At 43.1% G+C, this 225239-nt stretch overlaps 3 protein-coding genes across 10 annotated transcripts; 2 read left to right on the top strand and 1 right to left on the bottom strand.

Moving 5' to 3' along the window:
• Nucleotides 1-2229: 2229 nt before the first annotated feature.
• Nucleotides 2230-54746, top strand: STK17A (serine/threonine kinase 17a). Of its 3 annotated transcripts, none has more exons than XM_053260333.1 (7): nt 2230-2755; nt 31387-31599; nt 46621-46765; nt 48110-48236; nt 48583-48631; nt 48725-48901; nt 50932-54746. In XM_053260333.1, the coding sequence occupies exons 1-7, from the start codon at nt 2592-2594 to the stop codon at nt 51260-51262; spliced, it is 1206 nt and encodes a 401-aa protein (XP_053116308.1). In that variant the 5' UTR covers nt 2230-2591; the 3' UTR covers nt 51263-54746. The 3 variants fall into 3 exon arrangements, with proteins under 3 accessions (XP_053116308.1, XP_053116310.1, XP_053116309.1); XM_053260335.1 differs by lacking the exon at nt 2230-2755 and adding an exon at nt 2816-2899; XM_053260334.1 differs by lacking the exon at nt 2230-2755 and adding an exon at nt 20944-21038.
• On the bottom strand, nt 54546-170170 carry LOC128329334 (cytochrome c oxidase assembly factor 1 homolog). 3 transcript variants are annotated; one of them, XM_053260342.1, is made up of 7 exons: nt 169884-170170; nt 66711-66761; nt 66155-66221; nt 63216-63319; nt 59924-60075; nt 58003-58079; nt 54546-55792 (listed from the first exon to the last, which is right to left on the bottom strand). In XM_053260342.1, the coding sequence occupies exons 4-7, from the start codon at nt 63307-63309 to the stop codon at nt 55696-55698; spliced, it is 420 nt and encodes a 139-aa protein (XP_053116317.1). In that variant the 5' UTR covers nt 63310-63319; nt 66155-66221; nt 66711-66761; nt 169884-170170; the 3' UTR covers nt 54546-55695. The 3 variants fall into 3 exon arrangements, with proteins under 3 accessions (XP_053116317.1, XP_053116316.1, XP_053116318.1); XM_053260341.1 differs by lacking the exon at nt 66155-66221 and having other exon boundaries at nt 169884-170163; XM_053260343.1 differs by lacking the exons at nt 66155-66221; nt 66711-66761.
• A 3038-nt stretch (nt 170171-173208) lies between these two features.
• BLVRA (biliverdin reductase A) lies at nt 173209-215382 on the top strand. 4 transcript variants are annotated; one of them, XM_053260336.1, is made up of 8 exons: nt 174050-174068; nt 175025-175090; nt 195570-195696; nt 198312-198431; nt 199083-199180; nt 204031-204138; nt 205383-205554; nt 212546-215382. In XM_053260336.1, the coding sequence occupies exons 1-8, from the start codon at nt 174065-174067 to the stop codon at nt 212817-212819; spliced, it is 969 nt and encodes a 322-aa protein (XP_053116311.1). In that variant the 5' UTR covers nt 174050-174064; the 3' UTR covers nt 212820-215382. The 4 variants fall into 4 exon arrangements, with proteins under 4 accessions (XP_053116313.1, XP_053116311.1, XP_053116315.1 ...); XM_053260338.1 differs by lacking the exons at nt 174050-174068; nt 175025-175090 and adding an exon at nt 173209-173696; XM_053260340.1 differs by lacking the exons at nt 174050-174068; nt 175025-175090 and adding an exon at nt 194063-194145.
• The last annotated feature ends 9857 nt before the right edge of the window (nt 215383-225239 follow it).

Genomic DNA, 225239 nt, shown 5'->3' with positions numbered 1-225239 from the left:
CCAGTGCATCGACCTTTTGCACCAACTGTCCTAATGACCACTAGGGGCATTGGGAGTAGAGACAGTGAGTAAAGGTCTCCCTTTACTCTGTGACCCCTGAACTGACTCTGCAGCACTTCCTGTGCTGAGTCACAATCCTTCCTTTCCTCCTAGAGAGCAGATGGAAACATCTCTCTCTCTCCTTACCTATCCACTATGTAGTCCTTTAGATTAGAGATAGGTCTTTCCTATCTAAGTGTATTTAACCAATAAATATTTAGTGTTTAGTCATACAAGGATCTCCATGTGTTTTCTTTAAATAGCTGCAATATCCAAACCATCCTCTGCTACCTACTCTGTAACTGGAGTGTGTGCTCATTCCTTAGTGCTCTGCTGTTTTACCTATTGTGGGTAAAAATCAACAACCTCTAACAGAATCACCTTGATCCACACACTTGTTGACACTCTCAAAGAACTCCAAAAGGTTTGTGAGGCAAGATTTACCTTTGCAGAAGCCATGCTGGTTCACCCCAAACAGGGCCTGTTCTTCTATGTGCTTTATAATTTTATCCTTGAGGATGCTTTCCATCAATTTTCCTGGAACGGACGTTAAGCTAACCGGCCTGTAATTTCCAAAATCACCCTTGGATCTCCTTTTGAAAATCGGTGTTACATTTGCTACTTTCCAGTCCTCTGCAACAGAGCCTGATTGCAGGGATAAGTTTAATATTTTGGCAAGGAGGTTGGAAATTTTCATATTTGAGTTCTTTGAGGACTCTTGGATAGTGGTGTGCCTGGAACCACGTAGGCGTGGTCCGGCACTGGGGAGTCTAGCCGCTCTTCCCCCTCCGGCGCTGCAGGTAAAAGTGAAGTTTTGGGGGTGGCAGCGTTCCTCCCTGCTGCCCCTGCCCCTGTCGTTGCCTGGAAGTTGCCGCACATGTCACACAGCAGCGATGGGCGCGTGTGTGCCGCAACGGGTGCATGCGTGCTGGTATTTTAAACAACTTCCAGGCAACAACAGGGGCAGGGGCGGCAGGGAGGAACGCTGCCACCCCCAAAACTTCACTTTTACCTGCAGCGCCGGAGGGGGAAGAGCGGCGGGAGGGGTAAGCACTACCCCCCCACCCTTAAAGCTGGACCCCCCCCAGTGCTGGACCTCCGGACCGGCCAGGTTCCAAACCGGTTTGGAGGCCTCTAACATGGCCTCCGGACCGGTTCGTGCACAGCACTAATCTTGGATGGATGCCATCTGGCCCTGGCGATTTGTTAGTTTTCAGTTTTTCCAGACAGTTTAGAACATCATCTCTTGTCACTTCTATCTGCCTCAGTTCTTTAGCCTCCTTCCCTAAAAAGTCTGGTTCAGGAACAGCTATATGCTCTGTATCCTCTGCCGTGAAGATGGACACAAAGAACTCATTGAGCGTCTCTGCAACCTCCATATCCTCCTTAATAATCCCTTTCACTCCCTCCCTGTCTAATGGTCCAACAGCCTCTTCGGCAGGTTTCTTGCTTCTGATGTATTTAAAGAAGTTTTTATTATCCCTCTTGATACTTTTAGCTAAATGTTCCTCAAACTCTCTTTTCGCCTCCCTTATTGTCACCTTGCATTTCACTGCCACACTCAACTTTAGTCGATTTTTGGTAATTGTTTGTATCTGCCATGTTCGACTTTACTCTGCATTGTTAAAAAAATCGTTTTCCTTGGCTCGGCGAGCAACTAAAATTTTGAGAAACTACTAAACAATGTATCTAAAGTAAAAAGTCATTGATTTGCGAAAGATTGCTGTAAAGAGCAATACAAAATATTGATAAAACTTCACGGAAAAGATGGTCGTATGATATGATGTCTGACCTTGAAGATGAAATATTTTTCTCAATCATTCCTTCTATTGCGGCTATTTATAAGAAATTATAGGCAGTGGAACTGTTTTGTTTTACCTTAAAAAATCTCGAAGAAAACTTTTAAAAATTTAAATAAATATTAAGGTATAAGTAAACAATTTGCTTGAGTCTTAATGTCTTGTCAGTTAAGCAATGGAGGGGGCCTAGGGGGGCACCATTGTTGGGCTGTGCTTAAGGCAACAGTTGCCCTTAATCCGGCCCTGGCGTAGCCTGTGAGGTGAGCCGAGCCTCGATGGTGCCAGTGCCTGCCCGCGCTCACATAACTCGGCCGGCAGGTGGCGCTGCCCAACCGCGAAGCCAACGCCTCTCCCCACGCCCCGAGAGGCCTCGCGCTGCGTGCGTGTTTTGCGCAGCCTTTCCCTCCCCGCAGGTGAAGCGGTGGGGTTGGGATTGCACGGGACGGAGCGGGGCGGGATCGAGACAGGGAGGCGTGGCTCCTGCTCCGTCTCCAACTGCCCGTCCGCAGAGCGCGTGCGGCCGCTCCCGCTTGCACAGCGCCGCCGCCTGCCCGCCGCTCTCCCTTGCTGGCTCGAATTCCCCCCAGTCAAGCGAAGCGGGAGGCAGACTGACGCCGCCGCCGCCAGGAGCCCTGGCGAGCTCCTCTACCTTCGTCCCTCGTTTCCTTTTCCTGCGGCATCGGTAACGCGCGAAAGCAAGGCGAGGACTTGAGGGCGCTCGCCGCCTGCGCCCCTCCACGGCTCTCCCTCGCCATGAGTCCCGAGGAGAAGCCGCCGCGGCCCCCGACCCGCTCCCGGGGTAGCCGGGCGCCCCACCAGCAGCGGCGCGGGGGGCTCTTGACGGAAATTCGGACTCCTATCTTGGTGGAGCCTTTCCAGGAGCGCTACAGCCTCAGCCCCGGCCGGGAGCTCGGCAGGTGAGTGAGACTCTCCCGCGCGGGGACTGGTGGTCTTGCGGTGGGGTTGTTCGTTGCTTCATGGTTAACGCTCTGCCAAAAAGGTCTCCTGCGGCGCTGATGGCGCCCCATAAATAAGGATCTGCACCTGATGTGTGATGCGAGGTAAAAGGCCCCCGGCTTCTTGGTGGGCAAGGATCTACCCCAAGGTCGTGTAGTCGGACTCGGAAAGGGGGAGAGGGAGGGGGGCGGTTGCTGGGCTGGACCGTTTGAAGTAGGGCTGCGTAACTTGGGTCCGCCGCCAGCTGTTGCTGGCCTGTCGGTCCCATCATTCCTAGCCAGAGTGGCTAGTAAACGGGAGTGATGGGAGTTGTCCAACCAACAACAGCTGGAAGGTCGAAGTTGTGCCGCTGAGCTCTGGTGTCAAAGGAAAGGGGATCTCGGTGGAGCTTCCTCCTTTCTGGGCTGGGGGAGGAGGAGGAAAACCTGAATGACCCGGCGCTACTGGGCAGCCTAACACAGCGCCAGGGGGAATCCTCGCTGTCAGCCAGGCTGGCCAGCCCGGTCTGCAGCAGCTGCCATTCGCAGCCCCTCCCCTCCCGCCATTCTTTCAAAGTGTGCGAGAACTTCGACGACAGCTTAATTCGAGTGTTTTTTCAGGAAGGCGAGGAGGGGCGGGGTGCGGTTGTTTATCCATCTTTTCCCTCTTAACTTGCTTTGCCATGTTATAGAGAATAACAAGTACAGTGTTTCTGATAAAGATGAGGGTGTCTCTGTCCGTGATGTAGTTGCAAATTCAGAATTGCAGGCGCTCTCCATGACCGCCCCCATGGCCATGCCGACCCCAGCAGCCAGAGAAGCGAAGTACCGGCGCTCCGTCCCTGTGTGTCTCCCTTCCATTACACCCCTGGTCTCTGTATATATACATAGACATGCCCTGGGCAACAGCACTTGCTGTAAATGGGCTCAACGTTGTTCCCATATTGCAATATTATTTCCAGGCATGGTGTGCTGCTTTTCCCCCCATAGGAAAGAATCTAAAAGAGTGCTCTTAACAACCCACTTAAGGGGAACTGGAAATCATGCATTATTGGAGTGTGGGGCTAAACTTGCTTCCAGCCCCTGGTGACCACAGTGACAATTGAAAATCGGGCCTGTCTTTATTAGCCCCCATGCTAAGTCCTATTTACTTGATCATGTGTGGAAGAATGTTGGGGTCTGTTTATGTGGATTCCATCACAAGAAGAGTGTTGGGTTAGCCACATGAACCGTCAACTGAAATATGGCACAGGTACTTGAGGTTCTGCCAAAAATTGTATAAGTGCTATGAAAACATAAAGATTTCTCTTTATGTGTGTGCTGTGTCTCTCAAACATATATTACTGCTTGTACATGTTTTATTTTGAACCAGAAGTAACTTGTGTGAGCAGATATAAAATAAGATTATTGCTTTTGAGAACTCATATAACACCTGAGTGATGATGACTGTGCCTGAACTTGGAATTCACCAAGTATTTTGTTGTCCTGAAAAAACTATACATCTGAATGTCGCCTGTTTGGAACAGATGTAGTGTTTGAGTCTTAAATACTGCTCTTTTTTCCTGTGACTACACAAGGGAGTAAGAAAGTGTTTATGCCTCAGACTGATCTATGCGTAAAAAGGACTGTATGTTAAGTTTATCTGCGTGTGGTGGTGGGTATAATTTTTTAATATACATTTCTCTGTGTAATATATACCTCATATGCCTTTTTTTTCAGTTTGATTCTTAAATTTGAGATGAATTTCTAAAAGTGTGATATCTCAGAATATGGCAAGCGGCTGAGGAACTTATCCCCTCACTAAGGCTGGCTTTACTAAATCAGATCTTGACTTGGTTGAGGTCTTAACTGACTATCGTTAGGTTTATGGACCTTGGCCAAGGATAGACAAGTTGGAGGCATTCAGTCAGTCAAACACAAATAAGCCCATTATGGTATTTTTTAAAAAATGTATTTGTAGGGATCAGTTCTGTGACTTTGGACTCTTTAAGGATAGCTCATTGTGACTGATGCATGCTCAGTCATGAAGCAACTTCTGTTTGTTGGTAACTGGTAGATGAAGCTTTGACTTTTCATGTTCATTTAGCATATGTGGCCTATAAACATCATTCCAGTATGAAAACTTACTTTCATAATAACCAGCTATTCATAGAATAGGCTTTGCTCTCTGTTGCAGTCTCTGAGGTCATTCACACAATGAAAAACTGATCTACTGGGTTTTTGGAGCTATGTGTATCCCTAATTTTCAATTGTGTGGAAGCAAGGTAAGAGGAAAACCTGAGTAGAAGTGATGGTGTGGAAGCAAGGTAGGAGGGAAACCTTGGTAATTTTTCTTGCGACTTTGCTTCCACACAATCACTTCTACCCAGGTTTGCATTTTGCTTCCACACGACCAAAAATAGGGAGCACACAGCTACCAAACCTGGGTAATACAGTTTTTGATTGTGTGAATGACCTCTTTATCTTTTTTAAAAAAATGTTTGGTACTTGATGTTCAGTATATTATTATTGTAAACAGTTATTTTTGAGAGCAGACTTCTTCAAAAAATTGGAATAGGGCCCTTTTTGAGAAATTGAAGGAGATGTAAGAACTTGCAATGTAATAAGATACCACTGGTCATTGGAAGGAATGGTAATCCTTCATATGTTTCTGTCAAAATCACAGAATCAAAATAATCTTTTTTAAAAAAAACATTGTGCCATTCACTTGCATTTCCACCGATTAGTTGGCTAACTCATGCTGATCAATTTTAATCCAGCCAAAGCTAATTTTTTTGTTTTCAGTGGGAAAGCTAAACATGTTCTTAACCTTTTTCTCATTTAACTGAGTTAAGTACTTTACTTTGGCTGAATCATGCTCATTGTCTGCTGATTAAAGTTTTCAGTCCTAGTATACACCACACAAGCCAGCATGGTGTAGTGGCTAGAGTGCTGGACTAGGACCGGGGAGACCCGAGTTCAAATCCCCATTCAGCCATGAAACTAGCTGGGTAACTCTGGGCCAGTCACTCTCTCTCAGCCTAACCTACTTCACAGGGTGGTTGTTGTGAGGAGAAACCTAAGTATGTAGTACACTGCTCTGGGCTCCTTGGAGGAAGAACAGGATATAAAATGTAAAAATAAATAAATAAATAAATATTTCGCCACCCTGATAGCTGCCAGAAAGCTAATTTTGCCATCCATGTACTTCTTGACATATTAACCAAAAACAAAAAAACACTTCAGTCCCAAACTTTCTCAGTTTGCTTTATGACTCAGAACTGCATTTGATCATAGTTACAGGTGACACTCTGATGTCATTTTCCCCCATGAAAAAATACCAAGTGAGTTCCAACTTCAGATACAATTGCTGTAATTGAGGTTCTGGGGTTCCCTGAATCTTTATTGGGTGTGTGTTGAATTTGTTGACACACAATCCTTTACAGGTGAGCACTATGGTGGCCCAATTTGCAGATAATACCAAAATTACTGGTATGGTGCAAACACAGATGGGCTGAAAAAAGCTTCAGAGGGCAAAAAAGGCAATTGAGGTTCAGTATAAATTAGTGTAAGATGGTGCAAATGCTAACTTCATGTATACATGGATGGATTCTGAGCTGGCAGTGACAAAAAAGGAAAGAGATATTGAGGTTGAGGCTGTGGCAGCTAATTCACTAAAAATACTTGGTTTGTAGCAGCGGTGGGGTGTGGGGCAAATCGTGCTAGGAAAGGGGCTCAAAAATGAAACTGATAGTACTGTAATGACCTTATTCAAATCTATATGTCGTTACACTTGGAGTAGTATAGCTTTGGGCACCTCATAACACAAAGCTGGTAAACCAGTAGAAAAAACATGTTGGGCAACCAATATGATTAGGTGATTGGAACATCTTTCCAATAATGGAAATTAAAATATTTAGGGCCATTTTAGAAAAATGTTAAGTGGGGATGTGATAGAGATTTATAAAACAATACATGTTGTGGATAGATAAGTCTTTGTCCCTCTCTCATAATACTAGAACTTGATTACCCAGTGAAATTGATAGACAGAAGAATCGGAACAGACTTCTTCAATATATATTTAAGTTATGCAGTTCATTGTAACAAGGTATAGTGATGGCCACTAGCTTTAAAAAGGGATTAGACTTTCATAGTGGATAAGTCTATCAATGGCTGTTAATCTTGATGGCTGTATATTATCTTGAGGTTCGTAGATAGTATGCCATTGAATACTGGTTGCTGGGGAGTAACACTCAAGAGTGGGTTAGCCTTCATGTTCTACTTGCGGACAGAGACAGAGGCTGGACTTCACTTGGTCTGACTCAGCAAGGCTCCTCATGTGTTGATGTAAAGTGCACATGTTTATACGTAAGTGTAGGTCTGCTTGTCTGAAAGTAGTAAGTAACATGAGAATTGACCTTGAGACACAAATTGGGTCATGTATATTATTGGAGCAAGTTATGATGATCAAGAATACAGACTTCAGACTTTGTCCTCACAAAGATCTTCAGGGTGCCATAGAAAACAAAATGAAAAGCTTCATTCAATTAAGGTAGTCAAGTCTGAGCGCACAGATGAACCAAATAATACTGTAAATGTTTCCAGCACCTGCAGTTAGATGGGAAGTCTTGTAACTGCCAAATATATGCAATGATATAAGCAGGAGAATCATACAATGATGGAGGTTCAAGGGATCTGTTCAGTCTGTATAAGCCAGCATTATAGGTTTGTTCTTCTTAAGATGCTGTTTAATTTCTCTTGAAGGTCTGCAAAACTCTAAAAGAAGGTTTTCTTGGGTTTTAAGCCAGAATGGGCAACAGGTTGTGTGGATTGTTCTCCATTGTATTTCTTTATGGCTGAGCCAAACACTATATCCTGTATAGAACCCATCTTTTCTTGTCTGAATGTCTGCTTGTAGGCTGAGTAATACAGAGATTGCTATGGGCTCTGCACCAAGTAAGCTAGATGCTGCCTAAGACCACAGGGCATGTTTGGCATGCAGCCTAGGCTGTCACTAGGTTGTTTTTAATAGTTCTGTGCTTCTGAAAAGTTGAGAAAGACTTGTTCTGCTGCTGAAAAATATGGGCTAGGGTTACTCAAGGTGAATCAGAAAAGACAATAGACATATTCACACTTGAGGCTTAAACTGAGATTGTTTTAAAATTTACTAATGCAGATTTGAAGCCTGTATTGGCTGGAAATGTATACATGTTTATCTGAATTCTGTCCCACATTAACATTATATATTACACAAAGCATGTGAAAGGCTCAGGTGAGCTTCTTGGAATCAAGTGCTTGCAGCAAAAAAACAATTGTGGTCTGCACACATTGCTTCTGCAGGTTTGTGTTCAGCAGACTTGACCCGGGTTGTAAGGAGTTTGATTCAGGATCCTACCAGTTGGAGCCAGTCCCTGGAGACTGTGTTCTGCTGTGACGCCTAAAGGCGTTGTGAAGTTGATGGGACACACACACAAACAAATGCTGGGTGATCTCATAAGCCTACTGGATAGTAGGCTTAAAAAGCCCAGGAAGTTCAAATCAAAGGGACCAATCCAGAGGACTGGGTGGGGATTTCTGTCTAGGCCACCAGCAGAAGCTTTGGTTAGTCTGTCCCAGGAGGCCTCTGAGGAAGCAGAAGGCTGAGAGCTCCTGGGGATATGGGAATGCCACAGCCTGTAAGTAAGAAGTTAGGACCAAGTCAAACATATTGGGGAAGTTATTTTTCTTTACCGATTGCTTGGAATCTGCATTGCCAGGTTAATGAAAACTCTCTCTTACATTCTGTTTTATGAAAAGACAGTTGTTCTTATTGCATACCTTGTTGCTGAAGTGCACTTCTCTTCATTTTGGGTCTGCCTTAGTCACACGCCTCTGGGGTCCTAGGACTGCTCAGCCCCTTTTGGGTGGGTTTTGACACTCTCCTCCCCCTCCCCCGGAACCTTACATGGAGAATAGGTTTTCCCAGTCAAAATAAAGTGGATGGTGGCAGCCTACTGTGAATCCTTACAGACAAGGATTCAACCCCAGTGAGCTCCCCTCTGGCTCTGGTAGGAATCATGATAGCTGCTAAATAGGGTTCACAGTTGGATGAAGTAATCTCTCTGTTCTTCAGAAAGTTCTACATATTAATCAATACTTAGTAGATTGGTGAAATGTAGGAAGTTATCTGTCATGTGTTCTGCAGAAATACCTGAACACTATGGATTTATTTATTATTTGTTGGATATAAAATATCTTCAGGCAGTTTACATAAATAATATTAAAACCAAACAGTTAAGAAATACCAAAACTAAAAGCCTGAAGAAATAGGTGTGTCTTTAAAGCTTTCTTAAAGGTAGCCAGAGATGGGGAAGCCCTTATTCTGACATGGGGGTATGTTCCAAAGTCCTAGGTGGCTATGGAGGAGGCCTGGTTTCAAGTCACCACCAAATAAGCCAATGGTAACTGCAGCTGGACTTCTCCTGATGATCTCGGTAGGTGGTGGGGTTCATGTCGGAGGTACTTTCTTAAATACCAGATAGGAGAACTTGGATGAGTTACATTTCTGGTAGATTAAGTAGACTTGAAAACCACTTGTGTATTGCTGTTCTGTAAGAATCTATATCTGGAAGATGAAAAGTTGTATGTGAATCTTTCAAAGATAATGGTGGTTTAAGTTGCTGTCTCCCCTATACTGGTACATATGAGAACTGGTGTAGTATAGTGGTTAGAGTGTTGGACTAAAACCGAGGAGACCAGAGTTCAAATCCCCATTTGGCCATGAAACTCACTGGGTGACTCTGGTCCAGTCACTCATTTCTCTGCCACACCTGCCACAACCGTGTGTGTTAGGTGAGGTATAAACATAACCATGTACACAACTCTGGGCTCCTTGGAGGAAGAGTGGGATATAAATGTAAAAATAAATAAAATATATATTGAGAGCAAGTTGATTACCCTTTTCAGTGGTGAAGCATTAATGTCATGAGACTTTTGCTGCTGCTATTGCAATTTAATCTATAAATTCCAAATTATTTTGTGTATTTATAAAACATTAACACAGTTGAGAATTTGAGCAATTTGTGTTAATTCTAAAAAAAGAAGTTGAAATTATGACAGCCATGCAATCAACAAAGGCACAGAAAGCAGGGTGGATTTGATTTAAATCAAACTGATTTAAATCATGATTTAAATCACTAGCAGGGTGGATAAAAATCAATAAAATCCGATTTAAATCAAAAAAATCTGATTTTTTTTATTTAAATTGGATTTTTTTGATTTAAATCGGATTTTTTTTTATTTTTATCCACCCTGCTAGTGATTTAAATCAGTTTGATTTAAATCAAATCCACCCTGACAGAAAGTACAAAGCCTATATCAAAATGTGCTCTGGGTTGTGGTGTGCCTGAGTAACTGCTGAGAGATATCAGTGTCTTGGCTATACCTACCATTTAATTATTGTCTTAAAAAAACAAACCCACGAGTTTTGTGTGTGGTTATTGTTGGTGAACTTTAATTGACTTGAGTGCTCAATAGGCAAATTATAAATCTTAAAAATAAAATCATATGATCAAGATATTATAAGGTTTTAGCTTTAACATTTTAGCTTTTAGTGATGGACAGCTACAAGGCAATCTCCAATCTCCCTTGGTTGGGCAAGGTGATTGAGAGGGTGGTGGCCGACCAGCTACAGGCAGTCTTGGAGGAAACTGATTATCTAGACCCATTTCAAACTGGCTTTAGAGGTGGCTATGGGATTGAGACAACCTTGGTTGGCCTGATGGTTGACCTTCAATTGACCGAGGAATTGACAGAGGGAGTGTGACTCTGCTGGTTCTTCTGGATCTCTTGGCAGCGTTCGATACCATCAACCATGGTATCCTTCTGGATCGCCTGGGGGAGTTGGGGGTAGGGGGCACTGCTTTGCAGTGGTTCTGTTCCTGTCAGGTAGATTCCAGATGGTGGAGCTTGGTGACAGTTGCTCCTCAAAACAGGAGCTGTTATATGGAGTCCCTCAGGGCTCCATTCTGTCACCAATGCTTTTTAACATCTGCATGAAACCGCTGGGTGAGGTCATCAGGAGGTTTGGTGCTGGGTGTTATCAGTATGCTGATGACACCCAAATCTACTTCTCCTTTTCATCTTCAGGAAATGGCACTCATTCTCTAAATGCCTTCCTGTGGGCAGTAATGGCCTGGATGAGGGTTAACAAATTGAAGCTGAATCCAAGCAAGACGGAGGTGCTCATTGTGGAGGCTCAGAATCTGAGGGGTGAGTTAGATCTTCCTGTGCTGGATGGGGTTACACTCCCCCATAAGTAGCAAGTGCGCAGCTTGGGAGTACTCCTGGACCCAGGCCTTACACTGGTATCTCAGGTGGAGGCCATGGCCAGGAATGCTTTCTATCAGCTTTGGCTGATTCGACAGCTGCGCCCATTCCTTGAAGAGGATGACTTCAAAACAGTGGTGCATCAGCTGGTAACCTCCCGGCTTGACTATTGCAATGCGCTCTACGTGGGGCTGCCTTTGTACATAGTCTGGAAACTTCAGTTAGTTTAGAATGCGGCAGTCAGATTGGTCTCTGGGGCAACCCGGAGAGACCATATGATGCCTGTTTTGGAACAGTTGCACTGGCTGCCGATATGTTTCCGGGCAAAATACAAAGTGCTGGTTATTACCTTTAAAGCCCTGAATGGCTTGGGTCCGAGATATCTTAGAGAGTGCCTTCTTTTACATGATCCCCACTGCACGTTAAGTCATCTGAGGAGGTCCGTCTCCAGTTACCACTGCTTCGTTTGGTGGCGACTCAGAGGCGGGCTTTCTCTGTAGCTGTTCCTGGGTTGTGGAATGCACTCCCAGCAGAAATTCATAATCTTAATTCCTTCAAGAGAGCCCTTAAAGACCTTCAAGAGAGCCCTTAAAACCCATCTGTTTGGCCTGGCCTGTCAAGGTTTTTAATTAATTTTAATTATTTTAATGTTAATCTGGTTTTCCAGGTTTTAATTGTTCTGATAGTTTAATTGTTTTTTAAGATGTTTTAAATTGGGTGTTTATATTTGTATTTCTGTTTTAATTGTTTTTAATGATTTCTGTTTTTAATTGTAAACCGCCCTGAGCCATTTTGGAAGGACGGTATAAAAATCGAATACATAAATAAATAATAATAAATAAACATTGCTTTGTAATGCTTCTTATTCAGTTTGATTTATGAAAACATACAAGGTGATTTGTAATTATCTTTTAATACTGACAATTCTAGGAACATTTAAGCTGCAATCTGTACACAGCCCGCTTAATTTTAATTGATTTAAATAAAATTTAAGTAGTGCAAGTGTGTGGGCATTCCATTGGAGGTAGTGTTAGAATTTTCTGAAAGTGTACAGGTGAAAGGTGAATAGATTATTTTTCTAACATTAATATGGTGGCTGTTTTCCTGAATAATGCTTATTATGGTCATCGGATTCTCATTTCTTTTGGACATCATACATCATAGAGACTTTTAAAAATAAGTATAGTCTTGGAACCTCATCCATCACACACATTACATAGCTGATTGCTCAGACATGTTTTATATATCGGATTATGTTCCCAGGAAACAGTTTTGTGAGGTTCGAAAGCTTGCATTCTATTTTGTCAGCAGAATATAGTCAAATAAAAGGTGTTGCATCTTATCCTAGAGTGTGCATGAAACAACACTGCTACTTTTGTGTCTGTCTGTGAGAAATATAATTTCCTTTTACCCCTGAAAACATCTACGGATCACCCATATTTTAGGATGAAAGAAGCAGTCAAAAGGGATGCAATGACAGTTATACTGTTGCACAGGTTGTTGCATGTCAACTTAAGATTCCATAAGTACAGGAGGATGAGCTGTTATCTGTCCTCATAACTCCCTGTTAGATACGACATCGTGCAAATCTCGTCCATGGAATAGAAATGGCAGAAACTCTGACTTACCTCTGTGTCATCCCAGAGCACTTTCTTTCATCAGGAATCTGTGTTGGCCCAAACCTATACAGTCAGTGGTAGAGCATCTGTTTTGTATATAGGAAATTGCCGGTTGAATCCCTGGCAACTCCAGGTGACCTGGGAAAGACTTATAACTGAAACCCTGGAAAGTTGCTGCCAGTCAGTTTAGACAATATCAAGCTAGTCAGGCCTGCTCAACTTTGGCCCTCCTGCAGATGTTGGCCTACAACTCGCATAATCCCTGGCTATTGGCCACTGTGGCTGGGGATTGTGGGAGTTGTAGTCCAAAAACAGCTGGGGGGCCAAAGTTGAGCAGGCCTGAGCTAGATGGACCAATGATCTGATTCTGTATAAAGCAGCTTTCTAATGTTCCATTGTAGCAGAAAAGCAACACAATAGAGGCAAACACCATTAAAAAATCAGTGACTGACATCCAGATTAATGTTGCGCATGCCAAAAAGGTTTTGCATGTGCAGTGGGGTAGAAATAAAATATTCCCTAAAATATGGGACTGATTTTTCGCTGATCTCCTCTACCCTCTGCAGCCCACTGTGCCTCTTGGTGGGAAAATATGTCCCTTCAACCAAGTCTTGGTGGGAAAATGTCCCTTCAACCAAGTGTGAATCAAGAAAAAATAATTGATTAAATTATTATGGGATATTATGTGTATTAGAAACAATGTTTGTAGGGTAGTCGTTGATTAAGGACTTGAGTTAACTGAGTGGCTGAGAAGCGGTGCTTGTATTGCCTTCTGTTGGAGCTACTTTGTCAAAACTGAAGTATTTTTGCAAATGAAGAAATTGTTCTGTGTTAATGCGTGTGCTTTCATTATATGGGGGCGGGGGAGATGAGAGCAAATAGATCGGCTGTGCTGTTTACCTTATTGAAGTTATTCTCCCACCCTTCCGTCCTTAGAAGGAATCACTAGGGCATTGTTTGAATCTCCTTGCTGTTACATGAAATAAATTAAGGTAGCAGCATGAAATATATTAAGGAAGCAAAATTGAAAATCTTTAGTATAAACTTATATTCATGTGATCTGTTTAACCCTCATTCGGATTTTGGAGTGAATTTTCACCCCCAGGTACATAAACACCTTTATGCAGTGGCAACTTGAAACGGGGCCTTTTCTAGAGTTGCCCCGGGACTCTGGAACAAAACAAACCTGTTAAGCCAGGCTTTTTGTTTATAGTTTTAAAACTTTGGGTTTATTTTGAGTTTTTATTTGTATTTTTAAATTGTTCATGTTTTAATAGTGACTTTTAGATTGTGAACCACTCAGGGACTTCTGTATGGGTGGTATAGAAATGTACTAAATAAATTAAACAAAAAAGCAAACTATTGCACTACCAGCTATGCCCGTGTTGTCAAACTCTTGTCTGGACTCTGGCACATGAGATATCCACAAATATGGCCCTTTACCAGTTATATTTGTTGTTAATAAAAATATGACAGAGGGTAGAGAATTACTAAAGATGAATGGGCTTCCTATGAGTATCTATCCCATGCCCATTTTAAGCTCTTTGGCATGGGGAAGGACACCCTGTTTCTCTTTGGAAACTACAGTTTTGTTTCCCCAGATCATGGTAGTATCTAAAAACAAATCTCAGGCATTATATAGTTCTGTGCTCCTGAGTTAGGGCAGATGAAACCAGCCCCTCCCACGATATTAGACCTAGTGTTTTGAACAAGTAAAACATTCAGAAGCATCGGACTTCAGATAAGCAGGGATTTTAGCCAGTAGAACAAAGCCAAAATAAGTACAACAGCAGCAACCACAACATGTTAGCTTCAGTAAGCCTGACATCAGTGACTCAACCATCTGCAGTACATCTCTGGTCTTTTCCTCATTTTTTTCTCTATTGGGATACAGCCCAGAATAGGGGTGTTGGAGCTTGGTTCCAGGTGGCGAGAGCAAAAAGATGAAGAGGTGGGATATGTGGTACTGAACAGTTTTCTGAACCTCACTCACCTGCCAGTGAAGGTACCAAGATAGTGGGTAATGTGACAAGAAGAAATGGTAAAAGGTAGTCTACAACCAGTCTTACTCCCCACTGCACAGTGCTGAGGTGGGGTCTGTGCCCTCTGGTGGGAGACCAGCAACATCCCTGCAATTGTGTGTGAGTGACCATCGTGAACCCTGAGGGAGGAATCCAAATATGCAACTGCCAGTTACAATACACAGTGCTACCCTAGATGGACCTGGTGTGTTTCATGCCAATCAGCTGTGCTACAGGGACTGTGGGCGGTATGTTTGGAGCAGTCATACTTCTGTGCCCTGATGCAGCTGAGATGATTTTAGGACATTGCAATTTAAGGTTCAGTGACAAAGCCACATGACAGGAGAGAAGAGTGATTTGCCAAGCTAGCTAGCAACCATTACAGGTATTTGAACCTTGTTTGTGCAGAAGCTGCTACATTCTTCGGTCTGACCAGCAGTTGGTGAGTTACGTTTCTGAGGTGCTGTCCTTTCTCGCAACTCATTACAAACAAGCCAAAGAAGCACAATTTGAAATTATGGTGGTGCTGTGATGCAGAAATATCCCACCTACTGACTGGAGATGTTTATCTTGGGAAGCAAGCTGGAGGACTGCAACAAAGACAAGTAGGCTTGCAAGTTATGCAGCAGTGTGCACAGCCATGGAACAACTCTTGGGGCCACTTGCTGAAGTGTGTGTGGGGGTGGGGTTCAGATGTGCATCCCTCTCACACGATTAAAGGATGTGCCAAGAGCAATGTTTCCTGTAACAGGGATTCATAGATGTTGTTGGAAGGGCTGTATAGAAATAGAATAAATAACTCCTATTATCCCTAGCTGCAATGGTCTTTGGCTGGGGATTATGGAAGATGTAGTCAACAGCATCGGGGAATCCCAGTTAGAGGGAATACTGACCAAGAGTGCATTGGCGCATCCACCAGTGACATGAGAGCAAATGCATTCTTGCCATAGACCTGATGTTCTTGCTTGTACAGGGCAATGTTCATCTGAACCTTCCCTCAGAACTGTGGTGAGGGATAATGTTTCCCAGTATATAGCTGGCAGATGCTCTCCTGAGCAAAGGGTTGAACTGTGTTGACACTATGGAACACAAGAAGCCAGACATACCCCCAGAGATGTAACCACATTCACAAAGGGAAGCACTTTGGAGGAGAGCTGGTCTTGTGGTAGCAAGCATGACTTGTAATATGAATGGGAGACTTGATGTGTGAGCACTATAAGATATTCCCCTTCGGGGATGGAGCTGCTCTGGGGAGAGCATCTAGGCTCCAAGTTTCCTCCCTGGCATTTCCAAGATAGGGCTGAGAGAGATTCCCTCCTGCAACCTTGGAGAAGCCGGTGCCGGTCTATGAAGACAATACTGAGCTAGATGGACCAATGGTCTGACTCAATATATGGCAGCTTCCTATGTTCACTGTCAACTGTGTTTGGTTTGGATGGACAGAAGACATTAGTATTGTGTGTACCCAGGAAGCTTGTACCCAGCTGACAAGAAACCAAGCAAAAAATGCAGTGATTGTGGGTTACTGGCCTGTAGAATGCACTTGATGAGCTCCCATATTTTCTTTAGGTCAGTCATAGCATGGCCTTTCAGCTGAAATGCTGAAAAATGAGCTGTTGAAATATGGATCTCAACTAGTGTGGGATTTAAAGTGCTCATTTTTCTTAGCTGAGAACTCACATTGTCAGTGAATCATGCAGTCACACAGAGTGCCTTGCTTGGGATTTGGGGGTCACCGATGCACTCCGCTGGAGTGAAATGTTAAATTGTGGTTTCTATGGCCTGAAAAAAAGGGGGGGATCCAATGTAACCAATTGGGCTACTCAAGAGTAGGAAGTTCTACTCAGGTGTAAAAAATTACTCTGGATATGGGTTCAAGGAAACCAGGTGGAACAGTAGTTAAAACAGGACTACAGGCTTGTATGGCATGTGCATTACAGGGGGAAATAGAAATGAAAGCAAAGGAATAATATAATTTTAGAGTTTGAAAGGACTTTAGAGGTCTTCTAATTCAACCCCTGCTCAGTGCAGGAAACTGCTACAGCATCCCTGACAGATGGTTGTCCAGCCTCTGCTTAAAAGTCTCTAGCAAAAGAGCCCATCACAAGGCAGATGGTTCCACTATTAAACAGCTCTTACATTAGGAAATGCTTCCTAACGTCTAGCCTAAATCTGCATCCTCTTAAGTCCAATCTATTGATTCTAGTCCTGCTCTCGGGAGCATCAGAGAACAAGCCTACTCTTCTGTGTGACAACTCTTCAGATACTTGAAGATGGCTATAATCTCTCTTCTCTTCTCCAGGCTACACATCCAGGCTACACTTCTCTTCTCCAGGCTAACACATCCAGCTCTTTCAACCCTTTATCTTGATTTCCAGAATAAACACCATCTTTTCTGCCATCTTCTGAACCCGTTCTAGTTCATCAATCTCCTTTTTAAAATGTCAGACCCAGAATTGGGACTCAGTTTTCCAAATGAGGTCTGACCAGTGCAGAATATAGTGGAACATTTACTTCTCGTGATTTGGACTCGATGCTTCTGTTAGTGAAGCCTAAGACTGCATTTGCTTTTTTTTTTTAAATCAGCTTCTTCACACTGCTGGCTCAAGTTCAGCCTGTTGTCCACAAAGACACCTAGGTCCTTTTCACATATACTGCCACCAAGCTAGGTCTTCCCTGACCTACTTGTATGTTTGATTTTTCTTACCCAAATGCAAGACTTTACACTTGGTTCAGTGGAGACATCTTGTTGGTTTTAGCCTAGTATTTGAACCTGCCCAGTATTCGAGTCTGTTCAGATCCAATTAAACCTTGATTCTTCCTTCGAAGGTGTTCGCTGTTCTCTACCACCACCATCACCACACAGCTTTGTGTCATCTGCAGATTTCTCTAATTTGTGTCTCTAATTTATTTCATCTGTGTGCAGAGTGAGTTTTGTTCTGGGCACCAGTATCAAGGCAGTGTGTGCACATGCACATTCATTTAGAGTGGGGCCTTCCTGAGCGGAATCTAGAATTAACTGAGCAGACATCAAAAAACTTGTGAGCGTGTGCACTCCTTAGAGGGAACACTGATTCCATCTGCTCCTTCTTCGAAATCATTTATTAAAATGCTGAACAGCACAGGGCCGAGGACAGAGCCCTGTGGCACTCCACTTGATACCTCCACCCAGCATGATGTGGAGCCACTAATGAATATTTACTGGTCAAACAGTGTTCAACCAGCTGTGAGTCCACCTAACAGTAACCTCATCTAGCATGCATTTTACCAGCTTGTCATCAAGGATATTGTGGGAGACTTTGTCAAATGCTTTGCTGAAATCAAAGCATTACCATGCTCTACTAACTAGTAACTCTGTCAAAAAAGGAGATGAGATTAATCTGGTATGACTTGTTCTTGGCAAATCTGTAAACACCACATTCACAGACAGACGGCTTAATAATTTGTTCTAACATCTTGCCCTGCTTTGGTTTTACAGATCTGTAACCCCCTCCCCCCTCCCCCCACACACATTTTGAAGATAGGTCTTTGGGCACCTCACTCATTCTCCCAGAGCTTTCTGAGATTGCATTTGCAAGTCCCTTCAGTAACCAAGGTTAAAGTTCATCTGGACTTGGAGACTTAAACTCCTCTAAGGTAATTAGGTGTTCCCTACCATCTTTTTACCTATCAAGGCTCATTTTTCTGCAGTGGTCTGATTTTATCCCTCGTAGTGGGTTGTGTTTGCATATCATGCCTCAGGAAGACAGGAAATGGTGTTTGAAATTTTCATGCCATATCCGGTAGCTAGGTAGGCGGAGCCCAAATCCCAAGTTCTGTTCCTGTCTTGCCTCAGGCAAGATGCTGCTCCCAGAGCTCTGTCTGTCTTCAGCTTCTTGGGCTGGTTGGTTGTGTTTCCTTGCTCCCTCACACTACTTCTAGTGTGCAAGGGTGGGAAGGGAGCCTATTTATTTATTATTTTCTAAATTCCAAACACTTTTTATGTTTCTTGATTCGACCATTGGCTGTTTGGTTATGTTATTTCTGTTTGTTTTCTTCTGGGGTTTCCTCAGTTTTTTCTGAGATGGATCCCTCACATGCTGGACAGTTGCTAGGAGGCTCCCTCTCGGAGGGATGCGCATCTGAGTTCAGGATGAGTCCAGGGCTATGGCGGGCTATGGGGAAAGCCACGAAAGCTGCCGTCACCTTAATGACAGTGGCTGCACCATCATGGACCTTCTGAAGCAGGAAGTCATTCATTTTGTCTTCCTGTACCTTCAGCTGTTCCTGAAGGTACTGTCTTCCTGTACCTTCAGGGACTGCAAAGGTTTAATCAGCTCCCAACTCTCCCGCTGATGCAATTGGCGCCTCATCATCTGCTGGGTTTGATTTGCCACCCCCCTACTGTGCAAGCTATTGAGGTGGTGGCTGTGTCTCGTAAATCCTCTAAAAAGAATAAGAAGTGCAAGGAGGAAAGTGCTAAGGAGGCAAACAAACAAAAACTGAGTGGAGATAAGCATAAACTCCACAGAAGGAAAGCAAAACTGCCAGGCGTGCGCCTGAGTGAACGTTTGTTATTGAAAGCTGTTTGCCAACAGCGGTTGCCGAAATGCCTCCCTCCTGCTGTCCTGCAAACACAAGGAGGTGCTTTAACCGTGATTATGGGGACAGGAGGTGGTTCTGCCCCTCCAAATGTAATAGCTGGTGAGCACTCAGGGAGAAGGGAACCCGGCTCCACCAACAACTTGGTCACTGCTACTAGCCCCAGCTCCGTTCCAACTGGGTTCAGTATAACTCCAGCATCCCAGCTTCTTCCAACTGTGAGTAACCCTAATCCTTCTCTGGATGGGCAATTTAAGCAGCCTACCCCTGCATTTGAATCCTGACTTAGAAATTTTATTTGGGCTGAGTTAACAGCTAATCCTAACAGTACTGCTAAGATTGCAGAAAATCCACCTTCTAAGCCTATTTTCCTCTCATCTTCCCCTGGCTCCAGCCCTACTAAAGGTGTTTATTCCATCTAATGAGAAGGGGAAGTTTGTACCAGCGCCACCCAGGAAGCACATTCATAAGAGACCAACCATTCCTTTGATCCCGGGCTCTTCTTCTGATGAGGGTGCTCTGCCCTCACCTCCCAAAAAGCCTCACCTGCCAGCTTCCCCCCTATTCCTCCCCCCCTCCTCCCCCTTCCAAACCTCTGCCTTCTCAAGCTGAGGACTCCTCTGCCTCAACTTCCACAGAAGATGGGGAATTATCTGAGGAGGAACAGCAGGCCACTCATGCTACCTCCTTTAGACTTTTTCAACAGGTGGAATTTGAACTCCTTATTAAGACACGGCGTGCTATTAAATACATCTCGCCAGAGGCTGTTACACTACCCCAGCCTTCCCTTGATCAGAAAGTGTTTCCCTCCACCTTCTCCTCCTCTTCCACCCCTGTTCCCTTCCCTCCTCTTTTCTAGGATACCATGTTGGCAGAATAGAAAGTGCCCTTTGCTTCCAAGCCTACTAGCTCATACCTCAACAAGCTGTATAATCTGCCCAAGGGCGTTATGTCTCTTCTAGCCCCTCCTGTTATAGATGTGCCCTTCGTGCAATTGGTCTCTGGATCGGTGATGAATAAGGATGGAGATGAACAGCCGAAGGTACAGGAAGACAAAAAGAATGACTTCCCGCTTCAGAAGGTCTATGATGGTGCAGCCACTGTCATTAAGGTGATGACAGCCAACTCTATTTTTTCCAGGGCCGCAGTCCTGTAGGCTGAGGAACTGATTCAGTTAGTGCCCCCAGAGAATAAACAGCTGCAACAAGGCTTTAATAAGTTTGCCAAGGCGTCTGCCTTTGCGGCTGACTCGAGTTTAGACTGCATTCAGCATGCTTCGTGTTCTCTAGCAGTGTTGGTGGCAGTGAGACAATCCTTATGGTTGAAGAACTGGAGGGTGGACCTTAAGTCTAAACTCAATCTGGCGGCCTCTCCTTTTATGGGAGCTAAGCTTTTTGGAGAATCATTAGATCAAGTCTTGGTGGATACCAAGGATAAAAAAGAAAGTTATGCCCACTCCCCACAGGGATTTCCCTAGGTCAGGGCGGGCCACTCAGAGCTTTTTTCCATCCCTACAGGTCGTCCTAATGACCTTACTCCCAGTCGCCTAGGGAACAGTGCCCCCTTATGGAGCCTTTAGGGACAACTGTCAACAAGGACAACAACAACAATGCTTCCGTGGCAACACCAGATTCCAATGCAACAGAACTGGATTCAGACCTGGAATGCAGCAGAGTCACAAACAATGACTGCCTACCAGTTGGGGGCAGGCTCTGCTTCTTTGCCACTACTTGGAGCCTCTCTTCGTTGGACGCATGGGTACGAGACACTGTTACTCAGGGCCTCCTATTGGAATTCTCACTTCAGCCCCACAACCACCACACCCTTACACCTACCCCCCAAGAATCCGATCAAGCCTCAGCGGATGTCTCAGGCTTTCCTTCATCTGATCCAGATAAGCACTATAGAACCAGTTCCCCCAGAAGAACACTTTCAAGGGGTTTATTCCCTCCTATTCCTAGTTCCAAAAAAGGACAGGTCATGGAGGGCAGAGCTCAACCTCAAACATTTGAATTGCTTCATCAAAAAGCAGACCTTCCGGATGAAGTCCCTACCTTCCTGGATGAAATCTACTCTAGCAGAGCTAGGCTTTCAGCAGATGTCAGGATAGTTGAAATCCCCCACTACTACTAATACTCTTTGAAAATTTGGTAGTCTAAGGAAAGCATAGTCTGTCTTTTGTTTACTGAGGTGGTCTATAGTAAACACTCACAATGACATTGCTATCTGCATTCCTTTTATTTTTACCTAGATGCTTTTGACTGAATTTCTATGCTCAGATTGATGGCTTCTGTCCAGGGGTATGCGTTGTTTACATTTAATGCACTTCTCCTCCCTTTCTGTTGAGTCTGTTCTATTTGAACAAATTATATGCTTCAAGTACTATATTCCAGTCATAACCTTGTTATGCAGCAGGACTACTAGGCTGCACCTGAAGCAGATGCATTTCATATTCCTTTTAGCTAGAAAAACAAACATGGCACTTCCCCTACAGGTCACTATACTGCCCATGTTGCTTGGAGCTCCTGAGTGCTTGGACTTCCTCCCACATAAAATACTCTGATTCCTGTTAGCAAACTTCTGGTTGCAAGCTCCCAGACATCTGTGTCTCTTAAAGAAATGGTCTGTGATATTAATAAATTTGGTAGTACTACATACTGCGTGTGAGATGGCAATGGTAAAACCCTCCTTTACTCCACCAAAGAAAACCACATGGCTCTGTGTTTGCCAGGAGACGACACCGACTCAACGGCACAACTTTACCTTTTAGAATGAAACAAAGGAAGCCTGTGATGGGATATTTAGATCTAGTCTGCACGAAAATTGCTTTGGGTGAGAATAGTAAAAGGAGAATGCAGGATAATAGGGATTTTTTGGAGAGCTTCAGGCTTTTAGCTCAGCAGACATTTCTGTAAAGATGTAGTTTTTCTGGAATAACTCAAATGGGAAAAATTTCCCTGGTGGTTTTTCCTCATTTGCATAAAATTCCACCCCCACCCCCATCTTACTGTGCAAATTTCCCTGATGCCCTAAATAGATTATGATGATTGACTTATATATGTAGTGAAGAAAAGCTCCACTAATTTCTCACACCACATCAGTTTTCAAGTAGTTAAACCAAAATATTTGATTGATGGGAAAATCCATAAAGGCATATAATGTGGTTTGAATCTTATCCTGATGCAAATTCAGAACTTTATATGAAAAATTATTTTTATTCAAATAATCAAAAATGTATGTATTCTCTTGTTAGGAAGTGTCCAGGAGTTGCCTTTAAAAAACTGAGATCAGTAACAGTGCACACATGCAGCTAGTAATCCTGTTTCTGAAGCTTGAAGGGAGTGGTTTTCACCAATCTTCCTCCCCTCCCCAGAAGTAGATCCCTGATTACCTAGTTTTCAGCAGGAAATGTTCAATCCCATATCTCTGCCTTTCTGCAGCTCGCTAGTCACTTGGGATGTGCACAAACTGGTTCGGTGGTCCTTCTATGGCCAGATGAACCAGTTGAGAAGTCCGACATCTGAGCTGGTGTGAGGGACTTTAAAAGGGCAGGGAGCGTGTTCTTACCTGCCCCGCCGCTTTCCCCCCTGCCAGTGCTCTCCCCAAAACCGCTGACGCGGAGGTGCAAGGAGGTATGCTGCAGCCCCACACCAGCGGTTTTGGAGAGAGCACTGGCAGGGGAAAGTGGTGGGGCAGGTAAGAGCACCCTCCCTTCCTCTTAAAAGCTGCGCCTCCTGGGAATTCACGAACCAGTTCGTGCACATCCCTACTAGTCACTGTATAATAACAGATGACTTAGTTTTATATTGTAGAAAATGTAAATGCCACCAATCATGGTAGTACTCTATTCCTGGAAGTGCATGAAGATGCACTTTATTGGACTATGTATCCTGATACTCATTGTAGACCCAAGTCTTAACCTTTCCCACTCCTTCTCCAGAGGATTTACAATCTTCATTAGGTATGCAAGACATGAGTAATATTACTTTGCACTATGTAAGTAGTGAGGATATGATAGGGAAAATAGTTGGTTGTGGGGAATAACATTAGTTACTGTAGATGACATGCTCATCTGTCATGCTAAGCCTATACTGTTTTTCGGAGGGATGTCATCTCGCACACATGTTTATACATGTGGCAGCGAATATAACGCCTCTGAAAAATAGCTCAAAAAGCCAACTTTGGACACTTGGAATGTAAATTGACCAGAAGTGATTGAGTTTATCAAACTTATAAGTTGACTGCAATCACAATTACTTGGTGTTAATTGATTTCAAGTATTAACAGATTTGTTTTGTCTTATAAGAATGAGATTCTATCTAAATCTCTCTGCATGTAGTTCGAAAGTAGCTGGTGCATGGCTTAAGGATCCTGGTCTCTCTATTTAAAGTACAGTTTGATTTTAAAAAGCGCAGTTGTTGGTGTCTTCTGAATAATGGAACTGAACAATTTCAGAAATTGAATGATTAAGTATCAAACAAATAGGCTCTTATTTAAACTGTGTTTTTAAAAAGTAAGAAACATTGTGGCTTAAAATGGTATACAAACTGTAAGTTTTCCATACTGTTGCCAGAAAGGGATCCTGTTTTTATTTGTTTTTTGTTTTCCCAGGAATCTTAGGGCCATTGTAGGAAGCAAGCAAAGTTATGGCTTTCATACAATAGCTGACATTCTAAGCAGTGTAACATGGACAGGTTTGAATTGCCCCAAAGGCTGCAGAAATCTGAAACAATGCCCACAGTGTTCTGGAACAGGGTTGGTGCACTAGTACTTAAAACAGTGCAATTACACATCTGTAGTACTAGGCCATTTTTTCCATCATAATGAAGAAATTAGCAAACTACACAGGGCAAAAAGAAATCTCCAAGTTATATTTATTGACTGACATCCAGACTAAGAGTTGCATGCTCGAAACACTTTTGTTCACACAAGTTGGAGAGGTTGGTTTTTGGTTTTGTTTGCTATCCTTCCCTTCCTTCTGCAGCTACCTGTGCCTCTGAAAAATAAATCTCTGAAGATATATTATTGGGAGGCAGAGGCAGCTGCAGAGGGATTGTCAGAAATTGGCCCGCTTCTCCAAGCCCAAGTGAAAATGTGTTCCACATGCTACTTGGCCTGAATGTTGGCCATTATTTAAGTATAGCTTTATAACAGCAGATCACTCTTGAAATTAGCCCCTCAACTACCTAGGAAAGGGATGTGCATGGAACCATTCGGCACTCCATTCTAGAAGCACCAAATGGGTCCAGCAACTGGCGTTCAGAGGCAGAGGGAGTTGCTTTATTTATTTATTTGCTACACTTTTATACCGCCTTTCTGCCTTGACAAAGGCACCTGAAGTGGTTTACAATATTAAAAGAAGCAAATCCCAGAAGATTAATAAAACATTTCCAGCTGTTGGTCTTTTCAGGAGCTGAGGACAAGAGCTCCCTGGCCTGGGCGCATCCTCTCTTGCCTTCCTCTCAGGGCACACTGGTCTTCAGTACTCCTGGGATTGGGGCGTTGCCGCAACAGCCCTCACATGCCGGAGCTGGTCTCTATGGGGGGCGGTGTTATGCTCTCCATTAGCCTGGGTGCATCCTTTCTTGCCTTCCTCTCAGGGTGCCCTAGTCTTTAGTACTTCTGGGAAGGGGGAGGGGCTGCCTCAACAGTCCTCACAGGCCAGAGCTAGTCTTTAAGTGGCCGCTTTTCCCCACTGGCATGCTTTGGCCATCTGCATGGTGACGCTGATCCTGGCTGCAAGGAGGCACGCTGCAACCCTGCGTGCCCGCTTTTGGAAGAGTGCTGGTGGGGGGAAGCAGCAGGGCGGGGCCTGGCAGATAGGCAGCGCCTTCCCTGCCTCTTAAAGCGATCCCTCCCTTGCCCTCCCCGGGTTCCGTGCACACCCCTAACCTAGGACCTGAATACAAAGCAGTATGGTAGGCTGCATAATTATTAATAATCAGCCATTTGCTCACAAGTTTGGGACTAAGTGCAGGAATCTGATTTTATTGCATAAATATAAGGATTTATATACTTCACTTGAGGAGAAGTGTGTGATATTTTAACCTCTTGAACAAAACTGTATGCAAAGCCTAACTAAAGCATTTGCAACTGTCCTTCTGTTCTTACATTTGAGAGCTGGTTCTACTCCCTAGTCCAATTCTGCTTACTAAGGTGACATAGAACTCTATAGGAATTATTGTGGAGCAAACATGTTTAGTATGGTACTGTGAAGTGATTAAGCCTTTTTCTCTGAAAAAGAGATAGAATTGCTGGCAGTAGGGTTTATGACTTAAAGCATTTCGCAATGTGTTCTTTCTTACGTTCAAAGTATATAGAATGAAGGTGAATATTCCCTGTACAAATAACTGATGTCTAGAATGAATGCTTTACTTTAATGCAGTGCCATTGCTTTCAAATCTTATTTTACACTTTCAGAAAGATTAATTTCCTTATTGAAGTTACTATTAATAAGCAGAGCACCCACAATAGTGACAGGACATGTTGTAGATTACTTTAAGAAATGGTTATTTGATGTCTCATTCTTAGGTGTTCACTAGTGGCATCCATGACAACCAGAAAGTGGGTAAACAAATGACGTGAAAGTGCCTTGCTTATCGAGCTTGACTTGCAATCAGTGGGGCCTTTGTTTCTTCAAGCCAGGAGGCATGCCAACTTAAACCATGCCTTTTTGAGGTTGGTAGTTTCAAGAAATGACCTTGAGCTTTCTGTAGTGCAACTCTGAATTTAAGTGGAATCGTTCAGATTTCCAGCTAGTACCATACTGCAGGCCTCAGACTGAAGTAGTTTAACTTGCCAAGTATTTTCCTCTTTATTACTTTAAATGGCAAGTGCTTGAAATACAGTAAATAGCACTACCCCATGCCCACCCAAGAACCTCTCCTATCCTTGGAGGAAATAATTTGTATTCCAGTAGTGCTCTGACCTTACACTTCCTCTTGGTTTCCTTCTTCACTACAGTTCTCTTTAAGTACATTCTCACGCCCTACACTTAACCACATTTACTTGGAACTAATTACCATTGATTTCAGTGAAGCTTGTGTGTGTTGCAGGATTATTTTAAGTGAGGAAAAGATTTGTTGACTCTAAGGCTTTTGTAGACTAATCAAACTCGGGTCTTGAGTGTGTTTAGCACAACTTGGAACCTATTAAAAGTGTAGATCTATTCAGAATTTTTTAGAGATGCACATTTTAAATTTGAAAGTTTTTGCTCTGCTACAAACACAGGCAAGGGAACTCAGTAGTTCTAGTCTATTTGATAGACTAGAATGTATTGATAGACTCAGTGTGTGGCAGCTGTGAAAAAAGCCAATTCAATGCTTGGAATCATTTCGCAGGGGGTTGAAAATAAAACTGCTAATATTATTATGCCCTTAGACGAGTACAAAGGTATCGTGCAGCCACATTTTGAGTACCCTGAACAGTTCTGGTCACCATATCTTAAGACATTGTAGATCTGGAAAAGGTGCAGGAGAGGGCAACCAAGATGATCAAGGAGTTTGAGCACCTTCCTTATGAGACAAGGCTACAGCACCTGGGGCTTTTTAGTTTAGAAAAACAGTGACTGAGGAGAGACAAGACTGAGGGGTGATAGAGGTCTATAAAATCATGCATGGTGTGGAGAAAGTTGATAAAGAATTTTTTCTCCCTCAACACTAGAACCAGAAGTCATCCCATTAAACTGATTGCCAAGAAATTTAGGGTTGACAAAAGGAAGTACTCTTTCACATAACACATAATCTACCTATGGAATTCTCTGCCACAAGATGTGGTAATGGTCAATAGCCCGGATGACTGCAAGAGGGGTTTAGATAAATTCATGGAGGACAGGTCTGTCTATGGCTACTAATCTGAGGGCTATAGGCAAGATGCCTGTAAATACCAGTTGCACGGGAGCAACACCAAGAGAAAGGACATGCCCTCACCTCTTGCCTGTGGGCTTCTCAGATATCTGGTACACGCCTCTGTGTGAAACAGGATGCTAGACTTGATGGGCCTTGAGCCTGATCCAGCAGGGCTGTTCTTACCTTCTTATGTAAGTCTGTGTTTGAGACCAAGTGTGTTGGGCAGGGTGGTCTGATCACACGTGCTTTCTACAGAGTGAATGGCCTGCTCACATTTAGCATCTGTCTTCTTTATTTTTGCATAAATTGTTTTTCTTCATCTCTGAAATGGAAAAAAAAATGTGGCTGTTGCTGCTGAACTTAATTTTGCTTGTGTGGGGATTAGGGGGCCAAATTGATAAGAAAATGGCACTAAAAAATCATTGTCTTGCACTCGCATGAACCTTACTGTATTGAAAAACCTGATGACGGCAGCAGCTTCCCCATGAGTGGGCCAGAAGGCTCACAAGACCTCTGCTACCATGTCGAGAACCCTCCCACTTCCATCACATTTCAGTTGCTGGAGCTCCACCCCACTGCACACTGATAGGTGCAACCCCTGGAGACAGCCATTAACCCTTTAGTTGTACTCCCAGCTGCAACAGAGGTTGCAAACTCCGCTCTGAGCGCCAAGCCACCCCTTATCCTGGCATGGAGGCAGCTGAGAGGGTGAACAGCCCTGTCAGCCAACAGGCAGCCCACTTGTCCAAGCAGAGGTCACACACACACCCCACTGCAAGGTGAGAGTAGGCAAATGCTGCTGCCACCCCCGCATTCCTAAGGATCCAGCTGTTTGTGTGTCCATTGTGAAAATGGGGTCACTGGCATGTGAATAGGTTGGTGCTGGTCCACACCTCTGAGAAGCCCTGCTTGAAACCACCCTTCTTCCATCGTGGCCTCAAAAGGCAATCTGCAGAATTAGCCGAGGGCTATCCTCTTGGATTCATGCTGACCCTGCACGTAGGTGGCTGCCTCCAATAAATCTGGCATTCACTGTAGCCAACACAACTAACTTTGCCAAGTCTTTATTTTTTAAATAGCTTTTCCATACCCACACAAAGTGCTGACTTTTGGAAGGAGGCTCGGGCCTCCGCTATTACGGCTTGAAAGAAAGAGCAGAAGACCCTTCCCTTCCCCCTTGCCCAACCAAAGGCCTCCCCCTGCTACTCTTGCTTGCACAATCCTGTATAAGGACTCTCCTCTCCCCCCCGGACACCACCCTCTAACACAGCTACTGCACAGTGCCCCCTGTTAGTGGCACGGTAGTGCCTAGCAGCTGGGCGTAGACAGCCCTTTTCATTTGCAACCCTGGGGGATGCCTAGGGAAGGTGGCAGTCCCCAGATGCAGCTGCACAAGTAACTACATGACCATCCGTCCAGCTGCTCCTGGGTGCCCAGTCCGTCAGTCCCTATGAGTGGCATTCCCAATGTGGGGTGGCAAGCCATGGCAGCTGCCCTGCCAGCACCCCCCCCATCAGCATGCAGCATGCAAGAAGCAGCTCAGTGACGGGGAAAGCATTTATGCAGCATGAGCAGTGACCAGTAACCACTCAGATATTGGGGGCTCAGGGAATGTGCTTCCACTTGTACTGGCAGTATGTCCCCCCTCACAGCCTTCGCACGTGCAGTATTGGCAACCCTCTGTGGTGGTGCTGGAAGCTCAGTACACATCCATCCTCTGCACCACAAAAGGGGCCCCCGGGCACCCCTCTTCCACAGCAGAACCATGAGGCTGTGGCAAATCAGAGTGCCCCACCCCTGAAAGCACCGTCCATGCACCTGCTGCTTCTGCATGGTGGATTGTGCTTTTGAGACCTACCCATTGGGCAACACTGCCTTGATCAGTGAGGTTTGTGTTGCAAAAGCTGTGGGGTTTGTGCTGCAGCTGCTGCCAGGCACCCATGTGTTATTTTGGGGTTCCTGCAGCATGCCAAGTGCCCTGATGGGGCTTGCCATGCTCCCTGGGATAGTATGTGTGCGCACGTGCACATGCACACTGCAGCCTTGCACCTGGCAGCTCTGTAGGGAGCTCCTCATGGCATGGACTGATGACTTGTGGGGCATCTGCTAATCCTATAAACGGCCAAGGGGTGGATGGCAAGAATTGGGGGGGGGTGGGCATGGCCAGAACCAGTGATGTCAGCTGTTGCCTGGCAGCTCCCTGCTAGGGGATGCTCCTGCCTGAGAAGCATTGAGATTGCTCTGTAGGGCAGCATGATCCTTCCCATATGTCCACTTTGGCCACAGGACTCTGTGGTGTCTGGGTGCAAGGGGGTGCCGTTCAAGAGATGGATTTGGATGTGGGAGGTCACATGAGCGGTAATCCTGGGCTTAGGGAGTCCTCTGTCTCTCTAACCTGGGTCAAGATCAAGGGACACTTTCAGAGTTACCTGGTTTGGGACATCCAGGACTTGGGGAATTTGCTTGATTCACACATGCATGCAAACACGAGTTATCTATCTCTAACCCAGGTTTGGGTGATCACGTGAAGAGGCTTAATGTCTTCTAGATACTGCATTCCTCTTTCAGCATCTGAATAGAGCAGAAGAGATGCCTCTGTGCCTGTGAGCCAGGCAAGCACATCTGATGAGAAGCTTTCCTGTGAATGTTGCCTTGTAATGTAGGACTGGGCCTTCATTCTAGCCCCATCATGGAGGTCTCTGATACATATCATGTGAAACAGTAACATTGAAAATGTTTCACAATATGAATACGGCTGATTTCATCGAGAGTCTTCACACCAGGAAAGCGCTGACCCGGTGAGGGGTATTCACACGGAGAGTCTGCCAAATGTTAGAGTCCCCATGTTGAATGCCAGCATACCCCATTATGTTGAGCTTTCACATGGGGGCTATAGCATTTCAAATTGCCATGAGTTATTTTGGAAGTTGCCCGCCAGCTAAACCATATTCTGAGTGAATTCTGGTTGCATTTTGTCCATTGTTGTGGCTGAGCTCCTACTCCAAAGACCATCAGAGCCAAATTGCCAAGAATCATGAGGATTTGAAAGAATTACAAGAGGATGGCCAAATTTGGTCTGTGGACTGTATGAAGAGAAATCGTTTTTAGAAACTGAGTATCTTACCTTAAACTAACCTCATGCTTGTTCATTTTCTCTTCGCTTTTTGGAGTTAACCAATGTTTATCTAGGATGGCTTGGGAACTGGGCCCTATGGGGAGGGCCGCACATACTCTACTAAAACAAAAATTCAGAAGTGTGTAACTGCATTTTAGCAACCTGTGTAACTTGTGCAAATTAAGGGTGTGTGTGTGTGCAATTTTTTATTTTTTTGCCTTCTGTAAATTATGGGGAAGAACTATATATAGAGCATTCATGCCCCTTCCCCGATTATTGAAATACTTCTGAGTTGTCTCTGCTTTGAGGCAGACATTCAACTGTTGTAAAGTACCATATACATAGATAGTGCTATATAAATAATATATATCTGCAGACATTGTGATCCAAAGCTCATCTTTGCCACTGAAGGAATTAAAAAAATAAAGCCACTGAAGCTTAAAAACAACACACCTCTGAAGTGTTCAAGATGCTAAATTCCACATCCAATACCAAATTTCCCTTCTGTATTGGCCCCCCTTCCTGTTCAGACCCAAGATTCCTCCTGCCCTTGCTACCTCTTAGCCAATTTATTTTTCATTGAGACAGGAATAGCCCTCATAGGAGTTTCCCATGGCTATCCACCCCTCCCCTCATCCCCTAGTGCTGTGTATCTCTCATTTTTGTGCTATTTTGAACAATTAAAGACATATACAGCCCTGTATATGGGATGCAGTATTCAGCTTTTCAGTGAGACTAGTGTCCATACTTTCCAAATTTTTGGCCCAAATAGCAGTTTAGTTAAAATGGGATATGCGTGGGCCGGTGTCTATAGAAGAGTAGGAAGGTTGAGCCCTGTGGGGGTATTTCAATGTATATGATTTGTGGCTTGCTAAGTATTTTTGCAAGCCATACAGTACAGAAGAAAGCAGCATTTTGAAAATTACAGAGAACCATTTTACAAAATATATTATTTGAGCTATGCAGCTGCACTATAAATATTGCAACAGGTTTGAGCTTGTCAATCTTGAGGGCTTGCTTAAGGTAATGTTGGGAATTTAGCATCTGTGTCGTTGGGAAATATTGTGTTTTCCCTATGTCTTGCTGAATAGTGAATGTGGTTTATATTTGTGGCTAATTTATCTCTTCTCTCACCCAACTCTAGGGGGAAATTTGCAGTGGTAAAAAAGTGTGTGAAGAGAGAGACAGAAAAAGAGTTTGCAGCAAAATTCATGAGGAAAAGAAGAAAGGGCCAAGATTGCCGAATGGAGATAATTCATGAGATTGCAGTTCTGGAGCTGGCACAACGCAACCATTGGGTTATTAATTTGCATGAAGTATATGAAACACCAACAGAAATGATTTTGGTTTTGGAATAGTAAGTGATGTTCACTATTATGTCATAGTTTATACCATGAGAGAAGGTAACTTCTATTTTTGTTTGAAAATAGTGCCACACTTCTTATAAATGGACTTCAATTTATTACTCTACACAGAATGTATACTTTAACAGCTTATAAGTATAATGCTTCACAGCTTAATCATGGCTACCAAACACAACTCAAAACATTTTTCAGCACTTCTGAAAAATGCTCAGGCTTTGCTAGGCTTTCAGGAAAAGTGATTTCATAGTGCTCCAAGAGAGATCAAATACATCTCCCTTTATTCCTTTGCATTCTGAACTTGATGCACTGATGGAATAATCAAGAGTGTTTGTCATGGTCTGAGGATTATAACAACTGAGTACTTGAAATGTGCCAAGTGTTTTTAGTTATAACACTTAGCATTTACAATTTGCATTCCAAGTTTTCAAAGTCCTTCACATACTTGATTTCATTAAACCTTTCTGCAGCTTGGTAAGATAGACCAGTATACTCTTCTAAGTTGCTAGCACTGCTTTTCTGCTGGCTCCCAGAAGCCTCTCTGCCTACGTTTGAGACTGCAGGCGTATGGGTCTCACTTTTGATATGCTCAGGAGCCTCACAGCATCATGAGCTCTCCATTTGTTGGCATATTGGGGAACAGTCACTCAGGCAGTGGGACAATTGCAAAAGAGCCAAATTGAAAGGGAGCTCGCCTTGCGCCTTCCCCATGCTGGGACATCTGAGTAGTCTCCCAAAGTTAACTCACAACAGTTAACTCTCTGTTCAATGTCTCCCTGCAGGATTGACCCTCCCTTTGATGTCCCTCCATAGATGCCTCCGCTAATTACTGAGCGAAAAGCTAATTACCTCCATGGGATCAGATAAGACTAATGCACATTCCCTTCTTATCAAAAGAAGGCTGGAGTGGGCGATAGGGACCCAAAGATGTACCCATTAAAACGCTGATTAGTTTACTAGGTGTTTCCAACCGAAGAGCTGCCGTGTTTGCACATTCAAGCACTTCATTTGCATCATCCTATTCACTCATTGTGTTGTAGTAAAGCACAGGAAACAAAACAGTGGGATCTTTTGAGATTCCCCGAACTTCCCTAACCAAGAAAGAAGTCAATTGGAATGTCCCTTCAGGACATGTTTTGGGCTTTATCTGCCCCTGGATTCCTGAGCCAGTGTGCTTGGTCTTGGTCTCCAGTGCTACCTACCCGCTTAGTTACCACCTTGTGGAGTCACCCCGCTACTCTGAAGCTGCAGAGAACACTTGCTATGCCACTTAGCTGTGTTTTGCTCTGTAGACTACTGTTGCTTCCAGGCCCTAGATCAGGTCCCTTGCCAGATCTGATCTGCACTGCCCTCCTCGCTGACACCTGGAGCTGGCCTCACAAGAACAGATGCCCTTTGGATCCATCCCTGCTACCTAATTCCCTTGATTCTTCACTACTTGCTTCTCCCCAGTCTACTCCCAGGGAAAGAGGACCATCAGTCACTCCTGAGCCACTAGGGTTCATCCAGTTCTGAAGGAAGGAACAAGGTTATATTATAACTACTGCACCCTAATCTGGACCCCCTTGATCACTGTCTCTTCTCTCCTAAATCCAAGAGCCTATTTCTCTGAGCCTCCTTTTTCTGGCCAGCCTAGAAGCTGCTTTAATTCAGACATTAAGCTAAATTTCCTCTTAGCAGTTGTATGGTTAATCTTGTAACGTTTGTGTGGTGTGTTTTCTAACATCTCTCTCTCTCTCTCTGCCAGTCATTTTCCTGTAGCCAACACTTTGTTTTAAAATTTATTCTGATGTGGAACTACTCCACTCCAAGCTAATTTCCCCACATAAAGCCCAAACACATTTTTTGGGGTGTTAACCAATCACCCCGGGGCAGTTCCATCAACTTCTATTATAGATTGGGAATTGAAATTGAGAGATAGACCATCTTGGGCGTTCTTGGCTAGCTGTTGTAAGTTTTTAGCTGGCGTCTTTGCTGCTCATGTGCTCCTTTTGACCCACAAGTTATGCTGTGGCTGAGAGTTCTTTAGGTCAGAATGTTTTGTGAATACTCCACTTGAGCCACCTGATCGTACCTCACACAGCTCCTAGCCAACTGTCCGCCATTCCTGCAGCGCTGCAGCACACTCCCAGAAGAGGCAAAGAACACCTTTCCTCTTTTTCTCCTGACTCCAGCCCCTGCAGGCGGGCTATCCCGCTCACAGAATGGGGTCTTTTTGTGTCTAGAGCTCTTCCCCTCAGGTTCAAGCGGTGGTATGGGCATTCCTCCTCTGAGGAAGAAGTCAGACCTAAACATCCCAGGGACCTTCCTCACCTGCCCTTCCTCCTCCTTTCCTCCTTCCTTCAGAGGCCTCAGCTTTTCCTGTTCTCCCCACCACCACCACCCACTCCTATGCCTGCTCCACAGGCTCCTCTCCCCTTACCCCCCTTACCCTCCTCCACTTCTAGTCAGACCTGCTATTCCCATTTCTGACTCTGAGGAGGGCAACAACTCTGGGACAGGCGAAGCAGCTGAGCCCCGATTCAAATAAAGAAAGTGGCAAGCTATCAGATGAAGAGGTTACCCCTCCCATCTCCAGCTCCTCTAGACTCTTCTTTTCAACAGATTTTGATGTTCTCCTCTCCAAAGCAAAAATAACTATCAATGATGTTGTGCCATTTGAGTCTCCTGAACCTTCTCCTACTCTAGACCAGAATGTATTTCTCTCAGGCGCCAATATAGCCGTGGCGGTCCCTTTTCCATCCCTCTTCTGCAAGGTCATGTGTGTGGAATGGCAACGCCCAGCTTCCTCCGAACCAATTGGCAATATTCCAAAGACGCATTACACCTTGCCACAAGAAATTGTCTCTGCTGGCAACTCCTAAAATTGACCCCCTGGTGGCACGACTGGTATCTGGCTCGATCCTTCATACCGAAGGCCAGAAGCAATTGAGAAACCAAGAGGATAGGAAGTGTGACTCACTTCTGAAGAAGGTTCATGATGCTACAGTCAATAGAGCGGCTAGCACCAATTCCATTTTTGCTCATGCTACCGTCCTCTAGGCCAAAGAACTTGTTACCTTGGTCCCACCTGAAAACATCAAGCTCTGCCAAGGAATCAATAAGATAGCCAAGGCAGTGGGTCTCATGGAGGACTCCAGCCTAGACTGTATTCAGCAGTCTTCCAGAGCTATGGTCACAGGAGTGGCAGTACGCAGGTCCCTTTGGCTCAAAAGTTGGAATGTGGACATAAAGTCCAAACTCGCCCTGACCTCGGCACCCTTCTCCAGTGCCAACCTTTTCAGCCCAGCCCTGGACCCCATTCTTGTAGAAATCAGAGACAAGAAGGCGGCTATGCCCTCTAACTGCAGAGATACTCGCAGATTTTTTCGAGCCCCGACCCAGTCCTTTCGTCCCAACAGGCAATTCAACAGCAGATCATCCTCGCAGTAACAAGACTTCTATCCTCAGAACTCCAGAGGATTTGGAAGACCACAGTGGTGACAGAGGTTCAGAGGGAACTCTAGGGACTCCAACACCCACCCCATTTCCTCCGCCACAGCACCACGAAACAATGACTCCATCCCTGTGGGCAGCAGGTTGCTCAAATTTGCCACATCCTGGATGTCTACGTCCAATGACAAATGGTTTATTGACACAGTCTCCAAGGGCTAATCCCTCGACCTCATCTCTTCCCATCCCCAACGCTTCGTTCAGTCACCACCCTCCAACAACCCGGCCAAACATCTTCGGATGCTCCAAGCAGTTCACCACCTCCTGAAAACTCAAGGTTAGAACGTGTTCCATCTACACAAAAATTTCAAGGCATGTACTCCATTCTATTTCTGGTCCCCAAAAAGGATGCCTCCTGGAGGGCAGTCCTCAATCTAAAGTTCCTCAATCACTTCATCAGGACATTCCGGATGGAATCCCTACACACTATCAAAGAGACCGTACAACCGGGAGACTATCTCACTTCAATGGATCTCTCTCAGGCCTACTTTCACATTCCCATCAGATCAGAACACCGAGTCTTCCTTCATTTCTCTGATGATAATTACCACTTCCAGTACTACGCCCTCTCATTGGGTCTCTCCTCTGCTCCCCGAGTCTTCACAAAGGTCATGGTGGCGATCATAGCTCGCCTCTGCCTCCAGGGGGTGCATGTTCACACCTATCTGGATGACCTCCTCATCAGATCACCTTACCTTCATCAAGCCCAGGAAGATGTCTGCAAGACTCTGCAGTGCCTCAAGGATCATGGGTTTGTTACAAACTTCGAGGAGAATCACCTCATCCCCTCTCAGTTCCTCCATCTAGGAGCCCTCTTCAACACAGCTCAGGACTCCATCTCACTAACACTGGAAAGAAGATCATCTCCCAGCTACACCCTCTTCTCCACTGCCGATATGCAGACGTCATGGATCTCTTCCAGGCCCTGGGATCCATGATAGCTTGTCGGGAATATACTCGGTGGGCCAGGTGGCACTCCCGTCTCCTGCAGTGGTTGCTCCTTCCCTATCAAGAGCTTATCATGGCCTCGACCCACCACCGGATATCCCTCCCCCAGACCGTCAGGCAGTCCCTACGGTGGTGGCTATCCCCAGCTCTCCTCAAGGGCCTTTCTCTCTTCCAGCCAATCTGCCTCGTAGTTACGATGAATGCCAGTCTCCTTGGCTGGGGAGCCCACTGTCTCGATCACTTAGCACAAGCATGCTGGTCTCCAACAGAAGCGAAGCATTCCATAAACTGGTTAGAGCTTCAGGCTGTCTGCCTCGCACTCCTTCACTTTCAGCATCTTCTTCGTGGAGGCCACGTTCTAGTCCAGACAGACAATGTCACCACCAAAATGCACATCATTCGGCAAGGTGACACACGATCCAAATCCTTTATGCCGGTATCCGACCTCCTGTTCCAGTGGGCGGAGAACAACCTGACATCCATAGCTGCAGAACATCTCAGGAGAACAGAAAACACACAGGCAGATTGGCTCAGCTGACAGTCCCTCAATCCAGCTGAGTGGTCCCTACATCCCGAGGTCTTCATGCAAATTGTTCAACTCTTTGGACGTCCCCAGGTAGACCTCTTTGCATCCACTGCCAACCACCTCCTCCCTCGATTCTTCACAAGATTCCATTCCCCTCAGGCAGAAGCAACCGACACCCTGACATCACCGTGGCTGAAAACTCTACTTTATGCCTTCCTCCCCACAGCAGTAATCAGCAAGGTTCTCAGGAAGATAGTTCATGAAAGGGCAGAGGTCATTTTCATTGCTCCTCACTGGCCTCACAGACTTTGGTTTCCCAACCTTCTCGATCTATCAGTCAGATCCCCGTGGCAACTCCCACCTGCCCAGATCTGCTCTCACAAGGCCCTCTTCTCCACCCAGACCCAGGTTGGCTATGTTTCTTAGTCTGGAAATTGAATTCCAAAGGCTAGCATCCAGGGCTACTCCAAGCAAGTACAAAATACCATCCTGGCCTCTCGATGATCCTCCACTAACAGGGTCTTTCAAGCGACATGGGCGGCATTTCTCCGCTGGTCACGAGCCAATCGCAAGAACCATTGTCTGCAGGCATCCCGGAGGAGCTGGCTTTCCTACAGGCTGGGTTGGACCTTCATCTCCACCCCAACACTTTGTGATGCCAAACCTCAGCGCTCACATCAGTTCTAGACATTTCCTTCACTGATAGGGGTTCTTCTTCACTTCACCTGCATATTCCAAGGTTCTTCAGAGAAGCTGTCAACATAGCTCCCCCTCCAGTTCAACGTTTCCCTTCCTGGAACCTTAACAAAGGTTTTGAACACTTTGACCAGGTCTCCCTTCGAGCCTCTGTTCCCCTAAAGACACTATCCTTCAAAGTTCTATTCTTCATAGCCATTATGTCCACCCGTAGGGTGTCTGAACTAAGCGCCCTATCCGTATGTAAGGAACTGTGTACTTTCCAAGCTGACTCTGTCGTCCTAAGGCTAGACCCTACCTTCCTCCCTAAGATCAACTCTACTTTTCATAGGGCCTGGGATATTGTCCTCCCTTTGTTTTGCCCTTCCTTGTCCCATCCAAGAGAAAAAATCTGGCATAAACTTGACGTCCAGAGAGCTTTGCGTATCTACATTAGATGCACCAAGCACCTTCACAAATCAGGTTCCCTTTTTGTTTCTTTCCACCCTCCCTCCCTCAGCACCAAAGTTTCTAAAGCCACACTCTCTCAAGTTGGATCAAGTCTTGCATTATACTCACCTACAGGTCACTTGGCCTTCCTCCACCGGGGGGTATAACCGCACACTCCACCAGAAGCACGGCCACCTCAGCAGTGTTGTCCGCACACACTCCTCTATCAGAAATTTGCCGTGCGTCCACCTGGTCCTAAATTACCCCTTTCATCTGACATTACAAGATGTCCTCTTTTTCTACCCCCCAGGCCGCCTTCGGCCGCACAGTCATTCAACAAGTAGTCTGATACATCCTTCCCTTCCCCCATTTTTCACTTCTCCGCTCTCTGATGAGTTCCAACATGGGAAAAAGGAACATTGGCTTACCGTGAAGGGGGGTTCTTCCCTGTGTTCTGAGTTCATCAGCCCCACCTGGATGTATAGCAGGACTATGTGCTTCTCCTTGGGAGGGATAGATGCATACAAACGTTACTGTTTATCCCTGCTGTCACCGTTTTTGGAAGAGGAGACAGCTCTCAGAGGGTAGCAGGTTTTAGTAGGCTGTTGCTTTCTTCTCACCCTAACTTCTGTTTGTTCTTCTCTACCCAAGCTGCTTCCTTTATTCAGCTCAACTTTCCTCAGCTCTCTCTTCCTGACCTCCCATACTCCTCGCAACAGCCTTGGAACTGGGGTTGGGAGGTGGCTTCCAACAGGAAATTACATCATGTGAGCCATTCCTGTCTTGAGCATGCTCAGTACACAATCCTCTCTGATGAGCTCTGGACACGGGGGGTAAAACCCTTCACGATAAGCCAATGTTCCTTTCTCAAATTTGCCATAATGGGAGAGAGAACACTAATGCTGGTTGCACAACTGGCGTCCTCCCCAGCAGTGCCACTGTTTGCATGTTCACGACAGCAGTACTGCATTACTCTCCTGTCACCGTCACCCTTGCTTATGTCAGCCATTGACTCGAGAGTGGTGGTGTTCATATTTTTTCAAAATAAGAACATGTCTTTTTTAATATAGTTTTTAAAAATACAATTCCTGCATCAAAGCACCTTCATATGTTAACATATAAACATTGAATTCTTGAGGCCTAAAAGGAAAGGAAGACGCATCATTCTGTCCCAAATGGCACTAGTTCTTATTAGGGATGTGCAGAATGTTTTGACTGTGAACCATTTCAAGTTTGAAACAAAACACCATCTAAATAAAGGGTCTTTTTTGAGCTTGGAGCAGAACAACTCCATTTCAATTGAACCATTTTGAGCACCATTTTGGAGGCCTGTTTTTCTCTTGCTAACTAGTCTTCTGGCATTGGCTTGTGATCTGCATGCTTCTTGGTTGGCTTGTCACCATACAACTGAAGTGTTGTCATGGGCAACTGTGATCCCATTGGTTGGGGGTAGAGAGCGGGGAACACAATAGGAGGGAACTTCAAAATGTATATAAAGGGGCTGGAAGTCAGAGAGAGCCCATATGCCTCTCTTGAAGAGGATACATCAGGAGAGGAGGAAGGTAGGTAGGTTTGATTTTGTGATTTTCTGCTCACAGCACCTGCTCACAGCACTGAGTATAGTATGTTGTGCTACTACTGCTACAACTACCTGGTTTTGTTGGATCTCAGATTGACAGAGGTAGAACTTGGGTGCCGGCCTTCCTTGAATTGTGGTTTGCTTTGTTTGTGAGATAGTATAGTGGCAAGAAATGGACAGTTATAGGTGTGTGTGTGGTGGGGGGGGATGTATGTGACTGCTGTGAGCTCCATTTCTGGCCTTGATACTAACTTGTGTTTCACTCACTGATCTGCAATCTGCATTGCAAGGTGCACTCAGTCAAAATGTGGCTGAAGCTTTAGTTGAGCTTATGACTATGCTTGCTGCTAAGGCTGCTGCTGTGGCAGCTGTTGCAATGCTAGGAAGTAATGTAAGGAGTCATTTCAAACCCATGGAAGTCATTCAGTCTAGATTCCTTTGTACCATATTCTAGGTGCCTAGATGTGTTTCAAATGCCATCCTACACTTAGAGGTGGTTCTAACCAGAGTTGAGGCCCAGGGTTGGCTTCACACATTTAATTACTCGCTCAAGGGACTGGAAGTCAGAGAGACCCCATATGCCTCTCTTGAAGAGGATACATCAGGAGAGGAAACTGTAATAAAATTCATTCATTGGAAGGATTAATTGTATGAGAGAGAGCAACTTGTGCCAGATCTTACTGCAGCGCAGGTACTACACCTGGCAGTGGATTCCAGGTCAGTGATTCTCTTTTGGCCACTTTTGGACTGTTTGAAATGTGTGTTCTGTGTTGGGAGGGCCAGATTTTCTTTTACTGTGTGCTTCTGCAGTGTGTTTTAAGGCAGGGTTGCAAAATATATTGCAAATTGTAATGCAAAGCATGTGCATGCACTCCATGAGTGCAGCTTGTGCCATAGGGAACAATGGGGAAACTTGAAACACCCCATTGTTCTCCATGAGTAGCTCCTAGGGACACCACCTTGGGTTGTGTGGTAGGGCATGATGGGTGCTACCTGCCACCTAACCCACAAAAGAAATGGGCGAGCGGATGATTTTTAACACACTTTTAACCTTTCCCTAACCCCACCCCCCATAGGATTTGTTAAAAATGGCCCACTTGCCCATTTCTTTTGTTGGGTGGCAGGTAACACCCATGGGGAACAATGGGGTGTTTGCAGTTTCCCCATTGTTCCCTGTGGCCAAAACACAAAATATTGAGTTTTGTTAGAAAAGCCAATTCGACCACTGTTTTGGAGAAACGTTTCAGCCATTTTGCATTTTGTTTTGAGTTTGGGGCACAATGCAAAAATCCATTGTAAGCACATCCCTAGTTCTTATTTCAGATCTTAACTTTTAATATAACTGTCTGCCAACATCAAGACACTGCTTAGATTTCAGTTAGCCACACCAAAAAAAGATAATTCTCTGGGGGATGGGGGCCTTCTAGTAGCTGGCAATTCAATCATCAGGGGCATAGAGAGATGGGTCTGTAACCCACTTGCAGACCGCACAGTGACTTGCCTGCCTGGTGTGAAGGTTGTGGATGTCACATGGTGTCTAGATAGGCTGTTAGTCCAGTGCTGGAGTGCTTATTGGGACCAGTGATGTTGGGAAATGCAATCAGGAGGTCCTAGAAGCCAAATTTAGGCTGTTGGGTAGCATATTGAAGTCCAGGACCCAAAGTCATTTTCTCAGAAATGCTACCTGTTCCGCACGCAGAGCCAGCGAGACAGGTGAAGCTGAGGGGTCTCAATGAGTGGATGAGACGGTGGTGCCAGGAGGAGGGGTTTAGATTTGTTAGGCACTGGGGTACATTTGGGGACAAGACATGCCTGTACAAAAGAGATGGGCTCCACTTGAACCAAGATGGAACCAGACTGCTGGCACTTAAAATAAAAAAAGTTGCAGAGCAGCTTTTAAAATGACGCTTGGGGGAGTGCCGACAGGAGCTGAGCAGTATCCAGTTGGGCAAAAGCCATTCCGTAAGTTGTGGGGGTGTAAATGATTCACATAAAACAGAAGGAAAGAGTAGAACCTGATAAAAAGCAGAAAGAAGGCTATGCTAGCTGGTCAAAGAGCTCAAATGGCCAAAAAAGAGAGCACACAGCAGACAGGAGACTCTGAGCAAAGATGGGCAAGCTGGAGTGCTTGGTTGCTAATGAAAACATAGATATAGTGGGCATAACAGAGACGTGGTGGAACGGTGATAACCAGTGGGACAAGGTTATTCCTGGATATAAATTTTATAGAAAGGATAGGGAGGAGTGAGTTGGAGGTGGGGTAACACTGTACGTTAAAGAAGGGATAGAAAGCTAGAAAACCTAGGAAGACGGGAGTCCTCCATAGAAACTCTGTGGGTGACAGTACAAGGCCTGAAAGCAGGGAGTGCTATCGCTTTCCAGATCAAAACCCTGACAGTGACAGAGTTGCAGAAGGAAATCAGGGAGGTGTCAAAAAGAGGCAGTTATAATAGTGGGATACTTCAATTACCTACACATAAACTGGGTAAATTCACATTCTGGTAATGACAAAGAGGCCAAATTTCTAGATGCACTGAATGACTGTGGCCTAGAACAGTTGGTCATGGAACCAACCAGAGAGAAAGTGACCTTGAATTTAATCCTGAATGGTGCCCAGGACCTGGTATGAGATGTCAGTGTCATGGAACCTTTAGGGAACAGTGATCATAGTGTGATCAAATTCAGCATAAATGCAAGAAGAGAATCTCCAAGGAAGTCTATCACAGACACTCTGAATTTCAGAAAAGGAAATGTCTCTAAAATGTGTTTGGTGGGGGGAAACGCTGAAAGGGAAAATCAAGAGAGTAACTTTGCTCCAGAATGCATGGAGTTTATTAAAAACCACAATAATAGAAGCCCAGTTAGAATGTATACCAAAAAGGAGGAAATGTACCACTAAGTCCAGGAGGATGCCAGCATGATTAATAAGTAAAGTCAAGGAAGCTATAAAGGGGAAGAAGACTTCCTTCAGAAATGGGAAGGCCCACCCAAATGAAGAGAACAAAAAGGAGCACAAACACTGGCAAAAGAAATGCAAGGTGACAATAAGGGAGGCGAAAAGAGTTTGAGGAGGAACATTTAGCTAAAAGCATCAAAGGAAATAACACAAACTTCCTTAAATACATCAGAAACAGGAATTCTGCCAGGGAAGTGGTTGGTCTGTTAGTGAAAGGGATTATTAAGCAGGGCTTTTCTTATGTTCATATGACTTGACCACTACTACTGCTACATCAAGGAAAATAGGACAAATGTCCATATTTTGTCTTGGTTTTTGCAACCAGCTATAGTTAGAAAGACAGTTTAGAAATCCTAGATTTGGCTGGCAACTTTTTTTTTTTAATATATAAAATCTTCCTGCTCAAGCTTTTCCAAACTCAGTTCTGTCTGTGCACAAGAGGCAGGTTTGGATTTGTTTATAGATGTGGACTCTTTTCATGTCGTCTCCCTGTCCCAGCATCCTGAATGTAGAAAATGTGAAGAAGGTAGGGGGAAATACTTCGAATTCCTAGGTAGCAAGCTTGTTTGATAACTTTCATAGCTGAAGAAGTGCTTTGAGATGCTGGTTGTGACATTTGTAGATACTTAAATGGATAAAGAGTTTTCCTAAAGGTTTTGCTTATTTTGGTGCTTTATTGGAAAAATGGCAACTGGTTTTATTAAGCTTGCATGTTGCTAACATGCATTTCTAAAATGAAAAGTTAAAAAAAAAATTGTACCAAGAAGTAAAAAATGGTACTGCATTTAAATAAAATGGATCCTGACTCATAACTAACTGGTTTCTATTGATTTCAGTGATACATAGACAGGATTCACTTTATTCAAATACAACCCAATGATTAAGGGAACTTGTATATAGAAAATGAGGTATTTCTCATAAACTTAAAACCTGCTTTTCAGTTTAAATTAATATGGTATACAACCATTATAGAAGCAATAAAAACAGCAATAGATAAATCACAATTTCAATTTCAATAGCACATAAAACTACTAATAAAAAAGCAAGTTAAAAAGCTCTTGTCCCACTGTTCAGTGTTCATTAAAGTTTTAACATGGAGGAGGAAAATAAAGGGCAAGACAATATAAGGATACAGGGAGAGGGATGAGATTCGTAGGGCAGCACTGAACTAATGAAAATACAAATGCTCCATAACTGAAACAGACCAGCTTTTGCCAGACAAAACTGCAAATTTCAGAGTTTATCATTTTTGTTCATGTATTAATGCAATGGCATTTTTTCCTAACATATGAAACCACTGAATGACAAAACAGTGGCAACTAGCATAAAGTGACATGATTGCCAGATGACTTGGGTAACTTCATGGAGGAGAGGTCTATCAACGGCTACTAGTCAGAGGGCCACCTCCAGCCTCAAAGGCAGGATGCCTCTGAGTACCAGTTGCAGTGGAGCAACAGCAGGAGAGGGGGCATGCCCTTAACTCCTGCCTGTAGGCTTCCAGTGGCATCTGGTGGGCCACTGTGTGAAACAGGATGCTGGACTAAATGGGCCTTGGGCCTGATCCAGCAGAGCTGTTCTTATGTTCTCAAGTTCTTAAATGCTGTTGTTGTTCACACAGTCAGACAGGTGTTACTGACTGGTTTGTTTTATCCAGACGTCGAGTCCTTCCCAAGGACCTGGGATGGCTGAATTTTATTATCATTATTGTTGCTGCTGTTACAGATATCGTCGCAGAATATAGGCTGTTTTATTGATTGGTTGATTGATTTGATTTGATTTCTATACTGCCCTTCCAGAAATGGCTCAGGGTGGTTTACACAGAGAATTAATAAATAAATAAGGTGGATCTCTGTCCCCAAAGGGCTCACAATCTTAAAAAATGTAAGATAGACACCAGCAACAGTCACTGGAGGTACTGTGCTGGGGGTGGATAGGGCCAGTTAATCTCCCCTGCTAAGAGAAGCTAGTGTGGTGTAGTGGTTAGAGTGGTGGACTAGGACTGGGGAGACCCGAGTTCAAATCCCCATTCAGCCAAATACTTGCTGGGTGACTCTGGGCCAGTCACTCTCAGCCTAACCTACTTCACAGGGTTGTTGTGAGGAGAAACTGAAGTATGTAGTACACCGCTCTCGGGCTCCATGGAGGGAAGAGCGGGATATAAAATGAAATAATAAAAATAATAAAGAAAATCACCATGTTAAAAGGTGCCTCTTTGCCAAGTTAGCAGGGCACAATATGACACAATAGCTCAGTCTTTGCTTAATTACTCCAGTTAAGAAAAGGAGAGCTGGCCTTGTGGTAGCAAGCCTGACTTGTCTACTTAGCTAAGCAGGGTTTGCCCTGGTTGCATATGAATGGGAGACTTGATGTGTAAGCACTGTAAGATACTCCCCTCAGGGGATGGAGCCACTCTGGGAAGAGCAGAAGGTTCCAAGTTCCCTCCCTGGCATCTCCAAGATAGGGCTGAGAGAGATTCCTGCCTGCAACATCGGAGAAGCTGCTGCCAGTCTGTGAAGACAATCCTGAGCTAGATAGACCAATGGTCTGACTCAGTATTTGGCAGCTTCCTATGCGATTGCCATTGAAAAATCATTCGTTGTGGTCAGGCTCTAGCATCTGTAACTTTTATGGGTGTTCCAAACTTGTGGGTCCCTAACACAACTGCTTTATGTTCTCATTATTGATCAACTCTTTTAATTCCTCATTTGAGTTGATAATGTTGTTCTGCAACATTGCTCTTTCACACTTTATTACGTTGAATGTAAAATTTTCTACACCAAAATAGTTACACAATTTAAATTTTTAAAATTCAGTTAAATAAGTTTCCATTTAACATTAGAAAATGTGCAAGAACTTACGGGTAATACTGTTTTTTACAAATGGGGAGTGGGATTTAAAAGGGAAGCGGGCTGTCTGGCTTAAATGTAAACATAAATTTCTAACCCTGCTGCTTCTGTTGCTCTCCTTCTCTCCCGACCATGTGGCAGGTGAGGCAGGCTGGGGGGTGGGGGCAGCTGCAGAGACTCCTTAGCAGAGCCTGGGCAGCAGCAGGAGGTAGATGCACAGGAGCCATCGCCACTTTTCTCCAGGCCCCACTGTCTCCCCCTCAGGCCAGCGGCTGGGACAGGGCAGAGGCAGAGCATAGCTTCTTTTAAAGGTATTGCTTTTTGCCACCGGCATCAGTCTCTGAACTGGCAAAAGCTTACCCCGCATTCTGCTGGGGAGGCTGCCCTACTTCTACCACTCAGCTGGCCTCCACGCAGGCTTCACAGAGGCTGCCATCAGGTGCCCGACAGGGTGAAGAGTGGCATTGTTCAAAGAAATCATGCGCTACTTTCATTGCCTCCCCCTCCCTAGTTTGCTTTAGGGATGTGCCCGGAACTGCTCCTCCACATTCCGGAGGTGGCGGGGGTGCTCCCTTAAGGGTGGGGGAGGGTGCACTTACCCCTCCCGCCACATTTCCCCTGCTGGCGCGCCATTGTATCAAGCCCCTCGGGGCTGCAGTGTACCTCCCTGCCGCCCTGTTGCCGTCCGTGGCCGCAAGTACTGGCTGCACATGCACCCATCACATGCACACATGTGACTGGCGCACATGCACCTGGTACTTCTGGCAGAGGGCGGCAACAGGGATGTACACTGCCACCCTGAGGGGCTTTGATACAATGGAACACTGGTGAGGGAAATGCGGCAGGAGGGGTAACTGCACCCTCCCCTGCCCTTAAGGGAGCACCCCTGCCGCCTCTGAAATCCCAAATGGCCCTGGTGGCTGAAATGTTTCAGAGACTTCTATAATGGCCTCCAAAACGTTTCGGGCGCATCCTTAGTTTGCTTCACTGGCTGCTGACCTGGTAGGTGGCTGGGGGAGAGAGACAGTGGGGCCTAGGCACAAGTAGCGGCAGCTCCTGCGCCTCTCACCCCTGTTGCTGCCCAGGCTCCACTGAGGAGTCTTGCCTCCAGCAGGAGGCAGAGGAGGACCTGCACCACCAGCCCTGAATGCCCACAGAGAGCAACTGGGTTCAGGCCTTCAAATTTCGTTTTTACAAGGATCCTTCTGAGGTGAGGGCTCTAGGCAGGTGTAGGCAGTTGCTGTGGGCAGGGACTATGTGCAAAAATAGAGTAAACATTTTTGCTGAGCTCTGTTGTCTTTTATCAAATTGAGTATTGCATAAACACTTGATATTGGTTTCATATTTAATAACAGTTTCAGTAAAAACATAAAAGCCAGTTCAAAACAACTTGGAAGATTCTATCTTCCATTCTTTTCACTGAGTATGTAGATAGGTTACCCACATACATATATTCTACAATCTAAGAACATAAACTATTAGAGTGAATCACTTGGTATAGTATTTTTTAATCCTGGAAACTAAAAAATATATACTCTTCTTCAGTGCTGCTGGAGGAGAAATCTTTGACCAATGTGTAGCCGAAAGAGAAGATTCTTTCAAAGAAAAAGATGTTAAGCGTCTCATGAGGCAGATCTTGGAAGGAGTTTCATTTTTACATCGAAATAATGTGGTTCACCTTGATTTGAAGGTAAGATTGTGCTTCTATAGAACTGAATCAATATCAAGAACTAAATTTCTATTTTTTCCTAAATTTTCTATTAAACTAGATAAGTTTATTACTTTTTGAACTGTTCTGATTTACTCAATCTGAAAACTACACTTGAGTCTTGTGGCATTTAATCTTGTTCTATGCTTAACTATTGATTAAGTGTCTTCAAGTCACTGTCGACTCTTAGCAACCACATACAGGTGAAACTCGAAAAATCAGAATATCGTGCAAAAGTTCATTAATTTCAGTAACGCAAATTAAAAGGTGAAACTGATATATGATATATCTCGCTTTGCATGTAATGTGTCTATCTCATATATCAGTTTCACCTTTTAATTTGCATTACTGAAATTAATGAACTTTTGCATGATATTCTAATTTTTCGAGTTTCACCTGTAGATAGATTCTTTCCAGGATGATCTGTCTTCAGCTGGGCCTTTCAGGTCTCTCAGTGTAGCATTCATTGCTGTCGTAATCGTGTCCATCCACCTTGCTGCTGAGTGCTTAACTATATTGTTGGCTTATTCTGACTCTGTCTAGTTTGATGTATGTTTCTACATCAATGTGGCACTTTGATCTAACACTTGTGCCAAGGTGCCAGTCAGTTGAGCCAGCCTCCTACTCTCCCGGTCTCTTGCGTAAGCATTCTGCTTTTCAACTCCACTAGTTCTTGAACTCTGTCCCTGGTATTAGGCATACTCTCAAGGTGAGGATTTTTCAGATGACATGGAGCTGGAACACAGTTGGGGAATGATGGAGGCACACATACCTTGGTATGTTTTAATGGGTAATGGGCCTATAACCAATCAAAGCTCATGATTGCTCCATGTATTCGCCACTAGTCCATTGGAATCATTGAAGGAAAGTGTGATAAGGTGTCCCAGACTACTGCAGAACCAGGTTTGAGATTATGTTGGAGGAAATGGTCTGTTCAAATCTGGATTTCAATTTTGGAATTGTATGCAAGTCTGCTATGTGTATTTTATGTAACTTCATTAAATGAACAATTGATTATATTGAACTCTACACAGTCTTATTGGTGCAGTATTTGTGTAGTCACACAGTCTATGTCTCTATGTAAGTGCATTATATTATTTGGGAGTGTTTGGCTTCTATGGAAGCTGTTTGATTCAGACATCACTCTGTATTTTGGCCTGTCCTGAACACATTTGGGGCAGACATTCATTCTTGTCTTGATCTTCAAAACATTTGCAGCTTCTTGCTGTGGTAAGCAGAGAAGACCCCAAGCAATTAGAGCAGCTGTGCAGTTTTAAGAAGTGCACTATCTTCACAGTTGCCTTCTTTTCATTTGTTTGTTTTCAGCCCCAGAACATTCTGCTAACCAGTGAATCACCTTTGGGAGATGTTAGAATAGTTGATTTCGGCCTTTCTCGAGTAATGAAGAATAGTGAAGAACTAAGAGAAATTATGGGGACACCTGAATATGTGGGTAAGTTCTCAGCAAGATCAGATAATTATGTGATCCTCAGGGCAAGAGAAAAGGGGTATATAATACACTTGTACTGCTTGATAAAGTGTCCAAAGTCTCAGATCCACATACAGAATATGTTCAGGGACATAGTAATTAAGTTGTATAATTATTGAAAGGAGCTGAAACAGAATAGAAGAAAAATCTGCAATGTTCAGTTAGTGCAGACTACATGGATTAATTATTAAGTTTCCAGTACCATCACTGGCAAAAGTATGGAAACAGTGTTGGAGAAGCAAAAGGATATCAGGTAGACATTCAGATATTAAATTGTTTACACTCAGCTACATTTTTTTGTCTGTAATAGCTCCAGAAATCCTGAGTTATGATCCAATCAGCACTGCGACAGATATGTGGTGAGGAGAACTCTTCGTTGAACAGTTTTTCTCAAGATCTGGATTTAAAAAAAAAAAAACTTACATGTTATATTTTCTATTTTTAAATTTTAGGAGTATTGGAGTGCTAGCATATGTCATGCTAACCGGGGTATCACCTTTCTTGGGAAATGATAAGCAGGAAACATTCTTAAATATATCTCAGATGAATGTAAATTACTCTGAAGATTTTGACCTTATATCAGAATCTGCTGTAGATTTCATCAAAGCACTTCTGATTAAAAAGCCTGAGTAAGTTATATTTAAAAGTTGCAAACAAGTTGGAAATGTAAATCATTTGTCTTGGTCCTCAACTAAAGATTGTGCAGTTTGTTCCTAGTAATACGAATGACTGTGTGGGTATATATACCAGTGGCACTCTCCTAATGTTTTGTAAGAGCTTTTTATATTGTTGCATGTGGCATGCAATTATAACTTAAGTATTAACTATAAAGCTATACTTGGTGCATTTCTCAACCATTGTGCCATGGCACACTCTTGAGCTGTGGATCACTGGTTAGTGTGCCATGCTGACTCTGGAAGCCAGCCACAAAAGCAGCGAATTTAAGCTTTCCTCTTCTGGAGGCGACTCCCACTGGGAGGGACTTTCTCTCCCAGTGCCTAAGGGGAGCAATTCGCCTTCAAATGCAGGAAAATTACATTCTCTGCCTTTGCAGGCAACTGATGTTATAAGGCACTGAGAGGGCCCAGACCTTCCCAGCACATAACAAAAAAATAAATAGTGCACACATACCAAAAAAGGTAGAGGTGTGTGTGTGTGTGTGTGTGTGTGTGTGTGTGTGTGTGTGTGTGTGTGTGTGTGTGATCTCCTATTTTCCTCATTGTTGCAGTGTTGCTTGCTAAAACAGCATTCTAAACATTGTGACTTGCCATCTGAACCATTAGGGAACTCTTTAATTTCCTTTTCCATATCAGAAATACCTAACACATCACTGTGTTAGCTTTAAAGAAGCCAAGACTATTCTAGTGGCTCACTGGAGCAACTTCAATTACAGTGCAATAGACAGAATACATTACATGAAGTTCTCTTTCTGCCATAAGTTAATATGACTCTGCAACTGGGGATTTATCAAAGGTCTTGGGTAGTTTTGAAGTAGAAACTAGAAACCTCCTAAAAGGTATATAACACTGAGCAAAGAGACACCTCTTAAATTGGTGATTCTCTTATGTTTAGCAGGGGGAGAGCAACTGCCCCTATCCATCACCAGCACAGCATGGTGTCCGTCCTCTCTCTCTCTCTCTCTCTCTCTCTCTCTCTCTCTCTCTCTCTCTCACACACACACACACACACACACACACACACACACACACACACACACACACACACAGAGAGAGAGAGAGAGAGAGAGAGAAAGCAGTATATCCACTGTATTTGTATTAAGATATTTAGAACTAATGTAATCTCGATTCCTTCTCTGGAAATGATTGTTTTAATGTTTAGAATTGTCGAAGAGGGATCTCCAGCATCTGAAAACTCCAGAACTCTCTTGCCAGACTCAGGTCTACTCCCAAACCAAAGTGTGAATGCTAGTGAAAAAGCCACTTTTAAAAAAAGAACAAAACCTATATATGTGGTAGACACTCTGATATAGAAAAATCCAACATTTTGGTCCAGATTTCTACTGTATACACTGAAATTAAAATGTTTTGAAACCTAAGACAGTGTCTTACTCAGACATTTGATATACAATGATCAGAGACTTGAGTCACATGAAACTACCCAAGGGTGGTCAGAAAATTGCACCTCGATGCAAATTTTGTACAGCTGCTCACTATTTGATTGGCTTCTGTCACGTGGTCTTCACACAGCTGCAAAATATTTTTGGTGACTTGCGGCAGAGTGGCAATCGCTCCATATGTCAAGGTACTATGCAAGAACTGTTCTCTGCATGGATACCATTTCAAGCAGCCAGCTAACTGGAAGCTGCTTTGTTCGAAGTAGACCAGAGCTTGTCCATTGTACAAAATGTCTTGTAAGCAAGTAAATCTTCCATGTTCTATAAAAGTGATGTCAAGGGACCAAGTTTCCCACTGCATGGAGATCTTTCAGTGATGGTAGTGAACAGTGTGGAACCTACTTCATTGAAAAGGTTAGAGATGACATTGGCAATGAGAACTGATGCTACTATGCTTGCTGAAATCTCTACCTTGGGATAGTTGCTGGAATTCTTCAGTGTGAAACTTCTGCTGAATTGGAATTCTATCTTTGAACACTTTTGACCAGCCTATTTGAGCCAGTTTCCCCTCTCTCTTCTTTTTAGGGAACGGGCAACAGCAGAGGAATGCTTGCTACATTCTTGGTTAGCACAAACTGAGGTTCCTCATGCCATATGCTGGATTAAGAACACAGAAGAGGAGGCAAATACCAATATTGTAAATGAAGACGATTCCACTTCTGGAAACTCTACAGATGGAGAAAAAACAGAAGAAGAACCAGTAGTGACAGAGGAGCTGATTGTAGTAGCTTCATACACACTAGGACAATGTAGGCAATCTGAAAAAGATAAAATAGTTGAACAGAAAACCATTTCCAAGAGGTTTAAGTTTGAGGAACCATTACTGCAAGAGATACCTGGAGAATTTATTTACTGAATTGTGTCTTGTTTCTCCTTCTGACACTTTGAAACTCTTAACTTGGAAGGTGATAGTTCTCCTCCCCCCACCCCCAGAGATCGAGAGATGCACATTTATGCAAAATGCCTTCTAGATTAAGAGGGGAAATTTCAAAAGCCAATCAGAAAATTGTGCCAAGTTCCTTAATATTTATAGAATTGGTGTAAGGGGAGCATCCCATGGAGATAGGAATAGTAGTTTGTGTGTGTCCTGTGCTGATATGTGTAAAGCTCTTTGTACTGCAGCTGCTATTTAATCCATAATTCTTCACAATTGTGGGTTACTTCTGTAGGAGGGAATATGGGTAGGTATTTCAGTACCGATGTAATCTAAGATTTGGGCAGAATTTGCCCTTCAGTGCACTTAGCTGGATTGTCTAACAGTTATGACCATGGTGAAAGATATGATCAGATGTTACTTTCACTTGTGGTAGTCTGGCTTTAACCATCAAAATTCAAACAAAACAAAACATTCAGGCTTGAGGGGGAAAGCAAAGCCTCGGCTTGCGATTTTGCTCTAGCCTGGATTGCGTGGACTCCCTCAGTTTCCATATTGGGTTGTGAATAATTTTACCTGTGTTTTCATGGTGTAAAGTGACCCTACCTGCACGTGATATTCCGCACAGAGTGATGCTGATGGTGAAAAATCCCATCCTTGTTGCACAGATTTAAAGCACATCTACATGCTGCTTGCATAGGTAGGGTGTTTTGCTCCTTTGGAGCATTGCACAATCACATGGCATGATGTTGCTTCCATTGGGAGTAGTGAGGAAGCATCTCGCTTTGCAATCACACAGCACTCCAAAGAAGCAGAACAGCCCCCGACGCGAGCAGCGTGGATGTTTTAAAGCCACACAGCAGCAAGGACAGGAGCGCTCACTGTCGGCATTGTGCTGTGCAGAATGCCAGGCGATGCAGAGTACAGGTAGGGTCATTTTACACCATGAAGACACATAGCGTTATTTAGAGCACCAGATGAACTACAGTTTCAAATGCTTTACCGAATTATTCACAATGGCTGACATGAGGAAAACTTCTGAGAATAGTCCCAATGAAAATTCCCTTATGTCAGCCATTGCTTCTGTAAAGCACTTGAAACTATAGTTCATCTGGTGTTCTAGACAAAGTTACCCAGCATGAAGGCAACATACTAGTTTGTGTTAGAGGTGTGAATAGTGATGGAAGTGACAGTTTGTGGAAAATGTGTTCTGGGTATCTGTGTGTCTCATTATAAAGCATTACTCCTTGAGACTTGCCATTCTTATCATTCATGGAGGCTAAACTGGAAACAAAGGTAGTCTAAGTACATATGAAATTGGTTTCAGGTTAAAAAAAAAAAAATCAACCCAGACTCCATGGAAGTGGTAAAACCATCGTCCTTGGTTCCTATTTTCTGTCTAGTGAATAGGCAAGGATGTTTAAAATTAGCTTTAAGAAACGGGAGAGGTTTAACTTTGCTAAGTTTGCAGAGCTCTGCAAGTTAAACTTGTATTTACTGGCTCATTAAATGTATAGCATACAATTTAAAAGGCAGACTTCAGCTGCACTGAGAGTGGCTTTCTAGCTGCTGTTAGTTTGCATTGTACAAATAGTAAACTTGGTAATATTTAATATGTAAATTTTTATTTTACCTTTAACAAGGCCAGCTTCCTTTTGGTTGGCTGCTTGAAAATTCTTCTGCATTCTATATTGTATTAACTTGCTGTGCCTTAAGGTGAGTTTTGTACAGTTAGGAGTTTCAAATATATATAAGGTTATAGAAGTCTAACAATAAGTTATAAACAAAGCTTAAGTTTGTCTAATGGGGAAAAGTATGGGCGAGGGGGCAGCAGCAGTCAACCTATTCCATAAACCCAGTGCTATCAAGTTCCATTCTATTGTGTGGAAATACAGTTGTGCGGTTAGCTTATAAAGCATTTGAAGGCTCCATTAATTTGGCTTGGTAAGAAAAAATGTACACTTTAGAACCATGTGATGCCAAGATCATAAACTTGAAATACTACAGCAAAAAATTAAACTTGTGGATAATGTGAATTAGTGAATATACAAAGCTTGAAGACCAGGGAAATTCTGCAAGTGTAAATGAAGGCCTGCTGTCTCCAGCATGTATTTCCTGTGATTGCAGTTTTTTGTGTCCATTTAATGTCTTGAAACATGGCAAGAGGAGGATGTTGCATAATCTCAAGTGACTTAAGGTGGTAATGTACTGTAACTTGGTTTAAGAGCAAATTGTCATGCCTCAACCTTTTTGCAGAATCCTGGCAGTTGTACACTTATTGTGCTTCTATAATTGTTACCTTTTTAAATACAAGAGGCCTATTATGTTCTCCTGTTTGGCCAATTTGCTTCAATATAAATGAACTGGTTTTTCCTGTCCCTTAATGATGATCTATAGCACTTAACATGCCATAGATTTTCCTTCCAAAGAAACCGGAACAGTTCCCTAGAATTCATGGAGTGCATTAACTCCCAAGTGACTTTCTAGTCCCTAGATGCTAAAGAGAGGCAGCTAGCATCCAAAGAGTTGCCATCCAGTGGTGCAACTGAGGCTTCATTGCTTATGCTGTGCCTTAATTGCTGATCTTTGCCAGCAAGCAGCTGGAAGAGGGCCGTGCCCTCTCTGCCTATAACATCCAGAAGGAGTCCACCCTCCATCTTGTGCTGTGCCTGAGGGGAGCATGCAGATCTTTGTGAAGACCCTGACTGGCAAAACCATCACAGTTCCCTTCCCCTCACAGGTGAAAGCAGCACTTCATAAAGCCAAAGCTACAATTTGGGCCGGAGACAATGCTGCTTTTGCTATTGGCAACCCTTTTGTTCCATGGTATCATTAAGTTCAGCTGGTTGGTGAGGCTGTTCCATAACCACTGTGGCATAATAGGTTGAGGGTGGAAAAATAAATTGAATATTGTCGTGTAAGGCTTTCATGTAGTATACTGTTGTAACAGGGAACGCTTCTCCTTTCCTGTAGTAATGCTGGGTTACTTTGTGCTTGACGTGTTACTTGTTTTTGTGGACCCACCATGCACACTGAGGGGACGAATAGATAAAAACCTGCACTGGTTTCTTAAATTGGTTGGAATTCAACCTATTGGCTTAGCTTTAGCAGTTTATTTTAAGCTCTCCCTGCTCTACTTGTTAAATTCAGTATGCTAACAAACTCTAGCAGTATTGTTGAACTGCATAGTACTCTTCATGGCCAGAAATTGGTTTGTCACCGTTGGGCTTAATTAGCTCCTGATTCAGGCAATAATGCTACTGAAAACAATTAACAAATGAAGTTTAATAATGACTGATGACATGTCCATTTATTACTCCTTTACATGTTAAGCACACCAACACAGAACTAAGATGAGCAATATTTAATTTTCTGGAAAATGTACATAACATCTTGATTTTTTTCACATTGTAAGGAATATATTCAAGTGTTAAGGGGGTTAATAAATGGATTCACCTTTATAAAAGCTTTGTCTTCTGTCCTGGTTTAAAGAGAGCATTTTTTTCAAGTTGATAACTTTCAAATCAGTAACTTCAGGGTTGCATTAAAGATTCTAATAACTAGATTTGCACAATCTATTGCTAACTATTCACTTTGATTCTGGAGTGTAACAGCAGAACCCATTACAATTGCTAAACTCATGAGACTTTTAATTTGGTAATCTCCGTTAAACCTTCATAGCAATTCTCCCCCCCCATCATATTTTTGAAGACATTGTCTAAATTTTAAAGTCAAACTAGCAATTGCCTAATGACTCTTAACTGTGTTGCTTTCATACCCTTAAAAGACACATCAGACAGGACTGTTATGGCACAAGAAGCATCATTGTAAACAGTCTCCAATCTTCCTTAATTTGAAGTATGCTGACCACTCAGTCTATCTAGTTCAGCCCCAAATACTCTCTGTAGGCACATGCAGTTCTACTATAGAACAATGTTCCCTCTAACAGGGATTCCCAGATGTTGCTGACTACAACTTCCATAATCCCCAAGCAAAAACCTTTGCAGTTAGGGATTCTGGGAGTTGTAGTCAACATCTGGGAATCCCTGTTAGAGGGAACACTGCTATAGAAGCCAAGTAGCTCTGCCCTTCCAGTAAGGGCTGAAAGGGGGATTGCTAGCAAATCATCAGTGAGCTGCCGTTCAGCTGCTTTGGAGAAAAGGTAGGGTACAATATTCCACTTCACTCCAGTTAAATAAAACAGCCACTTCTGCCCCATACAATATTTAAAGGGGTGAAAGCAGCAAATACTCTGAAAATACTTCAGCAGCTTCTGGTCTTTACCATCCCACATACTGTCTTTCTAAATTGATGTAAAAAATGAAGGGGGTGAAAGAGAGAAGCAGTCCGTTAAAATAGCAGCCAGTAGACTCTTCATTGACTGGAAAGCTATTCAAGTAGCACTTCTCTGAATTTTACACCTCTTGTCCAGTAGAATTCTTCATTGATGAAATGTACACGGGGACAATTTGGCCATCTTGGAGTTGTAATGTGACTTCCTGTAGTTGCCAGCTGAAACAAAAGAAATGGCTGGTTAGTCATTTTGAAACTCTAGAAATTCAATAATGCAGGTTCTAAGCTATATGGGTTAAGTAGTGTGCTCTTTCCCATTCATGCTAATGAATTTAAAACACTGGAAGATACTTTTACATTTGAACCATTTATGTTGTAATAGATTCCTTCTCAGAAGTTTACTTTGTCATCTCAACACATCATAACTAGTAGCTGCCTCCTAAATGTGCAGAGGCATCTTTTAAAGTGATAATTCTCTTATTTATCAGGGGGAGATCAACTGGCCATATCTAACCCCAGTACAGCATATGTTCCAGGCTGCTGGTGTCTATGTTTTAGATTTTGAGCCTTTTTGGGACTGGAAGCCGTCTTATTTTTTTCTGTGTGAACTACTTTGAGAATGCTATATACTGCTTTTCAACAAAATATTTGTAGTCATAGTTGATGATCCCAGGTTGTGGTGGTGGTAATAAAATTTTGACAGGGACTCTTCCAACACTATTTAGATTCTCTCTAGTACAACAGAGGAGTAATACAAACTCCTAGATTTCAACATGCCAGACTGCAGTGCACATGTGTTTCTCACACAGTTCTAATCCAGAGGTGGGAAGTAACTTCCTCTTGAATGACAACCATAAGGAGGTATCTAGCTTACCAGGCTGGAGGACAGGAAACCATTATTAAATAGCACTGCCCTGGGGTCACAGTAGTTCCCACTATATGTACAGGTACATATAGATGGACTTGGAGAAACAAGAGGATATTTCCATTACTGAAAGTGACCTTCAGTAAGTACAGGTGAAACTCGGAAAATTAGAATATCGTGCAAAAGTCCATTAATTTCAGTAATGCAAATTAAAAGGTGAAACTGATATATGAGACAGACGCATTACATGCAAAGCGAGATAAGTCAAGCCTTAATTTGTTATAATTGTGATGATCATGGTATACAGCTCATGAAAACCCCAAATCCACAATCTCAGAAAATTAGAATATTACATGGAACCAAGAAGACAAGGATTGAAGAATAGAACAATATCGGACCTCTGAAAAGTATAAGCATGCATATGTATTCAGTACTTGGTTTGGGCCCCTTTTGCAGCAATTACTGCCTCAATGCAGCGTGGCATGGATGCTATCAGCCTATGGCACTGATGAGGTATTATGGAAGACCAGGATGTTTCATTAGCGGCCTTCAGCAATTCTGCATTGTTTGGTCTCATGTCTCTCATCCTTCTCTTGGCAATGCCCCATAGATTCTCTATGGGGTCATGTCAGGCGAGTTTGCTGGCCAATCAAGCACAGTACACTGTATACTTTTCAGAGGTCCGATTATAAAATTATAAATTATAAAAAGGGGTATTCTGCAAATCTCTATCATGCAACAGAATAACATTATACAGGACCTGAGTTTAGGTCTGTTGGACTATTTAACCCATTATCAGTGCTAAATAAGGGCTTAGTAGTATATAGTTATACCATATTGTATGTGTCAGCTGAAACCTCCAGCTACTTCATTCTCACACCATGTGAATAGTGGCTATTGGAAATACAACTATGAGGCTGTTCATACAGGCTGTGTGTGAGAACTGCCTGCGGAGCTAGCCTCCTAAATGAAGTTAAGGGAGCAAGTCCTCCCTTAGCCCCCACTTTCTCAATTGTGTGCGGTGATGGGTGCCCATGTTGTGCATTATGGGATTTCCAGGGACCAGGACGATGCATCTCGACCCTCATGGCCTGGGCCTGCAGAGGATCGTCCAGGCATGCAGGGAGCGTGCCCAGCAACGGAGGAGCGGTCGTCTGCAGGGATGGTAAGTTTAAGTAGCCTTGCTCACTACCTGCCCTCAAGCCCTTCTCACTGATCATGAGAACGGACCCCTTTTCTATTCAACACAGTTGAAATCTTTACATACCTACTTCAAATGGCTTCATCATATAAAAGAGTACGTGGAGTGCTCCTGAGAGCTGGGCTTGAGAGACAACCAGTTCTGCAGTTAACCAGCTTTAGTGGTAGCTTTGTAAGGTGATGATCAGATGACAAAGATCTGGATACATTATGCACATCAAGTGATGTAATTTTGAATCAACACAGTTAACATTTTGCAGAGTCACTTTTAAAAGTACATGGAACATGGATTATCTTGCCAGAAGACTGCTGGCCTGATACAAATCTGAGCACATTTTACAAATGTTATCTTTTCCATACACACCTGTTGTGGGAGAAATCTTTTTCAGAATCAACCTGAAGATACCCAGCTGACTTTCTTCCAGATACTGGTATCTTTAACTGTGGATGTAAAAGTAAAATTCTATTGATGTGTATATTATTCCTATTGCATAGAACACTTTTTTACAATTCAGAAAAAACTGAATCTGCCCAGTGACTTAAAAACCAAATCATAACAGCCTGACTACCCTGCATTGCTGGAAATATGCCCACCAGAATAGCCCTCCTATGCACACATCTGCAGATGACCCCCCCAAAAAAATACCTTACAGGTCGAGTACCCCTTATCGACTGTTTGGGACCAGCAGTGTTCCAGATTTTGGATTTTTCCGGATTTTGGAGTCTACAATACTTTGGAGTCTAGACTTTTGGAGTCTACAGTACAGGGAACAGCCGGAATTATCACGAGAGAGTGCAAGAGTTCCAGCAGTGAGCAATAATGGCAGCAGTAAGGAGGTGTATGGCTGAAGAGGCAAGTGGAGGAGATAGGAGCGGCAGGAGTGGGTGGGCGGCGGGACGGCCCTGCCCCTGGGGAAGGCGGCTTGACTAAATTTAAGTGAGCTGATGCCTTTGTTTGTTATGGCGTGGTGTCTGCATTTCGGAGCATTCCGGCTTTTGTGTGTCTGGATAAGGGATACCCAACCTGTATTAGGATAAGCTTGAGGCTAAAGGAGAATGGGTGGATGCAATCTAGGTTTCTTATTTCTATTATGTCACTCTCAGTAACCCTGGTTGTCCCAATTAGATCTATGCTTGTGAAGCAATTTGAGAACAGGGCAGGGATATCTAGCCCTGGGATACCTGTTGGACTGCATTCACCTATATGAACCTGCCAGGGCCCTCTGCTCATCTCAGGTCCTTCTTATGGCCCTGCCACTGTCAGAGATCTGGTTGGCAGAGACTAGAGACAGGGCCTTCTTGGTTGTGGCCACTCCGCTTTGGAACACCCTCCCTGAAGAACTTCGCCCATGCTCCCTCCTTCAGTGTATTTAAAAAACTACTAAACACATCTTTTTAAAAAGGCTTTTTAATGTTTCACCAGTTGCTTATAGCTGGTAGGTTATTTAGTTTGTATAATTTTTAGTTTTTAGTTTTTCAAAGAATTTAATTTGGAATTTTAAAAGCTAATTCTGATTGTGGTCTTGTTTAATTTGGTTAATTTGATTAACCTGATTTTATATTGTAACTATTTTATAAATGTTGTGAGCCACCCTGAACAGTAATGTACTGGAGGGGTGGGGTATAAACACTTGAGATAAATAAATAAAAAGCTTTGAATTGATTAAGGGACCCTTCATTGATTGCCATGGCAGTGCAGCTACCGCTGGATCCCATATGGGGGTTCTGTTCCCTGCTTCGACCATAGATAACGGAACCATGGATATTGAGGTAGTGGGAATTGGGGGAGTTAGATTCCTGAAGGCTGGGAAAAAGGGCCGAAAACAGCAGAAATAATTGAAATAAAGTGCTGTACCATGGTCCGCAGGTCTCCAGGTGTCTAAAATGCCCCCCAATGCCAAATCCAACATTTTCCCACAAAAAAAAAAACAATCACACAATCCCCCTCCACACATACATCACAAAATGGTGGCTGGAAATGACCCCCAAGGTCATTTCCAATCTCAAAGGAACCATATAACCTGTATTTAACCTCCACCATACTTCAAGGGGATTGTCTTACATTCAGCGTTGTCTTTGATTCAGGGAAATACAGCAAGGAGTAGAGTTTTAATAGCATCGCAGGCGCTAGCTCTCTTAACATGAAATCGTAGACTAATATCATCTAATGTAGCTCCTGACATACACTACTAATTAAGTATTATATCCTAAAAAGTCTTGGTTGAGCTAGAATCCCCCTTTGTTTCTCTTTGCCACCATCAAATCATAAAAGAACGCACTGTTACCTGAGCTCTTGACATATCAATACGATTGCTCTTGTCTGTCAATCTGATGAAATGTACTTTAAGAGGAGGAGCGCCAAGGGCCTCCAAGGCTGTAAAGTCCTTATGAAGCTGCTCAAGAGCCTGCTGATAGTACTGGGTCCTGGCAAAGCTCTCTGAACAAAGAGAAAAAACAAAACACCACCACCATTTTGGAAGTTGTCCAAGGGAATATTAATATTTAACAGCCTGATCCAGCATATTACCCAGTTGTTCCAACAGGTGCTAGAGCCAAGAAGGCCAAAGGGCCGGGGCCCCACCCACTATTTTTGTTCCCTCTACAGGTATCCAATTAAAATCCCTTCTGTATGTCAACATATATTTTAGCTTTACATGACAGCTAAATCAAATTGCACTTGGTCACTGCAAATGCACAGTGGCTCTTTCAAATGGATCTGCAGCGGCTGAACTGCCAAGTTCCCAACTTTGGATAACACTGGCACCTGACACTGAACAGGCAGCCTGCATTATCCATGTACAAGTGGTGAATGTGGGGTGGCTAGCTCCTCGTGATGGTGAAAATCCTGTTCCTTATGCAAAACCCACAGGCTGTACTGCCAATAGTAGCCCCAGCCACCAGCTGCACTAGGAGTTCTCCATTCATATCTATAGAAAGGGTATGCCACAGTTCTATGGGGATGCCAAAAAAAGTACATGGTTTGGTGCAATATTCAACTTCCTAAGAATATCACTGTTTAAAACAACATGCTTCTAGCCCTTATGGCTGCTTTGATATGTTTGAAAGAATGTTGGCAATGCTTGCTGAAATCCCAAAAGCTAAAGAGACACCTGAATGGGATTTCTAGTGGGAGAAGCAGCAAGGGTCAGCATAGCTTCTTGCCCCTCACCCTCCATGATAGCAGAGCTTCCAGAAAGCATGCAAAAAGTAGATACTGCAAAATAAGGGCAATTGTGCAAATCTGCATAATTTGTACAACTCCAACATTTTGGGCACAGAATCTGGATTGCCTGGATCCAGACTCTTAACTTTTTAAAACACCGAGTACATGCAACCTTGAGCACAGAACTAACTGAAAGTCTAGGTCCGGTTCACATGTGTATAGACTTTTTGGGGGGTGGGGGGAGGACACATCATCATATACTAGAGTGTGGCGAAATGTTAGCATGATGGTGTTGAAGACCACTCTTTAGCTGGGGCTGGAAGGGAGAAAGGAAGGAGACAGCTAGGGTGATGTGAACTGGCCATGCTGGATTCAGCAGTCACAGGACCTAGGGGAGCTAGTAATGTTGTTCTTCTTGGCTCCTTCTGAACTCCATGGCCTGTAAAGTAAGACATGAGAGATTCGAGTAGCATCTCCCTTCTCTGCAACAGCTGCATAGCTGCACCAGGGTCTGCAAGCTAGTTGCTCTGCTAGGGGACAAGAAGACCTCCCAGTGCTGTCCCCTGACCAGTATGCAGTGCCATGTTGGGCCTGGAATGGCAGTAGGGTCTCACATTGCTGCAAGTCCTTGAGGATTAATGTGGTTGTGAACACTGTGAACTTGTGGCCCATAAGGCTTGCTGGTGTGGGATGTGGCCGCTGCACGTGCGAAGACCCCAGTGAGTGGGTTGTGCCTTGTGTTCCGAGTGATGGGCAAGCCTGGCAATGACAACTGACCAGTTTGCAAGTCAGTGTTGCTCTTTCAGCTCTCCTTTGATGCAAATGTATTGTTCTGGCTTTCAGTAATTATTGCCCTTTTGTCCAATAGCCCACTTGGCTTGCAATCAAAAGAACAAACAGGACATTGTGCAGCTATCAGTATCACACCCAAGCAGTTGCTTCAGTTATACTTAGAAGCCACAAAAGCTAAGGTGACTGTTTAGTGCTATTAATCAACTAGCTATCTGTTTTCTACCACTAGGCTAATAAGTCATCATAGCAGACACCTCTAAATATGTGTCTGGCGGGGGTGGGGGAGGGAATGTAAACATCTCTGTTGAGGCCAGGTTCTTTATTTTAAACATGAGGCAAATAAATGCATCACAACTTGTGTGAACCATGGACCTAAAGTGTATGATGTTTCTGAAATCCTTCACAAACAAGTCGGATTGAGCGCACTGTTCCCTCTAAGGCATGTGCACGCTCACAAGTTTTAGGATGTCTCCTCAGTTCATTTTAGATCCCACTCAGGTTGAATCAGGAGGGCCCCACTCTGAGTGCATGTGTGCACAGACTGCCTTGATACTGCCACCCACAACAAAACTCATTCTGCACAGAGATATGAATAGAGGGGACCACTGATTGAGGGTGGTTTATGTGTGAAGTGAAGAGAGTTTTCACACCTATGAGGATTTGGAAACGAGGGGGGGTGGGGGGTGGGAGCTTAATTGCAATGCTACAATGCTCCGCTTTAAAAAGTAAAAAAGAATTTGGGCCAAGACAATCCAAACCCTTAATTTTGCAAACTATAAATTATGGGGGAAATAAAGCAGTGAGAGAAGTAATCTTCCAGTGCTTAGAAAAACCAGTTGACAATGCTGCTGTATTTGAGATGCAATCTACCTTATACTGAAGGCATACTTGGAACACAGAGATGGCTACAAATATGCTTTACAATGGTGGGCCATTCTTGTGTCAAGCAGGGGTAGAAATATAAGGTAAAGGCAGAGTGTGCTGTCAAGTTGGTTTTGACTCCGGCACCCACAGAGCCCCGTGGTATTCTTTGGTAGAATACAGGATGGGTTTACCATTGCCTCCTCCCGCACAGTATGAGATGATTCCTTTCAGCATCTTCCTATATCGCTGCTGCCCAATATAGTACCAGCGGGGATTTGAACTGGCAACCTTTTGCTTGTTAGTCAAGCATTTTCCCACTGTACCACTTAAACTAAACAGTAAATGAAATCTCTAGGGTCAAAGTCAGCTCCTCCATCTGTTTTGTTCAGAATCTGAAAAGATCTTATCTGTGAAGTATAAAGGAGAAAAAGGCAAAGAGGAACAAAACTAAGGCTCATCTACTTATACAGCAGAATGGACCACACTACTTCAGACAGCAGGTTTCTTTTTAAACAACACACACTCCCTCTCTGGAAGTAGAAAGTAGCACATCAAGGAAGAAGGCTCTGGACCCACCCTTTGCATGCTGTGCTGGTTGTCTTTTTAAAGGAGTTTTTAAGGAGAGGGAAATATTTAAAAATGGGATTCCTCCCTTCAGTCTGAAGTGGTGCCGTTCATTCTACCATCTCAGTGTTCTACCACCTCGCTCTGGTGCCTGTCTAGGCCTGGCCTAAATTGCTAACCATGATGAAACTTACTTTGTGTGTAGTAATACATAAGAGCACTTCCCCCGCCAGCTACAATTCCCAGATAAATAGCCATTTGCTGAAGTTTTCTCAAGGTTGCAGGCATGTTTTGTACCCTAAGGAGAAAGAAAGAAATAGACTTTTTGTATATGAGCAAAACAAGGGACTGTTGCCAAAACCCTTTCAATATTCCAGCAAAATAGGCCTGAATGAAAGCCCTACATGCACCATTCAGCTCTTTGGGGGCCCTGCAGTTCACTCAGAGGAAATCTAGGATGAGAACTGAGCAGGCTGGACACCTCAGCTCCAAAATGTGTATCGGTTCCTTTTAGGGATGCCACCACTTCACTAATTGCCGAGAAGAAAATGACCTCCCTGGGGTGGCCGACTGCCAGAGACCCAGCATATTGTTCTTGCGACATGTTTTTGTTCTTCCCATACGTGCCAAATAATACAAGTATTCAGGAGGGGCAGATTTACCTCAATGTGAAATGCCACACTGGAGTAAACAGAGTAAACATCATGGGTGAGTTTAGCTAGCAGGACTTGAGAAGTCAAGCTACTTGGTAGACAAGCAAACATACAGTTACTGCATTTTAGTGTCTGTAAACTTTCTGCACACCAAGTGGGGGAAGTGCTTGCAACAGGAAACGCTTGCAATGGTCTGTTCGTCAGTCTTCTTCCCACTACTGCCCTGCCTATTCGTGAGAACAACATATTTGCCATCCGTCTCAATGACAGAGCATAGTAACAAAATACCACAGAGAAAGTAAAAGGGCACGACTCTGGCTAGCAGAAAATTTCACTAAACAACCTGGAGAGAAGAATGTACACTTTTTTCTTCTGCTATTCTCTTTTAATCTTCAGGTAAATCATCATCACGACTGGATATTCTACTCCCTCTATCCAATCTTTGGAGAGGAAGAGTCCGGATCTGTGCTTATGATTTGTGATGCTCTACACTGATCCAGATTTAATTTATTTATCATATTTTTATACTGCCTGATATGTACATCTCTAGGTGGTGTACAAAATTTAAAACAGTATTTAAAAATCAGCACAGATTAAAATACAACACAATTAAAACAGTAGCATAAAAACAAACATAAAAACAGTACCAAAACAATTATTAAAACAAATTATTAAAATTAATTAATTCTAATTAAAAGCCTGTGGGAACAGGTGAGTCTTGCGGGTCTTCCTAAAAACAAACAGAGAAGGAGATGCTCTTATTTCAGAAGGGAACATATTCTGCAGCCACAGAGAAAGCCCAGTCCCGGGTGGCCACCAAATGAGCCGGTGGCAAACATAACCAGACCCCTCAAGAAGATCGTAACAGCTGGCAGGGTTCATGACAAAGGAAGTGCTCTCTTAAATGTCCTGGACCCAAGCAGTTAAGGGCTTTATAGCTAATAACCAGCACTTTGTATCTCACCCAGAAACATATCGGTAGCCAGTGCAGTTCCTTAAAACCAGTGTTGTGGTCCCTTTTGGGTTGTCCCAGAGATCAATCTGGCTACTGCATTCTGTACTATTTGTAGTTTCCGGACTGCGTACAAAGGCAGCCCCATGTAGAGTTCATTACAGTAGTCAAGCCTGGAGGTTACCAGCATATGTACCACTGTTTTAAGGTCATTTACCTCCAGAAATGGACGTAGCTGTCATATCAGCCGAAGCTGATAAAAAGCGCTCCTGGCCACAGCCTCAACCAGAGGAGTCAGGGAGAGCTCTGGGTCCAGGAGCACTCCCAAGCTAATATTATGGATCACACATACCAAAGCAACGGGCTGAACAAGGTCCATTGTTCCATTTTTAGTCTCTTTCAAGGGTGAATTTAGACACCCATTTACCAAGTAGTAACTTAGCACAGTGCACATATTGCTCTGTAAGCTGGCTATCTGTATTGTCTTGCCATATGGTGAGATGAATCATATAACAATCAGGGGTGTGCAAAACCAGTTCAAATCGAACCTGGTTTGATTTGAACTGGCCCAGTTTGACTGGTTCAAACTCTAATATGATCGCCCCCACCACCACCAAAAAAAGGGCAGCCGGTCCAGGTTTGAACCAGGCCCAGACCGGTTGGACCCAATTCAAGGGCTATGCTTGTAAAGGGGAATCCAGTGAGGGAATCTGGTGAGCTGTAGGGGAATCCTTTAAAAGTGTTGAAAGGGCGGGGGGGGGCTTGATGAGAGGACACCCTACTGGCTTCTGCAGTTACTGCTCTAAGCCCTGCCCATGCTCCCCACCCAGCAGTATGGGCCACTGGCCCACACTGCTTGGGAGAAGCACCGGTGGGGCTTAGAGGAGCCACCACAGAAGCCGGTAAGTTGTTCTCTTCCTCCCCCTCAGTCACCCTTACAACACTATTAAAGGATCCCCCCCACCCCTTGTAAAGGGGAACCCCCACCGCACGGACTGGACCCCATGTTGTTGGGCGAGGAGCACCAGTGGTGTTTAGAGGAGCCACCACAGAAGCCAGTAAGATGTCCTCTCGCCACTGCCCCTGACCACCCTTACAACACTTTTAAAGGATCCCCACACCCCATTGCTTGTAAAGGGGAATCCTCACCAGATTCCCCTTCACAAGCATAGCCCTTGAACCAGGTTGAACGAACGGATTGGACCGTGGGCCAGTTTGATCCAACTGGCTCGCGGACTGAATGAAGAGGTGACTCAGGCAATAAGATGCTATTAGTCCTAAACATCCTTTCCTACTGGGCAGAACCTGATCAACCATTTGGTTTCCTAGGGAGCTTGGAGCTATGAAGCAGAGAGAGAACTAGAGGTGAAACACTCTCTGTGAATATGTTCAAATACAGGTAAGAGCTCATTACCAAGCCTGTCCGTGGTGGGGATTATCTATCTATCTATCTTCTATACCACCCTATCCAAAGGCTCTGGGCAGTGTCTTTGATGACGGCAGCAAAGAAACAATACTACTTTGTTACCATTGTGTCTGTGAAGTGCTGTCCGGCAGAACTTTTCCAAATGGTTCAAGGCCTTCTACAACTTGCCCTGCAAGGAGATATTAAGGACTCCTCAGAGTACACACTATGACACATTTCCTGTACACTGTGGAGGATAAGATTGCTTGTATTTGCCTTGACAGATGCTATTAATTTGGTCAGTCTACTGAAATGTAGGCTTCCAGCAGCATCTGGTGGTCCACTGTGTGAAACAGGATGCTGGACTAGATGGGCCTTGGGACAGATCCAGCAAGGCTGTTCTTACGTTCTTAAGTTGGTGGAACAAGAGGAAACATTTGCACAGGAGCCCATTTCCTTAACAATATTTAAACTGGGCAAATCCGCTTGCAACACCACCATTATCAACAAAGGTTTCCTCACTTGTGTTGATGTGAACTTCTCCATCTTTTCCCTTTTAGTACAATATTCTGAGGCAAATCAAGGATGCAACAACTACCCCTAAATATTATTTATCCACTTTTACAAGCATCAGAAAAAAGTTCAAGAGTACATTGTCTTAGCCTGACATTATGCATACCTTTTCAAGTTTCTGCCTCCAAAGCATTTGATCTTCTTCACCAAGAAAAATCTGAAATCAAAACACATATATTTATAGTGTATTTCAGTTTCTTTGGGTCAGAAGTATTATATCTTCCACTCCTAAAGATAACAAGAATCAGGCCCAAGGACTATCCAGTCAAGCATTCTGTTTCACACAGTGGCCAGTAATAAACTGATTACAGATTTCTGCAGGGAGTGCATTCCACAGCCGAGGAGCAGCTACAGAAAAGGCCCGCCTCTGAGTCAACACCAGACATGCTGGTGGTAACTGAAGAAGGACCTCCTCAGATGACCTTAATGTGCAGTGTGGAATGTGCAGAAAGCACTCTCTAAGATAACTCAGACCGAAGCTGTTCAGGGCTTTAAAGGTAATAACCAGCAAAATAATTTTAGAAATGCTTCATTTTTTTGGTCCTATATTTCCTGGCAATCAGTTTCATGGAATGACCCCTGGTTCTAGTGTTATGAGAGAGAGATAAAAATCTCTCTCCATCCCAGGGCTGCTCAACTTCAGCCCTCCTGAAGATGTTGGCCAACTACTCCCATAATCCCTGGCCAGGGCTGTAGCAAGGTTGGAGTGGGCCCAAAGACAAGATTTTAAAATGCACCCCCCCCCCACTGAAGCTCAGCTCATGAAGTAAAGAAATCTTAAATGCGGCTGAATAATGGTAACAAAAAGCATAGTAGAATGAAAACACACACACACACACAATGTGCCACAATAGAACATCATCCTAAATTACTTTTTTTTAAGGTTTTGTAAATTGTAGATGATGCAAGTCATGTAATGGTACTAGAGAAAGACATGCTGTTCTGGTAGCTCCAGGTCTTAACACTCACATCAATTTCGGAGGATGAATACAACTGAAGGAAGCCCGGGCAAGTCATGTGACTTGCCTCTGGGCCCCCCTCAAGGCAGTGGGCCCCCAGACAACTGTCTCTCCTTGCCTTATTATAGTTATTATAGAGTCCAAAAACAGCTGTGGGGCCAAAGTTAAAGAGGCCTGCTCTCCACACCATGCATACTTTTATAGACCTCTATCATGTCTCTCCGTAGTTGCCTCTTTTCCAAACTTTTAAGCCCCAGATGCTGTAGCCTTGCCTGATGAGGAAGGTGCTTTAGGCCCCTGATCGTCTTGGTTTCCCTCTTCTGCACCATTTCGAGTTCTACAATGTCCTCCTTAAGACATGGTGAACTGTCAAGACACGAACAGTCTTTTCTATACTTTGTCCCAACAGGTGAGCACATTGGTGATCTTGGCAATAAGAGCAGAGGCAGCCCTTTCACGAGGCAAAGTGAGGCGGTCACCTTATGAAGTAGATTATTGGGTCTCCAGCAGGGGGCAAGATTCCCCACCACCAGAGCAGCTCTTTGAGACTGACCTGGCCCTTGCCAGCTTTGCAATGAGTGCCTTTCACACTCTTTGGAAAGCTTGCAAGAAGCACAAAGAGAGAAGAAAAGGCTGCTGGAAACCTTCCTTCCTCTCTGCCACTTTCAGCTTTTGCAAGGGTCAGTTGTGGGGCACGGAGCAAGGCAGTGTTTGACACATTGCCCCAGATACCACATTAGCTTGGGCCACCCCCTGGAAAAGAGCTTATGAGAAAGTCAGAGTGAACCAGCGTGGTGTACAGGTGAAACTCGGAAAATTAGAATATATATATCCATACGTATAGATGGACTTGGAGAAACAAGAGGATATTTCCATTACTGAAAGTGACCTTCAGTAAGTACAGGTGAAACTCGGAAAATTAGAATATCGTGCAAAAGTCCATTAATTTCAGTAATGCAAATTAAAAGGTGAAACTGATATATGAGACAGACGCATTACATGCAAAGCAAGATAAGTCAAGCCTTAATTTGTTATAATTGTGATGATCATGGCATACAGCTCATGAAAACCCCAAATCCACAATCCCAGAAAATTAGAATATTACATGGAACCAAGAAGACAAGGATAGAACAATATCGGACCTCTGAAAAGTATAAGCATGCATATGTATTCAGTACTTGGTTTGGGCCCCTTTTGCAGCAATTACTGCCTCAGTGCGGCGTGGCATGGATGCTATCAGCTTGTGGCACTGATGAGGTGTTATGGAAGACCAGGATGCTTCATTAGTGGCCTTCAAGCTCTTCTGCATTGTTTGGTCTCATGTCTCTCATCCTTCTCCTGGCAATGCCCCATAGATTCTCTATGGGGTCAGGTCAGGCGAGTTTGCTGGCCAATCAAGCACAGAACACTGTATACTTTTCAGAGGTCCGATATTGTTCTATTCTTCAATCCTTGTCTTCTTGGTTCCATGTAATATTCTAATTTTCTGAGATTGTGGATTTGGGGTTTTCATGAGCTGTACGCCATGATCATCACAATTATAACAAATTAAGGCTTGACTTATCTCGCTTTGCATGTAATGCGTCTGTCTCATATATCAGTTTCACCTTTTAATTTGCATTACTGAAATGAATGGACTTTTGCACGATATTCTAATTTTCCGAGTTTCACCTGTAGAGTGAGCCAGTGTGGTGTAGTGGTTAGAGTGCTGGACTAGGACCGGGGAGACCCGAGTTCAAATCCCCATTCAGCCATGAAACTAGCTGGGTGACTCTGGGTCAGTCACTTCTCTCTCAGCCTAACCTACTTCACAAGTATGTAGTACACCACTCTGGGCTCCTTGGAGGAAGAGCGGGACATAAATGTATAAATAAATAAAATAAAATAAATAGATTAAAAGATTGTTGCTGTAAATAAAACTTTTGTAAAGAGTATTCTTCATATGTATGACCACCTCAGGTGTCTATCAGTCACACTCTTTCCATACCCTGGAGTTCATCACAGAACACTTCCTCCAGCCCACTGAAAATGCTTCATGACATGTCACTTTGGGCTGTGATGTATCACTTTGAATTATGGCAGAAGTATGTGGCAAGATATGGCTGTTGCCCACACTGTGCATTTGTGTAAAAAAGTCCTAAATAGTTTTCCTGTATGTAGGAAGATTCTAGCAAAACTGGAAATAAGATCACGAGCTCCTGAAATCCCCATTTCACCACAATAATCACCAAACAAGGCAAGTGATAACCACCCTCCTGGCACTCTTGGTCTCTCTCTTATTGGCAATTGGAAAGTTTCCCATGGTTTCTTTATCCAGCCTCTGTATTTCAAAAGTTAACCTAACCCCTTTCCTCCTCCTCCTCCTCACACACCTCTCTTTACTATCACTTCCTCAGAGAAGTCAGCCCTTGCAAAAAAGGGGTGTGAAAACTGGTGATCTGTCAAGAAGGCAGAGTAGAATATGACTTCTTTAGAACTCTTTCTTGAGGGCCTGACTCATTTTTAATTGGGCACTAAGCGCCCAAGTCCAAAAGATTTTGACTCCTCTGACTTCCTTCAGTGATGCTAAATTCTTGTCTTGCCTCTGGCCATCTCACCTATTCAAATCAACTCCACCCTTACTACTCAGCACCTCTGAAAGCAGTGTCTCCCAGGACTGTAGCCTATTCTGGGCTACCCGAAGTCTTAGCAATAGTGTATACAGTTATCGAAGAAGAAAGGATTCTACAGAACTTCTCTGAAATACTTCATGCCAGAACTTCAGCACTTCATGCTATAACTGAAACTAATGCCCTAGAGATATAAAGGTAGGAATAACTCATTACCCTTCTTGGTATCTTTCAAGTGACAGTGACACTATTTGCATGTCTAATGTGACTTGCTCAAGCAGACATAAGACATAGCTATAGCGATTCTTGAGACATCGCCACCTCCCAATGTGCTGTGACCCCAGGCATTTGGTTATGTCCCTTTCAAAGCATGACCTAGAACTGCCACACAGCATTTTCTTTTTCAAGTAAACTGCAAAGTTAACAGTTCACAAACATCTATGCCTTGCTGGGGGCTAGAAGGGTTTCCGGAAGACAGTAAAAATCTTTCAGTCCAGAAAACAGTACAGATTATTTGCATCAGTCTTGTATATAAACAAGAATCAAAGAATTCTCCAAAGCTTTCAAACTGTTTGGAATAAGAACCCATATTTAAATCAAACTGGGGAAATGTGACCCACTTTATATATATTTTAATGATACCTGTTTCTCATTCTATTCCCCTTCCACCCTTATTTTCAGAAATCTTGAACAAAAAATTGGGATTGTTGTGATGGTGCAGCCTACCAGTCAAAGACCAATATTCAAACCAAAGTATTCTAGTGTTGTATTTTAGAATTCTTGACCAAAGTAGCATCATATTTAGCCTAGGCCTTTTCATAGAGCTAGTGTAATAGTAGTTCAGTTGTTGAACTACGACCTGGGTTCAAATCCCTACTCAGCCATGAAGCTCACTGGGAGATCTGGACTAAATTCATTTATTTATTCATTCAATTTCTATACCACCCTTCCAAAATGGCTAAATAAAAGACAAAAAACCTCAGATGCCTCTGGGATGAACTTCATTAATAGCCCGGTTTGTTTTGGCAAGACCTTCATCAAGGGCTCTTGTTCCTATGTACCTCAGTGGTCAGAAAAGGTTAGGAAAAGACATCTATTGTTCCTTGTAGCAAACACTAATGAAGGGGGCGGGGGACGCCCCCCACCTGCCCCTCCATTTCTGTTCCAAAAAGCTAACGTGGGACAGAGCTCATCCACTCAGAAATGAACTTTGTCCTCTCTTTTTCTGGTACTGCCATTGCTGCTTTGTGACATCCTGTTCATTGCAACTGCTTGGTCATGCCATGTCAATTAAACCTTAAGCACTGGGTTTAGATTAGTTGTTCTTTTCATCATCCACATCCAAATAGTTTAAACAAAAACTGCTGTATAATATATATGCTTCCCTAGCAAGAGGCTGAATAGTTAAATCCATCTCTCTCTCTCTCTCTCTCTCTCTCTCTGTATTTTAAAGTTATGGATATTTACTCAGGGCATTTAGGACTGTGCCAAACACTATCCAACTTCAATATCCACACTGGAATAAGCAATTTGATAATGCAGAACCAATTACGGGGTGGGGGGGAATCTTTTGCCACGTCTAGGGATGTGCACGAACCGGTTCGGAGGCCATGTTGGAGGCCTCCGAACCGGTTCGGAAACGGACCGGTCCGGCGGTCTGGCACCGAGGGGGGGGGGGTCTACCTTTAAGGGCGGAGGGTAGAACTTACCCCTCCCGCCACTCTTTCCCCTCCAGCGCTGCGTTTAAAATTGAAGTTTTCGGGGCGGCAGCGTTCCTCCCTGCTGCCCCTGCACCCGTCGTTGCCTGGAAGAAGCTGTAATAGAAGTATGCATGCGTGCTTCTATTACAGGTTCTGCCGGGCGACGACAGGGGCAGGGGAGGCAGGGAGGAACGCTGCCGCCCCGAAAACGTCAATTTTAAACGCAGCGCCGGAGGGGGAAGAGCGGCGGGAGGGGTAAGTTCTACCCCCCCGCCCTTAAAGGGAGACACCCCCCCCCATGCACATCCCTAGCCACGTCTAACTTCCACATTGTCTTGATGCGTTTTGGAGCCCATTGGCTCCCCTGCTGCTCATTCTTCCTAGTGCAGTTTAACCTGATTGGTGGTCATGAGGTGATTTTGTTTAAAATGTACCAATAATGTCATAATGTCAGAAACACCATCCAGAAATGACACGAGTTGCCATATCCAAATGGATTTAAATGGCAGTGTTGGAAAGTGAGAAGAAAGAAAATTACTCTGGAGAGCAGCATTGAAAACAACACAAATGTCTTTGCAATTCATTTATTTATATAGTTAACTTGTATGCCGCCCAAACGCTTGTCTCTGGGTGTCAAATGATCACGCACCCCTTTAGGGAAGGGAACAATTTCGTCCTTTTACTATGTATACTACTTTGTGAGCTTTTTGTTAGAAAGCAGTAAATAAATATTTTTAACATTACCACCATTGATTATGCTATCCATACATATCCATATTAATTGATTTACTGCTATTTTTCTCATTAGATAGATAGAAGTGTTTGTTTTTAGTGGAAAGTCAAACTCTAATTTAAAGTAAGAAGTAGAGACAGCTGTGCCTGAAAAGTACTAGATCAATTTTTATATTTTATAAAAGTAACAACATTTCTGGGGGCGGGGGGCATGTTCTGAGTTTCATCTGTGCTACCTGCTCTTGGCCAAATTTCTAACCATTCCACATGCAAGTGGCAAGCACTTAAAGATAAATCAGTACTTTCCCCACTGTGGAGGCCCACAACACTTAGTGCTTGGAAAGTCTTTTGGGTTAGAAAGTGTTTTGGGTTCCCTTAAAAGGGAAGTCCCTTGAAAAGTGCAGATGATAGGCAAGAATGCAACAAAGAATGCAACTGCCTATTATATAAATACCACATATTTGACTGTTGATCCAAGGCGGAGGGAAATAGAGGTCAGACACCATAATAGTGGGGTGTGTTCTAAAGAATCACAGCGTAATTATATTGAGATGCTGTTTGTTGCTGCTATTAGAGGATTGGAGTTAAATCTTGTCAATGGTGAATCATCACCTTTATTCGTCTCCAGACAGTGAAGCAAGATAGTCCGTTCAAGCTAATCGGTTTGTTTTGCATCAATCGGTACCTGTTTACTTCCGTTTCAGCTACAAACAGCATCTTAGTGCTGGCCCAATTTACAAAAATGCCTTCACCAGCTTATCAGACAAGCCACACAAAAAATATAGTGCTCATGTGAGAGTGGTATCGCAGGTTCACATGGATCATATGAACATCAAGTGAAGCCCCCAATAAATGAGGTAGCTACATCCACATGACTGAACTTTAGAGCAGATACTCATGTGCATGGGAACCAGCCCTGACACTACACAGTTATCAAAATCATCCAGTGATGGTATCCTCTTCCAGTGCTAGTAACTTTGCTTTTCTGTTCAATTAGGGCCAAAAAGAGAAGTGCTGGGATACCAAACATTTCCGTTTATGAAGACAAGCAATTTACATGGCAAGCATGCGAAAAGAAGTTACATAGTGCATTTCCCAAGTACCTGAAGGGCTCGTTGGTATTAGCGCACTAATCCTGACAATAATCCTGAAGGGCTGGCCAGTCTTATGAACTCAATATTACAGACTGCATGGATAAGGGATAAGCCTGAGAGATAATGGCTTGCCTAAAGCTATCTAATGAGTTCATGGCTAAGGTGACACCAGAGCCAGGGTCTTGCAACTCCAACTGCTTGTTCTTAACCACCATGACACATCTGCACCCAACTACGCTGGACCAGTTCTGACTAGCATAAATGGTCATCCAAAGTGGTGTTCTAACAGCAGCTTTGGTAGCCATCACTAGAATGGGAACTTCCTTTTCAAAGGAGTCAGGCAGAGGCCCTGCTCCACATCTTTGGACATGGTAACATGATAGTATTTTCTGCTGAAGACTTTGCTTACTCCAAAGTGATTCCATTTTGGTTGTGTCTCCCGATGCAGACAGCTAAAGGCAAAAAAAGCACACAATGCCCTAAAAAAAGAAGAAAAGGGGGGGGGAGGAAAGAAGACTCACACACTCCAAAGCAGCCAGATGCCTTCAAGTCAAATAGAGGGCATCAATGCATCTTTTGGATTCAGCTGAAGCATATAAAAACCCTACTTGGCTCTGCTCCAATGATCCTCATCACTGTCAAGCTCTCTCAAGTGAACTACTGTCTTGTAACCAACTTGACAGCAAATATTGTTCTACATTTATTAATACCCTACATGCTGTTTGCAGAATGTCATGTTCCAAAGCTGGGGCCTCAGCTGTCCTCAACTCTCCCTAAAAAAGTATGTCAGGTAATTGCCTGGACTCTCTGTTGATAATAAATAAGTACACGTTTTCAATGTGCTGCTGTCATATCCTTTTAAGATTCAATCTTCAGTGTGCAATAGCTCCTGCCAAGTGGCTTGAAACCCCAAGCATGTTTTTAATTTCCTTTCAAAACAAACATTTGTCCCCCATCCCCCCCCACTTCTAATGCAGACTCTGCCCTCCCAGAAACTTGAATCAACAAAACAGGTCAATTAGATTCAGAAATTGTTCCTTCTTTCCCTGCATCTCTGAATTTAGATGCATCCTTCATCCAAACCCAATACTCCACCCTTTCCCCCCCCCCCGCTCAATCGGTTATTTTAATCTATTAGTAAAGGGTTAACTATGCACATCACAGGATCCCAAAAGTGTTTGTTAGCAGGCAGCAGGGTGGGGGTGGGGGATCAATAAAGGCAAGCATTTGGCAGCTCGGTAGAACAGGAAATTATTTGCAGTCTCGACTTCAATTCAATAATCTTCTTTCCTCCACTGCTCCAACAGGAAATTATAACCTTTGTGAACATAATCTGGAAAGTTATCTTCTGCAGCAATTCTGCTCACGTGCACACACGGAAAATATACTCTGATGTTGAATTCAAAAGCCCTAATTTTGAGTTCTGCTAAACAGCAACTTCTGTCTACTTGGCAGCAAGTCTGTACTTGTCATGCTGATGAATTTACATTTATTCATTCTAAACAAGTATACCTCAAGGCTGTCCTCACCATATGGTGGTCCTATCACCTCCTACCCATACACAGTTTCCTGGATCTCCTGTCTATGCAAATTCACTTCTTCTCTTCCCATGTAACCTGATTTCAGTGTTAAGCTATAGGAAACAATATTCCTTTTTATCCAGACTTGTGTACTTTGAAAAGTTCCATAGTAAATCTGCACAAATCAGATTGTTTGTATATGCATAGATACACACATGCATATACACACACTTCTCAAGGTCTGAATTGTGATTTTTAATAATAATAATAATAATAATAATAATAATAATTATTATTATTATTATTATTATTATTAGATTTCTATACTGCCCTTCCAAAAATGGCTCAGGGTGGTTTACACAGAGAAATAACAAACAAATAAGGTGGAACCCTGTCTCCAAAGGGCTCACATTCTAAAAAAAACCATAACATAAACACCAGCAACAGTCACTGGAAGTACCTGCTGGGGGTGGATAGGGCCAGTTACTCCCCCTGCTAAATAAAGAGAATCACCACGGTAAAAGGTGCCTCTTTGCCCAGTTAGCAGGGGTGATTTTTAATTAATTAATTAATTAATTAATTAATTAATTAATTAATTAATAAAAATTTGCTTTATTATATCCAGAATAATCTCTCTCTAAAACCTTTAGTTCTGCCTGATGGTTATCTAGGAAGTAAGAAGTGGTACCGGGGCAGACTTTTTTCAGGGCCAGTTCTCTTGTGAGGAGCGAGCATCATAGACTTGTGCTGTTTTTGCAGTATCTGTTTACAAGTATGCACGCTGAGCATGGGTGAAAAATCAAGCACCTAGGCAACCAGTGCTCGATTTTAAAGCAGCATTAGTTCTCCTAAAGCAGACAGTACATTCAAACCAGACAATTATTTTCATCAGCCCACCCCACTCACCTAACCAAGCCAGTGGGATATAAAATAGCTAGTTGCCACAAGCAATTGTAGGTCAATGCTCTTTAGTTTATTAAACTCCACCAAGAGCAAGAATGTAGATGATAATCTCACTCTGCAAAGTCATAACACCAAACGTAGCAACCTTTTACATTGTCCTACATGGCAACAAAGTTGTTTTTACCACTGTGTGCACACATGTGCTAGGCAACCACAAGCATGGTATTCTGGCAATACACCATATCATGCATGCTATGAAAAACACACATTTGTCATGCACAAGTTACATTTTTATATGTACTTGTAAAACATTTCATGTGCTCACATTTTAAAAAAAGACTTCATAGTCAACAGCAGTTGGAAACTGAGATCAGTGAAGCTCTCAAAACCATGCAAAGCAACAGGGGAAACACCCCCCCCCCCACACACACAAATATTAATCTGAGTCAGTTTCTAAGAGTAGGCTTCTCTTTTTTCAAATTTTAAAGTGTTAACTTTCAATGGTGCAGTTGCAAATCAAATTTCTATATTTAAACACCACAAAACATCAGTGGAGAGCCAGCGTGGTGTAGTGGTTAGAGTGCTGGACTAGGACCAGGGAGACCTGAGTTCAAATCCCCATTCAGCCATGAAACTAGTTGGGTGACTCTGGGCCAGTCACTTCTCTCTCAGCCTAACCTACTTCACAGGGTTGTTGTGAAAGAGAAACTCCAGTATGCGGTGCACCGCTCTGGGCTCCTTGGAGGAAGAGCAGGATATAAATGTAATCATCAATCATCATCATCATCATCATCTGCCATGTCAAGATTTCAAACAAAAATATGCTTCAAAATTAGAGCGTAGAAGACTCCCAAAAAAACAGCCTGTATATTATTTTGTTAACCTTTCCAGACCTTTAGAGTTAATAAGCCCAACAAGGACACAACTGGGAGTCCCTGGGCCACCCACAGACCTCCTGGAGAACACCCAGTGACAGAACCTGCTGGTAGCCAAGGCAGCAAAAGAAGAGGGAACCCAACCAAATCCCATAGCAAGTAGCGATGTTTACGAAACAAATTTTTTGATTTGTTTCTAATCTGAATCATATTCCAAAAAATTGTTTCAAATTCAAATCAAATTCTTCCTTTACATGATCCCCACCGCATGTTAAGGTCATCTGAGGAGGTCCGTCTCCATTTACCACCGGTTCGTTTGGTGGCGACTCAGAGGTGGGCCTTCTCTATAGCTGCTCCGGGCTGTGGAATGCACTCCCAGCAGAAATTCATAGTCTTAATTCCTTACTGACCTTCAAGAGAGCCCTTAAAACCCATCTGTTTGGCCTGGCCTTTCAGGGTTTTTAATTTGTTTTAATGTATGCCCTGGTTCTCCAGGGTTTTTAGCTGTTTGAATGTTTAATTGGTTTTTTTCTGTTTTTATAGTTTTGATTTTAATTATTAACTGGTTTTACTTGTTTTTATTCTGTTGTAAACTGCCCTGAGCCACTTTGGAAGGGTGGTATATAAATCAAATAAATAAATAAATTCGAATTGATTCTACCTGGTTTTGGTGCCTTTTAAAACCAATCAGGGGGCATGAATGGTTAAAAAAATGTGCGGAACAGCTCTCGAATCAAATTCGAATCAAATTTTGAAAATTCAATTCAAATTTGAATCAAATTGCCCTTTTAATGGGTGATCCGGTTTGAATTCTAATCACTCAAATCACTCAGATTCAAGTCAAATTGATTTGAATAGATCTGTGCATCCTTAATATCATGTCATCCTGCTGCAACATAGCCAAGCAGACCCGCCAGCTAGTTACACAGGCAAACTTCAAGGTGGGCCATAGCCTAGTTGTCGTGGTGACAGGGAAGTGGTTTCACCTCCCCAAGAAACCATATGTCCTGTAAGAAGCAGGACTCCCCTCACATGACTGCATGAAATGGCCAGCTCTATCTAACAGGAGAGTGGGCAAGAGCAAAGGAGGAGATAGCTCTGACCACTGCAGTTGGCAAGGGCAGATGAGGAGGAGGAAAAGGGGGGTGCAGAACCCCTCCCTTCCTCATTTGAAGGCATAGTAGGCAGCAGGAAGAGTCACCTAGGGAGGTTTGGGTGGGCTTGGCCTCCCTCTCCAGGACTGTGGGGGAAAATGAGGTGACACACCATATCACAAATAAAATTTCAGTACTGGGTTACAATGCAATATGTGGGAGCTACTTGCATCGTCCTCTGCATTATGACCATAACACTGCAACAATATTCAATACTTATGCAATGCAGCAACAGCAACAAATATTTATACACTACTTTTCAGTAAAGATTTCCAAAGCAGTCGACACAGAGAAATAATAAATGCATAAGATGGCTCCCTGTCCCCAAAGGACTCACAATCTAAAAAGAAAGGTAAGATAGACACCAGCAACAGTCACTGGAGGGACCGTGCTGGGGGTGGAAAGGGCCAGTTACTCTCCCCCTGCTAAATAAGGAGACAAAGCAAATGACACGCATAGCAAAATAAGCATCGTTGGACAATGCGAAGCTCTTCAGATTCTCCCAGGAAAAGTAACACACGTGTGGGGAGGAGCTGCAGTGCCAGCCCATCCTTAGGGTTATCACCTTTTCCTGCCCCACTTCTTTTTAGACTGGAGGAGATCTTGCTGGTCTTCTAGTCTAACACCCCTGCTCAGAGCAGGAAACAGCTAAAGCAAAGAGCAGTCTCCCTTGCCCCACTGGCCAGAATTGGACCAGAAACAAAGCCTCAGGAGCCATCCAGCTGCCTTTAGAATAAAGAAATCTGAACTCCGCTCAGTGAGGGCCCTGCTAGTTTTCTGTGGCCAGCAACTGGCTGCCTCCTCTTGCTTGTAAGAGCAGCCTGACGAAGACAGCTTCTGTAAGAGAAGTGTTTTCCATCCATTTATGTTCTTGCTGAGGCCATCAGCCCAGAGAGAAGGGGTGGTAGGCTGCTTATTATTATTATTATTATTTCTTGTTTACAGTCAGACAGGTGTTATTGACTGGTTTGTTTTATCCAGACATCGAGTCCTTCCCAAGGACCTGGGATGGCTGAATTTTATTGACAGTTGTTATAGATATCGTCGCAGAATATAGGCTGTTCCCAGTAAAGCTGCTTTTTGTAATTGGCTGATGGTGATTTCTGTGGCCCCTATGGTGTTGAGGTGCTCTTCAAGGTCTTTTGGAACTGCACCCAGGGCGCCAATTACCACTGGGATTATTTGGGTCTTTTTCTGCCACAGCCTTTCAATTTCAATTTGTAGATCTTTGTATTTGGTGATTTTTTCTATTTCTTTTTCTTCTATTCTGCTATCCCCTGGTATTGCGATGTCGATTATTTTGACTTGTTTTTCTTTCTTCTTGACTACAGTTATATCTGGTGTATTGTGTGGCAGATGTTTGTCTGTTTGTAGTCGGCAGTCCCATAATATTTTTACATCTTCATTTTCTTCAACGTTTTCAATTTTCTGGTCCCACCAATGTTTGGCTACAGGTAGCTTGTATTTTTTGCAGATCTTCCAGTGTATCATCCCTGCTACTTTGTCATGCCTTTGTTTGTAGCCAGTCTGTGCAATCTTTTTACAACAGCTGATTAGGTGGTCCACGGTTTCATCTACTTCTTTACAAAGGCGGCACTTGCTGTTTGTTGTGGATTTTTTGACTTTTGCTCTTATTGCATTTGTTCTTAGTGCCTGTTCTTGTGCAGCCAGTATTAAACCTTCTGTTTCTTTCTTCAAGTTGCCATTCTTAAACCATTGCCAGGTCTTGGTAATGTCTGATTTTCCAGTTACTGTATATTGTGCAAATATTGACCATGCAGTGGCTTATTTTTCAATTTTTCTGCTCCGTTCTTGACTTGTTCTTTCTTGTAGGCCTGCTTTGTTTCATTGGTGTTGAATAGTTTCGCATTATTGACCATTTGAAGTGCATCTTCTTCACTGTCCTTGATATATTCTTCAAAGCCTCTTTTCTCCTCCTCTACTGTTTGATGGACTTGCAGCGTTCCTCTTCCACCTGAGCTGCGAGGGAGGTATAGCCTATCGACATCACTGCAGGGGTGCACAGCATGATTGATGGTCATGATTTTCCTGGTCTTACGATCTAGCATCTCTAGCTCTGCCTGGGTCCAGTCTATTATTCCTGCAGTGTATCTGATAACAGGTATAGCCCAGGTGTTTATGGCTTGTATGGTGTTCCCGCCATTGAGTTTGGACTTGAGGATTTTTCTAACCCTCCTGATGTATTCACTTCCAATTTTTCTTTTAACTTCAGCGTGTGCAATGTTATCATCCTGGAGAATGCCCAAGTATTTGTAAGGTTCTTTCTCTTCCAGGTTCTTGATCTTGCTTCCATTGGGCAGTTGTATTCCTTCTGTTTTTGTTATTTTCCCTCTGTTCATTATTAATGCAGCACACTTGTCTAGTCCAAACTCCATTGCTATATCACTACTGAATATACGGACAGTATTTAGCAGTGATTCGATTTCTGACTGGGACTTTCCATACAACTTCAGATCGTCCATGTACAGCAGATGGTTGATTTTACTTGATGTTTTAGATGTTTGGTATCCGAGGCCTGTTTTGTTTAGTATTTGTGAAAGTGGGGTCATGGCAATTACAAACAACAGAGGGGATAGTGAGTCCCCTTGGAAAATGCCTCTTCTAATGCTAACCTGTCCAAGTGTCTCGCCACTGATTGTTAACTGTGTACTCCACATGCTCATTGCTTTTTTTATAAATATCTGAATGTTTTTGCTGACACCAGTTGTTTCTAAACATTTTAGTATCCATGTGTGAGGCAATGAATCGAAGGCTTTCATCATCATCATTATCATCATCATCATCATCATCATCATCATCATCATCTCATTCGATTTCTATACCACCCTTCCAAAAATGGCTCAGGTCTTCTTTATGACTTGGAGGAAGAACATCTGCCTGATAATGCCAACTCGAATATTTGGTCTGGCTTTCCAATGTCAGCATTAGGGATTCGGTGAGGTCAGATATATCTCCCCTTAGATCAGGGGTGTCAAACTGTGGCCCTCCAGCTGTTGTTGGCCTACAACTCCCAACATCCCCAATAACAATGGCCAGTAGCCAAGGATGATGGGAGTTGTAGGCCAACAACAGCTGGAGGACAACAATTTGACATCCCTGCCTTAGATTATTGTTGCAGCCCTGCATCCATATACTCAAGTTTCACATAATAAGAAATAAACTGAAAAGCATAGCTGGTTCACATATGCATACTCATCACCTGAGGACTTGCAACCGAATGTATGAACCGGTTCAATAGAAAAATATTGTATTTGAGGTAAGAACTTGTCAATATACACACAATATATCTGTGACGTTGAGAGCTCTGATGCTCATTTAGCACATTAATGTCTTCACTGAATGCTGCAATCAGCAACGGATTAACAGGCACATGTGACCCGAACCTTCATTAGACCACTATACTTCTGTCTACGCTAAATGTGTGTCATGACTCAGAGGGACTAAGGGCCCATTTTCACCAGCATCCGCCATCAGTGACCCGACCCGACCCGACCCCCCCCGCCACGCACACACTTGGGATATTATTGGGGCTACACATACAGCAAAATGAAATGGTAGATTTCTGAGGTGGTAGGATAAACAGTACCACTTCAGATTGCTGCTGGCAGTGGAATACAATTTCTAGTGCTCTCCCTTGCACTAAAAAGAAATAAGCCTAACTTGTAGGAAACTAGCAAATAACGGGCTGGGCTTGAACCTCTCCTCTTGCTGTACCAGCTTTTTACCTGCAGGATTAGTTTTTTAAAAAGCAAGAGCACAGTCTAGAAAGTGATGCCCCATACACAAGCTGAAGTGGTCTGAGTACAGTCTCTGTACCACTTCCACTGACTGTAAGTGGATGGATGTTTCCCCTGGAGGGTGGATCTCGGAACATTCAAAAATGTCATAGAAAGCTAAACTAGAACTCTTTTCTCTGACATCTAGATATATGCAGGGAACATTTGTGCATTCTTTAGTATGGCAAATTATTCAGCCACATGACCCTTTGACTAGGGATGTGCATGGAACCGGCGAGGGCCGGTTCGACTGCATAGAAGGTGGTGCAGCTTTAAGAGCAGGGGAGGATGCACTTACCACCCCCACCCCCGCCGTGTTTTCCTTGCCAGCACTCAGTTTCTGAAACATCCATCGGGGTGGCAGCATACCTCCCTGCCACCCCCGCTTGCTACGTTTTTCAGAAGTACCTGGAAGTAGCAGACATGACATGTGCAGGCATGTCCACTACTTCTGGGTACTTCCAGAAAATGTAGCGAAGGGGGCGGCAGGGAGGTATGCTGCCTCCCCGATGGCTGTTTCAGAAACCAAGCACTGGCGGGGGAAATGCAGGGGGGGGGGAGTGCATCCTCACCCGCTCTTGAAGCTGTACCCCCCGCCGTTGAACCGGCAGAACCAGCCACTGTTCGGACCAGTTTTTGAAGCCCATAAAGGGCCTCCGAACTGGTTCCATGCACATCCCTACCTTCTACCTGCAAGCTGAAGCGATACAGTCCAGAAAGAGATTTACCATATCACGGCTGTCTGTGTGATATATGCCAGTGACACAACAAAGTTGCCTCCCTCTCACTGACACAACCAAACAGATTTCTAACCGTAGCCTGGGAGTCCTCCTAAGCTGATGTCCAAAGAGCATCATGGTAGCTAAATGCACAATGGAAAGGGAGGGCTACACCACACTCTTGGGGCTGGGCTAAGTGGCTCAGCACATTGTAGCTGAGAAGAGCTGCTGTCTCTGAAAAACATGTTTATCATCTTGGAAACCCTTTCCATCAAACAGATATCCTGTCACAAGATTAATTAGATTAATTAATTGTTCATCATAGTTGTACTGGTCTCTTACATGTGAGGCTGGCACACTGCTAACTCTTTCATCTTATTCATTTACAGAACTCCAGGTGCACTCCCTAGGCGAACCATGCCAAGAAAACACACACACACACACACACACACACACACACCAGCACTTGGGATGAGCTTTCAAGGCACTGCTGTAACATTTCTGCTCACTCAGAAGGACTAACTAGTTCTGTGGGTACTCTAGTCCCAATCTAGAACATCTCCCGTAAATAGAGTTGTCAGCTTTCTTACTGGTCTTTATTGCTGAGATGTTAAACAAGTAGCTTGATATGCAGCTATTAAGCAGGTCACAAGCTTTTCCATGCCATGAGAAGCTTCACCTATTGGGTTTCTGCAGAGCAAGTTGTTTGCTAAAAGATACATGAGCAGGCCAAGCCCATTTTCTTCCGTTCCACTGGTAACCCTATTATCATAACAGCTATCCCTAGCTGCAGCTTTTGATTCATCTTCTATTTAAAACCCCCATGTTCCCAACCTATAGGCTTTAAAGTTTCTCCACCCCATCCAATACCCCTGGGTTCCAGTAGAAGGGCTGAAGCTTCCTTTCAGGATGAAACATCCAAGGAATGACAGTGACTACACCCAAAGAGTTCCAGCTTTTCTTCTGGCAGAACTCTTGTGCTTTTAAAAGAGGCATGGAAGCTGAAACTCAACAGGTGGAGTTTCCCCTTGATGGAGATGCAGTGGTCGCAGCACTTCATCCATTGAATTTCTGCTGCTCAACCAAGTTAACATTAGAATTTTTTTTTTAGGTGCAAACCCTATCTGGAAACCACTTATTTCAGAGTAGTCCCAGTGACGTAACTACAACTCTAGGGAATGTGGTCCGAGAACACCAACATACTTAGGTAATTTTTGTCTATGGGAGAGAGACAAAACAATCCATTCCATAAAGTAGGTGAAGCCAGATAAGTAGCTTTGCAGATAGGGAGTGACTGTGATATATACATACATAAGGGATTTTAAAAGCTACAAGACTAACTGATAGCATTACGTGCAGAAACAGAAACAGGCGCAAGAGACACTGCTCCTGTCCTACCCTTAAGTAAACCTTAACCTAAGTCTTGGGGGGGGGGTGCATTGTGACAAACGCTCTTCAACTGGGTAGGACAGCGAACTTCAGTGCAGGTTGATTTTTAAAAGTCAAGTCATTAAGAGCACTGCCAGGGCTTGCACTGTTCTTGCCCTTTTAAGACTGTGTTTGTTCTGGCATGTGTGAACTGGCAACAATGAATACTTTTTTAAAGTGCCGATAAGCATAAAAGTTGCCCTTGGCTTCAAAACACAAATGACACACTTTAACCCCTCTCTTTAAACCTTTTCCTGGGGAGCTAATGCACATGCCTCCCATGTGAGTTATGTTTACAGACAGGAACACGAAATTTAATGCCCATGTAGGGAAATGAGAAACTTGATTACTCTGCAGAAGGCAAGTTTTAGAGCTGCGGAGTTACAGCTGACTCAAAAGCACAAATTAGATCAGGAACTTCTTACAACTGCAGAGTAAATCATTTGCCTTAGTCTTCGTTGTACAATGGAAGGCTCTTTCCTTTAATTTAAAACATCAGATCCAATTTAAATGAATTGGCTCACAACAACAGGGACTCAGGATTGGGATAAACCAGAAAACTGTAGACTTTGGTTCCGACTGGTCCACGTCCAGAACCAAACTCAAACTCCTTCTAGGATTATCATCTAAAATGGTGGGGGGGAGGGAAATCTGTTCAGAAACACATGTTCACTCTTTGTATTTGTTATATAACAGAACAAGACAGATGTACCAATAATGTAGTCTCAGGGTTGAAGGCAACTACCAAAGTACTTTTCTTCTAATTGGCAGCCTATCATTTTGATGTGGGTTGTGGGAAAGTGAGGCTCATGCATTACAATAACCACTGTGAGCTCTGAAGAACAATCCTCTGCTCTATGCCGGAATCTGCTACAGCATCACTGAAAACTTCCAGTGAAGGAGACCCTACCACTGCATGACAAAAGAGTGCAATGGCATTCAGATTCTTTTTCGCGAAGGGAGATGGTTACATCCCCACTGCAATTCAAGTCTTCAAAGGGAAAATTTTAGCTTATTATTTGAAATTAAATCTCGGTCAAGCAGGCCTTGCACCTCTGGTCCTAAAGGACAGCTTTGCATCTGCATGGAAAGAGGGAGTGGCAAGGAAATTAGAAAGTTATGGGCTAAGTATCCCCATGTTGGTCTCCTTAGGGATCTTAAAAGCCAAGGAGATAATTAGGCAGCAGATTTTGGACATAGTGATTCAAGAAGACAGGGCCCGAGTCAGACATTTGCCTTTCTTAAGTAATGCAACTCGCCTTCATAGACCAGCTAAATATTTACATGAGCTTGTTCTTGCCAAATCAAGAAGGGCATTTGCCTTGGCACACTTGAATGCACCGCCCTCAGCTTTCTTAGAGGGTCGCTATCTCAGTACTCCTTTGGCTCAGAGGTTAAGCCCGTGTCAGTCAGGAGTGGTTGAGGAAATTGATCATATGTTGCTTCACTGTTTATTTTATAGAGATATTTGGCTAGCACTTTTGTCACCTATTTTGTCTAGATTCCCAGGTAGGCCATTGGCCTTTTATGTGTTTTTTCTTTTGTCCGACAGTGATATTAATGCTTCCACCAAGGTGGCAAAACTTTGCTACATTGCAAGCTGTGTAAGGAAGCAATTGGTAAAACCATGAGAGTCAACTGCACTATATATTGCTATATTGTAAATGGTATTTTGTAAGAAAGTATTGGCAGAATCATGATTGCTAGCGGTTACTACTTATCTATTGTGTTGTATTTTTGTCTGGTCAATGATTGAAATGAAGATTCCATGCCATTCCACTGCATGAGGCAGCCTGTTCCTCCCAACTGTGGCCCAGATCACACAGCCCATTTATTCTGTCCCAAAGAATTCAATGGGGAACCACTGAAAACCAAGCATGCTACTAGCACTGCCCCCATTTCTTGTCCCATTAGCAAGTTGCAGAGAGAGAGAGAAGTGACAAGATCTCTTTAGCCCTTTTCAGTGTAGAAAGTACTTCCCAATACTCTTTCAGTTCTTTTCAAATTATCTCAGATTTCATTTTTGTAGAAGACTCTTCAAAAGGACTCTTCCCATATGACTTGGGGCTTCCAATATTACCTTTGTGATACAGAAAGGAGCTATGAAGAAGCAGCTCCTCTCTCATCAGAAGAAGCCATCAATGCAGCTTCATACATTTTGACATTCACTAATTGCAACAATCCATTGGCAAGTGAGCCATTTTTGGAAGGGTGGTACAGAAATCAATCAATCAATCAATCAATCAATCAGTCAGTCAGTCAAACAAACTTAAAATTTCTGAACATAGCATCACAGATGGGAAGCAATCCACACATTTAACTGTGAGAAGAAAGTCATCAGTGGATAAGTCACTGAGACATTACGCTGTTCAGGTGTTACAACACTGCCCAGCAAATCCTGCCTCTTTCTTGATGTGCTCTTAAACCACACCCAAACTCTCCACAGATCAGCAGTACATTTACAATGAACCCAACTGTATGGTGGCCCTGAAGGATAGGAGGGACTCCACATGGCTGCTGCTCAGAGAGGCTGATGTTCAGAGACACTGAACTGTTGTATGAGAACTGCTTGAGATGAGAGACTCTAGCCCTTTTCACACATTATGTTCAACACTTGTAGGTGTGTACAGTGTACTACACATGTACAGTGATTCACATGTTCTGTTGAGCACAGGTACAGCAGTACACTCCTAACTGTACCAAGCGTTTGAGGGACCTGCACCCGGGATCACTTTAAAAATGAATGCAGGTATAGTCATTCACACAAAAACATGTACGAGGGAAGAGACATCTGTACCTCATACACCGTAAGGTCTTCTGTCTCTCAGCAGAGCAAAGGGCTTTCATGCTTTTGCTTCCCTCGCCCCCTCTTCCTCCTCAAGAGTGAGTGTGTGCAGGGGGGAGAGTTGGGGAGGAGATCAAGCGCACCTCAAGAGGAGATGCTGGGTGATGAACATGAGTTTTGGTGCAGGGGAGTGGAGATATCGTCCCCTTTGTCTTCAGCAGCACCCCCTTCCCATCAACAAAGACATTGCGGAGGCTTGCTCAGCTGCTGCTATAACAGTCCTGCCAGCAGCTGCTGCAACCTCCTAGATAAGTGTGATAGAGAGGTGCCACGTGTGTGCTTTGCTGGCAGGCTGATTGATGCCCCTACTTCGTACCTGGCTTGCCTGGCTAGTATCTCTGATCTGCTCTCCCCTCTCAGGCATGTGCACACAAGGAGAGTGAGCAAGGCAGAGCCAGATAAACAAGTACCTTAAGAGCAGCAGCTGCTGCTGCTGCCTCCACCAGAGCTGAAGCCAGGTTTAGCTTGAAAAACAAGGCAAAACATGTGTGTGCGCACGCTGAGGCTTGGTTTCTTATCTTATCATCTTTCCTCCTGGATGATTTCCTCTTTACAGACATCATTGGTGGATGGATCTGTGATCATGATAACTGCCAAGTCCTCCTCATGCTTATCCACCTTGTGGCACTGATTGCAGCAATTATTATTATACAATCAAATTCATGTGATTTACATAGCAAAAGGAATGGTTGCAGAGTGGTTGCCAACTCTGACTGAAGCAATTCCTTCCTGGAGATTCCTTCCCCACCACCCAATTGTTGTTGCTATATCTCCAGGCTTGCTTTCAGCACACAGCTGGAGATTAATGTCAAGCCCTTTCTTCAGAGAAAGTTGTTTACATGTTGCCATTCATGTGTCATGAAATTTTCAGGGTTCCTCACTTCGTTTAGGTTCAGGGGTGGGGCCAAAAATGAAATTCAGTAGAGGGTCTAATTCTGCCTCCAACACAGACACAACATTTGCCTGCAGAGACAAACACTGTATGCATGAAGAGCAGGAGTTATAGGAACATAAGGAGCTGCCATATACTGAGTCAGACCATTGGTCCATCTAGCTCAGTATTGTCTTCACAGACTGGCAGTGGCTTCTCCAAGCTTGCAGGCAGGAATCTCTCTCAGCCCTATCTTGGAGAAGCCAGGGAGGGAACTTGAACCCTTCTGCTCTTCCCAGAGCAGCTCCATCCCCTGAGGGGAATATCTCACAGTGCTCACATTTCTAGTCTCCCATTCATACACAACCAGGGCAGACCCTGCTTAGCTAAGAGGACAAGTCATGCTTGCTACCACAAGACCAGCTCTCCTCTTCAGATCAGCTCTCTTCAGGTTGTGATTTTAAGCATATGTCAACACGGGGGCTGGGCTTGCTAGGATGCTCCCATGGGTGCAGAACTAGCACGCTAGCATGCTCCCATGGGTGCAGTATTAGCACACTTCATAACGCTTGAACAGGGCTAGTGAGTGATATGTAGGCACATGTGAACTGGCAAAACCAGTTGGGTCATCATCTGAACCACTTGGGATCCTTCAGCTCCATTTGAGACCAGTATGATGTAGAAAATACTAATCATCAGCTTTTCATTCTGCTTCATGCTTAAATCAGTGGTAAGGAAAGCTGATTAACTGGATCAAGTATCTTTCTTTAACTAAAGTCCTGTGTCACCTCCTTCCTTAGTCTCAGCGAAGACTGACTTCTTGAATTTGTTGAGACTGGGCATTTTTCTCATATGGGACACATTTTGCCTCAGGGCAACAGCTCCCATGCCGGAGAACCTTTTATCAGCTCTGGGCTGGTTTGGACAATTGTCCACCAGTACATGTGATCAGAGCAGGGACATGCCAAATGCATGCCCACCCTGAAAATTCAGCTAAAACCAGATGAGAAAACTCGGGGGGGGGGGGGAAGAGTAGGTATTCACCTGGCATCAATAAGAAAACAAACCCTGTGCCATGCAAACTGATTTGAGGAAAGCATTGCACAGAGGGGTGCCATCACAAAGAAGACCCTCTCATGACTCCCCACCTGCCATACCTCAGATGAGTGAAGCCAGGCTTTCAAGGAAGATCTCAACAAATGAGCAGTTTCAGATGAAAAGGGTTTGGAGGCACGTGTAGAGAGGCATCCTGACATTGCATTGTGGCATCTCACAATAACATCAAGCACATCCCTGCCCTGATCATAAGTGTCAGCAGACAATCGGCCCTTTGGCTGGTCGGCGGCCAGGGGGGCAGAGAAAGAGAGAGAAAGCGGCGGTGGCCGGAGGGGGGGGGGGGAGAGAATGGGGGAGAGCCAAGAGGGAGGGGGAAGAAGTGGAACTGGAGGCGCAGATGCTCTGGCCTGGGCCAGCTAGTTTTAATTTATTGTGATTATTGTTCTGTGTTTAATTTTTGTAAGTTGCCCTTAGAGGTTTTTAACCAGAAGGACTGGAAAGCAATATAAACAAACAAAACATTTTGAATGAATGGTGACCTATCAAATTTCCTTCCCGAAAAGGGACTACCCACAGAATGCACAAGCAATTTGAATGCTGTTGTGGCAATGCCAGTCTACTCTGATCTATATGTTATGATCTGCTGGCCGGTTCCTGCATTGTAGCTGGCCATACTTAGGAAGAATGCATTAAAGTCTGTAAAGTCAGGAGTCAAAGGAGAGAACTACAGCCCACACCAAATCCCAAGATACCCACTACGCACTCAGAAAATCCACAAGGCGTGAAAACCCACAAGGCACAAGAGGAGTGGAAGGAGTAACTGAGTTTAGCTTCATCCTGCTGACCAGGCCATTTTCTCCATAGCATGTAACAACTCCCATGAGTCCTTTTGACAACAAAAACACCACATCCCAGCTCACCAAGGGATTGCTAACCAGTCAGAGCTTTACCAGACTGATAAGTAAAACAAAAACAAAACAAACCCCTACACACCTTTGACCAGGCTCTTGACCTTCCAATTTTTTTCTTTCTTTGTTTTTAATCTGCCTTCCCCAACTCAATTCTTCCACTAGGGAGCCAGTATTTTTTTAGTCAAAAAGTTGGCAACCCTACTCATCACATGGAACAAGCAAGCACCACAAAGCACCTTGAGTTCAAAGGAGATGACTCCCAAGTAAGTGAGCTTAGGGTTGTAGCCTTGATCTGGGCATCACGTAGCAGCCATAATGTTTTCACAGGCCCTGAGATCTGCAACACTGTAAACTGTGGTTGCAACAGTAAACACAGCTAATGGAGTGCCCTGGCCCACACAAAAATTACCATGGGAGGGTACAGGGAGGGACATACAATCTACTCCAGCTTAGAAACAAACAGGTAATTCTCATTTCATGTTCACAGACAAATGGCACACAATGTGGACATCTCGTCTCTTATTTGGTTTGCATAATACTTCTACAGGAAGCAGGTACAGAGAAGCCAATAATTAAGTATGCCACAAGCTACTTAATTTGGGAACATGTAGAAAGAGCCTCACTTTCAACATCAGCGCATTAACCATTACTCTATATGGGCCAACTGTATTTTAAAGAACTAAGAGTCGCAACCAATTTACTGCTGTAGGAAAGAAATTGCTCATTAAAAATGGACCGGAATGTTTTAATTAATCCCATGGTCATAATAGTAAAGAAAATATCATTTTTTCCTTCACTAACCAGCACAAAGGTGATAATAAGTGCTGATAATCTGGTAGAAAGGAAGGATAGGTTCAGAAGTAACTCCTTTGCTTAAAAATGGGTTAATTTATTTTGTGATGGGCTAAAATATTGTGTGGATAGAATAAATACTTCAATATTTTAAAAGGGCAAGGCTGTATCTACTACTTATTACAGCATTCATTTATTTTAAAAATTATATCCCACCTCTCCAAGATAGTTAAGCAGCTTCTTCCATATGTTCAGTCTTGCCCAGTTATGACTATTACATTTCAAACTACTTTCAATCAATATCTTTATTATGGTACTTGACCAGATTTCAGCATTATAATACATTCAATGCAGTTGGTACAGTCCGTCAGATATCACAGTTGTATTTAGGTGCTTACCTAACATAATCTTGTATGCAATGGCACCAAATCAAACACCACAAGTATCAAATACAGTCTTATCTTCAGGAAGTTAGGTTACATAAAAATCCATTGGTTTGCCCTGAATTTTGTCTAAAAGAGGTAAAATCAATGTTCGACATGGAGTGCTGTAAAATTTACAGTGAAGTAAAATATGAGCCAAATTATCAACTTTGTCTGATCCACAGGAACACTTGTGCAGGTGACAGGGTATCTTTTTTGACATCTCCCCTCCAAACAAACTGATGGAAAACCATAATGAGCTAAGGTGAAGGCTCTCTGATGTGTTGGACATGTCAGATTATAAAGATAGCTTGCTGGAGCTAAAGTTAAGATGACCCACCAATTTTGGGGAGTTCGCTCCCAAAGTTAGGGAGTTCGCTTCTCTCTTCGTGTGATTCGATATCTAGAATATGTTGTTCTAGAATTCTATTGGCTTGATCAAACCTCACAGCAATAAGAGATTCAGAAGAGAGTCCAACCTTCTGGAGTTTTCCCATTAACTTGGATAACTGTAGGTCTGATCCTCCAGAACTAGTGGGGGCCAATCCACTTGGTTGAAATTTTAGCTTTAGCCAAAATTTATTTAAAGACTGCCAACCACTTTAGTTGCACAGTTAAATGCAATACTCTCTTCAGTTATGTAGATTTAAGTGACAGTATAATCAGAAAAGAATAAGATGTATAGAAGTCATAAGCACAGCGCTACTTAAGGGGAACAATAAATATACAGAATATACATTTCCTGTGCTAATTGAGCAAAGAAACACCTTTTTAAATTGGTGATTCTCTTTATCAGGAGGAGAGCAATTGGCCCTATCCATCCCCAGGACAGCACCCCTCCAGTGGCTGTTAGGAACATAGGAAGCTGCCATATACTGAGTCAGACCTTTGGTCTATCTAGTTCAGTATTGTCTTCACAGACTGGCAGCAGCTTCTCCAAGGTTCCAGGCAGGAATCTCTCTCAGCCCTATCTTGGAGAAGCCAGGGAGGGAACTTGAAACCTTCTGCTCTTCCCAGAGTGGCTCCATCCCCTGAGGAGAATATCTTACAGTGCTCACACATCAAGTCTCCCATTCAAATGCAACCAGGGTGGACCCTGCTTAGCTAAGGGGACAAGTCATGCTTGCTACCACAAGACCAGCTCTCCTCTCCTTTAGGAAGCTGCCATATACTGAGTCAGACCATTGGTCCATCTAGCTCAGTATTGTCTTCACAGACTGGCAGCAGCTTCTCCAAGGTTGCAGGCAGGAACCTCTCTCAGCCCTATCTTGGAGAAGCCAGAGGGGGAACTTGTAACCTTCGGCTCTTCCCAGAGTGGCTCTATCCCTTAAGGGGAATATCTTGCAGTGCTCACACATCAAGTCTCCCATTCAAATGCAACCAGGGTAGACCCTGCTTAGCTAAGGGGACAAGTCATGCTTACTACCACAAGACCAGTTGCTGGTGTCTATCTTACGTTTCATTTTTAGATAGTGAGCCCTTTGGGGACAGGGAGCCATTTTGTTTGTTTATATCTAACTGCTTTGGGAACTTCTGCTGAAAAGCGGTATATAAACATTCATCGTAGAAGGTATAGAAGAGAACATTAAAGGAATGAGGTTGTGTCAAATGTTTGCCTTAACAAGAAATAAGGAACATTATTCTCTCTTGCAGTGGAGACACAATTAGTCTGTCAACTTTTTGTGTGTGCTTTTTTTTCTTTGGTTTAAAGCATTGAAAACTAGAATTCCCCACCCCTCTCACCGTCCAAGTCCTGCTTTGCTGCTTCGGGGGATGGATTACGACAGCAATGAATGCACTACTGAGAGACCTTAAAGGCCAAATTGAAGGCAGATCATCCCGGAGATAATCTAGCTATGTGGTTGTTGACAGCGACTTGACACCATTTAATCAATCAATCAATCAATCAATATTATATAATATATGGGTTTGCAAAACTATTGTTTGCTAGATTAAAGTACTTTAAAAGATTAAAGTATTTCAAAAAACATTACCTTTGAGTGAATGGGATTAACAGATGTGGGCAGAGGTGGCCTGAGGCAATGTACCAAATGCCACCTCGCTCCACACACGTGCTCGGCGGGGTGGGGGGGTGGGGTGGGAGGGTCTCCTTTCAAAACCAACTTTTGCAAGCTTTGAAAGTGCGGAGGTTGAGCCTCTTCGTCTCTGTGTTTCCTGTAAGCTTTGCAAGGAGAGGTGCTCCTTGCAAAACTTGCAATGGCCAAGTTGGTCCTGAAGAGCTGCTCAGATAGCAACAGGGAGGGGAAACAACAAACAAATAATATTAGGGAAAATTGCACTCTGGACTAATTCTGATATAATGTTTGAAACAATCCTAGGAGCACAAAAATCGTATTTCACTCTGGGATATGTAACTTTTCCCAGGACCATCTTATGGTCGGAACTGAACTGCAGTCTGGAATCCTGCTCAATAAGATTGACCCCCAGAAAAGTTGTGGATAAGCCATTCTGACAGGACTTTCCATGTATATACACTCAAGCGGGGCTGCAGAAATTCCGATCATCTCCAGTCACAATGGGATGATGGAAGTTATAGGCCAACATCTGCAGGAGAGCCTAAGTTGTGGAGACCTGCACTAAAGGTCTCTAAATATGATACTAAAACACTAAATATGATAGATAGATAGATAGATAGATAGATAGATAGATAGATAGATAGATAGATAGATAGATAGATAAAGGGATCACATCAAAAAGTCACCTTGTGAACAAGGAAGCCATAAAATGCAGCAAACACAAAAGAATTAAAGAAGATCCGGCAAACTGACCGGGGAGATATTTTCTAAACCCCAATTACAGTGATAAATTATGTGGGGCTGGAAGTTTTAACTGGTAGATCAATGGGCTGCAAGTTTTGATTGATAGGACTGCACACTTGTCTATTTTTTGAGGCTACTTTGGTTCTGGTCTGCTTTATGCTTCAGAATGCAAGAAGAAACTATTGAAGACGTCTCCCTTTTTAACAGTGAGAAGCTTTTATTTATAATTTCTCTTATACTTCTTTCACAAAAAGCGACATATGTTTTGAATACGAATACAAGTATTTATATACTGCTTTTTAACAAAAGCTCCCAAAGCAGCTTACATAGATATAAACAAAATGGCCAAACCCAAAAGGCTCACAATCTAAAAAATGTTAGTGTAGTGTAGAGATGGTAGTGTGGAAATTTATTTACAACTAGTATTTTTAAGCCCGTTATATTAACGGGCGCTAGCCTTCTCTTCCTTGGGTTTTTTTTTCTTTTCGTTTTTGTGTTTCTTTTTCTGGTTTTTGCTCATTGTCTCTTGGTCTGTCTTTTCTGCATTCTCCCCCCCCCTTTCCGCTCTCTTGTCCTTGTTTATTTTACTTTTTGCCCCTGTTTGCTTTCCTCTCCCTTCCCCCCCCCCGCTTTTTTAAAAAAGATTCTTTTCTGGCTTCTGGTTTCTGTAGTAATTTACTGTAGGGCAGTCTTCCCTTCAGAGTTTTATTTTTATTATTGGTTTGGTGTACTCAGCACAGCAGCATCAATTTATTTCTGCTTGGTGATGGGCTGTTTTTGTTTATTATTATTTTGATTATTTTGACAGTTTTTTTGGGGGGGGTTGGTTGGCAGAGTCATTTGGGATGTAGGGGAGGTCCGTCTATGCTCTCTTTTGGCTCACCTGAGCGTGTTAAGACTGCCTTTTTCTCTGCCTTGCCTGCTCTATGCTGTTCTGTAGAGTAGGGCTATTAGAGTATCTGTCTTTCCTTGTTTTATTGGTTATCTTGCTCAGCTGCTTTAGTGCTAATGGCACTGCAGGAGTCCACTGCTGACGACTGTTAGGCTGTCAGTCTGTGGGTGCGAGCGCAAATAACGGTTCCCCCCACCCTCCGCCCTTGGCTGTGGGTGGGGGACTCTCTTGGTTTTTGGGGGGGGGGGGATGTGGGGCACGCCACTGGCCGCTGCTCTAGTCTGTGTTTTTTGTGTGTGTAGTTTTGTCTTCTGGGTGTGTGTGGTGCTTCGTGTTACTTTTTGTGTTTTGGGATTTAGTGTAGTGCTTAGTGTAATTTTTTTGGTGTGTGTCTCGTCGGCGTCTCTAATCTCCCCATGGCTGGGAAGTGTGCTGAATCTGCTGACGGAGGAAAAGCAAGTGGATGTGTGGAGCACTCAAAAAGAGCTCCTCCCTGAGCTATGCTGCTGCCCATACTGTTTCAATGAACGTTAAGTACGCATTAGGCGTCCGTTTCGTTCATAGCGGCAGTTTGGGCAGTGGTTTAGCACAGGGAGGAGCTCTTTTTGTGTGCTCCTCTCTTCTTTAATGTTTTTTTTTTTCTTGTGACTACCATGGGCTGGTGTGAGTAAGGTGGGTTTGGGCAGTTGGTTGGGTGGGAGTCCAACACGCGGGGGTGACGTGCAAATGTTTAATGGTGGGGGGTGGGGAAGGTGATCCTGGACAGCTGGGAGGGCGGGTGAGTGTTTTTGGCTTCGCTGCCAACTCGGCCAGCGTTCCTGTCTTCCGTTTAGTGTTTTGGTCCTCCTGTTTTCAAAGCATTCCCCGCTCCTTTTTTCCCCCCTTTTTACTTTTGTTGTTGTTTTCTCCGCCGCCATTGGCCCCGGTTTTTTTGGTTCTGCTGGGGCCGAGTTTCTCCCCTTCGTTGCTGCTCATGGCAGAGGCGGCGGCTCTGCCGCCGCCTCGCTCAGTTTCCCCCTCCTCCACTTCTCCGGCTTCTCATGGCTGCCGGCTGCTGGGTGTTCTTGTCTCCCTCTGGCTCCGCGCATGCCCAGAAGGTCCGAGCGAGGCACGGACACACGCTTGGTGTCCGTCCACGGACGGACACCAAGCCTTTTATTAGATAGGATTAATTAGGCAGTTCAGAGGTATAGGATTGATCAATGGAAATTATTTCAGTGATTGACCATCCAAAAATGAAGACTTGAATCACTGGTAAAGTAAAGTTGTGCCGTCGAGTTGGTGTGTTGACTCCAGAGCCCTGTGGTTTTCTTTGGCAGAATACAGGAGGGGTTTACCATTGCCATCTCCCGCAAATCACTGGTACTCTGCAAGATAAAAACCTTTCAGTCCAATCCTATGAAGGTTTCCTTAGAAGTAAGTCCTATCAACTTCAATTGGATTTACTTAAAAGTGAGTGACTGTGCACAGGATTGCAGCCTTAAGCAAGCACCTACCTCACCCAGCAGTGGCTCACTACTGTGAATGAAAATTAAAACCTAAATCCTTGAGGACGAGATGTAGAAGATATCACACGAACACAGAGAAGACCAACCCAATACATCTGCAACATCTGGCAAATATACTGAATGACACACATCCGTTCTTTCCTCAGATAAATGCTGAAAAGTGTGTAGAAGCAGAATGTATCACACACCAGGAATTCATAAGGCATTCACTAGAACCGGCTTGGTCACTTGGTGAAACCACAATGCAAATATTTAAATGGCAACGCTATTCTGGCCAGCAAAAACACCAAAACCAAACAGCTTACATGGTAACTCCAGCTTTCAGTCAAGAGAAAGGAAAAAGACATAGTACAAAAGATATGAAGCACAGACAGCCTCTAGTCATACATCATACTTCACTACTTACTGATACATAAACAAATGCTTGAATTAACAGTGGCCTTTGTGCCAAGAGATATTGCCTGGAAGAAGCATGCTTTCATGGTTGGTTTGTTGGTTTGTTTTTGCTTGCTTAAGAAAATAATATAAAATTCTATTCTATGTTTTGCTGTTGTGTAGTTTACACCTTAGCTACTTGAGGGAAACCATCTTAATTTGATCCCATTGATTTAAGAGCAGGTTAGTACATACATTATAATGTTTAACATATATCCAGCCTTTTTCTTACTGCTTGAAAATAATACACATTTGACCTATCTGTGAAGGGAGAAAAAGCAAAGACTGCTAAAACAAATTGGTTATTAAATTCTGGTTCATCTACAGATAACTTTTCACTTGCAAATGGAATTTTCTGAATGACAGTGCTTCATGAGATCCATGCTACACTGGCTTCAGTGAATTAATCTACTGTCCATATGTTCCTGTTTTTCTGAGGGGGTGTATGTTCATTCATTAAAGATGAAACAGACTGTCCCTGAAAAGCGACACATGCATTTTACTAATCATACATACAGGTAGCTTGCAGCTGGAAACAAACACTCTGAATCATGACTCATACATTTCAGTTTTCCAGTATCGGAGGGGAGTCACTCAAGTAAGGTGAGGGAAAGTATTGCCTGTGCTTTGTACCACAAAGCAACCAGGTTTGGGGCCATTCTACATGCCTTAAATACAACCAGTTCAAGACCACACAAATATTGCTCACATCTTGTGCACTAGAAACTCAATCAATCTTACCCAATCTTACTGCATCGTACTATGTCACCCCCTTAGACTTTTCTGTTTACATGCTTGCTCTCTTGTCCTGCATTGAAAGTTGCTCTTCTCTTCCTCATTCCTTTTATAGTCTTGCCACTCCTTACTTTTGCCACTTTCTCTTTACACTTTCCTGCTTAGAGTTGCCAGCCTTCATATATAGAAAATTAAAGGTCAGAGAGAAGGATCCCCCCACCGCCCCATATGCTAGTTTTCTCTGTGCAGAGTGGTGCTTTTTTCTTTCCAGAGTCACATAAGCCCCCACCCCAGTCTGAAGTGGCACAGCACAGCCCACCAGATACATGTGCAATCCATCTAGAGATGCTTCTTTTGTAATGCAGTCTAGATTCTAGACTGCATTACAAAAGAAGCATCTCTATTTTGACGCAGCACTAATTAACAGATTATATACAACTACAGCAAAAAACATTCAGTAAATGAGTATTAACATTGTTTTAGTAGACAGTATGGCATGAAAATACATGTTGAGCTTGGGGTTGGTCTCCATCAGAGGGTCTCTTAGAACAGATGTACTTTAAAAAAATATTTTTTTAAAAACCTAATTAGAAGAAAATTTACAATGCAAAACAAAATTAATTCAAACACAAACAGCAAAACATTATACAACAAACTCCAATTCAGCTATCCATCTGCATTCTAATATTATCTGGGGTAAGAAGACAACCATAATTCTCCCAATTGGTGTAATGAATAAAATCTGACCATATCAGATCAAATCAAGGTTGACTCAGCCTTCCATCCTTCCGAGGTCGGTAAAATGAGTACCCAGAATGTTGGGGGGCAATATGCTAAATCATTGTAAACCGCTTAGAGAGCTTCCAGCTATAAAGCGGTATATAAATGTAAGTGCTATTGCTATTGCTATATAACATAAAGAGAGTTATTTTTGGTCTGATTTCCATAAGACTGAATAATATGAGATAACTTTTCTGATATGGTGATATGCCATAGATTCTTATACCGGTTATCCATCAACATGGTTTGATTTTTCCAGTACTTGGCTATAGCTAACCTGGCCACAGTTACCATAAACAACACTAATTTTTTTGATGGCACATCTGTGTTGATCCCCTAAAATATATTTACTAATGCCAGCTGGGGATATAATCCTATTTTCTGATTTTGCTCATCTCTGAGAATACCTCCAACCAAAAGTCAGAGGTAAAAATACATTAAAAATAATAAAAGAAGGTTCTTCTAAAAATAAGTTTCTCCAATTATATATCCAAGGATTTATAAAAGTATTTGCAGGACAAAAAGCATATGAAGACTACGAAAAGAAGCGGCTCCATCCCCTAAATGGAATATCTTAAAGGTAAGATATTACAGTGAAGCCAGGCCTTCTTCATTTCTGTTTTGGAGCAGTGGTATGCCTTCCACGGGCTATGCATTTGACTCCATCCCTGAAAGGCATAATCTCATACTGCGTGAGAGGAGGTAATGGTAAACCCCTCCTGTATTCTACCAAAGACAACCACAGGGCTCTGTGGTTGCCAGGAGTCGACATCGACTCGACGGCACACTTTACCTTTACCTTCCGTAAAGGTAAGATATTCACTGTAATATCTTACCTTCAAGATATTCTGTTTAGGGGATGGAGCCACTCTGGGAAGAGCAGAAGGTTTCAAGTTCCCTCCCCTAGCATCTCCAAGATAGGGCTGAGAGAGATTCCTGCCTGCAACCTTGGAGAAGCCACTGCCAGTCTGTTAAGACAATACTGAGCTAGAGAGACCAATGGTCTGACTCAGCTTCCTTCTGAAGCACTTTAGGACCTGGTGTTTCAGCAGGCTTTGGGTTTGCTAGACCTTATATTTTCTGATAAATGATTTTCATGTTGAATGGATTGTTCTTAGTTGCATTTTATTGTTGCACATTTTATAACAGCTTTGAAACCACTTGGTGAAACCATTTGATGACAAGTGATACGTATATTTGGTAAATTAAATTAAATAAAAAGAAATATGCATTGAATAATTGTATACCCTACACTGTACAACAAAGATGAAGCTATAGCTAGGACAAAATACAAGGACATGCTCATTAACATCCTTTTTTTAAAATTACCAATACCCATGTAAATAGTCTTAACTCTGTGACAGTAACACCACATAGAAAAATTAGATATCATGTAGGTTATCAACTGGTTTCCCCCCCACTTTATCTAAAAAAAATCTCAGTATGTTCTATATTTAAAAAAACCAGTGGGTGACAGCACTTTAATACTTTCTTCAAACTTATTACAATAACGATCATAAAATGAAATTTTATTCTATTTTATTCTATATGTTACAAACAGCCTCCACCACTTCAGATTCACTCAAACTGGTAATCTTTCAACATTCTTTGGTAATTTTTGAATCAGACCATTCTATACAACTGAGGTCCTTTTACAGAGATGATTTATAGACATCAAGCAATCAAGCCTGAACACTGCTTGGGAATATTTACTATCGGCCAGGGGCGTTTTCCATCAACACTCCTAGAAGCAGCTTATTTTAGCTCTGTGCCTTCAGTTCTCGAAGCCCTGGTGCTGGGGCTTCTGACAGCTTTGAGGATCACATGGTGTGTAAAGCAAGAACTTGAACCACTAGAACATTTCACAGCCTGTGGCAGTACATCAACATCTCTTGCCTGAACAGTTCCCTCCAGTGTTCTCTCTAACAGGGATTCCTGTCATGCCCCCACTTGAGGACACTGGAGAGGAGTGGGGGGCAGACAACTTACTAGAAAGTGGGGAGGCACCTGAGGAGGAGCAGGCCAGCGATGTGAATGGGGAGGTAACTGAGACACGCCAGGGCGAGTGTTTGGTGCAGGAGGGGCCAGCAGGGCTGGGTGATCTTTGGAGAGAAGGGTCAGGATCTGAGCCAGAGTTTGAACGGCCACTATCTCCTTGAGGACGCAGATGGGGAAAATGTCGGCAGCAGGTGAGGGAATGATGGAGGAGTAGTCTACTGGCAAGAAGACAGCAGGAGCCGGATTGAATCTATGGCAGCTGGTGGGGGTGGAGTGTTGATTAAGTGCACGTGGCTGCTGACTATAAATCGGGCAGCCTGTGCCTTGAACAAACTGCTGGAAACAACATGTCAAATCAGCTTTGAGCTTTTGTCGGAGAGCTTGTGACTTTGGAATTTGGGCTTCTAACTCCTGAACTGCCCTGAGCCTTTTTTGGAAGGGCAGTATAGAAATAGAATGAATGAATGAATGAATGAATGAATGAATGAATGAATGAATGAATGAATGTATTCCTGGTGAGACTGTTAAACCTGACTGTTTAGCAGTAAAACTGGAACTTGAGCTACTGGCTATTGTGTCATATATTTCTGGCCAGCGTCTTCTGTCGAGTGAGCTCGTGACAATTCCCAGATGTTGTTGACTACATCTCCCATATTCCCCAAGCAAAAGCCATTGCAGCTGGGGATTTTGGGAGTTGCAGTCAACAACACCTGGGAATCCCTGTTAGAGGGAACACTGGTTCCCTCTCATTTTGGTTTTCATAAAGGCAACTGTAACTGTAGTTTTTCTAGGGATCATCTGTGTATAGCACACTCGGGATTTTGCACCTGTGCAGAAACACCCTTCGGAACTTACTATAGCTTTACCTCAGAATTTTGGCAGGAACCCCACCCCAACTGCCTTCTAAGGAGCATATTCCACCTTTCTCACTTCAGTCTGAGTGACTACCGCAGCACAAGAAGAATTAAGAAGCTGCTACAGCGGGGTGGAAGGGTGAGTCATGTGCATACACAAATGACCTCTAGAAGAACTACCATTACAGGTAAGAAACCTGCCTTTCTTCTACATGGTCTCTGTGTAGAGCACACTCTAGGGATCATAGCAACCTACATACCTAGATAGCGGGAGCAGCTTCATGCAAAAATGTACTTGAGGGTGGAAGTAGTCAAATCTGGAGGATCTCCAGACTTGACTACTGCAATGCACACTATATGGGGCTGCCTTGTATGTAGTCCAGAAAATGCAGTTGATCCAGAATGCAGAGGCCAGGTTGGTTTCTGAATAATCTCGGAGAGACCATATTACTCCAGTTTTGAAAGAGCTTCACTGGCTGCCAATAAGTTTCTGGGCAAAATATGAGGTGCTGGTTATAAATCTATAAAGTGCTAAACAGTTTAGGCCCTGGATATTTAAGAAAACATCATTTTCATCATGAACCCCACCGCCCACTGAGATCATCAGGAGATGTTCGTCTGCATCTTGCCACCGGTTCGTCTGGTGGATACTCAGGGACAGGCCTTCTCTGTTGCTGCCCAGAAGCTTTGGAATGCGCTCCCTGCTGAAATATGAACCTCCCCATCTCTGACAACTTTTTAAAAGTCCTTCAAGATGCATCTGTTCACCCAGACTTTTAATTAAATACCGCTTTAATAGTTTTTAAACATTGTTTTAAAATGTTAAACTGTTGTAACATTTTAACTTTTTTCTGTTGCAATTTGTATTGTTTTATTGTAAACCACCCAGAAACCTCGGGTTTTGGGCAGTATACAAATATGTTAACTAAATAAACAAGATCCAAAGCTGGAATGAGACCTGGATCTAACATCCAGGGCATGATGTCTCACAGATATTGACTAACATGCCCAAGTGGCAGCTTTACAGATAGTGCCCAGAGGAATGCCTCTGCAGAAGGCAGTGGAAGTAGCCATGGCTCTAGCAGAACATGTCCCGATACTCTCCTGGAGCCAAGGTATAGCATAATGATATCTGTGATCCAAGCAGACAGTCTTTGGGTTGAAACTTGGGCCCCTTTCCCATGGACAGAGTAGGAAACAAAGCTGGAGTCTTCAAAATGCTGCTGTCCTATGAACATAAAAAGGATAGAACTCTTCAACGGTGTAGAGAATGCCAAGCTCTTCCACAGCCTGTGGCTGGTGACAGAGAAAAGGTAGGTAAGCTAATGTCCTGTGACAAATGAAAACCAGAGATGACTTTGGGGGGGAAATGAAAAGTCTGGACATAACACAACTCTGTCCTTATCAAAAATAAAAAGGGTGGGTCACAACGCAGAACCCTGAGTTCACTTGCTCTTCTGACAGACGTGATTGCCACCAGGAACACAGTTTTTAAAGTCAGCAGTTGGAGGCTGCAGGTTTCCAAGGGCTCAGACAGATTTCTAGTTAGTTGTATAAGCACTAACTGTAGATCCAAAGCAGGGGTATTTTAGGAATTGGAGGATAGAGGTTTGTGAGTCCTGTGAAAAATGTTTTAACCATTCTAGAAGAAAAAAGAGACGAAATTGTGAAAGGCAGAAATGGCTGCTAAATGAACTCGTAAAGATGACAAGGATAAATCATCCTTTCAGGGATAGAAGGTACGAAAGAATAAAGTCAAGTGAAGCTTCAGAAGGGGAGACTTTACCCTTCTGAGCATAAACAGAAAAATGTTTCCCCTTCGCTTTATAACATTTCTGAGTTTGAAGGCTTCCTGGCAGCCTGCAGAATCTGGAGAAGCTCCTTGTTTACTGATGGTGAATCTGTATCCTCCAGGTGGTAAACTGAAGGGATGTGATGTCCAGATGGAGGCACGTGCCACTGTCCATGGTCAACAGGTAAGGATGTTGGGCAAAATGAATACAGATGTGGTTTGACAGGAAGCACAGAGTAGGGAACCAAGCAGATCCCAGCGCTGCACATGAGCAACCTAACCTAGGCTGGGCTGTCCTACCCTGGGTTAGGCTGCTTGTGAGATCAGCTTTTTTGTACTGTACATAGACATGTTTTCTTTCTCAGAGTGTATTACTTTGCTTTTGTGGGTTTGTGTTTTGAAACATATAAGCTGCAATTTAAAGTAACTGCAACCCCCCCCCCCTTTAATTTATACAGGAGAACCTGCATGTTTGCGGGGGTTCCGTTCTCCGCTGCTACCAGAAATATGGGGCAATGGGATTGCAAGGGTTAGGTTTCTGGGGGTCAGGGGAATGTTCCCAAAAAGGGAAGAATTGCCTTAACAATGCAGGAGGGAGTGGTCTACCATGATCCACAGGTCCCCAGCAGCACAGCAATGCCCCCCAATGGCAAAAGCTCAGCTGAAAATTGTGGGGGGTTGCCTTTTTTTCTGCAAAAGGTACCATTTTGAGGCTCCCGATCTCAAAATGGAGGCTGGAAATGACTTCTGAGGTAATTTCTGGCCACCCCAACCCACGGATATGGGAAAATTAACCCTTTCATTGCCTTTCGCCTCTGCATATACCTAGGTCAGGTGCCAATTCTCCAAACGCGGATATGCGAAGCCACGGCATGGAGTCCATGATTAACGAGTTTCTCCTGTTTGCTACAAAGCCAGAGAGAAACCAAGACAGCAACGGGTCTTGCAAATGTTTGGAGAAGCCTAAGCAAAAAAGTTAATTGGGTTTAGCTTCAGTCGATTCTGTAATAAAGCTTGTGGGTGAGCAGCATACAAAAAAGAATATTTCACTTATTTCACCAAACCTCAAGCCAGGCTGCAGAAAATCATAGTGCTGTACATTTTTCAGACAGAGGCTAAAGATGTTGCAATGCAGGCCAAAATAAAAGAAAGGTAAGAAGTGATAAGAACCGGCTTTAAACATTTACAGTATTTTCTTTGATGACTCCATAGTTTATGGACTCTGATCAACCAAGGGAAACATCAATAGCAATTTCCCATTAAGATAAATTTAAGCATGTGATATGCAAATCTGTAACATTTGAGAAATTGGTACATTGCCCAGAAAATTAAGTTTAAGCTCTACTGATCTTAAGTGCTTTTATTTGCAATTTGTATTTGCTAGATATTTTTTAATTCTTTAAACATCAACACACCTTAACTAAATAAGCTGTTGTCAAAGTAATTCTATTGCTCTGAGTCAGCCACAGCTGTAGAGCAGGATTCAAAATCTCGAAACCAGCTGAACATGTCAGTCACTCCATACCACTGAGTGAAGTGGGGGAAGCTTTAAGTCAGTGATCATCACTAGTTTTCCAGTGGGGGCTGCTTTGACAAGACCAAAAGAAAACAGAAAACCAAGAACTTGAAAACATGAGAGTCATTTCCCACTGTGATGACCTCACAAAGTGCTGCACTGATTTTGCCCAGGTCCCTTCTAAGAGTAAGGAGCCCCTCTCGATCCACATTGCCATCTTAGAAGGCATGCACAGAGCACATAGAAGTTCAGTCCTCCCTCCCAGTGCTGTCTCCACTGAGCTCTATGGGGAAAGTATTGGGAAAGACATTTCTCAGCATTCCATGCACATCTCCCAAGACGGCTGGGACTCAAGAGGACTCTGCTTCTTTAAAGAAACCCCACTGGTGCTGGGAATAAATGCAGCACCACAGGGTGGGAATGGTCACCTATGTCTGGTGCCAAGGGGCATGTGGAGTATTTGGCTATGGCTGAAGCTTCATGTAGGGCTAACAAACCATAGTCAGAAAGCCAAACTGACTTGGGGTCAATGAGAGCTGCCACTGGCTCCTCGGCCTTTCAGTGAAGAACTCTGGCTTAAGTAGTCACTTTAAGAGTAGAAGATATACCTCCACAAAGACAGACATGTGAGCAGATGCAGTACTTAACACTGCTAGTTCACAGCTGGTTGCTCTGTTACAATTATTACCACGTGGTGCAAAGCGGGAGAGGGACACATAACGATCACCCAGCTGCTTGGGGACTGGTACATCCATGCCAGCCACAAGGAAGCTGATGTAGCCTAGAAAGTCCCCCGATTGAATTTTCACTGTTATGAACCCAAGAGCTGGCTGCCTTTGGTAAATTAATAATATAACAACCTTGTAAGTAGGTCAACAAAGATGACAAGATCATGCATGTGAAGCACTGTGAACACGTGAAAGCGTTAAGTATTGATACAGAAGGACAGCTGTACATCTCCCTAGGAGGCTTGGGGTCATTCCCACTTTCAGCTGCTGATTGTGCACATAATCAGCAGCCTTCTGTGATGACTCTGTTGCTGGATTGGACTGCTTCTAGCCATACGTGGTGGATCAAATATCTGGATGCTCTTGGGTAAAGAGGTGCCTAATTTTTCCAGGGACCCTTAACAATTTGTATACTACCAACATCAACAGCAGATTCCAGAAAGTAGCCCCCCACCACACACTCACACTCAGCCTCACTTCTAGGGAGAGTTGATGTTTGTATCATTCAATACATGAGAAAAGGGATAAGAGTCACCCACACACACAAAATATGGCACCCCAGTTAAAATCTCGATGCTTTTTACCAACAAGGAAAGGCAGAGGACAGGCTTGGCATGCAGTGCTTTCCCTGGCCTCTCCAGTTAAAAGGAGATCAGGCACAGGGCTAGGAAAAACCTTTGCCAGGCACTCTGGAGAGCCACGCTCAGTCAGAATAGGCAATATCGAGCTAAATGGACCAGTCGTTGTACTCGATATAAGGCAACTTTATATGAGGCCTGCAGTACAGGTAGTACTCTTCTTTTTGGAAATTGGCTATATATTTGTCACACACAAATCACCCCCTTTATTGAGCTAATCTTCCAACTAGCTGACTGGGAGGCAAGCCCAATAATTTCACCACAATATTTTAACTTCACTCCCTTTCTCCAAGGATCACCTTAGGCACAAAGCAATTTCATAAGTTCCAAAGTCTTACATTCCTTAGTCTGGCTTCCCAAGTTCCAGTCCAGCCACCTTACATCATCCCTTGGATTCCTATCCAGTGATAATTAATGCTTCTCAAAACAGATTCCTCTGGGCTTTGCTTACAGAAAATAATGCATGTCTCCCAAATGTCTCCCGATCTGCCATTTAACCTTGGCTTTGTGCCAGCTGGGATCACTGAACCTCCTCTAGGTCAAGATGGTCCCTACCAGAACTCAAAACACAATTTTAACTGAGGTTGGCTGATCTGGTCAAGAGTAGATTGCTACATGCATGACTTAACATACACTGCCACAATCACCCTTATCTTGCCTTATGATGTATATTGCTGAAGGAAACATAACCATCACATTTGTTAATTGTTTATTAGCTCTTAAGGCTATGAACATTCGGTTAAATGAGAAATGTCAGAAGCTGAGGGGAAAGGAAGAGAGACTGAGCAAGATTTCCTGTGGTCAGAAGAAAACCTAACCACCCGACATTGCTTTCCCCCGCTCTCCCACAACTAGTAAATGCAGAATACATGTGTGAGCACTGAGGGGGTGGGGCCGCTCTGGGAACAGCACCTGCCTACTTGCATGCAGAAGGTTCCAGGTTCCCTCCTTGGCATCTCCAAGATAGGGCTGAGAGAGACTCCTGCCTGCAGACTTGGAGAAGCCGCTGCCAGTTTGTGTAGACAATACTGAGCTAGATGGGCCAATAGTCTGACTCAGTATAAGGCAACTTCCTATGTTCCTAAGCCAGTGCATGCAAATGTGTTTAATATGCATTGCCAATGCAGGTCTCAGAATTAATCTGTTCTTGCGTTACACTTTGTTGGGTAGGCCAATTGTCCTATGGGACTTTAATGGTACAGATGAAAACAGACACCAGTGACAGTCTAAGAGAAGTGCCCTTAAAGAATCCCCTTGTCAGTCTCACAGGTGCCCCCACCCTTCTTACCTTTCAAGGTTTTCACAGCCTTATAATGTACCCCTCCTTATTTCCTCCTTTTCCCTCCCTTTGTACCCCTCACCTTAGAATTATCCGGGTTTGCATAATTACTTAAGGATTTCTGGTTCGAGGAAAGATCTGGAGATACAACAACATACTATTCGACATAGTCTTTTTTATGTCTGGGATAAATACCAGAAAAGAATAAGTCCTAGATTATCACCTTTGGCCTCAATACTGAATGTTTATTTCCATGAAGAAGAATTTTCTTCAAAGTATAACTTTTGGTGAAGCAGTCTATACTCCTTACAAAGTTTGGCCCAATATTTAGCTCCAGAAAAATCAGTTTCTTCTGGGCAATCAACTCAACAAGCATCCTGGCTTCAACAAGCTCAGATCAGCTCAACAGTTCCGAAAGAGTTACAGCTACAGGGTGGGAAACTTAGAGATTTGTCTGAATTTGAAGAATTAATCACCCGAAACACTGATCATTATTAGGCAGAATTTATAAACTATTACTGAAGTATGAAACAGACTGAGCAGACAAAAGAATGTATGATAAAATGGATGCAGAACTTTAATAGATAGATCGATCTTTCTGATTGGGAATAACAATGGAAAAAGAATGTGAAATTTACTTTGTGTACCAATCTAAGGGAAAATTGGTATAAGATGTTCTTTAGATGGTATATAACTCCTTTGACTATTAACAAAATAGATGATTCTTTCTCCAAGAAATGTTGAAAATGTAATTCACACTTAGGTTCATTCTACCATATGTGGTGGAGTTGCAATAAAGCTCAGCAGTTTTGGAAACAAATTCATATGAAAATTGAACAAATCTTAGAAGTTAAGATTCCCTTTCTTCCAGAAATTTTTCTTTTAAGTATGATAAAACCTTATATTCCTGCTAAATCATACAAATTGTGTTTATATATGATTACAGCGGCCAGGAGTATATATGCATCTAATTGGCGTATTTTGGAAATCCCTTCCTTAAACGATTGGTTTTTGAAAGTGTGGGATTATGCTTCAATTTCGAAGGTTTCGGTTTATGTACATGGCATGTCTACTGAATCATTCATGTCTGTCTGGGAACCTTTTATAAATTACAATATCCGTTATGGTCAAACTTTGTTCCCATTTTATGGATTTGACTTATAGTGTTTTTGATATGTAACTTACAAGAAACTGATCAGATTAGATTTTACAATTCTAAGAATTTCTTTTGCTTTATCTTGTTCTAGATACTTTTTCTTTACTGATGTAATTAATTAGAAAAATGGTTTTTCATTATGAGGAATGACTGGTTTTAAATTGTTTTTATGGTGATTTGTCTTTGTCCTCTTTGGTCTATTTCTTAATTTTAAAAAAATCTTTTTTTAAAAAAAGAATTATCCGGGGGGGGGGAGTTTTTCATAGTCTTTTCCTTTGTGTCCTTATTTCTTGAGATAGCCCTGTCCATGAATTCTGCACACCTCCAGTTAACATAATGCCACATCTCTCTCACACATGTGTACATATTCACTGCTCCAGCCCCACCTTTTCCCATGAAGCCCTAGTTTTAATCTTCAGTTCAACTCCAAGGCCTACAAAGCTTACCGACACGTTTTTGCATTTGCTCATTCATCTCTTGCTGCCCACATCTCACCCAGGTCTCCACTCTGTTTTCTTCTCACTGCAAAGCTTTAGATAGCAAGCTGTTTGTTTGGAACAAGAATCTGCCTCGTTTGTTTATTTAAAAAAGCAAAGTGTCATGCATGCTGGTGGCACTGTATAAATAGCAGCCACATGAATCCAAGCAAGACGGAGGTGCTCATTGTTGGGGGTCGTAATAGAACTTCCTGTTCTGGACAAAGTTACACTCCCGCAGAAAGAACAGGTTCGTAGCTTGAGAGTGCTCTTGGACCCGGGTCTCACCCAGGTACCTAAGGTGAGGCTGTGGCCAGGAGCGCTTTTTACCAGCTGTGATTGATTCCCCAGCTTCACCTTTTTGTTGAGGAGAATGACCTGAAAACAGTGGTACAGCAACTGGTAACCTCCAGGTTGGACTACTGCAATGTACTCTATGTAGGCCTGCCTTTGTACTTCATTTGGAAACGTCAGTTCAAAATGTGGCAGCCAGATTGGTCTCTGGGGTACCCCGGAGAGACATTATGCATGTTATTAAACAGTTGCACTGACTGCTGATACATTTCTGGGCAAAGTACAAAGTGCTGGTTACTATCTTTAAAGTCTGAGTTAGCCGAGAGAGAACTGTTCTCTACAAGATCCCCACTGCTCACTGAGATCAACAGGAGGGTCCATCTTCGGGTGCCACCAGTTCATCTGGTGGCAACCTGGGATAGGGCCTTCTCTGTTGTTGCCCCTAGGTTGTGGAACTTGCTCCCCATGGATATGAGAGGATTATCTTACTTGGAGGCCTTCAGGAGAGCCTTAAAGACCCATCTTTTTAACCTGGCTTAATGACATCTAGTTTTAATCTTAATCTTCTTTTAAATTGTTTTTAATTTTAATTGTTATGTATTCTTGATTTTAGTGTAAACCCCCCTGAGCCACTTTAGGAAGGGTGGTGTATAAACTGAATAAATAAATCCAACAGAGAGTTAAGCATGCACCCACCCATTGATTTAAATTGTACAATTCAATGTCCAATTGTGGCCAGTATAATTAAATTGATCAATCTCTTATTTCTCCCACTCAAGCTAAACAAAGACCCTTCTTCTATCACACTGGTGGTGTGGGAACTGCTGTAGCACACAGCTCCTTCCTGTTCCATGAAAGTAATGATGGAAGCTCTGAGGACACATGGAAAAGACCATGCCAAGGCTCTTTCCATGCCAGCATTGCCCCAGTTTCTAGACGGGCAATGCTCGAGTGAGAAGCCACAATGTGGACTGCTTCCACATGGCCCCCAAGATGTCCCACAACACCCTGATGACACAAGGATACAGCAGCTTCCACACCCCCAGCAAAAGTAAAGGGGAAGGCCTGACTGATAGAAGAATGCTCTCTATAATTATGCAACTTTTCAATTTAAAAAACTAGCAAAGCAGTTCACTGTCAAATACAAATACTACCTGTTAAAAAGAACAATATGGAAGAATAGAACCACCAAGCATATAATCCAAGAAAGTTTATCAATCAACAAAATAAAATGCCTAACATCTTGAATAGTCCAAAAAAAAAAAAAAAAAAAAAAGATGAGGCAGCTTGCTCCTTCTGGGAGGGGAAATTCCAAAGGCTGGTTGCCGCTATAGAGAAGGCCTTCTTCCAGATGCTTGCCAGCCAAGTTTCCAACAGGACTTGAATGCCAAGCAGAGCCCCTCTCAAAAAGGTAACAGTCTTTATGAATGACCTTTCACCCACAGCCAATAGCTTTGTTGAGAAAGTGTGCAAATCAAATCACTGCAAAATTTACCATGCACTCAGCTTCCAACTCAACCCACATTTACTATGCCATCATAAAGCTGTCAAAAGCACATCGACACAGGCTTACTACAAACCATTCAGGTCGTGAGCTTTGCATGCAAGTTAGCACTTGTCCATATGCTGAACATTGCCCAGATCTACACAAGCTATGTTTTAAACATGCTGATCAGGCATATTGACTTTCAACATGGAAGCATTCTCGAGTTGACCTGGCAGCAACTGTAACAGCAGGTGATTTGAAGAAGCTACTTGGCTGATTGGTCCATTTATACAGGGTTCGGCTATGTTCTATTTGCTATACATTTAATTAGAGAGGCTCAGTTGTCTCATAAACAAAACATCTTGAACAGAGAATATAAACATCCTCAATTATATCTAATCCTTTTCAAGTAAATGGTTGAGGCAGATAGCTAAAGAGATGGACTGCCGGATACTGAAATGCTCTAGTAGTACATTCAGTAAGTGCCTAGTAATCCAGCTGACATGATAAAAACAATTGCGTTAAAGGAAGAGGAAATTATTCACTACAGAAGGAGAAGAGAATATCATGCTGAATGTTCAGCCGAGACCAGTGACTAGGATGTATATAACATAGCTTCATAATGAACACGAGAAGTTCAAGCAAGCAGGGACGTGTCAGACACTACTTTGGGTGAGTCTTTGTGACTCCTTTGCGGAAGACAAGAACTGCTAGCGCTTTCAATTTTCAAGAGGTTTTCTTAGGCAAAATATAGTACACAGATAAGCATTTTTTAAAACTTTGGAAGCATGCTTGGAGCTCTTGGCTTTCAGTACAGTTCTACTAATTTGATACAGCATATTTCTAATCTTAAAGGACAGCAAAGCCTGTGAAAGGCTTATTTCACAGTTTCCTTTGGATTCAGTTAGAAGGTTCGCTATGACCCCAATGCAAAACACATTCAATAACATACGTTATTGAAGCAGTATGGGAGCCACTCCCTTATGGCTCTTTCACACACTGCTACAATAGTTTGGAAGTCTAGGACCGTGTAGGAGGGGCCTATTATGCAGACCAGGTAAGAGAAGGTCAAGGGAGGAGCTCACAAGGGAGTTGGAACGCCTCCAGACTTTCCTGTACTTCCAGTTATATTACTGGGAGAGCAACAAACCTGGAGCTCTGAACTGGTCTAAGTGTAACACAAGCTAATTCAGATCTAATCTGAATCAAGCCCAAATTAGCTCACCTGAAGTGAACCCATTCTGTACTAAGCATGAAGAAACTCACCACCACCAGGTACACTGAATAACAGCCATACATGTGTGAACCAGCCCTTAGTATTTCAGTCCCTCTTTTTTTAAAAAATTAGGCTTTATATTATCTTTGAAATCTTTACAACAATCCTATAGAGTAGGGGTAGGCAACCTTGGCTCTCCAGCTGTTGTTGAACTACAACTCCCGCTAGCCACAACCTATTATGGCATAATGGGAGTTGTAGTTCAACAGCTGAAAAGCCAACTACTCTAATGTAGAATAAGCTAATATTATTATTTCCCTATTAGAGATGGGAGGCTGATGGCAATGTGATTTACCCAAGGCCAAAGAACTGAAGTGTAGATGTACATTGTGGTAAATTATCATTTGATAAAATGGTCATCATGTTTATTCATTCTATACAGAAATACAGAAAAGACAAAAGATCAATCAGTCCAAAGATTGTGATAGAACTATTAAATTAACACCCTAAAAAAGGAAGGCCAGTGAGGAAGATGTGAAGAGAATTCTCAATTTTTTGTTTTCGATGATCTCCCTTTTTGAAGAAATATAAGCAAATTCTTCACCTAAAGCTTCCAAAAATTCAGAGTTGCTGATCTATGCTGTCAAAATACTGGATTATCAAATTTAATGCTGCTTATTTGGAAATTGCAGAGCTCTTAGCTACTAATTTAATTTGTCCGTGTGACCACGAAACCACCACAAAATCCTTGGAGGAATATCAGAAAATGAACAACAGACATACCCTTCATAGGGTTAAGTATTTGGACAAACAAGCTTTCTATAAGGGCATTAGGTTATGATGATTGTGGGTTTCATTTTGTGACCAAAGGCCTCACGAGAGATAACATTCATGTCTCAACATATGAATAGACATCCTCCCCGCCCCGCCAAAAGGTGCCTTGGTTCTGGAGTTATTGCCTAGCACTCAAACCACATTATATTAGCACCAAGAAAACACTCCCCCTCCTCAGTTTAAAAGGATTGCTGAGATTTGAAGTACTGTGTCAAATGTAATTAACATCACATCTTTTGAACAATGGACCATTTCAGACATCACTCAGAACCATGGTTAAAGCCTGGTTCTGCATAACATCCCCAAGCCTTGGGAGTGCACATTCCCCACTCCTCACTCAAGTGCCTACTTTTGATTTAGGTGTGAGTAAATCAAGATCAATTGAGACATCTGAACTAACTGATCTTGGTTTATTCTAACCTACTTACTTGAAACCTTCATCTGTAACTCACTTCAAACCTTGATTACAGATAGCAGTTTATTTCAAGTAAGTAAGTTAGAAAAAAACAAAATTGGATGGTTCCAATGTCATGAGTGACCTTGGTTACTTTAACCTAAATCTGAAGTAGAGGCTTGAGCATGCAGGAGTTAGGGGAGGGACATGCGGGCTCCAGAAGCTTGGAGACATCATGTGACATGGTTGTAGTAATACTGATTAACACAATCCACCATGCTATTTTGTATTCTTTCTTTCTTTCTTTCAGACTGCTTTTTATATCTCCCACTACTAAGTTCTGTAGTACCACTTAAGTCCAAGAATGTTCATGTAGCCCTTTTAAAATAAAAAAGGATGGATGACATCATGGATAGTAGAACTCCTAATATTACCCCAGTGGACTCCCACTCAAAACCTGGAGGTGGAGAAATCACGAGAAGCTCTTTTAAAACAGACCAGAATGATTACTTAGTTAAGTTTGTATACAATTTCTGTCCTCTCTTCAAGAAGCATAAAACTGAACTCTAAAAAAAGAAGTTGATAAAAAGACAAGTTGTTCTAGTAAGAACCAATCTGCCTACTTTCCTTTCACTATCACTACAACTGGATTAAGTTTGGTCCAAATCGGTTAGGCCAGTGATTCTCAAACTTGGGTCCTCAGGTGTTATTGGACTTCAACTCCCATAATCCCCAACCAAAGGCCACTGAGGTGGGGGATTATGGGAGTTGAAGTCCAATAACACCTGAGGACCCAAGTTTGAGAATCCCTGGGTTAGGCAATTCACAAGTAAGCCCACTTGTGCTTCAAACGTTCACGCATCCATCTTGAATTGGTGTGGATGACATAGCATCACAAAACTGCTCAATAGTGTAGTTTGTAATGATGTCAAACATGTGAGTCACTCATTGGCACAGCTCCAATTGCGCTCCCCCCCCCCCCGGCTTTACCAAGCTGCTGGCTCAGCGGTGGCTCGGTTCTGGGCTCCGTGGACTAACTCTGCAGAGGCCAGAACCGAGTCAGCAGCTTGGTAAGTGGGGGGAGGCTTGGGACCATGCCGGGAGGGCAACCGGTGGTGCCTGCAGCCATGCCATCCGGGTAAGCAGCTTTTTACCTCTCTTGCCGCCCCCACCCAGCCTCTGCTTACCTTTGGAAGGATCCCCCACCCCCTGTACAGGGGAATCCTCACCAGATTCCCCTTTACGATACAAGGCTCACTTTTTAAACAAATGCACATCATCAAGATATTGGCAGCAGCAAAAAATATACTGCTTAGAAGCCAAGGCCTAGGAAATGAAGAAAAATAATAATTTAAGTAACAGCCAAGGTCAAGTGCTGAAACACATGAATGTTTTAATCACAGAATAGTACAAATGACTAACATTGATGCAAGATAATTTCCTTTCTACTCCATGCATTTTTCCCCTGTAAAGATGGAATTCAGAACAAAGTGATTTTTTAAAACTGGATTTACAGTCTGGAAATATTTTATATTAACTTTACAGGTCTCTTTCTGTTAATACAGACTGAAATTAGTGTCATATGCAAAATTTCTGTGGTCCCACAGAATCACAGCAAAATACAGAATGGACAAGTAAGTGTTGAATTCAGCTTCCCAAGAATCTTCTATCCCATGCCCTCAAAATAATTTTCCAGTCCTTGTGGCTTTGAAGACATGCATGACAGCATGAGAGCAATGCCTGCTAAAATCTCAGAAGCCAGAAAGATAGTTGACTGAGATTTCCAATAGTTGGGGATGGGATTTCAGTGAACTGCAGAGTTACTCCCCACTACCTATCTAGTAAATCCGAAACCATGCACAGCAAGAGGAAATGTAGATTCATATAATCTCCTCTCATGTTCACATAGCGTTGGTTTAAGGTAGGCCATCATGGGACTCATTTTATAGATGGAAAATGGAGACTCAACAAAGTCAGTCAACAGAGCTTCATTCCCCAATGTTTTACTTTTATTTTTACATTTATATCCCACTCTTCCCCCGAGAAGCCCAGAGTGGTGTAACTGGTTATGTTTCTCCTCGCAACAACCCTGTGAGGTGGGTTAGACTGAGAGATACATGACTGGTCCAGAGTCATCCAGTGAGCTTTATGGCTGAATGGGGATTTGAACTCCCGTCTTCCCGGTCCTAGTCCAACACTAACCACTATGCCATGACTTCAGAGAAACGCCACATACAAGTCAGTCAACAGAATCGTGCTCCATTCAGGCCCACTGTGCTGATTCAAACTCCCTTTGAGACCCACTCCCTGCTTATTCCCTTGTGCTGCATTGGTTTTGGCACCCGCTTTGTGTCAGTCTGCTGATCCACCCACACAGCCCTCACTAGGTACCGACAGGTTCTGAGACACCATTTTAAGGAGAAGTGCTGCAAGTGTCACTACCATTCAGCAGAACTGCAGACACAGACATATTCCTGGGAGTATTCAAAATGCTTGCTAAGGACAGAAAACGTTAATTAAAATTTTAATTCATAAAAGGATGGCTGTAAGGTTAATTATAGCTGTTTAAAGGGAGTTTAAAGGGAATTTTGCACTGCTAGCCTTCTGGTGTTTTGCACAAAGTGCCTTCTTTTGCTTTAAGCACTAATTATCTTATTATTGATTTATCTTTCTATGTAAACTGCTTAGTAAGCTTTTGTTGTAGAGCGGCATATACATATTATTAGTAATGGTAATTAACTGGTAATTAACTGGCTATAACTTCTATAGGATTGCTCAGTTACTATCTTTTTGGTTCTCAACAGTAGTGTTCTTACCCCCTCCACTAGCTGCTGTGTATCTTTTGATTTCTGTCTTATGGGCAATTGATCAATTATTATGAAAAACAGGCAGGAAGTGGCGCCCATTAGCAAGTGAAAAATATTCCAGCTCTATCCAAGGAAACTAAGTGCTTTTCAGAGATTGTTTCTAGCGCAATCAACATGGAGCATTGGCTATTTGCAGTATTCCTGTCCAGCTGTGTTCCCTTAAGGACTTGTGTTTGTTGCAGCAATATCACATTTCCTAGCACTGGTTGCACACCAGGAAAGATGTGATTCGCACATTCATTACTGTTTTGATCAGAGATGTGAAGGCCATGGTAAAAAGTCGGGGAGGGGAACACCTTTTCTCACTCTCTCCTGACCCCTCCACACCAAGGCCAGAGGGGGAAAAATGGGAAATCTGGGGGAAATTGAAAATAATCTCTTAGGAAATATTTTCTCTCTTATAATGATGCATGACATTATTTGCAAGGCATGGTTTAAAAATATTTAACAGAAATACTTCCTGTACATTACTAGCCTCTAGTAGGGGTATGTGAGCCAGCTCAAAATCAAAATTGTACATTCTGCACTGCTCCATTTTTGAGAAGCTTAGCCAGCGCTGGCTTCCCAGCCTGGACAGGAATGTGGCTCCCTGCCTTTTAAAGCAGGGAGAGCTGCTCCTGGCCTCGCTGCAAACGTGGCGCTGGCCGGAATATGTTTGAAAATGGGGGGCGTGGCTCTGCTTGTGAGCCACGCCCCCTGTGTATGATGTCAGATACAGGGTGTGTGGCTGGGGCGCGAGCCATGGCCCCTAAGCGCGGCAGCCCAGGTTCTTTTAACCCATTCACGCAATGGTGGCTCCACCCCAACTATACAGAAACAGTTTTGTATATACTTCCATCCCTCCCCATTCCATTTTTCTCGGGGAGGGGGGAAGCTGGGGGACACACACAGGTTTTCCTCATGGACTTCAACATTTCTGGAATTTTTGCATCTCTGGAATGCGAGTGTGCAAGTGCACAGACATTCACTGGGCACTGCTTACAACAGAAATGGCAAAAAACAACTTGGCTCCCCATATCATCACTTGAGAGTTTGGGGTGAATGTTTTTTTTTAAGCATTAAGAGGCTGAGCATTCTCACACTGCACCACTTCAGTATGAGCATGGTCATCAAGCCAAATTTACCTTGAGAGGCTCACATTAGCTACGAACTCCTTGTATCCAAATCCTACATGCTTCTATGATAGCCAGGATACAGGACCTTGTCTCTAAATTTGACAGAGCAGTAAGTATTCAGATAGACGGGGGGGCTGTCCAAGAATATCAAGGAATTCTGTTTTTGCTGCAGTGATTATAATCCACCATTATAGCATAACAGTCATATTGTAAGATATTCTTATGCAGGAATGCATATGAATAGCATACAATATGACCGCCATGTCGTGATTTGAGCGCAGAGAAATGCATAACCAATTTATGTTTGGCCTGACAGTTCTTTCCTTATTGTATTGAAATTATAACAATATAATCGGCATTGAAGCACATTTAAAACTACATACCAGGACATATTTGAGACACATATCTGAGGTACATTAAAAAAAAACACATATAGGTGGAGCTTACACCACAGAGTATTGGGGACGTCTGGCTCTACGCTCGAATTACTGGTATTATTTCTATTTTGTACATCATAGTTGGGCTGGTTCCCTCCTCCTTAGATTACCTGACAGTAGGATGATCAACCAAGTCTGGGCTGTTTTTTTCTCCCTCCCCCCCCCTTTAGGGTTAAGGTTCAAGACAGCTACTGATACCCAGTTAAGGACTTTCTTTCAATACTGTTGTATTTTTCTTCTGTCTTGGTTTTGATAAATAAGACTCTGTATGTTGTTTGGTTTTGTTGGACTCTCAGAGATGTAACCTTTCTGTTTCCACTTATTATACTAATAAAAGCATTTTAAAAAAACAAACAAACACCACCAAAATGACCGCCATGCTACTATATTATGTCCATATCCACCAGCCTCTTAGTTGCCACTTTCTCCCTTTTCCACAGTCCTATAAATGGTGATTTTTGAAGAACTATTAGTAGGAGTTGTTTACACAAATATGGATACTGAAGACGCGAGCTGATTGAAGGTTGGTTATCTTTCATCAAACATTAGTTGCATTATCCGTCTAACAACGAACACATATTCAAGATCACTCAAATGCAAATTAAGTGCCCTGTTATACTGGTTATCAGAGTGACTAAAAATGTTTTCCTCCATATCTTTTCAATGCATGCTTATTGGTGAGTTTCTTACCAATTAGCAACTGCATACATACAGTCACGATGTAGCAACATGAAATACAGTGGTACGATCTTGTTTACACTTGCTTGCTACCTCCTATCATTCTTGGGTCACCGTGCGGTTGTACTCACCTGTACTACTCCACCCATCTTTACACACTGTACTGTAACTCTTTATGCAATCCCTTATCCTTGAGATGGAAGAAGAGGTGAAACAAGAGCTAAACATAAAGCAAAGATTTTTTCAGAGCTTTTATACTGTAATTTACCCCTTGCTCGATTAAGCTGCTCAGAAACAAAATTAAAGACCCTTATCACCAAGTGACACACCTCATGGAAGTAAACCATTAAGCCATCAACAGTCCAGCAAATCACATTTCAGCAGATTAGCAATACTGAGGACCTTTGCTGAAATATTCACAATCAAGAGTTTCCTTACAGATCCAGATTTTTTGAGAGTGCCATGTGGATGTTATTCAATGACCTTTGCACAAATATAATGTACAATTAGAAGCAGGTCTGCAACAAGGCATGTCCTGGAAAGAACAACTTAAAAGCTCCTGCAAGACAACTGAAATTTAGCATAAAACAGGAAAGTTTCCTTTTGAGCTAATAAAGTAGACAAGACAAAATGCATACGAATTAGCTTTAATAAAGTGCTCACTGATTTATCAGCAGATTTAGAACACCTTTAAGAGGTCAAAATGTCCCTATTATTTTTTTAATTTGTTCATTGTCACAGTCTACTAATGAAGAGACAAAAATAATTCTTCTTGCTTTCTGAACATGTATCATCATCACAGCTCTGGAATGGTGAGCTTCAGTAGTTCCAGAATAATAGTGCCACCTGCTGGAGCAATTCAGTGTCTTGTTTCCTTTCTGCAAGACACAGATATATTGAAGTCTATTTGAACCCAGGTCTCACCAGTTCCCTCACTGGATTATCTATGTTTTATTTCATCTATAGCTTGCCTTTCTTTCAAGATGGTGTAGATGGGTTTCCCAGGCAGTCTCTCATCCAAGCACTGAGTTGACCTGAACTGCTTTCCTTCAGCAAGGTTAGCATGCCATGTGCCTTTAGACCATTCTATGACACAGGAACATAGGACGCTGCCTTATACCGAGTCAGACCACTGGTCCATCTAGCTCAGTACTGTCTACACAGACTGGCAGCAGATTCTCCGAGCCCTCTCTTAGAGATGCTGCCTGGGAGGGAATTTGGAACCTTCTGCATGCAAGTATGCAGGTGCTCTTCTGGGGAATATCTTACAGTGCTCACATGTAGTCTCCCATTCAAATGCAAACCAAGGGGACCCTGCTTAGCAAAAGGGACAAATTCATGCTTGCTACCACAAGACCAGCACATATATAAGAGCTGTACAGTCTCCATCATCCAGTAATCCCACACTCTGTGGAGCAAAGCTGGAGTTCAGTTTCCTGCCACATGAGCTGGTCCACACCATCACTGAGACTCCTGTGAACTTCTTCTACCTGGCCTGAAGAGTCTTTGTGGGCAGCCATCCCAGCTGCTGCAGAGCAGGACAGGAAAAGTCACTTCTTCATCTCTAGCTAAAAGCTCTTAAAGAAACCAACACCTTCTACAGGTCATCTAAAAAAAGTGCTAGGTAATCTTAAGTTTTGTGGCACGAGAATCACATCAGTAGTCTTTGGTTAGTTGTGTAAGCAATTTCATTAATTTTCCACTTACAGACAACTACAACAAAGTTACAGGATTTAATGACTACTGATAATAATTAAGTTTCTCCCAGTAAAGGAAATTCTTTCAGAGATAGTGACACTGGCTTAGCATGGTTGCACGTGTGGTTTTGTTGTGGCAGTGTGTAGGATCCACTGGTAGAGATGTGCACGGAACCGCGGCAGGGAGGCTCGAAGGTGGTGGGGGTCTAGCTTTACGAGCGGGGGAGGGTGCACTTACTCCTCCCGTTGCTTTCCCCCCGCCGGCGTCCATGTTTTATAAAGCCCCTTGGGGCGGCAGCATACCTCCCTGTTGCCCCGTTACCCCCATCTTCCAGATACGACCGGAAGTCGCTGATGCGCCTGCACGCACCGCTGACTTCTGGTCATATCCAGAAGACAGGGGCAACAAAGTGGCAGGGAGGTATGCTGCCGCCCCAATGGGCTTTATAAAACATGGACGCCGGCGGGGTGAAAGCAACGGGAGGAGGAAGTGCACCCTCCCCCGCTCGTAAAGATAGACCCCCTCTGCCTTCGAACTGACAGAACCCCCGGTTCTTTGAATCGGTTCGGAGGCCCATAAAGGGCATCTGAACCAGTTCCGTGCACATCCCTATCCACCGGATTGTGACTGCCAGGCCATTCCCTTGCATCAGTTCTGCATAGTTTTAAACCACTGGCTATTTTATCTTTTTTACTGTTTCTATTTAGATGCCATATTTTATATGCCCCATGTTAGCTTTTTGCATTTTATACATGCTCAAAATCTTTTTAAATACAGCCGTTTAGTAATCTCATAGCTACCCTATTTTCTAAGGGTAGCAGCTTTATTGTACTATAATATAGCTTTTTTTTTACTATTAGAGTAGTGATTTTTAAGTAATACAGTTTTATGGCTCCATAGTTTGTTTTTGAATCACACTCTACTATTATTTTTTATGCTGGTCTAGGACCATAATAAAGATGATTGATTGATTGTGTGGTTTTGTTAGGAGCTCTTGGTCATGATGAAATTAAGGACTTTTGCAAGAGAATTTAAGAAACAGAAGGAAAAGGAAAAGGAAATCATCATGGAAAATATCAGAAATATTAAAACACAGGGAATATAGGCCCCCACCAGTGAAAATCCTGAGGGTAGTGGTAGGCAACTAACTATAATGCCAGTTCAAAAACTAAAACAACAACAGCTGCAGCTAAACCAGCTTGCTTTTTCTAATACACATGTTCAGTATTGGGGATGGGTTAGTGGGCACTAAACTAGAGACCTGCATCTAGTCCCTGGTCCACCACTTATTCATACCTGTTCTGGTCCTTAAGCTGCAAGAAGAATTAGTATACTACACATGGTCAGAAGACACATGAAGATAGTACATATTACGTGAAGCAGGCCTGAGCCTGGTAAGAGCCTGATAAATTAGCACTCTTTCTTACACTCCCATTGGTTGCTGGTTTGGGCAGACCATTTACTTTCTTCTGGTTCTAAAGACTAGTACTATTCCAGTGCTTTAATGTGGAGACGCTCTTTAGTTTTTATCACTAAACAGCCATTTCCACCACACACTGTTAGGTAATAACATGCACAGTCAACAGTATTAAATTTACTAATAGTAAATTAGAATGTTTACAGTTAAAGCCATCTAATGGTGCAGCGGGGAAGTAACTTGCCTAGGGAGCAAGAAGTTGCTGGTTCGAATCCCTGCTGGTATGTTTCCCAGACTATGGGAAACACCTATATCAGGCAGCAGTGATATAGGAAGATGCTGAAAGGTATAATCTCATACTGTGTGGGAGATGGCAATGGTAAACCTCTCCTGTATTCTACCAAAGAAAAGCACATGACTGTGGTCATCAGAGTCAACACTGACTCGACGGCACAACTTTACCTTTACTTTAAATTAGAATGTTTACCATTAAGGCTAGCTATGTAGATATACCTTTCTGTAAAACAAAATCAGTTTTCTCTCCCTTTTAAAAATATCTACTACATGTATCATGAATGTCACCTGGCCCAATTCAAAACTGGGTTGCATGACTGCCACTGGTTTCCATATTGTTTTGGTAACAATACAGGACTAAAACTCATCCTGCACAAAAGGGACGGAACCAGACTGCTGGTGCTTAAAATAAAAAAGGTCGCAGAGAAGCTTTTAAAATAACGCCTTGGGGATTGCCAGAATAACTGGGTGATATCTAGTTTGGCAAGCAAAAACCCCTAAAGTACAAGATTGCAAAAATTTCAGATAAACCAGAAGGGGACAGAGTAGAACTAGGAGTAGAGCAGACGGAATCACATGACAGCTGGTCAAAAAGGTCAAATGACAGAAAGGGAGATAGCATGCACCAATGGCAGGTGTTAATATACCAATGCCAGAAGCCTCCGAGCCAAGATGGGCAAGCTGGAGTGCTTGGTTGCTAATAAAAATATAGATATAGTGGGCATAATGGGAAACTGGCTCAACAGTGAGAACCAGTGGGACACTATTATCCCTCGATACAAACTCTACAAAAGGACAGGGAGGGGTGGATTAGGGGTGGAGTAGCACTGTATACTAAAGAAGGGATAGAATCCAACAAGCTAAAAATCCTACAAGGACACATAATCCACACAATAATTATAGGTGACAACCAAGGTAAAATAAAGTGTGCCGTCAAGTTGATTTCGACTCCTGGCGCCCACAGAGCACTGTGATTTTCTTTGGTAGAATACAGGAGGGGTTTACCATTGCCTCCTCCCTCAAAGTATTAGATGATGCCTTTCAGCATCTTCCTATATCACTGCTGCCCAATATAGTACCAGCAGAGATTTGAACCGGCAACCTTCTGCGTGTTAGTCAAGAATTTCCCCGCTGGTGACAATATGAGGACTGAAAAGAAATGTGTTATTGCCCCCTGGATCGAAACACTGAGACTGGAGAAGCAAATCTGAGAGGCGTCAAAGAGAGACAGAACTGTAATAATGGGTGACTTCAATTACCCTCACAAAGACTAGGCAAACAGACATGTGGGTATTGACAAATTTCTAGACATGCTAAATGTCCCTACAATCAGGCTCTATACTGGAGGACTGGAAAGTAGCTAATGTAACTCCCATTTTCAAAAAGGGATCCAGGAGAGATCAGAAACTACAGGCCAGATAGCTTAACTTCTGTGCCAGGTAAATTGATGGAAAGCATACTTAAGGACAAGATTGTTAAATGTTATAATTTAACAATTATTTTATATAGAAGAACAGGCCATGCTGAAGAAGAACCAGCATGGTTCCTGCAAGGGCAAGTCTTCCCTCACTAACCTTTTGGAGTTATTTGAGAGTGTCTACAGGCAAGTGGATAAAGGTGATCCAGTTGACAAAGTATATTTGGACTTCAAAAAAGCTTTTGAAAAAGTTCCCCACCAAAGGTTCTTGAGTAAACTTAGCAGTCATGGGATAAGGCGACAGGTTCATGTGTGGATAGGTAACTGGTTGAAGGACAGGAAACAGAGAGTAGGAATAAATGGACAGTTTTCACAATGGAGGGAGGTAAGAAGTGGGGTCCCCCAGGGATCTGTACTGGGACCAGTGCTCTTTAACTTGTTCATAAATTATCTAGAAATTGAGGTAAGCAGCAAAGTAGCCACATTTGCAGATGACATTAAACTGTTTAGGGTAGTGAAATCCACAACAGATTGTGAGGAGCTCCAAAAGGATCTCTCCAAACTGGGCGAGTGGGCAACAAAATGGCAAATGCAGTTCAATGTTGGCAAGTGCAAAGTGATGCATATCAGGGCAAAATATGTCCCAACTTCACATATACACTAATGCAGTCAGAGCTGTCAGTAACTGACCAGGAGGGAGATATTGGGGTCGTGGTGGACAGCTTGTTGGAAGTGTTGACTCAGTGTACGGCAGCTGTGCAAAAAGGCAAATTTCATGCTAGGGATCATTAGGATTGAAAATAGAACTGCTAATTTTATAATGCCCTTATACAAAACTATGGTGTGGCCACATTTGGAGAAATGTGTACAGTTCTGGTCACCATATCTTAAGAAGGACATTGTAGAACTGGAGAAGGTGTAGAAGAGGGCAACCAAGATGATCAGGAGCCTGAAGCACCTTCCTTATGAGTCAAGGCTGCAGTATCTGGAGCTTTTTAGTATGGAAAAGAGGTGACTACGGGGACATCACAGAGGTGTATAATATTATGCATGGAGTAGAGAGAGTGGACAGAGAGAAATGTCTCTTCCTCTCTCACAACACTAGAACCAGGGGTCATCCCATGAAACTGAAGGCTTGAAAATTTAGAATCAACCAAAGGAACTACTTTTTCACACAGTGCAAAATTAATCTATGGAATTCTCAGCCTCAGGATGTGATGATGGTCACTAGCTTGGATGGCTTTAAAAAGGGGCTTAGACAAATTCATAGAGGACAGGTCTATCAATGGATTCTAGTTTGGTGGCTATAGGCCACCTCCAGACTCAGAGGCAAGATGCCTCTAAATACCAGTTGCAGGGGAGCAACAGAGAGGGCATACCCTCGCCTCTTCCATGTGGGCTTCTCAGAGGAATCTAGTGGGCCACTGTGTGAAACAGGATACTGGGCTAGATAGGCCTTGGACCTGATCCAGTAAGTCTGATCTTGTGTTTTTAACATTTGTAATGAGGAACCATTGGACAGGTGAGTTTTATGGTTACAGTACTTCCCATGTTGGCAGCTCCAGCATTTAAAGTAACCACATATTCCTCATGGTTCCCTGTGATCTCATTTTCATTTATGCAACTATGATTTAACTTTCAATTAAGAGTCAAAGCCATGGTTTCTTTAGTTTAAACTATATACTGTTTAGGTATGTGTAATCTCCAAAATCAGTAATAAGAGAATAAAATTATTTCTGTAAAACTCTGTCTCTGACTATGCACAAACTCTCACCAATACAAACGGTAAAGTCTCCTGGGATTACAGTTCCTTCAACACGAAACATTTTAAGTGGACCTCATGCCCTTTAACTGTTGTCTAAAGTTACTATCTATTTGGTTATCAAGACAAACAGCTTGCTAGCCTGCCCTACATGCATCACACACACACACAAACGGCAGCACAACCAGCCAATTAAAGGACTGCATTGATAACGGGGAGTAGGAAGGGTGTAGAAGTCAAGTCAGACAACTTTGGCTCACTGGGAAGGAAGCTTTATATTTTCATCTGTAAAGTCTTCGATTATTTCCTCTCCTGTGAATTAGACTGCAAGCCTTTCAGGGCATAGATAGCAATAGCAATAGCACTTAAATTTATATACCGCTCTATAGCCGGAGCTCTCTAAGCGGTTTACAATGATGTAGCATATTGCCCCCAACATTCTGGGTACTGGATCATGCATCTATATACATTCATAAAGTCTGAAACCTTCCTTGAACCTATAGGATAAAGCTGACAATATGTCCAAGGGCCAAGGCATGTTGTATGTGGCAAACATGCATGCAACATGCTTACCTCGGTTTGTAGTACACAGCACAGTAAGAGCCATGTAGTGGGATGTGCACTGGGGCCAGGCTCAGACTGGCCAACAGGGAAACAGGGCATATTCCCGGTTCGCCCCACCCAAGGGGCGCCCCTGCGCCCCGCTGCACCCGGCAGCAGTGAATACTCCACCCTTTACCCATGCTGCTCAAAACCCAGTGCCCTCCCCACATACATTCCACCAGCCTCTCAGTGCCCCCAGACCGGCCCTGACTGGGGCCAATCATAACACCCAAGTCTGTGTCCATCACACAGCTCTGGCTGTTTGGAAACAGTGAGCCAATTTGCATGACCAGCCCTACCTGGACAGGGCTAGCCAAGGTAGGGCTGATTATCAGCGTTCCTCCTTTGGGTGGCCCCGATATGCTACCCAGGCTTAAAGTGAGGTAGAAGGACAAGCGCGCACCTCCTATGTCGTCACTCTGGTTGTCTGGGGCTCCACGCTACCAGCAGCTGTTCCTGAGCTGCCGGCAGCCATCCTTATAATAGAGCTGGGGGGAAGGAGCAGCCAGCCAGCATGGTGCATTGTAGGGTGCCTGGTGGCCCTGACTTGCTCCCCCCCCCTTCCTGTTCGCTGCTGAACTCACGGCTGCACCACTTATGGACACATGGGCGGCGGATCCCTGATGGGCAAATGGTCATCTGGGAGAAGGGAGGTAAGCTCCTGCCTTTCCCCCAGCCGTTGTGGTCATGTGAACAGCCTCAGTATCTACACAATTGTACCTGCAACAAATCAGCCCTTTGGAAACAAGTTGAATGAAAAAAATACAAGTTGCTCAACACAATCCTTAAATATTTCTGTTATGGTAAAATGCAAACAAACCAGGGGTTTTTTGTTTTGTTTTTTAAGATTAGGGCTAATTATGCACTTCGTCTTGAAGATGGCCAATCCTCCAGCCCCATGACTACAGTAATAGTGAGATCCTAAGCATGTTTACTCAAAAGCCCCGCAGAGCTGAGCAGGGCTTTCTAACTAGAAAGTGTGCTGAAAACTGCAGCCTAAACAATCTATGTATACAGACACCATCCAAATGGCAATCAAAAGTAATGCAATGTTTAAAAAATGTTGTTATTCTAGAACTATAAGTGGTCAACCTGCAGGAAGTGTGACAGAAGTGGAACAGCCAACAGGCATTTGGGTCTTGTCCAAATAAGAGCAGCAAGGCTGACCATAGCATAGAATTAGGCCTACTCTCCTGCCTTCTTCTCCAATATAGCCACCTATTCCCTGGTTTAGCAGGCTGTAGCCACTCCAAGGCCCATGACTTGACTTGAGGCAACCTTGCCACATCAGGGTTAGCCATACCAATATCCTAAACAGAAATATGACAATAGGGAATGCTAGCTACACAAAAGAAGCCTCTAAATGGGGTCTAGATTCAAACTAGAGAACTAGGATACAGGACCACATTTTAACGAGCGGTTTAGTAAGATCTTGAAAACTGAACAGGAGACTGCATGAGCTCCTAGAAAGGATTTGTGCAGTGGAAGCGAAGCTAGCAAGTCTAGAGAGTTAAAGAGCGGCAAACCTAAGGGACACAGACTCAGGCAATCAGCCATGCGTAGCTGAAGGTGGAGGCAGAAGGGGCCAGAGGAGCAGAGGGGACGTGGTACAAGCAGAGATCAGTCAGGAAAGAGAGCAAGAAAGGTCACTAGACAAAAGCAGGTGGTGAGAGATTATTCCAGATGAGTGGCTGGAGGTGGGTGGGTGGTGAGATGTGGGGGGTGGGAACGTGGAGGTAGGAACTGTGAAAAGGAAATTACTGTTGCTGAACTCTAAATGGAGAGAAACATAACATGTAAATATAAAATAATAATAACAGAGCATAGAATTATAGTTCCAGTGGAAAACCGGGAAGAAAAATATTTGGAAGCAAGACAATGGGCATCTTTCAGTCACATAATTAAAAGTTCCATGAGTTGTTAGCTAGCTTTTGATATGAGGATTCTACAAAAGGGAACAATCCAGAGGTGGGTTTTTTTTGTTTTTTGTTTTAAATTGAGGATTAAATGGGAATGTTACCATAAACTTTAGTGGGATCTGCTCTAGCAGTTTGGTCCTAAAGGGGACTTTGCTCAATATGTTTTGTCTAAAGGAGTAGAATTGTCATTTTCTAACTTTCCAGACTAGGGAGCAAGTACTTAGGATGGAGTGTGTTGCCTATAGAACTAGCACTGCATTGAAATTACTCTGGAGAGCAGGACAAATACCATATTTACCCAAATAGAAGATGACTGAATTTAAGAAAAACCCCTTAAATACAGAGATTAAAACACAGGTTATACATTTATTTACCCAGAAGAAACAGGACTCTGAATCTAAGATGACCCCCCCCTTTTTTTTAACATCAAAGAAAAAAAACTAGTCTTGGATTCAGGTAAATACAGTATAAAGGATCTGATTACCACGACTTCACTGCCACTTACAGCTCTGTGTCAGGAACACTGACCGATCTACCCACCACTTTCATATTACAGTGAATATTATCAGTATCTGGGAGCCCAGAGCAAATCCCCTGTATTTATTCAACCCATATCAGTTAAACCCATATCAGTTACCCGATATGGTTGCATCAATCATTTAAAAGCTAAGTCAGCAATACACCTTCTTGGCTATCAGAGTGCATGAGGCAATGAAGGAACTGGAAGACTGACTGTCTTCCTTCTATGTTAAAAACAGATTGTATTCAAAAGCCTCCTTGGTCAGCAAGCAGATGTTCAATGCATTTTGATCCCAAGGCACTTGCATTAGTATTCCCACTAGCATGTTTGTCCTTTCGTGTCTATGCATTAAAGCTCTATTTAAAGTCTGCCCGTGTCCCTAATCTGCCCATGGACCTTTTAATGAATATTCAAGGCTAGTTTGCAGCCTTGGGCAAAGAGAGGAAGGAGGGAGGAGTAGGAAAAGATGGAGTGCAGTGTCATGTCTATAAGCCCAACAGCTTTCTCTCATGCACACCAAAAGAAAGACAAAATCCCTACAAAGCGTGGCATTTCCACAACAAAGACAGAAGTGGAGCCAAGGAGTTTTCTCCAGAGAATCTGCTACAATCAGCACTGCTAAGCTCACAACAAATCCAGTGCAATCATTCAAGCAACCAGGTCCATCATGACCATAATACTATACGCCCTCTTGACCCCTCACATCAGTCCTATGGAGCCACAGGAGAAAAGCACAACAATGCATAGTCTGTTTTAATTGACAAATTAGTATCTAGACCCAATTTCAGAGCGCAAACATTGGCAGAGTTCTCCATGTTTCTGTAAACTCCTCTGGCCAGTTTTAAGCAATAACAAATTCAACAACCCTCCCAGCAAACAACCAAAGACGTAGAAGTTATATTGCTTCTCACTAGCATTCAGCTACTGGAGAAAGTGAAGGGAGGTGTTTAAAAACAAAACAAAACTATATCTTTCGAGTTTGCATAGAGCTTTCGCTTTTGCAAGGCACACAAAGAACATATTACACTTGTAAACAGCTACTCGCCCAGTTGCCAAAAGTATCCAAGATTCTAGACAAGCAAGTATATAAGCTTTACAAGAGTTAGTGACTTTTTAAAATTTACTTCACAAATGACTAACATAGGAACATAGGAAGCTGCCATATACTGAGTCAGACCATAGGTCCATCTCGTTCAGTATTGTCTCTACAGACTGGCAGCGGCTTCTCCAAGGTTGCAGGCAGGAATCTCTCTCAGCCCTATCTATTTAAAGGATCCTCCTCAGTTAAGCAGCTAAGGAAAACAATTTATGGAGAGATTCTAGAAGTGGGTTTCTTAAAACCTGATTTAGAACGTAAACGCTACAAACACCGCACTTCACAGTACTTGTTGCAACTCGATCACCCTATCGCTCTCCTTAAAGAGAAAAACGTCCCTTTCCATTTATGGGAAACAAGGTGGCTCTTATACCATCAAGTACTACCACTTAATGCGGCTAAGCCATGGCTCCCAGAGGACCAGCAAGAGTGCCCTAAAATCACCTGCAAACAGAAAGCTAGTGAGCTAGGCAAAACATTCAGGGAAACCCACGCACATTTCTTAAAAGAGTATGTGGTAGCCAAAAGAGTGTGGCAGGGAGTAAGCAAGCTGTTAGAGTGGCCTGATTTGGAAAAACAGACTTGGGAAGAACTAACCTCGGGTTTGAGCGATAGAACCTCCTTTCAAGGTCCCAGAAAGAAACCTTCAAGGAAACGGGACAGAACGGGTGCCCTCATACTAGGGAATTGGAATGTTCCCCTCCTCGTAACCAGGTTAGTAAACCTATATGTCATTTATGCAATGCTCCTGCATAGGAATAGGGAGGGAAGACGCGACCAAGAGGTTCACGCAGATGAGACAGTAAATCTTCTGGAAAAGTTTGTATGGGTATGTGCAAAAAGACAAGAGTATCTCTTCTAAACAGCAATGGGACAAATTGTGGAAATGGATGTTGGACGTAACCCCCCGCCCCCCCGATTACCTGATGTGCCTTGAAATCCCCCACCCCCGAGTTACAGTACTACCTGCATATACTTCATAACCTTGTGGGTTTCCAAATCATTGTGTGTAAATCTTTGTAGATATATATCATGTACAAACAACCACTTTGTATATCATTGTGCTTTGGCAACGTACTGTATGCTTTGGTAGTTTGTTGGTTCTATAAAAAAATCTTGTCCTATACAAAAAATAAAAAAATCTTGTCCTATCTTGGAGAAGCCAGAGAAGGAACTTGAAACCTTCTGCTTTTCCCAGAGTGGTTCCATTCCCTGAGGGGAATATCTTACAGTGCTCACACCTCTAGTCTCCCATTCATATGCAACCAGGGTGGATCCTACTTAGCTTAAGGGGACAAGTCATGCTTGCTATCACAAGACTAGCTCTCTTCAGTGATGTCTGAGCAGGGAGATGAGTAAAATGTTCATGAAGTTATTTGCAAGGCTATTTAAGTCTTCAGTGAATCATTTTTGAATTTTATTTACATGATATTTGTTGTGGCTGTTCTCAAGAGCAACCAAGACTGAGCGAGGGCAGCCAAGCCTGGGCCTGGCTGCCCGTGAGAACTGGCAGGAGCCGAACGGCTACTAGAAACGCCTCGGTGGCAAACCCGCCTAGGGAGCCTGCCTCTTAAATGAGGTTGGTGCATGGTTGGATCTCCGGGGAGCTGGAACAAGAAGTTTCAGCCCCCAGAACCTTCTGCCCTGCTCCATGCTTCACCAAGCAGGGCTGCTTGTGCGGGAGCACACAGTGCACTCCCACCACCAATCCTTCGATCACCTGCAGGGAAGGTAAGCTCTTTGGAGCCTGCCCTGCCCCCCCATCTCAGCAATCGTGAGAATTGCCCCATTAAGTAGAAGAACGTCATTTTTCAATTTAAGGCATTTCTAATCTGTAGAGCTTTACCACATGAATTACCAGCACAGGTACAAGTATAGTTCTTAGTGTCACTAACAAAGATGCCATTAGCTTACTGAAATACTGGAGTTCTCCAATCTGGAAAACTTCATATTAAGAGAAACCCGTGGGCAAAGAGAATTAGTATGAGAACGGAATCAAAAGAAGTAACCATACAATCTACAATTATACACTAGAATCTTCTTATATAATTAATAAGCTTTGCTGGATTAGATATAATTAATACACTTAGCCGGATTAGACTAGCTTAGCCAGATTAGACTAGCCGGATGCGTGGGGATGCGTGGCAGACCGGATGCGCAGCAGACCGGATGCTAATGGTGGCGGCAAGAAGCGCCGAGGAGAGGTGGGTGGCCAGCTGGGGGCAAAGCCCCAATGGCCAGGAGGAGAGGCGGGAGAAAATGGCAGCGGCGATGAGGTGGGAGGAGGAGGCAGCAGCGGTAGGGAGAAATAATGGCAGCAGTGGGTGGCGGCCCCACCAGGGAGCCCGGCAGTGGCGGGCCCTGGCAGAGGAGGCAGGCAGGCGAGCTAAAATGGCAGGGAGGGAGGGAGCCCAGCAGGGAGAGAAAGCGCTGCCGGGGGGTGGAAAGGGAAAGTTCTGGAACAAGGGGGAATGGACTGGGGCAGAAGGGAGAGGGAGAAGCGGCGGGGAACAGACTGGGAGATGATGGGGAATGGACTGGAGCGGAAGGGAGGGGGAAAGCGGTGAACGGACTGTGGAAAGACGGGGAACAGACTGGGGCAGAAGGGAGGGGGGAAGTGGTGGGGAACGGATTGTGGTAGGAGAACAGTACGGACTGGAGCGGAAGGGCGGGGGCAGCAGCAGGGAGAGAAAGCAGCAGAGCCCAGCTGGGCAGAGACAAACTAACAGCACAGATGCTATGCACCAGGTCTGCTAGTATTTATTTATTTTTATACTGCCTCACTCAGATGGCTCAGATATAAAAAAGAGATTTTAAAAAATCAGTCATTAAAACCAGTTTAAAATCATTCCAGTAGTCACTAAAAGCCAGGCTAAAGCGATACGCTTTTAGAGCTCTTTTAGAGGCTGGAGGAGGCAATGGTAAACCCCTCCTGTATCCTGCCAAAGAAGGTAGGATAAGGCACTGTGGGCGTCAAGAGTCAAAATTGACTTGATGACACACTTTACCTTAGAACTCTTAAGCCTCTAATATCCATAGGGAGCCCATTCCAGAGCCCAGGAGCAGCTACAGAGAAGGCCCGATCCTGAGTCACTTCCATGCAACCTGGCAAGAGCCAGAGATGGTCCTCTCCTAATGACCTTAAAGTGCAGTGGGGATCATACTGAAGAAGGCATTCTCCCACATAACCTGGCCCTATGCCATTTAGGGATTTAAAGGTAATTATGAGCACTTTGTATTTTGCCTGGAAACATACTGGCAGCCAGTGCAGCTGTTATTTAAAAAAATCAGGCATAATATGGTCTGAGAAACCCTGATTGCTGCATTTCGAACTAACTGAAGATTCATAAGGCATACAAAGGCAGCCCCACGTACAGCACACTGCAGTAGTCAAACCAAGAATTTACCAGTGAATGAACCACAGTTTTGAGATTATATCCCAAAAATCAATATGGGATCTTTCTTGAAAGCAGAACAACAGGCTGAAGTTGTAAAAGATAAAGTGAATCTAGAAAGGTTTTTACTTCCTTGGAATAAATAAATCACTTTTGCAAACAACATCTAATAAATAAAAATGCTGAAGAAGAAGGAGAACAAAAACCTGAGTAAAACTTTCAAAGTTGTAGGGCTTCCTTAAGCAAATAGTTGTGGACAGTTAAATTTTACCATACATTTATGCTTGCAAATGCATTCCTTGCATCAACTGCAGGTTCACTTCTGGATGTGCTGCTCCTCTTTTCTTCCTTTTACAGATTTTTTGAATTTTAAATTTATTTTATTGTGTTAGGAATACCACCTGTGACTGGGGCTACAATCCTGCCCCTTCGGTGTGTAGCAAGCCTCCCACAGACTGCCATCACGAACCTCCCCTCTCCCAGCAAGCGACGCCAAATACTGCAAACCACATGCCACGTGCATTTGGATCCAACAATGCAATTCAAGTCAAGAGTGACCCTCTTCTGGGTCTCTCCTCTTGGCAGCTCATTCTTCCTCAGTCCCCTGCTGCTCAAGATACTCTAAGGAAAAACAGTAGAGTCTCCCGCAGTTTAAGGATGAACCCCCAGATGATTTCAGCAGAGATGCTGAAGAACCTTGCTTGACTGAACTGCATAGGCATATTAGAACATGCTAGGAGGAGAATAGTGCTCCAGCCCCATAACAGTTTATCAACAGAGAGGAAAGTTGATGGAAGTTTTTGGCAGTCCTTCCACACTATGCAGGTTTGTGTCCAGAGTTAATGATGCAAAAAGGTCTCAGTTTTGAAAAGGGCAAGCAAAATGTACTTTCAAGTGCTGCGCCCCCTCACCCCCCCATTTTAAATGATGGAGAGAAGGACCTGCTGATACATGTTTGCAAACCACTGTATCTTTTGTTAAAAAGGACATTTCCTAGTATATTCTAATAATATTGACTGACATTCAGAGCAATGCAGTGTGGGCACACCAGGCAGATACATCTGTGCTGCAGAGAGCTTCCTCACTACTGCTGTCAGGGAGGGAGCGAGCGAGCAGTTTTGGATAATCTTTACTGCCTCTGGAAGTGCTCTGTGCCTGCCATAAATATGTCCCCGAGGGTTGCACAGCCCTAAAGAACATTTTTTGAATGCACAGGACACTTCCAGAGGCAGAGAAGATCATCCAGAATTGCACCCCCCGCCAGCAGTAGTGGAAAAGTTCTCCAGCTGCATTACAAGGATACAGCTCCCCTTGCGTCCTCATTAAGCTACTCTGGACACCAGACATTTATAGTCCAAAGTGTCTGATGCTTATAGTTGAAGAAGTTTAGTCACATCTCATGTTCCTTCACTCACTCTCTGTTCAGCTTATGTTCTCAAGCCTGAAGCAAGGCTTGGAGTTACTGTTCCTTATCGATACAAACTGAAATGGTGTTACAAAATCTTGACATCAAGTGATCAATTTAATGATGGAAGCCAACAGTCCCCCTTAGATTTTGAACTGTTTGAGGTGTGCATTTCCCTTGTGCGCTCTCTGTTTATATATTTGGAAACATATACAAACAGGTCCTACCCAAGTTGTGCTTCACTGGATAAAACAAGTCTCTGATGCGTACATTGATCACAAATAAACTGCTACTTTTTAAGATCACATGGCTTTTATTTTCTATTTATAAGACAACCTTGCCCTATTATATAGCTCTTAACCCTGTATCTCACTGCTATGCTAGCAGTCTTTGTTACACTGCAGTTTCCCTGGAGATATTTGAAAGTACTCTTATTGGAGGTATACAATTTTAATATTGTCCAGTAAGATCAATATATGGTGATTTGGAAACATATTTCCTCCTTTCCAAAAATAAAAATCCAACATGCACATATTTAGTGGTGAAAGTCTAGGAGAGTAAGAGCCTGATGTTTTTCCTCTCATGTGTATAAGACAGGGATAGTGGGCTGTTCTATGAAGCTCACTTGATGCCTTTAAAGAGCTTTCAAGGTCTCACAGTGGAAAGTGCTGTCTTAGAATTATTAATGATAGATCCTTGTAGGATCCTTGTTCCTTGTAGGCATTTTGATCAGTCAGCAGTGCACATTTTCCACTTGTAGCTCAAAACATTCTTGGTTTTGTTTCTCTTTTCAATGGCACCATCTGTAAATGCCTACTAGGAAGTTGCCTCATGTTTACGATTATTCCATGTGGCCCTTTTATCATTGGAGGCTACTGTTCCAAATTCAGCCATAAAAGTATGGGAATCCCAAGGGTTATAATTCATTTACTAGGTGAACTCTCCTCTCTCTCACTCCCTTTTTAAAACTACAAATCAACACACAGTCCTTTTCAGCGCTTGACCCACTTTACAAACCATAAGCCCCGCAGGGTGCTGCTGTGAAACTTTGCAGAAATAAAGCACCCCTTGTCAACTACAACAACTTTTCTTTGCTGGTTAATCACAAACCCAACTGGAATAATTGTAGAAAACACACACACACACACACCCCAACACTAACACTTAACCCTCTCTCTTCTACACAACATCTTTGAGATGTAAAATGAAACCATCTAGGTCAGTTTACAGTGTTAGTGCCAAAAATGATATAGGAAAAGTGCCCTTTTGAGAGAGCAACAGTCCAGAAAGCACGTGCCTAAGTCCCCAATGATTTCTTAGAAGAGTCTAGCAGGGCTTACAGATTTTGATCAATAGATCAAAACTTTGGTCAACCAAATTGTAGTTGAATCACTGGTAGGAGGGAATTTTGATTACAACAGCAAATTTTAGTTGGTAAGACTGCAAGTTAAAGACACACTTGTTTATTTTTGAAGACTATTTTGTTCTGGTGAATGGGGCATAAGAAGAAAATACTCAAAATGATCTAAATATTTGTCTAAGAATAAGTGGTAGTTTTTAGTTACTAATTCTTTTGTTCTAATAAAGGAGTTTTTATTGGGATACTGAAAACACTGATTGATAAGCAGCTGATTAAAATAAACTTTAAAAAAACCAATATATTGACAGTCAATTTTCTCGAGATAACACGTATTCACACCAATCCAGCAAGATGGTGTCCACCATCACAGAGTGATGCTGTAGTGGGCAGGGACTTGCAACTTGAATTTGAGGGTGCAAACGTATGGCTCCCTTATATTGAGTCAGATCATTGGTCTATTTGGCCAGGTAGCAGCAGCTCTCCAAAGTTTCAGGCACACACCCTGAAATCTGTCACTAAAAAAAGAAAAGTCCACCTGAAACAGCAACAACAAGGGGAGCAAGGTTGCCTCCAAATGACATTGTGGACATGAGTGCTGGACTAGGACCGGGGAGACCTGAGTTCAAATCCCCATTCAGCCATGATACTTGCTGGGTGACTCTGGGCCAGTCACGTCTCTCTCAGCCTAACCTACTTCACAGAGTTGTTGTGAGAAAGAAACCTAAGTATGTAGTACACTGCTCTGGGCTCCTTGGAGGAAGAGCAGGATATAAAATGTTAAAAAAAATAAATAATAATAAAAATAATAAAGCAACTAGAGATTACCCGTTGCATGGCAGCAACAGCAGAGGAGAACACATGCCTTCAGATCCTGCTTGTTGGTGGGTCACTGTAGGAAACAGGATGCTGGACTAGTTAGGCCTTTGGCCTGATCCTGCAAGACTCTTACACTCCTGCCACCATGAAGAGCCAGAAGATCAGCTGTCTTTCTACTCAGGTTGTGGTGGGGAAAACTAAGACTAGCCCCACACATACTGTAGGCAACAGAATGGGTGATAGCGACCACAATGCATCCAGCACAAATACTGAGGACCAGTTTTCATATTATCATATACAAAGCTAAAAAGACCATAGGCTGGATAACATCAAGTTAATGTTATGCTATGACCATGTGTCTTGAATGCACCTTCACATACCACAAGCAAACATTTTGCACAGAAAGGGAAGCTGTGTTTTTCCACAGTTTGCCCCACTATACGAAATAGCAACCCAGTAAGGCATATTCAGATCAATATATCCACTACATAAAGCTAGTGAGAGTAAAGCCATCCCAACACTGACTTCATTCTGACTCCATCTATCTGTTGTGTTCCCCTGCAACTCCCTTCCCCTCCGCCAGCCTAGATCCTTTGGAACAAATCTGCCAACACCTCCACCTATTTTCCAGTCATGATAAAATAAATGCATCTGAACCTAGAATAATCCTTCACTCTTTTAGCATTGTTGTCGTAGACATGGTTATAAATAAAAGAGGCATTTGGTCAACCAGCAGGGCTGCCAACCTTTGATTTTTAAAAACCCACAGGTCTCCAGGGTGGGGCCTGCCTGGGACAGAGCCAAGGAGAGCAGCGAAGGTCATAGGTGGAGTCTGACAGAGTCTTACTTTACTGGCTTTTCAGGCCTGAATAACTGGTTGCCTCACACAGCACAATTTCATTGGCCAAACCAGGCAGATTGGAAACTCTGAAGATCAGTTCATGTCTACCGAGATTCTACTGGAATAAATTATTCATACAGAAAAGTGGAAGAAAACACTCACCAAAAGCTGGGTGATCATTATAGCCTACAGAGACATTATCCCTTCTCAAAGCACACAGATGAGTAAAAGTTTCTTTCGCAAGAGAAAGAATTCTTTGCTCCAATCAGAAACTTCAATGGATTTTTAAGGGATTAAAGATTTGCTTGTCAGCCACTTTGCTGCTTAAAATATCCATATTTTATACTGGTAAGTGAAGCAGTGCCTCAGTTCCCAAACCAATGTCCTAAAAAATTATCATTGTGTTGCGATTTATTTGCTATTTTCTCTGATAGAAAGCATTCTACTGAGGTCTACTTTTCGCAATTTCTGATTTATTTTTTTTAATGGGGTTTATCATTTTCAAGGCAGCTGAAACAATTACTTCTTAAAGTTATTAGGAACTGTTTTCATCTATGCTTCCACTATATCTGGCTAAACTTCCAATTGTATACTTTTATGTTTATCCCTAAAAACAAACTTATCTTAAAAGCATATTATACCACATGAACCACCACTGATGCCAAGGTGATCAAATGCAACCCTATATTAACCGAATAGGTTACAAATTAGTGCAGAAATCTGGTATTTGCTACTGTATTTAGAATAATGGAATCTAAGCATTTGTCATCTTCTGCATACAAGTTTCTAGATCTCACTGTTCTAGGAAAACCATATGGGAACTGATACAACTGTGCTGTTCCTGTTTTGCACCTGGGCCTGTCAGATCTCACTTAAAAGACATTAATTCTTTCAGAACACATCACAGTCCCACAAAATAAGTATGGCGAGAAGATAGATTGGGAACTACGAATAGATCTCTGGATGATCTGCAATAGAGCAGTAAGACTGTGGCTTCCTATTATTTAAGAATAGCAAAACACAACATCATTTCCACCCCCTTCCTAAAAATATCTGTAAAATCTGTGATCTGTAACAATCCAGATGTAAGTTTGTACTTGTATATGCAAGTTATTCCAGTGTATTATTCATGGGGTGTAGCAGATAACTGAATAAACTTGAGCTACTGTTCTGCATTTTGCTCCAGTTGGGACCTCAGGTTTCTGGTTAAAAAACCAAAGTCTACTCATGCCTGCCATAGGACATAATGGAAATCCCTTTTGACATTTATCAGCTCTTGCCCTTTATATTTTGCATCTGACCGATTTCTACCCCTCCACCCTACCTTCTACATTGTAAGCAGTCCAACACAGACCTTTAATTCAAAGGGGTGTGTGGGGAAGCAGCGAGGCATTTAAAATTCGACACATTTCAGTCAGCACAGGATAAAGAAGATTAAGATTAACAGTCTGCTATGCAAAAGTGTATTATTTATATTACGTGTCTTCTATATAGTTTCAGCTTGTCATCCTTCACTTCTGTAGAAGAATGCATGAACTGCGAGGCGGACACTGTTGAAATCAACACAGCTGGTCTGGGATAAGCTTAATGTGGCACCAACTACTGTACTTCCTCAAAGCATTCTGGGAATTTTTGAGTGAAGATGCATACACTCCAAGTGCAATGGAAGTGGTTTCAACACACACTCTCCACTCGGCGGGGGAGGGGGGGTAGCCTTGAAATGCAGCAAATGTGTGGTAAAAATCACTTTTAACCACACTTCAGAGAATGCATGTCCCTCTGAAGTTTAGCCTTTAGAAAGAATACTAAGAATTCCCTACTTCAGAGCCCTATGCTTTTTACAGAATTGTAGGGCAGAATCCGGGCTACATCAGACATGACCAAGCACCACTGAACAAAATGAGACAAGTTAGTCATGACTAACTCAAGTCCAAGCAATTTCAATAGACTGGTTCCTGTCCACAGTTTCTAGGATTCAAGGGGGAGAGAGGACAAGACAGACAGTTAACCAGCTTTAATCTGCAGTATAGATTCAACCCAAGTTGACATTCAGCAACTCCCTACAAGATCAAGGTCCCTTAACTCAGGGCTGCTTATCACAGCCCAACATTTTGTTAATTGTGCTTTATAATGACTTATTGAGGCTATTCACACGTGTGCAAAACCCAATCCCAGTGGCTACCCGGCGGCAAACACACCAAAGTAGCCACCTTCTGAAATGAGGTTAAGGGAGCAAACGCTCCCTTACCTTCATTTTTTGGATCAAGTGTCAACTGATTGCAGCCATGGCTGGCACACTCGGGGGTCGGGGGAGATCCCAGTAATGCACTGCACACTCGCTCAGTGCATTATTGGGACTCTGAGGGGCCGGGCAACACATGGCGAGGCGTCCCGACCCGCTGACCCTGGGAGCTGCAGCAGGAGTCACTGCTTGCCTGGGAAGGTGATCCAGCCGCCCAGGGACTGACAACTGATCACCTGCGGGGAAGGGAAGCTTAACCCTTCTTCAGACAGCCCGCGAGCTCTTCTTGCCAACTGCAAGAAGAGCTCTGTTGCGTTTTACTGACTTTTATTCTTTTTGTAGATTTATGCTTTTAGTCTTTTATTGTAAGCCACTCTGAGCAGCAGTGTTCTGGCGGGAAAAGATATAAATATTTTCAAACAAACAATAAGCCGTGCAGAAACCAATACAAACGATGTGTAAACTAAGTAGGGGAGCATGAGCAGACAACACCGGCCCTGAAAACCTTTGAGGCTTTTCAGCATGCCAATCAAGCACTCTCCATTTGGCCACCATTGCCCCCTTACTGCTCCCCCCCCTTCTTCCAAGGTAAAAGGGACTAGGCAGTGGTTCTCACAGATGCACAAAGCATATTTTCCTGCTGAGAAATGGGGAATTAAGTGCCAGATTTTTGGGCAGGGGGATGCTCTATGAGAGAGTCTGTCATCCCCAATTCCTCCAAACAAGGTTTTTTTCCTTAGGAAGGAAAGGGGAAATTGTGAGCAAGAAGGCAAGCAGAACTGAAGTAAGGGCTCCACTCAAGGTGGACAGTGCCTGCCTGCCTCAACTCTGCTCATGAACATTTGAGTAGGGCTGTTTACTCAATAAAGGGGTGCTTGGAATAGCAATCACATCATCTCTAATGGTCAATAATTCTAGTTACAAGTTTCTGGAAAGTCATATTTTCAGAAAAGCCATGGCTACTTACACTTTTGGCATATGCAAACTGTGCATACACAGGACAAAACCTGCATGTGGGATTATTATGATCTATTTATTTAGAAACTGTAAATCACATTCTCTAAAAATTCAAGGCAGCTTACATAACGATGAAAACAAAAGAACAGCAGCATATTGAGTTGGAAGCAAAAGGGATCCAGAGTAGTTACCACTACTGTTGAATATTATTTGAGGAGTAAAAGGTGGCATTTTGAACTAGCTGAGGTTTCCAAATAAAGCTCAAGAGTAGCATCCAAGGAGAATACCTTACAGTAATAATTCATCAAGGTTAAAAGGGTATGAAAGAAAGTGGCAAGGTTCTCATTTTCTTAGAAATCAAGGTTAAAAGGGTATGAAAGAAAGTGGCAAGGTTCTCATTTTCTTAGAAAGGGCACAAAATGATGTATTGGCCATAGATGCACATTTGCAGTGATGCTTCTGGATCTCGGGTGTCCAAGATAGCTAGGGGATAGTGTGGGGAAGGAATCAGAAAGGAAAAGTGATGTATTGGCCATAGATGCACATTTGCACAGTGATGCTTCTGGATCTTGGGTGTCCAAGATAGCTTGGGCACAAAATGATGTATTGGCCATAGATGCACATAGATGCACACCCACACTATCCCCTAGCTATCTTGGACACCCGAGATCCAGAAGCATCACTGCAATTAACAGTGATCACTGCAATTAACTCCCATTAACAACAATGTAACTCAATTCCCTAATAGGGGTGTGCCCAAACTGGTTTGGCGGTCCTTTTTCGGACCACTGAACTAGTTCCGAAGTCCAGCCGTTTCAAGGGGGGGTTTCCTTTAAGGGACCGGTAGGGTGCTCTTACCTCCCCCTGTCCCGTGTTTCCCCCGCTAGCACTGTGCCCAAAATTGCTGTGCGGGGTGGCAGCGTACCTTCTTGCTGCCCCGGTCAGCATCAGATCGGAAGTGGCCAGTGAACATACCCATGCGCACCTGCTACTTCTGGTCTGATGCTGACCGGGGCAGCAAGAAGGTACGCTGCCACCCCACACAGTGATTTTGGGCACAGCACTGGTGGGGGAAATGTGGCGTGGGAGGGAGGTAAGAGCACCCTACCAGTCCCTTAAAAGGTAAACCCCCCACCACCGCTGAACCATTGGTCAGATGGGTCATGCACATCCCTATTCCCCAAGATCATCCAGATTCCCTACTAGAACCACCTCCATTTTGTCTGGAGAGGAGATCAGACCATTCACTTGTTAACTAATATACACAGAGGTCATTGACACACACACACACAAACTGCGTTCTACCCAGGTTTGGGAGCTGTGTGCGTTCTTTTCGGTAGTGTGGAAGCAAGCTATGAGGAAAACCTGGATTGAAGTGATTGTGTGGAACCAAGCTAAGAGGAAAACTTGGGTAGCTTTCCCTCCTACCCTGCTTCCACACAATCACTTCTACCCAGATGTTCCTCTTACCTTGCTTCCACTCAGTCAAAAATTTGGAGCACACATAGCTCCCAAGTCTGGGTAGAACACAGTTTTTGACTCTGTCAATGAATTCATTGGGTCGACAAATCTCTGAATGGGTTTCAAATATTAATTCCTATAAAGAAGCACATTCCATGTAGGAATTTGATAGTGTGAGACATGCGCTTTACTTCATCCCAGAGTCAGGGGCAACAGGTTTCTCTCTCTGGCAAATTGAATCCACAGTTCTCTAGGGAAACAGTGATCTATGATGGATTCAGCTGAGGCCATCAGCATACACATATCAAACATTCTGGACCACAGGGCTTGAATTAAGCAAGGGCTCAGTCCAAGAACCTGTTCTCAATGCCAAAGTCAAAAGGTAAACAAACTGAGGCTCCAATAGGCTTTAGTATAGCTTCAAAAACAGGTGAAATGGAAGTTCTCCTTTAATTTTGTGAGTCCTGCAAGTACTCCACCTGCTGTTGTTTAGCATCTTCAGATGATGCTACTAAAAAAGATCAAGGGAAAGCAGATAGTGTTTGTTTTATAGCTGCTTCCCTCATACACACAAGGACATCCTGTATAGATTTAACTAAAGGTTTATTCAGCAACAACTCCATTTTTCTCCTTCTCCTTCCCCTCCCTTTTCCTTTCTGATTCCTTCCCCACACTCGCTACAGTATCCCCCTGGGACAAATGTCCAAACAAACTGCAAAAGGTTACTGGACAGGATACATCAGTAATGTATCAACTGTAGTTGCTACCTGACAACCTATGTGTGTGAAATTATGAGAATCACAGCCATTCTACAGATTATGTAAGAGGCAGACAGAAATAGTACAATTCTAAACTGATTTCAGACAGCTCACAAGGAACACAGTACTCTTCAGAAGGGATGAAAGTCACAGTAGTATGTTGACTATCCCATGTAAAAGGCTCAGAAAATGAACACAACAGAGAGAAGGTTACGCTAAATCTTTTCCTGGCAGGGCTCCTATATTTTAACAGTGACAAGCAGGACTCTACAGATGAAGCTCACCCCATCATTGAATCTCATTGCCAGAGAAAGTTTGGCGACCTTTTATGCACATGCAACAAAGAACCAGATAAAAAGGGATGACTCAACTCACACCCGTCACAGGGCAGACAAGAGGGAAACAAACTCTCATTACAGAGAGCTTTCTTCATGTGGGCTGTATACAGGCACTCTATGTAAATCTTATACTCCACTGTTCACAAAAATGACCTCAAGACAGCTTACAATATTAGGCACAAAAAATGCAACAAAAACAGCAAATAAAAGCAGCAGATAAAGCAGCAGGGTAAGCAATCAAAACTCAAATCAAAGTATTGCAATTGGAAAGTGAGAACTTAATAAAGGAATCACTAATCAAAGGATGGAGTACATAATGAAGATATAGAGGAACTCTTTTAAAGAATGACTTGAGCACAGCTCTTGGAGTCAATATTTTGCAACTCTGGCCAACTCACACCACATTGGAACAGCCTAAGCCATCTGGAAAATGAAGTAGTTATTATAAACAATATGCTTCAAGTGAACTTTAATTACTATTTATACAGTGCACTGAAAATTTAAAAGAACTGAAATGTTATTAGTTGATTATACAGTAGACTACATAAAACTAGGTTGGCTCTGGATGTTTGAATTAAAAGCAGTGTCTACAACCAAAGTACAGGACAAGTGGCACCTGTTGGAATAATGTATAATTTAGTTATGAACAGAACCATTGTAATAAATATTCAATACAAGTCAAATTAAAATATTATGAATACCTACTAATCCATCATTTCCTAACTTTAGTGTACTAAACTTTATATACCAAATGCTGTCTGAAAACATTATTTTATTTGGGTCTTTTGATCAGTAGCAATCCTTATAAGAAAAGTGGAGAAAATGAATATATTCAGGCTATGTACAAGGCTTACAATGGCTCATTGCTCTTCTTTGCCAAAAGTCATGGAGATTCTTGGTCTAGATACATTGCTTAGATGTGTCAGGGAGAATGTGAGAAAGCAGGGCAAAGAACAGGAATGCCATCCTTTCTCAGCTGCCTGACCAAGTGCAAACTTAACATTTAATCATGGTTCCTGCTAACCATGGTTTGTTGCCTTAAATCTGGTGAAGATCCCAAACACACAATGAAACCACAGTTTAGCTTACAGAGCTAAGCCCTACCCACAGAGCAAATGCACAGAGAGACACCTTCTTTGCCAGCAGAAAGGCTAAAAAGGCAGGGTAACTATGGTTTGGTCAGTGCATATTAAAATAAATTAAAGTATATAAACCTACTTCATGGTTAAAGTATCCAGACATTAATGCTCAAAGTTAAAGAACATAATTGTTAAATGTTGCATCTGCACACGCCTGACTTGTTACATAAGGCTTCTCAATTCCCAGTCTCAGTGTGCCACTGCTGATCATAGATATGGACCAGTAGGACCTGAACTGACTGCAATGAACCACACAAAAAATTGGGTTGTGGTGGGAAACTCATTGAAAACAGCAGTGAGAGAGATAAATTCACTGCACTATTACAAAAGGAATCAAACACAATATGTAAAGTATTGTAATACAATTAGAGAAATATTTCATGTGGCCCCATTCAGAATATTGTGCCCAGTTTGGGACAGCCCATCTCAAAAAAGATATCACAGAGCTGGAAAGATAGAAGTAAAAATGACCAAGAGGTTGAAGACAAAAGCATTTAAAGCTTTTAAGCCTTATTTTGAAAAAGATAACTAAGGGAGGGGGCTCATATGTGGTGGAGAGTGTGGACAGAGAAATTTCTTCTTTTGCTTATAACAACTGAATTGAGGTTCACAAAAGGAAGTTCACTGGCAGTAAATTCAGGACTGATGAAAGGGAGTCCTCTTCACACAACATGTAATTAACTTATGGAATTCACTACCACAAGATTCAATGATGGCTACTCCCAAGGCAGAATTACATATTACCTCAGCACACATATCTTCACATACCCACATTTGCTGAGGTAACACAAATCCAGTGGCAGATCAATCAATGGCAAAAAAAAAGAAGAAGATTAACCCTCTCTAGATCTTTCAATCTTATCTGCAAATATTCCACCCACTAACAGCAGGTCTCTCCTCACCCAGGCGCATTACCAGGCTTGGGGTGGGGGTGGCGCAAACTAAAAGTGACCAAGGATGGGATGCATTTGCAGGAAGAATCAGAAAGTAGGGAAAGGGTTATGCACTCTTCTCCTGATCCTCCCTGCCCACTGCATTAGTGTTACAAGGCTAGTATGGTGTTTCAAATGTTTCCTTCATAACATGTAGTTTTGTGTCGTCGTCATTAAGGTTTAACATGTTAAGAGGTGGAGTTAAATAAAGGAAGGACTGCCTTCCCTGGGAGGCTTCTTCTTCAGGGTGTTTCTTCTAAAATGGCTGCTGGTCTTTCTTTGCAAACACAACATGGTTTTAGAATTGAATTCTTTTGCTGAGTCAGCAAAGAAAGAATAATTAGAACCGCCCACAAAGGACAAGTGAAAAAGAAGGGGGGGGTTGAGAGGAGAGATTGAAATTGTTTCCTGAAACAAGGGAACAGCCAAGGGAAAATTCAAGGACATACGTTTGGAAAGCTATGGATCCTTTAACAAACACGGCCCATCTTCAGAAATTTGATTTTCAAAATTCAAGAAGTTGGCCCATCTGGATTAGAAGATTTGAGAGGTATAGCATGGTTTACGGCTTAATAAAGAAATCACAGGAACACCAAGTGAATGCTCTTATTTTTGCTATGGGAGACACTGCAGAGGATATTCTGTGTGGTTTACCCCTCACTACAGAAGATCAAAAAGATTACAAGAAAGTGAAATAAGCTTTTGATAATCATTTCATTGGGACACAAAGGGTCATTTATGAAAGGGCAAAGTTTAACAGGAGATGCCAGGAACTAGGAGAAAATGCAGAAGGCTTTATTATTGCTGTGCGTGCCTTAGCTGAGCAATGTAACTATGGGGTTCTCAAGGTGGAGTTTATAAGAGACAGGATGGTTGTGGGCATAAAAGTTACAAAATTGTCAGCTCAACTTTGGCCACTGCCATTGTGCAGGTGTGCCTTCATGAAACCATAGGGAAACAACAGCTGGATCTGCAGGCAACTACCCCAAACAATATGGTGCCTGATAATTTGAACATTGTAAAGACTAAGAATAAAAAGGGAGACTGGATAATTAAACCTAAGGGTCAACTTAAACCATCACCATTAATGGAATCTGGGAAAGCAGAGCAGACAATTAGAAACTCTAAAGAAAGCATGTGTGGATGCTGTGGTAGAAAATCTATCCATACTTGGCAACAATGCCTGGCTGAATATGTGGAATGTAAGCACTACCATAAAATAGGATATTTTGCAGCTGTCTGAAAAACACCCCTCAATCAGCAGATGGTTCAAGAAGACATTCTACAAGCCAGTGATGAGGAAGCAGTGGAACCTATCTTTTAAGGCTCTATATCTTCTATTGATCAAATGTCATCATGCTATACCAATATCAACTTGAATGGCCAAAAAAAAAAAAAATTCAATTTAAAATTGATACAGGAGCTGCAGTTACTGCCATTCCTATGAAAGTCTATGACCCATCCCGAGATGGATGTTTAATTCCCTCAACCAAAGTGTTGTGGGGTGCCAATAACAACTCTTTGCATGTCTTGGGACAGTTTCAAGCCATGCTGGGAAAAGAGGAGAAGGTTCTACATCTTCCTGTGTATGTGATACAGGACCTCATCACACCCCTTTTGGGACTGCCTGAACTATATCACTTACAACTTGTGCACTGCAAAAACCTTACAACATTGCACAAGACATGACATGGATTCCTGATGCATATCCGCATGTTTTTACAGGATTGGGCAAATTTTCAGGACAATATAAAATTAAATTGATGCCATCAGCTGTGCCCCTTGCCTTGACAGCACCCCATTGGGTCCCCATGCCTTTACAAGCTAAGGGCAAAGATGAATTAGCCAGGATAGAAAAGATGGGTGTCATGTTCTCAGTAGATGAACCTATAGACTGGTTTGCAGTACTCTAGGTTCTGCATAGCAGTACCAAATGGAAAGATCCACCTTTGTGTAGCTCTCACAGAACTTAAGTATGCAGAGAAAGATACATGCTTCCAGCAGCTGACTAGACACTGGCTCAATTATCTGGTGCAAGGGTTTTCTCAAAGTTTGATTCTACAGCAGGAATTTGGCAAGTTCCATTGGCAGAAGAATCTCAACTACTGAATCTCAGTAGAAGATTCTCCAGGCAGAAGAATCTCAACTACCTTCATTATTCCCTTCAGTAGGAATTGTTTCCAACCACCTTCCACATGGTCTTTCGTCTACCCCAGAGCACTTTCAAAAGAGTCTCACAACTGGTATCTGGATTTCCAGGAGTTCCGTGTCATGCAGATGATGTCCTGGTTTATGGCACTAACAAACAGGAACATGACGAGAGGCTGCAGGCAATACTGGGGCATTTTGAGCAAGTGGACCTCACACTAAATGAAAAATGTGAATTTGGGAAAACAAGCCTCAAGTTTGTAGGACATATCATTAGAGACAACAGAATCCAGCCTGGTCCAGATAAGGTAACTTCATTTGTAAATCTACCAGAGCTTCTGGATGTATAGGCAGTGTGCCAGTTTTTAGGCATGACAAGTTATATTGGAATTTTTTTTACCAAATCTTGTGCAAGTCACGAAGCCCTTAAAAGAAAGTCCTTTGTACCGCCAGATGCACCTTCCAAGGTCCCCTGTTCCTCTACCTCAGTCAAAGGAAGAATGAACTTTGGCAACAGAAGTTAAAGTTTATGTTGACTTCATTCAAACATCTTTTCCAGCAACCTCGCATGGCACAATGCCAGTATGCCACATGCGAGACAGTAATTCACCTCTGTCATTGATGGGATGCCTGGAAACGACTTCCACTGGCGGTGAGACCTTATTGGCCAGACCAAAATTACCTGCACCTCATAGCCACCTCACTGGTTTGCTCCAGTGTTCTATTTCTTTTCATCTGTGTGCAGAATGGGTTTTGTTATGAGTGGCAGTATCAAGGCAGTGTGTGTGCATGTACACTCAGAATGGGGCCTTCTTGATTCAACCTGAGATCTAAAATTAGCTGAGTGGACCAAAAAAACTTGTGAGCGCATCCACATGTGCACACCTTAGAGGAAACACTGGTTTGCTCATGAAAGGGCAGCCTATTGTCACTCCCAAAGAACATTGGGCTTCCTGGTTGCAAATGCATCTCCAGGCTTGGAGATTGCACTTTTGCTATGCTCAGGAGCTGAACCACAATGTGAGCTCCCAATCTATGTTAAACATGGGGACAAGTCGCTTAATTGGCAGTGGACTGGTCACCCCTAGATTTGGCTGCAAGCCCCATAAATTGGAGAGCGGATTAGATCCACACTCCCTCTTTCTGTGACGGGGCCCTGGCTAAGCAGACTCCAGAACTAGCTACTGCAAGTGTCTGGAATTCAAGAAGATTTTGGACTTGGAATGAAATCTAAACTCCCCTCTTCCTTTCGCAAGAGAGATAACACCTGTTGTTAACAAAGCAATCAGGCCAGGAAGCGAGGGCAGGTAAGACAGCAAACTCCATTACAATAGGGATGAGTCAGTGATGTAACTTTGAAGAGGTGCCCATCAAAACTCTTGATAGAACTATTAGGAAACCCTTCCCAGCACAGGATGCTCTGGAGGCACCTGCACACTCCAACTCTCCTCACAATCAGCCTTGAATACAATAGGCGATTCATACACCTTCCTACTCAGGAAGGACGATCAGACACAATGCATTCCAAAGAAGCCTGTATGGGCTACCCTATTCAGCAAAGTATAACCAAAAAAAGTGCCCTCAAGGCACATTTTGGGATATAAGTATCCCTAACCCCATGACCCAGTGTGCTTCCTTGGGACTCCCACTGCGAAACATCTCAGTGCCTCTCACTCAGGACCCCATCAGACTGCAACAAGGAAGAAACTCCAGCAGACCACCTTGGTGTTCCTCTCTTCAGGACAGGCGATATAGCCTCTTGCCTGGCTTCTTCAGGGCTGAACCTATCCCTCTCACTTATTTCTGAAATCTTGCCCCTCTACCTTAAAGTACCTCTCTAGCCCGCCCAGGAATTTACACATAATTTGGAACTTTAAGATAAATGTGCCCCACAATCATCTATTTTTAAACATATTTGCATTGCTTTTATGTTAGGATCACCTAGTAAATTATATTTCTTTCAATAAACTCCTTTTTGTTAATTAAAACCTCTCTCTCAAGCCGATTTTCTTGAATTCGTACACTTGCACAAATTAAGGCTGATTGGAACTGTCTCCCCTTTTGAGCTAAATTCCCCACATTCACCCGAACTAGGGGGTGCAGGCCAATCACCCTCAAGGCAGTTTCATCAACAATACTAAATAAAATCCATTAAGGCCATCAAGACATTACTAAATGCAGAGCGAGAGCACAGCAGGCTGTTTGGTGGCCTGGACTGAATATGCAAATAAAAATGTAAGTGGACAGTTGTGAGACCTGTATTAAAATGAAAACAGAGGCCCAAACCTTTAATTTTAACAAAGCTACCCAAGAGACCCTGGCAATAGGGGTATGCCAAACTGATCCACAATCAAACTAGTCCTCAGTGAACTGGGTCGGTTCAACCAGTTCGATCACAGACTGGACCAGCCCCAGTGAAAGAGGTCCGGTCTACGATCAAACCAGACTGAACCCGGTTCATCCATGGACCAGTTTGCAGTTTTGAGCACCTGCATGATGAAAGCCATTTGTGTGCTGCTGCTGCCACTGGGAGGGTGGAGGGGAGCACTGCGCAGGCCTGCCAGTAAGCGCCTTTTCTTTCAGTTTTAAAGGCACCTCTCTCTCATCACTCCCCCGCAGCATTTATTACCTTTGGAAGCAAAGGGTAATCCTCACAGGATTCCCCTTTACAGGCACTCGAATCAGTTTATGGTCCTGTCCAAATTCGGACTGAACCATGCAAACCAGCTCCACACACACACCCTACCTGGCAGCAAGTAGCTACAGACTTGTTTGTCTGGCAAGGGAATACATAATATTGTTGTTGATTATGTTTCCAGGTATATTGACGTTGCTTTGCTTACTCCCCTTTCATCCCTTCAGATCATACAAAACCTGAAAGCTATTTTTGCTAGACATGGAGTTCCTGAACTACTTGTTTTGGATAATGGATCTCAGTATGTCTCCAACAGCTGACTCTGAACATTGTACCGGTAGCCTCCATTACTCTCAATGCAATGGGGAAGTTGAACGTGCAATACAAACTTTGAAAGGGTTCTTGAAAAGGGGGGATGCTGCATATTTAGCTCCACTCCCCTTGCTTCAAGATCTTTACCGGAGAACTTCTCACAGGTCATCAGCTGAGGACCCACTTACCGCCTTCCAAGCTTAAACCCCAGTGGCCAGATCTGAAAGAATTTAAACAACAGGACATGGAGCAGAAGCGATGACAGCAGCATAATTTCAATGTTCAGCACAGGGTTCAACTATTATCAAAGTTGCTTCGTAGGGACAGTTTGGATACAAAGTGCCCAGGCATTTGGAACAGTGAAGGGGAAGCTAAAATACCTAGATCTTATAACATAAATATTCCCCAAGGCAGTGTCTATCGGAATAGTGTTCATCTTCAGAACTTTTCACGTTCAGATGGGGATGGACTGCCACAACAGCCATATCCTGTTCACAGTAGCCCAAAAGAGAGAGGCTGATGAGGAAAACAGAATGGGCGTACAAACCTGTTAAGGGAAATAGGTCAGACCTTCCCATTTGTGATAGACACAAATGCCAAATACAAGGTTAGAGTGATAAAAGTGATAATTTTAAATTAAAAGAGTACTTTTTGAGTTTAAGCTGAAAGCAGTTTAAGAGTTATAAAGATGGAAGAAGGGGAGATGTGGCAAAATACTGTACACCACTTAAATGGTTAAAGGTTTAACATTTTAAGAGGTTGAGTTAAATAAAGGAAGGACTGCTCCCCTGGGAGGCTTCTTCAGTTTGTGTTTTTCTAAAATGACTGCTGGTCTCTCTTTGCAAACACTACAAGAGCTATCAATGGCTATTAGCCACAATGGAACCTCAATGTACAGAGGCAATACATTTAAGATTATCAGATGACCGTAACAGAGAGAGAGAGAGAGATCAAACTCATATCCTGTTCATAAGCTTCCAGAAGCATCTGGGAGACTGTTGTTGGAAAAAGAATACTGGATTAAAGACTTTGGTTCACAAAGACAATTCTTATGTTTGCATTATTGTGTTGAAGTCAAAGCTGACATTTTCCTCTCTCATCTAGAGCTTTCAACAGCTTGTAGAAGCAGCCTTTATTGCATTCCAATGCAATCAAAATAAGAAGAGAGTATACCTATAAGACTTTAAAGAAGAAGCAATCAACCACCCTGTTTGATGCTGTGACTAACCTGACAACATACGCATCAGCATGACAGGACCAGAACATTCCAACTACCATCAACATAATGTGGGGATTTCCCCCCCACTTACTGAGGGTGTGCTGCAAAGATCCAAGAAGGAAAATCCTGAAGAAGTTGTTGCATAGACCCAGTATGAATCAGCATGGGCTTAGCTGAACCAAGTTATATTGTAGACATGCTTATCTTTCAAAATGTGGGCTACTTCACATAAGAAATTTTTCCTATTACTGTGTAGGAAAAAGGATATATACCATCATGACAAACTGTGTTCCCTCTAAAGTGCACGTGTGCATGCACAAACACAAAATGTCAGCCCCCCACGCAACTGTCTCTGCCAGGTGCACAGTGCTGCTTCCGCCACTGCCACCCAACTGGTCCCAGTTTCCCCCTCTCTGCCGCTACCACTGCTGCCACCGCCTCTCGGTTTCCCCCTCTCCCCAACAAGATCCCAATCGCCGCCTCCTCCTCCGGCTTCAGATGCAGATCTCATCCAAAGTCTCGTGAGAGGCCAAAGTCCTCTTGCAAGACTTCTGTCAAGATCTACAGATGGAACCAGAGGAGGACAGAGAACAGAGGTGGTGTTGGAGACGGCAGAGGCGGATGGCAGAGGCAACCCCCAGCAGCCCAGGGAACAGGCAAGATGTTGAGAGGGCAAGGAAAAATGGTTTGTGCGCTGCACAGGTCTCGTGGCAACCTTTGCTCTGTTTGTTTGTTTTTTAACTTGAAATCTAAAACACTGGAGTTTAAAAAAATAATATAACATCAAACACACAAGAAGCAACCCTGTTGTCAAATTCAATCCACCACTAAAAGCATTAATTCCTTCCTTGCATGTGTGTGTGCATGCATTAATTCCTTGATAATTATTTTTTTTAAATAAAAAAGATTAAAAAGTGTGTGCGCGTGCTCGCATGTATGAATTCCTTCCTGGTGTGTGCACCACTCCCTGCATGGTGCATTAATACGTTCCGTGTGTGTGGGTGTGCACGTGCATGCACACTGCCTTGATATTGCCGCCCAGAACAAAACTCTTTCCACTCACTCATGATCAAAAGTAGAGGCAACACTGATGACAATGCCCTTAGGTCTTAACCCTAGTAATAAATCTGCCTGCCATTAAGTCTTGGCCACACTGGGGACACATTGTTTTGTGCCTCTCATCTCCTTGAGCAGTAAAAAATTCTGGGAGAGCTTTAAAGGACAAGTTTCCTTTTGAGGAAAGAGCACTGGAGACTTAAAATAAACTGCTTATTTACAATTGTGCAGGCTGCACAAATGAGAATGTAGACATTAGTACTAGTCCCAAAGCAGTATCATTCCAATACCTCAATATTGTTGAAGCTGTTTCTGCCAGACAGAAATATCTTAGCAACTTTTCCCAAAAAGCTCCCAACACTGCTTACTCGCTCCCTCACCATATTCAAGACAACAAAAATATTTCTACTCCCTTAGAAGATGTGACACAAATATTCCACTGGTTATGAGTAATCAGAGGTCAGAAATGGTATAAAATCAGGACCCTATCAAATTGAGTGTGCATGGGGGCACATTTTGTGTAACTAAAGAACATACAAAATTATCTCAGCAAAAATTATTCCTTGATCCCTACTATGTACCACATTCATGAGATGAAAACTAATAGTCACTTGCCTTCCCTGGTGAATTCTAAATAAACTTCCTGTCCTCCCTGACCAGAGCTGGAGCTAGAAAGGCTGGTTTATGTTAGTGTTGCTATATGTTCATTATACAGCAGCACATCATTTCTCATCTAAGGCCAGGAGAAGCTCAGACTCACCAAAAGGGGTGGGAAAGGGTTGCTCAGAAAGAGTACTATGTCCAGTAATAATGAGCAAGCTTGCTCCAGAAACAAGAAGTCTAAACAGAATATAATAGAAGATTATTGCCTCAGAAGCCACCTAATGGCACAGCGGGGAAATGCTTGATTAACAAGCAGAAGGTTGCCGGTTCGAATCCCCGTTGGCACTATATCAGGCAGCAGCGATACAGGAAGATGCTGAAAGGCATCATCTCATACTGCGCAGGAGAAGGCAATGATAAACCCCTCCTGTATTCTACCAAAAGAAAACCACAGGGCTCTGTGGGCACCAGGAGTCAAAATCAACTTGACGGCACACTTTACCTTTAGTGCCTCAGACCAAGCACAAACAAAGGCCTCAGTGCAGGCAACAATGGATGGGAAATGCGAAAGATTGTTTTCCTGTTGCCAGCAGTCAAAACTATGAAGAGAAGGGTGTAATTAATAATAGAGAATAAGGAACAAGAGCTGAGGAATGGAATGGGAAGAGCAACCAGCTGAAAAAAGGGGGTTAGGTGGATTACAGCAGAAACTTAAAGGAAATATTTTGTTAATTTTAGCAGTTTAAGTATATTTGACAAGATAGGAATAGAGATGGAAATCTATATACCTTTTGCCAACACACTTTCACCAAAATTAAGCCAAAAATATAACTATTTTAAAAGTTTACATCAGGATTTCAAGAAGCATATTTAATAATTGGGTTCTCTCAAACATTAAAGATGTATTAATTTAAAATAAAGAGGAGATTCTCACGATCGGCAGGAAGCGGACTAAGGGAGCCTTGCCCACTTTTTGTCGATCGTGTGCTGCAACGGGAGCCAGGCGGCTCCTGGCAGCAGACCTCCTAAAGTACCCCTCCCCTTAGCCGAGGTTAACAGAGCGAGTGCTCCGTTAACCTCGTCTTTTTGATCGTGTGTTGCTGCAGCACGGCAACACACGAGGAGACCCCCATCGGGAGGCTGAAACAAGCCTCCCGGCCCTGGAAGGTCTCTCCAGGATGCCCCGCACACTCACGTGGGGCATCCTGGAACTTCTGGGGGCAGAGCAGCCCCCAATCCCCGCAGCCCCCGCCGGCTCTGTGATGGCTGTCTGGGCAAAGCCTCTGAAAGCTGGTCTCACTGATCATGAGACTCACCTCAAAGTCTAATATATTTCCTTGCCTCTCTTTGTCCAAAAGCACGTGAAGCAATCAATGTACAAGATGCCTTCCATTTTACTTAAAACCTCAATGAGTATTATATTCAACGAGTTGGTGAGGCCTGTCATTGGCCGGGGAAAGTCGTTTTGCGTAGATTACATTGCGAGGAGAGTTCAAGACATGAAATTCAGGAGGCCCTCTAATATTGCAGGGGGTAACATCTGTTGAAACCGCGATACTGGAAAGCTTGACCTAACCCCCCAAAATGGGGCTAGGTTCCTTAGCTAAGCAATCCACTCTCTTGGAGAGTGGATGAAGCAGCCTGCGTGGAGAGAGTGACAATTTAAACTTTAAACCTCTCCACACATCAGTTTAAAGAAGCGGGGTGCAAGAGACAAAAGTGGATGGAGCCTCCTGCGCTGCTTCTTTAAATCTCCCTGGGCACCAGCTGAGAAGCAAGTGAAATGGTTTTTTTTAATTTTTTAATTTTTTACATTTTATATCCCGCTGTTCCTCCAAGGAGCCCAGAGCGGTGTACTATATACTTAAGTTTCTCCTCACAACAACCCTGTGAAGTAGGTTAGGCTGAGAGAGACGTGACTGGCCCAGAGTCACCCAGCAAGTATCATGACTGAATGGGGATTTGAACTCAGGTCACCCTGGTCCTAGTCCAGCACTCTGACCACTACACCACGCTGGCTCTTCTGGCTATTTAAAATGGCTATTTAAACTGTATACCAATTTAGTTAGAGGGGATAGACAACCACAAATACCCGGAACTACCCACTGCAATAACTAAATTGCTATACAGTTGAAAAAGTCACTCTCCCCACTTTCTGTCCCTTATTAATGCCATTATAAGTGCAACAGAAGAATGGATGGTCCTTTGCAGCTTCAGATTGCCCCTTTAGTCATCTATACGGAGACAGTAAAGCAAAGTCTTTTCCTTCACTTCTTTTGCAAATCCAGCTAAGTCTTGCAGTTTACTGCTGAAAGATGCATTTTCAACAACATACAAATGTGGCAAGTGATTGGAATATAAAAACAAGATTTAGAGCTTTTAAGTATGTTCATTACTTGTCATAAATACATCATAAGATATTTTGTAGATATCTTTTCTACATAAGAATAATATTTAGCATTTCTATAACACCAATTAAACATAGGAACATAGGAAGCTCCATATACTGAGTCAGACCATTGGTCTATCTAGCTCAGTATTGTCTTCACAGACTGGCAGCGGCTTCTCCTAGGTTGCAGGCAAGAATCTCTCTCAGCCCTTAACCCTGTGGGTCACCAAATCCTTGTGTGTAAACCTTTGTAGATATATGATGTACAAACTACTACTCTGTATATAATTGTGCTTTGGCAACGTACTGTATGCTTTGGTAGTTTGTTGGTTCAATAAAAAAATCTTGTCCTATTAAAATAAAATAAAATCTTGTCCTATCTTGGAGAAGTCAGGGAGGGAACGTGAAACCTTCTGCTCTTCCCAAAGCGGCTCCATCCTCAGAGGGGAATATCTTACTGTGCTCACACTTCTAGCTCACACATTCAAAGCACGTTCATTATGTACCAGTATTGCCCCCATATTGCAGATGGCAGCCTAAGGCCACCCAGCAAGTTTACAGCTGAGCAGAGATTTGAACCACAGCTTGCATTCACAGCCATTCCTCCACAAAAAGATTTGCATACTGCAAAGCTTCAGTGATGGAGGCCCCTGAAGGAAAGGGGAGTATTTCTTTTATGTGAAAGATAACTTACCATTTACTAAACAAAATGACCCACTTATTTTGCTATGAAAGGCCATCATTAACATTTAGCTTTCGAATCAAGTTTTGGGGAGCAACAAATATTTCCTATTAACATACCAGAAGCAAAATTGGCTCAAAAACAAACACATAGAAAGCCCAACTATCATGGAATATAGTTTCATTTTTCAGTGCCAAGATGTCCCATTTCAGTCAGATTTTCCTGGGTTTAGAACATTTGAAGGAAAATATTTTATGCTAAAACCCTATGCAACCCAACACTTCCAAGAAATCTGGATCATATTGGACTGCTAAATTCATTTCTCAATGTGAAACACTCTGCTAGCTTTCAATCTAACTGGAAGTGGTGGGAATATATTTATTTAAATATCTTTTTAAATCAAATTCGGCTGAGGGAAGAGAATACTGTTTTGTAAGTGCAGCTAAGAAATACCCAAATCTTGAAATTTGTGCTTGTTTTCAGCCCCATTAATTAAAAATTGCCCCTGATTAACTTTAGTTGATTATGAATTTGATGTGATGTAGTTAAGAGTTGGAAACTGGCCACCACTATTACTGGCCCAAACAGTACATCTGTGTTTGGTCAGGCAAGCAACTAGTATTAGGGTCTGCAAACTCAGTAAATTCCAGATGCTGCTCTGGCTCATGAGCCCACACAGGGGCTAGTTTGCTTGTTTTTGTTAATTTTAACCCTACATACAGGATGATGCTTCCAAGAACTACTACAACAAATATTTATACAACACTTTTCAACAAAAGTTCTCAAATCAGTTTACATAGAAGAAGACGACGACTCAACTAAAGATGGCTGCCTGTCCCCAAAAGGTTCACAATCTAAAAAGAAACATAAGGTAGATACCAGCAACAACCACTGGAGAGATGCTATGCTGGGGCTGGATAGGAACAGTTGCTCTCCCCCTGCTAAATATAAGATAATCAGCATTTCTAAAAGGTACCTCTTTGCTCAGTTAGCGGGGTCAAAAACAAGCAGAAGTTCAACTTAATTCAGTGGGTTTTACTCCCAAGATTGTGGACTAACGCGTACAAATCTATTTACTAGTTCAGATAGGAGAAAGAGTTACAGTGGCCCAGTTTATACAAAACAGAATCACATCATCAAGCTAATCCTTGATTCTACCACTTCAGGCTGCAGACATGGGTTGAGGGGCACTTATTTTTAAAAAAATACCCCACCCCACACATACAGACAGACAGAAAATTAGCACATCAGGGAGAAGGCTAGGTTGAAGCCTGACAATTCCACTGACTGATAAATAGAGTGTTGTAAAAATATACTGGCTTATATACTGTGTTGCAAGCCGATCATCTAAGCAACAGGCACGCTCACTGATTCTGAGCCCCTTTAAACCCCAAAGGCGCAGCTTCCAAAGGCATGGAAGCTCCATGACTACTGAGGATGACATCACACCACACTTCCGTGAGTACACTTGGAAGCAGCAAGCACACCAGTTGGTTAGATTGACAACTTGCTGCACAGTATGCAAGTCACTTTCAAGACGTTATTGCTCAGTCTATAACATAGTAGGGCATCCCAGTGAAGCCAACACCATATATCCTTTTAGCTAAAATGATACCTTAGACCAGGGATTGTCAACGTGTGGGTCCCCAGATGTAATTGGACTTCAACTCCCATAATTCCCAACCAAAAGCCTCTGGGGCTGGGGATTATGGGAATTGAAGTCCAATAACATCTGGGGACCCACACGTTGAGAAACCCTGCCTTAGACATTTTGGATAGGAAACCAGCTGTGAACTATGTAAAATATTAAAATATTTTAAGAACCTTCCAGGGTTGATTTGATTTAAATCAAATTTATTTATTTAAAATATTTCTATACTGCCCAAAACTTGTGTCTCTGGAGGGTTTACAATTAAAATCATTTAAAACATTAAAAACCCAGTATTAAAAATTTTAAAACTATACATCTAATTAAAAGTCTGGGTGAATAAATGTGTCTTCAGTGCCTTTTTAAAAGTTGCCAGAGATAGGGAGGCTCTTATTTCATAAGAGACCATATTCCAAAGTCCAGGGGCAGCAACAGAGAAGGCCCGTTCCTGAGCCACCAGACGAGTTGGCGGCAACTGCAGACGAATTTAAATCACTATTCAAATTACTACTCAAGAATATATAATCATTTTCTTAAAAATTACATTCTTGTTGTCTAATATAACCTTAATACATATTTGGAGATAGATGTAGGTTTCAGTTTTAGAAGGTAGGTGACTAACAAGCAGAAGGTTGCCAGTTTGAATCCCTGCTGGTACTATATCGGGCAACCAAAGAAAACAGGGAACACAGACCAATATAAAAACTAGCCCAAAATAACCGTGATCATATAATCCTCTAAAACACAAGAGGGCCAATCACAATGAAACTAAACTAATAAAAAATGAAAAAAAAATTATAACTCAATGAAGGTAGAACCAATATGAAAATCAATATTCCATTGGATGGAATAAGAATTTGTGTTGGAAATTGTTTAGTCACTGCAGTTTAGTGTAAATATATTGTAACATAATTTTTGAGTCCATGTATATTACTCATTAGTTGTATAAGATTTATAGAAGGGTTTTCAGTAGGATTCTACATTTGCATTTGTAATATTATCTTTTCATATTGGTTCTACCTTCATTCAGTTAGAACATTTTTTTCGTTTTTTATTAGTTTGGTTTCATTGTGATTGGGCCTCTTGCGTTTTAGAGGATTATATGATCACAGTTATTTCGGGTACTATATTGGGCAGCAGCTATAAAGGAAGATGCTGGAAGGAACAATCTCATACTGCGCGGGAGGAGGCAATGGTAAACCCCTCCTGTATTCTACCAAAGAAAACCACAGGGCTCTGTAGGTGCCAGGAGTCAAAATCAACTCGACAGCACACTTTACCTTTACACACTATAATGCGTACACCCTTCTCATAATACTGTTTCATTCGGGCAATGAGGCCCTGCATTTCACTGTTACACTGTTTGCATTTTGCACGCATGCTTTCTTACCCACAGGTAAAGGAACTTCATTAAAATATTCCCAAATGGGGTTTCTTTTACAGCCTGCTGCAATGATAAGTGTTTCCCTTCTCCAATGGAGGATACACTTGGAAAGAATTTCCTCAGGACTGCATGAATATGTTCTGTTCACTTTTGAAACTTTTGGTTTCACTTCCTATTCCCTTCCCCTCCCCATCCCAGGCATTTATATCCAGACTCCTCCTCCTTGCTCAGATCTACTCCATCCCCCCAAATACTCCATTCATTCATTGACCTCCTTTGTCTTTGCACTTGTGGAGGAGGGGAGCAAGGACTTGACTATGTGTGTGTGCTGCATGTACACCACCTGCAGAACAGGCCTATTCAGGTCTGTTCTCTCTCATCCCCATATACTGCTGTTAACATGTTCATAGAATATAATTATGATTAATATTTCTGATGATATCTTTGACTATGAAGTATTTTTTAAAATCAATTTAAATTTTAAAAATCCAGTTTTTATTTTATTTTTTTAAATCATCCTCCATTTTTATCAACTCTGGTACCTTCAGTCTTAGCTTTAGGAGAGAACTGCTTAAGACAGAAGATTTAGAACATACTGATGGAAGGTTTTATTTTTCTCCTAAACTGGAAATAACCTTAACGGCACCTTCACATTTTTCCTTCAGTCTGACATATTTTAAAAGCAGTACTATTTACAAGTTTTACCAACCACTTGACTCTACTGTTAAAACTGTAATAGAATAGAAAATATGTTCACATAAATTTAAAACAAAAATATTGTTAAAAACCTGTAAGATGTGGTCATTAGACTACAGAAGAGGCAAATAAGAAGCTGGAGGGGAAAACATTCTTATATTGCACCCTAATATAGGGGAAAGTAACTCTTCTACTATCATCAGTACAACAGAGAAACAGGTGGCCTTCCTACATTTAGGAAACATCTGAATTGAAGCAGCAGTGGCTTAAGCTTTCCCCCAGAGACCCTATTTTCAATGTAAATAAAAAGTACAAAGAAAAGAGAAACAAAGACTAACAGGGCAGACAGGGAGGCGGAATCCCTTACACCAATACAAGAAAAATGTAGTAGCCGACATATGGTGTGTAACAGGCTTTACAAGATTAAAGGCTGCAATCCTAAGCACACTTGCAAGGAAGTAAATCTCATGAACTCAGTAGAGCCTGCTTCCAAGTAAATGTGTTTAAGATCAGCAGTAAAACTCACAATTGGGGAAATGACCAGTTTGCATTTCACAGTGGAAATCCCCCTCTAGTGGTTATATGCTGGAGTTTAAATGCTAGCATATCTCAAGTGTACCACCTATCTTCACCCTGGACTGGACACCATTCTAAAGAACATGAAAATAAATATAAGTTTGTATTCCTAAACCAAAATACATATGTGCCAAAAAATAAGAAATGCTATGTTACCCATAGCATTTGGGGGTGGGTGAAGTGTCAAACCCTTTGATGTGTATTTTGTGTGGTACTCACTCAGTGCTAGAAAAAACATCTTTCATATGCCTTTTGTCAGGGTAGTTAAGGGTGCTGATCAAGAGTTTGGCCACAATTCAATTTCAAACAGACGCACTTGTGCCTACTAATTTCAATTCCAATTGCTCTCTTTGTTTTTTAAAAATTAAAGGCATTATGAAAACTAGTTTCAACCTTCACTCTGCCTAAGGAGTTTATGTTGGATGACTCATGTACACCACATATTCATGGCTTCACACACCAGTGTTGTTAAAAGTCAGAACTGGAAACACTTGGCCCATGATTATTTTTCCTGTGGAACACACAGGGCCAGTTCAGACTGTACTCTTCTGGCCCACACAATGAGAAGTTGAAAACACGTCCTGACATATTTCACAGATGTCTTCCCAGCGTGTTCCTTTATCACTTGTGGGAGGGGAGTAGTTCATCCAAACCACTAATCTACACACAACTAGTATTTGGGCCACTTGTAGAGTGGTGGTTTGGAAGACCCAGACCCTGCCCCACCCATGCCATAAATGAACTTGTCAGGAGGCCATCACAACATTCACAAAATACATCAGGATGAGCATGATCTCAGCGTTCCCATCCCATTTCAATTGCATGGGCTGGAAACACCATTGCTGCAATGGGGACCACACGGCAAAGCTCTCTGCCTGGCCCAAAGTCCACAGAAGTGGAAATGGCCCAACCTGGATCCTGCTTCTCAAAAGAGGTGCAGTTTGGGGAAGGTGCTGAGTGGAGAAGAAATCCAGAGGCACTATCTCTCCTGTGTTGCAGGAAGAACTGGGTGGGGATGTTCTGAAGACAGCAGCCATTCCTCAAGGTAACAATATTTGCAACAACAACAAAAAGAAGGGGGGGTAGAAAAGCCCTGATCTTTAATGCATATTTAAGATCTGAATGTGTTAAAGCGTACAGTTTTATTTATTTATCATATGTATAAACTGCCAGTCATAGGAATCTCCCAGTGGGGTACCGGGAGTAAAAATTCAGTACTGTAGTGTACACAGTAAAAATAAAAATTATAACTTAGTTGAAAATCAAACAATTAAAACAGTTTTTGAAAAATTTCACACTAAGCCTGAGAAAACAGGTGTGTCTTGAGGATTTTTTTTTTTTTAAGGCAACCAGAAATGGAGGAGTCTTGTACTGAAAGGGAGCCCATTCCAAATCCCTGGGACAGGCACAGAGAAGGTTTGGTCCCACAGGAGCATCCTCTCTGACTCGCTTCAAAAGTGGACACTTGGTATACGGAAGAACTACAGGGGCTGAAAAGCAAGGAAGATGACCAGAATGCAAGTGGTGAAAGACTTGACTCGAATCCAATTACATTATAACACATTTGAAGATCTATGCTCAGATGATACGTGCAGCAAAGAAGTGATTGTTTTCTGCCCATATTGCATCTGCAAGCTCATGTACAGAGGAGTTGTTCAGGGTTGTGAGAGGACTAGTATGCGCCTCTCCTCCCTTGAATCAGAATTTAGAACCATCATTACACACTGTGACATTTTAAATGAGTTCTTTGTGGATAAAATCTCTCATATTTGGGCTGACAAACTCAGATCCCACAACTACTGCAGTGTCCGGAGGTGTCCAGCAACAACTCTTACGTGGTTAGGCTGGATCAGTTTCAGTTTGTGAGTCCTGAGGATGTGGACAAGTTGCATGGAGCGGTGTGACCTACCACCTGTTCTCTTGACCCTTGACCAACATGACTTATGCTATCAGGCAGGGGCTGTTGTAGGGGCTGTTGTAGACCGGGTAGATTATATAAATGCTTCTCTGAGGGAGGAAAGGATGCCTCCTTGCCTTAAGGAGGCAATCATTAGAACATAACATAAGAACATAAGAACAGCCCTGCTGGATCAGGCACAAAGCCCATCTAGTCCAGTATCCTGTTTCACACAGTGGCCCACCAGATGCCTCTGGGGAGCCCACAGACAAGAGGTATGTGCATGCCCTCTCTCCTGCTGTTGCCCCCCAGCAACTGGTATTGAGAGGCATCGTGCCTCTGAGGCTGGAGATGGCTACTAGTCTGATGGCTGTAGGCAATTGATAGACCTGACCTCCATTGAATCTGTCTAAGCCCCTTTTAACACATCCCATGGCAAAGAATTCCATTGATTAATTATGCACTGTGTGAAAAAGTACTTCCGCTTGTCAGTCCTAAATTTCCCAGCCTTCAGTTTCATGTGGTGACCCCTGGTTCTAGTGTTCTGAGAGAGGGAGAAAAATTTCTCTCTGTCTACTCTCTCCACTCCATGCATAATTTTATACACTCTGATCATGTCTCCCCTTAGTCACCTCTTTTCCAAGGTAAAGAGCCCCAGATGCTGTAGCCTTGCCTCATAAGGAAGGTGCTCCAGGCCCCCAATCATTTTGGTTGCCCTCTTCTGAACTTTTTCCAGTTCTATAATATCCTTCTTAAGATATGGTGACCACAGTACTCCAGATGTGGCTGCACCATAGATTTGTATAAGGGCATTATAATATTAGCAGTTTTATTTTCAATCCCCCTCCTAATGATTCCTAACATGGATTAAGCTTTTTTTCACAGCTGCCGCGCACTGAGATGACACTTTCAATTAGCTGTCCACCACGACCCCAAAACCTCTCTCCTGGTCAGTCACCAACAGCTCAGATCTCATCAGCGTATATGTGACGTTGGTGGTTTTTGCCCGATGTGCATCACTTTACACTCACCTACACTGAACCCCATTTGCCATTTTGTCACCCAGTCCCCCAGTTTGGAGAGAACTTTTTGGAGTTCCTCACAATCTGTTGCACATTTCACTACCCTAAATAGTTTAGTGTCATCTGCAAATTTGGCCACTTTGCTGGTCACCCCAACTTCTAAATCGTTTATGAACAATTTAAAGAGCACTGGTCCCAGTACCGATCCCTGGGGGACCCTACTTCCTACATCCCTCCATTGTGAAAACTGTCCATTTATTCCTACTCTCTGTTTCCTGTCCTTCAACCAGTTACCTATCCACACATGAACGTGTCCCCTTATCAGGGGCGTAGCCAGCCCGCTGGCGGCCCGTGTGTGGCCGCGGCAGGAGCCCTGATAGCCCCGTCCCCCGCATCTGACGTCAGACACGGGATAGCCACGCCCCCGCATCTGACGTCAGGCGGGGGGCGTGGTCTGTCTCCCGAACGGAGCCTTGAGAATCCGTTCGGGAGCTGAATCTTAACAGCTGAAGGGGCCACGCGACCCCTTCAGGAGCTAGTTAGGCTGGCGCTGTGTTCGCAGCACGCAGCCAGGAACTACTCTTCCCTGCCTTTTCAGGGAAGAGCCGCTCCTGGCTGGCACTGCAAACGCAGCGCCAGCCTTAGTTTAGCTCCCGAAGGGGCCGCGCGGCCCCCGCTCGGAAGCTAAACTACCACCCCCGTGTCTGACATCAGATGTGGGGAGCGTGTCGGGGCCGCTCTTGCGGCCCCTGATTGGTCACCGGCCCGGGTTCTTTGGACCCGTTGGCCCAATGGTGGCTCTGCCCCTGCCTCTTATCCCATGACTTCTAAGTTCACTCTAGAGCCTTTGGTGAGGAACTTTATCAAAAGCTTTTTGGAAGTCTAAGTATTCTATGTCAACCGGATCACCTTTATCCACATGCCTGTTGACGCTCTCAAAGAACTCCAAAAGGTTAGTGAGGCAAGACTTGCCCTTGCAGAAGCCATGCTGGTTCTGCTTCAACAAGGCCTGTTGTTAATTTTTAGCTTTTCAAGACAGTTTAGAACATCATCCCTTGTCACCTCAAATTAACCAAGTTCCTCAGCTGTTAAACCTGAAAAACTCATTCTGGAGAGGGTATATGGTCAGTATCCTCCACCATGGACAGATGAAAATAACTCATTCAGTTTCTCTGCAATCTCCTTATCCTCCTTAATAATTATTCCTTTCACACCCTCATCATCTAAGGGTCCAACCGCCTCCCTGGCAGGTTTGCTACTTCTGATATATTTAAAGAAGTTTTTGTTATTCCCCTTGATACTTCTAGCTATATGCCCCTCAAACTCTCACTTTGCATCCCTTATTGTGTCCTTGCATTTCTTTTGCCAGAGTTTATGTTCCTTCCTGTTCTCTTCATTTGCGCAGGACTTCCATTTTCTGAAGGAAGTCTTCTTCCCTTTTATAGCTTCCCTGACTCTACTTGTTAGCCACACTGGCATTCTCCTGAACTTGGTGGTACCCTTCCTCCTGCTTGGTATACATTCCAACTGTGCTTCTAGTACTATGGTTTTAAATAAGTTCCATGCTTTCTGGAGTGATTTGACCCTCCTGACTTTCCCTTTCAACCTCCTTCTTTCCAGTCCCCTCATTTTTGAGAAGTTTCCTCTTCTGAAGCCCAACGCATCTGTCTTGGACTTCCTTGACAATTCTCCACTCGCATCTATGCTGAATTGGGTCACACTATGGTCACTGCTACCCAATGGTTCTGGAATGAATGGTTCTCGCACCAGCTCCTGGGCAACACACAGGATTAAATCCAAAGTTGACATCTCTCTGGTTGGTTCCACGACTAACTGTTCTAAGTCACAGTTATTTAGCATATCCAGAAATTTGGACTCTCTCATTACCTGAATGTGAATTTACCCAATTTATGTGTGGATAGCTGAAGTCACCCGTTATTACTGCCCTGTCTCTCTTTGATGCTTCTCTTATTTGTTTCTCCAACTCCAGGTCATTCTCAGTGCTTTGATCCAGAGGGCGATAGCATGTCCCTAGTAACACATTTCCTTTCAGTCTTCGTAATGTTACCCATAATAATTTTGTGGAGGACTCTGGTCCACCTAGGTTTTCTAGCTTATTGGAATCCATCCCTTCTTTGATATACAGTGCCACTCCTCCCCCAACCCTCCCCTCCCTGTCCCTTCTAGAGTTTATATCCAGGAATAATCGTGTCCCACTGGTTCTTATCATTCCTCCAGGTTTCTGTTACACTCACGGTATCTATGTTCTCGTTAGTAACCAAATACTCCAGCTCACCCATCTTGGCTTGGAGGCTTCTGGCCAGGTTCCTCACCTGGTGTTGGTGTGTGCTAACCCCCTTACCATCATTTGACCTATTTGGCAAGCTGTCCTGTGTTTCCTTCTGCTCAACTCCTGGCTCTACTCTGTCCCCTTCTGGTTTATCTGAAACATGTCCACCCTCATACCTTAGGGGATTTTGCCAGCTGAAACAGATAAACACCCTGTTCCCGATAGCAATCCCCCAGGCATCATTTTAAAAGCTGCTCTGCAAGCTTCTTGATTAGACCTCCTTGATTAGACCTCCTTGATTAGACCTCTTCTGAAGAAGCTTGCATTGAATCCCTTAGTTAAGCAACTATAGGCCTGTCCAGTTTTCCATGGCTGGAAAAGGTAATTGAGAGGGTGGTGGCTTCTCAGCTCCAGGCAGTCTTGGAGGAAACTGATTATAGACCAGGCCTGCTCAACTTTGACTCTCCTGCAGATGTTGGCCTACAACTCCCATAATCCCTGGCTATTGGCATCTGTGGCTGGGGATTATGGGAGGAGTTGTCCAAAAACAGGTGGGGGCCCTAAGTTGAAAAGACCTGATCTAGACTGATTTCAAACTCCAACGGGGAATTGGCAGAGATAGCGTAAATCTGTTGGTCCTTTTGGTTCTCTCGGTGGCTTTTTATTCTATTGACCATCGTATCCTCCTGGAGCGTCTGAGGGGGTTGTGGGTGGGAGACACTGCTTGGCAGTGGCTCTGCTCCTACCTCTCAGGCAGATTCCAGATGGTATCCCTTGGAAACTGTTGCTCTTCAAAATCTGACCTTTTATATAGTCCCCCAGTGCTCCATATTGTTTCCAGTGCTTTTTAACATCTACATGAAACCTATGGGAGAGCTGATCAGGAGATTTGGTGCAAGGTATTATCAATATGCTGAGGACACCCAAAACTATTCCTCTATGTAAACATCATCAGGAGAAAGCATAACCTCCAAAAATGCTTGCCTGAAGGTACTGAGGGGCTGGATCAGGGATAACAAACTGAGACTAAATCCAGATAAGACGGAGATACTTATCGTGCAGGGACAGAACTCAGGAGACTATTTTGATCTGCCTGTTCTGGATGGGGTCACACTTCCCCATGAGGAACAGGTATGCAGTATGGGGGTGCCTTTGGATCCAAACCTCTCCCTGGTGTCCCAGGTTGAGGCAGTGGCCAGGGGGGCTTTCTATCAGCTTTGGCTGATACACCAGATGTGTGTTTCTTGAGATAAACAACCTCAGAACAGTGGTACATATGCTGGTAACCTCCAGACTTGATTACTGCAATGCGCTCTATGTGGGGCTGTCTTTGTATGTAGTTCGGAAACTGCAGTTGGTACAGAATGCGGCAGCCAGGTTGGTCTCTGAGTCATCTTGGAGAGACTATATTATTCCTATACTAAAAGCTACACTGGCTACCAATAGGTTTCTGGGCAAAATATAAGGTGCTGGTTATAATCTATAAAGCCCTGAACATCTTAGGCCCTGGGTATTTAAGAGAACATCTTCTTCGCCATGATCCCCACTGAGATCATCTGGAGAGGTTCGTCTGCAGTTGCCACTGTCTTGTCTGGTGGCTATTTAGGCACGGGCCTTCTCCGTTGCTGCTCTGAAGCTTTGGAATGTTCTCCCTCCTGAAATAAGAGCCTCCCGATCTCTGATAACTTTTAAGAAAGCAGTTAAGACACATTTGTTCACCCAGGCTTATAATTAGACTTACAGTTTTTAACACTGTGTTAAATTTCAAGTTTTAATGTTTTAACATTTTAATTTTGTTTTAATTGGTACTGTTTTATTGTAAACTGCCCAGAGACATAACTTTTGGGCAGGATATAAATATTTATGATTGCCAGATGAAATGAGCCAAGTTGGGCAGTTGATTTTTCTTCAGCAATATATCCTTTAAAAACATTCTCACATGGTAAATCTAGCAAAAGAGAGACTTAAACTGGCTGTTACTTAGTGTAATAATATGGAAACAATTCTATATTGTCTCATTTTTTGGCCGAGGGGAGGGGCTACAGTGGGCAATGCAATACCATCACTGAACATTTTGTAGTGTTAGCTCGGAATTACTTTGCTTCCTTTAGATCAAGCTAGATTTTTTTTTTAGTTCTTCAAATTTGTTATCTAAATGCTAGAAACACTATATTAACCGTGAAGTACTGAGCTACAAATTTAATCTACAGAAAAAGCTCCACTTCATTTTAGGAGATTTAATTCATACATATCCCATGCTTCTTTCAGGATGCTCTGGGGCTTAACAAAGTTCCTGGACAATCTCTTACCCAGGCACAGACTTAACATGTTTGCTTTAACATACTTGGGATACACAAAATGAATGCATATACTTGCTGAGGTTTTCAGCATAGTTCAAGTGATTTGAGACTGAAGATGAGAAAAGTGCTAGTAAAATAGCATGTGGAGCAGTAGCATAGGAAGGCTGACGGCCGTCACAGCACAGGATGAGAGGGCAAGCGCTGTACCCTGTACTCCACCCCCATCGCTGCCAGGCACACTACCCCACGCCGGCCACACTCCTTCTGCTTGTGTCACCATGCCAATGCAGGGGGCATTCCCTGCACTAGGCACAGACACATGGCCCATCCATCCAGCGAGCACTTTCTCCACTGGTCCAACTGAGTGCTTCTTTCCTCTCACTCACTCACACTGATACAGGTGGAAGGGTGTGGTCAATGCAGGGTAGTGCATCCAGTGACAGTGCACAGCAACAGGGGGTGTGCTGGGGGTCGATGGGGTGTGTCGGGAGCCCCTGCACACACACACACCTGAGACCCAGAGACATTTATGCCCCATTGTGCAATGGTGACTACATTACGGATGTGCAAAGTATTGCAAGGCAGAATCTAGCCACAGCCCTGTTAGAAGTGTTTCAGTTTTACTTAGATATGCAAGCTTATGTCTAAGCCTCAGAATAGGTAAATACAAAAAAGACATTTTCCAGGTGGCGATTCATAGCTGCTTAATTTCCATTACATTTATGGGATGTTCAGATGGCGCACTGCCCTGTCTGGCTTTTTTTCCTGGCAATTGGCCCTTCAATGTGTGAAATAATCATCTTTTTAAAGTTGTACTTTAAACAGTCCTAAAAACAGCAGTGTGGAATATTGTAAGAGTTAGGAACAACCATATGGAAAACTAAGCCAAAACTACCCCCGCTAACTGAGCAAAGAGACATCTTTTAAAGTGGTGATTCTCTTATATTTAGCAAGGGTGAGAGCAACTGGCCCTATCCAACCCCAACACAACAATAACAACAACAAATATTTATATACTGCTTTTCAACAAAAGTTTCCAAAGCAGTTTACATAGGGAAATAATGAATAAATAAATAATGAATAAAGGGGTTTGAGCTGTTTAATTGGTTTTATTATGTTTTAATAGTTTGATTTTAATTGTTAATTTGTTTTGTTTTTATCATGCTGTAAACCACCCTGAGCCATTTTGGAAGGGCGGTATACAAATTAATAATAATTAATTAATTAATAATAAATAAATAATAAATCCTTTTGGCAGATATATATACAAGAGCCCAGACAGAAGAGGCACAGACAAAGGGTGAGAATGTTACTACAAAGTGAGGCCAGAAGGCCCAGCAATGTTCTGAAGTGGAGCAGAAATGCAAATGAGATCCAGCTTTCTTTTTCTTTCTTTCTTTTTTTTTTGACAGTTCAGATTGAGATCCATCTTTTGGATGTAAAGTGTGCCGTCCAGTCGATTTTGACTCCTAGCTCCTCCAGAGCCCTGTGGTTTTCTTTGATAGAATACAGGAGAGGTTTACCATTTCCTCCTCCAGCGCAGTATGAGATGAAGCCTTTCAGCATCTTCTTATATCACTGCTGCCCAATATAGTACTAGTGGGGATTCGAACCAGCAACCTTCTGCTTGTTAGTAAAGCATTTCCCCATTGCACCACTTACTGTGGCTTAAGCCATACTCAAATAAACGTTGGCAAAAAGGATACACAAAGAGAAAACAATTATTACTTTTGGTACTGAGCTACACCTTGTTCAGCCCCAAAATTATGGTATCAAATCTGCATATAATTTCCAAATCAGCAACTTCATGCTGAAAAGTCTGTTTAAAACTGTTTTGTTTTGCTGAAGTAAAACTTTAAGGTCTATTACTGAATGTCTAGGGAGAGTAAGTAATACTTTTAACAAACTTGGAAGATTAATCACCAATTTAGAAGAGGAGAACTGAGACACTGGCACAAATCTATGTTGTGAATGTGCTGTTTGTATTGTTAGCATTTTGAAGATTTATTCCCCCTTCATATCATAAGAATTGTCTTCATAGGACACACCTGGTTTAAAAAACTGAGGTAAGTAGTATAGGATCCGATGTTCAGACTTTGAGTATTCATTAATGTACACACCTGCTTACAATCTTGTTCTTCTTACTATACCATCTTATGGCACATCTAATACCACCTAATGGCACAGCGGGCATGAGGTTACCAGTTTGAATCCCTGCTGGTGAAACACCTATATTGGGCAGCAGCGATATAGGAAGATGCTGAAAGGCATCATCTGATACTACACCGGGCGGGGGGGGGTGGGGGTTGGCAATGGTAAATCCCTCCTGTATTCTACCAAAGAAAAAACACAGGGCTCTGTGGTCGCCAGGACTTGAAATCGACTCGACCGCACACTTTACCTTGAAGAAAAACAGAAGGGGATGAGGAGAAAAGCATTCAGACGTGAACACATCAGCTTCTGTTACTGCATTCCCCATTAAACTTCATGCCTCACGTTTTAGGTTTCTAAAAAAGCCTAAAACCAAAAGTAAAAGCGTCTACATTCCCCTATAATAGTAAACAGTTCGCTCTGCTGATCACATAACACGCCGATATTTCAAACCCTAAATACGTTAGTCTGCGAAACATAATAGCACTGCAAATCATTGCTATTCCCCACATCTTTGTATTTTTATTATGTTTTTAAGCATGTGCGGGGCTGTACTTGAGAAATGCTCGTGTATTGCTCTAGGTGCCGTCTTGCTATGTCACAACTGGGATACATCCGAAACTCACCGAGCTTGAAGTACAAGGTACGAACGCAGCAGAAAGGGCCTGGTGAAAGCAAGTTGGGAGACTTCATGCCTCTTCTCTGGGCGCAGACATGTTGGAAATTCTCACTAGGGAACTACTTCACACACTCACTCACTGGCGCTGCCGCAGCGCGTTTTTAGAAAAGAGGCCGGCTATGGTGCTGAAGGATGTCGGGGGCGGGGACAATTCCTTATTTACAGTTTATCATTCGCTAACCTGGGAAAGCAGTTACTGATGCAGCTCTGTTACACCGAGTTCGGCGGGGGTTACTCCAAGTTAGGCTGCAGTGCGAATGCATACAAGTACTTAGCAGTAAACCCCCATTGCATTCAGTAAGCGTTATCCCCCAGTTTGCGTGGTAAACTCGGGCTGTTTTTTGTATCGCTGAATAAAGTGTTTTATGATATTTGCCTCGTGCGGCCTTACCTCTGAGGAACGACGGTGATCCAACCTATAACGTTGTCGGGTTGTGTGTGTGTTTTTTTAAAATGTTTCTGCTCTTGACATATAAATTTAAAACTCTGCAACTTCTTACAAAGGGCAATAATTTTGTTTTTTAAAACTATTATTTTACTATGGCCACACACAATTTAATTGCCTGTATTCGGAAAGTAAAGTACCGAATAAAGTACTCAGGAGGAGTGTTCTGAGCAAACAACTTGGCTGCCTGTTTGCAGTCTTATGAAACTTACTAGGGAGTAAGTCACTGAACTTTGCAGGACACACTTCTGAGAGAACAGCTTTGGATTGCACTGCAAGCCTAGGCACAGTTAGCTGGAAGTAAGTTCAGCTGAAATCAGTTTACTTCTGAGTGAATATGTTTAGAATTGGGCCAAAAAAGCTGCATCTGAACATTACATTACCAGGAAGTCATATTCTTCTAAATGAAATTCATGGGATTGGGCAGTGCAGTCTGAGAATTTAGCACCAAGGCATCTAGAGGAGCATTGTACAAAATATACAAAGATGCAGAACAAATATATTCAGGGAGAGGCTCCTAAGCCCCATTTAGACATTATGTTGTACAAGCCCTATCCAGACAACAGATACATGTTTTTATGTGAATGACTGCACCCGGTTCAAACAAACAAGGCCCCAGCACACAAAGAGGCAATGCGCTGAGATCATGTCTGCTAGCGATGTACATGGAACTGGTTCGAACAGCGGGCGGTTCTGCTGGTTTGAAGGCAGGGGTGCATCTTTAAGGGCAGGGGAGAGTACACCTACCCTTCCTTCTGCTTTCCCCCCGCTGGTGCTCCATTTTCTTAAAGTCAATTTTCTTAAACTCCATCTGCTTAAAGTCTACCTCCCTGCCACCCTGTTGCCCCCTTTTCCGGAAATAACTGGAAATATCCGATGTGCCTGCGCCCACCGGGCATGGGCATGTTGCAGGCGCACATGGCAGGCATGTATGCACACGGCAGGCGCATGCATGCAATGGGCATGATGTGTGCGCCTGTGCCCTGCCCATTCAAGCACGTTGAATACTTCTGGTTACTTCCGGAAAAGGGGGCAACAGGGCGGCAGGGAGATACACTGCCGCCCCGATGGACTTTAAGAAAGCGAAGCGCTGGCAAGGGAAAAGAGGAGGGAGGGATAAGTGCACCCCTCCCGCCTTCAAACCACCCCATCCGGTTCCATACACATCCCTAATGTCTGTCTGACATCACTGAAGGACGTCCCAACATGCTGTTGGGATGTCCTTCAGTTATATTGGGGTGGGTGTGCTCTCAATGTGTCCCCTCCCCTCTTTGCGTATGAGGACCATATTAGTCTGAACTGACTCTATGTCCATTTTAAAAGTGAACTGGGTACAGATACCTCAAGTGCATGGTACAGATAGGAAGTAGACTGCTGTACTTGTGTTCAGAGGCACTCTAACCCCCGGACCTTGGGACCCGAGTCCGTGGCCTCCAAGGTCCGGGGGGCCCTCCAAATGTCCCAGGGGGCTCCTACAGCCACCCTATGCCTGCCCACCATGGTCGGTGAACCTACGTGGGTTGTTTTTTTTTTTAAAATCAAAGCTGCCGAACAGCGGGGGGGGGCTGCCGGGGGGGTAGCCAAGCAGTCGACCTCCTCCCCCCACCCCCGGTGGTGGCGGCAATGATGGTGGGGAGCAACCGCTGGGCACGTCCTCTGGGCACATCCTCTGTGACATCACAGGCTTGCGACAATCTTCCTCTGAACTGTGTGCAGGCGTGCTTTGCAGTTCACTACAGCCACTGGGCTGAGAGGATGTGCTCAGCGGTTGCTCCCCCCCACTGCCATGGTGGTGGTGGGGAGAGGAGGAGGTCGACTGCTTGGCTGACCCCTTCTGCTCGGCTAACAAAGCAGCTCTTTTGGTCATCAGCTAGCCAGGAGTGAAGGGAGACTTCATGGCTGTTTCGTGGTCCAGGAGGATTGCTTGCAAACTGGAAGCCCGTTTTATTAGTATAGTACTCTATAAAGTTGAGAGAAGGAAATATTGTATAATGCTGAGAGATTAAAATTGAATCAGTCAGTGTTTTTGTCTTAACGTATGTTTGTTAAAATTGTTAATCCAGTTTTTAAAGTATTAATTTTTAAAGCTGATAGGTATTATTGACATTAAATATCCAGTAATGGCATTCACCCTGCAGCTGTGTTGTTTTCTGTGATTTATCCACCAATTTAATCAGCAGAGCTACTGATGAACAAAAACACACTGAGTTAAGGAAGGCTGTGTTTCTGTATCTTTATTAATAGTGAGAAGAATGGGATTTTGGCAGGTGGATCTCTTCTTCATGTGGGGATTATACGAACCACACCTGCTGAACAACCACTAGGGGAAAAGGAGCCCTGTCAAATTTTGCTTCTGTTCACTGCAAACAAAAATAGCCTTTGATTCTCTGGCAGCTCTTCAACTCGATTCAAAGACTTCCTGCAAGAGTGGCAACAGCGACACAGGCACGATGTCTATAAGACTATAATGTTACATAAGTCTTACGTTACGCCAATGGCATTGTGCCATGCCACATCGTTTAAGAGCAGGGTGTCTCGCTCCAATGAAGGACAGCAGTTTGTTTGTTTTTAGTGTTTTAAAAAAACCCTTCTTTCAGAGAGAAGCGGTGGGGATGGTGGCGGAAATAATTCAGGCGTATGTATACAGAATGTAATGAAAATCTTTGTAATTGCTTTGTTTAGTTAGTTTTCTTATTTTATTTTTCTTATATATTTTTTCCTATTTTGTATGTTTTCTGTTTATATTATGAATAAACTAATAAAATAAATAAAGACCGCAGCTCAAGAGACTGGACTGCAGCCGACCAACTGCATTCTGAATGCGAACAGGACTGCAAGACGATCGTGGGCACTCGGTTTACAAATGGCAAAAAAGACGAAAGACAACAACCGAGGCAGAAAAGAACTGTGTCGGCTTGAATTTCCTCCGACATTTGATACCGATGGGTGTGGAAAAGCTGTGCCGCCCCCATGAGCTGCTCTTCCTCTCTCCGGCACCGCCCTTCCCCGCCGCCCCTCCTGCCTTCAGTGTCTCTCGCAAGATCGCGGATTTGTCGCTCTTGTCACTTCGCCTGCCCTTTATCGATGTGGCTGCTTCTGGCTTCAGCCCATGAGTCTGTGCCTCGCCCCTGAATTGTCACTGCTAGGCAAAGGAAAGGGGCGGGGTCGCGTGGACAGTACCGCGGAGCCCTTCCTAGGAGTTGTATAAGGGGCTGTGAATGCTGCAGGAACAGCAACAGCATTGATACAGTACGGTGGAGCCGCGAGTTGGTTGTATAAGCAAGACCTGCAAGGAACCAAGCGCTAGAGAGAAGGGTAAGCAACACCGTCCTTCTCTATTAACGAAGAGCGAGAGCTAGTACGCATTCATTGTAACTCTGCAAACCACCATGCGCGCATTAATGGTGCACGGTAAATAATAAACCCCGCTAGCTGGCATTAGCATCTGTGGAGCAGTTTGCAGCTACTGGTGCTTTTTCTCGTGCTGTTCATCCCCCATCCCCAAACTGCTTGCCCTGTCCAGTTCTTCCGTTTGAGTGGTGTGGAATTATATGAGAAGTGATTTGGGCATTCCCCCTGTGATCTGTTTTATTCCAACTGCCCGAGCAATGCCTCTGAACAATTTAACAAAAGAGCAAAGGAGGACCGAGAGTGCTTTGTTAACCTTAGAAATCAAATTAAAGATGGGTGAGGATAATTTGAAATGGGTAAGAAGTCAGGCATGGTTTGAGGACACATGGTACAGCCAAGTTGCTGAAATTAAGCAAATGTAGGTCTGATCAGTGCCTGGGTGAGGAGACTGCCTGGGAACCCCATGTATGCTACTTTTTGCTCCACAATGGGAGAAAAGATGGGAAGTAAATAAAACTAAGGGGGAGTGGGGGGAACCAACACACATCTTTTAAAATCAGCTTTCTGAAAATTAATAACGTATTGGCCAGTTGTTGTTGCTGATTTATAAGTATCTACCATTTTCTAAGCTTTGTACATAGATTTTAAAATGACACCAGCTCTACCTTCAAGCTAACAATCTAACAAGGGGCGGGGTGTGTGTGTGTGTGTGTGTGTGTGTGTGTGGAAAACGAGCCAATTTAAGTAGCAATACTTTCAACTTACATAGCAGAATTTCCACTGAGAAGACAGTTTTGGGAGGGGAGGTCCACATGGCACCTGGTCATATCCAGACAATTGAAATAGGCTGCCAGGTAGAATGGCTACTAATAGAGAAAGACCTGGAGGACCTAAATCAGGGGTAGGCAACCTTGGGTCTCAAGCTGTTGAACAACAGCTCCCATCATCCCCAGCCATAACTTATTGTGGCTGGGGATGATGGGAGTTGTAGTTCAACAATGGCTGAAAATCCAAGCTTGCCTACACCTGACATAAGTGGTAGCTGGTCCTAGCTGAACTGATAAGAATGGGCTGTGCTGCCCTATTTGAAGGGAATACATTGTAAACCCTGAAAGGAAGTAAAACAAAAGAAAGGGAGTGAGTATAGTCATGGAGAACAAAGTGAGTTTAATCCAAGATGTGGTGCTACTCCATACCTTTGGCTAGATATCTACTATGACTTGGGCAGTTCAGCTCCCATAAGTTCCAGTTGTGTCAAATGCAGTTGCAGATGTTGAACCCTTCCCATGCAGAATTCCATGTTGTACTTCAATTTACCCAGATGCAAAATGTGGTGCGTAACGAAAAACTCTGCTTTGGTGAGTATATTGTGAACTTTAATTAAAGTAAACCAAATGAGAAGTTTTTTGCAAGTATGAAAGATTAGCTTTCATTTACGCAAAATGCCCAGCATAGAGGAAATATACAAGTAAAGGTAAAGTGTGCCGTTGAGTCGGTGTCGACTCCTGGCAACTACAGAGCCTTGTGGTTGTCTTTGGTAGAATACAGGAGGGGTTTACCATTGCCTCCTCCCGCGCAGGATGAGATGATGCCTTTCAGCATCTTCCTGTATCACTGCTGCCCGATATAGGTTTTTCCCATAGTCTGGGAAACATACCAGCAGGGATTTGAACCAGCAACAAGTTTATCTCTCTATTCATGAGAGGAGAGCTGGTCTTGTGGTAGTAAGCATGACTTGTCCCCTTAGCTAAACAGTGTCCGCCCTGGTTGCATATGAATGGGAGACTAGAAGTGTGAGCACTGTAAGATATTCCCCTTAGGGGATGGAGCCGCTCTGCACAGAGCAGAAGGTTCCAAGTTCCCTCCCTGGCTTCTTCAAGATAGGGCTGAGAGAGATTCCTGCAACCTTGGAGAAGCCACTGCCTGTCTGTGAAGACAATACTGAGCAAGATGGACCAATGGTCTGACTCAGTATTCCTATGTTCCTAACCTCTGGCTTGCTAGTCCTAAGGATTTTCATTTTTATGTATCTTCTGGTGACAAAGTGCAGAAATACCTCATTAACATTAATAAAGGTGGGTCACATCTCTGTATAAGAGTCCATTTCCTAGATTCCTGAGGCATGACCAGCCTTGGTCAAAAGAGAAGATTAGGCTCCAATCCTAAATGTGTATGTATGTATAAATAAATAAATGATAGTTTCCCTGTGTGTAACCCAGTGCCTTCTCCCTTAACAGTGAATGGTTTCTGTTTCTTTCTCTAAGGGAAAAATAAAGTGTTCCACATAGTTGGATATTGTTGCACTGAGGCCAAAATGTGCCCTCCTCATTTGACACTGACTCAACTCCAAGTTAGTGGCAAGGTGGAGTGAGGTATCAATATGCTTGTGTGCAAAGTGACACACGGCACACACACACACACACACGACTTTTGCAATGTGCAGGCTTTCCTTTCATATCCGCAAGGACATCTTGCTAAAATACACATCAGTATAGGCTCATGCTCTAACCACTGAAAGCTTTTCTGGATTAACTCCAGTTGTCATCTCCAGTTAACACATGGGGGAGTGAAACTACATCATACAACTTGCTTAAGCATGCATACCAGAAATGAGTTTAAGCCAGACCTGGATTTTTGGTTGCAAAACAATTGTTTTCTTTTTAGAAAAATGTGTAATAATTGAGCTGTTGTAATTGCCACAGAATCAGTGGAAATTAATGAATCGGCAAAAATTTGCTTCCTATTTTTTGAGATGGGCCATCCAAGCTATATTCCAGTGACACCAAAGTCTTGGGTATAGGCTGAGTAACCAAGCTTCTGGATGTGTTCAGCTAAGGCTTTTGCCCTAATGAAGGGAAAATGTGTGAGTTTCAGCCTATTCCAGTACAATTAAACTGGCTTAAATTCATTCTTTCAGCTGAACTATGTTGTGCAATGGCTCGGGGGCCAATTCTCATTTTACCTTTTCCAGTTGCCTACAGTATGGGGTACCTTTTCTGATATATGTTGATGGCCATGTGTGTTTGTTTGTTTGTTTGTTTGTTTGTTTGTAGAGACCGGTCATACTCCATAGCAAAGCACAACTGATCCCATTGTCAGTTAAAAAGAAATCTAAAATAGATGGACTGGGAAAGATCTCTGCCATATTGCTCCTGCCAGTCATTCTTCTAGCACTGGGCTATATGGCTCAATGGTTTGATTCTGTACAAGGCAGCATTTTATCTTCATTATGCATCCTCTGAATATGTCAGGAAGCCCAATGCTAGATCAGTTTCCCAGTGTATATCTCATGAAGGAAAAAAGTCACTCACATGGTCCTTCTGGCACCATTAGTACCTTTAGAAGTAATGTGAGAACCAGCCTTTAATGAGGCCAAATCAGAGTGCAGTTACAGTACTGTATGTATGGGTCAAAGTGACTCATGCTGCAACCTAACACCAAAGGGTTTTGGCCATCATTTCCATACAGCTCCCAGAAGCACATTCTTTTATTCACTGTAGTGGCTGCTGGATTTTCCTGTTTTGACCCAAGTCAGGTATAGGGCACTGTACTTACGATCATATTTGACCTGTGTTCTAGTGTTGTGGCTCAGTGGTCAGTGAGCTTTTTGGTTAGGTTTGTGCCTATGGAATGGTGGGTTTGAAAGCTGACCGCCCACAGGCAAAAGGGATACTGGGCCTGTATTTTAGAAATATGAATTAGAAGGTCCATAGCTGAGGGGCAGCACTCATGCTTTGTGTGCTTCATTCTCTGGTGTCTGGTGTTAAAAGTCATCAAGTAGCAGGACTGGAAAAGATCTATGCCAGAGACCCTCAAATTGAGGACACTACACAAGAACATTTGGAATGACTCTGTGCAAGCCAATTGGGGACGCACAATGCAAATGAACACCTAATAATGAATACTAGCTGATCCAGCGCAGAGCATCTGCGCTCCTAATTCTCCCTGTCTCTTCACCCCACCCCCACTTCAGCCCCAGTCAATTTTCCTCCTTCCCCCATTCAGCCCCATTCTGTTCTTCTCCCCTACCCTCCCTTTAGCTTAGTCCGTTCTCCACCAGCCTGGCTGGCATTTTCCTTTCCCTCCGCCCCGCCGGCGGCACTTTCCCTCACCGGCCGGTTCTTTCCTTTCCCTCCACCCCACCGGTGGCAGTTTTCCTTGAGGCTGGCCAGTGCTTTCCTTTCCCTCTCCGCCTTCCAGCCGCGGTTTTCTTTGCTGGCCTGGCCAGCTCTTTCCTTCTCTCCCCACTGCTTTTTTTGATTGCCTGCTGGGCAGCAGGCCACCACTTTTCTTCCTTCCCACCCGTGGCTATCCAGCAGCAATCTGAACTCTCACGCGAGCTGACACACATGGGCTTAGCCACGGGTATGCCTAGTTAATTAAATATATAGATGTATCCGTTTTCCATTTTTTAGGTATACATTTTCCATTTGTTTTCATGTTCATTATATGTCCCAAATTGGAATCTGTGGCCCATAGTTCATGATGCATCTGATTAATCATGTTTCAGAATGGGAAGAGGAGTTCTGCATTCCAGTGGGTCTCAAATATTTGGAAAGGGAAAAAGTGGGGCTCAGATATCTGGCAAAGCATGGGGGAAGGGACTAATCTTGCACCTCTTTCAATGACAACTCCAAGGGAGGAGAGCTGGTCTTGTGACAGCAAGCATGAATTGTCCCCTTTGCTAAGCAGGGTCTGCCTCAGTTTGCATTTGAATGGGAAACTACATGTAAGCACTGTATGATATTCCCCTTAGGAGATGGGGCCGCTCTGGGAAGAGCATCTGCATGCTTGTGTACAGAAGGTCCCAGATTCCCTCCCTGGCATCTCCAAGATAGGGCTGAGAGAAACTCCTGCCTGTCATCTTGGAGAAGCCACTGCCAGTCTGCATAGAGCTATATGTCTCAAAGCATCCACTCATGGTAGGTGCGGGATGAAATCTAGTTACTTCATAAGAGTGTGCTCTACAACACACCTCAGGATCCTGTGCAAAAAACAAACAAACCCCAAACCCTCTGCTAACTGAGCAAAGAGGCATTGTTTCAAGTGGTGACTCCTCACTTATATTTAGCTGGGAGAGAGCAATTGTTCCTATCCAACCCCAGCACAGTATCCCTCCAGTGGCTGTTGCTGGTACCTACCTTGCATTTTTTTAAAAAATTGTGAGCTCTTTTGGGACAGCCAGGAAACCAATGTATATATTTGTATTTGTATATATTTGCGTGTATATGTTTTATTTAAGCTGCTTTGAGAACATTTTTGAAAAGTTTATATAAATATTCATCATCATCATCATCATCATAATGTGAAGGTGTCCCATGGCAAATGAACTTATGTGAAAAAATTTCCTTGGTGGTAGGAAGAAGCTTAAACTCAACTGTTATAAGGAACTGTGAACTTCTCCCATAAGAAACCATAATTTTGCTGGATACTCTCTTATCCAGAGATAAAGGAGAGGCAGACCAAAGGACCTTGATTTTTCTAAGGTTGATTCTCTTTCGCTGACTCAGCTTGTTCAGCCCTTAAACAAATCAGCAATTAAAGTTAGTTCAGGACTTGCTATCCCAAGATACCTAGTACTTTAGTAGCCACTGTGGTGGTAATGTTTAAACATTGGGATACTGAACACTGAAAAACAAAGTACTCAAGCTGTTTGGTCACCCCATGAAGCTCCCATAGAATCCCTGTCACAAAGGAATTGTCTTTTGATAGAATGGCCGCCAGATGCAGAAAACCACAATAAGAGTACACTGCACTGCTGTTCTCTAGGCTGAGAAAATGCTGGGTGGTAATGGTGGTTTCCAGGCCATTTGCTGAAAGAAATGACAATAAAACCTTCCCAAATTATATTATGCAGTTCAGCAAACCTCTTTTACTTAAAAGATGTACAAGAAATTTTACTTGCTTTAAAAAACTGCCCCAAGTTGGTTGGTTGGCTGGTTTTTTAAAAATCTGAATACTGCAGAAAGTTAAGTTGAAGCCATTAGCAGCTATCCCCCACCACCCATGTTAATTTAGACCAGGCTTAGAAGGGTATGTGAAATGAATATGAATGAGTCACAGTCAGCCTTTGTGGCAAAAGCAGACTATTAAACAGGCTATAGAATTTATAATTTGGAAGAAAGAATGGCTTAAGTAGCAAATACAGATATATTTGTAAAATACACACTTGACAATATTTAAAAACCTGAAAGTGAAAGTTTAAACGGCAGGCTAACCTATAGAGTCACTACTCTCCTGCTCTATGATGAAAAATAAAGCCAATTGAACCTGATTAGATTCAAATCTGTATGGAGAGCATAGTCCTAATGTTAAAAATTAAATCTCTCACACAGTGTTCCCTCTAACAGGGATTCCCAGATGTTGTTGACTACAGCTCCCATAACCCCCAAGCAAAAGCCATTGCAGCTGGGGAGTCTGGGAGTTGTAGTCAACAACATCTGGAAATCCCTGTTAGAGAACACTGCTCTTACATACTATAATCTTTTAAGTCAGGCATCCCCAAACTGCGGCCCTCCAGATGTTGCTGAAATACAACTCCCAGCATCCCTAGACACAATTTTTTTGTGGCTGGGTATGCTGGAAGTTGTCGTTCAGCAACATCTGGAGGGCCGCCGTTTGGGGATGCCTGTTCTAAGTTTTCAGAACACATTGGAATCTTCTGTTCTACTGTCAAAGTTCTAATAAGTGTACATTTATCTTATTATGCAAAATAGCTAAGCTTAATTTAAATTGCAAAGGATTACTTAAGCTTTGAAAATAAATTTACATGAGGTAGTAGCCCACAAAATGCTTATGGTGATAGCCTCTGGTGGTGTAAAAGAGGAAAGAAAAACACTCAACTTGTTCAAAGCCGCCATACGGGTCTCACTGATCCCTGGCAACCAGTAAAGCTGCTGTGTTTCCATACATGGGCTTCTGGGAAAGGGCAGCTGCAAGGATCCCGGATGCAAATAGCAATGAGTGGAGGCAAAGGATTAAAGCCTCCCTCCACAGCCTCAGTCCTGATCTGGTTTGGGACCCCTGTAAGTAACTTTTAACAAGAGCAACAACAACATCCAAGCAAGCAAGGGTTAAATGGCATGTGCAATGGCCTTACGGTACAGAAGGAGATTTTTATTTTATTTTATTGCTAAAAGCTTGGCTTAGATCTGGCAACTCAGCTCTCAGAATGTTCAGATTTACAGACCTATTCATTTGCAGGGAGGTTGACTAGAACACCTCCAGTGTCTCTTCCAGCTCTAAAATTCTACAATTATATGGCCACATTCAGACATAATGTGAAACCGGAGTTAAACAGGGCAGAGGTTGGAACTCCATTATGTCCGAATTCATGCAAATGTTTTTTCAAGCCGAAAGCTACCTCTGGTTTGCCTTGGCAAACTCCATTTTGAACCTTCAGCTTGCAGTAGGATTTGCTGCCAAGACCTGAAGTTTGGCTGCCATAATGTTATGTCTGAACCTGGATGCTGCCATAACCATGGTTTCATGCTGTTTTTGAAACCACAATAATAGAGACAGTGGCACAACCCGCCTGGAATTGTGCTTGTTCCATGCCTGCGGCACTTCTCTCTGCCCGCCTCTTCGAGCACCAGCCCTGCCCCTCCTGTCACCAATCGAGCAATGCAGTTACCCAGCAACAGGGACGCCACCACATTCCATCCCAAGCTTGTCAGCCGGTCAAGCAGCTAAGTCACACAGGGGCATCCCCTTGTCCCATTCCGTCCCTTGCTCATCCCTCCTGGCAAGCAGGAGGGAAAGGGGATGGGATGATATGGCAGACATAAAGTGCTTTGCTCCCCTAGAATAAAACAACAAAGATGTATGTCCACAAGCACAAACACTCCAGGTGGCAACATAAGCAGGGCACCCCATCACAGTGCGGGCCGCCGCAAGGTTGCCAGAACCTAAGGGGTATACTCGTGGGTCAGATGGGCCGTAAGCCAGAATTTGGCTTTTAAAAAGCCAAATCTGGCCACGGGGACAGGAACATATGGCGGGGGAGGTACCCAGGTTGGGTTTAAAAGGTAGTCCCAACCAGGGATTCCTGTTTTTCCCCCCACAAAAAGGTTGGGGAAGGGGGGCCCAGCCCCTTCCCGTTGGGCATACCTGTGCCCTAGGTTTACTCATGAAAAGGGCCGGACAGCAGGAACAGCATTGCCAACACTGAGAAGGTAGATTCTTCATATGCGATGGCGATGGATGCTGATCCCAAGCATACTACTCACTCATGAGAGTGTAAGGCCATGGGGACACCCCCTCACAACTCATGAGAAGAACTGTCTGTGGGGACAGGGGCGCTGGGCAGAAGCACTATTTTGATGCAGGGCTCTTGGGGGCAGGGCGGTGGTGCCACCACTGTAAGAATGAGAGCTGGCATGACATGGCATTTAAAGGGATTTAAATGCCTTTACCATGCTGAAGACGGGCAGATAGTTCCAAAAATGCATGATGGCATGCCCCGCCTTTAACATCTACGCCAATCATGGACGCTTTGCTGACATGCTGATGCTTTGCCCACAGTCTGGCCATGTGCTGGGATTGGCTCTGGTGGCTGAGGAGCAGGGAGGGGCTCCCCTCTCCTGAAACCGGAGGTTGCCAATATGGACGGAAGTCTGCAATGTGATTCACTGATTCAAATTGAAACTGATTCAAATTGAAAACATCAACCTCCGGTTTCACATTATGTGTAAATGTGTTTATCCTGCATGAGTCCATCATCATCTGTCTGATCTTCAGAGTGGCTTTGGCAGCTCAGTTTTTCTTGATGGGAACCATTGGCCTATCAAGGTTGGAATGGATCCTGGGACAATAAATGCAGATGAGAACCTGCCTTTGCCTCTTTCCTTCCTGCTGCTTTTTTACTGCAAAAGAATTGTAAGGACATTGTGAAAAACAAAACATATTTAGCATGTCCTTTCTCTTGCTCCTATGCAAATAATATCATACTCTCCACACACATGGAGTCTCTCTCTCTCTCTCTCTCTCTCATGCACACACACACTTACACACTTTATGTGCGTACATTCCTGACTCAGAAGCATCTTTAAACATATATGCCTACTACAGTTGCCTCATATATTCATACAACATCAACACTAGCACTAACCAGCCAGTAAGGAGAGGAGGTGTTGCCTGACACACCTCTACCCTCCCCTCCTGGAGATGACTTGTCCGGCTTGAAGCCAAGTTCTCCAGCTAGGAGCCAGCGGTATGCCAGTAGGTCAGGGGAGACGGAGGGTGAGATCAAAGAGCAAACTGTTCTGATGTGTCCCCCTCCTTCAGGGGCCCGGGGATACTCCTGATAGGAACAGAATTTGCACCAGTGCAAGATTTTGAGAATTTGGTTTTGATTTACTCTACAAACATCACACCACAAACACATATTTTAGTTCTATACCACTTTTAACAACCATTTAAAATATTTAAATATTTATTTATTTAATATTTTATATCCCACTCTTCCTCCAAGGAGCCCAGAGCGGTGTACTACATACTTAAGTTTCCCCTCACAACAACCCTGTGAAGTAGTTTAGGCTGAGAGAGAAGTGACTGGCCCAGAGTCACCCAGCAAGTCTCATGGCTGAATGGGGATTTGAACTCGGGTCTCCCCGGTCCTAGTCCAGCACTCTAACCACTACACCATGGCTTCCACCCACACCACCAAGAAAGTCCTGGAAACTAGTTTGCTGATGGGCTGCAAATTATCCTTTGGAGACATTTGTAGCCCCTCCCTTACACAACTAAAATTCTCCAGGTTATATAAGAGGAATTACTGTTACACCATATTCAAGTTTGTTTAGTGTTGGATATGTCCTTAGGCTAAGGCAGTGGTTCCCATGTTTAAAAACTCTCTGCTAACAAGAATAAAACAGCACAGTAGGCAAAGTGGTTTTCTCCCTGATGTGATAGACTTCTATTTACAGGGTTATTATATGTGGAACAGAAGCTTTCAGAGAGGTATCCACTGCACATAGTCTGACATGGCATAGTTCATTCTATTGGTTTTGATTTAGTCTTCCCCATACATCTTTGGGCCTCTTCCATCTCATGCTCACCACCTTCTCCTGAATATATTTAGCTGCAGGCCTAAGACAAAGGTTGCAATCCTGTGCACACTTACTTAAAAGTAAGCTCCAGTGGGATTTGCTTCTGTGTAAACTTGCATAGGATCTGACTGCACATCTTATAGGCTTGTTAAAATGACGTTGATTTATAGATGCCCACAAGTTTCCACATGCAGTGGAGTATGATTTAAGTGCTAAGTTACACTCTCTGGCCTTCATGTTCCCTGCTGCTAGTGATCCCTGTGAGAAATATAAAAAGACATAACCTGTGCAATGCAGCATGTACAGGCGAGAACTAAGAGCTGGCCCAGTGCCTGCTTTGGATATGCATGGCTTAAGTAGTATAATACAATCACACTGTCATGTACAGGCTCGTAGACTGGATTGCCAAGTGCTTTGTTGAGAGAGCCCACTTATAAATAGTTGTGGGGAGCAGGGTAGGGGGAGAAAGTAGAGCAGGCTACAAAGAAACTTGAGCAGACTTTGTTTAATCAATAGGCACCGGATGTTCTGATATTTTAAACCATCCTGTCGTTCTAAAAATTGCTTTGTTTTAGGGACAAAGTGTGCCTCTTCCCCCCCCCCCGTTAAGTAAATCTCCCATCTTTCAGGAGGATTTTTTGGCAAGCTGTAATTATTACTGGGGGGAAATATTAATAATGGGCAAAATAAAGTTCTCCAGTATTTAAACTAATGCCTGCAATTAGCAACTGCCATTTCCCCCCTCCCACAAGAACTCTGTAGCAACCAGCTAATAGAAGGTTACAAGTTCGATCCTGACCAGGGGCTCAAGGTTGACTCAGCCTTCCATCCTTCCGAGGTTGGTAAAATGAGTACCCAGAACGTTGGGGGGCAATATGCTAAATCATTGTAAACCGCTTAGAGAGCTCCAGCTATAGAGCGGTATATAAATGTAAGTGCTATTGCTATTGCTATTCTCATGCCTGAGTGGAGATTTGAACCTGGATCTCCTCACCCCCAGTTTAACACTCTAACTCAGAGCTGCTCAACTTTGGCCTCCATCTGTTTTTGGATTACAAGTGGCCAATATAACCAGGGATTATGGGAGTTGCAGGCCAACATCTGCTGGGCCAAAGCTGAGCAGCCCTACTCTAACTACTGCACCGCACTAGCACTTGCTGTGCTCCGTATAATAGGTGCATATATTTTGTGCTGCACTGTCAGAAGGAGGGCTCCAGGATGTTGTGGACCTTAAGCAAGCCACCATTTGCAGGCCTTTTAGCTTGGAAAGAGGTGGATTTGTGGAATTCTTGCACATTTAACCTTCTTGGATGCTCCGTGCAAAGTGAGACTGATGGTACTGTTGGGGTGGGGAGCCCATTGGCAACGTTGGGACTTGAGCACATGCCTGATGTCCTCATCGCCCTCTAGAGCAGAGATCCTCAATGTTGGGTCCCCAGATGTTATTGGACTTCAACTCCCATAATCCCCAGCCCCTGTGGCTTTTGGTTGGGGATTATGGGAGCTGAAGTCCAATAACATCTGAAGTCCAATAACATTCTCAACCCAAAGTTGAGAATCCCTGCTCTAGAGCAAGTCTTGCATTGTCAACAGGAATGTTTGTGCTCACAGAGTGTGAATGTATAACTTCCAGCTGTTTACTGGACAACCAGCTTTGGAAATGTAATTTGTGCCTTGAAAGAGAAGAAAGGGAAAGCCATGGCAGACACTTGTTACAAAGTGATCTGTCAAGTGTACTGTACATCGGTGACTGTTGCTTTCAGACTATGGTGGGGGAGGTGGTGAAACATATGGCATAAATTAAATCAGAATAATAGTGTAACCCACTCTGGTAAACAATGAAAAGACTCACTGCTAAAGGGATTGCAAATAGGAAAGATTGAAGGAGTGTCTGTGAGCTGCATGAGAAATATGCTTCAGGTTGATAGATAGTTACTAACACTCCTTTCTCTTTTAGAAGACATGAAAACACGTGTCTGATGAAAATTATAATAGTCATACTTATTTATTACATTTTGTGCGTGTGTTTTTAATGCAATGTTTATGTTTGTGACATTTTGTCAGTTATATCGTCCTCCAATGGCAGAGATCACAGCTCAGAATGTACTGGGATTTTATATTACTAGACACTTAATGTGAATGACTGACATTATCTTCTGCATATGAACCCTTGTGCTGCTCTTGTGGTGTTTGTACCTTATTTCTGAAACAAAATTTGATGTGTGCTGCAAAAATATAGCTATCACCTGCCCCAATTTCATTAAGCTCAATCAATCAATCAATCAATCTTCATCATGGTCATAGACCAGCATAAAGTATAAGGGTGATTACATGTTAAAAGTGAGAGTAGAGAAAAAGTGATTACATACAAAATGGTACATATTAATACTAAAAATACTAAAAACAGTAGATAATACATCAAAAGTATGAGGGCCTCAAAGCCTGAGAAATAATAAAAGTCATTAAAATGCATGAAAGGCATAAGGGGGGGGGCATAAAAATGGATGTAATGAAGTTAAAAGACATGAGAAGACAGAAATATATAAAAGCCTGAATAATAAAACTGGAAAACGGCCAGATTAAAGGTTATAAGGAACAGTAAAAAGGGAGGTGTGTGAGCAATTGCAGGGCCTGCCCAGAATCACCGAAGGTCAGATTAACGCTGATAGGATTCACTGCCTGTCATCCGCCAACGAATGCTGATCGCAGCCACACAGTACCTGGCAACTCTATATGTTATGGCAGGCTTAGAGTCAGAGAGTAGCAAGGAGCTGTAGAATTGGCTCAGTTGACCTGGATACTTGCTTAGCAATGGAAGGATTAGGGAGGCGCAAATGTCTCTACAGAAGTGGTGGAAGAAGCAGTAGAGGAGAACATGCTCAGTAGTTTCGATCTGCCCTAGGCCACAGGGGCATAGTCGCTCTGAAAATGGGGTCCTTCTATAACGGCCTTCTAGCACTGCTGAAGGGAGAAGCAGAATATCTAAGCCTGTCACTGATATGAAATTTTGGGACCCTGCTGAGATCGGTTTGGTGTTCAATGTCTATAATGCGCTGCTTGATGGTTGCTTTTGCCTGATCGTAGCCCATACTGAGCAAGGTCAAGGGGAAAGGCTCAGAGTAGCTTTTTTTTTGTCTCAATTGTCTGAATCCAGCTAGATTAGTAACCATCGTGTAGGGGTTAGGAGGGCAAGACCAACTGGGCAAAAGAATAGTCTGAGCCAATAACAGAGAATGGCCACCCACACTCTAGCCTCCAGCTTGATCAGGCCTGTCTCCAGGCGCAGAGTAGCATTGGAGACACATCTCAATACTTGGAGCGCTGCCTGCAGGGATTTAGATTGTACATGTTCCAGAGTCGCAATGTTGGGGAAGGCGTCCAATTGAGCACTGTAGAGGAGCTGAGCTAGCGACATGGCTGTGAACAGTTCAAGAGCCACGGGTACATAATGGCCTCCTCTCGTCCACAGGAATTTGAGAATGGCAGAGGAGCTTCTCTGGGCATTTAAAACCATGTGTTCTCCATGAGCTTTCCTAGAGCCGCCAGAAAGAAAAACTACTCCCAGTATTTGAAGTGTGCAACTTGCTCAATCATATGCCCCTCAATCCACCAAGAGTGGATCTTGGGCCTCCTTGCGAAGGCATTAAGCTAAATTGGTATGATGTCACAGAATATTAGCAAACATTAAAACTGCTCATGGAAAAAATGTCAGTCCTAGAATGTGACTGCCCCATGAAGGAAATTGAAGGTCACCTTAGCTGAGAGGGAAAGAAGTATCATGTAGATCCTGGGAATAACTCTGTACTGTTGGCAGAAAGGGAAGGGCAGAGGAATGTGTGCTAGCAGGCCGTGTAGGTATGTAGGGAACACAAAGTCAAGGACAACTAAGAAGAACTAAGGGCCAGGAGATCCAGACACAGGACAAGGAATCCTAGCCAAAGAAAGGAATCCTAGGACAGGGAATCCAAGCCCAGGAAAGTGGTCTAGGAAGGAGGAATCTGAAAGAAGAATGGATAAAAGAGGAAGATGCCTGGGAGAAAAAAAATTGGAATTCGGTGAAGAAAAGGCAAGAATTAAGAAGATTTGAGGGAAAAGTCACAAGTGGTGATGTCAGGGGCCACATGTTGTAAGAAATTGACAGGTAAGAGAGCTTTGGAGAGTGGTGGGGGGGTGTCTGTTAGCCAAGATGCTAAAGGGGCAACAAGGTCAAATGGGCAGTTGTTTTTGTTCTCAATTTTTCTTTTTTATCTGCATTACCCAAACAGATATTTGGCTGCAAGCCTATGATAAACTAGGATAACATGTTGTTAAGTTCTGTCGGCTCGCGAGCTTGCATGATTCTGCAAGAGCATATTCTTATTTTGAATTATCTCAACATTCTGATTTACCTTTGCAATATCTCGCAAGTTGAGGAAAACCAGTCTAGGAGTGGATGGACTTCCAATCAGTTCCCAACTTGTGGATAGCACTGATGGTTTCGACACTGTAGAGTACAATAACTGTGCAGGTAGACTGGAGGTAGTGGGGAGAGAAGCGAGGAGAGGAAGGGGAGAGAAGGGTGGCTGTACAGCCTGATCCCTTTCATACGGATATTAATATTTATAAACCTATTTTCAACAAAAGTTCCCAAAGTGGTTTACATAGATAGATAGATAGATAGATAGATAGATAAGAAATGGCTCCTTGTCCCCAAAGGGCTCACAATCGAAAAAAGAAACAGAAGATGGATACCAGCAGCAACAGCCACTGGAGCGATGCTGTGCTGGGGATGGAGCACAGGTTATTAACTCAAAAATTAATAGATAGCCCTGAAAAATTTGGCTAACATCTGTTGTCTTATAATGTGAAAGGATAGGAATCCTAACTAGAATCTAGCCTACAGTTTTAAAGAAATATAGACAGCAGGGCTGCACAGCTTTAGCCCCCTTGCTGATGTTACAGCTCCCATCATTCCTCACTATTTAACACTGTGGCTGGAAATTGTAGTTCAACCACAGCTGGAGGGCAGAAGTTGTGCAGCCCTCATGCATTTATAAAAACCAATGGTGATAAGTGGAGGGGAGAAAAATTGTTCCTACAGCAGAATTTGAGATACTAAGGGCTCCCTCTAGTGGGTGATGAAGCACATAGCAAATTATATTTTATATTTTGGATTCAAATGGCCTTGCTAGCTTCTATTGGTTCAGCTTAGAGTGTAAACATTCAAGTTCTTTACTCATTGTCCTCATTTGAGTTGACAAGTTCCTTAGTTGGGCTTATCAGTAGACACTTGCCTGGTTGCTTGTGATGAGTAAGAATTGCTAAACCAAACAAATAATGCTGCTGATTTGAAGAGGCCTGATCACGTCAATACTTATACAGGGGCTGATTCCCTTCCTGTGTATACTTAACTACTTGTACATCTTACAGTTGCTTTTTAATAAATACAGGCATTTTGCTGATATACCATTCTCTATAATGTAAAAGAACAGAGTAAACAATGACAAGGAAAGAATTAATCCAAAAGGCAGTATAGCTAAGAACAAAAAATGTTTCAAAACATTGACCTCCAGTTAATATTTAGTCCATACAGGATTTGGGGCAAGGCACCATCAGTGAGCCCCTTTAACCTGGAAGAATCCTGGTGTGCAAACCAACAGTTGTCTCACATTGCCTTTGACTTGAGTGCTCAGTTCAAAGTGAAAATGGCCCAGCAACCGTTTCCTGATTCTTGGTTCCCAGCAAATGCCAGGCCTCCACACTTTTTGAAGCCAGCCCTACAGACTTGGGAGCTGTTCTCAATTGTAGGGCAGAACTGGCCTCTTCCCACCCTGCCCCCCAGGTTATCAATGTGCTAAAAATGACTGGCAATGCGTAGAGATTTAAGGGCAGGTAGAACACTTAAAATAAAGTGAAAAGATACTATGGGTTAGTAATGTTTGTGCCCCAAACCAGATTTCTGTACAGTTCAAAAGAAGATACAAGAATATTTTTTTAAAACCCTATTTATTGAATAAGTTCCTGAAAGTCTTACAAAATACAAAACAAGAACAAAGATATTATCACTTAGCCCATATGGTATCTGTATGTTTCCCCCATTGAGCAAATAGCAGCATGGGGGGTGAGGATCTAAACTGGGAAAACTGTGCTGAAAGAAATGGCCAACCACCCCCTCCTCCAGAACTAGGCTCCAATCTGAATTAGTGCCCCGACCTCCCCACAGCAGCTTATATATGTAATATAACTAATAAGAGGTAATCTCCCACTTCACATTAAGTTGGGTCCTCTCAGACTGTTGGTCTTCGTATTTCAGTTCTGCATATGGCAGGGATGACTAATGGATCCAGGCCCAAATAAATTGACTTCTGGTAGTCATCTCAAATTTTAATCATTTTAGTTTATAGTAAATATTTTACACACAGTTTCACTTGTCAAGAACGGAAAAATACTTTCCCATTTTAACACATACTCACATTTTCTGTCTTTATGTAACAGCATTAATTTAATATCTATGCATTTGTATTATAATGCTTTACCTGAGCATATGTGAAGCCTTCTCTGATAGATGGCACTAAATCTTATGGAGTCTGACCACTTAATAAGAGCTTGGTTTGTACAGCAAAATACTACCACTCCCTTTACAATATGGAGAACAGAATTTTCCCTTGAGGATACAGAAATCTGTTGTCCCTGGTCTATTCTGTCTGGTTCATGACTCAGACCCTTCAACATATGTGGCAAATATTGTTGTGGCTGAAGGCCAAGGATTATTTTGTATGAAAGATTGCTAGCTAACAGCCCAGGATACTGTGATGATCTTAATGGACGTTAATGCTTGGGAGACAGCTGCAGATCTCTGTTGTGAGTAGCTATCAGAGCTTGGAGGAGTCAACCCTCCTTAAGCTAAGGGACGGGATTGATATAAGATGTATGTTTGTGGGAGGAGGAAATAGCAATCTGGGGCAGAGACAGGGGCAGAAAGAGAACAGAGTGTTGAAGGATCCAGTGTGAGGTGATGGACATACTGTCTGTAGCAGTGGGCATGATTGGGCTTGCCTCCTCTTGTGCTCTACTTGTATATTTGTAAATAAAGCAGGTATAACAGAAATGCCATAAATCTCCAGCACTCTCGTCTTCAAATTAAACCCAACCTGAGGAGCGCTACCCTATAACTTCTTGCCACTCTGGAAAATGGAGAGGGGACACAACAATACCTTCAGAGCATCAGTCTGACACTATCAGTTTGGGGGACATTTGTGAGTGCAGTTCTGCGCTTCTATAAAAATCATTGGCAAATGTCCCATTGTTCTTATCAGAAAAACCTTGAGGTGGTTCTCACGTGCAGGCAAAACTGGGCTAGGGAAGCCCACCTGGTTTTGCCTGTGTGTGAGAACTGCCAGGAGCAGTGTGGCTCCTGGAAGCAGTGTGGTGGCAAACCCGCAAGGGAGCCCTGGCGGTTAGCCTGGGTTAAGGGCACATACTTGCCATTAGCCCGGGCTAACTGATAGTGTGTCGGTGTGCCACACGGCTCTGTGCGGCACCCACACACCAGCAGCCTCCCGGCCAGCATAATCAAACTCCCCATAATGCACCACACAAGCACACAGTGCATTATGGGAGTTCTGGGGGCCTCCTGGCCCCCAAACCTCCCTCCTGCCAGCAAAAGCCAGCAATCGTTCAGGCAGGCAATCCGCCTGCCCAGCAACAAAGAGAGGATAGTCTGCTGGGGAGGTAAGCTTTTTGAGGCTTCTTCCCCTCGTCCCTTCAAGGCCTTTTCACAGATTGTGAGAAAGAGCTCAGTGTCTATGTAAGTTGATTTTAAACTGCCTCTGAAGCCATTTGTTTTGGATAAGAAATTTCTTCCAAATTAGTGGCATAAATCTCTGATCATAAGATCTTCTGTGAATTATTCACAGTGTTCTGCATTTACCAGTCATGTGGCACTTTTCAGTTACTAGTACTTCCTGAATGTGGGTCTTATTGGAAAACTATTTTGAACCAGCATGAGAAAGATGTTTCAACTGAAGAAAGAAGGCCCATTACAGCCACAGGATTAATTAGCTGGAGGACCAGGATTCCAGGATTTAAAAAATGAATACCTAAGAAAGAGTTCAAAAAATACATTGCTATATCAACAAATCAAATTAGATGCTTCATCTAGAAAAAAATCAGGCCCCATTTGTACACAGCATGAAACCTTGGGTAGACGAAGCTGTGTCTAATCTATGAGCCTGAAACTCATGCTGCAGATGATTGACCAACTTTGGTTTGGCAACCTCCCGCTTCTGGGCAGAGGAAGCCCTCCTTCCTCCTAGCCTGCCCAGCCTGCATCCCAGCAAGCTCCATTCCATTCTTGTCACCAGATGGTGGGCAAGGCATCGGTATGCTAGTGAAGCTGCAACCACTGGCCATGATGTTAGAGGGGGCATGCTCACTGTGATCGTGCCTTTTAGGCTTCGCCCTCAGTAGGGCAAAGACATTTTAACCCTTTCCTCACACCACTTGCACCAGTGTCTTCTGCAGTTGAGGAGGAAGATTATTGTGATCCCCCCCCCTTTCCTCCCCTGGGAAGAGAGGATTGGGCCCCTCTCTACCCACTTGCAGAGGTCAAAGATAGACTACACAAGAAACCTCTCTACTTTTTCTCATATGTTCGTGGAATGAGTTTGTTATGGCAACGAACATTTGTGGCACACCCACACCAGCCCACTCTCCAGCACATATGCCATGAGATGCACAGCCCTCCTCCCCATTTCTTCCTCTATTTTTCCCTCCACCTAGACCCCCATCCCTATCTTATGATTGAGCCCAGTTGACAGTTCCACCAAAGCCCCAGGAAGGGTCCCTCGGCAACATTCCTCCCAGTTCCAGCAACTGCTGGGAACTGAGAATAAGTACCCCTTAAAAGAGTCTGGTCTCCCTGCAACACATCTCCATGCTTGGTTTTGCTGCTCATGGCCACCTGATTGGCCAAGGACTATTCAAATCCATGGGTGTCCTGACCCAGAGTGCCCTGTGGTGACTGGTTTGCATTCACCACAGCATCAGGCCCAGATGGTAGTGATTAGCCTGGGATGTGGGATTCATCCCCACTCTTTCCTTGACTGCCTACCCAAGCCAGAATTGCTCAAGCACCAAAGACCACTTTTACGTCTGGAAGGGTTGGGTGGAATGGGGAAAGTGCAGAGTATGATTTCTATTGTTAACCAGTGGTGCAGGGAGCTCCACAACATAGGGCCCCCTATATTATCAAGGTTGACCTCCTGAGACTGCAGTCAAATGGAGAGTGGAAACACATTAGTGTTTCATGAGAAGGCTAACCCCTCTGGCTGGCAAACCAGCACAAGGATGAGTGTGTGTTGGGTCTTTCTCATTGCTTTACCCAGGTCTGCAAGCTGGTGGCACCCTTGGTTACAATGAACGAAACCCAAGGATCCTTTGCTTCCCTTAATATACATACCCCCTCCCAGGAAATCAATAAGATCTGTTCCTGGAGTACCAGATGAGCAGCCCTGGCCCTTCCATAGCCCGCAACTGGTGTCTTCCCCTAAGATTCTTAGGCATGTCTCTCGGCCTGGTACCGCCACTCCTGCATCTTTGTGTACATTAGGCTAAAGAAACCACATTCCATTGATAACATCTAAGAACCCCAGGAATGGGGCTAGATCGGGTGTTAAGTGAATGAAAGGGCTCCTTGAATGTGTGTCTATTTTCGTTTTACTTAAAGTATGCTTTCCCCAATGCCATTTCATCCATTTTAATGGAGGAGCTGCAGGGATGCAGCATCCCTGTTGCTAAGCAATAGCAGGAGCAGCAAGGGGATGGCAGAAGGCAGGGCATCAGCTCCAAGAGGCGGACAGCTGCCACAGAACTGATGCATTTATGGGCTGCTCTGAGCTAGCCTCTCTATGGTGGCAGGAGGAGCTTGTGCACAAAACCCAGATTATGGTGGGTGGCAGGATTTGGATGGCACAATGGTGCCTTCTAACCTCAGGTTTCAGCAAACTCACTATAAACAGAGGGTTCAGATTCAGGTTTGGGAGCGAAAACAGAGCCATGGTTGGGTGACAAAACTGCAGCTTCATGGTTTCAGACAATCACAAACTCAAACCTCTGGCATATTTACCGATGGTTTGGTGTTATATCCAAACAGGGCCATAGTTTCTAGTTTCAAAAAAGTCTGCTTTCAATTAGACTCGAACCCACGCAGTTACTGTTTTTGACTGATAACTAGGCAGTTAAGTTTTCCTTTCATGCTTATCTTAGGCAGTCTCAAGCACAAATGCTTTATCTCTATGATAGAAAAAGTGGAGAAAGTAGCAAATTCTTCTAAACTAGAGAAGAACTGAGAAGTGCTATTTGTCTACCTTTGTATGCTTCTGTAGGTAAGGACATCTTTTGTATTGTTTCCACCCAAACCAGGTGAAAGTTTCTCTCTCCCCCACTCCCCCCCCCACCCCCCTGCGATATTTGTGCAGGTCCATTCTTGGCTTATGTTTCTTTCTTCTGCTTCCTCTTGAATCTTCCCCTCACCCCTCCAACTCCTTTATTGCCTCCTCTTTCCCAGCCATTTGCTGCTGAATTGATAGAATATTACAGAGGTTGAAGGCAAACAGCCATTTGCTGACTGTTGTTTTTTTTAAGATCACATGGCCATTCTGCTGACCATTTTACCCCAAATTTCAACACAAACCAGCACATATTGTGTGGTAAAACATTCCTTATCTTTTGGTAGCACGATGCAGAAAACTTGAAGTTAAGAAAGTAAAGAGAGTGCAAGTGAACTTTGATCTGTCTGCTTGAGAAGGCAGACAGCAAGCAAACTGAGAAGTTGAGTTTTCCCCATTGCTAGCAATACTACAAGTAAGTTGTTGAAAATTGGAAACTTCCTAAATTACAAGGAAAAAGATAATCTGTAGGAGTTCTTAAGGGGATAGGAGTTAAGGACTAGTCAATAAGAAGTAAAGGGGGATGGCTTTTAAAACTTTAGACTTTCTATGTCTAGTGGGTCTTGGTTTAAAAACTTATTTATAGCCTAGGGAGAAGGAAAACGTGGTCTGTAGATGGAGGATGACTACAAGGACATTCACACAATCAAAATCTGTATTCTTCTTGGGTTTGGGAGCTGTGTGTGCTCCCGATTTTCAGTTGTGTGGAAGTAATGTAAAAAGAAAGCCTGGGTAGAAGTGATTGTGTGGAAGCAAGATAGGAGGAAAAGCACATCAGCCACTTCCAGTAGGATGCTAACCGGGGCTGCAAGGAGGTATGTTGCAGCCCTGTGGCAGCGATTTGGGGGAGAGCGCTGGAGGGAGGGATGCAGCAGGGGAGGTAAGAGCACCCTCCCTGCACCTTTAAGAACCACCCCCCTCCGGCCTTCCGAATGCATTTGTGCACATGCATATATATTAATATAGGGTCTTATAAACACCTTGTATATCTTAGAGACAGACAGCTAATATGAATTCATTCTTATGTAATATATAAATGTATGCTAATTCTCTTTGTCTTAGATTCAGAGGCTTGTTTTATCTCAGCTCAAAATATAAATTAAAAAAATTAACACGTACACATCTTTTTCCTGCATCCATATTGTTAAAGAGCAATCCTGTAATGTGCTAGATGTCTCAGATTTAATTAACTTCATTAGGGTTGAGGAAATGCTCTTTAAACAATTACACTCTCTGGATAGCTAGCTGCAAATGCCAGCTGCAATTCTGTGATAATGTAAAGGTAATAGGTGGTGGAGGGGGAGAGGGGAAATGCTCCTGTAGTCTCTCCAACCTTCCCTTTCCCCCCTTTTTTTCTGCAGGCTTCGCAATGTTTGGGACTGTGGTGATTGGGATTGGGATTGCGGGATCAGTGCGGATCAGAGACTTGCTGAATCCTTTGCCTTCCAGTCCTGCAGAGCATCTTAAATTGCTGGGCTTTGTGTCTAGGTGAGAGAAGGTTAATGTATTGGTTTAACAAGCATCTCCTAGTGGGACATTTTTAATGTATTATAGTGAACTTGGCTCCTAGGCCTTAGCGCAACGTAGCTCTGTCTAGGTTGGCCGGTTTAAATGTACAGATTCCATTTTGGAACCTAGTTGACTTAAGGGGGCAGTTAATGAGGTAGTTTGAGAGGAACTTGAAGCCAATAACAGCAGTACTGTGGAGAGCCTTGTAAACAAGCAGGAGCCCCAAACAAAATGTCCCAGCCTCTAATAGGAGTATCTATTAGAGTATCTATCTTATTGTTGTGAGCTGCCCTGAGCAGTAGTGCACTGGAGCAGTAGGGTATAAATATTTTAAATAAATAAATAATAGGAGCATTCTTGTTCAGGGCTCTAGCCAGCCTGAAACAAGTTTATGTTGTTCAAGGCAACCTGGAAGCTCTGGACAACCTATTACAGGTAGGAGAGGATGCTCAGATACTGGTTTATTTTGGAATCCTGGCTAGAATAAGCCAAGATTGTTCAGTCCAGGCATAACAAGCAAACTTGAATTTCCTTTACAAGAATCAGAAGTAGAATTCTGAGTCTTATGCATGAAAGAGTGGCGGGAGCATATGTTTTCAAAGCTCAGGGACATCACAGACAACCAGGATTTAATCCTGGATCCATAATGAATTCATAAATTTGCATATTCTGAATGTGAGAGAGAGAGACAGGGAATTCAGAACTTCATCTCAAATTTTGAGTGTTACTCGCACATACCTTTCTACAAAAGCAGAAGGCTACCATCAGCCCAATTACACCTGCTTAAACCTATGGATTTCAAAGGATCTTAACCAGCCTAAACTCAACTTTCAGGTTTGGTTGAAAGCTGAATTGTCGCATTATCCATTCCTGAAAACTTGTTCTTTAATTGTAAAATCAAAATTTGAAGCATGGATTTTTCAAACATGTGTTTCAAAATTGGAGGTTTTAAAGTCTGCATATTTGATCTCGTGTCTCACATTGTTTTCTTTGTTTGCTTGACTTTCCTTGGGGATGGGGCTGTAGCTCAGTGGTGGAACATCTGCTTTGCATGCAGAAGGTCCAAGGTTAAATTCCTGACATCTCCAGGTAGGGCTGGAAAAGGCTCCTGTCTTGCACCACGAAGAGCTGCTGCCAGTCAGTGTAGACAAAGCCTGCTCAGCTTAGGGTCCCCCCGCCCGCTATTTTTAGACTAAAGGTAAAGTGTGATGTCGGGGTTGACTCCGGGTTACCACAGAGCCCTGTGGTTGTCTTTGGTAGAATACAGGAGGGGTTTACCATTGCCTCCTCCTGCACAGTATGAGATGATGCCTTTCAGCATCTTCCTGTATCGCTGCTGTGTTTCCCATACCAGTGGAGATTCAAACCGGCAACCTCTGGCTTACTAATCAAGTCATTAGGTGGCTACAACTCCCATAATCCCCAGCCACAGTGGCCAATAGCAGGGATTATGGGAGTTGTAGGTCAACATCTGCAGGAGGGCCCAAGCTGACAATACTGAATTAGATAGGCCAGTGGTCTGACTCAGTAACTACTTATGTACCTTGGCTGAAATCCAGTGCAACCTTGGAAGGGGGTGAACCTGAAACCAGAACATCAGTATTTTCTGTAAGATCTTCACTTAGAAGGAAAAACAACCAAATTTCATAGATTTCAAATATTTGAAACTGTTCAAATTCAGCAAAGGTATAACAATCATTTCACAATGCATTTAAAATGTAATTTTATTTCTGCTGTACTAAAGCATTCATTGTCTATAAAAGTTAGAAACAGAAAAATCCACTGACCATCCCCCATCTGTGAACAGTTAGATAATTAACCTTTTTATCGCTTCTTCACCATTCCTCTGGAGCAAGTGGTCCAACATCATCATATATGTTTATCTTAACTCTCCATATGCTTGAGGTGGCAAACAAACATTTAGAATTATAACAACAATAAACCTTTAGCCACTTTCTAAAATCCTTACTAAACAACTAATGAATAAAAAGTCCGGAAATTCAGAAGTTCTTCTCACCTGAAAATTTCCCTAAATAAATGTTTGTAACCATTTCTAAAATCCAGGAGGGTGGTACTTGGACAACTCTCTTCTTGGAGACAGATCCATATACCCAGACTACAGTGATAAAGAATTTTTGCTAAAAATGTTTTCCCCTCTCACAACAAAGATCCCTGTTTTAGGGGGCTTGAAGGTGAAGTTGATCGGCAAGGGAGCTCATATGTGGAAATGCATTTGGTTTCTGTGTATGCATGAGAGCAAATTGACTTGTGCTAGACAACCTTTGGCACTCCAGCTATTGTTGAACTCCAATTCCCATCACCCCCAGCCACAATTTATTATAGCTGGGAATGATGGGAATTAGAGTTCAAAAACAGTTGGAGTGCCAAAGATTTTCTAGTGGAAGTTGCCAACCATGGTTGAGTCAGAACTTCAACTAAATTTCCAAGTTCTAGTCCCTAGAACTCAATAGTTATCTTCCAGCTTTTGTTATATGATTCAAGCACACTCATTGCTTCTTTTTTCATATTTGTATCACATTGTTGAAGTTCATGGTGGGTGTATTTTGATTTGTTTTTGTTTCTGCTAAACAAAGGAGATCTCTAGGTGATGTTCATCAAGTCAAACAAATTAGTCTACAAGAAGCTCTGGACAACAAGGAGGTTCATGCTGCCATCATTAGTACAAATAACCGAAACCACGAGGAAAGCATCAGGTATCACTGTTCATGGAATAGAGTTGGAGGGGGCATATAAGCGATCTAGTCCAATCCTTTGCTTGATGCAGGAAATTTTCATTTCCTAATAGTAAAATGCTATTAGAATGTCCATTCTCCACTACTCTAGAGCATATCTTCTTGAGAGAAATCCTCAGGGCAAAATTCTCACAATATTTTATATTTGGGCATGGATACCTAAGTGCAAAATATATATCGATAGTGGCTCATGTACTTTCCGATGGTCCCTTTTTTCCGCTTCTGGAACTGTGGAAATGTGAACCCAGTCTTTTCCTGAATGCCACTTCCACTTTTTTCACCTAGCAAAGTATCAGTATAAATATTTATATGGCCTTCTGAATTAATAAGAAACTTTTAATTGGAGTACAAAATATAACAAATACAAAATATAAATCCAAAATTGGTCTTTAGTGCCTAGGCATTCTTCCTATTTTCTGTTAAGAACACTCCACATTGGAAACCAATTTCAAAAAGGCTGTATTATAATGGCTACCCAAAAAGATCCCTGGGAATGGTAGTGTTGTCAGGCTCCTGAGAATAATTTGGAAGTCCCCACATAAGCTGCTCTGAGCTTCTCAGAAGAGAAGCAAGGTATGGAATTGTAATGTATATCTGTTTCTCTTCCACAAGGATGTTCTTGGAGGCTGGGAAACATGTACTTGTTGAGTGCCCTATGGCACTGTCGGCAAAGGCAGCGCACGAGCTCCTAGAGATGGCAGAGCAGAAAGGTAATATTGAAAATGGGGTTCACTGCTTTGCTTTTGTTGCTTTGTGATTTAAAGTGTATGGCCCAGGGTAGCACAGTTGCAAAAGAACTCTAGGCCATATTGCACTCATTAGAGAGGAGGCTATATTTCTTTGTTTTTTCGCCATATTTTATTCTATCAATGGGGCAAAAGCCAGATTAATGATCAGACCGTGTATGTGTGATATGGAATGCCAAATAGATATGAGTTATGTAAATAAATCAGTTGTTTTAGGAAACCAGGCTTCTGTCACAAAGCTGGCCAGATATCTTGGTATGATTACTGTCCAAAAATATTGCAAAGCATACTCATTAGTCTGCCTCGATGCAGTACATACTGCTGTGCTTGAAGGGAGATTCAAGAAGATCCCATGTACTGAATGTCAGTGCACATGCAAATCAGGTAGTATTGAAACAACAGTTCATGTATTATTATACTGTAATTTTTACAAAGACATTCAGGATCGTTATTTGCTGCCATTTTAAAAAGACTTTCCAGGACGGTCAGATAACTTTCATTAGAATTATCTTTTAGTGGATTTGAATGATATATCTCTAAATGCCACCAAGTTCTGCTTAATAGCGAATAAAGTCTGACAGATGTGTGTTTTACCAGAATAGATCTAGAAGCTATTCTTACGAGCAGCAGAAACCGGGCTAAGGGAGCCCAGCCCGGTTTCTGCTGCTCGTGTGCAGCAACGGGAGCCGTGCAGCTCCCACGTGCAGCAAGCCCGCTTACAGAACCCACTGCTTAACCCAGGTTTTGGGTGCGATTGTGCCCCCCAAATGGGTGAATGGATCGTGTGTCTGCCATGGCTGCTTGCAGATGTGGCGGACACACTCGGGGAGGGAGGGATCTCAGAAATTCACTGCACCCTTGCTTGGTGAATTACTGGGGCTCTGGGGGGCAGGGCACCACGCAGAGATGCTTCCTTTCACTTGACCCCTGGAGCTGCCGGGTGAGGCACAGGCGGACACAAGCCGCCACTTGTCTGCACCACCAATCTGCCCGCCCAGAGCCTTGGCTGCGATCATCTGTGGGGAGGTAAGTGCTTTCAGGCTTCCTCCCCACAAAAGAGGGTAGCCTCCTCAGGCGATCATGAGGATCACTTCATAGAATGAAATGGGAGTAGGTTTTAATCTGGTGCAAATGTTGTTTTGTTTGCAATATTGTTTGTTGATTGGTATGTAAGTATTTTTTCACATTTGCCTTGTTATGCTTTTGATCGGTGATCTTTGCCATATTGATAGTTGTGTGGAAAGAAGAACTCTGGCAAGTATTGCTTCTATTGCTACTGCAGTATTATGATGGAAGAAGCTGCACTTGCCAAAGTTCTTTTTTCTTTGGAACTGTAAAAAGGCATAGGAACCCTGTCCTATAATGCCTTTGTCTAATTACTTCCATAATAATGTAACCCAGATATCTCAAATGGGGATTAGGTGTAATACAAAATGTGCTTTAGAAATATCACAGTCTTGGATCTAGACAATACTCAGCAAGTGACTTAATTTCACAAGTAATGTAAAGCAGTCATAGATAGATTTGCATTAAAAATTGCAGTAATCTCAGCATTCACAGTATGATGTTGTGAGGTTGTGGCTGAAAGGGCAAAAAGTGATTAAAATATGTGAACAACATTAGGAACCAAACCCACTCTGCCTGTCCATCCATCCCCCCCTTTACTGTAGACGGAGCCTCACCATTACTACCCTGGTTCATCGTCTTTCATAATATAAGAGCCCGGCTGGGTCAGGCCAAGCCCATCTTGTCCAGCATCCTGTTTCTCACAGTAGCCAACTGGATGCCTGTAGAGATGAAGGTATCCCTTCAAGCAGGAGATGAAGATCTCCCTCTGAACCTGGAGATAGCACATAACTTGTCCTCTACAAATTTGGTCTAGTCCCACTTTTTAAAGCCATTTAAGCTAGTTCCAATGACTACATGTGGCAGCAAATTCCATGAATTAATTACGTGCTATGTGAAGAAGTGCTTCCTTTAGTTCATCCTACATCTCCTGCTAATCGGTTTCATTGGATGACCCTTGGTTAAAATTCCATAAAAGCAGAATGGAGATCTTAATGGATCTTGAAGATCGCATGAGGAGTTGCAACTTTAATTCATGCACATATGGTTGGCCAGTGAAGACATGAATGAAATGAAAGTAAGGTCAAGGAATGGTATATGCAGCTACTGCCTCAGAATAGGGTTGTCACCTACATGGCATGGGGAAGTTCAGGACAAAGAGCTTCCCAGAGGTGAATCTACAATTGAGCATTGTACTGTGTACACCACAGTACTGAATTTTTACTCCAGGTACCCCGCTGGGCACCTCAAGTGGCACAGCGAAGAAATGTTTGATTAACAAGCAGAAGGTTGCTGGTTCGAATCCCCACTGGTACTATGTCGGGCAGCAGCGATATGGGAAAATGCTGAAAGGCATCATCTCAAATGCACGGGAGGAGGCAATGGTAAACCCCTCCTGTATTCTACCAAAGAAACCCACAGGGCTCTGTGGGCGACAGGAGTCGAAGTCAACTTGACAGCACACTTTACTGTACAGTGAACATGGGCCACCACTAGGAGGAGTCACACCCAAATTTCCATCTTAAATCATAATTTCCCCATAGGGATCAATGGGAAACTTGAAAATATTAATAACTCTCAAATGGCAACAATTTTGATGTTTCTTACCTCTCACCATACTTTTTGTTATAGTTATAGGAGTTATAGTTCAGCAATGTCTGGAGGCCCCCCAGGTCGGGAAGCACAACTCTCATCAGCCCCAGCTACAATTTATTGCGGCTGGGGATGATGGGAGTTGTAGTTCAGCAACATCTGAAAGCCTCCAGGTTGGGAACTACTTTTTTTATACTTTTCAAGCCTAACCATTTCCTGCAAATAAAGATTGCCTCCCATCCAGTTCTCTGCACGTCTGTTCCCATGCAAGAAAAAAGTGTATTTTTACTTACCTTGGAGAAGAATATGTTTTCCTCTTGAAAGAACAGATAAATTACCGTTCAACAGTGGTCCCTCTAATTTTTTCCATCTCTGTGCAGAATGAGTTTTGTTCTGGGCAGCAGTATCAAGGCAGTGTGTGCGCACCTGCATTCAGAATGGGGCCTTCCTGATTCAACCTGAGCAGGATCTAAAATGAACTGAGCGGATATCCAAAAACTTGTAGATGCGCACACATGCACATGCCTTAGAGCAAGGCTGCTCAACTTCGGCCCTCCAGCTGTTTTTGGACTACAACTCCCATAATCCCCAGCCACAGCAGTCAATAGCCAGGGATTTTGGGAATTGTAGGCCAACATCTGCAGGAGGGCCAAAGTTGAGCAACCCTGCCTTAGAGGGAACAGTGCCATTCAATCTGCAAAACAGTAATCAAAAGGGTCAAATAAACATTTTACCATGATTGATGTCTTCTGTTTGAAAAGGCCAGTGGGCCAGAAAAGAAACCAAGTAGCCACTTTCTTTGGCAAGAAATAACTTATCTCTTCAGGACTTACCTCCAAGTTGGTAGTGACCGCCTGTGATCTTTTACACTCCCATCCTGAAGCAGTGTAATTGTGCAGTGCAGTGAGTTGGATGTTTTGTTACATGCTTTTTGCCTTCTTAAACTCATTTAAAACCCTGCATTTCAAGCCAAGCCATTTCCTGCTAATAAACCTCATTGTGCTGATGTTGCCTCTCATTCTCTAGGAAAGAAAACAAATGGCTGCTTTCTTCAGCAACAAAGCATTTACACTGTGTGTTGGTGATGTTAATATCCAAAGTTTTTTGCTTCCCTTTTCCTGAAAGTGTGCAACAAGTTATGTTCTTTACCTTGTGTCATTTCTTACCTTAGCATCATGATTTTTGTTACGAGTTTCTTTTCTTAAGTTTGGCGGAATCTATAATTTTCTTAAAGCTTTTGAAAATGATTCCCAAGATGAGGATTGTGTTATTGTTGTCCATTTGTCTGTAGTTTCCTGTTCAAGTTGGTCTATTCCTAAATGAAGATACATTTCCAAGCAACATATTGTTTTCCCCACTATGATCTCTAGAATTAAGCCTTGGCAAATGTTATTTAAAGAGCCAAACAAAGAAAGGTAGTGAAAGAATTTGGCATTCAGAGATACTGAAATGCTTGCCTCATCTGCTAGATCACTTGCTTTCAGACTGCCTCCAGCCATTACAAATTCCTGTTCTAGAACAGAAAGATGCTTCTTACATGGCAGCCTTACCACTCATTTGTATATTTAAAAGGAGCTTTGCCATGATTATCCCATCTATTCTTGGGATAGGAGGAGGAGGAGACACAAGCTGCCCCTGTGAGATGCTTCATCTCCTGCATCCTCTACACCACTGAGTTTCAGCCACCCCCAAGGAGACAATGAACTCATCATAAAGAGAGAAACCACAGGCAATGTCATAACTGCCCCCTGCAGAGGTGTGGGCAAAGTGCCATCCTTCAGTACTGGGGAGAGATGTAGCTGGTGGGCATCTATCTACACTACAAACATATATATGTTTTATGCCAGTCCTATCCTTGGAGTTCTAGTTTGGAGAAAGTGCTGATAATTGTCAGAGCTATTAATCTTTGAGTTTCCCATTGATCCCTATGCGGAAATTATCTGATGAGGCCCATGTTCAGTTCTTGCATATAGGCCCCTTCAGAGCTTGTTACAGCACTGGAGCTTCCCTTATGCTCTTGTCCAAAAGCATCCATTGAGGCCAGACACTAGCTACGGTGTCTTTGGACTGGCTGCCATCCTAAGTGACATTCAGTTTTTACTCTCTTGTGGTGCAATCAGTAATGCCATTAAAATCTGCATTTCCCCCAATGGCAGGTAAAGTCCTCCATGTTGAACATATTGAGCTCCTGACAGAAGCATATAAACAGTTGAAGAAAGAGGTGATGGGGAAGGAGCTTGTGAAGGGAACATTACACTTCACAGGTCAGTTACTAGAGTCTTTGCCTGAGGTAATGTGTAGCTGATCTGATGACTTATGGCCAGTGTTTCAGATTTAACTCAATCACCCATGTATTTATTCCTAGAATGAATAAATGTGGTCTGGTTCTAGATTCTTAACCAGTTTATGCAGGTGTTCTGCTGTCCAGAGAGCTTCCTCAGTCTTTTTCAGTCATTGGCTTTTTCTGTGGAAATGATCTGCTGTTAAATCTCTAGCCTTTTTGAAGAACATATCTGGCGCAAACAGGCCTATCAGCATCTGAGTGGGCCTACTGGAATGGCAAAAGCCAACTTGATTTGCTATATAAGATTTACCCAGTTGTTAGAGAGCTGGATTAAGATAAGGAAAGACTTAGCTTTGAGTGCTACAACTCCCATGAGCTGGTTGTGCAGCCTTAGGTAAGCCACTATGACTCCATGCAGACATAACACTTTCATTTAACATGATTAAGCATTATATCTTAATAGCTCGACGAGGATTGGAAGTATGGTTTGTAAGTCATAGCTTTTGTGTTCCATGGTAAATAATTACATTTGCACAAAGCAAACCATAGTTAAGAGTGTTCCCCTGTCCCTTTGCTTGCAAAGTGACTGACAAGCAGAAGCAGGTCTTTCTGGTATCTCTCTACATACCCTTCAGGGACAGGGAAGACAAACCTTGGCTTCACTGTACATTTTGGGACCTCAGCCAAGGGTTAAGGCAACAAACCATGGTTAACTGTGGTTAAGCAATACATTTCACCAGGCCTACCTCTGAACTTCCATTTCTGATTCATAAATGACAACACACCACCAGGAGTTAAGTTAATAAACATTAAACATTAAAATTAAAAGTTGTGTATTAGCCATAGTATGGTATTCTTATTGAAAATAAAATTCATGTTCTCTAACATCTTGTAAAAGCACATATAGGCTGAGTCCAGATATGGATCTGAATGAGGCAACTGAGTGGATTGTACCACTTCAAATTACACGTGGGAGGGTAATACACTGAAGGCTTCCCAATGTACAGAAATACCCTGCAAATAGGAAACTATCATATTGGGGAGCAAAGTTGTAGGTCCAGACCTTTATCTACTGTATTTGGTTTTCTGTTAGCAGGAAATACATTCAAAATGGTGGTTCCTTCCATCCAATTTAAAATGTGAGCATGCCCACCCCATTATGTTTGGAGTCTTTCTTTTTTGTCCAGCCATATGTTTCAATGTCTTTCTTTCTAATTCCTAAAGGTGGCCCATTAGATGAAGAGCATTCAGGCTTCCCAGCTTTTAGTGGAATTGCCCGCCTGACTTGGCTAGTTGATCTTTTTGGAGACCTCACAGTCACTTCTGCTGTGAGGGAAGAGCAGAAAGAAAAGAACTACTCCAGACTGACTGCACATTTTTATACTGAAAACAAGAGGTTTGTAGTGTTAAATTCTAGAAAATGTCCATTAACCCAGGGGTTCTCAAACTTGGCTCCCCAGATATTGTTGGACTTCAACTCCCATAATCTTCACCTACAATGGCCTTGGCTGAGGATTGTGGGAGTTGAAGTCCAACAACATCTGTGAACCAAAGTTTGAGAACCCCTACATTAACCATGACCACAATCCTGCTGCATCCTACATGAAGGTAGGGCTTCCTTGACTTTTTAAAAATTATATTTCCATGGTAGCCTACTGGATCATATGCAGATTTGTGTATACTACATGCTAAAAAGTTAAATTCTGTGTAAAGAAAATGTGGATTCTACTTTTTACATGATGTAAAGAGAAAGAATGGTTCAGTTTTCTTACTTTACACAATGCATTCTGCAGTTTTGGGCTACTACTGTGTTGCCTAATTCTGATTTTCTGGTCACAGGGAGGGACTTGGAGATTGGATACCAAGGCCCCACCCTCAACCACACTTTGGGGTCCAAAACTTCAGTTGATAATGCCCACACACTTTCAAATACAGCTTTATAGCTATAAGGGCTGGGATTATCATTATTTTTTAAAATAAAGAATAAAATAGAAGCTGAGATTTTTGAAAAACTGAATTCTGAGTCCAGTAGCAGAGTCTGTATTTTTTTCTGCACTCCTCATGTAATCACAGCATAATTTGTCCTGGTATCAGGAATATTTCCCCCCTTTTTCTGTGGCATGTCCATGACTGGACATACATTATTAGCTCAGACACTGCTGGCAGTATAGACACAGTTTTGCTTTGATAGTCTTTGCTAACAAATTGGTCCTTTATAGTTGGAACAAAAAATTCATTTTTCCTAAGGTTCAAGCTAGGCATATATGCTTTTCTGTCGTATGCACCCTGGTCTGTTTGCTTAAGCATTTCCGCTTTGCTTTACTACGCTTACCGAATGTTTCATGTACCTCTAGCATTTGCATCTCAGTAGCTTTTATCCTTGAATTGCATGCTATGGTTGGGTAGTAGGGCTAATCTGTTAGGATAAGCAGCAGCAACTAGCTTCAGGGCTGCTTAACTTCGGCCCTCTGCAGATGTTGGCCTACAATTCCCATAATCCCTGGCTGTTGGTCACTGTGACTGGGGATTATGGGAGCTGTAGTCCAAAAACAGCTGGGGGGCCTAAGTTGAGCAGGCCTATAGGGATATCTATTGTGTCAACCAACAGTGTGTATAGAAAGAAGGGGAAGACAATGTTTAACTTCTTAGAAAGAAACTGACTGACTCAAATTGCCTGAAGGTCATTCCATCTGAACTAGATGTTCTCCTCAAGCTTATACTATGTGAACTGGTACAATAGACAATTCTGAACAGTTAAAATAGCTAAAAGGCTCTTTCTGCCTGGAGGAGGTGGTAGTAATGCTGGACAAGTGCTTTAACTCTCCTCCCTGCCCTTGTCCAAAATAAGGGCAAGAGGGAATTGAGGACAACATTTTCTAACATTAAGTCAGGGGAATGGTTTCACACCAGGGTATTGCAGATGATCAAGCAGAGTCCAGAGCTACATAACTTCAGCTCCCCAGCTGTTGGACTACAACTCCCGTCACCTATTGTTAGAGACTATGGGAATTGTAGGCCAACTCTGGAGGGCCAGAGTTGTGCAGTCCTGAAGCAGATCAACTGGACAGAGTTCAGGTATCCCATCAATGGCTATGGCCAGAGTTCTCATTAGAAGAGTTTGTACAATGTAGCTCTGTTGAAAGTAGATGAAATAAAGTTTGAATGAATGACAACTGATAAAAGGGAGGGGGGGCAAATAGAGTTGCCTGCTGATAAGTTTTTTAAAAAGAAAACAAAATAACTTCTGGCCTGTTCTGCTTTGGCGCCTTTAATAGCAGCTTGACTTGTCAACCTCAACAGGTTTCCTCTTCATACTGTGAGCAGCATTACCTGCTTATTTTGGCAGCAGATCATGGTGCTGTTACAGGAACAGCTAGAGTGGCTGGTTGAAATGTTGCCACTGCTGAGTGTTCAATTTCATTGGGTAATTAAGCAGCTGTTCACAAAGACCCATCAGCATTTTGTCTTATTAGGTCTGTTGTATTGACAGCGAAGCCTCAGCCAGTGTGGGAGCACGGAATGTTCAGCTGCTGCTTAGGGAACTCAGTCATTTGCTGTCTGAAATGTGTGAGGTGTCCTGTTGTCTGCGTTTCTCATGCAGGGGCAGAATGAGGACTGGGAAGAGGTCCTCGGTAAAATTATGCAAAAAGGAGGTTTCTGAAGTTGGGAAGTGTTGGTCAGGAAGCCAAGAGTTGAGGTCTAGAGTTGAGACTTGGCAGAGAATTCTACCATTATGACTTGGCAACATTTAAGAGGATGATTGATTGATGATTGATTGATTAGGTTTAGGCAAGTCGGTGTCGACTCTTAGTGACCACATAGATAGATTCTCTCCAGGATGATCTGTCTTCAACTTGGCCTTTAAACTATCTCAGTGGTGCATTCATTGCTGTTGTAATCGAGTCCATCCACCTTGCTGCTGGTCATCCTCTTCTTCTCTTTCCTTCAACTTTTCCCAGCATTATGGACTTCTCAAGGGAGCTGGATCTTTGTATAATGTGTCCAAAGTATGATAGTTTGAGCCTGGTCATTTGTGCCTCGAGTGAAAAGAGGATAGGAAGGGGCAAAAGAGCAGTGGAGGTATATGAAAGGGCTGGATTTCACATATTGGCTTAAATGAACCTGACTACAGGCTTTTCTTTTAAGTATATTTTCTTTAATAAAAGGCAGTAATTGGAAATTCTTCATAAAAGAGGGAGAGAAAGAGAACCAGCAGCAGGTGATGAGGGCCAGAGAACTGCTTGATATAACATCATTAATTGAGAGGTTTCACATCAGAAATGCCCTTTTGATAGTTTTTGTTTGTTGTTTTAAAAGGCCTTTCCCATACCATGCTGTCTTCCTGCTGAAAATCTCCCCTCACCAGCAGCTATTTTGCACCAAAGTGCCTATTTGCAGCAAATAGTCATTTGGGCAAGAAAATATCACAAGGTGAAAGCATTATACTCCCAAGGTACTGCAGTCCCAAGCCAGATTGAGTCCCCCCGCCCCCCGCCTTGCAGCTGCTTCTTTACATCAAAGAGTCTGGCTTACTTCTAGTATTAAGCTCATCAATTAATGATGGGCTCAGTGTAATGTATAGAAGGTGACCCGTGATGCTGCTTGGTCCTGGGTAAAAAGTTGCATACATTGTGTTCCAAGTCCATTCCGTTACTGGCCAGGTTTCCCACTGGCATAATTCCATTGACGTCAGTGGAGTTGTACCAGCTGAGTGCTTGGCCTGCTCTCATTCTTGACTGAGTTTGTTTTAAATGTTTGGCTGGAACAGAGCCCTGGCTTTTCACAGACTCAGTATTGGTGTCTTTGAAGTAATCGAGCGGGGAGCATTTCTGGCCTATTCCTGAATTATACAGGAGAATTAAACTGTTGTCAAATTTGGCCTAAGCTACTCCTGCTATGCCGTTGGTGTCTTGGCCGAAGGAGGAGCCAAGGTGGCGCTGGTGTCTTGGCAGCCAGGGGGAGCAGGGACAGAAAGGGAGCCTGACTGTGACTGTCACAGCAGATTTTGTGATTTTTCTTCTTCTTCTCATTTCTCTTCTCTCTGAAACTGGAAAGTGCTGTTAGTATTATTATGCATCCTCTCCTATGCAAAGCATGCTAAGGAGCCAGGGCATCCTCAATTTTAGCTGTTCTCAGTATTCACTACAGCTCCGTTCCTTTCGCTTGCACAGATCTCTGCTGTTTTTGGTAGCTATCAGCACCTCAGTTACGACTGTTGTTAACACATTGAACTCCTAAGGTTTGGGGTATTTTGAAAAAAATGTGGACATCACAGTGAGGGTCCTCCCTACTTCAGAGTACCTGAAGGTGCCACCACTAGGGATATGCACAAACCTGTTTGGAGGCCCTTTTACGGGCCTCCGAACAGATTCGAACACTGGCAGTTTGAGGGGTTCAAAGGTGGGGGCGGGGCAACTTGAAGGGTGGGAAAGGGTGCACACGCCTCCCTCCGCTTTCCCCCCACTGGCGCTCACCTCCCTGCCTCCCCGTCCTATCTTTGGACTGAAAGTAGGCAGAAGTCGCTCACGTGCGCACATCAGGCATGCTGACGTGCACACATGTGCGTCAACATGCGCACGCGTGCAAGCTACTTCCACCTATGTCTAGTCCAAAGAGCAGGGTGGCAGGGAGGTACACTGCCGCCCTGCTGGACCAGTTTTCAAATGAGCGCTGGTGGGGGGGGAGCAGAGGGAGGGGTAAGTGCACCCTCCCCCACCCTTAACATTGTCCCACCCCCACCTTCAAACCAGCCTCCTCCGGTTCCGTGCACACCTCTAGCCACCACTACTCAGATCTGTTAGGCAAGATTTGAGACAAACTCACACTCCTCATCCCACTCTTGTTTATATAGTCTGTCTTCAGGTGATGTGGGAGAGGAAATTAAACCTACTTGTGAAAACTAAATAACATGATTTTATTGTCTGACAGAAGTTATTTAAGCTTGATGGTTACAAGTTCTATAGGTGCACAGGCCTAGTGGTTTCAAGTGTTGCCATCGCTTAGAGATGCTAATGGCCTTTCTCCACTCTGGGGTTCAAGCGCCTTGCTTGGTTACAGAGTTTCTGCTCGGCTTCCCTCCTGAGGATGGTTGGAGCTTCCCCACAGGCTTTGGCTTTCCAGTGGAGAACAAATTCACCCCTGCCTCCACCTAAGCCCCACTTCTCACTTCACCAGAGAAATTTCCCCTGTTCAGAACCCTCCAGCCCACCTTCACCAACTGTCTGTCAACCAACTGCTTTAAAAAAACCCCCAAAAAACCCTCTCTCTCTCACTGTCTGCCACCCTTTGCATTCCAAGCAGAGTTTCCTTGTCCCTCCTGCAGGGGTCTCACTACAGCTACTGTCAATCAACCTCCTGCACATACTTCAGCATTTCTAGAAACCGGTTTTAAAATACATATAAACTAGCTGAACTGGCACATAGCATCTGCGCCGCTAGTCTCTCCTCGCCGCTTCCCCCTCATTCTACCCCAATCTATTCCCAATCATTTTCACCCACTGGCCGCCTCCTCTGCCAGGGCCCGCCGCCTCCTCTGCCGCTCTACCCCCCCGCCCCAGCCCCCATGCCCGCCACAACAGCCCCAGTTGCTGCGCCAGCCTCCGCCCAGCCATTTTTGGGAGCCCGCTGCCACCCACCCAGCCAGGCTCCTCTTGGCAGCGCTGCTCAGCTGCCCACTGCCTCTTCTCCTCTCGCTCCCCTCGCTAGCCGCCCCCAGCTGCCGGAGCAGCACCCCCTCAGTCTCCTCCAACCCCCAACCAACGTTTCCCTCGGTCCCAAACTCTCGCAGCGTGCCGCCAAATCCTGGGCACGCATGGTCCCAAGGAAATTAAATATATAGATAACACAATAAATAACCTTAACAAACAATTTTTTTAAAAAAGCATCACAGTTCCCAGCAGAGTTCCCAGCACAGTTGTTATGTGTTGTAAACACCTTTAATTAATAAAGTTTGGGTTTTGGGGGGGGGAAATGAGATGGCTTGGGCCCTGGGTATTTAAGAGAACATCTTCTTCATTATGAGCCCCACCGTCCATTGAGATCGTCTGAAGAGGTCCATCTCCAGTTGCTGCCAGCTCAGCTGGTGGCCACACGGGGACAGGCCTTCTCAGCTGTTGCCCCGAGATTGTGGAATGCGCTCCCTACTGAAATATGATCCTCCCCATCTCTGACAATTTTAAAAAAGCATTTGAAAACCCACTTCTTCACCGAAGCATTTTCAGCTTTTTAATTTTTTAGGTTTTAATCTGTTTTTGACTTTTAAATTGTTTTAAGTTTTGTGTATGTTTTTAACTCATTTTATGTTGTTAACCGCCCAGAGACTAAAGTTTGGGGCGGTGTACACATTTGATAGATAGCTAGATAAACTAGCTTGTTTGCAAGCTCATAGATCAAGTAAGGGCCCAATCAATCTGTGGCCTACTTGACAATTCTAATAACCAAATGCTTTGCAACAATTTATCACAAAACTGCTTTGGCTTTGCTGTGTTATCACTTTATCACATTCTTCGCTTCTATCTGCCCCTTTGGCTAGAATGCTCCAAGAGAAAGCACTTTGGAGGCCCTGTCAGTTTTGTGACTAGGCCACAAAGAGTCCAAATGGCAGCCCCAGGCATGGAGATAATACCAATGTGTGGCTGAAATACAAGAACCTTTTTGCTTTGTTGTGGCTGCCAAGTTGCAGCATCTGCACTTCTGTCATCTATTTTAAATGTACTGTCTTCTGACTCTTGGGTCCCAACCACAGTTCAAGGTCACCCTATAGCTATGCCATCACTGAGCCATGTATACCCAAGCTTGATCCATGGTGGTCGGAGCAAGACCTTCATTGACGTTTGGCCTCATTAAACAAGCAGTCTGCACTGCTTGTCTGCACTGTTGATGGTACTTCCCTTTTCACAGAATCAGTTTTACATTTCTTGTGTGGGAGGGAGAGCATGCGCACCATCAGTGTAGATAGCACAGAAAATATGTGCTGTGATCTTGTATTTCTGCTTTTCCTAGGCCAAGATGCTTTTTCCTTTTTTGACATAGCCCAGACCACCAACAGAACCACTCTGTTTTCTTAGAGTTTTGGCTTTGCACACAAATGCAGAGAGGAAGTTCTCTGTTGGTCTCAAAGATCACCATAGGGCATAAGGGCAAAGGCAATTTCCCAACACTGAAAGCTTTATAGATCTAAAATGAAAAAAACAGTGATCTCTCCTAAGTGTTGACTTTTTAATCTCACAGAGCAGAAGGCTGGCCCAGCTGGTTTTCAGGGTCCTGCCATCTCAATGATACAATAATTTTATTCAGATACCTTTCTTTTAAGCAGTGTTATATTTATTTGGATGTTATGGGTTCTTTGTCATTTTATCTTTAATCCTTCCTTTCCTTCTTTAAACTAGGCCTCTGACTTGGATTGAAGAAAGGGCACCAGGGATGAAACGGGATAAAAAGATCAATATCTGCTTCAAAAGTGGATGCTTAGAGAGCCTGCCAGAAGCTCCCCGTTCAGCAGTTGGCCTCTTCATGCAAGACTTGGTCCTCTTTGCCAAAAAGCTGTTGGGCCAGGTCTCCAAGGAGGAACTGGCAGCTGAGAAAAGACGGATACTGCTGTGCCTTAACCTTGCTGAAGAGATCCAAATGCACTGTGAGCGGCCAACAAAAGTCTACTCTTGAAACTAGCACCTACTTGCATTCCTGCAAGAATTTTTTTTGTCTACAGTTCTTTAATTTGTCAAGTTCTCCATCATAATCAGAAAGGCTTCTCTAATAAATTCAGGCCAGTCCAAGTATTCTGTATTTATCACAAAGCAAAATGGGATAGTTACAAGTATATTTCTCTGTCCCATTGTGTAGCATCTTACTAGTCAAAATAGATAGATATGCAAAACAAATCTTTACATTGTGAAGCTGAATGTGTCCATTCAGCATCCAGAAGCCACATATGAAACACAGTTGAGCTGTTGGACATATAAATATATTCACTGGTTACATAACAATGTAAGATCTAGATTGATTCTAAAAAATGACTTGCATCATATAGCCCCAAAATTGTTTTTGTTATTGTAATGTTGTTTCTTTCTCTGTCTCCAAGTATACTGAAAGAAGCCTGCATACTAAAATTTCTCAGACTGTGCCTTTCACTTAGCCTAGTGTTGCGTCATTGCATTCATTTATAGCCTTGTTTTTATGCTGCACTAACAAAACATCTTCCTTAAGTGCTATCATCAGAATAACCTTTGTGGAAAATAAATTGCTCTATCTTACTTGGATAGAAATAAAATGGGTATTTTAGGTTTATAATTCCGGTCAGTTCAGCTATTCATAATTGCTATAATACACCTCTGAAGCTCTGTGCCTGCCAAATAAAATCCTAATCCATACCTGTGGAAGACAGAAGAAAACATCCCGATTGGGTTGAGCTTGAACAAAATGCATAGAGTCACAAGAAAGAAATCTGTATTCACACAAGATATACTGTTCTGTGTCCCATCAGGGATTCCTTTGTTTTCCTTTATTCCTTGTCAAGATTCTTGGCTCAAGAAAACTAAACACCTCTTTTTGTGAAAGAAGCAGGATCAATTGCTTTGCTTTTATCAAGTTCAGGTGGAGGTCAGCCTGTGGGTTTGCCATGAAAAGGAAGAAATAGTGAATGCTACACTCTACAGCAGGCATCCCCAAACTGCGGCCCTCCAGATGTTGCTGAACTACAACTCCCAGCATACCCAGCCACAAAAAATTGTGTCTAGGGATGCTGGGAGTTGTAGTTCAGCAACATCTGGAGGGCCGCAGTTTGGCCACATGTGCAAAACTACCTTCATTATTAGGCAGAACATTAAAACTGGCTTTGCTGAATGAATTCATTGTTGGTCTAATACTGTTCCCACCATATTGCCTTGCTTCTAACCAGAGCCAATCCAAGACATTTTAGTCCCTGAGGCAAAAAATCCAAATGGCTTCTCTTCCCCATTTGTGATTACAGGCCACAATCAGTGGACAGATCTGACACACTGTTACTTTGAATGTCCACTGCCACATGATAGTGTGCTCTGCTGATCTCTCTGCTGACTTAAGGGATTAGGAAGCCAACCTAAATTACTGCAAGGATGACTTAAACCTACTTCAAACTCTTCCTTGTGGCATACATTACTTTTAGCTATTTTCTGCACTCACTGAAATGATCTACACATTTGCACAGAGTAATATGAAAACTGGAGGACCATGCATCTCTGTTGCAATAAATTCAGGAATCCTGGAGTTTGGGAGATCATGGAAAAGGCTGCAGCTGAAATCTGTAACCTCCTAGTTCACATGGTAGACTGCTCTTTTAATTTAAAAAGATGGCCAAAAATAAGACTTGACTCGAGACAATCTTTATTGTAAACCTTTTAGAGCCAAAGTGAAATTCATTGAAGTGAATAATTTTGACAATTCCGTTTGCAAAGTTAGCCACCCCCCCGGGCATTTTAAATATAATTAAAATTTTCTCTTGAGTCCAGGGGAGTAAAGCAGGGAGGTTTATTGCTTTGGAAACTTAATCTGAGTTACTGGAAACTCCAGTGGCTCACATCTAACATCATGCTCGCATAAGGGTAAGAGGTTATTTTCATCAGTCCCCACTTCCTTCTGCTGCCCCCCACCAATATGTCTTCAAGGAACTAGTGTGAGCCAATATGTCTGTATATTGAATTAACCACATCTTTGTTGGGATTTTCTTAATTTTCTAGAAGACTGAAGACTCTACAAAAAATGCATCCATACACTTGTTTGTTTTTGAAAGAAAGCACTTACATTCTGGGATCTCCAGAGCTGACACGTTTTTTCCAAATCGCCTACAACTCTACTATTAGTCAATTAATAGATGTTACCCCCAACCCATTCCCAGTGTGAAATGTTCTTCAGTTAGCATGATTATGATGAATGTTGTGCAACTGAAATCTGAAGTGTTGAACTGCAGTCATTTGTCACAGGTTTAGCAACGTATTTTTTTGTGGATGGAAGTGGAGGCAGGTTGAAAGCTATTGTAGTTACTCAGTGGCTGCCCCCTCAGTACATTTCCTGAGAGTGCCAACTCTGTACACTCCTGTTTCCTTGGAATCCTTTGTTGTTTGATGCACTAACAATGCCTGGATGTCCTCATATACAGAAACATGACTTGGTTGATACATTGTGCTGTATGTATCCTGGTGATATTGTATGTGCTATCTTGACTTATTAAAAGTATCTGAGCTCAATTTAATCTCTCCCCCCCCCCCAGCCTTTCCATCATCTTTTCATCCAGACTACCTTATGTGCTTTGCTTAAAAGCGACTGAAGCTTTAAAGTGCTAGGTAATTTCATTCATTTATATATGAATTGGAATTGGTCTGAACATAGAATTACAGTAAATCCTCATCTTAAACATTTGTATGTTTGTAAATACCAGCTAAACAATTTTGCAGTCCCAGCTAAATGTCATGGCTGATATTATACTATTATTTTTCCTAAGTATCTTTGTGCTGGCTAAGTATCTATTACAGGTACCTACCAGGGTCTGGATGTTGTTTTCCCCACAGGTGTTTTGTTTTGTTTTTAAATCTTGCTATCCTTGTTAACAACAACAATTTATATACTGCTTTTCAACAAATGTTTCCAAAGCGGTTTACATAGAGAAACAACAAATAAATAAGATGGATCGCTGTCCCCAAAGGGCTCACAATCTAGAAAGAAACATAAGATAGATGTCAGCAACTGTCACTGGAGGTACTGTGCTTGGGGGTAGATTGGGTATATGGAAAATTCATCCAAAATGCATAACTCAACCCACTTTTGGGGTACAAGGAAAGGAGTTCAGGAAGAGGTAGGAACTATTAGTGTTTTGGAAGCTATGAATATCATCAAATTCATCATATTGGTGAATTTAATCAGGCTAATAATATGCTTTATAATTTTATCCAATTCCAGGTAGCACCTCCACTCGACACTGAAATAATTAAATGGAGCTTGGAATTGAATGTTCCAATTACACAACATCAATGGGATGTGATTTTGGCTGAAACTGCCAAAGTATGATTTGAGGCTCAATTAGTTCAACAAAAAATAGTCTTTCATTCTTATTGGACTCTGATTAGACTCCATGAATGTGGGCTGAGCAAATCTGATAAATGTAGGAGATGTGGGGAAGGAGAAGTGGGACTCTTACATCCTTAATTGTAAGGTTATATCTCCACTCTGGAAAAAGATAAGTAACAATGTCAACTTAGTTATAGCAAGGGAATATCCTCTAGACCTTGTCTCAGTTTTGTTGGGATTGCCTCCTGATGTTGAGGGAATAACCCCGAATCAATGGAAATGGCTCACTAGGGCCTTTCTGATGGCTCAACACGTAATTTTACAAAATTGGAAATGTAAATTTCCTCCACATATATAGACAAATGGTTTCTTGATTTACTTACTCAGCCCATGAATGTTCCTTATTTAATATATTTTTTAATATATTTAGCATATTTCTACACTGCCCAAAATGCATGTTCTCTAATACTAGATCTTGTTCTTCCAAGTATGAGGGGATCTGGCCTGAGTTCTTGGAACTATCTGCATTGTAAGTGTTACATATATATGTAAGTATGTATGTACGTACTCTAATAAAATGTGTGCCCTGAGAGGAAGGCAAGAAAGTAGGCTCCCAGGCCAGGGGGAAGCATAACGTCGGCCCCCATAGAGACCAGTTCTGGCCTGTGAGGACTGTTGGGGCAGCCTCTCCCACACCTTGCCAGGAGTACGGAAAGATCTCTGTGCCCTGAGAAGAAAGCAAGAAAGGAGGCACCTAGGCAAGCCAGGTCTTGTCCTCAGCTCCTGAAAAGACCAACAGTGTGAGACGTTTTATTAATCTTCTATAATTTGCTTCTTTTAATATTGTAAACTGCTTTGGGTGCCTTTGTCAAGGCAGAAAGGTGGTATAAAAATGTAGCAAATAAATAAAATAAAAAGTTGGCTAGGAATAGTGCTCAAAAGGAAAATGCCATGTTTCCCCTCTCTCCTTTCACATATTAAGTCTTTGCTGTATAATAACCTCGTACTTGCTTGATGAATTGATTCACTTGATTTGATTTAATATGCATGTTTCTTCCTGTCCCTCCACTTCTCTTCAATTAGACTTAATTAGTTTTTACTGTGTTTTAACCCCCTCTTTATCAGTTCCCTTCACTTTGCTTCTGTTTTTTTTAAATGTTATATATATATATATATATATATATATATATATATATATATATATATGCTGTTCAATATATTTTAACACAAACTTCAAACAAATACATGAGTGTTACATAAGAAATAGGTGACACTCTAAACCTGACCTTCTCTCCCTAGCAGAATTGGTCCAATTAGACACACCATCTGATCTAATCGGTCTCTGTCAGGTTGTTATTTATTCTTATCCCTGGATTAGGTATCACAGGCAAAGTGGCACTGCAGTTTCCTCTTAGTGGCTTTCCATAGTCCATCAGATTTGACCTGAAGGATTACCCACTAGACAATATAGGGTCAGTGAATTTCCATATAAATTGGATTTTTGTGTTCCTGCTGGGACCTTGTGTTGTCAACTGTGGTGATTTATATTTTTTCCATGCCACAGAATTGCTCTCTAAGAACTGGATAGACTTCACCAAACAACCTGAAATTGTAATTATTTTGGATCACCTCAGGCTTGGTTGGATTAGGAGTAAAGGTCCAGGCAGAAAGGATCAGCATTCCATTTCCATTGTCTCCCACCAGAAGTGCTTTTTGTGTAAAGAAAAGGGTAAAAAAAAAACCCAAAACCATGACACCAGTGGTAGCAAAATACCAACAAATCAAGCAACAATTCAAACATTCTAGTAAAACAAGAAAAAAAATGCTAACAAAATATTTTATTTTTGAACTAAAACACTGGTATTTGGGCAGACTTAAGTAGGTTTGGGGATAGAGCTGGGGGATAGAGCCCATTGGTTTTGGCAGGTCTGCAGATGAGCCCAGAACAAAAGCCAACTATTCATCTAAGGTTTATTAACAGCCTTTACAAAAGAAGGTTGTGGTAGCTGAAGAGAGAACAAGCTTTGCAATGCAAAGCAAAACACAAAAATAAAATAGACTCCTAGTTGGTTGGTAATCTCATCCTTCTGCAAAGGAACATTTTTGTTAGGCAAAGAAAATGGTAAACTCTCATTTTGCGTGGTAGGTAGTCATTTTAATCATTCTACTATGTGCACTTGTGAGCTACTACCTGTGCATTTAGCCTCTCCACAGAAACCAGGTGTCAGGAAACCTAAATGCTCCAGAATGTGTGTTTCAGTTATGCTGAGCACAATCTGCTCCTTCACAAGTTTCTGCTGCAGCTGCTTCTTTCCGATTTCACAGTTCTTTCCAGATGTTCCTTTCTGTTCTTCAGGAATACAGTGCAGCTACAGATTTATCATATAGCCTGCAGGATTTAGGGCCTTGTGATAATTGCGAGGCAGCACAAAGCAAAAGCTGTCTGCCAGTCAATAGGAAAAACAGCAGAACACTTCCATGTAGAAGTTGTAAGTAAGGAATTATATATGATCATATGTGAAGCTGCCTTACAGACTGTCAGATGTTTGATCCAGTTTTTGTCTGGTCTGATTGGCAGTTGCTCTCTCCAAGAAAAACATTTTTAAATTTTTCTTAAATGATATATCGGAACCATCTGAGCTTGGCCTCAAGGAGGTCCCCTCCAAAGATGAGAAGGAAGGCCAAGCCATAACCAAGACCCCTAGACCTAATGGAAGCTTCACAGTTCTCTCAAACTCAATCCCACCAGTGTTGTTCCTCCCATAGCACCTCCACCAGTAGAACTCAGGGATGCCAAGGATCTGAACACCTCCCACCCTGCAATGAGACCCTGATCCTATTGCTAGAACTCCCTCTGTCATGCCTGGATTGGAGGTGATGCAGGAGGGCCAGGGCAGAACTCCAGCACCAGAAGTGGGGGTGCCTGCTTGGCAGCCTGAACCCTATCTTGTGAGGAAGGGGAAGCTAGCTCAGACACTTGCCTTGGATCAGGGCCATTCTGAAGCTCCAAGAAAGGGCAGGGTTTGGCTCCTGGCTTTTATATGAGCCTGTCAGTTGGAGCATGGCCGTTGCTGATACGTGTCTGTTCTTGAGCAAAATCTGAGGTGATGCAGTCTGAAGGCCTGAAATGCAAGCAAATAATTCCTAGAAAGGCAGCGGGTGGATCTGTGTGATATAACAGGGTCAACTCGGGGCAGTTTTCTGCACCACTCAAAATTGAAATATTAATGGCCTCTATGACCTGAGTTGGCAAAGCTCCCATGCTCTGTTGCACGAAATGCCATGGGAAATAAGATGACAGTGTGTATTCATTTTTAAAATTTTATTTATTTTACAGGCTCTTTATTAATTTTACAGGCTCTTTCAAATGATATAATTAGCCTTTTAAAATTCAGCTAGAAATGGCTGATAATTTCCCACCAAATAGGAGACATACTTAAACAAATATTTTAAAAGTATCCATTTGTTTCTTTCCATACTGTCCTTCAATCAAATGTAAAACAGGAACCATTGAGAGGGTGAACCTTGAAAGAGGTTTTTAAGGGCAATTTTGCTGAGGCACCACTAGGGGGTTTTCTTAACAGAAGTCACATTTTACTAGTGCATGAGCAAAATGAAGACTGTTTTGACAAATGATGCTCAGCATGCATTGCTTGAAATTGTCTCCTAAGTTGAATGTAAAACCCTGCATGGACTCAGTTGTACATTACATTTTTCTTTCAAATTATATTCAACTTGATACACAAAATGCATGAGGCTCAAATGTACTTCTTAGTATCATTTATGGAAACAGACCTAAACACATGACAGCTTCGTGGCTGTATGTATTGCTGGTGTGTTCCATTGCAGACTGCAGATTGAAGGTTCAGATACTTCAATGCTGCCTATATTTTTAAAGAAAGAACATGAAAGATCACTCAGACCTAGAGTATCAAGGAAAGGGCACGCCTAGCCAAACCTCTCTGATATGCTAGTTTTGAACATGCAGATAGATGATGTTTTTGTGTTGATTTTTAAAAATTAGGGAATATTCATATATTCAGTCCCTCACCTGCAATCTAAAGTGGTATGATCCAGCAACTGTGATATCAGAGGCTGCTGGTTGGAGCATGGCTCGCAGTCCAATAGTTGTAAGAAAAGACCAGGATGTTGAAAGCAACAGGAAACAAAACTAGAAAGTCTTGATTGCCAGATATGGTTGCCATGTCCCCTGGAATTTAGGGTAGCCCCCGGATTTTGGCTCCTTCACCCAGTTGCTAAATTCCACCCGGATTTACACGGATTTCAAACACGATGCCCGGATTTTACTCTGGATCTGATCATATGGGAGGGCAGAGAAGGAGGGGAAAGTATACAAATTTGTCAAATAAATTAAAAAATGCAAAATAGTTGTCACATAATTTGCATAATATGCAAATTAGGCCACCTGGATTTGGGAAGCTTGAATATGGCAACCCTATTGCCAGATGTCTTGGACCAGGAATATCCTACCAATGATTATTCTCCCAAACACTCCCTCCACTAGATACCATGCACAGACATAGGGATTCCAGTGCATGAGTGGTGTATCACTGAAACAGGGACTGCCCCCATTCTATTATAAACTGGAGATGGCTTTGTGTATACTGTGCAGGTGAACAGACAGAACTTTAGCAAATCTTCAAAACAATAGAGACATCCTCTAGTAGTTCATAGGATGGGAGCATCAGATACCCAGAATAAAAAGAAAAAAAGCGTAGCTAATTTAGATGAATTGCCAAGACAAAACAAAAGTTTTGCAGTAAAGCAAAGCAGTTACTATGGAAATTACCTTGAAGTAAATGAAATGACACAGCAGGGAAATGACTTGACTAGCAAGCCAGAGGTTGCCGGTTCGAATCCCCACTGAAACACCTATATCGGGCAGCAGGGATATAGGAAGATGCTGAAAGGCATCATCTCATACTGAACGGAAGATGGCAATGGTAAACCCCTCCTGTATGCTACCAAAAGAAAACCACAGGGCTCTGTGGTCGCCAGGGGTTGACACAGACTCGACGGCACACTTTACCTTTAAATGAAATTACTCCACAAAGTGGGTGGGTGGGTGGGTTGGATGAGGATGCCACATTTACCACTGTCTGTTTCAAATCTTGTTTCATCTTTCATTGGTAGATGAAAACAGGGAGGATTCTGTGCCAGTGTTTTGTTTTTAAACCAGCTAATATTCTGGCAGCAAACTTTATCCTAGATTAGATAAATAATCATGGTTGTATTATGAAGAGAGGTGGGGGGATGATTAATGTCACTCCAGTTGCTAATTGAAATAATTTGAAAAGAATGACAACTTGAGGGGTCTGTTCTTGATCCTGACTAAGGCAGATTGCAGCTGCTGTTCATACATTAGTGGCTTGGCAACTGATGTGAAACCTCATTATCCCACATGTCCATCGCGTTCTCCAGTCTAAGGGAGCTGATGACAATTAGCACTCATGCAGAACTAAGTGGCTTTCCAAAGAAGGAACAATGTATCTTTGCTTCTGCAGCAGTGTCCCAGACCTTGCTTGGGCAAACTGGCAATCCTCCACATTCTGAAGGCAACAAATCTCTCTGGTGCCACTTTCCCCTTCTCTCTGGATGTAGGATCTCAGGGTCTGACGAAAAGCAGCTGAGGTCTTACAAATTCTGCTGCTGCTATTGCACTCATTGCAATAGGAATTCAAGGGCTAATTTGGAAAACCTTCATGAAGAAATGCAGTTTGGAATACACCATCTCTTGATGTATCTGTCTCCTCCTTGTTTTCCAATTCCTTTCCCTAGGTCAATTCACTTGTAAAGAACAGAGGAAGCTAGGTGTGCCTTTGGGCACACCCTTGAGGGGTAAATGCAACTGTTTTCTACACAAAAATATGAAGGGTGGAGACAGTGGCAAGATTATTTTTGACCTGAGGAAACAAAACAGCTTTAGTAGGGATGTGCAGAACTGGTCCGGCAGTCCACAGTCTGGCGGTTCGGTCCGGGGGTTCATGGGTTTGTGATCAAACCAACCCCTCTGCCCCCGGTTCTGTCTGGACCAGAACCGAACCGCTGGTCCGGTCCGGCAGGTCTGCGAACTTAAAAAAAAAAATTGAAATGAAAAGTAACTACCTGTAGCCCCTTCAGGGAGCTTGCTGTAGCTGCGGGGGGGGGAGGTCAACGAGGGTTCCCTCTCCCCCCTCCGGCCTACCTCATCACCACCGTGGCCAGGTAAATGTAGTCTTTTTGGCCCTTTGGGGCCTCCATAAAGGCAAGCAGTGGCCATTTTGGCCGCCGCCACACATGCGCAAATGCCCTCTGTGAGGCCGTAGGCCATGCCAGGCCTTGCAGAGGGCATTTGTGCATGTGGCGGCAGCCAAAATGTCAGTTGCTCGCCTTTACGGAGGCCCAAAAGGGCCCAAAAGACTACATTTACCTGGCTGCGGTGGTGATGAGGGAGGCCGGGGGGGGGAGAGGGAACCCTCGTGGACACACACACCCCCACGGCTACAGCAAGCCCCCCGAAGGGGCTAGAGAGAGTTACTTTTCATTTCAATTAAAAAAAAAAAAAGTTCGCAGACCTGCTGGACTGGACTGGCGGGGAGGGGTTTGATGGGGGCTGGACTGAACTGGCCCGGTTCCATTTGAGGCCAGTCTGGCCTCGAACCAAACCTGGCCAGACGGTTCCATGCACACCCCTAAGCTTCAGCTAGCTTGAATTACTGAGGTAGTAAGCCTGTGTGCATCATTAGATTGAAGGAAGAAGACTCGTCTGATTGAATATCCCTGAATATAAACAGTTCCTCCACTAGATGTTATGGGACTGTATATCAGTGATGTGAGTGCTCTTAGCTTCAAAGATTTAGCCCACATACTTAAAATTTCAAGCATATCCTTTCAGCCATTAGGGCTAGAATTATTTATTTATTATTTATTTATTTACACAGTCAGACAGGTGTTATTGACTGGTTTGTTTTATCTAAACATCGATTCCTTCCCAAGGACCTGGGATGCCAGAATTTTATTGTCAATTGTTATAGATATCGTCGCAGAATATAGGCTGTTCCCAGTAAAGCTGCTTTTTGTAATTGGCTGATGGTGATTTCTGTGGCCCCTATGGTGTTGAGGTGCTCTTCGAGGTCTTCTGGAACTGCACCCAGGGCGCCAATTACCACTGGGATTATTTTGGTCTTTTTCTGCCACAGCCTTTCAATTTCAGTTTGTAGATCTTTGTATTTTGTTGTTATTATTATTATTATTATTATTATTATTATTATTATTATTAAACTAATTTATAAACCACCCCATCCAGAGGCTCTTAAAATAAAATAAAATAAAATAAAATAAAATAAAAATGAAAGCTGAGATTTTCAGGAAGCTGAACTGTGTTTAATACCACATTTTTTGGCTTTTTTAATGCTCTTGTGGAATCTCGGCATAGACACAACCCTGCTCTTTGTCATATTTCTCTTTCCTATAGATCTCTGCTAGCCATTCTGCCTAATGTCAACCCCTCCTGAGTCTTGTGGCAAATGTATCTCTCATCTGCCACCTTACATAGGACTCAGAGTTAAAATCTGTGGTTTTTTGCGATAGAAAAGGTCACAAGACAATGAGCATTTTAGTCTTGGAAAACTGTTTTCCTCCTCCTTAAAAAAAAAAAAAATTAGGGCTTTTTGATGCCTTTGAGGATGGGTGATGCCCTTTTCAGTCTCATTCTTTTCACTTTTAATCAAAGCTCAGAGATGTATTTTGGGATTTCAAATGATTTTCCCCTCCCCTGCTAGGTAGAAACACAGCCATCTGCTGCGGGAAAGATAAAGAGCTTAACTGGAACTTGTCAGAAATGTTTTCCCAATTTGATTGCTGCCATGGATGATTTAGAATAACTGAAGGTTGGTTTGATTTGATTTTTTATAATTTCATTTGAGCATCATGTCAAGATGACCAGGCTAGAACAAGTCAATAATGTTGTGCACAAATACTACAATTTGGTTGACATTCTGAAAGCAATGCAACAAAACAACTTAAATAATGTATCCACTTCAGAATGATATTATGTCTGAAGAGACTGTTTTTTCAGAGAGCTGAAAGTGGAAGAATAGAGGCATGGTTGCCCATGGTATACTCTTTGGAGACAAAGTAGTCAAGTTTGGTGATTGGAGGGGAAAGACAACGAGGGAGGGAGGGAGGGAGGGAGAGGGAGAGAGGATGGCACTAGTACAGCAGCAAAGAAGAGAGTACAGCATGCAAAGCTGTACACTAACCACTGCTTCTCTGCACACAAGCAGCAAATAATGGCAGTGCACCCCATGGGAGGGGAAAGAATCTGGGTTAGCAAGGAACATGTGGGGGGGCAAGGACAGCATGGGGACGGGGGATGTTGGCCCCAGCTCCAGCCTAGCGGGTGGGGCAGCTTGTTGCTGTTTGCCTCACATGACAAATAGCAATGAGCCAGTGCAGCATACATGAGAGGTTAAGGCACAGGGATTTTATGGGGACAGCTAGATTGAAGGAATCTCCTGGAAAACTTAAGGTGTCTGCATGGAATCTGTGCCCCTCTGGATCAGGGGAATTGATTTAGACGTAGACTTACATGTGATCCAGGCAGAATTAAATAACTTCCTTATGAGCAACGGCTACAATGTGGACTTCTGTTTAGGAAAAAAAAACATGTTTGGAGGGACATAATCAAAGAGGTTTATTAAATTATGAATGGCATGAAGAGAATGGATAGATCTTTTCTCTCTCTCAAAACCCAATAAAACTGACCAGTGGCAGATTCAGAACAGACAATGCATAACTCACAATGTGTGTTCATTGCCCCAAGCTGCAGTGATGGCTATTACTCAAAATGCTGTTTCAAATGTTTAAAGCAGTTAATGGAGGATAGCTCTGTTTAGCAATGATCACAAAATTGAGCCTTCATGTGTAGAGTCAACATCTCCCTGAATTTCAGGTGCTAGGGACATACAGTGTTGCCTTGGTGTGCTACTTGTAGACTTCCTGGATGGCCACTGTTTAAAACAGAGTGTTGATCTAGATTAGTGT

This window comes from Hemicordylus capensis, chromosome 6, assembly GCF_027244095.1.
Source record: "Hemicordylus capensis ecotype Gifberg chromosome 6, rHemCap1.1.pri, whole genome shotgun sequence".
Taxonomy (NCBI): domain Eukaryota; kingdom Metazoa; phylum Chordata; class Lepidosauria; order Squamata; family Cordylidae; genus Hemicordylus; species Hemicordylus capensis.
This window is presented reverse-complemented; position numbering and strand designations above follow the sequence as displayed.

Coding starts and splice junctions, on each gene's coding strand:
- BLVRA (XM_053260336.1), top strand. Junction 195,697..198,311: donor TTGCTGGGCTTTGTGTCTAG/GTGAGAGAAGGT, acceptor TGCTAAACAAAG/GAGATCTCTAGGTGATGTTC. Junction 199,181..204,030: donor AGAGATGGCAGAGCAGAAAG/GTAATATTGAAA, acceptor CCCCAATGGCAG/GTAAAGTCCTCCATGTTGAA.
- LOC128329334 (XM_053260342.1), bottom strand. CDS start 63,309: ATGCCTGCAACCTTGAGAAAACTTCAGCAAATGGCTATTTATCTGGGA. Junction 60,076..63,215: donor TATGTATTACTACACACAAA/GTAAGTTTCATC, acceptor CTCTTTGTTCAG/AGAGCTTTGCCAGGACCCAG. Junction 55,793..58,002: donor AAAGATTTCTCCCACAACAG/GTGTGTATGGAA, acceptor CTTTTGTTTCAG/CTGGCAACTACAGGAAGTCA.
- STK17A (XM_053260333.1), top strand. CDS start 2,592: ATGAGTCCCGAGGAGAAGCCGCCGCGGCCCCCGACCCGCTCCCGGGGT. Junction 31,600..46,620: donor ATGATTTTGGTTTTGGAATA/GTAAGTGATGTT, acceptor ACTCTTCTTCAG/TGCTGCTGGAGGAGAAATCT. Junction 48,632..48,724: donor AGCACTGCGACAGATATGTG/GTGAGGAGAACT, acceptor TTTAAATTTTAG/GAGTATTGGAGTGCTAGCAT.